General features: G+C 41.2%; 2 protein-coding genes across 5 annotated transcripts; both read left to right on the top strand.

The window, feature by feature from the left end:
• Window positions 1-60,808: 60,808 nt before the first annotated feature.
• b3gnt2b (UDP-GlcNAc:betaGal beta-1,3-N-acetylglucosaminyltransferase 2b) lies at window positions 60,809-85,755 on the top strand. 2 transcript variants are annotated; one of them, XM_070841359.1, is made up of 3 exons: window positions 60,809-60,933; window positions 73,618-73,782; window positions 81,136-85,755. In XM_070841359.1, the coding sequence occupies exon 3, from the start codon at window positions 81,161-81,163 to the stop codon at window positions 82,352-82,354; it is 1,194 nt and encodes a 397-aa protein (XP_070697460.1). In that variant the 5' UTR covers window positions 60,809-60,933; window positions 73,618-73,782; window positions 81,136-81,160; the 3' UTR covers window positions 82,355-85,755. The 2 variants fall into 2 exon arrangements, with proteins under 2 accessions (XP_070697460.1, XP_070697461.1); XM_070841360.1 differs by lacking the exon at window positions 60,809-60,933 and adding an exon at window positions 63,724-63,788.
• A 19,954-nt stretch (window positions 85,756-105,709) lies between these two features.
• ehbp1 (EH domain binding protein 1) lies at window positions 105,710-247,794 on the top strand. 3 transcript variants are annotated; one of them, XM_070841364.1, is made up of 25 exons: window positions 105,710-106,064; window positions 106,693-107,176; window positions 126,171-126,228; window positions 126,337-126,432; window positions 131,034-131,087; window positions 152,022-152,203; window positions 154,323-154,462; window positions 157,611-157,748; window positions 158,825-159,101; window positions 161,473-161,713; window positions 177,086-177,264; window positions 178,008-178,056; window positions 184,598-185,401; window positions 186,866-186,907; window positions 187,092-187,238; window positions 200,169-200,319; window positions 203,134-203,388; window positions 206,088-206,242; window positions 210,752-210,890; window positions 211,248-211,348; window positions 214,159-214,279; window positions 236,866-236,965; window positions 238,060-238,133; window positions 245,956-246,070; window positions 246,638-247,794. In XM_070841364.1, the coding sequence occupies exons 2-25, from the start codon at window positions 107,073-107,075 to the stop codon at window positions 246,726-246,728; spliced, it is 3,813 nt and encodes a 1,270-aa protein (XP_070697465.1). In that variant the 5' UTR covers window positions 105,710-106,064; window positions 106,693-107,072; the 3' UTR covers window positions 246,729-247,794. The 3 variants fall into 3 exon arrangements, with proteins under 3 accessions (XP_070697465.1, XP_070697464.1, XP_070697466.1); XM_070841363.1 differs by having other exon boundaries at window positions 214,156-214,279; XM_070841365.1 differs by lacking the exon at window positions 203,134-203,388 and having other exon boundaries at window positions 214,156-214,279.
• Window positions 247,795-251,420: the final 3,626 nt, after the last annotated feature.

Genomic DNA, 251,420 nt, shown 5'->3' with positions numbered 1-251,420 from the left:
GTCATAAGCTTCAGCCTGGTGATACAGTATGTTACAATAAAGCCCCGTCATCTGTAAAACTAATAAATACACAGACTGAGCAGCTTTATACAGTGTGAACTGTTTACTGAATGTCACTTTAAATTGTTTTGTGGAATTGAGTGTCAGAGGTCTGGTTTCTCTCCTGGCAGTACATCACTTTTGAACAACACAATGATCTTGACAATATGGAGCGTAATCGTAATTGAGTGACTTGCTGTGAGATTTTAATTTTTGTACAGATATTTTAGTAAGAAACACGGTTCTGTTCAGTGAAAATAAAACTTTAATTAATCTTTTTCTGAGGCGGGCTTGTCTTTCCTTTCAGCTGAATTTCAATCCTGCACTGTGATTGCTCTATCAACCTTTTGATTTTTTCCAATAGCACTATCGCAAAAGCAGAGTCTTTGTGCAATGATACAAAGTAGAGCTGAATCAATGAACACAGGATTTTGAGGCAGATCAATGACCATGTTTTAAAAACCTTCAAAAAGCAACATCATTTGAGGTTTAGAAACCTGATGTCTGAATCAATTATTTCTCTGTTAAATGAAGCTGAAACACAGCAAATTAGATTAGCATAAATTTACATCTGTGCTTGTTTGGCCCTTTAAAAGTTGCTATTGGATGGGACTTTTCTTCACCATGTGACATTTCTGATGGACATTAATATGCATCTGTCTGCAGAGAGGAGATAACTTCTATCTGCCGCTTTGTGAAGCATTCAGGTGCTGGAGATGTCAGGCTAATTCTCGTCAGAATTAGCCTCTCCCTGAGCTGAAATGATAATACACAGACACAGAGCTTTGATATGTGATGGGGCCTACCACCGCCTGCTGTCCAACCCTCTGACACACAGGCACACAAACACACACACATGGAGAGGACCATCCAGATGATTGGGTGGTTGTCAGCAGGTATTATTTACAAAGAGGGATGCATCCATTCCGCCAACAACACCTCATTAGGGAGAACAACAAGAGAACGGGTTGTAATGACACATGCTGCGGCACCAAAAGGAGAAAACTCAGATCATAACATCATCTCAGCTATCTAAAGTAAAGACAATTACCAATATTATGTTCTTCCAACAAACCCTTCATTATGTGCTATGCACTGCCATAAATTTTGTCTAGTTTTGACTATATAGATTTAGATCACAATCGGACACCAAAAATGTGAGCTTCATTTATCAACATGCACCACTACTACATTTTAGTTCTGCAACAAATTCAAGCTGGGTTGCTGCCCATTTTTTTAAACATGAAATGTTACGATACCATTAAAATTACAATCGTACATTGATTACAATCCATTTTGTGATCAACAGGTCCTCATGTTTCATTCCAAGTGTACCATTCTGTACCCCTGTCCAACCCAGTGTTGGTGCATTGTTGCATTGTTATAATTTTTTAAAGGTTGTGCTTTTGTGTGTGATTGTTAGTTAACTAATGCGTGATGATAAATGTTGAAGCAGCAAAAATTAACTGAATGGATCAGGCTGCATGTGGCTGTGGTGGAAATTTCTGAACTGTGCAGTACTTAGGTTCAGGGGTCATTTTATCGTAAAGTCACAGCAGCGAGGCACTTGAGCTGACCACAGGAGCACTTGGACTGTGACGTTAGTGCAAAAAAAAAAAGTATTGGAATTGTTTCATCGGGGCATAGATATAACCTAGTTAAATATAGATTTAAAGGTGGAGCCTTAAGAAACTAAAAGCTCACACTTAAAAGACATATGGACATATGCATTATACAGCCACAGCTAGCTGTCAATTTAATAAAGAAGTGATAAACAGAGAAGAAGAGATGAGCTTTTGTGATGCTGTGTCCTCCCATAAACAGAATGCAGTCTGGATAATTAACAACCACCTGCGATCTGATCAGAGATCCCACAGGATGGCAGCACCGCAAACAGAAACAACTCCAAAAACCACACGATTATCAACGACAGCACAGACCTCTGGCTCTGTATCGCCTGTGCATCCATCATAATCACACAAGGAAATGCTTCCAGAATGTGAATGTGATGTTTATTGATGTTAAAAGACTTCTCAGCTGTGCGCTGCTGCTGGCTGTGTCACAGTCAAGATCCTGCTGTCCCTCATGTCAGCCGGCCAGCGCTGTTAAAAAGCCCAGCTGACAGCATGTGGACCGCCTCTGTGTGCACACTGACAGTGCAGTCGTCAGGGGTCAGCAGCATGCAGGCCACAGGTTGGACTGCTCATGCGAGACTCCCACTGAGTCAAATTTGGCTCATGACAACATTTTTTTTTTTTTTATGCCAGCAGATGTCAGTTGGGAGGGACACAGTGGCATTGAGAGTCGTCACATGACACAGGAATCACAGGAGCTGTTGCTCTTTTTCACACTTTTAGCTGTCATCACTGGAGGCTTTGTTTTTCTTGTAACTTTATTCGATAGAGTGACACTGTGATAGTTACCCACCCACACCACACCAGAGAGCACAGCATGGCTGTCAGCCCTCTCTTCTCCCTCCTCCTCCTCACTAACACCTCGCTTTTGGCATGGTGTGATCGCAGCAGCGCAGCAGTTGGGGAATATTTGGGGCTGCACATTAACCTGATATCAACTTCATAGTAAATAATAAACACCACCATGTGCCAGTTAAAACGTGTTTTTCATCTGCATGTGACACATAACCAGTATTCAGCAGATAATATTGTTACATTAACAAAAGTCTGATCAGTTTGTTTTTACAAGTTTAACGTGTAAATTAGCAACTAACAAGCAACTGTGAAAAAGAGGAAAGTGCAGCATCACAAGTTTATAACATAGTCTGTTTCTTTTCTCACCTCAACACTGAGGCAGATTGCATCCTATATGTTATGTCTAATGTGGCCTCCTCACAATATTTTTGCACTCAATGATGATTTTGAAACGAGAGCTCATATCATTATTCAGGGTTAGTTTAACTGGACCCTCTGACAGAGCACCTATTTACTATAGATTAAATGGTCCCAATCCACCGCTGCTCTGTGGGGAATATTTATGAGATGAGTGCAGTTTCCCTCACAACACTGAGTGCTTGGTTTCCCAAAAAGCCTGAACTGAGATAATACTGAGAATGATGATAAAGGGTGAACACACCCAGAGGATGTTGGGCTAATCTGCGATGCCATAATAACAATTCCAGAGGACAACTTTTAATCACAGACACTCTGAAGATGAGATGGAATTCATCTCTTTATGTTTAAAACCCTCTTTTCTGTTTTCAACCAAAAATTGGATTTGAAATTATCTGTGGCTGCATAAAATATTAGTTTCATACACTCAGTTTCACACTATTTCTCTATTCTCTGTAGCTGTATTTTGCTAAATTACTAAATTTGCAACATTAGCTTTGGGTCAAAGATATACTTGAAGTAACATATCTACCATAGGACTCATTACTGTTTATCCATTGTTCATTATAGATAAGTTTAAGACAGGGTGCAGGACACAAGACAGGAGATTTGAGTTTTATTCAAATATTACACTCAAATATAGAGCTGTTCTGGAAACACAAATACACTTGATGTTTAAGGTGAAACATCAAGTGTAAAAACTCAACAGGTTTTATCATGACATCTAATCCTAACACCAGTTGCCTGAGGTAATCTTACAAACTAGCAGTAATTAAGTTCAGGACATCAGGGAAGCACTCACTTCACCTGTGTCAGTTGACACACTTGGCTTCTATCCCCTAATTATCTGAATCCTATAAATACACCTCTTTTTCAGCATTAGCCTTGTTTCACAGCACTTTGCTGCATTTCACACCTTACCTGACACTTTGAGAAGCAATAGAGAAAGAACTATTTTGCTCTAGCTATATGACTGCATAAAGCAGGTGCTCCTGATGCCATGTTAACGAAGGCTTTTTTCATTTTGAGCCAACTGAGAGCCAGTTGATTAAAGCAGTGGTTAACCATTGTCTTTGCATCTGTATTTTGACAAAAACAATAAAACAATGCCAGTGATCTGATTTTAACCATCACATGAATCTTTGCTCACACATTTTGATGCTCTCCTGCTTCATTTGATTGGCTATATATCACATATATTGTTAATTCACCATAATCTGGTCAAGCTATCACCAAAGGGAAAGAGAATGATAATATTTTATTGTGCTGCTTTTTTCAAAAGCAACACTGACAATCTGACAAACACTGACAAACACTACAATCAGTAGTGGATAGCAACGTGTGCTCCCCTTCAATTTAGACTTCTTTATATGATTTAATCTATATACCAAAGCACAAAATGACCATCACAACTGATGGTGTTGATAGGGTCAGGACAAACATATTGATTATAGATCTTTGCCAGGTTTCTCAGTGTCCAAGGCCAATACCGGTTGCGGCGTGGGAGGAGATCAGTTCACACAATGCTGCTGTTAAGACACTTGCAGAAGTCAGAGTTTACTTTGATTTAATTGTGTTCAACTTCAACCTATGGTAAAATATGACAAAAATAATCAGGGCGAAATAACAGAAAATGATCTGTTGACTCTGCTTATCTGATATTTGTCTAAGCTTGGAAGTTCAAGAATCTAAAGCTAGAAAGATGTGTTATAATGTGTTGTATAATGTGACTATTTTTGTTGGATAATTTACACAACAGTGTTAGACTGACATTTAAAAAATCTAATTTCCTGTATTGTCTAAACCCTGAATTTATTTAAAGATGCAAACTCACTCTGCAAAAGGACAATGTATGCACCCAGCAAGAGAGCTATTTACAAAAATGTTTGTTGTTACCTTGAAGACCTGAGGGATGAATAATGTATTTGCAAATTGATTTATTTGAACCCAGATGAGTTTCCTTCTTTTTTTTTCAGTGCACCCCAACAAAATATTTTGATAGCTGCAGTTTATTTCCTAACCAGGCAGATTCAGTCCATTTGGACATGTTGTAGTAATTATTACTAACCCTGCAGGATATATACTGTATGTACATGTATGTATTTTTTGCATTGCACACCACCACAATTATAATTCCTGTAACTTTAATTAAACTTCATGCACATTTCTGAGTTATGACTGACCTTCTGTGGGCATTAAAAGTGGCTCCTATAAGTATTCCGTGTTCTGTGTGAACGGCAGCTGTAGTCAGCTTGACTTAACAGCAGTTACAGTAAACTTCAATGTCAACCAAGGGTCGTAACGGAAAACAAATCAAAATGTATAAATGTAAGAAACTTCTCAAACTGGTCCTGTAGCAGAATTCAGTTTTTCAGCATTAGTCCGAATGCTTCACTCAGTTATGTTTCACACTGTCCAACTTTACATAAAGCTGTCCCAGAAGAACTGTATTCCTTTTTAAGGTACTCCTGAGTGATGGCGTGTTTTTCCCCCAAACCTGCTTGCTTGATGACATGATTTTCTGACCTTGCACCATAGTAATCACTCCTATTGTGTTCAACGTATCACATTTACTATGTGCATATTCATTAAGCACAGATAGGGGGTTCAGAGTGGTGTTTTTCACTCTGCATGTTTCGCAGTGAACAAATCATACCTCCATATTTGTATTTATAGCCATCCATGAGCGAGCCAGGCCATGTTCTAAAGGTCCTCTCCTACTGTGTAATTATTCAGTCTCAGTTGCTGTAATACATCAGTAATGCTGTTTATGGCTCAAGGTCAGAGCCAAGAGTCCAGAGAGCCGAGGCGGTGATGGATTACTGTTTTCCAGATCATTGAACTCTGCAGGACAGTGACAGATTTCTGCAAATCAAGAAAAAGACCTTTTCTCTGAGTCTTTATTGACACCTCAGAGTGCCCATAGGATAAACAGCCTCAGCGTTTTCCTGCATGTGATTCTCTGATGTGGACCCAAATCATCTTGTAGGATGAATGTGTCTCCCTCTGAGGAAACTGTTATGTCCTTGTTATTAAAAGGAAAAATTGCCAAACTTGCCAAAATCATCTCCTTTATCATCGTCCTGTGCTTCATCTAATGGGTAACCATGTCTGTCCGTACTCAGCACTAATGTCTTTACCTTGAGCTTCTCTAACATAAATGATACCTAAACTTCTTTTACAGTCAGGTATTTAAGTTCATGTGCGTATATACTGTACATAGATAAGCCAATGTAAACTATACAGAGCGTTACACATAATCACATGAAATACTGTGAGTTGCATGTGTATTTGCGAAATACATGAAGACGTCGACCCACACACCATTACCTTCGCTTGTGAAAAACAAGAGAAAAGGCAGCCAATGGAAAGCCCAACAATGGCCTCTTTAGCCTCTTTTGATTTAGCAGGCATGTGGCTCTCATCAACCCAACAGCAGGCAGCTGTTCTTGGAAAACAAGCTTCAATAAAGCTATTGTAGCCACTCATGAGCAACAAACAACAGGCAGACAAAGTTAGAGACTAGTTTGTGAAGAAAGTTGAACGTGTAGTAGCTAAAGTAGCTTATCAGAAGTTGGTGGAGAGGAAACCAGAGCACAAGAGTGCTTGTTAGAATGTGAAAAACATATACAAGCTACAAATGAATGATTATGTTAGTATGTGTGTCAATAACATGTTAATCTTTGTGTTTATGGTTGTTCTGGTGCCCTCAAGTGGCCAATAAAACTAAGAATACAGCTTTAAAACAAGGTTAGTCCGTCATAACAATATGCTAAACATCCTATCTTAGCTGGGAATGCAAAAATCCTTGTGGCTTGATTTTCTTTTCTTTTTTTACATCAGTCTCCAGGGTTTTCATCAAGCACAACTAAGAACTCTGCAGGACTTCCATCACATCAAGATAGCTTGATATGAACATAAAAGTGCTGCAGATCAGAGGCTAAGGGCTGGTAGGCCTCCACAGAGGCTGCTTTTTTGTTTGGTTTTTGTTTTTGATCAGTGAACAGGTTTGTTTTAAAACGAGACTCAAAGATGTGATGCGGAAAAGTTGCACTCAGCAAAGATTTCAGTACATCTGCTGCATCTGAAGAATTGTTCGGTTTTATTGGCTTCTTCGTAAAGGAAAGCAACTGTTTAAGCATAGTGACAAAGACAAATATTGTGCAACCAGGCAGCGCATATATGCATAAAATCTAGCATGTAAATTAGCCTCACTATGGACAAATGTTGTATTCAGCAGTACGACCAATTTTCACCAATCAAGTGTGAATAAATGAACGCTCGGCTGAAAGATGGCACCTGCAGCTGCAATGAGATCTGACTCAATTCATGTGAGTATCATTTGGTTGTTTACTTTCATCCTTCTCAGCCAGAGACTAGCGGGACTGCTTGTTCTTTTCCTTGATTGGAAAGAAAAAGCACCTGTTTCATTTTTAGTCAGACGTGAGTTTTGCCATGTTTGTTAGAGTGTGTTAGGATACAGGAGGATAAACAATAACCTCTGTTGGCTCGGTCAGCAAATCCACACATTTTCAGATATCCTCTGGTTTTGTCAGTTTCACACTGGACAGTTATTACTTCTGCCACTGGAGGTTATGTCTTCGGTCCCAAGCTCAGTCCCCATTGTTTCTGTTTGTCTGTTTGTTGGCTGGCAGGATATCTCAGAAGTGTGAACAGATTTTAATTAAATTTGTTTGAAAGTTCTGCTCTGTCAAGAAAAAGTGATTTTGTTTTTGGTGCAGAACTGGTGCAGATTTAGGAATGTTTTCAAGGACTGCATTTATTTAGATGAAAAAAACACCAGGTGCATGTACTTACCATCCTCACTATCATTGTTGTGTATTTGCAGATCCCAGAAATTCAGGTGGTTGTGCATCCCTGCCAGATGTGGCAGTGAGTGCTTTCTAGCTTCTTAATTATGACCCTCACTGCATTATTCCCAAAAATTCAGAATGTACATGCTTAACCACTACACAGTATGTGATTTTATACCTGTTTGTGTACAGATTGAAGAGGATATAGCATGTTAACTAGTGAGCTTTAGTATTAATGTTAAGCTAATTACTTCCTCATTCCATACATGAGAGTGATCTTCTCATTAAAGCAAAGAAATGTTGAATTATTCCTGTATATCAGTTTCTTATAAGGCATTAGATAGCCTTAGAGTAGTTTCCTCCACCCTATCATACAGTAGTTGTATCATTTTATGACTCCAAGACAAGCCAGACAAAAAGTTATGAGTTTTGAGTGAAATATTCCTTCAAATGCCGGCGCATTTACATGTTTACAGTCCTGCTATTATTTATATTTACTCCTTTTTACTGGTGTTTTTTAAAACTGTTTCACAAACTGCTGCCATTAACAAAGCTACAAAGTACAAAAAAGAAAACATGAATATGACAAAGTCTCCAAGGTGATATGAGATTAATTTCCTGGCAGGGACTCCTGTTAGTGTCAGGTGGCTGACAGTAAGCAGAGTGTAACATATCGCACATACTGATTTGAAAACAACGAAATGGAAAAAAAACTAATTATGACTTTATGTTAGCTGTGATGGATCGTCTTGCTCAGTGCATGGTGTTGTTCACACTAAATAAAATGAATGGCATGAAGCAAATAGCCTCTTCCGAAGGGAGAAAACAAGCCACAATACCTCTTATACATGCTAAATGTGCACAGACACCAGCTGGTGGAATAAAAGGTAGGCAGGCATATCAGATGATTAGGACAAACGTAAAGAAGAAAAGAACAAACCTTAAATACATATATTAAGTTTAAAAGGCTTTAGTTGATATTCTACAGCACAAAATAAAGTACAGATAAACGATCAGTTCTGAGATGTTGTTTTCCTCAGTGTGTGGGTGGAGTAATGTACTCAATCACTACACTACATGCAGTCATCAGTGTGATGTGACACTAACACACAAGCAGCAGTGGTTGATGTGTTGGGGTGTGTCTGAGTCTCTGAAACCCACTCAACATTCAGTCCGTCGCAGCATCCTGCTCAAATCCTCAGACACTGTCTGCATGCCATGTCCCAGTCCCAAAGTCTGATGGGTAATCTTCCATCCACTGACTCCATACAAATAGAAGTGTCTTACTTTTGATTTGTCAGTCTCAGCAGCCAGTGTCCTGAACTCCATCCCCTTTTGTCTCTGTGTTTTACACACCACCATCACTATGGCCAACAGGAATGAAATTTCCTCCACTCAAAGTATATAATACTATATAATACTTGTATTGTAACTAGATCAAGAACTACATGCCAGGCCTGAAACACTCTAGAGATGTTGTGGGAGGAACACGCAATCAATCCATTTAAATTACATTTTTAAGTACGGCTCGGTCTATTTCTTAAAACTGGCCACTTAAGCTACTGAGTCCTAGCATGTTGGTGTTACACACTTCAATTACACTCTGTTGTCATGTTTTTCTTCTTTACTGAGAACTGGTAAGAAAATACATATTAAACAAGAAGAGCTTCAACTAAAAAATCTAACAAGCACATCATGCAGCATGTTTTGACTGATCAGCAGCCCGGGCATGAACATTATGAGTCTTAATGAAGTACACTACAATTAAACTATGGAACCACTTATCCTCAGCAAATCTAATGCAGCAAAATCTAAACAATTTATGATTATGTTTCTATTGTCTAAATGAAATAACAGAATTGCTGTTGCCAGTGGATTTATTCATGTGCTGCTTTCACATAGATTTCAACTTTGGTGAACTAAATTATAATCCAGTGATGACAATGGATCCAGTGTGGTTACTGGTGGAAACAGAAAGTACAACAGCAGGGACTTCTTAAGCAGATACTTTGTCAGGACCTTTGACCCTAACCTTAACCATCAACGAACAAATATTTTCACACCTTTAATTTTGTGAATAACACACAAAACACTGTGGGCCCCATATTGTGGGTGTTCTCCCAGTTCTCTGGGCCCATTAAGTGTGTAATACAAGAGCACGCAAGCACACACATGCACACACACATACATTGTTTTAGTACAGAAGTTAATCAAAAATCACAAACAATGACCTGAATTTCATGCAAGTTTTCCACACAACAGCAGAACTTGCTACAATACTGGTCCAACAATTGATAAAATCCTTTCTAGTGTAGTCTATTACATTTGATCACTGATCATATGTGAGGCACATAAAGGTTTAATATCAAGATATTATGAAAAACTTGATTCAGCTTCATATGTGTGACTATTTGCATATTCAAATGATAACAAGTTGTTTTTTTTTTAATTCTCTCCCCTCCCAGAAAGAAATAGCTCATGTCTTTGCCAATCAAACAAACCCTCTGATTGTCCAAGAGAAAGTACTTGTGCACCACTTTTCTGGTCTTTTCAACTGCTCAAAGCACTTAACACTAAATCCTCAATCAACCATTCACACACTATTCATAAACCGATGGGAGGCTGCCAGTCGTGCCATCAGAAGGGAACTAATCACTTCAACATCAGAATCAGAATCAGAATCAGAATGACTTTAATAATCCCCAGGGAGAAATTGCTTTTTGTTACAAACAGCTCCAAAAGAATAAGAATAAACTTCAAACACAAAAGTAATAATAATGATAATAATAATAATAATGATACAAATAATACCACTACTAATAATAATAACATATAACAACATGTACATTCAGAGTGAGATGTATTTGTCAGGACCACTGCTCCTGCTCCTGCCTATGGCCAGAGGTAGCACTGTCTGTCTGTCTCTGTGTCTCTCTCTCTCTCTCTATGTGTGATTGCAGGAGCGGAGGCAGCTGTGTGATCACCTGCAAGTAATCAGTCTGTCTGCTACTTAAGTCTGGTTCTGGCATTCACCCCCTGTCAGTTTGTCAACTCTGTTGTTCGTCTCAGACCTGTTCCTTCCCTTATCGCGACTCCTGCCCTGCCTTACCAGTCCTGGATCCCAGCTCCCGCCTCCAGCATTGGAATCCTTTGTTGAACTCTGATTGCCCAGATCAGCCCTTGTATCCAGCAGCTACCATTGGTTTATTTAGTTAGCTGTTCGCTTTTTGTTTGTGGACTTCAGCCCCTGAGCTCGGCAGTTAAGTTTTTGTATTGCTTTGTTAACTGTCCGCCTTTTGTTGGTTTGTTACTTTTGTGTTTTCTTAGCTCTGCCATTTTCCTTAGTTTATTCCCCTTTGTTCTTGAGGAGTGGCAGCCTCGTTGATTTGTATTTTTCCTATTCGGTGGTAATTAAACCTGTGTGTAACCGGAGTGTGTTTTGGTCTTGTGTCCACATTTTTTGGGTTCCCGGTCCGGCCTTGACAGTATTATATAATACTAATAATACTACTACCACTACTACCACCACCAGCAATAACATATAACAACATGTACACTCAGAGTGAGGAGCTGTATTATATAATAATAACAATAATAATAATCAGGTGAGTCCAGGGTCCTCTCCTCTCTGGTGAAACAGTTCATGTACTGGGTGAAGTTGGGCAGTGCCTTTGCCATGGTGACATGGTTGAAGACAGAGATAGCAGTGAGTGCACTCAGGTGTAGAGTCTGTACCCGGGCTATGGCGGAGTGGATGACGTCACACGCCAAAGTTGGGTTGGCAGAGGGAGGAATGTAAACAGTCACCATGACAACATGTGAAAACTCCCGTGGCAGGCAACGAGGACGAAGACCAACAGCAAACAGTTCAATGTCCGGGCTGCAGATGTGCTCCTTGATAGTAATATGAGCAGGATTGCACCCCTCCTTACCGCTCCTGGTGCAGTCCCTGTTGGCCTGAAAAGTTTGGAAGCCTCCAATGGAAACATTGCTGTGATGCAGCCATGTCTCCAAAAAGCACACCAAACTACACTCCCGGTGCTCCATCTGACTCCTGGCTAACGCTGTTAGCTCCTCCATCTTGTTTACCAGCGATCTCACGTTGCCCATAGTAACGATGGGGAGACAGGGTTTATATTTCTTTTCCTCCATACACCTACGTCGTCTCCCTCCGGTCCCTCCCTCCACTGGCTCCCCTCTCCTCTGCAATCTCAGTGTGTTCTCCTCCACAACTCCCCCGGAACCTGCGAAGACCTCGCAGTCAAGACGGCAGCAGGTCTCAGAGCGACCAGCCGATCACTCGTGGAGCCAAAACAGCCACCAACGGCCACCAACGGCCACCAATGGCCACATGTCCACTGCACCCGGCAGAGTCAAAGTAGTACCCTCACAGCAAAAAGATGACAAGAGCTCTCTCCACCAGCATGTACCGGAGAGGGACCGTCTTAAAAACATATTACCAGCAAAAAAGTAAAACAAATAATTAAAAAGATAAAAGTAAGAAAACGAGCAGGAGCAATCGTAACAGGCTGCATATACTTCCGCACATGCGCACTAGCAAAAAACATGCAGGGAAGCTGGGGATCAAACCATCGAGCTTCCAATTGGCAGACAACCCACTCTACCTCTGAGCCACAGCCACCCCAGACTTTATACTTAACAGGAGTTGTTTACCTTGCTGTCTATATCAGTAGAGTGTATAGCCATACTTTTAAAAGTTTTGGTGGTGTCTCAGCACACTGACCTGCCAGTTCTATCACATACACCGATCTCAACTTCACCGCAAGCTGTGTTTGTGGGACAGTTACACATTGTATTGAATCGAAGAATGCTTGTGGTGACCGGCTGCAAACAAAACCATTGAAATAGTATTTTTTTCCAAATCTTTTTCCAAATAAGATTGAATGCAGGTATCATTTAACTGAAAAGTTTCGATGCTACTTGGTAATGGGTTATTTCCATTTCAAAGGTAAGAGGTGTACAGCCTCTGACACTGAGCTCTTCATCTCACAGGTTGAATTACTCCCTGCAATATTTAAAACTGTGCCACTGTCAAAAAATGCTACTTTTTTTTGGTGACTCACCTGATGTAGCATTAGGAAATTGAAGAATTAATGGTTTTTAACGGGTATTGCTAAAAAGATGCAGATCATTTATAGTATCAAACTAGGTTTCATTTTCATGAAACTCTTGCAGGATATAACTTTTACTAGAAAAAACTTAGGAAGTTTTCATATTTGCTGTGTTGATCCCAATTCAATTTTGTATAACACTGCTCTGCCAAATGAGAGAGAAACACTAACTTTTCCTCTTTGTCCCCAAATTTCCTGCACCACCTATTTTGCAAGGACACATGACTGAATATTGCAGTGCAATATTGCTTCTCCTGAGCATCGATGTGTGAAGTGAAGAAGTAATGCCTTGAAGAAGCAGCACATGGCCCCAATTAGACGACCTCAGAGGCTGGGACAGGACAACCACATAGCATATGGTGCTATAAGGGATGTGTTTTTGTCTTGGCAAGCCTTGTCAGCATCTCTAAAATATTGAAACCCGCATTCACAATTAGTGGGAGGATCAAATCGGTACTTTCCATTTACCTGAGCTAAGTCTACGCCAATTGCATGAGCAGGAACTGGGACACTTTGCTGCTCTGAATGTAAATTCGTAAATGAATCAGAGCAGATTGACACAAAGTAACCAAGTACTTTTGAGCTGAGCGCTGTTCATACAGACTATAATCATTTCTGCTCATACCTGCTTTAAACTGTAGCTAATTGCTGCAGTTATCTGGGTCAATGGCAATTGACTGTAAACTGTAGTTTTAGAAACCCAGACGAAATATGGCTGAAGAGTCACGTTTGCTAGTTTGTCCAAAAGTTCCAGTGAGAGCCGATGAGTGGTTTCAACTGGCAGGAAGTCAAGTTTCACAACAAGATGTACTAAGGGCTGCTGTAGGGAGAAGGTGTGAAGCCTGCGTGTGTGGCTCAGATCCAGCTGTCAGAACTGATACATCAATTTGATCAATAGATTTATCCGCTGAGGCCATCCGTCAAAGGCAGCGTTTGAGCTGGTTGCGGTGCTTTTGCGGTGCAAAAACATTGTGAATCCCTAAGATTCACAGAGATGCACACCTTTACTGTATTCAGAATATAAAATCTAAAGACTCGTATGTGAGTACATGTTCACACACAGACACTGGACAAGCTCCTAATTCGCCGGAGTCGATGTCACTTTGCTTTGGTTTTTTTAGAGTTGTGTGCTGGTGTGAATTGATGGGGTGGAGTGGGGGGACGGTCTTTCTTTTCCCCTGGGGTAAAATAATTTTTCCTCAAATATTACAGAAGGATATCTTGTTTCATTCCACCTGAAACAACAGCTAAACACGTTGCTCCTTTAGTATCCTCGTCTCTCCTCTCTCACGCTTAGCTCTTAACATTAGTACAGGCGGGTATGTTAATTTACATTCATGGTTGGCAATGAAGACAAAACTAATATGAGTTGGATTCCCCATAGGTGTGTTACATGGCTGATTGCTCTGATCCCCCTTTTCAATTACGTGTGTGCGTGTGTGTGAGCCTGTGCTTTAAATACAGCTGGTGATTTTAACAAGAAGGAGACTGATTTGCACTGAAAGCCTGGGACCATACTGTAAATCCTCAATACATAGTTTATAGCAACGTAGGCTAATTTCCAACTAGTGTCCCTGATTTGAATACTTGGGATCACAGAGTATACTTCACAGAAAACTTGAAAACAAGCCACTGTGATTTTTAGGCATGATAGCAGCGTGGTTGGTCAGTTCACTACTGTATGTCTATGTCTATGTCTGTGTCTATGTTGGATGTCCTGCTGCTGGGGATGAAACTCCTTGATGTGTGTAAGAATATACATTTATACATACAAAAAGCTTCTCAAACTAAGAATATTACAAAGATCTGGTGTTATCAGTGCATAGTTCCTGTCCTCCTCAGATCCTGTCAGTATGATATCGTGTTGATGCAATGCTTCTTCTTTGCAAGGAGCAGGGTGATTTCAATTCCAAAAGAGGAAGAAAGAAAGCTGGTTGTGCCACAGGTTCATATATAAACCCACTCCTTCTTCCCCCCAATTTGTTCACCAAGAGACCCCTGACATTGTGTCTTGTTTGATGCCTGATTTCATTTCTCCATCTCAGCGTGAAACCTCCTTCCCCTGACCTTTTTATTCTCTGCTACCATTTAGATTATAGTTATCACTCAGCTCTCATTCTAATTTTCATCAGTGGTCACACGGTTGTTCACTTTAAAAGTATTTAAACCCCCTCTGCGTGCACTGTAAAGAGTCATAGGATGTGGAGAAACAGAGCCTGTCCTGCACATTTTAGAGCCAGACAGCTACTGCACCTGTTGAGGCTGAAAATGATGTGCTTGTTTTTGACTTTTTTTGCTTAATTGCATTATCTTTTGTATGTTAATGCCCTTCAATGTATCCGCATTTTGCTCCAATTGTTTATAGCAGTGGTAATGAACTGAACACAGACAGGTTTGAGAGGCTAATTGAAACTAAATCAGTGTAATTGATGGCGATGGAACGATTGCTGCTCCTCTTTCTCTTTGACTGATTTCCATCTGGTTTGTTGTAAAGAAATCACCAAGTTAAAACAGCAGCGTTCCATTAATCCTCCTAATCAGCTGAGAGCTGCTGGATATTAGTAAGTGAGCAGCTGATTAGTTTGAAGTGATGTGGTTTTAGGGAGGCAGATAGTTTCCTCCCTTTTTGAAGCTTTTCTAGTAGAGTCAGTGTTGAGCCAAACCCTGAGCTGTTTATAGTCTCTTCAAGTTATAGTGAGGCTTATATCAGCTTGTACTGCACAGGCAGGTGTGCACACAAACAAAATTCATATGAAGCACATACGGATAACATGTTCAATTTCTCTCTAATCCCATTTGAATATTTTGACATGGACAATGGATGAAGTTAGCCTTTTAACACATTTCCTGTTATTTTATGTACGAACAGTTACACAAACAAATAGTAATGGATAAGTACATTCAACTAATCCTACAAAACACATTTATAATTATATAGTTCACATGTGTCTATTGACTGGAGGCAACACATAGCAGAGTAGACCTGGCACAACACAAAATACTATCAAGTGTAGGGGAACAACACAACTTTAAATGCACTCAAACTAAAGGGAAATAGTATTAACTGTTACCTTTTTTCTATCATACATATATAAGTAGAGACTTTGGCACCTGTTTATTTGTTCATATTGTAAGAATAAAGTTAAATTCACACACGATTAAAGTCACAGGTGATCAGTATTATACAATATATCCGGCATGCGATATATTTCCTTTTTGCAGAATCAAGGCCGCAGCTGATGCTGAAGGAGTGATGGAGTTACTTTCCAATCTGATTTGGGATTAAAGCTGGTGCTGTTTTTAATTATAAACTTGATGCTCAAGGGCCAAGATCGCTATCCTCCTGCAGGAAAGTGTGAAGACACACAGAGCAGCTAGAGGGGAGGGGAGTCAGTGAAAAAGACAAACAAAAGAGGAGACATGTTCTCATGTCAGATACCTGATAAAGAGGTCTGGTTGACTAATGTAGACTGGCTGAATATATTTCTAGTACCTATTTAAAAGCAGCGTTGGCGTTTCATGACTTCAGAAGAAAGGGAGCTGTGATGAGAAGGAAAGAGACAGACAGTAAAGGTGAAAGAAGAAAAGTTTGTTTGTTCTTCCTTCCCTTTGTCTAGCTTGACAATTCTGATCTCCTTCTCTCTCCGGCACAGTCTGTCTGCCGCTCTCTCTCTCTCTCTTTCGCTACTTTCTCTTTGTTTTCATTTTAACCACAGAGAGATTCCCTGATGGTGGTTCAGCCTCCTCCTCTTTAAATTACCTGCCTTCTGTTTCACAGCTGAGGACATGCTGCAAATTCTCGATCACTTTGTCTTGTCCATTTATGTGTGAGTGCATGTGCATGTGTGTATGTGTGTGTATGTGTGTCTGTGTGCCATCATGCCGCTTCCTTTTCATCATCTCCATCTCGTCATTACTCTCATATAGCATGAAGCCCATTTCCTTCTGTCTCTCTCGGTTTCTTGGCTACTTTATTTTTACATGAAATAATTTGGACACAAAACAACACTTTTTTTGTTTTTGTTTACTCCAGAGCGTTTCATGACTTCATGAAACACAGACTTGGAACATTAAACGCAAATCACGTAACTGATTGAGACAAAATTGCACTTAAAGTTCTTTACCTGTCCTGGGTCCTATTCTATACTTACATAGTAGTAATTTTTAGAAAGTAAAGTTCTCTCTCTAAAGTTCTTGGATTGAAGTTGGATTGTGTTTCTTGGGTTGTAAAACCATATGGTGAAAATACTGTTTAAACACTATCGGACAGGCTGATTGGTCCTTTTTTAACACATTGTTTCTGGATGTCTGTTTTTGTAATAAGCGGTGGCATTGAAGGCAGCATGTAGAGTACAAGCTGCTTATTAGCTTCATTTCAACTGCAGTGTATTCAAAAGCACATAGAGTGTGTTGACTAAAATACTGTGCTTGCACTTCTTGTGCTAATTCAAAAGGGTGTGGGTGGCCCAAAGGTGCTGCAAGGCTGCACCACATACTGGAGTTCAGTTCACTTGACAAGAATGCATGAAAAATGATAAATCTAGTCAATTGAAAGTTTTGTGCTCAAAATCAACTCATTTCAGACACTGGGTGGCACTGTTTGATCATGATTATATGTAAATTGGTCCTGTCACTGAGTACTTAACATCAGAATTAATGATGAAATGATTCTGTGTGATGATGGCTAAAAACCAAACTTGTTCAGGTGCAGAACGCTTCTTGAACTGTGCGTTTAAGGCGGCATGGAAAGGTTCAACCGCCGATAGAAAAGGCAGGCAGCAGCTAGCAGTGATCCTCAGCCTCCCATTGAAATGTACTGAGATAACATCTACATAGAGCCATAACAGCATTGTGCTGAGACCACTGGCAAGAGTAGAACAAACACGTTTTTCAACAACAGTCTTACTGAGGGAAGCTTAGTATTGAAAACTATCTGATAACTGTGTAGCACCACCGCTACCTACACTGTGCAGAGGGCCAGAGGGGCACCAAAACAGCCTAATGATCATCATCAATCAGAATCATAATGATGAATTATTTACATTTAGGACGAAGCACAGCAGAATTATGATGAGCAGCTCTGTAACTGTAGAGCGACAGCAGCAACCATGTGGCAAGCAAGTGAACTAAACTTTTTTTAATCAAATATCAATTTTAAAAGATTACATGATGTACACAGTAATAACATTTTAAAAAAGTACAATAGGAACCAAGTCATAAAATAACATTAGCTAGTTGCAGTCTAAACAGAGATAATAAACCAGCAACAAATACTGAACAAACAATCATAAATTAAAGTAACCAAAACCAAAAACTAATCATCAAACTCAAAAACAAACTAAAACAGTAGCTGTAGCAGGTTGTAAAGATTGTATTTTCTTTGGCAGTGACACAAACATGTCAATCAGTCTGATTAACAGAGGCATAAGTTGAAATTGCTTTTTCTAAAAATATTGTCTGCACAATCTTACTCCATTGGCTGCCAGTCATTTCCTATTTAGAGATAACCTATAGACTGTGACAGGGCTTCCCTCATCCTTCAATTATTCAAATCACAAAACATTTTTAGGTCATTGTACTCTTATCTGAAGGGAAACAAAAAGAATCCGTCATATTTTCAGACACATAATGAAGTTCTATTTGTGCAGTTGTCACAGCTTGAAAGGGTAATATCTTTTGTTAATCTTTCCACTACACGCACAACTTCCTCTGCTATTTATTCAGGTCCTAGTCCATGCTACGTTCAAGTATCCCTGCCTTTATGACGCAACATCAGACACTTAATGATGATGATGATTAGCAGTGAGTCCTACTATGCTGTAGAAATACTCTGTTATAGGCCAAAGTCCACATTGAACATGTGGGTGTTTGCTTCATGCTGGGAAACTGTAGCTCAAATTTTGGCTGTACTTTCTCTGCTGCTCTTGTCTGACCAGCTTGCTAGCGTAAGCAATAAGTCTGCCAAGCTGTGGAAAACCCTTCTGTATGCGCAGTGAGTTCACAGGCACACAGTTAGGCATGTATGTAGGTAGACAGGCAGATCAGCCATCCAATCAATTCATTCAGACCAAATAAAATGACTGCAACTTATTTAAACTGTTTCTTAAACAGGTTGCATACCCTGCCTTTAAGTCAAGGTATGTAAGGTAAGGTATAATCGGGAAAATGCACTTAATACTCAGTGAAACCAATTAATCCAACAGCTGCTGGGGGGCATTAGTTTGTTACTGTTCCCCCTCCATAGGAATGAATGACCTCCAGTATGAATAACGGGAGTGTTTTGGCTTCCTTCAGTTTTTTAGTTTGACTTTTGGGGCTCAGTTATTGACATGAGTGGTTAACGCCTTTGACTATAGGACAAAAAATACAAAGTTAATGACACTGTCTTAGAGCCCCCCTGAGCCCTAGGGCCCCTGGTCCCAGTAGGCTGGTTCGGTAATCCACCAATGCCTTCAATCTGGTATTGGTAGCAGGGTGTGAGTGAGCGTCTGACCCAGGTTACAGTCTCACCTTCCTCACTAAATGTTGCTATCATTGTCACAAACTATTTCCATACTATAACTTTTCCTAACCACTCATAGCCATGGATTTGGCTGACCTCCTGGCCTCCTTATCTCAGGGCAGTGACCATCTATCTCCTGAAGCTGCTCAGCCGTGCCGTCTGCCACAACAGAAAGTGGCGCAGCGAGAGAAAAAACAGTTATTGATGCAGGTGAACAAAACTCCCACTCAACTGAAATTAAAATGTTCACGCAAGGCAAAAGAAATAGATTGGACTTCATTGCTGGCTTCTCTAACTTGGAGAAGAGCGGGAACTTTTGATGAGATGACTCAGACATTAGAGACATCATCGTTTATTTCTAACTGTGTTGGGTTTAGTCCAATAAAAAGAGTTGTGGCAACTAATCATGTCCTGTCAGCCAAATGCAAAAACACACAGTAACTCATTGGGAAACAATGAAGCACATTTTGGATTCAAATAGATATCGAAAAGAGCAAACAAACAGATTAACAGAGGCGGTTATTATTTGGTTTCATCTCTATTTAGAGAGCAAGCAGAAAGTATTTGTTATGTTAATAAGTCTAGACCCTGAAAATGTGGTCAGTAAACATCAATATACCTCAATGTTTATTGCACAGAGAAATACGAACAGAAACCTAACATGGCCAAGCCATTTATTTTTTTCTTTCCATGAGCAGTAAAGCACAAAAATATTATTGTATCTCCAGAAAATCTCTGCACTTGACCTGAGATGCCGGGGGTCAATGGGGGAGATTGTTTTGTGGTCACAGAGAAAAGGAAATAAAAACAGAGCTCAAAAGTTTAGGGAGCAGGTCTCTGCTTCACCATCAGACACTAATTGGTTTTGCTGCCTGAGGCGAAGTGGTGGGTAAGCTGAGGCAGCAGAAGGCCAGACAGCTGGAGCTGCGACCGGAGCTGGAGGTGATTGACAGGTAGCAGGGAGGAGATGGTGCACTGGGTGAGAGGTCTGCGGCTGGGAGAGATAGGTCTGTGTCCAGCTGAGAATATGACTGCCGATCAGCAGACATTTAATCAGTTAAATTTCACTAATCTTCTCACGTGCTGCTCTTGGGAAACTCCAATGCCAAACGCTGGATGTGTGTTTACAGGTTGTGTGTGTGTGCTTTTGTACATCTCTCTTTGTGAGGATCACTTATAGTACCATTTATATAATATACCATTTACTGACATTTTCGGAAAGTGAGGTTAATGTGTGTGAGGAGGAGGGGGTGGATGTTGTGTTGTTATGTATTCTCTGAAAGCATTAACTGGTCTGTGGTGAGAGTGAGTCGCAACTTCCTGTGAGGTTGCATCCACTGCCCTTTTTAAGCTCAATTTAACTCGAGAACGAGTTAAGAACAAGACAGTGCTATAACATGCAAACAAAGCATACCTGCTGAGGAAATCACAATAATTAAGGACAGGTTACAATGGGCTTATTCACACACAAAGAAAAATAAAAAGGAGGACAATCACACTGGCATGCTTTCTCACAATAATAATAATTAAATACCAACTGAAGAAGAAGATGTGATGTGAGCCACTGTAATCTACTACAGGGCTGTTTTAAATGCATGTAAAATATGCTCAAACATGTGTCTCTTTGCGTGGTAGAACACATTAATATGACACTTTGAAACACAAAGGAGCAGCAGGCTTTATCTCGTGTAACGTCGGTGTGAAAAACCATGAAGCTTTGCTGACATCTTGTGGCAGCTAAAATTTATGTTTGTCAAATCATCAGATGGACAGCATGTTTCCCCTGTTTTTCAGTTCAGTTTTTCTCTGATTAGCCTCCACAAACAGTCCTTAAAGATTCAGAGAACAGGAACTGCTGATAGTATTAAACAAGGGAAGCAAATTATTTTGTTCCTTTGTGCTTGAAAATGAGAAACCTACTTGCAAACAGAATAACAGCTACTTCACTGCTTTGTTTGACCCTCTCCTTTACTGCACAGGATAGTTTTAGAAATCCAGAGCAACTTTTTCAAACCTTCACTGCGTGGAACTGGTTTGAAGCTACCTTAACAGGTCTGAGTTCCTTCCTTGAACTGAGACTTCTCCTCTGTAGTGGCTTCATCATATTTTCCAGACAGTCCTTTACTGTCCACACAATTGAAAGTCCAAACGACAAAAACACTGTGCCTTTATCACACAAACACACACATGCATGACCTCCACGAGGTCACATTTGTGGGGTTTTTTCTTCGGTTTGTGACCCCCTTGAGCTGCCACCTTACCGTGGTGGGGGAGTTTGAGCGCTCGAATGATCCTTAGGAGCTATGCTGCCTGGGGCTTTATGCCCCTGGTAGGGTCTCCCAAGGCAAACAGGTCCTAGCTGACGGGCCAGCGGTGTGCGGCAGCGGGCTGGTGTGGGCTTGCTTATAGCCCCACAGCTCAGCCGCCATGTGTTGGAGTTCACCCCAGTGAACGAGAGGGTCCCGTCCCTGCGCCTTCGGGTCGGGGACAGGTCTCTTACTGTGGTTTCGGCCTATGGGCCGAACAGCAGTACCATCAGTATCGGTCCGTCGTGGTGAAGAGGGAGCTGAGCCAAAAGGTAAAGCTCTCGATTTACCGGTCGATCTACGTTCCTACCCTTACCTATGGTCATGAGCTTTGGGTCATGACCAAAAGAACGAGATCACGGATACAAGCGGCTGAAATGAGTTTCCTCCGCAGGGTGGCTGGACTCACCCTTAGAGATAGGTTCTGGGTCTTCCCAGCGCCCCCCAAGGGGTGCTGGCCATCCGGGAGGGGCTCGGAGTAGAGCCGCTGCTCCTCCACATCGAGAGGAGCCAGCTGAGGTGGCTTGGGCATCTGTTTCGGATGCCTCCTGGACGCCTCCCTGGGGAGGTTTTCTAGGCATGTCAAACCGGAAGGAGGCCCCGGGGAAGACCCCGGACACGCTGGAGGGACTACGTCTCTCGGCTGGCCTGGGAACGCCTCGGGGTCCCGCCGGACGAGCTGGAGGAGGTGTCTGGGGCCAGGGAAGTCTGGGCATCTCTGCTAAAACTGCTGCCCCCGTGACCCGACCCCGGATAAGCGGTTGAAAATGGACGGATGGATGGATGGTTTGTGACTAAACACCAGCAAAACTAATAACTAATAAAGTCCCTACTTTCTGTTTTGTGCAGCATTTAGCTGCTAAACATTAGCACTAAACATTCTGTCTCATTGACTGAACCAGCTTACACAACGTGTTGAAGCTGATATGTCCTGTTTTTCAGTCTGTTGGTTTTGACTTTTATTGTCCTGTACTGTCTCCCTGAAGGTAACAGTTGGAACAGGTGATGTGCTGGGTGGGATGAGTCTTTCAGGATGCTGACGGCCTTCTGTGGCAGCAGGATCTGTACATGTGGGTGGAAGTCTTTGGGTGATGTGTCTTCTGACCAGTTTCTCAAAGCACTTCCTAATAATTGGAGTGAGAGCCACTGGCCGGAAGTCATTCAGGCTGCTAGTGGTGGTCTTTTACTTTTACACCTAGTGAAGTTGAAGAAGTGGAGTATTGTGTTTATAGTAAAGTAAACACATGGATGGCTATTCATTGTATTCAACTTAATTTACTTTTTTTTTTCCAGTCAGCAAGAAGAAAACTCAAGACAAATTTAAGCTATTGTGTATACTTACCAATACTTACCTCTCTCAGTAAAATGTTAAACTGCTTTTACAGTTATCTTGGCTTACTAAGATGCATCTTTTTACAAATGAGAAGTTTCCGCTGTTACTTTAATCTTGAGTGGAGAGAGAGAAGATATGGGACACTGGTGTCAGGTCAGAGTACAGTTATGGAGGAGCTGTAATGGGGCAAGCAGTGAGACTTCACTTTCGGAAAAACATTTTTGTTCTTTATTATTTTTTTATTATTATTTATTTTTCAACACTTTCTATGCTGACTTGTGCGTCTTGCGTATGTCTAACATACACAGCAGCTTCATTTCCTCATTTCATAGATCGTTGCCTATGACTCACTGTCAAAAAAGTCCCCATGCTACGTTGACCTTTCATTGGAGGAGAGAAATCACTTCATAATAGAATACCTCCGTTGTTGTAAAGCAATAAAAATATAAACAACGCTCATTTTCAAAGAGTTTAATCTTTGCAAATCACCAAAGACCAAAGAAAAAACCTGAATACAAGGAGTTCTAATACAGTACATGCTCCATGATTTGGCGAAGTGTTACAAAATACAAATTTTATAAGGAAGACAGAGTAAAGACATGGACTTATGACTTAAGATATTAAATTAGCCGACACAAGCCCCTTACAATGCAATGCAATCCACAAACATTATATCACTCTTTCATACAAGGCAGTTTTAGTGAATGGCATTACACTGTACACATTATTGTATATATGTGGTGTGTGTGTGTGTATATATATATATATATATATATATAGTATAAGTAACATAAGTATCATGAACATATTTAATAATGAATATAAATGTCTAATACATTATCATGAATATACAATCATATAGAAAATAAAAAACTTACATTAACATTATCCTATATATTATCTGCACTTGGCAGAGAAATTATTGACTCAGGTGTATTAAAACGTTGGTTGCAGTACTGCTACGGGACACTGAAAGCATACTCTCCATCATGAGTGAAAAAGCTTCCACAGCTTTGGTTTAAGTTAGCAACAATATGGGGGGTCAGGTGTGGTCATGGAACCTGTATCACTAAGTGAAATTAGTGGGTTATCTTTAGGCTTTAGCTTGACAACTTTTCTAGAGCAGGTTTTCTCCAGACATTAACTAACTTCCTTTTCCTTTCTGCTTTGTCTGCACAAACACTTGCTCACACACTGTAACTAAAATCCCAGTTTCATCATCTTAACCATGCCATGATTCTGATTATTTCTCTTGAAGAGCTGAAGAGCTCTGCCTCTTTAACTAGAATATGCTCACAGCTGGACTGATAAACGTCAAGGCTCGGTGAAGCCAAATCACCCTGTTGCCATGTTGTTATTGTCATGTGATGTGCAAAAATATGTGCTGAGGTTTTTTTACCGGTCCCACACTGCACTCCACATGAGTACAGTCTGGTGTCGCATGTTTTTTTCTCCTCCCCTCTCTCTCTCCTCTTGTTTTCTCCCCCCACTTTCCCCACCACTGTAAAAATGGAATTTCCCCCCTTGGGGGATCAATAAAGGTGAATTGATTGATTGATTGATTGATTGATTGATTGATTGATTGATTGATTGAGCATACACTGAGCATGTTCCATGATAAATTTCCTTGGTTAAGTTAATTCACTCCTACTGGACCTGTGTCCTCAAAGTGCACTCACTGGTGCCGCAGAGAGTCTGTCAACTTCCACAGTCTCAAGAACTATACATCTGTGCACCTGACTCGTGACTATTGGCTGTGCAATTATAATAATGGCTGAGAATGTGGAAATCCTGTTTGTGATTTGTTTGTAAGACAAACCAAGAGCTGCTCCATGGTCAAATATAACACATCGTTGTAAATATGAGAGATATGTGACAATCTCACCTCTTGATCCCATAATTCATGGAAAAGATGGGAAACCCCAGCAGCAAAATGCTTAATCCTTTATAACTAAACATAATCAAATATTTATATATCTATTATATTTTATGTAACTGTTATATATAATATAACCGTTTATAAGTAAGGCAGAGTTAGTCTCCCATGCCCAGCCAAGTTACTTGGCACACTGTATATCAAAACTGTCTCGTCAGTGTTTCCTTATCCAAACTGATGAGACCATGCAGAACATTGAATTGGATAAACTCGTGGATAGTTTGTCCTAACAAGTACCACATCACTGGATGATACTGGTTAGAAAATCCCAGTATCATAATGTCAACTGTAACATGCATAAGACAAATTGGATAGATATTTTGTAATAACAAAAGTACACTGCTACTAAGAAATGAAGGAAGCTAATAATTCTCTGCATGAATATACAATAACAGAGAAAGGAGCTGCTGTTTATTTGCTAAGAAACTTCTCTAAATCATGAAATGACATCCAGTGACCTAAGGCTGTGTGATATGACCAACTCTCATACATAGGTAATTTCAACACAAAACATATAAGAAACATAACACAATATGGTACATTTTCTGTAAATTCAATTAATTCTACACTGGTACGTGTCAGACTTTAAACCAAAACAATTACCATTCAAAGTGGTCCCTCTTCTAAATACAAAATCTTTACACCCCCTATTGAAAAGAAAAGAAAAGAAGAAAAGAAATACCGCCCTGCACAAGCTGCGCCTCCACATCAATGTTCTGCATCCTCAGCATTGTTAAGTTGTTTTGGTTTTCTATAGATGAGCCTTGGGAAAAGCACCTAACCCTAACCCAGCAACAGTGTAAAAGCAGCAATGGCAGCAACAGCAAACCAGTGGCTGCGGCGAACCCCTGTTAAGACAACAGATTTTTCAAACATTAATCCCTCAGCAAGCAAACATTTTATTTTACCTCAAAAGTCCAATTAGTCCAGACTAAAAATAGGCCTTTTGAGCATGCAAGTCTTGCACAATTTAAATGGAAATCTATACAACAGAAAACCAATTAGATTAAAATAAATGTGTTTGTTCGCTGTCTTGCAGAGAGTTAGAGGAAAGGACCCCACTCTCATGTTACTGAATGTTTTATTCTAGCTGTTTCACAAAAAGTTGAACTTTTCCTTTAAGATGTGTACAGACAGAAAGCAAAGCAAATTTTCACCTAGATAGTTAATTTATGCAGTCCATCTCGAATCACCCAAACAACAGCCATACTGAGTGTACAGATGTGTGTTGGCTGTGTTTAGCTCAGTCTTGGAGTGAGTCTTTTCCCTCCAGACATTCAGGAATAATTCAGGAATTACTTATCAGGCTTAATAAATTAAGGTAGTCTAATAAAAATGCATGTAAATTCCCAGAACTTTTCTTAACCTGATATTTTATGATTACTAAATATTGTATTTGCTTTTGCTCTTTAATGCCTTATATTTGACTGATGTTCATGTGGTGTCTTTTTTAGGAGAATAACATAACATGTGTTTATATTTGCAGAGGAGTCAACTGTGTTTACAGTCCTGAGTAGTGTCTGGTCATCCTCTCAGGCTGCAGATGTAACGTCCACCAATAACACCTCTGTTACTGCGCATCTATGTAGCCTGTAGCCGTGACTTTACATTTGTGAATGGAAATTATTACTGTGTAGTATTTATGAATAGAAGGTGATTTGAGAAAAACACCTGCTGCAATTTAACTTTCACCACTGCAAGTTCTCAGTTACACTGAGTCAACAGGAAATGTTCTGTATTTGTGTGGCTTTCTTTCAAATACTGTTTCACGCACATTCACACACTGAAGCCATGCTTCAGGAGAAACTTAATTTACACTTCCTGCTCAAACCATTTTTTATGCATAAATCTTATCTCTTTTTTAAGCCAAGTTTTCATATTGCATTGCTCTTCCCTACCTTCCCCACTCCGAGGCCCAGCATTTCCACGACAGTTGACTGTAAAAGGAAAATATTAATACATCAGAACATTGACACAATTAAGATTTCACTTCAAATTAATTCTAAGGGAAAATAACATTTTTAAGGTAATGATACTCACTGGTACAGTTTGCCTCATGTGGCATCCCCTGAGCAGAAAGAAAAGAGAAGCAAAGTGGTACGATTATTATTGTCTGGAGCTGAAGGGGAAATTATCCTTAAATCACCTCATCACACATAACACATATTTTTAGGGAGTGGAACAGTTTATCTGACTTAACTTAGAGCATCTACCTGTACTTTGTATCTCTGCCTAAAACTTTCTACTCTAATACCTCAGAGATGCAGTCCCGCATGTAGTGGATGTGCTCTAAGCACACACTGGTACGAAGACTCCTGTTGTTCTTCATCAGCACCAACTCATCGTCCTTCCCCTCATGATTAGCCAGCACGTAATTCTAAGTCAACACAGGACAGAAATTAAATCATACCAGCTTCATAAGTTGATGGTTCATACAAACAGCGGCCTTCTCGCACACATCTCTACCAACGTCTTCATCAAAAGAAGCTCACAAATAAACGAGTCAGTGAAATGGCACCGCTGAAGATGTGTGTACCATCTTGTAATGCTTTAACAGTCTCCCTCCCTCCAAACATTTTTTACATGTCATAAACAACAGTATTTACACTCGTGAATTTCCTCCTATGACAAGTGAAACAGTCTGTCATAGGAAAGGTCTTTATAGGATAGCGTTGGGATTCTTTAATCTACGTAATGTGTGTTATAGCAGAACAAAACACTGAACCAAGCTACTCCGGCTTGTCTAACTTACAGTGATGTTGGTCCAACGGTAATGGCAGTTGGTTGCTGTGAACTCTGGGACATTGTAAAGTGTCAGTCCAGCTTCCTGAGTGGCAGTGCACGTAATGCCATGCACAATGGAAAGATGTACACAGCAAACTGGAGAAAAAAGGCAAATACATTACCAGAGGAATGACTTGACATTAGCCTTTATTCTAGATATAATATTACGTAATACACATATTGTAGTGTGTTGAGGAATGAGTGGGCAAGACTTATCAGCATGCCCTTGTGATATCGTGTTTCCTGTTTTGTGGAAGAGGTTAGGGTTAGCCCTAACCCTAACCATTTTATAGACGTGTTACATGCATTGCCAATTGTAACTGCTATTGTTTGCTGTTCATGTTTATAGTGTCAGAATGGTTATGGTTATTTATAGAGGTGGTATTGTTTGCACCATGGTTGAGGCGTTTCATCACGTCCACCTGAGCGCTTTACCAAAAATGTAGCAAAACGATTTCCTTCCTATGTAGTTTCAATGAATTTCCATATTAGTTGTCGTGCATGTCAAGCAATATTCTGTCAACTCTAACATGCTGCATACATCACTTTGAAAGTCCCCTGCAGACACGTTCAGTCTATTTGCACCTGGTTGTGTTTTCTTACTTGACAGCATTCTTTCTCAATGTTGGGCGTGTGCTGTTAAATTGGTGATTCTTTTTCTCAAACACACACACACACACACACACACACACACACAAGCACGTGCTCTGTACCCTCACTAACCTGCCTACATTTTTAGAGAATGTGTTGTCCACCTATCATCCCACACTGGCACTGACAAAATGTTTCACTTATTGCAACGCAGACTGCGGGTTGCATGGTTTTAGTTTACAATAAATGTTAATCACTTACAGTAAATAAGCTCGTAAACCCCGAGATACATCCTCCCCGAGTGTGCGCAGGACGTTAAGAGTAGAGCTGGTCGGTCGAATCTTCGTAATGAATCAGAAATCATGAGTCCGAAGTCTCCATTAATCCGGATCCTATGAGTCCTCTGGCTGGCTGCTGCTAAGTACACAAGGCGAGTTAGCGGACTCAGGAGTGAACTCGGGCTGCGGTCCCCAGCTGATCCTGCTCTGCCTGTAAGTGAGGAGAGTTTCCCGTGAATCAGCCGGTGTCCTCACCTCATCAAGGGGGAGTGTCCAGAGGACACTGTGGGTGTGTGTTTGTGTTTGCTGAACAAAAGTAGAGAACATGACTCTGAAAGCTCTGAAAGTGTGTGTGTGTGTGTGTGTGTGTGTGTGTGTGTGTGTGTGTGTGTAACAATGACATGAGTTGCCTTGAAGGAAATGAAATTTTAAGAGGAAGAAAAACTGCTTACGCTTGTGTGGCAAACAGAGAAAACATAACGCAGTAATGTGAATCAGTTGTAGATGCTCCATCATACTTTTTGTTGATTCTCACTGGACAGAAATGTGTGTTTGTGTGTGTGTGTGTGTGTGTGTGTGTGTGTGTGTGTGTGTGAGTTTGTTGTAATTGTGCAATCAGTGTTTTCAGATATTAACAGTGTCAGTTTATTATATGCATGCAGGGCTGGGTTAGATTACTTTGAAGTGCAGCCTAGTGAACTGAACACAAATCAGCCTTTTTTCAAAATAAAAAATGTAATATAATCTGAATACTTTCGGATTACCTTAAAATCTGATATTGCAAATATCGCACTTTAAAAGTTAAAGTGGATGCAGTCAAAAAAAAAACAGTTCCACAAATGTTTTGTTTTTTTTTTTCTCTTTGGACATGTCATAACATTTTCCATGCAAATGAATGTCATCATTTTTTTGTAGGTTGATTTGGGGAAGTTGCTTATTGCATTTGATTGATATGGAGTCATGTTTCAGACCTGTTCTGACCTGACCTAGCTGGACTCCACCAACTTCTTAAGGAAATGTCTGGCTCTTTAGCTCCTAAATGTTCCACTTCTAACTGTGTCTGTCTGCTGTTTGGTGCTGAGCAGGTAATATTCAATATGTTTGTTTGTTTTTCAGCTGCCTGCTGTGTCTAAAACACTATGAGAGTGAGGAGAGTGAATCAGTACAGTCAAGCTGCAGCCAAACAACTTAATGATAAAACTGAGAGGAGCTGCAGATTCAGGTGATTATTCTCTTTAGGGTCATCACTCTGACCACCGCCTTCACATACGTCATTTCATACATTTTAGATTAAATATTGATTGTAATTCCTCCCGACTAATGTACAGCTGGTATTAGTAAAGCGTCAAGAACTGTCACAGTGCACCAACAAAGGCAAAGCACAAAAAGACTGCTGTCAAACAAATAAGAAATTAAACAATGTAAGTCTTCCAAAAAATGTCTTCGCAGATGTTTTATGCTAACAGAAATGCATTGAACACTTTTATTCAATACACACAGTATGTTTTGGGAAGACAAACAGTGAAAGTAATTTTTTTTACAAAAGAATCCTCACTGTGTATGTACACAGTTGATAGAGCGGGTCATCTAATAATCGTAGGGTTGGAGATTCAGTCCCCACCTCTTCTTGTCCGCATATTAGTCTTTGACAAGACACTGAACTTTGTTCCAGATAACTCAACAAATGTATTATGCAAACCACACAGACCTTTCTACGGGACATACTATACCTACACCATCTGTGTTAAACCATGTACTGCTGTTTGATAAAGAATTACTCTACAAAGCACCCCAAGCCTTGATAATTCAGGTGTAGAATTAAACTAAACTACAACAAATGGGGTTTGGATGTAGCTGAAGTTTTCCCTCCCTTTTCCTGTCTGTCATTGATTTCTGCACACTGTCTCTCACACGCTGATGAAGTCACTCTTGTTACGGAGCAGAGGCGCCGGGCCACCTGGCTGCAGCGGGGAGTAGATGTTGCAGGCGGTGGCTTTGAGTGGGTCTTTGTAGGACCACTCCCTCTCCTTCACCATCTCAATGGACAACTCTATGTGCTTCTTCACTGGCTTGGAAGACGGACGTCTTTGAGGCCTACAGGAGGCAGTAGAGGTGTCTGACTTGGAGTGGAGTACGTCAGACTCCAGGTCGGAGTTTGGATCACTTTGGCCCTCCGTGGCTTCTCTCTCCAGACTCCAGGTTTGAAACCAGGGCCGGCAGCTTGAGGTCATGGTGTCTGATCTGTGCTTGGCGCCGTACACCGAGCTGGGCATGGGCCTGGCCTTGAAGACCTTTCTGTCTTGTTTGGGTCCCAGCTTTCCCAGCTCAGCCAGAATCTTCGCCTCCCTCTTCCTCCTTTCTCTCTCCAGGAAATGGAAAGGCTGTGGTGAAGGAGCTTTAGAGGCCTGGTTACCTTTGATGTCCTGGCTAACTTTATTTCTACTACTTCTTCTTGGGTTTGATTGCTGGCGACGGCTGATAATTTCGTAGAGAGGCAGATGTATGTGCGCCGGTGCAGGTGATGCCCGGAACTTTTTCTGGCATTCTTGGAGCTCCTCCAGCTCCCGTCTCAGCAAAGTGTTCTCCAGCTCGATCTCAGACCGCGTCCGCACTTTGTGCCTCTTCCTCTCCTCCTCTCTCAGCATCATCTGAAAGGGTTTGGGCACGGTGACCTTGGAGTTTGAACTGACTCTGACCCCAGTTTGACAGGACAGCCTTCCCTGTGGTTTCTGACAGGAGTCCCTGGGCTGGAATAGAAACTGCTTCTGGGTTGTCATTTCATCAGGGCTTAGCAGGATGACTCTTGGAGAAAACAGAGAAGAAGGGAATTGTTATAAGAATTCCCATCTGAGGACATGCTCGTGAATTGTCAGACAGTATGGCAATTGAGGGTCTGCTCTGCAACGGTGTGTAGCCTCATATCTACAAGGACAAGAAGACCTGAATAGCCCAAATGTCTTTCGCCTCACGTCAGTAGATGATCACACGATGTGTGAGAGCTACACCCACAACTCCCATTATAAAAACCAACTGTATACGCTCACTGGTTGAGCCGTTTACTCTGTAACCTCAATGATGTTGTTGCACTGTTAAACGCTCCTCTTACATGTAAGATTAAATTTTGTTATAACTTGCAAGCTGGCTCCAATCTCCTCAATCTAAAGAAAAAGTCTTTTGACAGAAATGTGACAGTGCAGTGCAATTAATCTTTCTTACAACAAAGGATCAACTAGAAAGCTCCAAGACAACTTCATCTCAGCCTCCACCAGGGAAGCTCAGTCCCTTCCTCTACTCCCTCTTATAAATTGCCAGATTTAAGGCCTTGTGTCTTACTACTTCACCAACCTCCCAAAGTTTCGGCCCTGGGTGGTCCTTCTTAGATCATCCATGTCACCCATGCTGTCCACTCCACAGAGCTCTGACTGGTCAGAACTGCTTGATGTCTCATGGAAGTCCAGCTCCTCCTGGGAATTGATCCTCTGGAGTCTCCTTGCAGGGCCACTTCTGCAGGATGTAGAGATTAGACATCGAGGAGAGGGAAAGATTAGCTTTCCTTGCAAAGCAACCACTAAATTAAAACGGATTATACATCTGTGGAGTAGCTGTACTCATAAATGAATAATATATTAAACTTGGTCGCATGCATCTGACCTCCATTTGTACAACAGCTGCATGAAGTACTACTATTACTATATTATATATTATATCATTACATCATTATTATATCTGATCTGGACTAAAGCATCTGTGCACAAGTCAACAACATCATTAAATATGGTTTATAAGTGTAATGTTTGCTACTGCTGATAGCAAATGTGTGCCATAGTTTCAAAGGTCGACGGTCAAGACTGGCTAGTAGAAAGTACCATGAAAATGAGAACTAGCCCTCAAAACTAACAATCTGCTAGGATGGATAAATGGGTCTTAATACCCTAAGGATGTTTTTTTTTATGATGAAGCATTTGGTTTATATGAATGTTTTCTCTGTGCTGTATGTTTGTTTGTGTACCTAAAAGGCACATGTGTGTGTCTGTGTACCTGCTCCTCTTGTATAAAGCAGTTGTGCAACGTGCACATACTTGCTTTGTGCTATGTTAGTGAGCTTACAACTACAATGTGCTACACATTGAAATGTACATGAAATCCTGTTAAAACAGTAGTTATATGTTACCAAGCTAGACACATATTCATTTATCTGTTATCAAATCTAGAGTAGTTTTCAAATCACCAAAACATGGGGTGGGTCTCGGAGGCTGGTTAAGGAACAATTTTTAGACCTTAAAACAACACAGATATGGCAAAGCAGCTTGATGTCAAAGTCTAAACATCTTGCATTTGGAGCACATATGCCCCTTTCCCTATTTAGTAATGGCTCATAGGTCATATCTAACCTGACTGACAGTGCGGCCTCTCTGTTCCCCAGACCGCCGTCATCGTCCTCTCCATGCCCCTCTTTGCGCTGGCTGATGTACATCCTCTCCAGCTCGGCCATGTTCCTCAGGTGAGCGCTCTTCAGCTCCTCTAGCCTCCTGTAGTATTCCTGGTTGGAGAAGTAAACATGCGGCTCTCTCTGCAGGCCGTAGATTTCCAGGGACAGAGACCTGCGAACTTTCCTGTTAACTTTCCCTTCCTCGCTGCACTCTGAATCCAAATCATACTCCTGAAAAGTGGGAATTTGTAAACATTATGCTGGTTTGGTGCATGCATCAACATAACAAAAAATAATGTAATAACACTTTGCTGTTGGATTATTAAATTATTACCATTCTCTGAGGGTAAAAAGGCCTGAAAATGTTTCTTTGGTAATATGTGGTAAACATGTTATAGTGACTGACAAGTAACAGTCTTACTGTACTTTAACATTTCTCAAGAATGGGAAAGGTGTTCAATCATTGTAGAAATGTCTTCCTTTTAAAATAACAACATTTAATTAAACCACATTATGTTATTATCAAGGAAATAGGAAACAATGCATCAATACAATTAGGCAACCTTTTCTATTTTGGTCTTCCTCAACAGAATTATCAACTACTGAAATATGTCAATACCTTAATATGTTCTTGCGTTTATTTGACGTCATTGTGTGTTTTTTGCAACACCTACACTATGCTCAGGATGCATTGCATGCACTGCACTCATTTCATGGTTGCATTGCCCGGCTTAAGATCTCAATTTAAGACCTCGGGTGAGGATGTGGGTAACTGAGTCAAAACGAGAGGATTTCCATTGTCATTTCAATACATATGTGCATATATAAAACTTTGATCTGTGTTTCAATAACTATCTATGACACATCTAGATAATACATGTATTATATCTCTCTCAAGCATTTACCATGTTAAGAAAAATATACAACAACTCATGTAAATGTACTTTAAACTATAAAACTGTTGGGATTAATTTAAATATATTTTAGCTTACTTGTGTATTTAATTCTCCTACTTTGCACGAAACTAATAAGCCCTAAATAAGGCTCATTAAAGAATCATGAATCTTGCATCTTTAAAGCCTCACCTCACTGGTACAGTCCTCATCTCTGACAAAGTAATGCTCTCTTTCCCCTCCATACAGAGCGATTAATTCCCCATTTTCCAGAGATGGTGATTGGTATAACGCTGCCATCTTCCTCCTTCTTCTCCAAAAAATAGACACTTCACAAGCAGCCTGAAGAAGAGTGTGTCCTCTGTCACCTCAGTCTGTACACTGGCCTGCCAGGCAAATAGCATGTAAGTTAGAGCGAGACACCAGCAAAGATTAGCACACACCCACTGACCTTATACATGCACACACACACACACACCAGAAGCTTTATCCTCTTATCATCAGGAGGAGTTTGTGATTTTACTGTCGTCAGGAGGTGCCATTGGCCAGATGGTCCATATGGCATAGTGGCTTTTCACCTGAAGACATGATTGAAAGTCAGATAGATGTCTGTGTGGATGCTGCCAATCTGATTTACAGATTAACTTTCTTAAACACAAGTGCTGATATACAGCATCCTGCACCAGTTGCAGTTTGTAAAACATGTGCAGAAGCGAAGGCGGAGGAAGTAAAAGACACCAATAAGGGTGACTTACGGTACATGTGACAAAAAATAGCCCACATACTGAGCTTTACTGCTAATTGGAACGGTAATTAACTATTGCATTTTATAAAATACCTAGCAAAAGTAAACTCAGAGGTATCAGCATTTCTAAGAGGAAAATTAGGTATTTTTAAAGTTGCCGTTAGAGGAGGAACAAACATAACTGCATCGATCTATGCCATTTAAAACAATATGTTTATTTATGTTTTATTTTATCTGTCATAGATTATGTAGAAAACACTAATTTCGGGCAAAGGGAATATGGACAGGTAGACACAAATGCTACAAAATTCAACAAATTTAATACACAGTGACTCACATATATACAAGTAGCCCCCTTCCCACTCTACCTCAAACCCCAACTCCATCTATTACCTGTGTGAAACACACCCACACACAATATTACTGCCATAGTAGTGGAACAAAAATACAGTAGATGTCAGATTATTTTATTATCAATAACTCCCACTACTATACATGGGTGTAAACGATAAAATGCTTTTATATTCTGTGGCAGAATGTTTGGAAGGGTCAAACCTAAAAAAACAAAATAACTATCCCAAAAGTTTGTTTATTCTCTGTGAATACTGATGCATACATTTAGCACTGTAGACATCATAGTGGAGGGTATGATGTTTTCCAGAAAGTAGATTGGGCTCAAAACTAAAGTAAACATTTCATTATGGGATCTTTTGTAGTAATATGTTGTGTGCTGGTTGGAGGGTGGATAAAAGGGCCCGCAGCAATATTTTCTATCTATCAACACAGTGTCCACTTGCACTGCTGCCCTCTCTCTGTATGCATGGCATATGGAAAAAGCTCCCAACCCTTTGCTTCCAAATGCTTTGGCCGATATCAAGTGAAGTGAAGCCTGGCCTCAGCTGTGAGATTTTTGAGATTTGGCAGTTTAAGTGGAAGAGAGAGGACACATACCAGAGCCAACTGTGTTAATCTGTTTACTTAAGTTTCTCGTCACTGTCGCTACAAGTCTTCAGATCCTCACCTCGTGCCACAACACCTCTCCCCATCTGTCTCCTGTCCACCTCTATTTCATCTCCCGTCCATCTACTTAAGAGCTCTGGAGACGAAGAAGGAGATGTAGAAGAATAAGAAGAGACGGGATGATATTTCAGTGTCTTTAAAGGAAATCTCATAACATACTGAATGGTTTAAGGCAGTGGCTCCGAACCTTTTTTACTCATGACCCCTTAAAATCAAGAATTATCTGCCTGTGACCCCTCATCACAGCTTATGACCATCGTGTCAACATGAGCAATGAGCAATTCAACCACAAAGTTATCTTTCCTTGTCAGATTGTTTGATTTGGAGGATTTTTAGTGACCCTAAAGGGTGAAAGTATCCAGTAATTGAAAAGACAAAAAGCAAGATTTTAAAAAAACAACATACATTTTTCTCTGTTTCTTATCCTAGAAGTCTTTTGTTGTTTGGGCCTGACCCCCAAGTCGCTGCTTTAAGGGACAAATAGTACTGTAATCTGTAATTTGAAGCCACAATAAAGTCACTATATAGTTATGTAGGAATGTTATAAGCTTAAAGATACCACAGTAGGAGGAGGTGGGAACTGCACACTCATAAATGACTAGTAATCTCATTATTTATAATCCTGTACATCCATATTTAGGTGGATCTTGTAAACATCCTAATGTTTCTTTACCTGATTTTTACTCCAGGTTTTCCAGGTTTTATTTGCTGATTCCTGTAATGTAGATATGTTAAAGTAGGGGGCCTTTCTTTTCTCTGTCCATCTCTACGGATACATTATGAGCTTTTATCCTGAGGGTGACCGTATGTGTCAAAACTTAAAGAGTAATGGATCAGAGTTGTGAGTGTGCATCCCTTCCTTTGACTTCTCACTGTGGGCCACCACCTCATTTCCTTCACTTATTCTTTAAGGATGTCAAATTCAAATTTCTTTACCTAATATTTTTGGATTCTTAGGCTACGTTGTTCTAGAAGGACCACCCTGCAGGAAGACATAGATCTGATTTGGCCACTGATCAGTTCTTCCAGCAGCAGAAGAGGATTCTCGTTCTTCACCAGCATTAAGGCCATGAGCTCAAAAAGAAAACCCAATATTGTACTTCATGCAAGACATCATTTGTCCACAAGGTGGGGCTGTGTCCTTCTTATTCTTTCACTGTTTGTGCAATAAGAAGAAGCTTTCAGTTTTTACTCCTCATGCAGCTCTCAGAACACCTTGATTACATAGTTCACTGAACTTTTCCTCCACATCCTCCCAGGTACAGACTGTCCTTTGTGTTTGTGTGTGTGTGTAAGAGAGAGAGAGAAAGAAAGAAAGTGAGAGAGACTAAAAAGTCAAAGTTAAAATATCCATCCATTGATTCCCTACAAAACAAATTACACCTGTTGAAGGTCACTGGTAGGATAGAGCATATCCCAGAATGCACTGGGCAAAGAATAGAAAAACAAGGTAAGAATATATGCTTTCTACACACAATTCAGCGACTCAAATCATATCGTACACAATGGTTACGTGCATTTCTGAAAAAAAAAAAACATTTAATTTATGTAAATATTGATAGATAAATATTGATGTTTTCTTCCATTTTCCACAGACAGACCATATGCACTACTATATTGTGGGACATTTAGTATTTCTGTATGTCTGCTGTATGTGAAAATCCAGTTTTCCACTGTGCTGCGTGTGTTGGCGTAGGATGAATAGTGGCACTGTTCAGTCAGAGTGGGGCTGAGTAAACAGTCATCACAAGCTTGGCCCTCCTCCGCCACACAGAGCAGTGCGACTGCACAAAGCCACAGTTTGTGGGACAAATGGTAGTTTACCAAACCACCAAACATCTGAAGGGGTTTTTGATTTTTATTCTGAAACTCTTGATAGAACATTTGGTTTTTAGTCAAGGTTGGAGTTAGTTACCGTCAAAGCTCTGCCTGTATGAGGTCAAGTGTTTCTCCACAACTTTAGAAAATCCTCCCAGAGGCCGAAAGAGAGCATAATTTCAAAAACTTAGTAATATTTACTTATTTTCTTTGGCTTTTTCTATATCTTATAGTTTTGCATTTTTTACATTTAGTTGCCATGTTTTGATATGCATGTCTTTCTTTTGTTTTCTACTTTCTGTAATTTCTGTTTTGAAAGTTCTGAATAAAGTTTACTCATTTATTATTTACTCACTTAAATATGGTACATATCTGATTTGAGCAATATAAAACACACAAGCTGGTGACTCCTACTCAATTACTGAGATATGTAATGAGTCGACTTTTAACTTGACTGGTAACTTTTCTGGATTCAGACTTGACTCTAACTCATTAATAATATTTATTTGATTAATCAGATTCAACCCGTACATTATATTCTTTAAAATTTAGATAATTTATTACATCCCCTACATTATCTCTTTTGTTTTTATAATACCAGTATGAAAACTGAAACTGGACAGCTTTTTAAAACTTTGGTGTGATGCATGAGACACAATAGCAGCATCAGAAGTGTTGTCAAGGGTGTTGCAACTTTAAAGAAGGGTATGACCACAAAAAGGTTTACTCTTAACTTTTAAGCATGCAGCAGAATGAGTTCATAAACAAAGAAATGGATAAGCTACAGACAGCAAAGGTGTCATAAGCTACAGGCACTGCAGATATCCCATTTATGAAGGAATCAGAGATAGAGAGAGACATAGATGGACTTTATTGATCCCCCATCGGGAGAAATTCACATGTTACAGCAGCAAATAGAAAAAGTAAGCAATAGTAGAAAAATAAGCAATAGTAGATAAATATATATTGTAATAATATTTACACTATGTACACTATGTGAACACACACACGTGTGCAGCATATTGGTATGGTTGTTGAGCAAGGTGAAATAAAAAATAAATAAATAATTATTGCACATGAAAAACAAACATCAGGAAAAGGTTGGCTGCCGTTGTTATCATGCACCAGAAATGGCTGAGAAGGGAATGAACTTGGCCATCATACATGCAAAACTGTCATCATTCAGTCTTCATCTGATACCGGAGGTCCTTTATTTTCATGTGCAAACTGAAGGGACCTTTTTGTAGTCAGGACCCTCACAGCCAAATTGACAGAGAAGCAGCACGACCATAACTTTTCCGGAAGAGGCCTGTATGTAGGAGGAAATCCCCCTCAGCTCACCTCACATCGCCTCACCTCATGTCACATACACACACACACACAGTATGATTAGATGTACATGCTAATGCAGAGGCAGGCCAACACTCATTCATAAAGTACCTGCACTAAAAAAAAGAAACGTGGGCGCAGACACATTTAGCCCTCCACAGGAACAAATACTGACGTGGCTGTGGAGACATTCATGAGTGCAGTGGCTCTCTTGTCTGGTAACCCCCCCACTTCACTGCAGTACTTCACAACCTGTTTGTTTTTGAAAGGGACACTCCACCCTCCCGTCAACAGGCCCCACTCATTAAGTTCCTCAAGCCACTTCTGTTACGCAGTCTGGGCTTTGAATGAGAGGCTGATTGCAGGCTAGATATGAAGTACAGACACAAATTGCTGCCATCCAAAAGAAAGACGTATGCAATGATAGATAATTCCAACTACCTAAAACATCTCCAAATGACTAAAATGTGCTTCTCAGGGGTTCAAGTTTTTAACTGATAGTTCTCTTGGAGCTGGTGACCAACATGAACTAATAACTTCAGAATTCCACTTTGTTTTAGAAAATGGAGAGGTGTATATGAATGTGCCTGAAAACCTATAATTCTTGTGGTTGTCTGGGTATTTTAAAACAGGAAACAAATCTGATTCTAGCGTACACCTATTCTCTGGTATTCTTATCTGTGATGGTAAACGCATTCCAGGAATTCTTTTGGGACTTTTTGTTTACAATTTCCAGTTTATCTGCTTTGTCTCTGCTTGCGATGGCTATTTCCCACATTTCCCAGAATGCCTTTTGACAGCCATCAGACAGCAAGTGTAACCCAGTTTTGGTTGGTGGTTACAAATGACTGAGTGATAATGATTTACAGCACTGGCAATGCAGCATGTCTTGTAGCTGCAGTGCATTCTGGTCTATTGAGGTTACCCCTCCTCTTGTCCATGGGTAGGTTCTTTCACACATACTGTCCATTTCATAACTACAATTGGACAGAACTGTGGTCTTATGGTCTTCTTTATCCCCATTTTACTCTTAATTTTCTATTTCTTTATGTCTTTTGGGAGGCTGTGGCTCAGGAGGTAAAGTACAGGTCGTCCACTCAGGTGTGTGAGTGTGCATGAGTGATTAGACCCCTCGTGAAGAGCAGGTTGGCAATTTGCTTGGTGTCAGTGTAAGAATGTGTGCGTGTGTGAATGGGTGACTGTGCATGGCGTGTGATGCTACACAAGTGCAGTCCGTTTACCATTTCCTCTTTTATTCTGACTCACTAATGCTCATCAACTCCCCCCGTCACACATCACCCCTGTCTGTTAACGGATATACAGTATATTCACCTACAGAAGGTTGACAGACAGATGTGCTCATGTACAAACAAATCTTTAACTCCAAATATTCAAACTGAACTGACTGTACTGAATCACCAGTGTCACTGACTGAATCAGTAGCTTTTAGCAGTGGAGCTCCTCACCAGAGACTGGAGTCACAGCTGAACGTTGCAGCATTGTGAACTATTTCTGAACTCTATTTGTACAGAAAGTTGTAACTTAGATAGATATGAGATAAAAAGTGAAGAGGTTACAGAGTCTGTTTGGAAATGTTAGGAATGCACTGTAGCTGCACAGTGCAAACATTTTTCTCTCCTGTTTGTGGGTTAGAGGTTTCTTGAACTTACTTCTATACATCCAACAAAACATGCAGTTTGTCATTGTGTGAAAGTCAGCATGAAGCAGCTTCTTCTGATGACTTAAATATAGCACGTACGTCATGTAGGTTTATTTTCATCTTTAAGCATGTGTGCTTGTGCTACTGCTTATTTTTATAGCTTGCTCTTATACTTCTCTCGCAGGTCATGTAAGGAAAAACCATCTGATTATTTTTGAAAGTCAGACTGCAGAGCTCCATCCAGCTGTCTGACCAATGTTTACCCCTGGCGTGAGGGGACAGATGTGGCTTTTTAACGCATTCGCGGACTGTTGGAGGGAAAAGGTGATAAGGTACAAATGGAAGAAGAATCTGAGTTATCATAAGAGCAGGTGTAAAGCAGGTGTAAAGTGAGCACTCAAAGGAACAAGCACACCCTAACACATCTGTGTGGTCTGTGGTACAAGCCACATTTATGTTGCTTTTTTCTTTTTTCAATCATAATACACATAATTTATTAGCACGTGTTCAATTGAAAGGTAACACAGAGGTTACATTGTCCAAAAAATAATTCATTGAACTGCCCTCTTAAAAACCTCAGGCTAATGAGGTCCATTTAGATCATTTCAAACCTGAGGTCATAGCTTTCATTAGCGCATATGAATAGCATACTGCACCACACCTACACTGAATCCTTAAACTGTTGCTGCAAAATTGTAATAAACGACACACTCACAGTGTTTTTCACATGCAGCAGGTCTGCCTATAAATGTGTTCATGCATATATTTAGAGTTGTGTGTCATGAGATGTGCTTAGTGGGCAGCGGTTTTTGATGATGTTCCCAGAAGCACACAGAAAGGTTGACTTAATCAAAAACTGATCGCTAGTTTATGGTTTCAAAGGCAACAATGTTTGTACCTTTTTGTTTGTATCTTATTATCTTGTGATAATAAAACTTCTATAAACTAAAATAAGACAGGCACAAGATTAGATTATAATAGAAAGATTTAGGATGATAATATTAAAGTATGAAAGATATGACCATCAGAGAGTTAGTTGTGTGGCCAGCAAATATTATTGTTGAAAGAGGCAGATCAGATTGAGCTGACTTTGTGCCTCCATACATCCTAAAACTGCAAGAACACATTTGTCGCTGACATTAACAATTCATCCAGGTCCAGTTATAGCAAATATTTCAAAATAAGAGACTTATTATATGCTCAGAATAATGAAAAAACAGTTAATGGTTAACGAGTTTTCGTGGCATATATGGTATTTTTCAAAATCTCTCTCACTTAAACTCTTTAAAACCAAATCAAAAAGACAGACAGCCACAGTGGTGGGAATTGAGCTGGTGGGCCATTGTGATGTTGGTGAAGCGGTTTTGGGTCAGACAAATTCATCAGTCAGAGTTCAGCAGACCTGAACTCTAATGTGGAGCAGAGAGATGAAGGTAGATGCTTTCTGCTGTTGTCCACATATGTTTGAGTTCACACAAATGCAGCATAATACATGTAATGTGAACACGCCTTTAAGTTTTGTTCAATTAGAACTGTGAAAGTATGCAAGTGTTTACTTACACCAGTTTCAGAACTCTGTTTAGCAGCCATCTCAAACAAATGGAAGAGAAGAGACAAAGGCTTCTCTGTGACTGTGGTTGGTCTGTGGAGAAAGAGGGAGAGAGAGGCTCTTCTATCACTGTGGTTGGCCTTTACAGAGCAGAAAGAAAGTGATTCCTTTTCCCTTTTATAGGCATCGCAGTGGCTCGTTTAAACAAGTGGGGGTCAGATCCAAACGTATCAGGCAGCAGTACGGTCTATCCTCTAAGTTTGTGCTCATACTTTCTCCTCTCCATATTTCATAAGAATGTTTGCTCCGCACAGCTTTGTTTATATATCTTGAAGTGGCCTCCATCCCTGATTGGCCCTCTCAATACAACGACAGAGAGCAACAAAAGTTCAAAAGTACACAGTATTATGGCGATAAGGCACAAAATGAAGAGTTTTGGTCCCATGGCAACAAAACATGTGTGTTATCAAATTAAGGAAAGGAAGCTGTGTTAAATTCATCGTCCAGTTTTTACATTGTGTTTGAAGTCGGTTTAACCCTTAGGTTAGGCTAAGCAGTGAGAGCCAACTGGTAACAAAATTGTGAAGCAGAACTGTTACTCAATTACCCAAAGTTTAGTGTACCTTAATCTGTGATCACGAGGTCCATGTGTAAAGGATTATTTTTGGAAACAAGCGTATTCTCTTTCTTACTGAGCATTAACTGAGAAAATGGATTCCACTCTCAAATCTATCTGACAAATGTAAAGCTAGAGCCAGCAGACGGTTATTGCATAAAGACTGAAAGGAGGAGGAAACAGCTAATCTGGCTCACTGCAAAGGAAACAAAATCCTCCAACCAGCACTTCTAATATGTTATGTCCCAATGTGTGCAAAAATGTGTAAAATGTACTGTATTCGAACTGAAACTGAACTGAAAATTTGAATGTTGAAAGGGGGCTAAAGAAAATAGATATGACAGAAAAAAAACTCAAAGTACTTGTGTTTGCTTCTAGTAAAATGTACTGTATGTTTCCATCCATGAGTCTGAAAACTCTAGAGGCAGGACATTATTTGACAACGCGTGGAATCAACAGTGTTAATCGTTTATCATCTGCAATGACAGAAACATCACGTTCTCTTGATAATTGATGCTGTGAACTTGAACGTATCCACTGTATCACCTCCTGTGATGTCCCTTCATAGATACACACTGTTCAAACACACCCACAAAAATGTTGATAACAGCCTGAGAGAGAGAGAGAGAGAGAGAGAGAGAGAGAGAGAGAGAGAGAGAGACTTTGGTTTACAGAGGAAGTTACCCATTACAGGCAGTGGTTTGATTTGAAAATGTTACTGCCTAAATGTTTGTGAATGTGCGTTTGTGTGCCCCAGCAAAGTTTTGTGTATCTGTGCTGAGAATGCTAATGCTTTCCTGTGTGTGTGTATGTGTGTGTGTGTGTGTACAGTATTTGCCTGCAGCTCTGTTGTGATTGTAGTTCTTGACAAAAGGACCTTGATGCTGTTCCAGCAGTGTTTCACGCTGTGGTCCAGTCGTGCTGCTCCTCTCATCTCTTCCCCTAATCTCTAAAACACAATCTGACTTTCTCTGTTCCTGCTCTGATTAGACTGCCTGGCTCCTTACTCTGTGTCGCTGGCAGAGCCACAAAGTCTGGGTTGACGAACGACCAAACTGGACACTGATTTATCTGTTATGTACAGTACATCTATGATGCCTGGATTATGTCATCTTGCATTAGATGTATTAGGTAAGATTAGCTGTTGTTGCTCCAGAGTTTTCCTGTCTGTTTTAAAATGTGTTTTTAAATTAATTTATTCATAATAATATGAATGATCAAAGGGCCAGATCACCCAAATCACTGAAAACTATATTTTCTCGCTCACAGCTAGTGGTATTTACCATAAAGACAGTTTTGGTTCAACGAAATATGTCGCCCATATTGGCAAGACACCAAAATTTCTCACAGCAGATTTAGGGAAAAGTTTGTGTTTTGGGTTAAAATAAGTACTTCATTGTGGTTATAGGACCTTCATTGTCATAGTTACAATAATATAAACGTGGTGAAGGTTCAGGGGTGAGTTGTTAAAAAAAAACCAATGTCAATTCACAGCGTGATACAGGATACGGTGTCCCGTGTTAAAGTGTGATGTTTTTTTGATCCCATCTATCCACCGTGACCTCCTCCCTGTGTGGACTTCACTCACAATTACCACAGCCGCCAGAGATCTTTGTCACTTCAAGTTAAATGTAACCGTGTTCGTCTGTCCAACCCCTGTTAAATAAACAAATAAATAAAACAAATGTGTCCAGGTCACTCTGCATAAACTCTGATTTGACTGTGCACAGTTTTCAGTGGGACTATTTCCTCGGCACAAAGCAGAAAAACAAGGTCTGTGTATTAAGGCCTATTTTATATGGAAAGACACGTTGCTGTTGATTTTTGAAAAAGTTTTTTCTGGTTTTTTAGGACCACAAAAGAAATTCCACTTATCTTTGGTGACAAAAACGAAACCATCCACAAAGCTAGATATAGTTTTTTGTGAGTCTAACGTCAAAATCTGGCATATATATCAAAGTGGAGTGGAGAAAGGAAGGACGGAATGACATGAGAGGGAGAAAGAAAGAGAAATGGAGGTTTGATTCACATCATAGTGAAAGCATTTATTAGTTATTAACATTAACATATTACTTATAAACAAAATATTTTATTCAAATAAAATCAGTCAGTAATACCATTCATGAAAACCACACCACAGAAAAAGGAAGTGAGCAAACAAGATGACGAAGACAAATGTGCTGTAACGTTAATTTCGTTTCTCCTTGAAAACTAGATTGACTGAAAACACAACTTTAAAGGGGTTTTACTACCATGTGGATCCTTCGAAGCTGCTAGCAGTTACTCAACTTCTGTCGTGCTTTTTTCCACAGAGAAACAGAGCCAGAAAGATTTCAGGTCATTGCCCTCTAAGTGAACACAGAGCGTAAGGGGGAAGTTCACAGGAAGTCCTTTTTTAACACAGAGCCTCATTTACTGGCTATTTGTCAGTGTCAGTATCCTACCACATATGTTATGACACCTGGGCATAATAAGTTAGGTGGTTCCAACATTTGTACCCAGACAGTTGGATGAAAATTAAAAAATTTAAAAAAGCAAAAAACTTTCTTTCACTCAGGCAATTTATCAACAAAATTTCAGGTCTCTTCCTTGATAATGGACTGAAATAAATATGAACTAGTGTAATGCTGAGACAGATTCTAAGCAGGTATACGTCAGTCATTGGTTTGTGGACTACTATTTTGACAGTGTTAACTTCAGCATCCACCATCTTGGTTTTTTTTTGGAGCCAGAGGTGATGTTTGAAGTCGGAAAATCACTTTTAATGGCAATCCATCCACTGGAGCAGCAGAACTGTTTTGAAATCTAATTTACCCACATCACACTGAGCCAGTTTACCATAATCCAGGAAGCGTGCACTACTGTTCATCGCCTTGGGAACATCATCTTAAGAGAGTCTGTTAAATCCCATGATTTCTTGAACTTTTTGGAAGACAACTTCATGGTAAACAATCCTTCAGTGCTGACTTCATGCAGCTCTAGTGGGTGTAACTACAGAGACCAACCAATTCAGCCACCACAGTTTTTATCAATACCACCTTTCTCTCTGTCCTACTGCATTAGACTGCCTTTCTGTCTAGAACTATTACTTACATTAATATGCTTTTTTATGGGATCCTTAGAACATGCTCACATTTTGTATGCATTCCATAAATAGAGTTAACAGAGTTTAAAAAATACAGAAAAATCAAGACCGTTTATGATAACTGTATTAATTTTCGATTGAAATATTGAATTTCTTACGCAAAGGCCTTCAATGAAAGGCATCACACTATTGGAACCAAGGGCTGGAGAGGAGGAAAAAAAACAAACTCATAATCGCTTTAAAAACCTCACAGACTAAAATCTGCAACATCACTGCAATTGTGACCTTTCTCATTTTGGTAACTACTGCTGGTACCCAATCACTCTCCTCCAGCCTTTCTTGAGGTTCAACCCATCAACTTTCCAGGTACCTGTCCACCCGTCTGCCCTGCAGGCTACAGCCACCTCAGCCGCAGCGACCTCCATGTCAGCATACCCAAGTGGATTACAGTCAAGGACAGGCAGAACCTCACCAGCAGGATACTTTAGCAAGCGAGCGTTTTACTACACAGCATTATGGCAGGTGATAAAGAAGCAGAGCAGCTCTCTAGCATTACCCATGTTCCCCAGAGTCAGCACCATTGTGCTCTGTTTCACATTTCTGATTTGATGTCGGGCAGATAGTTGCAAAAGGTCGCCAAGAGGGCATGTGAACCAGGTGAAAACTATCTGCTTTCCTTGCTTTTTAGAATAAAATTTGATTTGTCTTCTTTTTGAACAATGCTTTCCTGTCTGGTAGCCATATATTCCTCTCCCTCATGTCTTTCCTTTCCATAAGTGCCTCATCATCTCTCCCGTGTTCTGTATTTCAGGAGCAGTATATTTCTTTCGTGATTTCTATTTGTCACTGATGCAAATGCATCATGGCATTGACACTAATTAGCAGCATTAATCACATGACAGGAATACGCTGTTAGGGAATATATCCTTAAGAAACATTGAAAAATCTTTTGATCATGTTCCCTTTGCCGACAAGGTTGATTCCAAATCCAGGGTTCCCAAAAGGTGGCGGAAGACATTTTCCTGAGTTCAACGGCAGTTTGTGAGTCTTCTGCAGGAACAGAGTAACATTTGAAAACAAGCTACACTCTCTCTGTGATCTGGTGAGCAGCCAGGGATGCCAAAGAGGAGAAGCACAAGTTCGGGTGACCTTCAGCATGAAGTTTTTTGGATTCTTTTACATGGCACCATGACTACAGACTTTTATTTCCCGTCACCAACTGACAGCCTTATACAAGGGCGTCTACATAACCACTAGCTGGTACATACTATTTACTGGATTACTTCCTACCATTAATACATACAATACATCAACATTTTTCTATCTTTGCAAAATATGCTAATTAACAATATTCCCTCATTATGTTAATGTAATTTTGCTGAGAACTTATTTGCAAATTTCTGTAAAAAACTGCCTGTCTGTTAGACACAAAGGAAACAAAGGTGGAAGTAGTGAGATGTTTTTAGAACCACTGTCCAGACATTTTTGTGCCTAAACCTAATTAAACTGTGACTACAGGGGTGTTGGACCAGAAAAAGGTTTTATTTTTGTAACAGTTAGGGAAGGCACTGGCGAATGATGCCCTCCTGTCGATAGTGGCATCAGATCAGAGAGCATTCATTTTGCCTGCCCCTCCACTCATTCTGGGGAAAAGTGTTAGCTGGTTCTCTGTTTACACCCATGTACAATACACTTGAGAGTGAATGGAAGGAGCTGAATTGCTTCACGCTTAAAGGCAAACAGAAGGCAAACTGAAGTCTATTTGATAGTATTTGGATATGAATAGCCATCAGGGCTGTAAAGATAAAACATAAATGGCAGGTGCACCACAGACCAGCTGGACTGGTCCTCTCATTCAAACCTCTTCTCAATGTGTATTCAAATGTGATTTAGTGACAGAGCTACTGTGCATGTTTCTCTGACGGCTCAGAGTACACAGAGGATACAGTTTGATGTGATGTGACAATGGCGCTGCACATGACCTGTGTTGCGTCACATTAACTCCACTGTGTGCTCTGAGCTGTCAGGCAAACATACAGTCAGACACACATCAGTTGAAATGTTAAATCAACCCACTCTGTGTACTTTGAGTTTGAGTTCTTTATGGGATTATTTTCAAGGTAACATTGCAGTTTAAAGTTGACTTTAGTTTGTAGGATTAGGCTTAAAGTCGTGGTTAAAAGTGGAGGAAGATGAAAACTTGTATTTTATAAGTTGATGTCAGATGTAGGTAAGTTATAATTAGTTTAAGTGTGTGTGCATTTAGACGAGCGTAGAACCCGAAGTTTAGGAATACATTTATTACAATTAAAATTCATCCTTACTGTTCAAACTGAATCCCAATAACTAATACAAGTGACGGCCAGAACTACAAAAATAAATAAAATAACCGAAGTGTGCTGGGTGATGAAAGGTAAATATGGACTCAAGGTCCAGTCTAATTCAGCCACCCACGCATTCCCGTATACTGATTTTATGATAAGTGAAAATCTCCCACTAAGCCTTTCACGCACACACACACACGAGCACACACACACACACACACACACACACACACACAAAGTGCTTCTTGCATTCCTTATCTGCTTACCCAAACCCTAACATAATACTAATCTGAACCTTAATCTTAAAACAGTCCTTTTAAAATGGCCAAAATGTCTTCACTTCTCAAACATGTCCTCACTCTGTTGATTAAAACCTGCTCTGGTCCTTACTAGCAGCAAATACAAGAACACACAAACAGACACACACACAGGGGATACATAGCAGCCGTTGGGACGGCAGGATCTCAGGTAGTTGCATCTGAGCTCAGGTGTCTCAGGAGCAGAGACAAAGCTGATTTGCTTTGTTATTCCCGTGTGAGTTTCTGTCACAGACAACAACAAGAACAAAGACACACATGAATACACTTGGCACAATGCACCGGCATTATATTCCACTCAAACTGCCTCTGTTTCTTAAATCACAAATTAAATGTCATGTTTCTGTCCATTTGTATTATATTCAGTTTTGACTGTTAAGGTGTGCTTGACATTTTCTATCAAATTAATTCAACCTTCCTGGAGTATTTTTTTAACAAAATACACAGAGTACACCCAAGTAGCATGAATAGGCTGTTTTACACACATTATTATTGGATTTATTTGTATTATAAGTATCAGTCTTGCCATATGGAGCCCCAAAGTGTTCAATGTTAAAAAAGAATACTGAAAACAATATGAAATAATCATATGAGGGCTGAATTGTTGAGCTTGTTTAAAGGCCCTATACACTACATTCAGAAAATGAATATAGCAGTAAACAACTATTGTCTATGGAGGTACAGAGGATTAATGGCATCCCTCTGTGCTGCTGTTATCTGAACGTCTACGTTCTTTGTTGTGGTGGCAGGGAGATTGTCGCTGGACTCAGCAGTGGGATGAAAATAGTAGCAAAGCAAAAATAGTAGCAAAGATGTACATCCTCTTGCTTGCCAAGAGCTTCATCACTTGACATTGTTCTCAAAAGGGTAACTTTATTCCATTGTTTATCTCGCTTATAGTTGTTTGTCTAGAATATTAACATTATTTGATTTTCATACTTCAAAATGACTTGAAGACATTAAGAGTTAAAACACACACACACACACATACAACATACAGTATGATTAGTGGAAGTGTCAGTCTTGGTGGCACTAACACACTTGCTTACTTCCCACTCTTTCACTAGGCTGGAAATTTAGATAAAACAAGTCAAGTTGAATGGTTGTTGAATGTCAGACCCTTAATAATAGTGTTCTGGTGCCTACATTGAATTTGAAAATCAGTCTCCATTTCCTTCCATCTCTGTCTCCAACTTACATTCCAAGAACATATGTGATGACCACGGTGGAAGACCCATCATGGATAATTGCACAGCTTTCAGGAGAGTGGGAAGACCACAGATGCAAACAGTGACGTTCAGCCTGGTGGTTACAGAAAGCGGTTTGGTAGGTGGTGTCTGAGGCATTTCCTCTGCCAGGAGGAATTTTAACGGCAGCAAATTTGCTGAAATTTACATGCTTGTTTACTTGTCAGTCCAGCAGTGCAACTCCAAACAAAGTATACACACTTAAGAAAAAACTAGTGGGGATATTAGTGGTGATACTTTGGTCTTTTAGATACTGTGTTTTAGTTAAATTACCACAAACCAACTGACATAGAGTGAACTTAGGGCATCTAGGGAATTTCTATAATTGTTTTCTGCTTTTGTGGACAGATATCCACTTTTTTCATGCTAATGAGCTGCTCTTCAATACACCTGAGATACACATCACAAGTCTTTTTTCCAGGCTACAGATACTCCATAGTTTCGTTTGGGCAAAATTGAAAGCATCTAAGCGGGGGTTTTAAGGTTTCTGATTCTGTGTTTCGTCTGCTTTACCATAAACTCTAAACTGTTACTGGACGACTAAGTAAACAAACTGAAACTAACATCTGTCTGCTAAGTAATATGACGACTATTAGTCACCTGACGCTGACACTCTAACCCTCCATTAACTCTCAAGGACGGACTTCATCTCTGTGGAAACGCTTCCTCTTCCCAACCAGTAGACAAAACAGAAAACTGGGCAAACATGTAAACACTTACTTTTTACCTGCCCAATGCTGAGACCTCATGAAAACACACACAGACACACACACACATATTTTCCTATCCAAATCAAGAACATTAGTAGACTCTAAATTAGCACACTTGACTGGTAGAAAAAGAAAAAGCTCAAGGTAGTTTGCATCTAATATGCGGCTTTTGCAAATAAGTTGTGCTGTTTATTTAACATCCTGGATGTGAGAGATGTGAAAGACATGTAATTTCTAGATAGTATCCGATAAGTTGCTGGCCACATAAAAGCATGTCAAACTAAATATTTGAGTTGCAAATATTTACCATGTTTTGGCTTTCTTTTGTTTTTCCTTTTCTTAAGGACTACTCCCTGTGTGTAATTTGTAACTTAATTAAACATAAGTAAGCCTGACATCTCAGCAGGCTAAAACAAACTATAAACGTATGAGTCACTGCCATTCAATGAGGCGCGTCAATGATTCACTGAGGGATCTCCTTTCAGTGCTTCTCCCATGTTAGTGGGGATTAAACAGGATGAGTCACTAATGACTGCAACTTAAATGAGGATTTTGTTTTGGTTTTCCTAGTTTGTTTGGGGGTTTGTGTCACATGTATAGAGTAAGCTTTATGGAAATTGGAGAGAGAAGCAGAAATACAATGAGACAGAGAGCATGTGTGCTGCATCAAGCAAAACAGTATTTTTACATTTTCAATCTCATAGTTTTTCTTTTTTTTACCCTTATCCCAAGTACCTGTCAGCACTCATCCTATGGGTTTTATAGTTTGAATTTTACATTTTTAGCTTTACATCCAATGCATTAATGTTACATGAATAAAATGTAATTATTGTAATCACTGCAGAACTGACATGATCGGCACGTTGCTCTTTCTTTTGGACAACACCAAAGTAATTTAAACTCTGTAAACTGTCACTGTGCAATGCATTCAAGCACATTTCTATTTCTTTTATGGAAAAGTAGCTCTTCAAACATCCCAAATCATAGAATTTGCCAACTTACAAAATGGACAAATTTGTAGAAACAAAGTTATGTTCTCTGATATCATGACCCGCTCCCTAACACTGTGTTCCCGAGGTCAACTAAATTACTTTGAGTTGTGCTGTTTGGCAAAGTCCATGTTACAGCAAAGTTAATAAAAGTCCCTATAATGGAACAAAATAGAGGATAGCTGATTGCCAAATTATTATTTTTCTTAAAATAGCACTCCACCAATTTAGCATTGTACCCCCATTACATGGCTGAACTCACAACAAGTATCAAATTGATGAAGAACCAGAGATATTGCGCTGTCAAAATACTCGCTAGTAGCAGCTAATGTTGCCTCGAACCTCAAGCAGAGATGAGGAGTCAGTGACAGAGGTCTAGAAACCTCACTTCTTTCTATTTTCACACCCCCTTTTTTATTTTCAAACTCGCAGTCTTCAGATCCAAACATTCACTCACGTTACCCTTTTCTTAAAACAAACAGGTCAGGAGGTGTTGGGACAGACGTTCTGTTCTGACTGAAAAGAAACTTCCCACTAGCTTGACTTTCGTTTCTGCCCTCTCCGTGCTGCGCACCATCTGATCAAGTTCTGTGGTTTCAGCAAAGAGACCGCACGCCAGAAGACACACACACACACACACACACACACACACAGTTACACATGCAACTCTTCAAAAGTCATGAGAAGTTCCACACGTCATGGCATCTGATCGTGTCTCATGACCTTGTGTGATAAGTGTTAAAGATAGAACCAGCCGAATTTTTCACTCCACGGTTTAAATTTACTTTCAGCCTCAAAGAGATCTCAAACTGACTTTGTTCTCTGTTGGTCTGCAGTGAAAGCACATGATGATAAAAAAACATTTTGAAAATAAGATGCCCATGTGCAGTCAACAAAGAGAGGAAGACAAATGTCAACATGAGAGTTCCTCTATCAGATATGATACTGCCATGATAGCTGCTACACTGCTGTAACTATCTACAGTAGCTGCTGTATTTAACCACCTCTGTACACCTCACAGTTCAGCTGGGCAACAATTTGATTTATACGATAGCACTGATAGATATTGACACCCAAAATTCAAATACTTAAATAACTGCATTATAATTACGATGCCTGTTGAACATTGTCCTGAAACAACCAGAAATGTTGATGCAAATAATTTTGTCACCATTGTTTAATTGAACAGTTTTAATGAAAATTTGCTCCTGATCTGCTTGTTCTTCTGTGAGTTAGTAAAACTGACGTTTGTGACGAAGTTCATGTCTCAGGCTTCATTTGAAACAACTTAGCATGTCTCTTTATAGCTATGAAAGCCAGAAGATGATGGTATTTCTCAGTTGTGTCACGGTTTTATAGCCACATACTTACACTTGTGTCCAATAATTATAGTATCAAGTTGTCTGCCTTGCTGACAAATGCACACATGAACATCTCTGCCAGTGCTTGCTCTGTCAAACTTTACTGAACTCCATGGTTAATTTGGTGTTTATTGCAGTTTTACACCAGACAATGTGAATGAAACATCTAACCAAATTTAATATGTGACGTGTTTGACATATGAAGCTAGTTCAAAGAGTTACTTTTTGAATTAGAAAGATGCTCTGTCTTGCATTTCTCCTTCCCTGAATTCTCCTCGCACCCTGATCCTCATTCACTAATTTACTGCCTTCCTTTCCATTCCCCAGGCTGACAAAAGTCCTCTCATTCACATTTTTTTGTACAATATCATAATTGAAAAATCAGCTTTCTTGCAGCATTTTATTAACCAATCAGTTGTTGACCTTGAAAGGCCTCTCTGCAACTGGCATTTTGGCTTGTCATGCTTGTCATCTTACTAATAGGATTCATTTATATAATTACACCTGTGCTTTTCCCACAGTTACATCAAAATGTCTTCAATGAATTAGTCCCATAGCTCCACCCGACATGCCGATAGATGCATTTACCTTTACTTCCTGGCTGAACGGTCTGATCGGTGATATGTTTTATCAGCCATCAATGCTCAGACAGCTTTCTGATGTGTCGAATCGGAGCAAGATAGGGCTTGAATTGTGTTAGAGGAATGAACAGACGGAACACCCGGGACCCAAAGTCACAGGACCCAAGGACATCGCTGCCAGGATCTGGCCAAAGAGCTACAAGGCTGCTATTGTTGGTCCAAGAGGAACCTCGAGCAGACAAATGACAAAGAATTTCAGCCAGCCCTCCCTTTATATTCAACTGGAGTCACTGTAGAAGGAAGAATGAACATGGATTATTCCATTAGACTCGAGCATGTTTATCATTTAAACCATAACTTTTCCTGGGTGGGTTTAATTAGTTTGCATGCGTTCTATCTTTTCAACAATACATTTCAAATGCCAACAATCCCAGAAACATGTCCTCCAGAGTGCCAAGCTCACTTGTCTCAGCTTAAAAAGCTATCACTAACTACTCTTCATTTATTTGTCTGCACTTTCTCATTGATAAATTAACAGGGCTACTGGTTTCTTTACTGGGCTGCAGAAGTGTTTCAGGCACTGATTGTTACAGCATCTGGGTAGTTCTGGGCACCGTCGACTTTAACAAATTTGTGCGATATAACTGATATCACCTTGCTGTAATCCAAATTTCCTCCTTTGCCACAATAAAGGAAGAAAGAACAAACAGTGTTTACTTGGATTCACGTCATCAGTTCAATAATCAGAGTATAACATCAGAATGAAAATAGCTGGTGGCCTTGATTGTCATCAAGGCTGTATATAGGCAGGATTTTAAAAATACTGAAGTTTCAAAAGCCTCACCCCAATTCACAGATGATTGTATGTAAGTGTTTGTAGGTATGTTTGTATTCTTCATATTATATTCATTGAGTTACGTGTTCATGCCTATCAATTGTATTTGCCACCATGAAAAGGTCAAAATCATTTAAATTAAAAATCCTGGTTGGTCTCAGAGTAGTCAAAACAAATACTGGAATCACACAATAAAATACTTTATGTAATACTTAATGTAATTGTTAATGTATGATTGAATGGGAACACCCCCAAGTTGCTTAACCCAATAATCACAGCAAAAAACTAAGAGGAGATGACCTCAGCATCCTCAATGGTAACCACAGGCCTGTATGATATTAGGCTGCTGCACATCTCCCTCTGTCAACACCCTCAGCCTTCTGCTTTAACCACAAAGTGATCTGGTTGATATCATGTGCTTGTGAATGATCATATAAAATGATCAGATCAAGTCAGAAACTTTATAATTCATGATGGGGAACTTAGACTTTGGCTTCACCACAATCAACATGGGTTACAAATACTACAATAATTAAAAACAGCAAGGAAAACATTACGAGAGCTTGAAGTTGAATCATAGGCACTCAAATACAGTTCAATATTACAGAAAGTAAAAGACTGGCCCTCTATGATTGTCTATGTTTAAACTGCACTTGGGACAAATGATCTCTTGTAGACATTTCTGGTGGCTGATGGCAATCAAAGAGCCTTCCTGAGGAAAGCAATTCATATTGTTGCTTGTAGCATTAGCACTAGAACAGCTAATATTGCACGGCTGCCAGCCTGATCAAATGAGTGTGAAGGTTTTTGATGCCATTGGTCGCGCTGCATTATCCAAAGTATTTCCCCATGACTGTGAACTTACCCATACAAGTGAGCTACTTTTCCCTTCAGAGATTCAGAGTTCTCCGTGGGTGTTTTAAGTGAAGTTTACAGGATGTATTTTGAATATCTGTCAGTGTGTGTGTGTGTGTGTGTGTGTGCGTGTTTGTGTCTGTGAGCCACAAGAACAATGTCTCTGCTGCTCAGAGACGTCTCGAGAATTTCCCTTCATGCACTTTGATGCCCCAAACTGCTGCTTTACAGCAGTTTGTTATGGTTTATATGAGCTCGCCCTGTGTGATGCATTGGCTTTTGTGTTTACAATTCATATTAAGGCTACCTTTAGAAAACCCATGAACGTGCCTATGGAGTCCAAGAGTGGCCCACAGCTTTACCTGTCTTTGGTCTCTACCAAAGAGGGGGAAAAATGTATTGGACTTGAGGTCAAATTTATTGGACTTTGATATGTTTGCTAGTTAACCACATAAACTTAAAAAGTGATTTTAATTAATGTATTTCTGTGTGATATCAGCCGCGTTTTATATCTGTCAGTGGTTCATGCCGTGCAGGGGCTTCTTGTCCCTTAAGAATGGTTCTGACACTCACTAGTCCTCGGCCTCCCCCGCTCCGCTCAGTGAGCAGTCTCAGAGTGCTGGACTTGGGATGAAACCCTTCATACATTGTGAGGAGGTTCGTTGTCTTGATATCAAAGATGGTTTTGAACTTGTTCTTCTCATTCAGATGACTTTTCAGGTCCTGCCTTACTCTGTGGAGGTATTTGGCTGTGGTTGACTTCCTTCCAGTCCCCTCATGGTTCCCTTTGGCCTGAGAGATCCCAAGGTATTTGTAGCTGTCCTGAACATCTGAAAAGCTGCCTTCTGGTTGTTCAACCCCCTCAGGTCTGATCATCTTCTCTCTCTTCGATATCATCCGACCACTCTTATGTAGTCCAAATGACATTTCGATGTCGTTGCTGCAGATCCTGGTGATCACTTTATATATATCTTCTAAAGATAAAAACCTATTTATTTATCTAATAACTATAGGGAATTTAATGTAATAGAACTTTAATGTGAGACGCGATATATTTGAAGGATCTTTGCTGTCTATACGTCAGGACACTGCTTACAAAGATTAGCACATGCTCAGCATACGTCTATGCAGCCCAAAATAGCTCACAGTTTTGTTTCTCAGCAAATGTAACTTGATTTCCTTCTTGGGGGGTGTGAACACCCCAGGAAATGACTCATATATCATTTGTACCTGAATGTTTGGTACCGGCACTGAAAAATAGAATTGCACTGAGGTTTAAGATTCTACATTGTTATTGTATATCATATTTTGGAAACAAAGGGTTTCTATAAAAAAAAATTTCATGAAATAAATGAATGAGTGTGGTCTTGATTGATTGATTGATTAACTTCTGCATCAGTAATTTATCAGTAATGGCCATTATTTCACATGACATAATTGTCATTGTTAGCCTGTCATACTTGTTTGATTATAGTATAGTAATTTTTATGATCTCACTATCTGATGAAAATAGTGTGCACGAGTTTTCTCTGTTGAATTATTACCCTTTTACAACACAGACAGAGCAGGTAGATGTACAATTCAACAGGGCCAGACTCACTGAACTTAACTGAACTCAACTTTGAAAATGTTTAGTTTATCCTTAGGATCATAAAGTCTGTTTGAGTGTGTGTGTGTGTGTGTGTGTGTGTGTGTGTGTGTGTGCGTGTGTGTGTGCGTGCGTGTGTGTGTGTGCGTGCGTGCGTGTGTGTGTGTTCCTAACAGTTTATACGATTAAAGCACAATTAAATCACACGCATAGTGGAGTTTTACTACAATTCATCTTTTATTGTCTCTTTATAGTTTCAGTCAACATTTTACTAGAAGCAATGTTTTGTGTGTGTGTGTGTGTGTGTCTGTGTGTGTCTGTGTGTGTGTGTGTGTGTGTGTGTGTGTGTCTGTGTGTGTGTGTGTGTGGGTGGATGTTGACTTGACTTGATCTTGACCGTCAGCTTGACTATGGAAACATACATTGTGTGCTGGGTCATGGCTCAGTTACCCTGGAGGCTGTAATCACCCACACCATCCAGGACCAAGCAGCATTTCGTTCATTATACATACAGACGAATGGCGCTGAAGTCCAAGAACCAAAGCAAAGAAGGCTGCGAAAGCAAAACCTGGAGAAAAAATGTTCATTCATTCTTTAGAATCAATAAAAGTCAATAATAAATAAATAATTATGTGTTCAAGGATTTGTGTTTCATGCATTTCATTGTGTTTCTAACATCATTTTTATTCTGCTTTGACACAAAATGATGTTTTATTTTGGGCGACACTGGTGCAGTCCATGTGGCTGAAACGTCCCCATTGTTGCAACTGAATAAAAGTGGATGGAAGAGACACCTGAGTCCTGGCTGTCTGTGTGCTCCTTTACACATGCTGCTCTGTGGTCATCCTATACTGTCTAGTTAACGTCGTTAGCCAGGATTAGCAGGCCACCCTCCGTTCTGATGTGACAGTGATTGGTGAGGGGCTTTAATGTATGAGAAGCAATTAACCCCAATCCACAGCTGGGTGCGGACCATATGCATGCATGTATTCACGGGTATGACAGTAATCTGAGAGAAAAATTAGGTGATTATCTCTTGGAGGTTACAATACATTGGCCTGCTCCAATATGCATTAAAGAATAAACCTTTTTTAATATTTTTATTATTGTTAAAATATTCCATGAAAATACAAGAACCAACAATGCTTTCTGACTTCTTGGGTTGCCCCTTGGACCGATCAGCATACCAGTTGTGTTGTTAAACTGTCCAGTCAAAGACACAAATATAAAAGACCAGACTCAACAATGCTTCCTGACCTCCCTATCCTGTGGCACAGAGCCCAAAGACAATTGGTTCCTCCCAATGACATAAATCTTTAAAATCAAATCACAATTTAAAAAAAAATTCAGAAAATTCATGAAAAAATTGGGGCTCTGTAGAGGTTGGAAAACAGGAGGAAAATACGCATTTGTTAGGGCCTATTTTGAGCCGTGGATTAACATGCATTTGGTGTGCTGGTGTGCAAATGCATCAGTAGGACAGTATATGTGGGACTGACTCCAAATAAATTGCAGTGTGTGTGTGTGTGTTCATGATAATGAAGGAAAACCTCACCCAGTTCAACGACATGACTCACTGATGTGTTTTTAATAGATTTTTGGACAACAAAGGAGCTCTGTGGCACAGAGGAATGAGCTACTGTATGCCAGACACGGGGACTTTGCATGGGATTTCTTGACAATAACCAAAACATAGGATATCACTGGACTTACGCTTTAAGCCCTGCAGTGAAGTGGCACATTCTTGTATTTGTACTTATAGCAGCTGGAGGATTAATTAGGAGGAGATGCCTGTGAAGCAAAATGGGAACAGACCGTAGTCTCCAGCTCATTTCAAGTATAAGACTCTAACCTGTTCATTAACACAATAACGTGTATAATAATAAAGTTAAAAGAAAAACACAATTACATTGAATGTATTACACAGTTTGGCAAGTAAAACTGTAAAAAAAAAAAAAAAACTGGCCCCACAGAGAGAAAAAATATCACCTCAAAATGAAACAACAGTGAAAACAAAACTTCCAGTCAGACTTCGGAGTGTGTGCATGCATGGTATAATCATACGTGAAGGTTATTATTTATGAGCATAGACTGGGTGTCCATTGTTTCTGTGGGGTCAGCAGCTGTGGGTCTGTTACACAGCCAGACACAGAGCATCCAATCCTCACACGGCAGACCTCCTTTGTCCTTCTTTGGCCTGGGTCATTAAGAGAGGACAGCCTGGGGACTAGCCCCTGCTGTGTGGAGACCCCACACCCATCACACACACACACACACACACACACTCACCAAACACCTACAACTTCCAACTACCATCTGGGTGCCACTGGTGCCACTGGGTTCCCTCAGTATACAAGTTCTGCTGTTAAAGTGTCCAGTCAAACACTCAAACATGAAACCAGAGAAAACAGTGACAATGAATTATATGCAACTATGGATGAAGCTCAAGTGTGAACGTGATGACAACATGTGAAGCAACTCTCAAGCAAAACTAAATTAAAACAAAACAAGCTAAATAAGAGCTCCTTGCCTGTCCAGGAAAGTAATATCACCATGACTACATTTTCTTTTCAGAAATAATAACAAAACAACTTAATATTAATAAATCAGCAGAGGGCTTCAAGCTTCTTTTTTTTTTTACACTAATGGGTCTTAATACAATAGTTGCTTTAAATGTTGAAGAGTGTCTCCCTCCTACTTACCTGTAACTGATATCTCCGTTTACAGGCTAGTGACAGCCACTGTGTTGAGTAACTTAGTAAACAAAGAGACAATGGACATGTCAGCCGATCACTGTTATGATGAATAATCTTAGATGACTGGAAGGATACTCTTCTCCAGCTGTAATGGCCTCCTGCCTATTAGCTCCATAGTTTATGCACTGACATGAGAGTGGTATTGATCTTCTCATCTACCTCTCAGCAAGAAAAGTGAATTAAGCACATCTCCCAAAACATCAAACTATTCCTTTAAGGGAAGACTATACCTGTCTGGATGTATCTCCGAATTTGGGATATTGAAAATTTTCTCTTGTTTCTAAATAAACCATTTTTCTTTACAAAGGCCACTAAACAGGAGGATTGGCTGTAATGATGTAATTTAACTGTAGAGTTTTACTTAAGTAAAGGACCTGAAAACCTCTGAATATCTCATTGGTTATTATAAATTAGATTATTTCACTCATCTGGTTATTTGTGATGGAAGAAGTATGTTACTCGGATCTTTTACTCAAGTAAAAACAGTGATACCACAGTGTAAAAACACTCAATGAATGTAAAATGTATGTAAATTATAAAAGTCCTGCATTCAAAATCTTATCTAAATTGACATACAAGTGTAGTAGATTCAAAATATACTTAAAGTACCATAAAGTACTCATTATGCAGAGAAGGCCATTTCAGATTAATGAATATTATATTATTGGTTTACAATACATTAATTTGTACATCACTTTACTGATGCAGCATGTTAAGATTTACATCTGTACAATGCTGCATTATAGTCTGCTGCACCAACCACCACCACCACCTGTGCACTTTACTATAACATAAACTGTACAATAATTCTCACCCCACTTCACCTCACCCTGTTGTTGTTGTCTCTGTAATTATATTTTTTTGTGTACATAGGTTTTTACCACTGTATATATTATATTATATTCTGCTATCTAATTTTTCTAATTCTTAACTGTGTGCTTTTATTTATTTATTTTTTGTCTGTCCCTTTGAGCTCCTGTAACAGCAAAGTTTCCCCACTGAGGGATCAATAAATAAATATCTTATCTTATCTTATCATTTAATCTACTTTCTATGCTGCTGGGCATCTTAATCCATTATAATTCATCATAATCTATTAGTTGGTTTATGTTTTGTATAATTTGCCAGAATCTGCAAAGTAACTAGTAACTAATGTTGTGAAATAAGTGCGGCCCTGTAGAGGCCAAGAGGTAAAATGGAAAATAAATGGAACGACTCAGTGACGTAAAAGCACCTGAAATGGTCGTTAAGTAAATGTGAGTAAATGGTCTCAGTGACAGCAGGTGAGGCTCCTCAACCGGTTTCCGCTCGACTGGTGACTGTAGGGGAGGGGAGGTAGCACATTTATACAGTAAGCGTGTGTGTGTGCGGATGTGGGTGTGAGTGAGTGTGTGTGTGTGTGTGTGTGTGTGTGTGTGTGTGTGTGTGTGTGTGTGTGTGTGAGCCTCGCTCCGCCCAAAAACAGCAGCGCAGCGTCATCGCAGTTGAAAGAAGAAGTCTGTCCTGTTAACGAGCACTGAGTGTCCAGCCGTCTGCGGGGAGGAAACACCGCCGAGTCCCGGTGGAAAGACGACGTCCGAAAGCCGCCGAAAAACACGCATGGATTTATTCTCTTCTCCGCGCTTCTCGGAGTGACTTTGGGCTGACGAGGACGGCTGAAAACAAGTGAGTTTCCCCTTCTCAGGAGGAGTTTTCTGTCAGGATTTAAACACCATCTAAGAGAAGTGAGCAAAGCAACGCAGAGAGAGAGAGAGAGAGAGAGGCTTCACGGGTAACATATGGGTTTAAGGAGCAGGGATCCGTCTCCTCTCTCGTTTTGGAAGAGTTTTTAAGTAACGAAACGGGAAAATAGACTAACTAAATCAAGAATAAGTACAACATAAAAGTTTGGGAAACACGGTACAGCAATATCAGAGCAGAAACACAGGCTTAAATCCTAACCTATGGCGATGTTGAAGGGCAAACTGATTAAGTAGATCGATACTAAGTTAATCAACCTTTCTGATGAAGGCAAATACACCAAACATCCACCGTTTACCGCTTCTCCAATGTGAAATTGCATCTCCTCTCGTGTTGTATCAAGCAATTCAGAGGTTAATTGAACATAGTGGGTTTTTTTTGGACAGAAAGGGAAGCTTGAAGTCTTGGAAGTAGAGGCAGGCATTTCCAACAATTAGCACATCGTTTTTTTAGACTAAACAATAAATCAATGTATGGTGAAAGAACCAGCAGATGGATCAGTAATGAAAAGAATGATTAGTTGCAGCCCTGGTCAGTAAAAACACCAAACAGCAGCCTGACACTCAAATTTCCAAGTGTCCCTGAAACCTTCGAGACATAAACAAACAAATAAAATGTCTGTGGCAGGAAAACAAGTTAATAGGTGAGTTAATCCCACATTTGAAAGAGATAATTTAGAGAATAATTCTGAATGATTCTGCCATTTATTTCTGCTAACCTGTATTTTTAAACCTGAAGAAGCCTGAAGAACTTACTAAGTAGCCTTCTCTTCTCCTCGTCTTCTATCTTGTCTCTTCTCTCTCGCTCTGTTCCCATGTGTGTTTTCCGAGATAAAAGTTCTTAATCGCGTGAGCACCATTTTCCAGAGTTGCTGCATAGATGTGTGTGGCAGCTCCGCAGCCTTGCTATGTTTAGACAGAAAAGTCCAAACCACAGATGAGTAGCCTTCATCCAGTCTGGAGAAAGATTCTGACTCGCTGGAAATAATAATGGCGCTAAATTATGACCAGAAAAAAACAAGTTAACAAATGAGTATGCTTTGAGAAAGCAGCCACATATAGAAACTCAATCAGAAACTCTAGGTTTACGTTATGATCAGACCGGATCTGACCCATGCTGTCTCAAACACAAATCTACGAGCAATCATTCTTTCAGTAATTTCCTACTGAGTCCCAATTTGGTCCCTCACCAAGGAAAACTAGAGCCCATAAGATCCATGACAACCTTGCTCCTTGGACTCCACAGCACCGCAGACTTTTCAGAACAGTCGTGAAACTTTGAGACCCAAAACAATGACTCCCCTACAGCACTTACTTCCCAGACACAATACAAGACAGGGACGGATCACTGAGTCAGTTTTTATATGCGCTTATTCCAGTAAGGGTTTACAAAAACAACCATGGTTAGAGATCATTATTTTTACACATACACCAAACTCCTGAACGAGATCCCATATTATGTTTGAGCAGTTACTTCTATTTCACATTTCAAACAGACATATGAACACTATCTGATGGAAGGACACACCCGAAACGAGTCACTCGACCTTGGGCCCCCTCTGTAGTGTCTTTAGAGCCGTTTGTGTTTAGTTGTCTTTTTTAATTGCTGTTGACTGTTTCTGTTTTTGACATAGCATTGTGATGTGGTTCTTGGGGCTTCCTGTTCTGCAGAAAAGGAACTTGATGTAAACCAGGTTAAATCTAACACATTTTCACATCTGTAATGTCACTTTTGATATTTGTCCTGCAGAATATTAATGATGGTCAAGAATAATGACTTATTCTTATTCTTATTATTCTTATTCTTATTATCACTATTATTATAAGAAAGAGAATCTATTTTTGCAAACCTCTTTTCAGATTAATAATGGTCTATATATTTTATATGGAAAATAATTTTGGAACACATAATTGGCTTGTTTGGTAGTTTTGCTGAAACCATCAATGTATTACCTTGATTCATATGTTGTTGCCTTTATAGCTTTCTGTTGTCCTCATCAGATTGTACTGTAGTCATGATAATGACTCTCGGATGCAGCTTGTCTGTTCACTCGTGCATTTACAAGCAGTCCACTGTATTTGAATGCAAGTTGCCCACTATAAAATGTACCTTTATATAAATGGATGGATGAGTTTGTGTCAAATAAAATAATTCTCATCTCAGAGCCATTCTTCCATTCAGGCACAGCCAGCACTCTGTTTAAATAGCCAGTAATTTCTCCACAGCGTGTGTAGAGCGCTTGCTTTTAGACATCTGCTGATGATCTCCCCCACCTCAGCAACGCGCAGTGAGCAGACACGAGCTCCAGTTTCCTGCTCAAGGACACTCTGACCATCACAGGATGTGCGTTCACCTGTTGATTAATTCTAACCTGTGACCCTTTTTACACACAGGACATGTTCTAGATCCACTCTAATGTATTCATCTCACATACTCCGTGCCATCTAATCAACCCCTCCTTGTTGCCATTCCTGATATTGTCTGACTAACAGTTTCTTGGGATGCGTAGAGGAAGATTGATGAGTAGTAATGGTCACCCACAGAGGGCACCACACTGCAGTGTGTCAGTACAGATTTAAAAAAATTCATAATGAGCATTCAAAGGTGTTTTGGCCATCTAAAATGTTGAACAAATTATTTCCGTTTGGCTGGAAGGGTGCAGCAATTTAAAGATCTGGCTCTTCATCTGTCTTCCTCTCATTTCAAGGTCAGTAGCACATCCCAAATGGGAGACCTGGAGATACCCACGGGTGCTGCTAAATATGGGGACATCCCATCAGGTCTGTACAATAACCACACTGTCGTCATTCACGTTGACACAGAAATCTGTACTGACCTGCTTAGAGAGACTGTAACACAGTACTATTGTGCAATATATCCAAAGTTTTCTCCAGTGACACCTCAGACCAGCCACATATCACCTAACAAATCTGCAGAGAAAACAGACTTTGTCTGTTCATTCTAAGTACAGAAAAACAGAAGAATATCTACAGTTGAGCAGGTGGGAAGACTACACTCACATAATGAGACCTTGTTAAGTAAATAGTTAACGTGTGCAGATATGTTGTCACATGTAGCATTCCTATGAGAAAATGAAAAATTGTTGTATAGCCAGACAGAGCACCAGTTTACAGAAACACTCCGTAGTCAACCAGTTCCTCTTGGTATTGGTTGTTTCCTTTGGTTAATCTTTGAAGGAATTTTCATGCCCCGTGTTGCCACCAACACTGTCACAACGTGACTCTGTTGATAAAACGATGACACAATAACTCTTTTTCTAACATTAGTGGACATCCAGAGTAGAAATACTCCCATGTGGCTCACTAGGTTTGCCCAGCTTGTGTAAATACTGCTATGACACCAGTTATCCAGGAGGTAACGCAACCAGCAGCATTATTATTGCAGCTTATTTGAGTACTGGTTTGCTTGTTGCATTTTTTTAACTGGTTCACCAAACAAACTTTGACTTATATTTGACATTGTGCTAAAATGAGAAGTAAAACATGTCAAAGTTTTGCTGTCACTGTAAACTAGATGATCACAAGTTGGTGGCTAGTACATCCAAGAGGCGCACTCACTTTTGTTGAAGTACATCAGTACAAATCAGCATCTTGATGATGAGGTACAGTACTACTGTCTACTCCATGCAGTCACTGAGTGCAGCCATCGCTAGTCTAGAAGTAGTTCTTCTGCTCAGTAAACCACCATAACCTATTTTCAGTTTCTACACGTGTTAAATACAATGTGATTAAGATCGCCTTGGATGTACATTTGATAGAGCAAAGGTTTCCTGTTCCCTAAAGTTTCTCTGCTGAGCCAAGCTAAACATGCACTGGACATATCTGCACTCAGGTCACACAAAGGTGGAACTGATAATGAGCTCCCCTTCTGAATACAACTAAGACAACATCAAGCATACTGTACTTGCAAAATGTCAGCGTTCTAAGCTTACATAGCATGCAGCTGTAGTTATCCTTGATGGTAATAACAAAAGTAAAGTCCTCGTTTGCAGAGAGCAAGAAGATGCACAGTATTTATTATCTGTTGCAATGCTACATGATGTACTATTTCCATGCTTCCTGTGTTGCGACCCATGATGTGAAATATGCTTATTCATAATTTTACCGGCACCCTCTCCTTCTTACTCCATCCATTGATACCTCTTCTGGTAAAAGGTTTTTAAACCCAAGAACGGTACAGATATCCGGAGTGATTTTGATAGATGTCACTTTGGCCACTGTGATCTCCAAACCCACTGCATCAGTTCTGTAATGAGACACTGGTTTAACTACAAAAGCAATGTGAAAATCAGACTACACAAAATAGAAGTTTTAGAGTGACTTTATTGTCCAAATGGCAGGTTTTGTTTCTTTTATTTTATTTTTTTCTTAATGATGCCCCATAAGGAGTCTAAACCTAAGAGTATGTGTGTGTGTCCCCCCCCCCCCCCCCCCCCCCCACAGTAAGAAGCAGCTGCTGCTATTAAAGTGTTTGGCTGCCTTTGTTTTCCATGATCCATTAAAAACAGCTTACAGGGAATTACTGCTGCATGGACACGGCTAGTCCATAATGTTACAGTCATTTATCCGACTCTAGTAGCTCCCGAGAATGGTAAATAAATCGGTGGGTTTTAGACATTAATGACGAGGGGAAAAAATAAACTTACACCAGTATTGCCTATGAAGGCCAGAGCACACAGAGAGCCTTTATGTAAGTGGTACCTTGCGTATATTCACAAAACTAAGCAAACTAAAGTCTCAAATATATCAAAGTGCATTCAGGCGTTTTTAGGACAGTGACGCATTTTGTGTGTCAGCTCTACATTTCAGCACGCTATGAGGTTAAAGTGGTGACTTCCTGCTTCAAATTTAAGGTGTAGCACTGTTTGAGGGTAGATATCTCCCCACAGAACTTGCCACCTCTGTCCTGCAGCCATCTTTGCTGCTTGCCGGTTTCAGGGTCTTTTTCTTCTCTGTCAGTCAAGAGCATTCAGCAATATGGCCATTAAAAAGAGGAACTGGTCACCGTGATTACATGTTTGAGATCATTGTCCTGCTATGGTCTCCTAGAATTTGAGCAATGTGTATGAAACTGGCTAAAGGTCCCACACTACTCACTTGTATTACTTATTCGGGTGTGAACACTGTTAAAGTTGAAGCAGCATTTTGCAGAACTGGTCACAGCTGGGCCTTCTCCACCGGGGGGGTGTAGCCATTGTTCCTTATTCCACCTTTGTTTCTACTTGGGGACATGTACCTAGAATTAGGTTTTATGACCACTTAAGAAGTGTTATTGTTCCCCTTTTTCCACCAAGAGCCCATTCAGAGTCTGTACCTAATCTCAAACCAGCTCATTATGTTTTTACAACAGAAGAACCAGCTCTCGTGAACCTGGTCTAGAACTAAGAACCGTTTACATCAGGGGCAGGGGTTAGTAAATCATGACGTTCAGTGATAATAAGAATTAAAGGATGTTACTTAACACAAATGCATTGGACCAGTCATATTTGGATGACAGTGTAGGCTTGCAAAGACTGGAGCAACTTTTGTAAGGAGGTGGCATAGTCCACCATTATTGTTTGAAGTTGGCGCGAGCATTTCCGGGAAAGCGCAGATGTACACAAGGATGTGATGATGCAGTAAAAACCTAAACCACTTATTAAAGGTTCAGAAGTTGAACTAACCGTTAACTGGCACTAGCATCATCACAGGGGTTGCAGCACAATACCTCAAATGCAAAAAACTCCATGATTTAAATAATACAGGATACTGTTTCAAGATACAGGCAATATTCTGATCTGACATTTGTGTTGTTGCCTTGTTATGGATTTGTCACTGTAAGCTGTAGGTTGCACAGTGTCGGAGTATCCTACTAGTAATGTTTGGAGTAATGTAACTTTTCCAGTAGTGAGCAATATTTTTTTCCACCAGGTAGCAGGTCAGCGAGACCAAAGATATATTGCTTTATTTTAGGATCTGCAGATTATTTTGGGTTTTTTTGTTTTGTTTTGTCAATGAAATGTCACAAAGTACATCTCAACTTGACATCTTCTTATACCCACAGTTTGGTCCCCAGCAGATTCTTTTTAAAGTTACAGTTACAAAGTTTACTCAACAATTTCACAAGCACAGTACCGCTCTCCCAATGAAATAATGGAACTAGGACACTTTCAAGGTTCAAATCAAGTTTAAACTGTTAAACGCTTCTTTTGCTGCAAGTTCTTGCTGCTTATGCCACAAAGTAGGGCACAACAGTTCTTTGTTAGTGGATTGAAGCCTTGTTTGCAACATTGTCTGCGCTCTTCCTCTCCCTCTGTCCCATACTCTCTTCCTGCCCTCAGTCCCTGAGGATGTGCTGCATACTTATCTGTTTATAGTTCATAATCCGGACGCAATGCCAGATATGCCAGTTCTCTGATGTTTGCACAGGAACTAATCAGCCCTCCTCAACTTGTTTCCAAATTTCTCTTCAGTCATCACAGTATTTGCAGGCTGTCTGAGGTCATTGTCTTTTATTTCTGATCTGAGCGCAGTACAGAAGAGCCTTGAATATCATATGGTTACCCAAAGATCAGTCGATCGATCTATTATGTGAGTGATGTTTACTCATTGTGCACGCTCACACACACTAAATGCACATGAAATATTTGATTATTTTAATATGATTTTGATCTGGTGCTGAATGTTGTGTACTGCAAATCGTAAAAACAAAAAAGCATTTCCACCTGTAAAATTAAGCAATTTTAATTAGCAATTAAAATTAAGTAGAAATGACGTGTTTTTGTTTGTCTTTCTGCTCGCTTGGGAAAAGGACTTCGTTTAAGTAAATGTGATTTATCTAGGGAGTTGTCAAAATACTTCATGATATAAACAACTTATTGAGGCTGTTGCCATCCTCGCTGCATTAGTGTTAGTTGCATTATTACAATACACGAAGCCACTGTGTCTGTCTGTTCTTTTCCTTTCTGACTTCCGAGACAGCCTTGCCTTATTTTACGAGCCATCTCTTTAATGTTTCCTTTTATAATATGATATATACTTGGTAATACTCTGAGACTGTTTCTCTGTGGTAGTCTCTTTGACTTTCTCTGATGATTGCTGTCATTTCTGATGATTGCTGTCATTAGTTGAAATTCAGTGGAAATTTCTCCATTGACTCTGAACAACTACATCCACCACAGCTGCAGTGAGGCTTTCTGTCACTTTAATGCATAAAGATTAATGAGTGCAAAGCAACAGTTAAGACAGAAATCTTTCTTTTTTATTTCTCTTAGTAGTTGCTTCATCATCCCCAGAAGCACACAGCAAAGCTGCTTATACACTATGTATTACGTTACATTTTGGACATTTGGATATAAGTTTGCATTGTTGCCACAAATGCCATTTATTGAATTATTGTCTTTTCAATATTTTAGAAAAAAAGCACTAAGCAATATTTTTGTCATATCAGTATGTTAAGTAAGAATGTGTAATATGAAATGGGTCACAGTTCTACATACCTTTTTATTGTGTCTTTCTCTCTTTTGTTTCTGTCTACAACTTTATTGTTTTGGTCAATTTTCAGTGTTCTTTGCCTCCAGATACATCAAGCTTTTGTTTTCAGCAAATAAGCTCTGCAGTGCACTAAAAGGTAGACATAGTTTGTGAATATCAGGTGAATGTAATGGAGCATTTAGCAGCTAAACCCAAAATTTAAAACAAATTGTTATACTGTCAGAATGTGGATATTACATTTCTGAAGAAAAAAAGATTTAAAGGAAGGTTTTCACTTCTCTACAGTCATTAACCTTGGAAACTATAATCATGGCAGTATACAGTACATACTTCATTTTACAGCCTGTGATATGTACATGAAGCAATTGCTCGTCATCTCCCTGTGAGTCACGCCTCGGGATTAAATTTAGCATGTTTGTGCAATGCATTAACTGGCTCCAGTCGCACACGCACATCTTTAAGTTTAGATTGTGTTGAGTGTGAGTGAATGAGTCACGCCATAGAGAGAGGTGACCTTTAGCATGCGAAGTTGGAGTGACAAGTATTTGTTGATAATTAGAAATTCCATTCTATTTAAAGTGAGTGTGTGTGTACGGCAGGATTATTGTGAGCTGATGCAAGTTTCTCTTTACTCCTTCATTTTATAAAACGCATTAAAGCATTTATTTTGAAGATTTACTTTAAGATATTGAAAGTGGGAAAGCCATCTTTTTGTAATATCTTTTAGGGCGAGTGTCACGGTGCAAGACACAGTCACAATCAGAATCAGCTTTATTGGTCAAGTGTTTGTACACATACAAGGGACTTGATTCTTTCTGTCCGTGCACTTGCACAGAGAATTTACAGGAACATGGATAGAAATAGGCATGCAGCTAAAAACGGGGACAACAAAGCTGGACAGAGATGGGTAAAAATAAACTGAACTATTAATCAGCTATGGGCACACTGAGTGATCGCTAACCTGACCTCCACAATCAATCAATATTCTGACAAAGCAACTTGACATTATTGTTTCAAAGAGACATATCTGTCATTCAGTAAAAGGGGCCACTATGCGTGCAGCATGGAAATTTAAGGTTATTTATCACAGTATGGCCTTGATATAAGATACTGTAGCTGTTTGGTAAACAGGCCGGATCCTGATGTGTGTGTTTCCTGACTAAAAGGTGTAAGAGAAACACCAGAACCACTGTTAAAGGCCATACTCTTTCATCACCAAGCCCACGTGTCTGTGACTAACTGTAATCGCGGTGGGACCTTTAGCCCTCTGTGAATACTTGTGTTGACTGTCGATATTTGGTGGGCAGACTCCAGCTCAGACAGCACCTCTCTCGGTTGCAGCCCTCGGGCTATTTATGGCACTCTCTCTTCGCACCATGTCGCTATTAGGCCCACATTCCCTCATGCCGTAACATCCTCGTATACTCTATTGACCTGGGTCAAGTAGTGCTCAAAATATCCCTTTGGTAGTTATAATCTACACAGGTGCAGGATGAAAGTTTATTTGTATAGCACGATTCATACACAGAGGCTATTCAGAAAAGACAAGAAGTAACATGTACAGTGAATAATAAGTTAAAACTGAGAAATGGAAAGGACTATAACATTGTTTGGCAACCAGAATAGTAAATTGTCTTGTGTATTCCTGATTGGGGTGACGGGCCGTAATGTTCTATGATATGAAAATTGATTCTGCCTTGTTTGTGTAAACAGTGATTCCTTTAGATATATTCATAGGCCAGTTGTAGGACTCTATGCTGATAATGTTTCAAGCAGATGCATTTTTAGCATGGCATGGGTCTTTAGAATTTAAGAAGTAGAACATGAAGATTTTTTTTGTTTGTTTTGGTGTTCAGTAGCTGGTAAGAAATTTCAGAGCCCAACCCTACGTAGGGCTTGTTGTCAGGTGGAGGCGCTCACAGGTAAAAGGCTAAACCAAACTACCACAAACATTTTGCCTGTACGTTCAGCATGACTGGCATATTTCATTTGAACCATGTACTCACCTTTATCGTCTGTTGCTTGCCTTTTTTTGGTGCTTCTCTGATTGGTGAGATATCCCTTTATTATCTTAATTCCAACACCAACTGTTGGAGCAGTTAAAAGTTAAGAGCAGGACTTTGCCCAGAGACCTCATATGGCCTCAGTGCTGGAAACTCGTCTGCTGTGCTGCCTCTTTATCTACTATCACACACGTACAGCACTCTGCACTATAAGCCTGCCTTGGCTTCACATGCTCTTTGCTAGGGGCCTCTTGCATATGAGTTATTTTGTGTGCCGTATGTGTGTGGGTGAGCTAACCGCAAACTAAGCTCTCACACATTAGTACCATATACTTTTTTTTAGCCTTGGTTTTTTGCATACAGTCATTTCAATTCTGCGTCCAGACATTAAAATTTGGCTAACAGTAAAACAGGCTAATCAGTGCAGCTTCTTTAATTCTGTTCTCAGCTGGGAGCAGAAAAGGCCGTTAACCTCAGTATTATTTCAGAATTAATGTGTTTACCTGATACTTAAATCCACAGCAGTTGTGAAAGCCCTGTAGCAATGACACAACCTAGTAGTCATTGCAGATGTCAGATGGGCACCTCACACTCTTTTCTGGTCCACACACTTTTAGATTTTTTTCTTAACTTAAACAATTTTGACATGGATCCATTTGATTTGTTTTCTGAAAGAACTGTGAGCTGTGATCTGCAAAAGGCTAATATCAGCTAATAAACAGGGCTGTCCAATTAATCAGTCTAGCTCTGAATAGGGAGTCTTTTGCTGGTGTGTGATGTGTCTCTTATTTAGCCTAGTAAATTCAAGTGATCGACAGCGTGCAGGATTATTTGATGTCTTCTAACAATAACAGTAAAATGTGTTAAAAGAAAGGATTAATGTGGCAGCAGCTATGTTAGAAATGGAAGCCAGGAATTAAAGGTGGAAAGTTTCTGAACAAGTCAAGCAGACGTGTTAAATCTGAGAAGTACTTTTCTTTTGTACAAGAAGAAGGACAAACAGAGCAAAATCTAGAGTACACAGATCGGACGAAGATTAGAGTCGCTGAATGCATTCAGACACTCAAGACACATTCCATCGTTGATTAACTCTTCTGCTCAACATTTTTGGGTGTTGGATAATCTTTAAGTGAATATTTCAAGCAGTTTATACATTTACACCAAACAGTGAAAGGTGATAAGTCCTTGTTACCCGCTGACCCTTCGTATCTAAACCAGCAGGACCAGTGCTTTAATGATTAACAAAACCCAGTCGTGTGGAGGAAGAGAGCTTTCCACATCACTCTTTGACAAAAGCTGAAGATCATAAATGTTATTTTTAATTGTGTTGTGATGATTTATCCACTAAAGGTAAACTACCATTATTTGGTGTTTGTCTATTTTCGCAAGCCCCCTGTTGGTGTTATTAATCAGTACTGTTTTACAGTCTGTTGGCAGCAATAACACAGCGAATATACAAAAGGGATATTTATACTTGGTTTGGAGTCAGGCTTAAAATACATGCTTTAGATGGGAGTTTGCCAGCATGGTGTGTACCCTGCTAATGTTTTTTCCATCTGTATTTGGCTTCAACCGTGTTGACATTCATTAAAATGCATCTTGTCTTTATTTGATCACATGTGAGCAGCTCAGAGGAGTAGTAGGCTTTCCAAACAACTTGAACAAGGTTTCCAAATCCAGTCCCCCTGTCCAGCAATGTGGCCAAGTGGAAATGTCTTAATTTGCTGTTGAACTAAATATGAGAAAAGTAGAAATGTAACCACAAATGGTCATTTGAATTTGAGACGGGCCCTTCATGACTTCAGCGCCACCTTATCAGCTATTCACACTCTTCCAAGTAATATGGGCAGTGTTCTGGACATGCTTCACAGAAAACAGCAGAGAACCATGGTGGTAGATCAAATGTTTAGTCCCATCAATTCCCTGATGAATGTGGAGCACAGCAGATGTGCATGTGGTAGCATGTCTACATGAGCTACATGAGTAAGAGAAGCTCAGACGTAAAAAAAAATCCTCTAAGCCTGAGGAGGGAAAATGACATGAGTACAAATATATGTAAACTAATGAAAATCCCTGAAAACAACTATTAGAGCAGCCTCTGGTATCAGTGGTGGGAAGGACACCTTCAGTCTGTGTGGGGCTTCTGGTAAATGCTGCAATTCCTTATGTTTTTCCATTGGGGAGGCAGTGGGAATGGTCTGAACTGTTTAGGCTCAGTGTCTGCTTCGTGTTGTGGATGTCACCCTTGTGTGACACATTAGGTCTTGTGGTCTTTATTCTACCTGTGCACGTATATGCTTTACTGTCAGTCGGGACATTTGCAGGCAATTAAGGCTCCTCCGATACATAATGAAAATTAGAGAGGGGATTAGAGAAACCTTTTCCCCAACTAGAATCTCCTGGAGAAATCTCCTGGCGATTTCTTGGATTTCTATTTATTAAAGTGTATAAAAATCCAAATCCCAATCCCAAATATATGTTTTACATTTAGAACTAAAATACAGAATGAAACCATCTCAGCTCTGCTTTCCTTCAAAGTATGAAAGTCTGTACTGTCTTTGGACATCTGACATCTGCCCGCTTCTCTACAGGCTGTTGTGAAGGCATTTTTTGGCAGGTGGGTGGCTAACGAAGCTGAAAAACTAATGAACATGATGCTAATCAGCAAGAGCTGCTCCGCTTGTTGGTTAGTTTAGTCTCAGTGGAGACACATGCTGTAAATGCGATCAGATGTAAACAGACAGCTTTTTTTTCTCCTGACAAAAGCCTTGCACTTGAAAATGTAAGTAAAACCAGATACACCATGCAAACTACTTTCACCCTTCTGTTCTCCCACAGACTAAGTTGATGTATTCAACTCTGATCTGGGAGACTAATAGTCCAAAACCCCGAAATATTCAGTTTGGTGTCATGTAACAACAAAAGAAAAGCATTAAATCCTCATATTTTAGTAGCCAAAGCCACTAATGGTTTGGCATTTTTCCGTTTAAAGAAAGGACCAAAACAACTGTTAAGCTTTAAGAAGAAAATTTAAAGGTAAATCTGGCCATTGATTTCCTTCAGGACAGGCTCCTCACCACTGTTAACACACTGACTGTTTGATATGTTTTCAGGTTCAACCCTCCTATACTCCTCTCACTTCCTCATCTCACCTTCCTCCTGATCCCTTTTTTCCCATTGGCTGCTGTTCCCCAGAGGGCAAAGCTAAGTATGGGGTAAGAGAGCTGAGCAGAGACGCCAAGACGACACAAGCTGAGGAGGCCTTCTAACCTGCACAGGTAAGACAGCACAATGTGCACTCATACCTTCAGACTTGTTGTTATGCATGCTGCACACGATTGGGTGACACATTCCTTTTTCAAAGAGTGAATTTAAGTGACACGCACATACCTCGGACATATTACATTTAGATATTGTTATTAGTATTTAAATTTGTTCAAACATTTAAACTACTTTGACACTGCTAAACACACAGAGACAACCAGCCATTTTAACCTGCTGCTGCCGTTGTTTTCTGTTGTCCCACACCTCTCCCCCACACAGGTGAGACGCCTCACCTCACTGAGCCTTTTATCAGGTGGAAACCACAATGGTCAAACACAGACTGGCATTGTCCAGTAGATTACTGCCAGATGTAATCTGTGTGCCACAGACCTGCTTTCTGTGCTGATCAATGAAACAGCATCAAAGTCCATCTGGCTTGCTGCTGTTACTTGGATCTAACCTGCACTGTGGATAAATTGTAAAAAAAATAGTTTGTGATTTAAGAGCCCCAACAGGGGCCTACAAACCCTGCAGGGTCAGAGGATTCACATTACAAACACACATTGTGCAAGCACTGGTTAAAAGGGAAAGTCTAGGTATCCCTTTAAAAAATGAATAGACCTTTTGTTGCATTTCATTAAGTAGTACACAAGGCCTGCATGAGGAAGCTGTTAAATGTATAATTGGATTAAGCTGAAATTAAACTAATCCACCTTGATGCTTGTTCCTCATTCAATTATGTACATCCTATTTGTTTAGCATTTGAATCCCACAGTTTATGATGCATTGTGTAGTTCAGTTCATTGTTACCAGGCTTGTTATTTCATCACTTAACTGTCCGTGAGATTTGAGGATTTGAAGTGAAAGACATTGGCTCTGTAAAGGAGACGTTGTGGATAAAGTTGGATGAAGTCTGGCTATAAAGACATTGTGTAACCTGAAGGTCACAACTTCGATCTCTGCTGAACCCCCTAAGAAAGTAACACACATAGCACTCCGTTAATACCATAACCGTAACGACATAATAGTCAGAGTAAGCACAGTCATATTAAGATGTGTGGAGGATTACATTTGCATTTAAAATTAGTAAAGGGCATTTCAAACATTTTATACCATAGCCACAGGAATTGCTTGTTTCTGAGTTTAAATTTGTTAAATAAAAAGGACACTAATAAAATTTGAATCACTGCTCTAAATGTGTGTTTATTGTTTTGTGGTCCATATTGGACTGCATATAACAATAGCAACACTGATGGCTCCACGCACTAACGCTAAACTCACTAACAATCAAATCGACTCATGGTTAAGCTCAGTGGAGGAGACGCCACTCAGGTTACATCCCTGCCTGGTGCTTTATTTCCCATACATTATCATTATCATGCATTACCGCGTAAAGCATGTATCAAACCATTAGAGTTTTCATGTAGTAAAAAGTCTGGTCAAAGATGTTACTCTGAGCAGATGCCGCACTCTCTCCCACTTCTGCTTTTATCATTCATATTAAGTGCTCTTTCATGCTGTGGTACAAACATGCTGTTCTTCCTGTGTGGCCACTTTTTGACTCGTATGTCCTTTATTGGGGAACCGTGTGTGTGCACTCTGCATCTTAATTTGTTGTTATGTATATTTGTATAAGAACATCGTGTGTCAACGTTTTGGTTTTTGCTAAAATTTGCACAAATACAACCACAACATTAATCTACAAAATTGAGACATGGAGTTTGCATTCGAATGTTAGAGGGAGAACATTACAGGTAGGTGTGTTTTTAGCCTCACCCTACTGATGGATAATTAGACGTCCGGAAGCTGTGGTCTTGTCAACATGCTGTTTAGCTTCCTTCTTTGGAATCCCCACCCCCTCATTTCCCAGAAGTCTCCATGTTTGTATGGAGATGCAGAGGACAGGAAAGCCTAATTATCCATGAGAAAAAGACAGCAAAAGGAGGGGATCTGAAGAGATGGATTTGTCTGTGCTTGTCCTTGTGTAGTCGGTAATATAACACTGATATACCGTCAGGATTATATGTCATCATCCTGTGTGGATGTGACTTCCCCTTCTTTCTTTTATCCACAAACATGAGCAAAATGCAAGAAAAAGAAGGAAAGAGAACAAGGTGGAGGACAGAAAAAGGCAGGCAGACGAGGTGAGGGGGAAAAAAAGGGGGTAAATGAGGGACGGGGAGTAGGAAAGAAAGCAAACGGGCACAGCAGTGCAGAGCTGTTGCTAGGAGGCAGAGCAAGCAACATGATACAGACAGGAAGGATACAGGCAGAGAAAGATAAATCCACTGAAGCACAAGTCAGTTTTCTCTTTTTTAACCTGTCAGGTAGATTTTTATCACCGTTTGGGTTGAATTAACTGTTTTATAACAAGGATCAGAGAGTAAAACTTGATGGAAACATTTCTTTGTGTGTATCCTCCACAGCATCTATAGCTCTGTCGTGCTACGTTGCCTTCCTCTTTCTTTATGCCTGTTCCACTTTCTGTCTCTCTCTCCTGTTTGCATTATTATATTAATCACAATCAGTTCTACCTCCACGATTTTGATAACGATGGTTGGTCATTTTTCAAGCAACAAAGCCAAATATTTGCTTGTAGCTCTCAAATAGGAGAGTCTTGAAACTCATTCATGCCCTCTTCAGGATGAATTGTGAGAACTTGTCATGCAGTAACATCATCACCTGCAAAACTAATGACAGCTACACTTGTCTTGAGCTAATGTGTAAATTTAGCATGCTAACATGCCAGTGTTAGCATTTATCACTCACACAGCCTCACAGGGCTACTAGCCTGGCAGGAGTCTTCTTTCTCTCTCTCTCTCTTTCTCTCTCTCTCTCTCTCTCTCTCTCTCTGACAAGGATTTGACCAAAAACGGTCAAGAAATAAAAACAATCTACTTCCTTCAAATGACCATAATATTTCCCAGATGCTGAGACTTTCAGCTTTCAGAGCTTAACCTCTGGCCCATTGCCTTGATTTCAGACCAAAAACTGCACGCTTACTGCCATTTATTTAATGTTTTTATCATCATCCATTCATCAGTTTGTTTGTCCGTCCTGGTAGCCGAGGGGTTGAAGACCTTGACCATGTAGTCATCAGTTTGGCTTGGGATCTTTGTTGCATGTCATCCCTCCTCTCTCCTCCTTTTCTCTTACATCATCTAAATAAAAGCAAAACAGCTAACAAAAATGTAATAATTGTTTAAAATTGTTTATAATTTTGGTCATGTTAATATTTTTGATCATCTGGCAAAGAACCATTAGCACCACAAGAATTTCAAATATGTAGCTCATGTATTAATCAAAAACCCTACACTGGAGTGGCTGCCTCACTGGCAAGCACAAAAAAAAACATTTTAAGTAAGAGGAGAAAAGAAAGTGAGACGTGGCATAAAGAAATATCAGTGTGAGCCTGCCAAGGCAGAAACCTGAGGCAGACTCGAACCTCCCACCACACCCGTGTTCACCTCATTTCTTTCCTTCTTCTTTTTTTGGTTTAATTGATGCTGGCCAACTGCGGCCAAATCCCAGGTGACAACACAGACTCAAATATTGATTAAATTGTCCTGTGCCATCATATTGCTTCAATTAAGTAAACATCAGCAGCGAACAAAAGGCCCAGAGCAGTATGTGACAGTTGTAGTGCCAACAACAACTTGATGGAGGTGATTCCAGGCTATCTTACAGAATAAACTCATAATATGACCTCAGGTGGAAAATTGTTTTATTGTATTTAGTTTGGACAGCAGCCAGATCTCCCCGTTACTGTGTGTATGCTAGTGATTATGATGACTGTCACTGGACACACACTTATGCATGAACACACACACACACACACACCGTGCTGGGTAACCTAACCTGAATGACTTCTCTAGATTGCTGATTTGCAGAGTTTGCAGAATGATTTTCTGTTTTAATGTCACACAGTGAGTGAAAATGATCACAGAGCCAAAAGATTTAGTGGGATAGCAGGGCAGCAACAAACTATAGAAAAGAATTAATGAGTTTGACATGTGGTTACCAGCTTCAGGCCCCGTTGGCAACCGCTACTCTTCTCACATGCATTCTAGGAGACACTAACTCTTGTTTATATGATATTTGAGTGCTAACCACTGATATGATTGCGGAACAAAGAACATGCGGATGGAGGACGGATACATAGAAAGCACTAAGATTTATTGCAGGGTGATTCATTACGTCCATGCTCACTCATAACAGGTGAATCTGTTACATGTGGGGAGGTGTTTGAGGCAGAACTATCACTATAGTTGTAAAATTAGTGTGTGATTTGGATTTTCAGATATTTTATCTCCTCTGTAGTAGCCTTGTGCCGATTGGTGATTGGATCATATGTCAACGATTGAAGGGACGATCAATGATTGTTTTTTTCCTACACTGACATTAAGGAGATTTTAACTAACTTACTTTTAGAACTAAGATGTTAGAAAACCCTCTTAAATATGCCCCATGCTGTGCATTTAGAGATGTTTCTGGTGGAGCAGCATGTCTGCCCATTGGGCCCTGTTAACCAGTAAAAGTGATGAGTGAATTTTAAATCCTTAATTACAAACTAGTTTGCGGCCTCTGTTGTCCATATGCCTGCTCACCAAAACTTTGCTCACTTTTGCTTTTCATTAGAGTAGTTAATGTTATGGATATGTTTCGGATTGTGATATAAAAGATATTACTGTTAAATTGAACATCATGCAATGATACTGTCACACCAAGCACCTGGTGAGAGAAGCCATTGCTATTAAATAGATGTTTTTATGTTCATGCATAAAATGCTCACTCTTACATGTTTATTAATGCAACTAATGCTGAGCCAAGCTCAAGATAAATATTCATTACCTTAAATCCAAATTAAACTCACATCCGTAATTTTTAAAAATAGGGAATGAATTGTTAAATGAAAACAAAAAATCTATTCTAATACTGCTCACCTTTTGGAGTAAAACCTGTAATATCCCCAAAAGAAGATGTTGCATTTTCCTTTTGACACTGAGACTAAGTCGTCCATCGTGGTATTTCATTAGCATGTTGTGACGTTTCTGCCCCACCACCCACTCACGCCACCACCTGGTAATTGGATCTCCTATCAGTGATCCCATTGGATGATATGAAAATAGAAACGATCACTGAGCCTTATTCTGAAGGTTCCTGCAGCAGCATTAAATAAAATGCTGAAATGAGCATCTCCATGTGACTCACAGTGGTTTTTGTTTGACATTACATCTCTACCTTTTCAACCGGTTCCTTCTTAACAAGTAGAGAGGTTGTAAAACTACACATTTCGTCAGTGTGCTACCCATAACGGGCCCTAAAAATAGCAGTCATTATCTTGTTTTCCATTAAATGGAAAGCACATAATCATTACCCCAAAAATGTTGCTTTTTTTCCATCAGTACTTGTCAAGACTGACTGTGCTCTTAAAGGAGACATATTCTGCTCATTTTTGGCTCCTGCTAGAATCTGTTTGCTGCTGTGTTCATCCATCCATTGTCTGTACCGCTTATCCTTAAGGGTTGCTGGAGCCAATCCCAGCTGACACTCACACCTACAGGCAATTTATAGTCACCAATTAACCTAACCTACATGTCTTTGGACTGTGGGAGGAAGCCAGAGTAACTGGAGAAAACCCACGCAAGCACCTGGGGAATATGCAGACTCCACACAGGCTCAAACTACAAACCTGTCGGCCAGTCTGTAATGTTCAGAAACACAATATTGTATTTCTCATAGTGAGCCTACTACACATTGCCCTTTTTGCCCTCTTTCTGAAAGCTCCGTTTTAGCTCTAGTCTCTTTTAAGCCCCCCCTCGCTCCCGAAAAGCACACTTTTTTGCACTCTGTCTAATAGCTGAACACTGTAGTTATACATTTACGGAAAAATATATTTGACTCAAAGATTAAAAGTCAACCATGGCTTCTTGTATAAGATTAATTCTGTCTTCTTCCAACCATAAAACTATTGTATCACCCTTAATGTCTGTTCTGGACTATGGAGGTACACTGTATTGTCATGGTACCCCATCAACTCCTCAGCAGTTAAACCTATGAATCACGGTCCATTACACTTTCTCACAAATGACAAATTCTATACTCATCATTGCCCTCTGTACCAGAAGGTTGGATGGACTTCCTTACAGGCAAGAACAGACATGCTGTGTTTTCATTCATTCATGAAGCTCTACTGCGAAGCCTGCACGTACACACTAATGTTGGCAGAAGTAGATTCAAGCAGCATGCACCTTTTTTAAATAGAATGAACTGCAACGGGAGTTTTATGTTCCCTTTGGAGATTTTAAAGCCTTTTACCTGATGTCATCAATGGTTCTTGTAACTGTTTATTTGCGTTCTGTTTTGTGTTTTTGTGAATGTTGGTCGTTCTCAGGTCCGATCTTAATCTCAATGAGTCTGCCTGACTAAAGATAAAATACATTTAAAAATACATTTCTGCACCACGTAATCATGATGCGTATTACTCGTTGTACTTTCTTTTTTTTTCTTTAACATGCAAAACACAACAAGAAAATGGGAGACATAACAGACAGACAACAGGTTCCACTGCAGGATGGAGAAAGGAAATCATTCAGTGAAAAGAAATCTGTTCAGATGGAGACCATTTTACTAGAAAGTACATCTTTTTACATCCTCATAGACAGGACAGCAAAACAAGAAGTGAACCTCATTGTTGGTTTCACACAACAACATGTCTGTCCTCCGGAAAGGCATTAAACCTGCTGATATCGAGGGCTAATGGTCGTATTCCTGAGCATAACTGTGCGCATAGGGATTTTTATGAGAAAATAGGTTAGTAATTTTTGTTACCCTAACCCATATATCAATGGATAATTTTTCTCCATACAAAAGGAACATTTTGTCTTAATCTGTTGAATATCGCATGGTAACCTGTTCTGGAAAATGAAAGACAAATTGTTAAAATAAATGAGGATTTCAGTTCACAAGCCCAGGGATGGCCATGAGAAATGTTCCAAAAAATATCTTTTTAGTGAGTCGCACAGCTTCACAAACCTGTTCCAAAGCTGAAGCATTTGATGTTTCTGTCCGTTTCGGAGGTTCTCGTTCCATGTCTCCAGCCAGAGCTGAAGCAAATTTATATACTCCCTAAAAATGATCAAACAGCTCTATGGTGCACAGTGTTACAACTTGTATGTTCATGAAAACCCCAAACACCAGAGGCGTAGTCGGACACCGTTCATACACATGAATGACAACTGTTGAGTTGTTATAAAGTTCCCTCCAGGTTATCAGTCCACTCTGATATGGTATTCAAATGCAGCCAGTGACCAAAAGTGTTTCCTATTCCTGACCTCTTTATTTCTTGTTCACTGTGTGTGCTTTAGGTGGTGACAGGTGCAGGACACCGTCATGGCGTTACTGCGGAGGAGGCTGAAGCTTGTGGTGACAGTGATGATGGTCAACCTCTTCATCTTCATCCTCATCTCTCGACACAGCAACCAAGAAAAAAACGGGCGTCACAAGGTCCACATTCCCTCCAAACCCTTCTGGACTAAACTGGTTCCAAGCTTGGCTTACTGGAACCGCCAGCAGCAGATTTTGGACGTTCAGAACAATCCCGTCTTGGCCGCCAACTACAGCACCGCAGACCTCCCTGATTGGCTCAATGACACCAGTTTATCCTCTGACCCTTGCCAACCTAACTTCAGGGTTACCACTCAGGTGAAAGACTACAATTCCCTACCACACCGCTTCAAGGACTTCCTGCTTTACATGCAATGCCGCTCCTACCCGACAATGGTGGACCAGCCTGATATCTGTAAGGAGCCGCCATTCCTGCTCCTGGCTGTCAAATCCTTGGCACCACACTTCGACCGCCGCCAGGCTATTCGTCAGTCCTGGGGTCGGGCAGGAGTTATAGCCAATCAGACGGTGGTCACTATCTTCCTTCTTGGCAACGCCACAGCTGGGGACCACCACCCTGATCTGTCCGAGATGCTGCACTATGAGAGCGCCCGCCATAGAGACATCATCCAGTGGGATTACCGGGATTCATTCTTCAACTTGACTGTCAAAGAAGTTCTCTTCCTAGAATGGATCCAGACCCGTTGCCCTGATGCTCGTTTCATCTTCAAAGGCGACGACGACGTCTTCGTCAACACCTACCGCATTCTGGACTTCCTTAAGCGTCTCTCAGAGCCCAAAGCCAGGGATCTGTTTGTGGGCGATGTGATCACCAATGCAGGGCCACACCGAGACAAGAAGGTCAAGTACTTCATCCCAGAGAGCATGTACATCGGGACGTACCCTCCATACGCAGGAGGAGGTGGGTACCTTTACTCTGGTGACATCGCGGCTCGTCTGTACAATGCGTCACAGCGTGTGGCACTGTACCCCATTGACGACGTCTACACAGGTATGTGTCTGCGGAAGCTAGGGCTGGCCCCTGAGAAGCACAAAGGCTTCAGGACCTTTAACATAGAGGAAAAGTACAGGTCAAACCCCTGCGCCTACAAGAGTTTAATGCTCGTTCACCCAAGGACCCCGCAGGAGATGATCCAGATCTGGGCCTGGCTCAGCAATCCAGACCTGACCTGCCAATGACGCAGCAGGCGGTTTGAAACCACCCAAGAGATGAAGACTTTTTGAGGTTGTTCCCAAAAGGTCAAACAGACAAATGTTTTATTTTGAACAGGGTCATGATGTTAAAGTTGGCAGCTTTAAGTTAAGATATTATTATAATGGTCACTTGGAGCCTCAGCTTGGAGCAATTGATGCATTGTACCTCTAGCCATCATAGTATTTTGACTTGATATCAGACTTCCGTAGACAAGCTAACCCTGCTTTGCCGTTGAACGTGCTACACTTAAAGTGACCGCGTCTTTTTTTGAGTGCACATATTTATATCACAACTATTTATATGGCCTTTATAATGCTTTAACACTGTGTGTCAGCTCTGTGATGGAGTGTCTCAATGCTGTATTATGTAAATAAGGAGACTAAGAACAGGGATGTGTCTACCTGGGACTCTTTGTTGTTTAGTCAAGGGAAAAGACACAGTGTCACATTATTGACACTGATGGAAAAAAAGATTATGTTTTCAGCACTCTTGAGTGTCTAAATATTTCAAATGTAAATAAGAGTGAAGCTCTTAAACTTCACTTCTTGGTAAACAACCAGTGGTTCCCACAGGCAGCAGTTTACTGCTGCTAGCTTTAAAAGAGCTTCCTGGTGAACGCTTTCTGCTAATTGTCGCTGGAGGCGTAGTTTGTGCTGCTATTTCCATCCACACTCCCTAAAGTATTTACTTGTGATTCGCTCCAACTCAGAATGCCGTTTCTCCTCAAAGACTTGTGGAAACTTATGTTTTCTTCACCATTTGTGTTCATTAATTTACAAACTATTAAGTCATTCCTGAAAAGAAGTTTCTTTTACTTTAACGTCCTCATTTAGCCTCTCTAGAATCCAATTAATGCTGGTTTTCTCCTTCCCATAGTTCACTTTGTGTGCCTTTTTTTTTTTTTTTTTAACTGGTCGATATATCATGTTGCTTCAAATTATTACAGTTTGACACAGGGTGTTTGGTGGAGTGAATACACACTTTACTTTCAGGAAACAGGAGGAATGAGAGTCTAGCTCTGTACAGCTCAGCAGGTCAGGGCTTGATTTTGATATGGATGGAGAAATCCAAATGCTGTCTAATTTTGCATCAGGATCTCACTTAACAAAAACAAAACAAACAAAAAAACAGGAAAATAGGAAAAACTGCTCATATAAACCCAAGTGCATTATCCGAAATATGTTATTTCAAGTTGCCGGAGTAGAGCCTCTGTCTGAAGTACTCCCTTTAACTTGCCTCATGAGTGTTTGCAGCTGTTGCGTGGAAGTGTTGAATGCTGTTAAAAGTTTCTTTACTTTGATGTCAGTGGATCAGAGTCAAAAATGCTTTAAAACGCAGGTGCAACCTGAGCTACCTAAGCTTTCATTACTTGACAGAATGGCTCTGTAATGTTCAGTGGTCATTTATCTTTGGACGAAATGATTTCTTATGGACTAAACTCCGTGTTTTAGAATGCAGCTGCTCATATCCTTTAAAAAGCTGTATTTTATTTGTGAAAACGTTGTGATAATTCATAGCTCCACAGTCATTTGTTTTACCTTCCCTCCACGACTTGTTTTCTGGTGTGAACGTTTAAATTCACTTTTGAATGAAAGTCTCCTTATCATCTGAAAGTCGCCTCCCAGCTCACTACTGTATCGCTTTAGCACAAATGCTGTGTCTTTTATTTGCTTTATGAGAGAAGTGCTGCACATATTTACTTTGCATGTATGTCACATAATGTTCCTTTTCAGCTGGATGTGAGACACAGTCAAACACTTGAAACATTTCGAGAGTTTTCAGATGCGCCTATGCGATCTTGAGATGGAGATGCTCCGTAGAAAAGGTCAGAAAAGCCTGGTAGAAAAGGTCAGAGAAGTGTGTTACGTGGATGTCTTTAGCCAGGTTCAGGTCCACTTTGATCCATTTCATTGATTTCAGTTTTTCAGTATCCATATGCAGAATATAACTGGACCCTGTCCATGAATGTCAGTTTCAGTCAGTTTAGCTCGACCCTGAACCTGGTTGTAACACTTTTGATTTGAGAGATGAGCGATGATCTTTTTTCTCTGTTAGAGCTCCCCCTGCTGGTCAGGATGTTGATCTCTAGCTTGTAAGAGTGACCTGTATACAGACACTGGCAACTCCACAACCCAAAACATGTTTTTTCATGTTTTAACTATCCGTTCATTATCTCAGTCTTTCAGCTCTAAATCATCTCTCCATTTTGTTTGTACTGTAATGATACTTTCAGTCGACATTGGTGACATAGTTGGGGTTTGCCACACAGAACAGTTTAGACAATCACAGTGAGATTCTTTAATGTTAGTTTTGTAAATGTCTTCTGGGATTGCAGACTTACTAGACACCACTTAAATTGCCCTCATGTGGTGGAATCTGTTTATCTCCACGTAAGATGATAAAACAAACACTAAAAAAGAGACAATAGGAGCTAAGGACCGAGTTGAAATCATCTCATCCGTCTGAAATATTGAAGTCAAAGCATTACCTGTTCTTTTGTTCTTTGGGTCACAAATCATCAACATCTTCACTGCGGTCTCCCACCGCTCACATACAAATAAAATGTTACATTCTGTCTCGCTGCACAGTGTGTGTGGCTACTTGAAATGTTTACATGCTTTAAAAAGTCATCATCACTTATTTTTATACTTGTCACTTCTGCCTGATGCTTTTATGTTTTACTGTCTGACCTTTCTGTCCCTGTAAGTTGAAATGTAATCTTTTATCTGTCACTGCGCTTTGTTTTGTAATTGTGCTTCACACTTTTCTTTTAAGGGATCCCTTCCTGTGTCTTTATAGATGCACACCTTAGCAGTGCGTTTGGACGGTCAGTGTTTCTCTGGTTGCAGCATATCAGAGAAGTTGATCAACATGATTGCCACGCAGGTGGAAATATCCAAAAATTCTAAGAAGTAGTAACTAGTAACTATGTAATATATGCGTCTGGGACAAATTCTTGCTCAAATTGTCCAGCAAACACGTGGTGTTTCAAAATTATTGTGTCTTGCATTTATTGAATCAGGATTTTTTTTTATCAAATATCTGTTTTGTCACCCAGAGAGAAAAAAATCATACAAATTGTCATTCACTTTCGGATTAATCCTTGCTTCCACCCGCCATTAACTCACATTTATTTGATTGTACATTGCTGCAATAACCCTGTTAACATATTTCCGAAACCTTTCATTACTGTGTTCTACGACACCTGCACTAGTCAGATGATTACCAAATCTGTGCCTGATGTTTGTATGTACTGTACGTATAAGATTATTGTTCAACCACGTGATCGCTTTTTTTTTAATACTTGAGAATGACTTGATTATTTCAATAAAGTTTTTGTATATCTGTTCTATGCATTTTTATTGTAATACAAATAAATAAGTTATGTGAGGTACCTTTTTGAAGTCAGTTTGTTCATCTATTTGTCTCGAGTGGTTGATCAAAAAACTACTTCAAATATGGATGGTGTTGCTTTTATAAATACATAATTTCATTTTAAAAAAAAATTTCATACATTCCCCATACCTTTTTGATAATGGACATCTAACAAGTTCCAACCAACCACTAACTGCTGTCCCATGCTGTTTACAGGTGAGAAAGCTGTTATTTCTTGTTTCTTTTCTTTTCTTTAAGGTGAACTTTATTTTGAAAACCACAAATTGTAATTGAAACGTTTACATTGTTTTGGACAAAAAGTATTTTCTAACTGAACAAAAGTAAAATCAGAAAAATAATTCATTTGGTGTATATTTTGTGTATTTGGTGAGTCAAGTTTTTCATTATTGCACGTTGTACTAAACCTAAAATTAGAGATTAATTGCTGTGGTTGAATTTAATAGTTATTGCCGCACACAGAATGGGATAGGTTAAAGATGTAATTGAAAAGCTTTATTTGCTTTCAAAACAACGAATTGGACCTAAAATCACAGCTAAAGTGAGCTTTCTAAAATCTTTGCAAATCCTGCAGTGAAAGCACCTGAACAGCAGAGGGCAGCGGTGTAAAAACTTCCTGTAGACTGACACACTCACTGTGTTCCAACTCTGATTCTCATCAGGCTGTTCGTCTGCACTGAAAAACAGTAAAAAGGTGAGCAAATCTACTAGGCAATATACAAAGTATACTAAAAGCAGACAGCATGCATACTTCATACAACAGATTTTTGTGTGTGCTGCTGATGCTCTATTCTCCCACAATGCAATGCAAGTAAGAAACGTAGGAACAGCTTATGGCTGAAAAGACTTAAAAATAACAACAAATGCATATTAAATCGTTGGGAAAACATTTTTATGCCCCTGTGTGGAGTTTAACTGGCAGCAGCCTTAAAATGGCAGCATAGATGGATGTTTGCTAAAACCACTGCGACACTGCTAAAACTGTATATTATGAGTAGTATGTAGTTCATATACAGTTCATATACATACTGTACAGATTAATTTTAGAAATAGTGATACTGTACAAGGATAAAATGTCATTCACATTGAACCACACAAACTATAACGTCTATAATGTTTGTACCCAGAACCAATTGTTGTAATTTGTTATTTGATCTCCATGTGTAATTTTGTTTTCACAGGGAGGTTGGAGTTACAGAGCATCTTCACTGGCCGACTACTCTGCGTCACTTCAGCACATCAGATACTGGAGTTTGAACCAGACTGCTGGATTAATTGCAGGCAAGGCAACCCACACATTAGCCGTTGAGACAATTCACTTAGAAATACAAAAGTCATCCTGCTGGTGGTGCCAGAGCAAAGGTGAGGAGATCACCAAAGTTGTCTGGGTCGGAAGGTCTATGCAGAATTTCATGGCGATCATCCATTAGTTGTAGAGATATTGCACAGAGCTGTAGCTGTGTTGTAGCATATTTATGTGTGTAAATAAGGAGAGGCCGAGCCAAGAAACACTCGATCAGACTCAAACAAGATGTCAGCAGTCAAGCAGCTTTTTTTTCAAGAGACTAACTCATTGCCCTTTCCTCTCAGGGGTGTTTACCCTCCACCTCTTCACACAGGGAGAAGGGAAAGATGGGACATGGTTGTCATGACGACCGTATTCCTAAGGCGGTAGTAGTCATCATCTGGTGCAGATGTGGGAGAGCAAAGGGGTATATGGAGTGTGTGTGCGCGTGTGTGTGTTTTCATTTGCGTGCCATTATCTTACTGATAATGATCCAATGACCTTTTAAGGAGAAGACAATTTGAAAAGACAAATGCTTTTTGGGCTACAGTTCTGTTTTAACCGGTCTTGTTCTTTGTCGGGAGAGATACTGAATCCACTTGGTGAAACTGCTTCAGCCAAAATAAATGTTGCCTCTGCACCTTCTGAGACTCTGCATCTCACAGAGGTAATAAAACATTAAGCCAGTGTTTTTTTTAAGGTAACTTATTGCATAACAGTGTACAACAGTTCAATAGTAAATAAATACCTGTTACACCAGAGCAGAAAAGCCAAGTGAAACATCTGAGCTTGTTGGCTTCTGTGTATTAAAACTTGATGAGCTGCCTGCATGTTAGTCACCTCTGGGTGCTCGTGATCTCTTGAGGCTCACAGTGAAGCGTGCACAATGAAGCGTCCATGTCCTAGATAAAAGCTACGACCAATAACACCACCACAGATTATTCACATTCTGAATCCTCCCAGCTATCACAGTGCCTCGCGTGGCATCGTGGTATTTTTGAAAACTGCTTCCTTTTCCTTTTAGAGCCCACTGTTGGCATCCTGTTGGCAGGGATTTATTCTTAGGAAGACTGCAACACATGCAGCTCCTCAGAATTAAGTATCTCTCTGAACTTCTGACATTTGTCAGAAACATGACGTCCTGGTTCAACTCAGAAATATGTTCAGTTATATCACAGCAGAAACTGTCAACAGGGCCATCAGCTTGTTGGCGGCAGCTGACAAAAATAATGTAATTAATAATATTTAATCATCAACGAAAAGTGATGCAAAAAAACAGATAATTTCCAGAACATTTCCAAAACTTTACTCTTGTTTTAGTAACATTTGGGTTTCTTTACAGCAACAATCAAAAGCACGAAATGACAGAAAAGAACAAACTTGGTGATTGTTAATTATAAGTTACGGTTAGAATGTAGACAAGTTGTCTGTGAGTCTTCTGGAGCAACCAAAGTCAAGTCACATGTCTTCAGGTCTCTGAGTGCTGATCATTAAAATGACACGACGTTGGAGCTTTTTCTTCTAAAGCTACTGTCATTTTTTTAATGCTTCAGCCTAATGATTATATTTAGAAGTTGTATAGCTAAGCAGTGTCACTGTGTTAAACATTTCTATGCGAAAACAGGAGGTTTTAATACTTTTGCTTTCAAGTCTCAAGTGAGTCTGAAGTTTTGTGACTTATGTCTGACTTGAGTCAAAATCTCAATTCGTATGTTTTAAGACTCATCATCATAGTTCAAATGCCTCTTTAAGACACCCATGAAGCCTCAGTTTATATATTTCAAATGTATGAAAACAGAGAGACAAAGATTTACCCAGCTGGCATGATGAAGATTAGGACATCTCATACTGTGGTGAATGCTGCAGCAAAACGTAGTCTACAGTAATGGTCTTAATGTGTGCAAATGGTCTTAATGTGCTTAAACCTGCCTTTTTTTTTCCAGTAAAGAACAAAATGGTCCATTCTTGTTCTTCATACCCTTTTTGGAAACAGCAAGAGCATAGGATGTTCCACATGAGACCAGAGCTGGAAAAAAAGACTACATGGGACGTTTATACGACGCACGGCCTTGTCCAAAAAAGCTCTGACTGACACAAGAAAGCAAAGGGAGTTGAGTTGTTCCCACCTGGGTCTCCCTGCAGGATTAAACAAACATGGGAATCAATTGTAAGTGTTTTCTGATCCAGGTCTGGATGAGACTGAATCAGACAGCGACAGCTGAGTCATTCCGACCACTGGGCTCCTTTTCCGCTTTCTTTTCCAGCAGAATGATTTAGAGCACACTCAAATTTGGCTCTTTTTACTAAAAGCTTGGAATTTAACGTTGAGCTCAATCCAGTTACACTTAATCGAGGATTAATAGACCCTCTCTCTCTTCTTGTTTAGTTTTCTCTCCAACTCGATCCTATTTTATTTCAATTTGATTTGGTAATCTCTTGTAACTTCAGTTTATGTTGTTCACTCTGTTTAACATTTGAGAAAAATGTCTTGATATTCCCATATTTTAGGATGGTTGTTGCTGGTTATTTAATGCAGACAACTATAAACTTCACAATCTGCGAGGTTCAGCTGCAATGTTGAATGCAGTCTTTTCACTTAAATTAGTGCACTTTACTCTAAAGGTGTGTGTATGTGTTGCGGGACAGATTTGGGACATTTTGGACTTAACATACCTGTAGGCTTTATCAGGTATCATGAGGTAAAGAAAAGACCATTACAATATGTAAATATAAAATTCTTCAACCTTAAAACTGGATCCAGTTCAATGACAATCTAAAAATCTGACTGTCAAAGGTGATGATAAGTTTAAATGCAGGAAAGCTGACCACATCCTGACTCACGGATGACATCATCAGCACGCTGCCAGGAAGCCAGGATGATAAACTGGTGCTTGAGTTCTCAGAAATTGATGGGAGCAGCTATTCTCTCACACACACACGCATACTGATGAGCTGATCTGTACTTCAGGGTCCCAGGAGGCTTACCTTCCTCTTCTCTCTTCCAAATGAATGCAATTTCTCCAAGGCTAAAGAACCTGCACTTATCATTTACCGTTCACCACACGTGTGTGCACCTTTTTCGCACCTGCTGTCTGACACATTCACGTAAACACTGCATATATATATACATACATATATATATATATTACATATATATTACTGCTTTTAAAGCTTTTACAGTCCATAGAAAGCCTCCGGCAACCACTGGTGCCTACAGATGAAAAGAAAGATGGAAAGACAACTCACTGAATCTTTCAGGCTGAATAGGTCTGTATCCTGCTGCACGGAAGGAAGTGGAGGCAACGTAATCACACTTCACACTCCTGGATCAGTCCAGCAGCACATAAGGGGAAAAGAGAAGCATAGGAAAGGATACATTCATGTCTGATTTTACAAAGTTCGTATGTGAAATTATATTACCAGGACACACAATGATGCTTGCATTTTTATATGCTTGCATATGTTATGCCCTTATTTGGTTTTATTTATGAAACTTCCTCTAATAGACAAACTGAGTCTCATTACTGGATTCCTGCAACGAAAAATTGCTTTTTCCAAACTGGAACAAGGGAAGTGGAGGAAACAGTCAGTCACAATGACCGTGAGGGTTTGCTTGGAGACGGATATGGTATGGAGGGAGTGAGTCACTACTCTGATCCAAGTCTCCACTTTCTAGCTAACTCACCAAAATGAATAGGAATGCATAAAGTGTGTTATTGTCAGTTTTGATGCTTCAATTCTGCTGTTGGGAAAGGTGACTTCAAATGCTGTTAGACCACATGACAAGTACTTAAAGGATACTTCCTGTATTTTTAAATTTGGGCCCTATTTTTACCTATTTTGAGTAGGAATTGACTAGTTGGTACAAAAACCTTTTGTAAATCACCCCAGCCAGGAGCTGAGAATGGGCTGGGAACGAGCTGCAAAGGCAGTAATGTAATACTTCAGGGCAATTGCATCAGATCAAAGCATGTCTACTAAAAGTGTTAAAAGTGAAGTGTCTCTCAACATTACAGAAAGGATCCCTACAAAGAATGACCTGTAAGATCTTTTTTGTTTAACCAGAAACAGCCGTTATATCGCTAGCTAGCTGACACCAAACTCCATTGACAAAAATTTTAATTTTACATTTGCGTTCGTTTGTGTTATTGTGTGACTTTGGTGTTTTAAAGAATTAGCTTTGATGCAACACAATATTTATGTAACACACAATAACCTGAAGAAACCAACTAATCGAGGCAGAACTCTGCAATGTAAAATTTCTGCTTTTGTCAATGGAGTCTGGTGGGTTGGAATAGCATGACACAACAGCTGGTTCTCACAAAACAAAAAGGATCTTACAGGTCTATCTCTCTAGAGACCTTTCCATTTCAAGACAGTTTGAATAACAAAGTGAACCTGCCAGTGGCAAAAAACATCACTTTTAGAGGACGTACTGTGATCTGGCACAATTGCCGCAAAGGATTACATTACAGCTATTGTAGCTCAGCCGCTGCCTGTTTTCGGCTGCCAGCTGAGACCAGCTACTGGACCAATTTCAAAAGTTTTTGGACCAAATAGTCATTGCAATAAACAATTACCCCCGCAATTCTTCTCTTGCATCTCCTACAGAGTGGCTGCTTAAGGCATGTTTATAAAGTCATATTTACATAGAGAGCAAAGATACAGACAATGGTGCCAAATAAGTCCAATGCAATTAGCAATTTAAATCAATACACTGTGGAAATATTCATAGTGTGCAGCAAACATATGCAGTATAGATATGCAACAAACACATGATAAACAAATGAATAAATGTCTTATTTTATAAAACCAGTTTTGGTGCCTTGCTCTACCCAGTGACCTACCAAAGGGAATCAAACACTCAGCTTTGGCTGAGTACTGATGTTCTCTACTATCTGACGACCACAGTCAGTTAGAAACACTTTAGAAGAAAAGTAGGGGAGAGTGGATGTAAGTCTGAGATTCAAGCTGTTTAATTTAGTTCTATTCTCTCTGTAAAGGAACTGACCAAAAGAAACAAACACTAAATTAACTAAAGAACCACTCATTGCAATGATAAGAATGACGATCCTGCTTGAACACAAACCCCTGAGATGCAGTGTTTACCCAACACTGTCGGCCAAACAGTGCCTTGCTCTTAACATCAGTGAGGCGCTTTCTGCTCACAGGAGGGCACAGAGGGAAAGAAGGGCAATTTACTGCATCACAGTGTAGCAACAGTGTCCTGAAGGTGGAGGGAGTTATGATGGATGATCCATCTCCTGGTTTTAATGATCATATAGCTTATAGCTCTTCCAGTCATTGCTTCTGAAGGAGGAAGTTGTGCTCTAATTCGCTGCATCCTTTGGGGAGAAGAGAAATGAAGAGGGAGGGGAGTAAACAGGGAGGTAATACCGAAGAAACAGAAAAAGCAGTGGCGAGGAAGAAATGATTGAGACTTAAAAATGTGGGATGAGAAAGATGGAGAAAGAAAGGCAGGGGAGGGAAAAGAGTAAATGACGAAAAAAGGACGTGGAGAAAAGAAAGGAAAGGAAAAGAGGTAACAATCAGCAATACCCGCTACAAGTGGAGGAAAAGTAAGAGAAGGTGAGAGGAGGGAAGTGAGGGTACGAGCAGGGTGCCCCCAGAGAGTTGTTGCTGAGGATATCATCACCCTGATATATGGAAGAAAAGAATATTGAAATGCAAAGATTGCCTTTCGTTACACTGCAGCACAGAGTGCAGACTAACGATGTGCTTTTGATACGACTCCATCCTGCTGCTACACACAGGAGAGGAAAATCGCTAACTAGATTTTAACGCTGCGTAACATTGGCGCTATACTGCATGTCAGACACCGAAATAAATACCACAAGTGCTCTCGTGTACTGATCAACATCTAATTTTCATATATGATATACAGGTCTATTTTGGTCACTTTGTTGTGAAGATATAAAAAATCACTTATTTTAATGGTTTAGTGTGACATTGAGAAAACCTTTAATGAACTCTTGTTATCTTAAATCTATGATAATTATTGATTAGATTGATTAGATACACCTCAGTGAGAAAAATACCCTAAATCACAGCTCATTTCTCTGTCAGTACATTCCCTTGGTCTGCCTGTCTTGTTTTCTGCTAACGTGTCGCCCCTCCTCTTCTTCCTTTTTACCTCTTATCTTGTACTCTCCTCTTCTTTGAAATCTAGTGAACCTCTTTAAACAACTTGAACCACTCTGTGTTTATTTTCACCCTGCGCTTCTCCCTTCTTCCCTTTCCCCTCTTTCCATCAGATGATCTGACCTGCAGGGTGTGAGGACTGTTTGTCATACCATTGCTCTCTCATCGCACAGCTCCACCTGCATCAAACAGCCTTCTCACCGTATCCAACCAAACAAACACAGTAAAACAGACTGTATCTCCCCCAGTAAAATCAGATGTGATTTCACATGTAGGAACTTAATGGCACATAATCCCAAATGGAAAAACTGATTTCTACCCAAACTTTCAATGCCGTCTGTCCTCCTCCCTCTCCCTTCTTCTGCATCCTTACTCCTGGATCTCCTTCCTGTGGTGTTTCGTTTCAGTGTTACACACTCCAGACTGGTCCTCTGAGTGCCACTAAATCCTCCTCTAACAGGAGAAATGTTTGTCAAATCTCACCGTGAGAAGAGTTTGGCCTGTATAATTCTGGCTGGTGCTGTGGGCTGCAGCTGCTCTCATTTAAATGAGTAGTGACAGGCCCAGAGACGATGCTGTGCTTAAATGATACCACTGTCTCTCCTGAGCTCTGACTCCCTCTCTGTAAAACTGGTCTCCCCAGTGGATAAATCTAAAAATGGTTGCTGTGCAGTTTTGGAAAACAATGTAAGAAGCCAACTTTTTGTAACCTATAGCCGAATACACAGAGCCAACATTGTCACTAAGCAGTATTTGTGTATATATTAAGAATTAGCATTTACAAGCTGCAGTCAAATCACTGTTTTATGCTTGTTTGGTTCTCTGTCAGCAGAAACATATGTCAATGAGAACAAATAAATTATTAGTTTGGCTGGATGGAAACACCAACTATCCTGTAGAGGGTGGAGAAAGTGATTTTCTGTGATTTTCCAGTTGTTTCAATGCAAGAGATTTTCTCTAAAATGACTTGACAATGGAAATGTGCACATTATCTTTTTGACTGGTTCAGCTTTGTGTGTATGTAACATTTTCACATGCATAAACACATATGTCTTTCAGGTAATGCATTTAACATTTTTACCAGACACTTAAGTGGGTAAATAAATAGGTACATGAATAGAAAATTGGATACAAAAGCGTACAAGAAAGACATTAAGTGTCTGGTTTGTAGATGATGTCTGAGAAATGCAGTGCAGAAACACAAGGGCTTTATTTCACAACAAAATCAAAAAGAGCTCACAACCTATCTTTAGATTTGATATTCAGTGTTATCTTTTCCCATGTATTTTGTGTATTATTACATTTTACGTGGTGTAAACTCTTTTAGATTCACTTACAGCAGTGCTGTCTGCTTGGAGAAGTAATGAATTGAATTATTCTGATTGAGTTACCCAGGAGGCCTCTGTTTGCTTGTGTTGGTATGTTGTCTGTAGCAATCGAAATTGAAATGCTGATTTGCTGGATTTATGTCGTATGTCTCAATAAAATAACAACGTTCATAATACTACATACAAACATAATATAGTAGAACTACACATACAAACATGTAGAAGAAGCCGAGCACTGTGTCATCACTCTTTAGCCCCACTTTGGATCTCAGAGTCTCTCTGTTGAAGCAGATAGAGGTCTGGGGTGATTCAGCCACACTGATCTTATGATGCATGTTCATAACAGAGGGATCTTTCCAAAATAGAAAGTTTTATCATTTTTGTGTCCGTTTTGGCTCAAAATCTGTGGTAAGCCTGTTAAACTCTGGGGAACTTGTTTTTAGCTTCTGTCATCTTGAAGCAATATTATAAGAGTGTGAATTATACTGTGATTATGGATCTACAGGAACACACAGTCTCTGCAGTCGGGCTGCACAGCGTGCTGCATGACCCTGTGTGTGTGTGTGTGTGTGTGTGTGTGTGTGTGTGTGTGTGTGTGTGTGTGTGTGTGTGCACATTATGTGAAATAATGAGTCATGAGGTCAAGTAGAATAACAATATAACGTGCCTTATAATATAGAAGTAGGTTGATCATCTGCCAGAAACATCACTGTAGTGGCGCTATATTAACACAGAACATCTGTCCTGTGAAGTGACTGCCAGAGGCCCAGAATCAATCATCATCTGGTTCAAATGTCTTCAGTTCACAGCAGTTATCTGCAATTCTGATCTGAGTCACTCTTTAATTCCTCCTGCAGCAGTAACTTTGACAACACAGTAATTAAATTTGAGATTTGCAGAAATAATGCTGCTCTTTTTCCTCTGCTTTTCCTAACTGTTGACTTTGTCTTGTTAACGCAGAGACATATCGTCACCTTAAGGGTTACTGCGGATAATAATTGACAGGGGATCGGTACACAGAGTACAGAACCTCACATGCAGTATAAGTGAAGAGGGCTGTAGCTGCAGTTCATTATGGGACATATTATTCTGCAATCTGTGATCCATTGGAAAAGCATTTATGCAGCTGAAACCTTTCTAGACACCGAAGCTCTAAATCTGACCTTTGACCTCTAACCTGATGTCATCCTGACATGTCAAAACATTATCAATAGTCACGTCATATCTGCGGCTTGAACCGCAGTAGCTGTGGATTTTAAACCACCACTCCACTGATATTAGATTCTAAAATGTTTTTTTAAAAGATCGCCCATCAAAAGCCTCAAAGAGCATGTACTTACAATTTAGTGGCTTCAAGTCCAATTCAGGACACTAAACATGATTTAATACAGCAGGAAGGCCATAAAAGTAACAATGAACTGGGACTGGAATGGAGGCTGTATCTCAGCCTATCTCCTAATGGCTGATGTCTGTGTCTTTATAGTGGCAGAGAGAGAAAGAGATAAGAGGCATTTTACTGGCTGAGCTGCCTGGGATGACTTGCATGTACTGCAGACCACAGATGAGCTGCTGTTTTGCAGAGGAGAGGGAGGAGAGGGGTGGAGAAATATCTTCTCTGCGAGCCGCTGAACCCCCAACCCCAGCGCTGGATCAGTCACTGTTATTACACCTGCAAGCAATGAGTGGGCCAGCAAGCTCTGCTGCTCACTGGAGATCAACAAAGGAGAATATTAGGCTCCTCACTGCAGCACCCTCTCTCTTTATCCGCCTCCTTTTTCTTTCTCATGCAGCTACTTTTCCTCGTGCTTGTTTTTATTCTCCTGCTTTTTATTTTAAACCTCATCAAAGGAAGTTTGATGAGCGTGGATACCCTTGTTTCCCGGTTGAGGGCAGTTTGACAGTAAAAGGGACACATTTTTTTTCTGCTTTTATTTTGTTCTTCATTTCTTAACTAGAAGCAAAAGCAGTTGCATCCACCTTCTTCCCCTTTTCCCTTTCAATCTCTATTTTTCTTCCTCATCTTTGAATTCTTTGCCTTTAGTCTGAGAGTAGAAACACTGCCAAGACTATTAAGTCTTCCACCCCTTGCTCCTGCCTTGAATATGTTTGGACAGCCAAGGAGAAAAACTCCTGATAATAAACTCCAGAACAAATCAATTATCTCTGTGCCAATCTCAGTGTGTGAGAGGGGACTGAGCGAGCTTTTCACAGCCACTTTTCACATTTTGCAGACTGCGCACAACAGGAGCTGTCTTTCATGAGCTGCATTAGCGAGTCATCCAGGTGTTATGAAATAACTTCTGAAAGCTTTTTTTTAATATTGGCAATCATCAGCATGACTGCTGGGTCACTGTATTTTTAAACCTGGTATTCATGCTTTGTTTTACAGGTTGGAATCTGTATCGGTTGTTATGCCTTTTATAGAATAACAACCAGTTCAAATGCACTGACTAAAATATACCTGATTTCAACACTAATCGACACTTTTTTTAAGCAAAATACAACACATTCTCAATGTCAAGCTTCACCTTTGAGGATTTTCTGCTTTCCTTTGTCTCTCAAGATACTTAACTGCTTTTTGGTTTGGACTGTTGGTTGGACAAAATAGGACATTTAGAGATCTAAGACACTTTACCTTGAGCTTTAGGGATTCAACATTCATGCCAACATTCTGACATTTTCTAAATGAAATGGTTAATTGATTAAAGCCATGGTTTGCAACTTATTTTAGGTGCTTGTTTAATGGGATAACCAGACCTCCATGGAGCAAACCCGCTAGCACAAAGCACAGCCTCGGTGAGCAGGAACTCTGAGCTAACAGTAACGTTACATTTGTGACAGCTGTCTTGCTTGTGTTTATATGATTGTGTCATTCCACAGTTGTTCATTTATTAGTCTGAAAACTGAGAGAGGTTGTCAGACAGCGTTTATGTGGGAGAGGGTGAGATATTATCAGTTGGATACTTTCAAATTCTAGCCACTCGTGCTAGTTTCTCCAACATTTCAGATTCTGCCTTTAATCAAGAAAATAATTGGCAAGTTGTTCAATGATTAAAGTAAACCTAAATTGCAACCCTAAATCAAAAATAACATTAAGAAATGAGAAAAAAAGAAAAACAAAGACAAAAAACCTCCTGATTAACATTAATGTTGCCATAGCAATCAAAATGGGAGTAATCAGCAGTTTCATTACAGCTTGTCAGTGAACTTTCAGTGATTCAGTCATTGTTCCCACATATTCTTTTAAAACAATAATAAATCAAGGCATACTCTACCTGCTAAAAGCACCACTACTCATCTACATGTCGTACATTGTTACTTAGAAATCATCGTGTTTAGATGGAAAGTTTCAGTGGTGTCATGAGGAAAAATGTGAAATCAATGGTTAATATCCATACCAAAGTGTCTGATGACGTGAAACAGTCACACATTTGTCATCGTGAACTTATGACCTTCCAAAGACGCTGCTGCAACTGCTCCCCTAAACGCGAGCTGACATATCAGGCAGCTGTTGAAATGAGGGAACAGGGGATTTGCTGATCTGTTGGTTCATATCTTTTTTGCTGTGATTTGATTTGTATTTGCAGCTCAAACACAATTTGTTTTCCTGCTCCCTCTGCAGAACATTATAAATAACTTGTCTGCTTTCTGTCTCCTGGAATAATGCTTTACAGCTAATACTGTACAGACAGGAACTGCTGTTATCTCCTGGTTGACGATGGGGAGAGAATTCAAGTTCTCTTCTGTGCAGTTTTCTATCACAAACCAGCCAGGTGGAGAAGAAACATTAGACACAAATCTAATATTCAGCTGTATTCAACAAAGCGAAAAGGGAATTCACAGCCACTTGCTCCGAGCAATACATCAACACAAGCGACATCTGATTCTTGTGTTTCTCACTTCTGTTGCTCTGTGCTGACTCTCGCGGGGGGCTTTAACAAAAACTCTGTTTCACCTCTGGCAGCACTTGACATCTGAGTCGCCAAGCTGCTGCAAACTCTCACTCCACAGTGCCAAATGATAAATGGCCAAAAAAGAATAATTACGTGAATACTGCTGACTAGAAGTATTGATACTTTAATGGTTTGTGCACTGTTAACAAGCGACACACAAGAGAAGTGACTGGAAACAGGTCAGTTGAAATCATCAGAGTATCTGCAGAAATCTGGGTGGTGATCTGTAGGTAACCCCTCCTCCTCCTGCAGAAACTAATATGATTAACACACTCTCCCGCCCCAAAACAGTAACTACAGAAGCACCCCAGGTGCTGGTGTATAAATATAGACGACCCTCCATCCTCCCCCAAGAGAAGATTGTCTTCTAAGTCGGTAATTTAAGACAAAAAGCCATTAATAAGCACCAAAAGCCTTGTAGTGTCAACCAAAGTCTTCACATCTGGATGCATTTTCAGATTAGCTCCTAATAGCTGACGGTAATGTAGCGTATTTGTCAAAATGTCAAGTGTTTCCGCCCTGAAATGTTTTATTAATTGTTAAACTTGAATTTTTGCTTTAAAAAGTCAACCTACCACACAGGAAACAGGCTCATTTAAGTGGAAGAGATAAACAAACTGACTTTCTTTAATAAGGAAGAATAATGAGGAGTGAAGAGCTACAAAGAAACAGATGCTCACATGACCACACACATGGGCAGGTCCTCCATTCAAAGGCAATATGTTGCCTTGTATTTGTAGCCACTAGCAACAGCATGAAGATCAGTGATTTGTATAACCAACTTTTGACACATGTTCTGTAAATAGGTTAACATTTGCTTTTTAATCAGGACTTTGGTGGCATGTTAAACACTACAAACGTATTGCTATTCTTGAAGTGTATTTTCCAGATATTGCTTGTTAGTCATTGCTATGATGCCTCTAAGTTTCTGTATTTGGTGCTCTTTTTATGTTCTGTATATATTAAGGATTCTCAGGATTTTCCCTATATTAGCACCAGCTCTGTCAGCCGTTACAGCCATGCCAGATGTTGACTTACTTTACTGGATAGCTGAAAATTTCAACCTGCTGATTGTTTTAGATGTTAGTAGGATTTGTCCTCTGGGGACCATGCATGTCTGGACAGCATTTCCTGACAAACCATCCAATGGCTGTTGGATATATCAGTCTGGATCAAAGTGGTGAGATTGCCGTCCCTAAACCCACACACCCTGGCTTTAAAAAACCATTAACATCCTGAAAGTGTGCCTCAAATTACTGCAGCAGATCAGCTCCTGTTCCACTAGAAGCAAAACCAATAAGGAACACCAAAGAGAAGCAAAGGCTATATTGATTTCAGCATATTAAGCAGTCCCTGTGGTGTTGATGAATTAGTTCCTGCTGTGAACCTCTTAATGACTTTGTCCAGCCACCCTGCTGTTAATTAACAGGCTATTTAAAAAGGCAGGCGGAAGCGTCTCATCTAGGCTGGTGGTGGTAGAGCTCACAAGGAAGTCATTCTGCACTCAGCCCGTCTGATTGGATTCCAAAAAGCCCCAAGACAGCCATCCAGGGACTAATTTAGCCTTTGTTCAGGCTGTGTGAATGGAAGTGCAGAGCTCTCTCTCGGGGAGAGTAACTGGAGATTGACTTGTCTGCTGAACTGTCGCTGTTCATTCAGTGAGCTGATACTGGCTGACGCTTGTTCGCTAATGATCTCGCAGTAGTGTGCTGATCTAGTGACATCTCTCTGGGTTGTTCCCTTTCTGTCTCTTTCTCTCTTTTTGAACCAGGGGAAGGTTAACAGCATATGTGTGCATTTATCATATTGCTTTGAATCCACACATTTGCATCTATATCATAGGCATTTCTCTGACCCTTCTTCTTCACTTCCGTGATTCCCAGAGGAAAGTGTGGATGGCTTCCAACTTGTTTAATGCCAGAAACGTCACTGGTTGGTTTGTAATTTTTCAGTATGAAAATTTACAAATCAGGTTTATCCTATCGTATTTTGCTTTGTGCCTCTATATTAAACATCCAGATTAATTTTTTAATGAAAACAAATGCATGAATGTCGTGTGCTGTAAACTTTTTTTTGAAGGCCCATTGTACAAAATGTGTTGACCCTTAATGGATTTCACCAGTTCTGGTTGTGAAGAAAAATAAGCACCTTGAACTCCTCACTGCAGGTCATTCAAATAATTCAGATCCACTGCACTCAGCAGATGATGGGATTTCAAACCATGACAGCTTGAGTAAACATTTATTTTGAAATCATTGTGAAGCAATACTGGCCACAGCATATCTGTACCGCTCACACAGTCAGCATTAAATGGGTATGTGATGTATTGGCTTTCGCTATCAGCAGCTAGCAGACCATATGTAATCAGTGCCATGTTTCTCCAGAGCAAAAGTGATTCTTCAAACTTGGGATCATTGAGCAGTTTGTGCACAGCCCAGGCTCTCTCTGGTTGAGTGTGGCTTTAATTTCACACAGACATGGATCTGATAACCACCCAGATGAGTGTAAATGGGTAATTTGCTTTCCCTGAAAAGCCATTCCTCAGCAGAGGCAAAACAGATTACTTTAATTCTAATTTCAGAGCAGATATAGCAGATTGAGGCACTTTGACCGCAGTGGTGTGACGGTGCCACAAACACTTTTTGCGACCGAGTCTAATGTGTCCATAAACTGTAGTAGAAGCATTATCTAAACATCGTAATAGACATAATAGATGATAATGTTACAACTTTAATGGAGGAATCCACACACTGAAATCCATTTGAGAGGTTCTATTGATCGCAGTACTTACTTAATTATGAGATGGTTTCTAATAATTCACATTTTATTTTACTCTTTTTTCCTTTCACCTGACTTGTGTAACTCTACTTCAGTTGAGAAATCAGCTTTATCTCCCAGAACGCATTTTGGCAGGCCCCGGAGAGCAGGTGTGAGCTTGTAACTGTCAGTAAACAGTGGGCGTATTGCCATATTTTTATGAATGCACCTGAGTCCCTTCGTCAAATGTAACTTGTCCCGTGACTGCATTGCATCCTGGTCTGTTGTTGTTGGAGAAACTGATCCCTCTGCCTCATCTGCGGTGGATTTCTGTATTTATGAGCTCTGTCTGCCAATGTGAAATGGCTTCTCTAGTTCTTACAATTGAGAACCTGGAACCATCAAATATGTGTCATTTTTGCTTGAAAGATCGCTTAAACAATTAATTTATTATCCAAATAGTTGCAGTTTATTTTCTGTCGATTGCCTAAATGATTAATTGATTAAACGTTGCAGCTTTAATTGTTATAAAGTCTGTTGTGATACTGTTGTGACCAAATTTGCATAGCGACATGTGGAACCAAATCACATATAAATCAAATCCACATTTAACCCAGGTGTGGCTTTAATGGCAGCGCTCCAAGAGGAAATTACCACGCCCTTCATCCATCTGTAAATCCACTCATCCATCCGGAAACACTGAGGCTTCCTGTAACTGAGCAGCGAGCAACAGATACCACCAGCCACTTTGCCATGAGTCAGGGTGGAACAGTTCAAAGCAGAAGATGCTTATCTGGCGCTGCAAGCATGGCACTCAGATTTCCACAGGGACACAAGCACAAATAGAAATCTGTGGAAGGGGGAAAACGTGATATGATGACTCAAGCCGCCTTAGTGAAGATACAATCAGTTATATGCATATTTGTTTTTTGGTTTCGCCTTGTTTGATATAGCTTTCTGGAGTATTCCCTACCGATCATAATTCCAAATACCATGACATCTTCTGTTTCACAATACATCGAGGCATCATGTTCAGCTATCAGGGATATTTTCAGGTGTGGGTGGACACACACATTTGATGTGCAAGTAAACTTTAGTGTCCATGTTCAGCCTAAAGAAGGAGCACGTCACCCAGCGCAGCAGTGAGGCTCACTGATGTGACTCACTGACAATCTTTGATCATGCAGCTTTTTCACTTCAATGGAATTTTTTATTTGATTTTAGGGTTTTGGGGTTTAATCAGGTTTATTGCCAAGTGAGTTTTCACATTGCAAGGTAATGGTGCATTTGTGCATAATTTAGAAACAGAAATGGAATACAGATATTTACAATACAGAATATGAGAAAAATCTACTTAAAAAGTACACTATATCTGTTTTTAAATGGAGGAGCTAGATAAGTAATCAGTGTAGATCAAACCCAGCTGCATAACTGTTAAGCTCTTGAGAACAACACCTGTGCAAACAACACATTACAAGATAACTGAAAGTGGAAAAGTCAAAAAGGCCTCAGCTCTTGTTTTTCTGTTCATCCCACAGTGCTGTCAGCAGTTACACTCTTGGTTATCTGTGCTCCACTGGAGTGGTTCAGACTCACTTGGCTTATGTCTAAAGGACTCTGCTTTGTTAACAGGTCTTTTCAAGTGGTCTAACACCAAACGCCAGAGTCTCTGTGCTTGAAGGGCTGGCTTAGATCCTGGAGGACGTGTTTTTGTTGGCTCTCCACAGAGGGAAACAGAGAGAGAAGGTGTGAAACTTCCACTCTCCCTGCTCAGTCAAATGGAGACAATACCTCAGTCGGTATAAATCCCACAATAAGAACTTCTGTGCTGATACTGATGAATTCCATATGTGCAATAGGCCTACACAGGCGAAGCTGCAATTTTCCTCATTGCATTTGAGATATCAAAAGTATTTTGTGTTGAGAAATTAAGTAGCAGGGGCAGTGGCTGTGGTCAGGTGGGAGTGGGACCTTTGGGGAGAAATGAAATCTTTTGTGTAACCAGACAAAACATGCATAACAAACACACAAATCAAGACTCTGATTTTTAACAGATGAGTGCATGAGAAGCAGAGATGACCTGTTTTTTATGCCAATAAATCAGGTAATCATTAATCGTGTTAGCGATCCTAGTGTTCTCTGGACAAAGTGTTCACAGTCTGTATGTCTTGCTTGAGTTTGGAGTCCACATTTCCCCTGGCTGGAGTAGTGACAGTATCTAGAAACAGAATACATTTTTGCCAAATAGGGCAAATCTCAGTTGGGGGGGTGGCGCTTTTCTCTATTGCAGTGTTTTAGGCTGAGAAGAATGTATTTGCACATGAAACACCATGATCCCCTGGTGTAGCTTTAAAGTTGTTATAGTGATTAGGGGATGAAATGGCTTTTGCTGTGAGATAATGAGTATCTGCATGTTTTTTTTTTCAATAATTAATCCATTAAAGCAGCATAAAAATGGAAAATAAAAATTATCATTTGGATGCAAATGATCATTTCTTATTTTTCAGGAATCAGGCACAAAGGAGGGAAGGAGGTGTGTGCAGTTGAGAGGGAGACGCATGCAGGACTCCACTTGACCTTTGCCTCTCTCTCTCTCTCTCTCACTGTCCTTCTATAATACACTCTTTCTTTCACACGGACACACATCAGCAGGCCCGTCCTCCCCCTGTGTTATGTATGAAACGAGGCCTTTGCTGACATGTGGGCAGACACACAAAGCGTCATTTAGCACCGGTCATTTGTCACATCAAAGCATTCCTTGACGCATGGAGGGAGGCTCCCTGTAATCTGTCAGAGTAAAATGTAAACAGGTGACACAGAGCAGCAGGATCAGCAGGCCCCCTGCTGTCAAATCGGCTCTGACCCTAAACCCCTCAGTTAACAAGTACATATCCGAATGAAAGCTGATCTGAAATACTGCTTTGTGTTGTGTCAGTGAGATGGATGTGAGGAGTTTGATCTAAAACACCCGATCTATAATTTATCTGTGATACGCTTTAGCGAAACATTACAGTAGATGTTATTTGATATCAACTCTACTAAAATTCAATACCTATCCTGTGACTTTTTGGCTGAGCAACAATCAGAACAAATCCAAACCACAAAGCTGATTTTCAGGGGTTTTTTTACAGATCAAAAATGCTCAATTGAACACTGTGTTATTTAGTATTCTGCTGGATCTTTCTGATGATTTGAATATGACTACGGTTTACAGCATGTATTGTGTCTGCAGTCAGGCCAGACCTCTACCAAACAGCCCCTTCCAAAAAATAAAGAGAGAAATAAATCCACCATCTCTCTTGCACCATATAAAAGGATAAGATATCAATTTCCTGTTATTACGTCCATATCTTCTTTGAGATTAAATTAATCTGCCTGATATTGTCTTTCCCTCTGCAGAGCTGACCTCCTTCCTCCCGTTTCCTCTGCTATGCATTTAAAAGCCTGTGGTTAAAACCAAGGAGTGTGAAGGATGTGTGACGCCCCTGTGTGTGTGTGTGTGTGTGTGTGTGTGTGTGTGTGAGGGCATTGATTTCTGATGGATGCTAGGTGTTTTATTTCCTCTCAACATGTGAAAAAGACCCCCCTGGCATGCAGGACCAGAAGGTTAACACTCACATATTAATGTGACAGGACCAGGAAATGGAAGTTTCATCCTCATTAGCACTAACCTGAGGGGATGAGCTTTGATACAATAGTATCCTGGGAGGACTAATTGTTTTGCTTTCATCCCAAATCTTTGCAATGATTTTTCCATTTAGGTTGCAGTTTGATTGGAGTAAGTCCTCCCTTATACCCAGGCACTTTCACACACTTTATACTTTATAATAATGTTTAATGATAAATGATACACAACCCATAGATACTTAAAGTCCTGCTCAGTCGGGTGGTGAATGTGGAGTCTTTATGACAGCAGATAATCAAAGGAAAAGCCAGAAAGCATTTTATATACACTCCCAGTCAAGGATTAAATGGCTTTGGAGGATGTTGGATGTGTGATGACAACAACCCAGAAATGCCTCATGAATCTGTAAACAATCCATAAGTGGCACAAGAATCCCACCAATGGCTGATGCCCGGGGGCGTTTCTCCAGTCTTCAGTCATGCAGGCGGCAGGCGAAATGATGGAGAGGCGAAACTACGTCAAGGTGCACGGATTAACATACAATAAAACCGGAAGTGAAAGGATTAGCGTTCAAAATAAAAGCAGTTATAAATACAGTTGTGAGTTAACGGTGGCACACACGTTTTGAATCAGTCGTTTTAGAAGAGAAAATAAAGAAGCTGAATTAAATCTAATATAGACCCATTATAGAATTGCATACACATGCCCACATTTCTATTACTTATTTTAGTAATTATTTTATTTTGACATTCCAAACGGAAATCTTCTTACACGTTACTAAACTTGACGCACTCCAGAGAAACAGCGTCAAACTATCAGTAACAATTGGTCCACTTTGCTGTGGGAATTCCTCCCTGGGGCTGGAATAGTTTTGCTGAACTTACTTCCAGGGCAAGCTCAAATAAATGTCCTTTCTGGCTCAGTCCTGAGTCCCGGGGCTCGAGCTTTACCTGTGGAGCAAATGCGTATAGCGGCAAGCAACGGTTTCCGCTCGTGCCGTGTTGTGATGGCTAGCCGTCGTCGCTAGCAGGCTAGCTAGCTGTATGGCTGGTGTTGGTGCTGCTGCTGCTGCAAAGAAGGCGATAATTAGCTACGCCCGCTCGGTTGCTACTTTGTTATAGGCAGTTCGCCATCCCTTTACCACTGCTGACAAGGTCACTGAACAGATAATGCGTTGGATGTGACATTAAGGTGAGTGTCATAGAGGCACAGTTAACCCAGTTTCACATGTTAAGTCGTTAGCTTAGCAGCTGAATCATTCCGGTTAGCGGAGCGCAGCGGCTCCGACTATTCCCTGGATTCAGAGACATTCCACCAAATATTCCATGTTTACAAATTGTTTATTTGACTGTCAGCTTCGGTGGGTGTCTCTGGATGCAGTTTTTAAAGTCTGGAGAGTTAATGCGACTTGTTTTAATACAGTGTCGTGGTTTCTCTGTCACTACTTCAATGTATAACGTTAAATTCATATTTTATTACCAAACATCCCAAGTTAGCTCGCCACGCCAGTAAATAGTCCCCCGGCTCGCCCTGCTGGCAGCAGAAGTGCTGGTGCTGGAGACCTCAACACGTTCTTTTATATTAAAAAAGTGTTGGAAATGTAGTTAAACCGGGTTGCGTTGACATGTACCGGTGCTCCAGCCGACGGTAACGGAGAGGCTGTTAGACAGACAAAGCATTTCTGTATTGAGGGGCTTTAATGGAGTAACTTAGCGTTTAACATTAGACATCAGCGGGGCTACTCGGGAATGCCGGGGCTCTACAGCCTGGCTGTGGCTCCAGCCTTACTGACTGTGCTTTTTTCTTCTTTCTTTTGCAGCAAGATCACCAGATGGAAATATGATGTTTAAGCCCAGAGGTGGACTCATCATGCCTTTCGGAATTATGGAATAATTATGGAATAATTTTCCTCATAACATCATGCGCGCCGTCAAATCAGACCTCGACCACTGCTGCAGAGATTCCGTGTCCTTACGTTTGGATTTATCAGGCAGTTTTTAAAGACCAGCAGCCACGTCTGGGTGTGCAGCCTTTATCTTTTTATTCAATGTGCTTCCGGTAAAACATAAACTATGCACCTACGCGGGTTGGGTAAGCTCAGATACCTATAAACATTAGCGTGAATTTGTGCGAAGGAAGCCCAAAGAAGGAAGTCCAGGGCGGGATAGGTACTCAGAAACTACCCGTTCCCAAAGAAACATGGCTTCGGTCTGGAAGAGACTGCAACGTGTGGGGAAGCATGCATCCAAATTCCAGTTCGTGGCTTCCTATCAGGAACTGATGGTGGAATGCACTAAGAAATGGTGAGTTTTTTGGGAATAACAGTCGACCACAGTGTTGTCATTCAAGCCCCATGAAAACTGTGCGTCTCTGTCTGTGCTGGAATGCTGAGCTCGTTCCTGGTGGCCATAATTTACAGACACACACACACACACTTGCACACTCAGTCTCCTTGGTGTGTAGGCATGTCTGCATGCTGGGAGGGGCCGGCTGCCTTGTGAAATTGCTATGTGTTTTTTTTCCTTGTGCACCAATGTTGAATTTGTTTGGTTTGAGGGTGGCAGGCGGAAAGATTTGCCTTCAACTTGAAGGACTTGGTTTTCAGCTGCCCTTGCTCTCCTGAAATGTCCTTGAAGAAACCACTAAACACCCACCAGCTATAGGGATGCTGTTGAGATCTGACCTCTGACCTCAGTTGAAGAAGGGAAAGTGTGAGAATTTTGGAACTATTATTCTTTTAAACTTTCCCCACTATATCAGCAGATGGATATTATCTGTAAAGTCAAAACACTACAGGAGTTTAGTTACATAGCCATTCACAGTATATCGACTGAAAATATGAGCCATTCAGTGTTAACAAGGGAAAGTCACTTTTGTCAGCTTTGTTGTAGCACAATTTTCTCTGCATGTGCAAAATATTTGAAAGCAATGACAATTGAAGGGATTTGTTATATTTACACAAAGCCAATGGCCCACATTTATAAAGTTATAAACAGCAGTAAAGTTGTTAACAGCCATTATTGTCCCATTTCTTCCGCTTCTAATAAGATGTGAGCACTGTATTGAAATAATGACATCCAGTACCTGCACACTGACATATCCATTATGTTTTAAATGGTTAATTTTCCTTTAATGTGACAGATTTTGACATGGCTTCAAACTCAAAGAACAACTCAAAGATATTTCCGCAGTAAAGAATGAATGATGAAATGATGATACACACCGAAAGGAGGCAGAGGAGCAATCGGGTGTTTTTTTCAAGTGTTAAGATGAAGTGGAGAGATAGGTGGATATATGCTGCACTTGTGCCTGCAGGTATGTGTCCTACAATGAGTGAAAAGCGGGGACTTGTAAAGAAAAGATGTAGCCTGCAGACATGGATTCTCTAGCGGCTTGCCGTAGGCGTGACTAACACGGCCCCACAGGGCTTAGACCTGGGACAGATGTTAACGTGTTGGAGAATGGAATGAGAAAAATGTACATCTCTTCCCAGAGCAAAGGGTGGGTGGGCTCAGCACCCAGTCAGTAGTATGCTTTGTTTTGCAATCTGAGCAGGGCTTTTTTTGTGTTAATCTATGGAAGAAATGTGTAGACATAGCCATTTGCTATTGCATAATTTAGTTTTTATCTATAGTAGTTTGGGATAATAGTCATTAAGACATCAAATCAAAGTTTAGCAACCCTTGTAGACTGAATACAAATGTTGTACAAACAGTACCTCCTGTACAGAGTTTATTATCATATCAGTGTTTGATCATGCACATTTCTTGTTGCCATTTGTGAGTTACTTGCCAATGTGTGATACTACAACTTATTGTAGTGTCAGATTTACCGCATAGAATATTATTTAGCTGTCACCTGATGCAAGAACTACCTGCCCTAACACTCAATGTGTGGCTGAGAGTGTTGCCTCAGGGTCTTTGCTTGCATTCGAGTAGGTGGTTGTGTGTATGTGTGCACGCCTGGCTCAAAGTACGTCAGAAAGCGTTGGCGCACGGTTTCTGCCTTCCTTGGACTCAGTTATTGTTGCAGTGGAAACTTTCCATCTACGCAGACTGGAAACAGTCCCCAGAGCGCAAATGGATCTCAAGTCCTGAAGCCATCAGAAGTGATTTTTGAAAACCTACAGCCCTTTCATTTCTGGGCTCCGAAACAGGAGGAAAGGATGAACACTTGTTTAGTTTCTGTGTTTTAATGCATGTGTTCCCATACATAAAGACGTGGGCGTTTGAATTTGCCTTGTGTGAAATGTAAAAGCATTTTGCACACTTGGCTGACACCTAAAGGCCCCTGTGTTTGGTTCTTAATGCTCCCATGCCTTAGAGCCGGGCTATAGTCAATCAGGACGAGTTCATACAACTTTCTGTCCGACAAGTCATGCTTTTTCAGACAGCCTCTCCTGAGAGCCACAGATGAATTAATTACAAGTAATGCCTAGCAGTGGAAGATTATTGAAGTGTAAGGGCCATCATCGTCCTGTTGCTGACTGTTACCCAGAGTTTTTGTGATGCTTCCTGGTAGCCATAGTCGGCCTTCATTGGTGGCTGTTCAGTCAAATGAGCTCATTGCACTCTGTGTGAGAGTTTTCTGTCTAACAAATCAATAATTTCACCACTCTAGAGAGGTTTTGACATTTTTGTGATCTACTCTCTTAAGATATTTTCTTCTTGGGAAGGAAATGAAGGAAAAAGGGGATAGATGAGGTCCAAGAAGTCGGGGAGCTTCATTTCATATTTTATGTTTGTAAAGTAATTGTTGGCCTTTATGTGTTGCCCTAGTTGCTGTATTTGAGCAGAGGGAGTTAGTGTTCCCCTCACACACCCATTTCAGACTCCAGAATCAATTCAGACTAACCATTAAAACATTAATGAGTTCAGTGTTTGTGTTTGCCCGTGAAATGAAGCACCATTCAGAGTGTTACAGCACTGCCCCTTTGAAACTTATTATCTAACATCTTTGACAAAAAATGAACAGTGCTTTCTCTTGCCTTTCATCTGTAGCAGGTAATTGTGATACTCACAATTAGGGCTGGAAGTCAAACCTCTGGTACATGAGAAGTAGCAATCTTTAAACTTATAGGTTGACCCATATAGAAATGGATAAACGGACCTCTCTTTCTATGTAAACCTCTCTGTGTATGTAAAATTAACCACATGTGTAATCTGGTGACTTTCTGGTTGTTTAATGTTTAAAGGGACAAGTTATAACAGTGTAAAGTCATACAATGGATGGAAACAGTCACATACAGGCTACAAATGGTAAAATAGAGTGAACCAGCCTCAAAAAAAAAATCAAATATCCGGTAAGCAGATTGCAACTGCCGTCCAGGCTCAGAGAGACACACATAATTTTTCATGAAGGCTAAAGCAAATATTATACATAAATACTGGTGTGATGGAGCAGTGCAAGGTCCGTCTGCTTTAATTGTTTAATATCTAACTCATGCTGCTTAGCACTTGGTTACAGAGTAGACAAGTAGACAAGCCCTTACTCTCTCTTGTGTATTTTATAATTGTGTCCAAGTGCCATATCTGTTTTAGCATGTGTAATCCATTTGTTACTTGATGTGAAAAGTCTTCCTTTTAATTGGTTTGTTGGATTAATCAGTGCCGATGGGATGTTGTTCATACTACAGTTATTGGAGGAACATGGCTTTGACTGTGGCAAAGGTTGTGCAGAAATGTGCTAAATTCTCAATTTTCTGAGGTTTCCACTAGTTCGTGAATGCACCACACACAGCAGCTTGCAATAAGTGAGGCACATTTTTCTGTCCCTCAGCTCCTACCAAGAGGTTGTGACCCCAGCAGCGAAAGGCAAGTCAATGTGAACCTAAATATGAATGTAACCCTCACTTACTCTGGTATTATTCCCCTGAGGCTGGTGCTTTTGATTAAGAATGTTATCTTAGTCAACCTGTCTGGTAAAATATAGTTTGAAAACATCGTCAAAAGCCACGAGTGTCATTGCCCCTGACAGACGTGTTGACACGCGTGGCGAGGATATGAGAGTTATACACTGGAAGCAACACAGAGACGCTATTGATTACATGGTAATTCGATCTGGCTACATGCAAGCGTGGCTAATCAAGACTGCCTCCCCCACTGCCACATGACAAGACATGGACGGTTCAAGAGTTCTGAGGACGAAGTCTTTATATCAATCAAGGAGTGTGCAGAAACCCTGGAGGCGCACACACACACACACACACACACACACACACACACACACACACACACACACACACACACACACACACACACACACACACACAGAGCAGTCATTTCATTGGGATTTAGAAACTCTGAACACACACTCGCTCTCACCAGACAAACATAATACAGACTCAATCGGATTTGCACTTCTCCTATGAGGTGTTCAGTGGTCCCTCTATGGATGCCTGTGGGGTAGGATTTATTTTTCAGCTTTTAACCTGTGGATCGTCACAGCACAGATTTGTCATACAGTATCAGCCCAAATTGCTTTATTCATGATGATAGAATTTCAGTGTGAACTTTCCACTGGAAATAGCTTTGTTAGCTGGAACTCCAAATACAAATGTTTAGCTTCCTGAAAAGGAGATGATTTCTGAGCTGTGCAGTTATTGAGTATTTAAAGTTTTTATTTTTATATTCTTTGTTCATTCAGTGATAAGGAGTGACTGTCATAAATAAAGATGGCACTTAGAACAAATCAGCAAACTGCATTATCTTGAAGGCTAAAACCTCGAAAGGTTTGATTTCCACAACTGCCAGAAGTTGTGCATTAACCAGCATTATCCCATCAGTGTGTACTTGAGCAAAACAGAGTCTCTACTTGTGTTTTCACTGAATGAAGGCGTTACTAAATGCCAAAAGTGTGTAAATTAATGTGAATCGAGAAAACCACACGGCAAGCATCAGGCTGTCAGTTGAGCAATGGCTCACTATTTCAGTGGCGTGACCCGCGCGCGTCAGGCTGTGACATGTAGTCCTCTGTTGAACATGTGTGGATTATGGCAAGTGTTCATTATGTCTCTGCCAGAGAAAAAATCTTCCTGCCAACTTGTCTGACGTGGCTCTCCATCTATTCAAAGTCGAAGGCCTTGACACATTCCTGAGTCTAAGTTTGGCACCAGGAGATGGTCTCACTGCCAGGTTATAGTACGGTGCACTCGTTTCTGGTCTAGATGAAACCACACAATTTGAGTTATCATTGGCCATGTGATTTTGGAGAAAACTGGTTTAAAAATGTTAATTGCTTGCATCTTCTTTGGTTTCTCAAAGTATTTCAGTGTAGTCTGACATCAAGGTTTCAGTCACTGATTTTCCTTGAACTTCTTGCTTGTTTCTGTTTGTTTGTTTCTGGGAATTTGAACTGAACTGATGCCAGTAAAATACAAAAACTGGGGCAAACACAAACAAGTGTTTTCATAGTTGGTACTTGAGTTGTTCTAATTGGTGTGCTGGCTTATCGCTTCCTTAATTATAGCATTTGCTGTCGATTTAACTCTGCAGCTTGTTTTGTCCTCTCAGTACAGATTGCAGCTTTTCATCTCCTCCTCTCATGATTGTAATTGTTTCCTCGCATCAAACCCACTGCTGTCATCTGGGGCAGTTTTAACACTACCATTAATAGTCCTCTTTCCATTTTTGTCTATGTCTTTCTCTCTGTCCCTGTTATTTCCTCTCCTTCTCCCTGCCTGTCTTTGTTACTCTCGTCTTTCTGCCTCCCCTCAGTTATTTCTGTGTTTTCTCTTTCTGATAATGTCACTTTAACTGCTTAGCAGAGGAATCTGCCCAAGTGTAGCTCCTCTGTGCTGCAATTATCGACACAAACACACCTCCCACACACCAAGAGACTTGAAACATTGTAGGGTTGTGAAGCAGTCAATGAGGTGTTAAATGTGATAAACTCTTCTGGTGTGTCTGTCTCTGCTGCTGTCAGGCAGAGAAACACATGGCCCTGGAGACTGCTCATCATTTATCAGCCTGCAGAGCGCTGCAGCAGCATCTGCAGGCTGATAAATGCATACTGTATGTATGTCAAAATGAGAAACACCACAAGCCACAAGGGTACCAGTGTTAAATTTTGGAAACCCTGTTCTGAAAAATATAGTTGTTGCAGATTTATGTACAGAATGCACAATCTGCTGCAGCTGCTGGCCAAACATTTTGTTTTCTTCTCTGGTAGTTAAACAAGTCCCCCCCCCTTCTATGAGACAAGGAATGGGCTTTTGGAAAAGTTAGGAGCTCTTGGTTGATCACTCTGTGGCAGTGGTAATGTATAACAGTAGTAGTTTAAGACAGTGATATGATCCCACTGCAGACCAACCACATTCTTTATCCCAATTACTGTCATTTCTGTGGGCTAATGGTCAACATCACACGTCCTTCTGTGGAAGCTCCCGGCCACAAGCAGCAAACATCAGGTCAGATGATGCTTCTGGCTCAGTGGTTAAGTGTAGAAAACAGAAACAGAGAAAGAAATGTAAGCATAATGAAGAAAGCCCTTTCATTTGCCAGCTTTCAAAACTGAAGAGCTCCTCTTCTGTAAAAAATATTTTGTTACTGTCAGCCAAAATAACTTCAATAAGTAATGAAATGCTGCTAGTATGGTCACATGACTGCTCATGTACCATTGCCTTAAGAAATGGAGGATGCTGTCCTCACCAGGGCTTCTTGTTTCTCTGCTGTTTGTGCTCTTCAGCACATGATAGTTGTGATTCCTACTGTGTCAGTCCCTCTCTGGAGCTATTAGCAAGCTGGCATAGGGAAAGTAGTTGTTAAGGGCGAGGAGATCTGTATTATCTCATTTTACCCCACTGAAGGACAGCATCCTGTCATTCCCTTCTTTATTTTGGAGATGCTCCCAAACACATTATCAAGTGATTCCTACTGTGCCTGATCTCTCCCTGAGGCTTTCATTGTGCTATCTTGTTGTTTGGAAGTGAGGCTTATGTTGACTACTGTTTGTACTCATTTCGATGCCTTGTATCAAATTGCTTTCTGAATCCCTTTTTTCCGCTGTTCCTTCTGATTTTTATTACATTTACATTTCTCATGAGAGTCAAACAGTGGAAAGATTCAATTAGTTTGCATAGAAAATGCATTGCTTTGAGTTTGCTCTCTCTGAGCCTCAGAGGCTTTTTCAGACATACAGTTAATGAGTCCCCCGCCACTGCAGAAATCTAGTGATAAGGGAAGAATGAAAGCGCATTGGAGATGAGCCAGTAGACTAAAGCACCAAGACGAAAAGATGCATACCGTTCCCGTTGTGTACACTACTCTTGTAGCCTCTAACCCATATATTTATCAGCTATTTTTGTCACAAACTGTAGACACTACGCATTCTTTTTTTTTTTTGGATATCGTTCCAGAATTTGGTCAGCTTCCTAATCTCAGCACAAGCTTTTTTTCATAAATAAATTTTCCAGCGGCTCCAAAAATCTGTCTGTGTAGAGTTTTACCCTTCTCCCATAGACCAGCCATGTCAGCAAAGAAGCATTTCATTTTCTTCTCCTGACTGTCAGTCATCACCACTCCAGAGGTCTCTTTTTTGACAGTTTCCTCCTCTCCTCTTACTATATGCTGCCTCAGGGCTACAATTTAGATAACTCTTACCTGACCTACCTTCCTCTGAGCATGTGCAGCTTCCAGTCTTCACTTTCATCTGTTCAAGCTAACTGCATCATTGTTTGTAGCTTGCTCTAACCAAGTGTCTCTCCTCAGCCATGGTAGATCTATAATTGGCCACATTTGACCCCCAGTTGGTTTACCCCTGCAGTTGAAATCTCAGCTATCCTTTTGAGCAAACTTGTTAAATTTCTCAAAAATAACATGTAGCTGACTTGAAACAAGCCAGGCTGCTTACTGAATGTAAAATGCAGCTGCTTCAAAAAGAGTCTTCACGCTTGATGTCCTCAGGCCCTCACTGGGAATAGTGAAGTCTGCAAATGTCTGTGAAAATATTGTGCAGTCCCAGTTCACACCCACTATGTAGCTTTTGTAGTTGTAGATCATTTGCCACATCAAATACTATACTGATGTTGACAATAGTCTTTATCAAAAGAGTGATATGACACAGCTGAATCCAGCTGGGCAATGGGGTTGGTGTAAAATATTAGTCAGCAGTAAAAATATGTCCTTAAAGCATATAGAAGAAATATAAAGGTCAAATTTTGGAAAATAATAATTGACACAAGTTCGTTCAGAAGTGGGAAGAAACTTATCAATAAAGGTCATGCTCGGTGCCAGTCTTGCTCACCCCAAATGTTTGGATCCAGGAAAATGTAGTAAAGTGTAGAAAATTCAAATATTTATATAGCTTTATAAAGGGATGTCAGAGTGTCAGTGTAATGTAATGTAAACAGAATAATGTCGTATACACACCCGTGGCCACACACTTCATGCACAGTCAGAATATTTTTTGTTTAATCCTGGAAATCGAATCTCATTTGACAATATTTTACTGTTACATAAAGGAGCCCTGCTACACTTTTTGCTGGAGTTACGACAGTTACAAAAATACAGTACAATCAAACAAGCTGATTAATGAGCTGCTTTAGTTTTCACTGGAGGCACTTGAGCTTGACTTCAGTGTTAACTCTGTCAGTGACCCCCTCCTGGCTGCCTCATACACACTTGACTAACTGACTGACTGACTGCTCTATAACTGAATGGCAAGGGACTGTCAGTGCAGACAAGAAGAACTCAGTGACACACACACACACACACACCACACACGCACACATCTAAAATTATCTGCATTTTTTTAAAATATTGCAAATACACGCAGACCCTAGTGTCTCAAAGGTCATATTGACAGTGTTTTTTGGTTTTCGATGACCAGCTTAAATTATGTTTTCATGGCAGACAAAAAGATTAAAAATGCCTACAGAAGCTGCTCAAACCATTTCCACAGCATAATTAATCCCTCTCTGCGCAGTATACAGTCTACAGTATACAGCTTTACTAAATAAAACGTTAAATGAGATGTTTGCCGGTGTGATGCATATGAACTACCGTCAGAATCTGACAAAAAATAAGACAGATGCAAACTCACTGAACAATGAAACTGAAACAAAGTCAGAGTTTTGCTTGGTGGAAAATGTATAAAATTAGATGCTTCTTACGTTACTTGTTACACCCTGTGAGCACTGTGTTATCAGAGTTAATACTTTGCCTTTTCACATCATGCCCAGTATGTGTTGGCTTATGCATACGTGGTGTGTGTTCAGTTTATCAGCCAGTCAGGGTTGTGACAGTCGCACAGATTGTTTGCACTGCTACATCTGTCTTGATGGCAATGGCCACAGTCTGACTGATAGCGTACCAAAGTGAGAGCAGTCCTCCCTTTCAGTTTCTTTCTTCCTCTTTTCCCTTTCTGTAATTTTTCTCTTCCCACTCTCAGCCAACCTCTTGATGCTGTCTGTGCTGAATCAGAAATTGCCAAGTAGGTCAGGTAGAAAAAAAAAAAATCACTTTTAGCAAAGCTTTTCATGACAGTGCTGTTACATTTCTGAGTAAACAGTATTTTGAAAGCTTTGTAGCTTTCAGTGTCATTTCTTTTATTGTGACTTTTTTCTGGTGAAGTTTAAATTTTTGTAGCTGACACTCTTTTTCTTCTATTCAGTTTGCATTAACATTACTACATGTGGAGATATTTTTAAGTGTATTTTACTGTATATTTACCCCTATATCACAAGCAAGTCTAGAAAAGATTTTTAACAAAGTGAAGTTTACCTGACAGCAATCCTAGACCCTCTGTCCATACAAGAAAAATCTCTACCAAAGAGAGATTCCCCAACAGGACACCTGAGTTTACAGTCTGTGCAGGGGTTATGTCCTGCTGTTTAATCCAAGATTTTGCCAGTGCTTTTGATGGAAACATAAAACTCACTATTTTCTGTATGCGAGATAGAATACATGTGCTGTTTAGAACAGCACATTTGAAAGGTTTTGTATGTTGGATATATGTTTAGTCACAATTTTCTTATTTCAGTGAAGTGAGAGAGAAAGAGAACCAAAACAGTTTTTTTTCTACACAAATATGTCTGGATTGTTACGTCCTCATGGCATAAGGACAATATCAAGATAAATATTTGTGGGATAGAATGAGATAAGATAAAAGATAAGATAAAACTTTTTATTGATCCCTCAGTCGGGAAAGTTTTCTGTTACTGCAGCTCAAGGGACAGACAAAGCACACAGTTAAAGAAATAGAAAATTAAATAAACATAATATATACAGAAAAACCTTATATACACAAAAGAAACATTATATACACAGTAATACAATAATTATAAAGAAACAACAACAGGGTGGGATGGGATGGAAACATTATATGGATTATTGCACAGTTGTCCATGATTAGGTAATAATAAAGTGCATTTGGTAGTGGTTGTGATTGTGATTGGTGCAGCAGGCTATAATGCAGCATTATACAGAACTATGTACTGAGGAAGCAGTATTGGAGTTTATGGACAATGTATTGAAAAATCACAAAACAGTGTATTGATTGTCTATTTATATAACCTCTGATAAACCAGCAGTGTACATTTTGACAGCCGTGTGTCACACTGCAGTCTTCAGTCCCGTTATATACTGCAAGATAATAGCCTTTCATGTATTGCAGTCTGTGGTACTAGCCTGAGAGATTACATATCCGTGTGCCTGTGTGTACTGCAGCAGAGTGGTCTGTTTTAGTATGCGTCGCAGCACTGTGGTCTGTGATCTTTTATCTTTAATACTGCTGTATTACAGCACAAACAAATCTACATTTTCCTCTTCTGTAGTGTCTGATAGGAAGGCTGTCGACAGATGTCAAAGCTCTTCCTCCCAAGTAATATAAGCATGTAGTTGGGATGATATGGTATCTGCTTTTACTCTTTTACGCACGCACACACACACACACACACACACACACACACACACCATTACCTCTTTCCTCTCACCCTGACTGTCCTACTTCTGATCAACCTTTACAGCTCATATATCTCTCTCTCAGACATACACAAAGACCTCTTAAGCTTAGAAAGTTGAATGGTGAGATGGAGAATAAATTCTTACAATAGTGAGTTCATAAAGAGTGTTGTGAAGACTTTGATTAGCATTTAAATACAAAGTTAAACAGCATATTTTAATAATATTAATTCTGCTGTTTTCTCTGGATTTTTCGGAGACAATAATGGCAAAGGATTGAGAACAAGAGTCACAAGGGCTGTTTTCACACATAGTAAGTTGGTGGTCCTTCCCCAGGAAATTTTGAGCGTCAAACACCGTTTCCTGCATTCTTGTGAAAATGTATGCACTAATTTGTGCCTTTTGGCTTTAATTTATGGTGGAAGTTTCTTTATTCATGTAAACAAGTTCAGGCACCAGTTGACAGTTAAAAATTTCTTCGCATATAATGCAGTAAGGCTCTCTGCGTTTTGTATTGCTTTCAAATATTTATTCTCCTGTAGCTCAACTTTTCTCATTTAATGTTCTCCCAGCTAAATCAGCACATGTAGTCATGAGTTATTCTCCTGTGTCTTGTTTGGGGAAGTATTTCCTTTATAAATGAGTTGAAATGAATGAACTTGTCGTGAATTTGTGCTATATGCACTTGTAAAGTCCTGAACTATAGTAGCTCATTTGTTTCAGAAAGTAAGTACTTACTGCTGATCGTCGATTACCAATTATCACTGACCACTGAGTGTCTACCATCATAACATCATGATTTGAAAGCTGCTGCCACAGCACTGGGCTGAACGCTGTCTCAGTCTCCAATAACCCACTACAGAGGAAGCCACTTAAGGATGAGTCTCTGTTCCTACCTTTTCCCACAGTTAGGCACTGCTACACTCTTTCTGGGCATACACTTTACTGGTGAGGTCAGTGGTGGCGTTTACCAATTTTGGACTTTAAAATGCTGGTCAAGAATGAAAAAAAAACCTGACTTTAAGTTAAATAGGCAGGGAAAACCCTCCACAGCCTACTTTTTAATACACCTATGGCAGTCTTTTTCCTATCTGTTGCAGAAATACTGCTTTAATACTTTGTGTTACCACCCACAGGCATTGTAATAATTTTAATTTCTTAATGTGTCACAAGCCCATTTTGTGCTCAGGAGTTCTGCACACTACGAACACAGATCTGAGTTTGTGTATGTGTGTGTAGGGCAGCTGTTAGAAGAAATATTACTATAAGTATTGCAGCCATGTAGGCATTTCCCTTCAGCTGATTCAGGGATAAAAATTAAAATCAATATGAAGTGTGCAGCTTTCCCTTACTGGATTTCTGGAGGTTTGGAATTGTTGTGCTTTAAAAATACATGATACTTTATCACTGTACATCACTCAGCTGTTTTTTATCGCTGTGCTACCGAACTAAAAACTGAGGTGTGTGTGTGTGTGTGTGTGTGTACACTGCTGGTCTGGTGGCTGTCATATCAAATGTGAAGTGGTTCCTTCCTCCTGCCTACAGGAAAGATAGGGCAGCCGCAACAACCTGACACACCCTTTACTTCCAGCCATGCAGGCAGATAGGCATGTGGACAGAGCCTTGAGTGTCTTACCGAAAACACATTTAGGCTGCCACACAATTTTTTTGATGAGCAAACATTATTTTTATGTTCATGTTTAAAGTGCGCATATATAGTCCTAAGATTTATAGATCTCAGGATGATTTCCCTTTCGTGAAACCATCCATCTCTTCCCCTGAGCTCACTGAATAGTTAACTGTATAGACCCATTGCAGCCAGTGTTTGCTCCGACATCCATCTGATCTCTCAGATCACATTTGCATGTACACATCTGCAGTCTACACATGCACAGCTACGTTTGACCTTTGTGTGTAACTGCAGCCTAAAGCACTGTCATTAGGACTTCACTCTGTGAGTGCTGTCCTAATGCTTCCAAGTGTGTCAACGTGTGCTCACATACTGCCCTTTTCAACAAAGGAACAATGCTACTTTTTTTACAGAGGATATCGAAGGGATGTTCTTGATACGTCACCACTTCATCAGTTGACTACAGCATGGTTTTGCAGCTGACCATTTTTTAACAATGTGAGTCCAGTAAATAAATACAGTGGGGCAAAAAAGTATTTAGTCAGCCACCAATTGTGCAAGTTCTCCCACTTAAAAAGATGAGAGAGGCCTGTAATTTTCATCATAGGTATACCTCAACTATGAGAGACAAAATGAGAAACAAAAATCCAGAAAATCACATTGTCTGATTTTTAAAGAATTTATTTGCAAATTATGGTGGAAAATAAGTGTTTGGTCAATAACAAAAGTTCAATACTTTGTTATACACCCTTTGTTGGCAATAACAGAGGTCAAACGTTTTCTGTAAGTCTTCACAAGGTTTTCACACACTGTTGCTGGTATTTTGGCCCATTCCTCCATGCAGATCTCCTCTAGAGCAGTGATGTTTTGGGGCTGTCGCTGGGCAACACGGACTTTCAACTCCCTCCAAAGATTTTCTATGGGGTTGAGATCTGGAGACTGGCTAGGCCACTCCAGGACCTTGAAATGCTTCTTACGAAGCCACTCCTTCGTTGCCCGGGCGGTGTGTTTGGGATCATTGTCATGCTGAAAGACCCAGCCACGTTTCATCTTCAATGCCCTTGCTGATGGAAGGAGGTTTTCACTCAAAATCTCACGATACATGGCCCCATTTATTCTTTCCTTTACACAGATCAGTCATCCTGGTCCCTTTGCAGAAAAACAGCCCCAAAGCATGATGTTTCCACCCCCATGCTTCACAGTAGGTATGGTGTTCTTTGGATGCAACTCAGCATTCTTTCTCCTCCAAACACGACAAGTTGAGTTTTTACCAAAAAGTTCTATTTTGGTTTCATCTGACCATATGACATTCTCCCAATCCTCTTCTGGATCACCCAAATGCTCTCTAGCAAACTTCAGACGGGCCTGGACATGTACTGGCTTAAGCAGGGGGACACGTCTGACACTGCAGGATTTGAGTCCCTGGCGGCGTAGTGTGTTACTGATGGTAGCCTTTGTTACTTTTGTCCCAGCTCTCTGCAGGTCATTCACTATTCAATTCAATTCAATTCAATTTATTTGTATAGCCCAATATCACAACAGAGTGTCTCATAGTGCTTTACAAAGTTCACTGAAATAAACAAGTGTAAGCGAACAAACAATCTTATAAAGAGTCCAGCAGTTGATGAGGCCAATGGATCAGTCCGGTGGACCTGTCCGAGGCATCACCTGCCCTTTATGACCCTCCTTCTTCGGGAAGGAAAAACTCAAAAAACCCAGTGGGAAAAGAGAAACCTCCGGGAGCACCACAGTGAAGGAGAGATCCAGCTCCCAAGGACGGACAGGCTGTAGCCTTGGACAGACGCACATCCATTGGCTGATGGAGAACCACATCAGCGGGACCAGGACCAGGATCCATAGGAACCAGGGAACCACATCAGCGGGACCAGGACCAGGATCCATAGGAACCAGGGAACCACATCAGCGGGACCAGGACCAGGATCCATAGGAACCAGGGAACCACATCAGCAGAACCAGGACCAGGATCCACAGGAACCAGAGAACCACATCAGCGGGACCAGGACCAGGACCCACAGGAACCAGAGAACCACATCAGCAGGGCCAGGACCAGGATCCACAGGATCAACAGGAACCTGAGAGATGAGAAAGCACAGAAACGTTCTGGGGAAGATAGCAAGTTAGAGGCAGACATTTGACTGACATGAGACATAACGATGGAGAGGAAGAGGAGGATAGAGAATAGAGGAGCCCAGTGCACCATAGGAGTCCCCCGGCAGTCTAAGCCTATAGCAGCATAACTAGGGTCTGGTCTAAGGCCTGAGCCAGCCCTTAAATATAGGTCCCCCCATGTGGTTCTGGGATTTTTGCTCACCGTTCTTGTGATCATTTTGACCCCACAGGGGGAGATCTTGCGTGGAGCCCCAGATCGAGGGAGATTATCAGTGGTCTTGTATGTCTTCCATTTTCTAATAATTGCTCCCACAGTTGATTTCTTCATACCAAGCTGCTTACCTATTGCAGATTCAGTCTTCCCAGCCTGGTGCAGGTCTACAATTTTGTTTCTGGTGTCCTTTGACAGCTCTTTGGTCTTGGCCATAGTGGAGTGTGACTGTTCGAGGTTGTGGACAGGTGTTTTTTATACTGATAACAAGTTCAAACAAGTGCCATTAATACAGGTAACGAGTGGAGGACAGAGGAGCCTCTTAAAGAAGAAGTTACAGGTCTGTGAGAGCCAGAAATCTTGCTTGTTTGTAGGTGACCTAATACTTATTTTACCTAGGAATTTACCAATTAATTCATTAAAAATCCTACAATGTGATTTCCTGGATTCTTTCCCCCCATTCTGTCTCTCATAGTTGAAGTGTACCTATGATGAAAATTACAGGCCTCTCATCTTTCATATTAAGTGGGAGAACTTGCACAATTGGTGGCTGACTAAATACTTTTTTGCCCCACTGTACATTGCGGTAGCTAGTGACAGGAGCTTTGGCTATTTGGGTGTGCAGGTCATCCTTTGTCGCACTCGTGACCATTCTCTCCGACCAATTTTTTACACGGTACCTTTCAGTATCAACTCAGCTCAGATGGAACCTCCAAGGTGATACCAAAAAAGTACTTAAAAAAGTAATAACAATAAAAGTGACAAGTGAGTAGAGTCAAGTCGAGCCGGTACCGAATGGTGGAAAATGGCTTTCACAGTTTCTTACTTGCTGTGATGCAGCAGTGTCTTTGAGGGAAACATTGAGTACCAACATGCTCACTAATTGCAGGTTTCTCTGGAGAAGTGCTGCAGCTAAATGTCTAAAATGTAAATGTAGGATGGTTTACTTGTCATTTGTGTCAATCTCAGCAGGCTCATCTCAGCTCCTGCTGAGCTTGCTGACCCACTTCAGTTCTTATGGGCCCTGTCTCTCCAGCCCACACACATTCGCACTGTTACAGATTCTTTGTTCATCTCCATCTGTCTTTCTCCTTCCAAAAAAAGTGTTGATCATTTTTATATTTTTATCTTTAGACTGTTTTTGGGTCAGTTGTATTACCTTTGTATTACCTCTTTTCAAACACATCCACACTTATGCAGGCTTGTTATGTCATTCTTTTTTTTCCCATTGTTTTCGCTCACCCAGCTGCTGAGTATTGCATACGTTTTTTTGTACAGACAGTATCATACATACTAATTGGGGTATTTATTAGATGCGATAGTGGAAGTAAATACTGAAATACAAAAAGACTTTTGTTTGTTTTACATCTGGTAAAATCTGTCCAATAAAATGATGGGAAACAGTTAAAGCCTTTTCATCAACAGTGCAAAAAAAGGTACTACCAGATTATTACAAAGAAACATGTGCATTGCCACATGTTTAATAAACCTCCATTACCTCTGTTCCTCACATCCTAATAGCCAACCCTCACCTAAACTAAACCTCAAATTCAGTGTAAACATCATGTTTACATAGCTTTTTGTATGAGAGAGTGCTGCTGACGCACATGCCCTGAGCGGACATTTAAAATGTCTTTCATCAGTGCTGTCTGTGGCCATCTTTATCACATTATTTTCTTGCATTTCTCTGCGGTGGCTCATTGAGTGCTGCTAAACACAGGAGCATGCAACCCTGAATTTTAAGCTGAACATGAAAGAGAACAACACCAGAAAGTGCGAAGAAGTCAGTTAGCCTGCAGGCGAATGGTTTAAATTTTTCTCATAGCACTGTCAATACTGACTGTATGTTGTGTGTGTCTGCATGCTCTCTGATATGGCCTGTTTTGTTGGACAATAGCTTCTCTATGTGAGGCCTCTCCTCAAGGCTGAATTTGTGGCTTGTCATTCTGTCTCTCCTCTCCTCTCTTTTCTCTCTCACTGCCCCTCTTTCCTTCCCTCCCTGTCCCTCTGATTTTTTTTTTCTTTCTTCCCTCTTTTGTGTCTTCTCCCCCCTGCTGCCATACAGTCAGTCATTCTTTTCCTAGAATGGCTGCTTTGCTGCTGTTCTTCTGGAGTCTTTGACATAAGGGCCCATGCACACACAAACCCAGTGTAATGCTTGCCATGCTTGACACTGGACTATGTGCACACAAACCACAGACAGCTATATCACAAACCCACTGATACAGAAATATTGCCCCACACATGTTGACTTCCATCTAATCAGGTTTTCTTTATATTTTGGTGAGTTGTCGTGATGCCTTGCCATCTGCAATTTGTTGTTGCGTAAAGTCCAATGTGGATACCGATATATATCTGATAAGCTAACATAATTCTGGCCGGTATATTGATCAGGTTTTAACAGAACCTGACAGAACAGAAGAAAGTGATTTTATTGATTTCTGTAGAGAAGTTTGCTCCCTTTCTTTTTACCATTGTGAGGTCAGAAGTTAGGCTCAGTTCCAGAGCATTAGTTTAGTAGCTGGGGCTGGAGAGCTTCAGAGCATGGGATGGATAGTTGCCAATACAGGGATTTAAACCTGGACTCTACTATTGACAGACAGTCATGTTGATTGGCATCTGCTAACTGCACCACTCTGTTATCTTTGACCAGAAGCCAAAGCATGGCTTGACCTATATCCCAGGATTTGGCATGTATATGTATTTTTATGAAGACACTTTATCAAGATAAGACAGGGTTGGGTTGGGTTCTGACAATTTTTGATTCAGGTTTGGTCTAAAATATTGGGATGTACTAATCCAACTTTTCTTTCCAGACACTTATTTTAATATCTCATCTTGGGGTATTGATTTGGTACTGATCCAATACAGGCGCTCTCTTTCAGATAAATTTTATGTATGGTGACTTAAGTCCAGGCGTTGCAGTTGCACTAAAACTGTGATGGTGGTCCAAACTGAATGAATGAAACAAAAGTGGAAACAGAATTTTTCTGACAACACTGACAAAGAAAACTATTTAATGTGGATTGGTCATTTCATGTCTGATTACTGATCCAGTTAATAAGGTCAGTATCAGGAAGATACTAATCCAGGGCATCTCTACTAAAATCTAAATATTACTGTTAGACATGAACACAATTAAGCAGTACTTTTGATATAAAACTAAACATTTTAGCTGCAGAACTACTGTATCCATCCCACCACACCCACTTTTATGATTTACGCATGCATCAGGAATCACAGGCAACACATCCAGACCTGCCAACTTGCAAGAAAGCTAACTGCTTTGGTTTTATGTTCGTTCATTTCTCACACTCGGCATGTGTGTGTAATGGAGAACTTTTGACTGTCCCTAATTTATCATGGTGTTCTTTTCACATCAAGGCAAAGTAGCAAGTCAGTTGTAATTTATTTAGCTGCTCCAATCAGGTTTCTATTTATAATATAAAAATAATTTATTGAGTTTTAAAGTGTGTGCGTGACAGTCGGCTCATGCTCTGTAAGAACATTGGCCCTCTGTGCATCTCAATATTCACTCAAGAGTTACTTGTTTCATCATCATGATGTATTGCATTGTTGCACTGAATGCACTTTGAGGCAATACACTGGGAAAAACAGTGCCCTGTGTTTTAAAAAATTTAAGGAGCCTATGTCATTTTTTTCACTGTATTTCACTAATGAGAAGCAGAGTCAGGCTTATTGCAAAGTAACTTTCACAATATGAGGAATTTGCCCTAATATATTGGTGTATACAACAAAACAGAGATAAATAAGAATGGAGAAGTAAAAAAATAGGTATTGACAGTCAAGAAAGTACAAAATAGAAAAACATTTTGAAAAAACATTTATACATATACTGTATGTATCTACACAGGATATATATCTAACTCATTTTCTGTAACATGGAGTATTTCACTTGTATTTTGGACTTGAGGGTTTTACCTGTCCACTTTTCTCACCTTTTACTGCTGTTCATTTAATTCATTTTTGACTGTGGGGTTACACTGTATCTCCTGGCAGTTGTTTAGCGCAGTGTGACTCTGACCTGGATTGGGTTCGGCTGTCGTAACTCTCAGCCTCCTTCAGTTTTTCCTGTCACACTAACTCCAGTGTTTGTATGTGTATTTGTGTGTATGTTTCTGCATGTGTGTGTCCTGTTGCGTGTGCTGCAGTCCACTGAGACAAAGCCAGGGTTTAGCTGAGTCTCATTATTTATTCATATCATGAGTGACTGCAGGTGTGTGTATATGTTGTGTGGCTTATCAGTGTTCACGCATTAAGATACAAGCTCTGATGAGTCAGACTGATGGTCTTAAGATGTTGATGTGTAGGTTAATGGTTAATGGAGACACAGAGATAGATGAATTGATAAATAGTTACCCTTTAGCTCATCTTAACTCATCTGTCTTTTCTCTCCTTCCTCGCAGGCAACCAGACAAACTGGTAGTGGTTTGGACACGCAGGAGTCGGCGGAAATCCTCCAAGGTTTGTGTTTGATAAGTGGCATTCTGAAGAAAATAATGAAATAATAAAACAAAAAAGTTTCTTGCTTGCAAGTATATATCTTTGTTATCTTTTCTTTCTCTCCTGCAGTCCCACAGCTGGCAGCCTGGCATCAAAAATCCATACAGAGGGGTGGTGGTGTGGCCTGTACCAGAGAACATTGAGATCACTGTCACTCTGTTTAAGGTAAGCTCCTGCTGGTTAACCAACACCAAGACAAGCATTTCTTTCAAGTTTTCATTCTTTCAAGTTTAAGGTGGACTAGGGTAGGTTATGGAACATGAGGGTGTTCATGCCAGTGAACAGCAGTAACTCTAACTTACAGAAATAATACAAGTGATGCACACATTCACCTTACCTCAGAGTTGGGGTATTTAAACCAAATGTTTAAATCTCTAAATTTGCCTTCTTTCAATCACATATAATAATATAGTTGTGTCTGTAAATGGCACACATGTACAGACAGTATCTGTCACCGTACCTGGCTTACTTAAACATGCTGGGCCTCTGTGCTGACAGGCCAGCTCAGAGCTCAGTGTCTGGTTACCTTTCTCAATGTCTTAACTAGACCTCTTGCCATAAATACCTCTGTACCATCCTCTGCTTCGTCTAGGCGGTAGTAGCTTTTTAGTTTTCAGTCATGGGTGTGTACATCGCTGCAACTATATGTCAATAACTTAGTGAATCCCAATCAGGCACTTGGTACATAATGTCCATATAATTCTTCATGTGGACTCGCAAACAATGAAAGACAGCAGTCACAGTCATATTCATCTACAGACCTTTGGGCACAATGTGATGCCTCCTAGTTAAAAGTACATGTGGAAAAGTCCAACTTTCATGAGTGCTGGCTCAGTTTTCCAGGTCTCTGCTTGTTAAGCACTGCTGTTCATGTCAGTGTCTCTCTATTTTGGGCCCACTTCCACTTCCTGTCCCAGAGGAAGTAATAAAGTTTTTTGTAATGAGACACAAAGCAAAGCCACAGATGGCACAGTTCACCCACTTATGTTGGCTAAAGCCACAAAACACATAACATCGACTCTGCAATCTAAAAGCTTGTTGTCTGAGCAGGTTTCTTCTACTATAGGCGCAGACACAACCTTGACAAAGAATTATCAAGTTTTTACTGATCAAGTTGTTATAGCCAAGATACTAAGAGGGAAGTGCTAATGTAGGAGCGTGCCGTAGTAGTTGTATATCTGGCCACCTATTAATAGAAGTCTAATATTCACTGCTTTTCTGCTCTGGTTTGGGCTGCACAAGCGTTTGACAGAGATTTGTGGTTGCTTAGCTTGCAAGGACTTTCCTCACCAATCACAGTTTAATTTTTTTTCTCTTTGCTGTTTTGTGCTTGGCAGGTAGAATACAGTCAAGCTGCCTGAGGTAGTGAGCTTGTTTCCTAGAAAGGGCTGTCCACAGTTTTATAGAGGGGTTGAGAGCGGTGAGACTCGACCATACAATCTTTTGGGGTGAGGGGGGTACACAGTGAGTTTTAAGATGCCATAGAATTGCAAACTTGTGTGTCATTTCTCAGTGGGTTTGTTACTAAAGAGACACCTGGACATTACCTGTAGTCATATGATTCATTGTCAAAGGGAGGCCTACTTAGCATGTTGTGCCTGAAAGCCTGCACAACAAAATGAAGGCATGGGAAGGCATTTACCAACCATTATTGAAAATGTAGGATGTATGTGAATGTAGGGTTTTTTGTAGGGTTTTTTGAAGCATACTAGAGACTAAAAGGAAGAATAATGCAACCTCTGCTACAACAATTTTGGCAATCTGTCTCTCAAGTCCCCCAAATAAATGGGCTTGCAGTATTAAATTACTGGAGTACCTCCTTAATAACAAAAATAGTGCTTGATGCCAGTCAAAATCTGTAAAAGTCTAATACCTAATAAATTACAATTCAGATATTTGAAGGTTAAAGCAAACGCTAACGGTGGTTTGGAGAAGCTCTCATACCTTTGTTTGGCCTGAAGCTCTGCAGTGAAAACAGCTGAGCTAAGCAGTATTGCAGTCTGTACCTCAGGGAGATACAGCCTTAGCTGAACTTTAGAGACAATGAGAAAATACTGAAATTAATAAGTGACTTCACTCAGCAGCCTTCTGGCTGCTCACTCTGTAAACACAATCAATCCTCACAGAGACAATGGGCCTTATTTCCTAGCATCCTCCTGTGTTTGTTCTGAAACCACCTAACAGCTTGTACCAGTGTTCTTATAATGATGAACCCCATTGTCCTTGTAAGTTGAAAATTAATAATTGTACAATAATCAACAATTATTGATAATGGATGAAGTCACTGCTGCTGTTCTACCATGCTTAAAAGTGCCCATTTTGATTTTGGAGATGAACATATTTGTCCTGCTGATGTGTGATGACCATAGGTCTTTAATGAATAATATAAGTAAGAGGATCTAGTTAAATTGTTCCTGGGCAGTCTGCAGCTCAGCCCAGTTTCCAAAAAAGTCATGTTACCCGTTCAGTGATTGCTGTATCCAGAGAAGAGCCCACAATTGATGAAGTTAAAAAAATGGCTTGATCTCGATACACAGAAGAGAGAATCTGACCACTGGTGGGGAACAGGCTCACCCTGAGATGGACCAGCACATCTGGGCCGTTATTGGAAAGAGTGTGCTGAAATAATTGATGTGAATGAATGTGGTAGTATAGTGTTTATTTATTTTAATAGACCATAATGATTAGTAAAATATTGAAAATATTACTGAAAAATATTACAAGTGATAAAAATATTATTATTTTGCATGAACTTGTCAGCACTCAAATGTGTGAAAGTGTCCCCTTATATTGCTTAAGTACAGTTCTTAGCGAAGAACAAACCCCAAATAAGAAAACAATGAAGTGGTCCATTGTACAGAAAGTAGAGTAGGAACTTAGTACCAATCTACCATTAATGAATCAGAGCTAAATGTTTGCTTGCGCCAGGACAGAGGTTTTAAGTATTCTATCCATGAAGATCCTTGTTAATGTCAAAACATGTTTACCAGCACCAGTAAAACACTGCCAACAACATCATAAAAAGAGAATAGACTGAGACGGCTGAAATGAATGTAGGATTTAAAACTTAGGGATAAGGCAGCTGTATGACTCGCTGTGTGCGTTTGTGCCCATGTGGGTGTTGTGTTTCAGCGATGTGCCAGACTGCAGGAATATTGATTTCTTGGGGTGTGTCACAGGCGCAGTCAGACAGAAAGGCCATCAGTGCATGTCTTTGCTCGTGTGTATATGCACACGTAGTACTGGGGCAGCAGCAAACGTTCAGACTCAGCACTGATTTTATTGATTTAATCATTTTGTCTGTGAAAGGTAAAAGGTAATAGTGTAGTAATAGTATGAACACTATTACACAAAAGCCTTTTTCATAGTATCAGAGCCGTAAGTGATGTGTTAGAATAGCTGATTTTGATAGTTGACTCCAAATTATGAGTTGGAGAAATGCAGCAAAATTAAGAAGCAAAGCCACATTTAGCAAATGTCTTGTATATTACCTGGTAAATTACAAATGATGAAATTGTCATTTCAGCTTTGCACTGACATGTCAATCATTTGACGTTGCATTGGTTGATTAGTTAATTAGGTTAGACTTGCATGGGTGCATATGTCCAGCAGTGATTTGTAGTTGTGTGTATGTGCTCCTGGAAGGCAATGAAGATTGTTTATGCCAGCACAGTAAGACGGGGCTGCCTGGTGTCCTGCTGCCTCCGTTACTGTCTCCTCTCATCACAGCTCACAACTAGACATGCAAGAAGTTAGAGACACAAGTACAGTATATCAACAGAGATACAAACTGGATCGGACTGACACAAAGACAAGACGGAAAGCTCTATAGTTTTGTATTTTTTGTGTTCTCATGTAATGATTTGTGGATGTTTGGTGTTTTAGTGTGGTGATCCCTTTCTGTTGAGTGTTAAGTTTGATTGCCCATCAAGAGAAGTCTTAATTAAATGATAAAATCACATGGTTAAACCACAGACACACACACACGCCATGCATATTAAAATAATTTACAGCAATGTTCAGGTTTAGTTGAAGCTGTTTTAAAGAGCTTTTGATTCAACCGTTTGCCCGATTTAGTCTTTCTGATATAAATGGGATGGACAAAATAATAGAAATACCTGTCAGACAGTGCCAGAAACTACATCCTCCAAAATGACCACACAGTAGAATCAACACCTCACTAAAACAGTTTAAAGATGAACTGTACATAGTAACATTTGTGAAGGTATGATTCATGCCAGGACTGTTAAATTAGACTGTATTAGTGTTAGCTAGGTGTACCGAATAAACTGGCAACTGAGTGTACATACACAGTCAGCGGTTATTACGACCAGGCAAAGAGTCAGCAGCTCATTATCATGTGATTAAACATTACCTCGTTAATTAATAAATCCACACATGTATGAGAAGGGAATGAGGACAGACAAAGGAGGTTAGTGGGTGGATAGAGACAGTGTTGGCAGAGCAGATGAGCTGTCACTCATAAACTATGAATTTTCTGCGGTCCGCGAGTTTTGTGTTTTAAGTGTACTGACATAGCATTAACTAGTATGAAAATCTTCAGTTAATCAAATCAGTTGCTTCAAGATTGGTATCAAAATTGTTGCATGTTGCATAAGATGGGATGCACTGTAATATTTCTTGAATAAATGAAATAATTACATCTAAAGTGTAGTGTTGATGCTGTATATTATTGCTATATTGTGAGCGCTCTTATAGCTTGGATATTATGTACATGACAATTTCTTTTTACATTGCCCTCACAGGACCCCCATGCAGAGGAGTTTGAAGACAAAGAGTGGACGTTTGTCATTGAAAATGTAAGTACAAAATTATGCTAATATCCTTTTGTCCCCTCGTTATCTTTGTTATTGCATTGACACCATCTCTTTCTTATTGTCTGTATTAGTGCACTTCATTTAAGTTTTGCATTTTCATTTAAGTTGTTGTATTTTTTAACCTTATGAGTGGAATAAGGGTAATGTATAACTGGACTCACTCAAAGGCACCAGGACTGTCATTTACAATGACTGGTGATGAGAACAAGACAAATAAATCAATTTCTTATTCTCAGCTATTTTCTAGGTAAATCATATTTACATTATAACTGTGCAGGTGCTGCCACCATCTGGCCAGACTGTGCTATTACAGGCTTCTTTCAGTGTTTTTATCCCTCAGATTAAATTACAAGTGCCGACTCGCATCATGTTGGCATACATGCATGACCACATTGACTCTTTAGCACAGGTGTATGTGTGTTTGTGGTGGTAACAGCCTGCATTGCCACAAGCTATCATAGAGTGATATTTGCAGGTCTCAGCCCAAGGTCATGAACCTGAAGCGTGCTTGTGAAACATCAAGTTGCAACTTAACTACGTATCCATTTTTTAAAATAAATATGTTAATTTGTCATTACCACGTATTTATAAAAACTGCATTTTCATAATGTCTTTTTTAACCTTTGTCTTGGTTTTTGTCACATTGGTCACATGACTGTTCAAGGCAACAAATGCAGAGGGAAGAATGATTGTTTGTTTGGAAGGCATGCCATGCAATTTTAGGTAAAAACAATGAATAACCAAGCTAAGGGAAGGCGGAGAAGGGAGAGGAATCGATTGAGCAATTTAGGAAAGAGGGAGGGATTGATGAAGAGACTATTTCGACATGTGCCGGTGGCATACTAGGAAACTGGAAGCTTGCTGTTCAAAAGTGATTTGCTGTGTTCCATATATCTGCTAGAGCCAGTTCTGCCAGACAAGTGAGGCCTTTGTACTTACACATTTGGCCTTTCTGTTTTTTTAGCCCTCAGTAGAAATGTGTAGTTATTCAAAAAAGGTCTGACTAATGCTTTCTGTGGCAGTGCTGTGGTGTAGCGCCTCCCAAACTCTTAATGAAACATTTTCTCTGTTAGAGTCAGTTTGTACACTTTTACATTGAAGAAAGCATGACAGCACATCTCAGTGTCATTCTGCTAATGAGTTGCTGCGAGATCAGAGGTCACTGTGGCCACAGAGTAGTGTCTTTTATCTGGTAGGGATTTGCCTCAAAAGAGTGGAGCACATGTTGTCACAGGTGCTCGTCCTGGTCCTGTGACACACATCACAGGGACTGCCTGACCCCCCTTTTTAGTAAGCTCTTCAGGTCTTCAAATATCCCCGTCTGGTGCTCACATTTGTTTGTGCTGGTCAAGGTTTGATGAAGCCCAGTTTTAAAGATCACTAATGAAGTCTCCAGGTGTTTTATTCATTCAAAGTAATTGTCACACGTTGTGCCAGTTTCTTGTTTCTTGAGAAATTCAAGCTTTGACATGTTTTGCCACAGCTGCTGTAATAGTAAGAAGTAAAGAATGTCATTCACCATGGGAAAAAATGTTGATACTTGTTCTGAGTTTGTTTTTGCTGACATAGAAGAGTTTTACAGAGTGTATATAATATAAAGTTATAACTGTTTTACATGATTTAGTAACCGATTTAGTGCATTTTAAAGAAACATCAACTGTTATGTCAAAGAAGTGGCATTTTGGCAGGAATAAATCTTTTCACTTTAGCAATGTTCACGGGGTTGTGGCATTAGTGAGAGTGACTTAGTTGAGCAAATAAATCTTTCATGAATACTCGAAGGTGATGCCAAATTTAAAATGCTCTGATGTGTAAACCTTTTGACTGTCAAGACAAGTGGGCATCACTCATGATCAACAAGGAAAGACTGCAGAGACTCTTCAACCCTCTTTTTTTTTTTTTTTTTTTTTTATACGGGAGCTGGCTGAGTGCTTTGCCACTGTCACTTTCTGTACACGTCAAGCTCAAAGAAACGATAGCGGAAACTGCTCTACCTTTCTCTTTTTGATAGAAAGCGGAGAAGACAAGCAGGTCAGCCGGTGTTCTCTGGCCAGAGCGTGGGAGAGAGCATAAAGAGAGCAAGAAAGGGAGAGAAAAAGACAAGTTTGTGGGTTTGCCTGTGTCTCTGCATACCTGACTAATGACAGAAAGATCAAAGCCACACCAGTCCCCAGACAGCAGGAATGGAGAGCAAAGAGGAGGGAAGAATAAAGGGAGGCAGGGAGGAGAGGGAGAAGGCAACCTTATACCCTCGCACACTCAGATGTGGAGGGAGAGCAATGCTGAAATGATGGCAAAAGCAAAATGAGAGAGAGCCTAATGGTGTGATTTTTATGGTTGTTTTGCATTTGTTTATTTAGAAAGTACACTTTGGGGTTTATAATGTTACATTGTGCTTGTGTGCCCTACATATAGACAGTATAGATATATAGCTTTAAGGAGATCTTCACAGAACGTACACATGCACTGGCACATTTTATAGAAAAGCCAAGAAACCCTTGAGAAATGTGTTTCCTTGTTTGTTTGGTATTGACGTGCTGTGACTTACACCTGCTGAATCACTCAATACCATCAGCATTTCTTTTAACATGAAACCAACTGTGATGTAATGCATAACAGTAAAGCTACTACTGATATTATTTACAACTCTTTATTTGTAAAACAGTGGCTGTTAGTGTGGCTCTGTCTAGTTTTTGCAAATGCCCAATTAAGCTATAGAGTATAATAGCTTCAATTAATGATTCAACAAGAACATGCAGCATATATTTACTTATATTTAACCAATCAGAAGCCACGGCTGACTGCAATCATTATTAAGCATACTGAAATGAAACTAGAAAGTGCAATTCCTGGAGAAATTGCGGTGTGAATGCTGCCTGCTGCTGTTGCCATGCCGCTCCGCCACTGTCACGCTGAGATGCTGCTCTAATGTTGCGCTGCTCCTTTCACGCAGCTCTGCTGCCACCTGGTGGCTCAAACGTCAGTAATATGCTGCTGCTCCTCTCGTGCTCCCTTACTGATGGTACTGTTTTCATTGAGATGACACATCTCTGAAAATGTAGGTCTTACTTTTATCAGAGTGATAAAGTATCTACACAGCTCTATGTTCTGAATGTGTGATCTCCATATCAGTTATCACATCAGTAATTACTTAATTAACAGTCTAAAACACACACAGTTTGTGTTTATCTGTTCAAAAAATAGTGAGGAGACAGTTTTACCGTGAGAACGCTGGACTGTCCGACTGTCCCTGAACACCCCTCATCGTTCCTTTGAGCTCCGTCAGTCAGCTGAGTTCTGTCTTACAGAGATTCATGCACCTCTGAAAATGCAGGTTTTATTCAAACCAGTCCATGTCACAGCCATAAAGTGCAGACCAGTGGACATAAGAGAGTCTCCTGAACACGTAGATGTAAGCTAAGGTTTCTATCTTGTGAAATGAGCGTTTGCTAGCAGGTAAGAGAAGTTTTTCTCTCTCCCTCCCTCCTCTGTCATTTTAACATGGCAGTCAATAAGCCGTTCGGTCGGTGCACCCGTCGCTCCGAGGCTCGTGGAATGCGCTGCGTGCGTTTCTGTGTGTTGTGAGCCACATGACTGCGTGTCCAAAGACTTAAGATACATTTTGAGTCATAAACTGTGACTGTGGGTGAAATGGTTCGGACAAAGCAGCGAGTTAAAGACAAAAGCTTCATGTGATTTTTCCACTCCTCCACGCTCTAGCGATGACGTCACCACTCTAGCGAGGCCACATACACACTCATGTAAAATGAGAAAAAGGAGGGAGAAACTTCATTTTTTTAAAAGACGACTGTGATGAAATGGTACAAAGGGAGGTAGAGGTATGTGCTGAAAGAGGGAGAGATGATGAACGTTTGAAAGCTTCAATGGAGTTTCTAGCTAAAAGCATGAAGGAGCTGTGAGGGCTAGAAGTCGGGTGAAGAAATTTCACCTTGTGAAACTCTTCTCCATTCATTCCTATGGGGGAATTTTGACAGTTAATATTGAATATTATGGAAACTGTACATGTCAGAGATGTGAAAAGTCTTTGCCCTCGATTCCCGATTGAGCTGCACGTCCTCCATTGGAATGAAGTTTCTACCTTGAGCGGTTTGGGGGCTGAATCGCGGCAAAAAATGCGGCGGAAGAATAAGAATAATATATAAACTTTTTGGAACAGAAGAACATATGCTTTCAGCATTCACACCAACTATGGACCTACCTATCCTTAGCTGGTCAAATACAGCAAAATCTAAATTTCAACTATTTTCAACTGTGTTTTTATCATACAAATGGCTCTCACACAGTCACAGTTGTAAGTGTAAGTAATGTGTCAGGCCCAACTAATTTCATTACTGAAACCTACAGAAATCCAATCCAAGTCCAGTGTTTAAAAGACTTGTATTTATATTTTAATTGTGCTCCTGGCCCCTGGTTACACTAGATGAGGAAAAAATAAAGGAGTTAAATAAACTGACCACAAGAGGGCAGTCTACCCTAAGACCTGCGAAAACCCTTTGAAACCCCTTTCAAACATTCACTGTTAAATCTCTTGGATCACCCCCTTATGTCATCTTTGTGTTTGTCTGTGTCTCAATAGTAAAGACAGACATCTTGCTTGTATGTGCGTTGATGTAAACGTGACTAAAGTTATCCAGTTATTAAGTGTTTGTATATGTATGATCACATTTTCTCCTGACTTTGCATGTGTGTGTGTGTGCGTGCGCGTGAGGGTATGGACAGCTCAGATGCCCCTGCTCACACACCACCCCCACATTTTAGGTATCTAACCTAATATAAAGTCAGGAGTGATGAATGAATGCGGAAGTGAGGGTTTCTCTGAGAGGGAGGAACAGAGGAAGAGGAGAGGTGAGGTCTCCTGACCCCTCATCAGACGGTGGAGGAGAAAGGGAAAGAATATGCCATTGTGCCCGAGCAGTGGAGATGATGAAATTCAAGATCCCGGCGCTGTGGCTTCGTCTTAATCTGGGGGCCCAACCTCGCGCTGGGCTAATCCCTCGCCGTCGAATTACTGGCCCTGGTTAGATTGTATTTTGTCATTGAAAATGGCAGTGTCAAACACTACCTTTTTCTCTCCTCTATTTGTTCGCCTGCCAAGGCGAATCGCATAATCAAAAGATGGAGAGAGAGAGAGGGTGAAGAAAAGAAAGAAGATGGAGGGAGAGAGAGGGAGAGGTGGCAGGCTGAAAATGGCTACACAGTAGTATCTCTAAATTGCATGCTACCCTTGCCTTTCACCCTTTTTCAAATAGGCGCATATTATCAAAAAGGTAGGTAAATTGAGAGCCAAAAGATTGGACGGCTATATTTGAAGGCATTGTGCTGACAGGCTCTTTTGTGTGTGTGTGTGTGTGTGTGTGCGCATGCTTTGGGGGGGTGGCAGTCGTTAATGTGTGTATGCATGTCTGTGTGTATTCTTTCTGCGTTTGCATATCAACTAAAGCTGGAGATGACCAACTTCCCTCATCTTCAAAGCTTTGTGGGAGGATTTGAATAACACACACACACACACACACACACACAGGAGAAGCTATCATGTTTGAATACATTGAATATACAGTGATACACACTCCAAGGCCCACTCTCCCTGCTCCTCCCCCATCCGTCTCCCTCCTAGTCATACTTCACCGTTTTCACTCACATTACATCAATGTCACTCAGTTTCCAAAATCTATAGCTGCTGTTTGACAGCCTGTCTGCTGCAAGTTTCCACATTTTAAAAATTGCCGCTTGAAGAACACACTGCTTTTAACCGGCTCTTTTAATACTGAAATCTAAACCTACACAGTCATTGCATAGAGGGAGATGACCAAAAGAACTGGTGAATTCTGATCTTTTTCAACATGTTAGGTTTAGCTGAATGTTTTGACTGGCAGAGGAAAGGTGTGTGAACATTTTTGAACTCATGACACCTGGAAAAGCAACCGTCAGCTTCAGTGCAGCATGTTTAGACCAATGTTTGACTTATTTGACTATGTACTGTTTACTGAGGGATTTTATTTATCATGGCTTATGATAATGTTTCTGTTACCCCGTCGGCCATGTTGCTATCTCTTCCTTTTCCCTTCTCTCTTTCTTTTCCTCTCCGTCTCTTTCACTCGTCTCTGAGGTGATGTCCCGTCCATTGTGGACCAAATCCAACTCCATTAAGGCCATTTCCACACCACATACCTCCCACTTACACACACTCATACAGTCACACACCATCACGTATTGACACACACACACACACACACACACACACACTTATTTCACTGTGCACACAGTGAAAAATGCTTAACCACTCATAGACACACAGGCCAACCTACCTCCATCACCTTTATACACACACACACACACACACACACACACACACACACACACACACACACACCCACACACTCTTGCTCTCTATTGTACCCATAGCTATGGTGTGTATACTGCCCCCCATCCCCCTCCCCTCTCTCTGTCTGGAACACATTACGTAGGCCAGTGGCTTGTGAGCGCTGACTGGGCCTGGGGGAAGAAAAACACAATTATTTCAGCCCTCGGCTATTCACGCAAAGGTGACAAAAGCTGGTATGAAGTATGAAATCCCAAAAGTTTCTCCCGTGCCGAGGCCGACAAATTGGGATTAATTTGCGCTCGTGTGCACGCGTGTGTCTCCAAAGTTTCCACCTTTGCTCGTTTCCCATTTCTTAAATAGTTTTGGAACTCAAAAGGCCTAATTTATTTTGTCAGAAAGAAGAGTGTGTGTTCACTCGTGTTTTCCATGTGTGCTCACACTGCTAATTTTAAATAATATATACTTTATAGCTAAAAGCTCTGTGTGTGTGTGTGTGTGTGTGTGTGTGTGTGTGTGTGTGTGTGTGTGTGTGTGTGTGTGTGTGTGTGTGTGTGTGTGTGTGTGTGTGTCACTGTAGGAAGTATGGGATCACACATTCACACACGCTTTCCAAATTAATTTAATCTAATTAATCGCCCTGAGGAGAGGTAACAGATGCTGGCGATTACCCCCCATGCCTGGACCCCTTCCTGTGCAGGCACATACACACGACCACAAACACACACTAAGCGTGTGCTAGAGGTGCACACACATAACTATCACAGTCCTAAATTGTGACATTTTCAGCCACTATGCATCTAAAATGTGTTATTCTCGTTCATTGTACAAAGACAGTATCGTAGACTGAATAGGAGAATGAAGACAAGCATGCGCACAAACACACACACACTGTGCAACTATATAGAGCAGATTACTCCACAATTAAGCTGACAACAGAAACATGAGCACTATTAAAGGTGTGTGTCTGTATCTTGCTGTATGTCTGTGTGTGTGTTGGTGTCTTTTGTGTCCTTGGTGAGAAACTGCCCCTGTGTCTGGTGAATTGTACATTTGGGTGTGTGTCCAGTCAGTTATGTGTTACTGTGCTCTGTGTGTGTCAGTGGCTTGTAGGTGGCTGTGGAGGCCGGGTGGTCCCTCCTGTCGCCCTAATAGGCTTACTGGCCCCTAATCCACACCACACCACCCCATCACATGGCTGGTCTGCTGACTAACTGCTCCCTCCGCCATGAGGTGTGTGTGTGTGTGTGTGTCTGTAACTACGTCTCCCTGCAGGTGTTGTATTTATGTGTGACCGTATCTGTGTCTGAATGTGTGGGGGGAGGATGGGGGTGTCCATTTGGGAGACTGTATTTGTTTTCTTTTTTCGGTGTGTGTATGTGTGTCAGAATGAAAATCTTCTGCTTCTTTCCATTCTTTGGGATCTGGACTATTAGCCAGACAAAACAAAAAAACTTTAGACTCTACGTGAGCTTGGGGAACTTGTGTTGGGGCATTTAGATTATTTATTGATATTCTATAGATTGACAGATTAATGCTATTAATCGTCTTTTTTTTGCACACACACATGCACTCATACACACACAAGCACACTCTGCTCTGTACAGCTTTTGGCACACTATCGCTTGGCACAAACCATATCTTCTGTGTGTGTGTGTGTGTGTGTTTTTTTGCTTACATGCATACATGCATGTGTTTGTTAATTAAACTGATTAAACTGTTGCCCCTGATGATGTGGGGCTTTGCTTCTGTGCTTGCGTCATCTTTTTCATACTGTTTTTTCCCCCTCTTTCTTTGTGTGTGAGTGTGTGTGTGTGTCTTTGTATTCAGTCTCTCTTTACATTGTTTTGTCTGGTTAACTGTTTTATCTTTGCTCTGTTTATTTTTTAGTCTCTCGTCCTTGTGTTCTTGTATCCCCCTTGCTGCATGCTGTGTGTGTGAGAGACATACGTTTGCTGCGTGTGTGTGTGCGTATATGTGCCATGTGGTTACAGTCTGTGTGTATGTCTTCACGTTTGCATGTGTGACTTTGTATTTGTGTGTTGTGTGAGCGAGCGTGTCTCATCCCACTGGTCCAGGTTGTGACCTCGGCTTTCATCTCCTTAGTTTGAGGCTCCTGCGGCCCACTGTGCTCCGCTCCCAGCCAACAACGCAGCAGATGTCACCAGACACTGCAACACACACACAGACACACACAAAGATTCATGCACACATGTACTCTATCTCTTACATACACTGTCTCAATTTCATATATACACATACAGATACCTACGCACACACTCGCATCCTGTCTCTCGCGCACACACAAACACATAGATACATTTCTAGTCCATACACACACATGCAGAGTCTAAACCAACCCAAACAGGTTTTTGTTTTGCCTCATACAGTGTGACGTTTGACCCCAAAATAAACATCAAAACACAAGTGTCACCTGGGAAACATCCGTATTCCCACCTCTGTGGCCTTCACGTGACAGATGCATCAGCCTAGGTTAGTGTGTGTGTGTGTGTGTGTGTGTGTGTTTTGACTGGAGCTGTTGATGTTACAAACTGTGGATCATACCGTGCGTCCAATATTTTGGCAAAACCTTAATGGATGATGATGCATCTCACCACTCTGAAATATACACTTAACATATAAAATGGGATTGGTACTGTATGAGGCCTAAATTGAGATGAGATATTGTGATTGGCTGGTTAAAGAGGGGACCTTTAGGCTCAAAGTGGATTGCCCACTCTGCAACCTAACGCCAATATACTCACTGTGCATCCAGATCTGTTTGTGTAATGGCCTCCCTACTCCTCCTGGTATCCTAGAAATTTATGACAAATACCGCATATCTCCATGGCTGTGGTTAAATTCCAGCTGTCTTTGTTACATGCAAACCCCCTCTCTTCTACAGTCAACTATCAGAAGTTTGAAACGACAAAAGATATTTATTTCAATGACTATAATATTAGCTCAAAGGAAGCTAATTTCTTCTACAATATGATGATGGCCAAGCCAGCCTGGGCCCTGCAGGGGCTGCCAGCTCACTGTGTACACGCTTGTGCCAGTCTAAGAAACAGGCTGTACCTCCTCCTCCTGTTACTACCTCCTGTCCCCAAGCTGACCCAGAAGACACACACTGACTCACACACACCTAGCACTCACGAACACACACACACACACACACACACACACATGCATTCACCTACAAACTCCCATGCTGGCAAGGTTCAGCAGAGGTGTCTACTGTATCAAGTTTTTTGGGGGGATGGTGTAAAATGAGCCCTGAACCAGCAACAGTGAAGTGAACAGGGGAGGAAAGGCTAGGGAGGCGAAAGGAGGAGGTGAGGGAGACAAAGTAATGAGGAAGGAGACAGACTGAGATGCTATTTGTTCAAGGTGTGTTATTTGTTGTCTTGTATTTGTAAACGCCATGCGTCATTGACTCTCTTGTTTTTTTTTTTTTTAAATGTTCTATGTATGGAAAACCTGATATGCAACTGCACATCGAGTGTTCACCCGCTGCCCTTCAAGTCACTGAACATGTATTAAAATGAGGTTTTGAGCTCAGATTATTCGTAAAATTTGTTTAAACATTGACAAATGTTGACCCACAAGTTCCAGTTCCGAATCGTTTATTGAATCATTATTTCCTCTCATGGTGCCATTTTTGCTTTTCAGATAATTTCTGAGAGCTACAGTTCTGATATCTCCTTGGAGGCTCTAACTTGTGTGCTATTGGCTGCCACACCCTCCGTTATCAGTTATCTCTGCGGTCGACCTCTATCACTTCATGGCTTCACATCCTGTCACCCGCCCTCCTCCTTGGTCGGCTTTAATCAGACTCTTCCTCCCCATCTTCATCCTCTTCTCGTCTTGTTTTTGGTGTCATGTCTTACATGGCGGTGATGGGTGGTCAGACAGTTCTGGTGCGACTTGGCACGCAATCGGACAACGACAGCGGAACAGTTATTATCTCAATCTCAGTTATTTATTTTTCCTCTGTGCGACTTAAGATGGCTGCTCGCGATGGAGACAAGCCTGTGTGGCCCGCAAAACACTGCCCGTGGCAAATCCCCCTGTTTATCCACAAGCTTGACCCGCTGGGCCTGCGTGGGCGGGTCGTTCGCTCAGTAGATACGCGCAGTGTATGTGTTGGTGATGGTGGCGAAAGAATATGTGTGTGTGTGCACATACAGAGAGGTTTGTGATGAACTTAGGTTAAACTTGTGTAGGGTGACTCATTTGACATTATCTCCTCAAGATCCGCTCGCAGCGACTACGTGTATGTTTGTATGTGAGCTTTTTAGGGAGTGAACACACGCGCACACACACACACACACACACACACACTCTACTGGCAAACTGCGGTGACTGTTCTGCTAAGTGGCAATGAATAGGGTCTTGTGATGTGCTCTGATGCCACTGCTAAGCCAGCCACTGACAGTTAGACTGATCCCCAAACACGTCTCAGTCTCTGTTTGGGATATAAATCTGTACTTGGAGCACCGCACCCAGAGAAGACAGGGTCAGGAATTCGAAGGCGATTTGAAGTAAAGGCATATACCCACGGGTGTTTAGGAGATGTGGCGAAGGACACATTCCCACCGTGAGAGAGGTGCTCATATCGGGTGTGTCAGATGTCAAAACTGACTTTAATTCTCTTCAAGTAAAGGTGAAACAGGACAGAACATTATTACAGATAATCAAAAAATCCACAACATTTTTATTTCACTCCTTTTTTCATATGTCATAAACAACTCTTGTGTTGTTGGTTGGCAGAAGAAGAGTGCCTGTGGATGCAGTGAGGTGACTCGTACCCCCCTTAATGCTTATTGGTTAGGAGTCCTCTATGAATCTGAAAACTGAAGGTTACTCTCCTGAAGGTTCTGAGTTACTCTGAAAAAGATCATAGACCAAAAGCTCATCCTCAGTCTATACATTTTGATGTTTTTGTGAGTGCGTCTCACATGTAGATGCACACAAACAGAATTGGGGAACCCTATTGTTGTTGTTTCGTGGAAAAGGAATTTCAAAGAACAAGCGCTCACCCATGCACACACACATGCACACACACTAAGGCACACAGGCTCCTTATCCAATCCCTCCACTAATTCCCCCTTGGTAGAAGGTGTTCATTGTTTCTCTTTCATTCTAATCTCTCCCTCTCCTCTTTTTAAAATCCATATTAGATTCTCTTTGAGTTGGCCACAATCAGAGGCACTGAAGCAGAGCATCACCCTGCTAATGCTCTTTGTCTCCCCAGATTTGTCACTTAGCATGGAGAGTACACCTTTGTCATGGAGCAGGGTGGGAGAGAGGCAAGACTCTCACTTGGGGCAATTGTTTCTTGTCACAGGCCATCTTAACCCCCCCTCCTCCACACGCAAATCAGCTTTGCTCTGGATTAGGGCCCTATCATAGCTCTGTCAGATCACAGCAGCCTGCCTAAAACAGCTAAAACAAACAGATCTTTCAAGTGAGAATTGAGTGGATGTGGAGATTCTGGTTCCAAAAATCCATGTGTTGTCTTTACCTGGGAATAATCAGCTGATATCTCCCGAAATATAGAAGTCCCAGTCTGAGTTTTATCAACCAAACCCTCCAGTTTCTGAGCATCATCTTCTCTGGTATCTGGCAGTGTTACTAAAACAAGATGAGAGGAGTATCGTCACACAACCGTCATAGTACTTCAATAGGAATGTGATTATATTTCACCTCCATGTTGTGGTCTGTAGGTGTTATCAAACCTTGAAATGCAAACAAATGCTTTAATGAGAATGTAATGGGAAAAAATGGTGTAAAAGGTCAGAAGAAAGGACTCCTGTGGAGGTGTAGCTAATGGTTTCCACCTATGTTTAGCATTTAGCACCAGTGATATGTGGTGTATGGGCACACACTTTTTAAAAATTGAAATAAAACCCATTTAGGTAATTTTCACGAATCAGCATCCACATTCAACAAATTAAATATGTAAAATGCTAAGTGTGTTATCCAGATGCTGTGCTTGTTAAAACTTCGAAGCTAGCCCAGCTTGTACGTAAGGCTGATGCCCAGTCGCAATCAGACTGATTGTGCCCACATCTGTACAGTGACCTGGTTTCATCTCAATGCCCCAGATCAAGCTACTGCTCCTGAAGAGGATACTACCAGCCATCAGTAAAAACAAGACAAATATATATCTTTAATACAAGACGATAGTTGCATAAACTATTAAAAAATTTTTTAACTTTAATGACAATTCAAATAAGTAAGCTTTTACAGATATTGAGCGTCACCAACATGTATCTTTTCTTCATGTATACATAACAGGTGGGAAAATGTACCAGTTACATCCCTAATGTGCGCGATAAAATTAGAGAAAAGCTCCAAAAACATCAGTGGTCAACCATTATCATCATGGATTCTGTTACAGATCAATACAAACACACAACTGCTTCAAATCTGTCCAACTTAATACAGCTACACCCATGGAAACAGATTTCTCTGGACTCACATCTCCACTAAAATCCGCCACTGTGGTGAATCTCCTGACTTGATATCTGAACTGCTGCTTCGTGCAGGGGAGTAATCAATCCCAGATACAGAAGCTGGGACTATTGCCTCAGTGTGTGTGTGTGACGATGTTATTGGCCATTTTAGGCCTCTACGATGGCCAGTGATGGTGAAATGGTGGGAAAAGTGATGAGCAGGCACTTCATAGACCAGGGATGAACTCCTGCTATAATCCTGTCGACCTATCTCTCTCTCTCTCTCTCTCTCTCTCTCTCTCTCTCTCTCTCCCTCTCCCTCCCTCCACCTCTTGGCTCTGTCTTTCTTTCTCCATCACTCCTTCTCCCCTGTTTTCTCCATCTTTTTCCCCTTCTCCTTACTTTTCTCTCTGTCAATCTCCTTGCTAGCCACCTCTCTGTCTTTCATTTTCTCCTTCTCTACCCTTCTCTCTTTCCATTTCTTGACCACCCCCCCTTCTTTTTTTCAAACCCTCCGTGTCCCTTTCTCTCTCTCTCCAGCAGAAGTGCAGAGCCAGGGCTTTTGCCTGCTGGTAATTTATTTTCCCATTAGCCCCCTGTCTGAAGTGCATGCTCTGGGTCTGAGTGTGTGTGTGGGGGGGGCACTGAGGGCCACCCAAAAGAAAGACCCGGAGAGTCGAAGAGAGGAGGGCACCCTGGACACACTGATAAGACGAGAGGGAGAGGGAGGCAGGGTGGGAGGGACAGAAATGAAGGGAGAAAGAGAGGATATGAGATACTGGCTTGGTGTCCATCTAAGCATTTTTGCTGGTTATGAATTATGGTGCAAACTAATTAGAAAAGCTAAATGAAAACAGCAGACTTCAGCAGAACGGTTACTGTTGTCGAAACGATCACCCGATTAGTCGATCCACAAGAAATTAATTGACTGTCAATGAACACACTGTATGGTCACTTGCAGGTTCTCGCTGCTCAACACTGAAGATTTTCTTGTTTTATGTAACTGTAAAATCTGCAAAATATTTTGGGTTTTGGGCTATTTGTTGAACAAAAAAGACATCACTTGGGGCTTTTGAAAATTGTGATGGGAGTCTTTGTACAATTTTCTCACCAAACAATTAATAAGAACAAATGAATCAATGATAAAGTCCCATTGTTTACACAGGTTACTGTTTTCACCGTAGTTTAGGTCTCATCCCAAAGAGGTTTCATAATGTCATAATGTGTTGCTTTTCCCGTGCTCCCTGTCCCAGACTTGACTGGAATTCAATGGGGAATCTCCAGTGTGGCTGCAGCAATGCAGTGTCAAGTGTGAGGTCAGAAATATGGGATCAAACAAAGCACATAGTAATGACATAAACATACACTTCAGGGAGTAGAAGCCAGATTTTTGTGGTTAGAAGACTATCCTTCAGCGTGTTCAGGCTGTTGTAGTGTAGCAATGATAGCTTTTATATCTGGAGATTTCATTAATGTTGTTGAACCTTTGGAATATTGCTTTTCTGTAGTGTATGTCTGTGTGCGCTTGGCTTGATGTTACAAGCCAGCAAGAGATTAGTCCCCAATAAAACAGTCTCCTCTCCCAGTTAGGATTAGACCTTTTTAAGGGCTGGTTGGTTTGTGACTCCTCCTTTCATCTGCTGCCATCAGAGGAAACCCTGCATTAAAGGCATTCCTCTCTCTCTCTATCTTCCCTTGCTCCCTCTCTCTCTCTCTCTCTCTCTCTCTCTCTCTAACCCCCTCCCTCTCTTGTCTTTTTCACTTTTATACACAAACACTGACTTGGTTATTTTTTCTCTGTTAACTATTTGCCAATAGTGTGTGTTAACTGGAGTATCCGGCCTGACCAATACAAAATATTGGCTTCAGAAGCAAGAGGTATCCTTGCTTGATATCCTGAAATGAATTACATTTGTCAATGTGGTGTCATTATGCATAATAGCAGGACTGCCGTTGTCTACTTGATAGCATTTATGATTGCATTTCAGCAAAGGACTGTTGCGAGGTGGCAAAGTTGCAGTTTTGTTCATGTTATACAAAAATATATCACATCTAGAAAAAAAATATACTGCGTTCATAGTGATAACTTTTAAATCTACCTTTTGATGAAAGTATACACCCACTTTTAACCTGAGAAAAACGTGCCCAAATTCTCTTATGTAGCCCTCGCCACAGTTAGGCCAGAGATGAGGCTCAGCTACAAAATGGCTACTCGTGAGCCAATTTACTGGTAGTTGGTATTATTCATTTTTCTTAAGGAATCCTGTCTTTACATGCTCTTCATCAAGCCTTTGTGAGTTTTGGAGTCTTCAGTTGTGAATTTTTGTTTCCAAATGTTTGTGGCTATGTATGTTTACTCCACCACCACCACTCCTCTTGTCTCATGAGTTTAGTTTTCCACTGTACCTGGCAGCAGCCACACACCAGTCTGTCCCATATCCAGTGTTGTACAGTGTCATTCTAAACCATATTGAGCCACAAGTATGGCACACACTGTACTGTAATCTGCCGTCCTTTCCTTTAAAACAAGCCTAATCCTGCTCTTGTTGTGACTAATCGCTCTTCTCTCGCGCTCTTGACTCACTTCCCACTCTCACTTTCTCTCAACTCTGTGTCATCCTGAATGTTTGTTTTTGTTGTTGTTTACGTGTCCGGGGACGAGGTGGTGTTCAGCAAAAGATGTTTCCATTTTGGGTTTTAGTTAAATCTGACCCACAGTGTGGTGCTAATGAAGACAAATCCTGTGGTCTATTTTTCTTCTCGTGTTAGTGTGTGAGAGTGAGTGTGTGTGTGTGTGTGTGTGTGTGTGTGTGTGTGTGTGTGTCCACGTGACAATACACACGAAAGCCATTTCCACAGTTCATTCCATTATTAAGACCATTGTTATTGTAATTCACATAACCACGGTGATAGTATTGCATGCCTTTTATGTCCATTGTTGCCTTTTAAAAATACACACATACACTGCTTGGGAAGAAAAATAAATCCTCACATATAATAGTAGCAGATGAATAAATTGGTCTTAATCTGAGTGTGTGCGTGTGTGTGTCTATAACGCCTATAGTGCGGTATTCATAGGTGGTATGTAAAAAGGCCTGCCTTATCAGTTATCAGGGGAGGCCAAATTGACACAGAGGAATCACTCCATTGTGTGCGGATTCAAAGAGAGATGTGAGCACATTGGATGTCTCCATTTCCTATAACTGTGACCTTGAGGCGAGAGGAATAGCACCGTGCCCCCCCCAACCCCCTCCCCACCTCCAATCTGCTGACTGCTGAATTCAACTAGAGCCAGCTGATTTGGGGTGTATGGGCGGAGGGCTAATCGGTGCTACCTCAGGGTTACTCCATAGGGTAAATTGAGTTTGGCTTTTTTTTTTTTCTGAAATGTGTGAATACATAGTATTATGTGGAGTGGAATATTTGGAATATTTGTAGCCTCTACGTCCATGTCATCCATTTTGCGGTTGAGGTTTTGTGTCACATAGCTTTACAATTTCATAACGAGTAAGAAGAGATAGAGGTACATAAAAATGATCAAGAAACTGTCAAGAATAACGACTGTTTCTGGTCCATTTCCGATAGTTGTGCTGATTATTATCAGCACATCAGTGTATCAGTGTACAAATACTTTGCAAAATACTTCACGTACGTGACTTTTCAGATGTGCAATTTTGATGTAGTGTGAGTGTAACTGACCTCGGCATGTCCCTTTCTTACAGTTTAGGATTGTTTTGTTTTGTGGCAGCAGGCTTAAGGTAGATAATCATCTGCTTGATGTGGAACCAGATTCATCATCATCATCGCTGTGATACCAGAGCCATGTTTTTATCTTCTGTCTCCCTCAACAACATACTAAACACCACCACACTCGCTTCTCTTATTGACAAATCGGTTGTATCCTACATATTGCCAGTCATGGTAGTGCGTGCAACAGAACAACGTGGTCGTAATTATAATTGATATATCAATATTTGTACCAACTCAGATCTCTGCATTTACTCCAGAAATTTGGGAACACAGTCAGTCTTAGAATAGATAATGTTGATGTGCGAACTGTTAAAGGTGATTGTAAATGGATCAATATGGAACATCGACCAACATCATTTGTTAAAATTAGAAACAAATTGACCAGTGACTTGTATTAAAAAGCCATTAACTGATTTGTGTGTGTGTGAGTGTGTGTGTGTGTGTGTGTGTGTGTGTGTTTCGTCATGTGCTAACTGTCGGTGTGTTCACGTCAGACCAGCTCTACACAAAGAAACCAGGTTTTTTCTTTTAGCACTCAGCTTAATTAATCCATCTCTTGGTGACAAAAGGATCCCCACCCCTCCTTCCTCCGGCCCGTCCCATTGGCATTTTGGGGCAGAGGGTTTCAGCAGGACCCCCGGGCACCCCTCCTGCCCTGACCCCTGCCCCCCCACCAGGGGAGCATCTGTGGATCGATCCAGGGCCAGCTGGCACCAGGGGAGAGGGGCAGGACTGGTACTCTAACACAAACACACCCTTCTTGAATTGAGCACATTCATCGTCATCTATGAAGGGAATTAGGCAGTGCAGAGTAACTGTAGGCTGTTTCAAAGTTTGATTGCTCTTATTTTTTTAGTCCTTGTCACGTGTGGCCTGGTTTGTGTGATTCTACTACAAAGCTGTCTGACTAATGGTCTGAAGTGATTCTCTGCAGTCGTGCTGCAATGCAGCTAGGGGGCAGCATACAGCCATGACCCCTCCCTCCTTCTTTCTATCCCATCTCTCTCCCCATCCTTCTTTTTCTCTCTCGCTCTCTCTCTCCCCTGCACTCCCTCTACACACACACACACACACACACACACACTCTCAGGTATGTAGTCGTTCTCTGGGCTCAGAAAGAGAGCATATTGATAGTCGTATCCTCCCTGTAATAAATTAAACTTCTGCATTGTCCTTCCCTTTCATTTTGCACATTGTCACAACCTCCCAGTCTCTCTAATCCCAGCTACACCCCCACTCCCCCACCCCCCGAACTTCTCTGAAATGCACACTCACATGCACACACACATTGATTGACAAGCAGCGTCCGGGGAAATGGAGCAGATTTCCATTGTTTGCTGTCCCTACTCAAATCTGTTGAAACCGTTATTCCATTCTTGTGCCGGGGTATTTGCATATCCTTAAGTATTTTCTATTTTTTCACGACCCCTCTCCCCCTTTTCCTCCCCATCCTCCTTTTTACTAAATCCCCTCTTCTTAAGTGTTTGGTGCATTTGGAAAATTCATTCATAATGCATCTACATGCGCTATTAGCTTAGTATAATAGCCAGGGTGTAATCTGCAGAGAGATAATGGGTAGAAAGGGAGACTTCTTTTCCCCATCTTCCTCTTCTCCTGATGGGCTGTTCTTTGGACAAGCTGGGGTTGCCGGTGGGGTGATGATATGTCATTATGTTCTCCAGCCTAAGCGACATGGCTCAAATGTCAGCACAAAATGTCAAGTAGCCTCGCTAGGCAGTCAGTCGGTTTCTTGTGTAGTGTTTTCTTATTAAATCATTGGTCTGGGCGAGGAGCGGGGTGGGAGAGATGGGGAGAGATGGAAGGATAGGAGGGTTAGATGAGCTGTTCGATGGTAGGAGATGGAAGGATGGAAATGCAGAATCAAAACAGAGGGATAGAGGTTAGAGAAACAGATTCTGTTTGCCAGAGTGATTTTAGGTTTTATGCCTTGTTCAAATGTACTGGGAAAGTAGCTTTTGAGTAAGGAAAGGCAGAAATTTTCAGTGAGTGTCACATTATGAACCTTATATTGACCCTATTGCTCCTACATGTGAGCTGCTTGAGCTGTTCAGCCTGTAGCACTCACTAAAAAGAGCACTACAGGCTGAATAGTTAGTTTGAATTAATAGTTGGAACAAATAGTTTGAATGATTTATAAATTAGTTTTTCAGTTAGCTAATTTACTGGTTGTTTTTAAGGCCTCATATTTATATAGAATCTATTTGATGCTGACATCATTTTCTGCACTTGTACGTGTTTGATGTGATTATTATGGCAGAGAAAACAGCCCAACTTGGAGGTTAAGAAAAAAATGTTCCAATACATATGCAGTATTTAGAAAAGCACGCTAGCAAATATAGACACGCTGCTATGTGTGTGTGCAGCACAATGAAACGCAGTTATGAGAGGAAACCTTTTGATAAAATAAGAAAGACTAAACAAAACTGAGCACATTTTCCTCCTGGTTTGGTGGAAGAACCCAACCATGAACGTTTTGGGTTGTGTCCAGTTCTGCCTTTTTTCTCAATGAACACACATCAACTGGCAATCACTAATCCAGGTTTGTTTATGTTGTGTTTGCAATATTAATCATGATATTGATTAATAATTGAGTTCTCCTGATTCAAGGAACAGAACTGGTGACTCCTGTTTGTTTTGTCCACTTCTTGACTGTGAAGAATCACTGTAAGTTAAATATATTCATATTTTGAATGTAGAACACATGCCAGTAATGTTTAATGATAATGAACAGTCAGAACTGAAGTCACCATACACATTTACATGCTTTGTGGTTACGTGTTGGCTGGCCCACAGATTTCTGGTCCCTATTTGGAGCTTACATAGTTTCTCACTATATTACCAATGGCTTTACCACTTTGTGCTGATACCAACTCTGTGTGGGTATGTCTATATATGTGTGTGTATGTGTGTATGAATGAATACCCTGCGGACCTCAGTGATAAGGCTGAGATTGAGTTTTCCCCACAGAGCCAAAGCCTCTGAGATATATGTGTGTGTGTTTTTCTTTGTGTGTGTGTGTGTGTGAAGACATCAGGAAACGGGCAATGTAAAGAGCTTGTATCGCTTTATCTACCGTACACACCAGAGTGTATGTGTATATGTATATGTGCTCTCAAACTGGTGTTGTGTGAAAGAGAGCTAGCTGCTCTGCTTTGTTCGGCATTGTGCGCATGAGGGGATGAATCCTTGGGGCTCGATTCACAGCTGAGACAAGAAGGTATTTTTCTGTGGTATAATAACACAAGTGTATGTGTGTAAGTGTGTGTAGGTGCAGTTGTATATGCTGTTTTTAGACGTCCATGCAGTGAAATATAGACAAAAAAGGAACAGCAAAGTAAATCGGACAGATTTAAAGAGAGAGTATGTGTGTTACCACTGCCTGCTGCTTCAACATGGCCTGTGAAGGGACACGTGTGCACCGATGTCTGATCCTTGTGTTGGATTGGGTTCTAACATCCGTCTCTCATCATGCAAATGAACACGTATCAGTTATCCAGGAAAATGTGGCCTCCCATCACAAGAAAAGGAAGAATCTGTAAAAGCAGAAAAGAGGGACATGGTACATCAGTGGTATCAACACAGCAACCAGTCTGCTGTTCACTGACAGCGTGGTGCTTCCATAGCCAGAGTTGCAGCAGACAAGCAACATCAGTTTTTGTTGGAAGGAGGGAGGGCAGGGGAGGCAGACAAAAGGCTGGAACGTCCCCAACTGTTTAGTTTCCATATCTAGCAGTCAGTGACAAGGCTTTCCGGCAGTTCTTATTTTAACACACTGTCCTCTGGTGAGCGTTGTCTTTCGTGCGCGCACACACACACACACACACACACACACACACACACACACACACACACACACACACACACACACACACACACACACACACAGGCCCCTGTCACTGATTCTATAACTCTTATCACCTGGTCTGTGGCATATTCCCAAATTCCAATTTGACTGCAAACCCCTGGCCCAGAGCACATCTCTGAAAAGAAGTATGGCAAAAAATGGCTTCAGCATGGACCTTTGATAGGAAATACCAGGAAGGATTTCACAACTGAATTCACAATGAGGAACGCAGGAAGGCACAGATTTTAGCTCGTTCTAAATTTACCAACCAACAGTGACCAAATACACCCTTATTTCTCTTTTCATAACAATCATCTGTCAATAGAGATGATGGAAAGTTTTGCAGAATATCTTCACATTAAATTAGAAGTGCTTCTTTCCTGCCTTTTTTTTCCCTCTGTTTACATTTGACCTCTGCAGTCTTAATGCTGTGCGCTGTCAACTGATTACAATGGACCTGTACTCACCTAAATGTGCTTTCTTTTTCTGTCCTTCTCCAGGAGTCTCCATCAGGGCGGAGGAAGGCCTTGGCCACTAGCAGTATAAACATGAAACAGTACGCCAGCCCCATGCCCACACAGACCGATGTCAAACTCAAGTTTAAGCCCCTGTCGAAGAAAGTAGTGTCGGCCACGCTGCAGTTCTCCCTCTCCTGCATCTTCCTCCGTGAGGGAAAGGCCACGTAAGTCTTGGTCTTCCCATGCAACATCTTCGTTACGGTTCAGGGTATTGTTTAGATTTTAACAAGTTGAATTCTCATTCCCTACTTATTGATTACAGCTCTAAACAGATTCTTTATCAGACTTGATTAGAATAACAAACAAAATGTGTTTGGCTTTTGGCTTTTCTGAGGTGTATCCTCTTCTGGATGGCCTTATTTGATCACCACTTGGTTATGCCATGTAGCATCCTTTACTCAGTACAGAAAGGATACAAAGAGACCTCAAAGAAGACCCTCACCAACACTATTTTGATACTGTTGTCATTTGCATTAACCAGCACAGATAACAGTGATTGATGGAACAAGTATAGCAGAATGCTGTCTAATCGTTGCCCCAGTTTGTGCCTTTGTGCCTATAGCTGATGGTAGCATGCGCCAAAAAACGATATTTATTCCTCAGAATAAATACAGAACAAGACCCACTGATAGCAGTGCCATAGCCTCATATTTTCACCATACAGTATATATATTGTGAACAAGATATTTAAGACTGACATAACCATAATGTAATATTCTTAACATCATGTTCTTACACTTCCTCACAGACACACAGACACACACACCGAAGAGCCTCTTATAGTAAGCTACTAGCACAGCCACAACACACATACCTGCACAGTGAGTCTCTCAAAGGGTCATAAATGTGCTCCTACTAACTGTCGAAGCTCTGCTGGACCTCTGTCTCCAACAGACAAACAGAGAGTGGCTCAGAATGGTTGTGTCACTGTTAATGCTACACTGCCAGTCAGTCAGTCTTCCACGTGTCCCTGACCCTGTGCATCAGAGGGCTACAGTCATTTTCTCCTCACTTCTCTGTTGTGTTTTTTTAAACATGCTGAGAGGGAAAGTTCTAGCAGAATTTGGGGGTGTTGTTACCCTTTAAAGTTGTAGCTCTTTTTCATGTCAGTTCAAACCAGTGACATTTTAAAAATGCTGGTATTTAAATTTTGATTGCAAGTCTTATAGAATTATACCAGACAGGGTTTAATCCCTAAAAGGAAGGAAGAAAGTAGGGAATCACATCAAGCTAATATGTCAGGGTATTTGTATTGTTCTACTGAACCTTTAAACCTTAATATTAAAGATGTATAGGAATATACACAGACATATAATATATGTACATATAAATGTACATCCATTTGTTATTCAGTTTTACAGTCTTTGATTACACAAAGTTTAATTTACAGACAGACACAAAGTGTAGCTTCTCGTTCATTCTCACATATTCCTCTTTGATATGAACAACTTTCATTTGAGGACACACACACACTCAGCCATGGTGTTTTTTGTTATTCATTCTAATTTGATAGCAGCAACTTTAATTTAAAGACAGGCACAGACACATACTGAGCGAGAGCAGAGCAACAAGGCCTTTGTTGTGGCGCGGACGGCGGGTCGATGGCGCGTAACCCTTGTTAACCCTTCGGGGAATGATGTCAACCACACAAACAAACTCAATCACACCAGTTCAAATGAGCCTCTGGGCCAGGGAAACACCAAACACAAAGAACAGAGAGGAGAATGCATTGATTATGATGGAGCGGTGGTATCGGGGGTCTGGGGGTGGGGGCGTACACAAGGCATAAAATACAAGGAATACTGTAGAAGTTGATGCATCCGTGAATAAAGTGATGGTGAGGGTGGCTGAGTAGGAATGAGAGGCAAAAGCTTGAGATTTGAGGAGTGACGTTTAAGTCTCGAGGTGAAGATGATAGCAAGGCGTAAAGATGGAGGTCTGAAGTGAAGAAATGAATGACTGGTGAAAGACGTAGAGACGAAAGAAGGATGGAGAGCTATGATGATCCTTAAATGTGATCTAACGTGTTAATGAGAGCTGTGGCCTGAATTATGTGTGTTCCTCTATCTTGTAGTGGGCACATTGAATAAATGAAAATGAATTAGTGTCGTGCTTTCATTTATTCATTCATATATTATTTCCTCTCTCTTTTTTTCCTTTTATTTTTTAAACCATAATATTCGAATTATATGAATGGTCCTATCTGTTTTGCATGCTTTTCCTTCCTACTTATAAACATGTCAAATGTTGTGTTGGAATTGTGTGTGTGTTTTTATGGTTCAGTGATGAAGACATGCAAAGCCTGGCCAGCCTGATGAGCATGAAGCAGGCTGACATCGGCAACCTGGATGACTTTGAGGAGGAGAATGAGGAGGACGAGGAGAACAGAGTCAACCAGGAGGAGAAGGCGGCCAAGATCACAGGTAAAACCTGGCAAAAAGTTCTCTTTATTTCTTGGTCAGGTAACAGATGTTTGTTTTTTTGTAAGATCAGAGATACATTCGCTGAAGCTGATCAAAGTCACCCAGATTGCTGCTTTGCTGGAATCTGCCATAAGACATTAGCACAGTAAACTGCTTCCTACTGGTCAGAAACTAAGCTTTTCAGTGATCCACTTTCATTCCTGTGCCTGTGCCTGTCAGTCAAAGCTTCATTAATAGTAAGCCAGTCTGTTCTACCAGCTGTTTTGGCAGTTTGCAAATCAACTTTACAGGTAAAATGCGCAAAATGTCCTGGTAGATTTTGGCATCTTCCAAAACTGGCTATTTGACAGACAAAATATCTCCTGAATAAATCACCCAGACAAGGATAACCAGGACCAAGTTTTCAGTGGGGCATCAACTTCGTTTCTTTCTCAGTTTCTTTTGTTTTTCCTTCTCTAACTGCGTGTGTGTGTGTGTGTGTGTGTGTGCGCACGTGCATGCTTGCATACAGAAGAAAAAGTAACACAATGTTTTTTAGCATCAGGTATCCTCTATTACCAGGCTTTACCCGTTGCTGTCTTCCTGTGTTGGAGGACCAGTCGACTGACGGTGGCTTACCTCCTTCCATACATACATGTTGAGGATTCATTCTATGGTCTAATGTATGGGCCCTGCTGCTTCCTGCTTTGCTTAATCCAACTTTTCAAAGCAGCATCTTTTCATGTTAAGCTTCATGCTTTCTTTCCTTTCTTTTCCCTTCCCTGCTCTTTGCCACATTTATATGTATATGCATTGAGCGCCTACAGCAATGCTTCACTAGTGAATCAAACGTCTGGCCAAGCTGCCAAAAACTCCCCATTGTCATATTCCTCCCCTGGATGCTACCTACCCAACAAGCCAGCAAGCTACACTAGCAGCACTAACACTATGCAGTCCAATGCATACCCTGCAAAACATATGTTCTCTTTTTACCTTTTACACACGGTATGAAAAGAGAATATATTACACTTAGAAAGATGTATTGTACATCTTCATGAATATATATTTTGTGGGTGTTTTGTTTGTGTGTTTGAATATATATGTGATTGTCTGTCTTGTGTGAATGTCAGATTTTTTACCCATTAAGGTAACCAGCCAGAATCCTCAGCTATTAAAGCTTATTGAAAAAAAATTTAATGTTAAAGTAAAGATTTACTTTTTTCTACTTTTACCTGTTGTAGTGTGTACACACTATCAAGTCAGTTCAGCATCTCAAGACTGCAGCAATTCTCGCCATGCTATTACTCAATTAACAAAAGCATGCAGTTTAAAATGCAGTGAGCTACTTTGACAAAAGTAAAAAAAAAAAAAAAAAAGTTTAATGAAATATATATACACTGTTTTCAAATCTATATACTGATATCTATGTGTTATTAAATGGAGATTGTATGTGTAAGTGTGTGTGGACATTCACGACTGGTTGTCTTATTTTGCCTTGTTCACTGCTATTCTTCCTTCCTCCCTTCCTGTATGGCCCTGTCGTTTACAGAGATAGTAAACCAGTTGAATGCCCTCAGCTGCTTACATGGGGATGATGATGATGATGATGGTGGTGTCCTTAAGCGAGCACGCAAAGCAACCGCTAAGCCTGCCGCTTCCTCCCAAGGTCTCTTTTCACCTTTCTTTCACCCCTCTTATCCTGTGTTCCTGACTCTCCTTCCATTGTCTTGTGAACATTATGTCACCTCTTCACTACACTTCATTACTGCAGTTCCCATATATTCATTTTTCTTAATCTCTCCTTTTCTAGCTTTCCTCTCTCTTTGCCCCCCCCATTCTCCTGATCCACCTTGACATTGGTATTGTGATCGTGTTGTGGTCATGTGGTCTTATAATTTACCTTGGTCCATGTGGTGATGTGCTGTACTAAGTGTTGTGAACACATCAGTTGGTGGTCACCCTTTTGGTTCCTATTCTTTGTTTTTTGACCGTGTGGTCCGCCCCATTCTTTTACTGCAATTGGTAGTGAACCAAATCAGGTAAATGGTATCCAAATGAATTGTTCTTACACACGAAAAAAAATTCTTTTCAGGAAGACGAGTTATGTGAATTTCTGTGTATTGGATCTGTGGTGTTTTAATAGGGCCTCAAGCTGGTGAGACGCTTCAGAGCGACAGTGTAATCTGTTGCTAAGTTAGATGTAGTCCCGTTGGGGTAGTCAGTATAAGTTTTCATTCTTGCCACAAAGACTAAAGTATATGATTAAATTCTACTCGCTTATCAGTATTTAATTGTTAAGTATTCACTGAAATAACTAATCCTTGCTTATTATTATGAAATCTACACACTGTTGGATTTCTGTAGTGCATGACAAAGCCAAAGCTTTATTCAGGACCCTCACATTTTACACAAAGGTTATACACTCTACTTGCGCCCTCCAGTTCTTCTGCTTGGATGGTGAACATTGACAAACTTTGCTACACAGTGGCACCCACACAGACGTAAATATACACACATACACTTGCCATGGCCTAAAATGGGTCATGAATGTCATCAGTAAGAGGCAAGGAAAAGTGCCGTACCTCTTATCAGCAGCCACCACTTAACGTAGCCAGCCTACATATAGACCAAGAGATTCACGCTCGCATACACACAGCGCCTTTTCTCTTCACTCAGATTGTTAGTGCTCAGCAGCGTTTCTTGGCATCTGCCTCACACACATTTACACTCTTTTCAAGCTGACCCACACCCTGGCAGCATGCGATTGAGCTACGGTGAGGATGATGAAGATAAATTGGACAATTCTCAGCCTATACAACTTGGATCTCCATAGCAACTCCACACTGCCTTCACTGTCTCACACAGTAACCCTCCATACCACATGAATTTTCCCAGTATGCCACTGCTGTCCATGCGGTGAAGTGGGCTGAAGAGTAGCACAGAAGTTTAGGCAGCGCTCCCCAGTAAGAGGGATTACTAATACAAGACTGAATGGTCTTTATGCTCATGGTTCACTCCAAAGTGCAGATATTGGTGTATCTGGGTTTGTGAATGTGCTCATATCATTTTGGGACATGTGTTGTTCTGTAGCTGTAATTTTTGTTGGTGTAACTGTTCTTCGTCATTGTGGTTCCTTTGTATGACTTTGTGTTGGACTATGTGGCAACAGAGCTGATCAACAAGTTGAACTTCCTGGAAGACGAGGATCAGGACGTGCCTCCTGCCATGAGCACCAATCCCTTCGATGAGCCTGAGGACGACCTTCATCCTAACCACCTCAACCCATTTGGTGATCCTGATGAAGAAGGTACGTGACAAAAACATATTCAGTCTCTTCGTTTTATTGTGGTGGAGGGTATTGTCAAGAGTTTTTAGTTTTTAATTTTTTTATCAAGAAATCAAGGTGAAGTTGTTAATTTTGGGGAGAGTCGGTAGAGTGACAGGTGATGCAAGTTTAAGGTTTGGAAGTTCACATACCTTGAATATGTGTGGTCAGGTGTAACTATAGCAGGTAGGCTTCAGTGCTCTCAGTCAGACAGCTAAACCAATATTTTTGTCTGGCCACCCGAGTGGACAGGTGTATTAGTGTGGATTGTTTGTTTTTGAATGGCATGCTCCCACACACACAAAGCCCCCAGAATGATTTGCTTGCTTGTTTGCTCGTCTAAGTTGTCTTTAATCTGAACCTTATCGTCCGTGAGTGTAAGATTTTGCTTTCTTCTGCACGTTTTTTTTTTATATATTCATACACATTTCTTGTATGACATCCTAATTGTATTACACCACAATTGAAACTTAACACAGGTATACTAGTTTGATTTGTTTGTGCACTTTCACTATGTTTTAGCACAGTTAGTAGGAATGTAGGTTTGTCTGATATTGTCAGTTCTTGTGGATCTTATCGCACAAAAAGGATGTTTGGATATTTTGTTTGCAAAATTTCCCTCTTGTCTTTGTTTGCTAATGTGATCGCTGGATATAGTGGAACTTTCATAAAACTCAGGCTGTAGAAAACAATCACATTACGAGTGCCTGAAAATGCAAGTCTTGTCAAAGTATATGAAATATGACTGAATGAATTGCTAATTGCAAACATTTATGGTAATAAAATGATGAATGATCGACGTCTGACCTGAGGTAAATACTCATGACATAATAGCATAATAAAACAATCCTGGACGACAATATGAGAGGAAAATAGGCCAAAATGGTCCAAAATGCTTTGCTAGTTATCAGGGCTACAGTTACAATTATTTTGACTCCCCTGTGCTGCCCAGCTCTACCAAAGGGCTTGTCAAATGAAGAGGATACTAGCCAGTTACCGTGATTATGTATAGTATGTGTTGTATATGCAGTCAGTGCTCTCTCTCCTCTGTTTAACAGAGCCCCCTGCCCAGCCGGTCTTGAGGCAGCGGGTTGATGATGACTCTTTCTATGACCACGACTCCACAAATCCGTTCAATGAGTCGGATGACCCCGAGTTGCAAACAACCCCAGGAAACCCCTTCGATGACCCCAACCAAGACATGGACATGGATCTGGATCTGGAGCCAGAGCCAGAGCCCCCCAAGCCCAGGCAGAGAAAAGGTGTACGGCCCGTTGACATGAGCAAGTACTTGTACGCCGACACTGCTCACAACGAGGATGAGGAGCTTGATGAGTAAGACTTTATTTCTTCATTATGTTGTTTCTTCATCTTCTGATGTTTTCAATCAGCTGAATGGGAAATGGTGAAATATTGGCAAATATCATGACTGTTTGGTCCTTAGTTACTGATACACTGACATTTTGGAGGTGCATTATTTTCAACTGACAGTGAGTGTCCACCTTGCATGTTTTTTCATGTTATATTTGTTCACTTAAATTTGCATTAGTTACACTTGCACTGGACCTGAAACCCCTTTCATTATGTTTACAGTGCACTGAACCCTCCTTTTACACAGAGTAGAGCAGTCTGTTTTATACAGTTTGCTACACACTTTCCTAAACTGTTGAGCACAGTAGCCTGCTGACATGGTTTACATGAGAAGCCCATACTAGTGGCAGTCTGGGAGGATCCAGGCTTCCCAACTTGGTAACTGTTGGCAGGCCAAGTCGTGTAAGACCCCTCCTTATAGAGGGGCACTTGTGGAGCCCCCCCCCATCAGGGCTGAGTAACGAGGCAGCTCTTTCAAGGGGAACAAGGGCCCTGTTGTTTCACTGCATTCTTTAACCTTGTCCCCCCCCTTTCTTTCCTTCCCTCCCTCCTTACACCTCCTCCCTCCTTCTCTCCTCCCTATCAACTTGTTGCTCCATACTTTCCCTTCTTGCCATCCTCACCCCCCCCCCCCCCCCCCCAGACTCTGCTAATTTTTATTTCACCTCTTTCATCCTACCGTGCTTCATTCTATTCTTTCCTTTTGTTGCACATTCAGTTCAGTTCAGTTCAGTTCAGTTACTCATAAGCAAGATCATGTTTAGTCAGTATTAGCACTTGAGATACCACATGTTCTCCTGCCCAAAAAACGGATCATGTGTGTACATTTATCTTCAACTATATTATATTTCAACTGGTAGTGACACTGAGAAATAAAGAACTGATTTTTGGTACTCACTGCGCACACGTGTGGGTTTATAGTAAGAAACCATGCAGTCAAAGAGAGGACATCTAATACCACCCTAGAAAGTTTTCATGATAATATTTAATCAATGACTAAGAGCTGGAATGAAATTTCAGTCTGTGGGGATCCTTCTGTAGTACTCTGCACAGTCAAATGTTTCATTGATTGTGTGTGACCTCTGCAGACGAGTGGCCGTGCCAAAATTGTAAATGCAAACTTGTGGGTTTTGGCTGTTGAGCGAAGCTGTCACACAGATAGCTGCGTGTTTTAGTCCTCTTGGCTGTCTAAAGGCAGACAGGTTATTGACTGGCATGTTTCTTTTGCTCTGTCTCTTACACCAGGAGCAGCTCCCTGCAGAATAGAAGGTTCAAGAGGGCAGCGCAGTGTTTTGACTGGAGCCCTTTCACATGTCTTTTAGCCAGTGCTGGTCTGTTAAAGCTGCTCTATGGGCCTGCCTGCTTTTCTTTTCTTCTCTTTCCTTCCTTTTTCCCCTCACTGTATCGCTCTGCGGTTAGATAGACACAGAGTAGCTCTAACCTTCTCTTTCAGACAGATACCTCATCATTCAGCTTTTTTCTTTCTCATTCTCACTCCCGCTCTCACCCCCACCTTCTCCATCCAGTTCTCTTGTTTGTTTAGGATTGCTTGTTGCATGTTGAGTGAATGTCTCAAGACTGTGCCCTTGCTTTCAGTGCCACAAGCATGCCTGTATATTGATAACACTCTGGTATGTGTGTAAGAGCGCCTCTATGTGTGTGTGTTTTAGTGCTTGCTTGCGTGTGTGTGTGCGCCTTCATGCTCCTGCCTGCCTGTCTGTCTGTCAGTGGTCCACCTTGGGCAGCAAGGATATGAGGTCACGCAGACCTGACCTCAGTGCACCTGCATCTTCTATTACTTGTGTGTGTTGTCCATTGTTTTGGACCAATCTCTCATTTTCATGCAGCAATTTCCTTATGTTTAACCAAGCAAGTGGCAGTTTGAGCTGCCGATGGCTTCAAATAGTGCTGATAATTGTAATAATTCATTGGAGTTCGATAAGGAGACATTTTGCCAAATAGGGATCTACAGTTTCTTGTGCTCTTCTGTCTCCCGTGTGCCTTTGCCTCTGATTCACATTCCTGTAATAACCATAGCCACATGAAAGGAATACCTAATTGTTGTTGTATTTATGTATTTTGTTTTGTATGAATCGCCACGGCGGTTTGTTATTTCTTGCAGTGTTGATGGTTTTGTTTTAGTGTTTTGTTTACATGGCTGGTGTTTGATGCAAAAGGTCATATGAATTGTAATAATTCACACTCTTCCACCTGTGCATCTTCCGAGACCTTCAGTTTAAAAGAAAATCTGCTGTCTGTGCAAGATCCGTGCACCGTCTAACACGAAAACTCTTTGTCTCGTCTCTCGCATCTGTCACTTTCCCTCCATTCTCAGATCAAACCCATTCTACGAACCAAGGACATCGAGCCCCGTGCGGCCCCCTGCTGGCGGCCCCTCCCTCGATGTGGGCCAGAAGAGGAGGGCTCCCCCGCCCCCAAGTGCCAGCGCTGGCCTCGGTCCCAGTCCACCAGCTCCCAAACCCAACTCTGGCCCAGACAGGGAGCGGGTCCAGCCAGTCGGGCCCAGCCCAGTCGCAGCAGTTATGGGGAGAGAGCTGGCCTCCTCTTCCCCCAAGGTAACCGGACTTCACTTGAATGTTAGAAACTTGATCCCCTTGACAGATACAAAGACGTTTGTGGCAACAAAAAAATTTATGTGATAAATGCTTAAAAGAAATACAGTTGAGCAGTGTTGCAGTCTGTTATGTAATGTCAGTGGGTTAACTTGGCTTTCTTATGCAAGTATTCACAACGACCTGCCACTGGCAAAATTATGATTTATATCAGTCCATTTATAACAGTCAGATCAAAAAATAACTGCAAAGAGATGCTAGTTTCTACAGTTGACCGTATATCTACACTCATTGCTAAATTATTCAGTACCAGCCCTAAATGAACTCACTATCACATAGATGTACAATGATTTATTTTATTTATATTATTTATTTCATTTATTTATTTATTCATTTTTTTTTTTATTAGCTAGAATGTTTGTATGATGACCAAATCTAATAAAAGTGATGTAATTTTATTCAGATAGTAACACGCAGAGTACATCTTTTCCACAACTGTAGGCAAAAGTCTTCATTCTAATTCATTCTTTGTAGCATGTGTTATTATAAGTGAGTGACTTGAAGCAGTTTGTATATATATGTGTGTGTGTGTGTGTGTGTGTGTGTTTGCACTTGTGTGTCCACATCCAGTGGTCCTTACATTAGCTTTTTTTTCCGCCTGCACAATCCCATCTTCTGCCCCATTCTTTATGCTCATGAAACTCACTAGCTGCTCATTTGAATATAGGTATTTGTTTATTGGGGTGTTTTCGTATGTTTATTTATTTATTTAAATTAGGTAAATCATGGTTGGGTCTAATTAAATGGCTGATGGTCACACACACTCACGGCAGGAGTCAGACCAGTGGTGGGGAATGATTGGCTGAGGGTGTGTGTGTGTGTGTGTGTGTGTGTGTGTGTGTCTGTCTGCGTGCGTGCATGTGCGTGCATGGGTGGCTCAATGAGCCTATGTGGGGCTTAAACACAGGGGGCTTAACTACAGCAGAGCGATCACAAGGGGGTGTTGACCCCCTGTGCGCACGCACACACACACACACACACACACACACACACACACACACACACACACAAACACACAAACACACTCTATACAGTTACTTCTACACACAGAGACACACAAGGGTCCCTCCTCCCCATGCAGCTGGCTAGCTAACTGTTTTAGTGTAGCTGGGCGGTGATGCTGGCCGTCCATGTAATTATGGCACAGTGCCTTTATCACCCAGCTGCAGTTGCCTGTGACTGTGGGTGAGGGGGCCTAAACCACTTTAATTACCCAAAGCCAGTGGCCTGTGGTGGGCCACACTTCGCCAAGAGATGCCCCTGCCTCTGGAGCTTGGGACAGAGGGAGGGAGGGATGCAAAGAATGAATTGTGGGTGAGGACTGAAGAGGGGGGTGGTGCAGTGAAGGAGAAGAGGTGGGAGATAGTGAAGGGTAGAGGAAAGGAGAACAGTGGGGGGAAGAGAGGGAAGATGGCCAGGGAATAGTAGAAAGAGAGATAGGATGTTCACAGTAAACAGGGATAGGCCTACAGGGTTTGTTGACATATACAGCTAGTGTGAATAGGTTTCTCTTTCTTATTCACACCAAGCACTATGACACACACGCACGCCTCAGCCATGTGTAGGCTGCGAGATGACCTTTGAATGTATGAAGTCAGAGAGGATTAAGAGGAGACATTCCCTCTATGAGAGGCCAAGAAGAAACCAACACATCATCACACTATGAACGTGTACAGAGTATAGATGTGTGCTTGTGCTGGCATGCATGTATGTATCTGTTCTTATAGTTTCCATTTTCCCTCAGGCTCAGTTCAGTGAGTAGGTTCTCAGGCAGTTATAACCTTCCCCCAAAACACAGCTAACCTCTACCTCTCATATAAGACGTTTCAAGGTGTGTATTCTCCATTTATATTTATTTCTACCAACTATTCATGTGGGCAATTGGTGTGTCTGACCAAGATAAACACACACACACACACACATAGACAACTAGGTCTAATCTCACAATGTGAATAGAAATTGATTTGTTGAAAGCTGTTATTCATTTACAACATACCCCGAAGGGTATGAAATGTGTCGTATGCGTTTTTATTAAATGAAATCTTGTCTTCGCGAGCGAGATTAGCATGTCTTGTATCTCATTTACATTTTACAACTTTACTCAGAACAAAGGTAACATAAGTGCAGCAGCTGAACAAGTTTTTCACTGTCTGATCACCATAGTCACACCCAAAAAATATTTAAGAGGCTAAGGGCCAGAGCCTCCCTGCTCAAATATTTCTCTGTGTGTGTGTATATATGCATTATTTTAAAGATAAGGGGAAAATATTCCTAAAAAAATAAAGATGCCAAGAGTTTTCTCCCAAGATGAGAGCAAGGACAGCAGTTGAGAAGACGTCCTTGTCATGCATTATTTCATTTGGGGAGATTTAGATAAAACTTTGTCTTGGATGTGATTTTATCCTCCTTGTCATTGCATTTAAACCACCCACTTCACTGCCAGCCTGTGAAAAATCAGGACATCTCCGGGACATATGGTGTGCACCCACTTGCTCTATACACAGGTATTACACATATGGATTGGATTCATATTAAGCTCTAACAAGAGCTCAGAGCCCTGGGAACACATGTTCAACAACAGTTGTTGAGGTTTTTCCATCTTTAGACCATCCATGGGGACCTGCGAGACCAATGCTGAGCAAATTTACATTAGGTATGCAAGGGTGAGTTGATGGAGATGTAAATGTAGATGTAAAGCCCGCAACATTCATGGATGCTTAAAAAGCATTTTGTTTTCATTTCCTTGATGCCTAGTAGACTGCAGGCCCATGCAAAACCAAGCAGTTATTGTTGAGAGCATACAAATAATGCAGTGTTTGCATGAAAACAAGCACTTTGATTCCCTCTTTGGGTCACTCTCTGGTGGGGGTTGTAAAGAAAAGGTCAAGTATGTCTTTACCTTGACTCACAGCCATGTTGGCTACCTTTAGTTATTTTTGTTAGTATCTGAAGCTTGTCTTCACCTCAGTCTCTCATCAGACACTTCATGTCTCTCATGCCATTGTATCTGTCCATTGTCCTGTGTGGGAGATATAGATCCTCAAAGGCGTCAAGTTTAAGTTTAGCATCTGTGAAGGAGCTGGAAGGATGGAAACGTCTGTGGGATTAATGTAAATGAACAGAGGGAGTTCCTGTTGGGCGGGTTGTGAGCTTCGTCTGGTCTGATTCAGTCCATCTCTTTTCCCTGGGGCTGATTTCAACCCTCCCAGTAATTCAGTGATCCCCTGCTCCTCCTTTTGTTTCATCTCCATCTCTATTCCATAGTCAGGCCGCTCTACACTTAGATGCTCTGATCTTTGGATTTTCATCAAGTTTCCGCTTCATGAATTATTTGCCTTATTTTCATATAAAGAAAAGTTGTAAGCCGGCATTTGTCTGGGGGCAAAACTTTGAACAAAGAAGTTCTATATTATCTTAATATTTACTCCAAGAATCTTAGAAAAAGTAATGCATCCTCAACTTAAAGTTTTTAACAATTATTGGATCTGACAATTCATGTATATGCTTGGCTATTACTTTAATGAGCCCTTTGTTAATATCACCTAATTTCATGTGTGTCATAGGACAAAATGTGTGTGTCATAGTAAAAAATGAGTTTTAGCCATAATCAACATGGTGTGTTTACCACTTTTCCCCATTCATTTTTACATTTATTCTGTCTGATGGTGAGACAGTGAACGAACACTGGAGGTATGTTTTCTTTCTCCCCTTCAGGTGAAGGGCTTGTGTGATTACTTATGTTAATCAAAGGGTTCAAATTAAATGGAGTTTTGCAGGTTGTGAGAGCTCCTGTGCCGGGGGGAGGCAGAGGCCAGAGCTCTCCTTCCTTTCCCAGACTTTGTTTTCACAGCCCCTCCTTCAGTTCAGACTACCTCCAAATTGAAATTAGAATAAATTAACATTATTTAATTGAGTTCGCAGAAGGCTGCGATATTTCTTAATTAGCTTTCACCGGGGTTCGCGGCAGGAGAGGGGCACATCCACACAGTGAAGTCTTACTGAGGTTGACGTGACGACTGAGGGAAGGTTTTGGAGGACAGAGGGGAGCCCAAGAGACAAGGACAGTCTTCTCTGGTCTTCTGATCTTTGCCCGTTCCAAGGTCTCTCGTCTCGTTATCATTATATCCGGTCCAAAGTTATTCTATCTTCTCTGATAACTTTGACATACCTTAAACAAAGAGTCTCAGACATAAGGGGTGCATAAAGAAAGTAAGACTTAAGGCCTAATGTTTTGAAAATGGTGTGTGCAGGATTTCTCAGTTCTCACCAGCACTATGTGTGTCATTCGCTTGCATTAAAAGAAAGAATGCAGAATGAATGAATCCTACACTCCCGTGTTTAAAGGCACTTCTACCAATGTGAGTGTATAGTATTTCTTGCCTGTGATGATGTTTTGTATAGGAATGAGTGAATTTATAAATTTTTTTAAAATACATAATACACATCTTTCGACAAGCGTTTCAAATTCCTAGTATGTGAATAATAAGTAAAGCCAAATTTAAAATGGGGCCAATATTAAGAGTGTAATTGCCAAAAATCAAATACAAGTTACTAAATTTATGTCAGTGTTGTCCTTTTTTGCTTGATAAAGGTTAATTGTTATAGGTAAAAAGATTAAGTTAGAAGTAAATATCAAATTTTGACATCTTCACCACAGACGTTTAAATAGTCGCCACCCCACATTAATTCTAGTGTGAGTGTGATTTGTATAGCTACTGTATATTGTTGGGTTAAAGTAAAGGATCAGAAGAGAGCCGTGTCTCTTAAATTTCAGAACCTGGATTCAATATTAGCAGGGAAGCGGTCATAGCGGTCCATTTCTGAGGCCAAGGCATTGAAGACTCAGTTGCTCCCCTTGGCCACATTGGCCTTTCCATAAGCTGTGTAATATTAGGAGAATAATCCTCGAGAGCAGTAAGGCTAAGTCAGTACCTCTCAATGTCTGCCTTTTCCCAGTGTAGACCCCTCCCCAACTCTTATTTGCAGTCTCTGAGTGGTCTGTCATTGGATCTTGTGGGAGAGAGGAGACCCAGTTTCTTCTGTCATGCAGTTTAGGTCCGATCATTGGGCTTCCTGTTGTCGTTTCATGCTGCAGGGCATCGCTGTCATCAAGTTAGCTAGAAAGGTATAAGACATTACTGACTACTGAACAACTCAACTGTTTGTATCCCTTCTCAAAAGTTGAGAAATGTTAAGGGAATGTTTAGATAAATGTTCTGGGTTACGTTGTTTGAGGGTCAGTTTTAGGTTTGCGATATGAACTGGACATGGTTGAACGATACCTAAATCTTTGAATCAACTAACTTTGTGTTTAAAAAGTTAGAGCGTGTTTCAAAGACTTTTGAATAGGTTGTGCCTGCTCATCGGGGTGCTGATCTCCTGACAAGACAAAGTCTCACAGGGCAGACGTTGATGTGTTTAATCATATTAAGTGAATAGATAAAAAGTGAATGATAATATGTATTCAGGCAGCGACTATGCTAAATTCTGTTTCATATACTGTTGCTATGAAAGAACAAGCTTGTGCGTTGTGTGTACTAATATGCAATCTTGTGTGTGTTGCGTGGGATATATTTTGATCCAGTTACTGTAATGCGGCTATCATTTTTCCACCTCTTCCTCTGTTGGGTGCATGTCGAGTTCACAAGTTAAGCACTGCGAAGAGCTCACTCTCCTCAATACCCGCGCCGACTGGTGTAAAAGGGCCTTCCGCAAAGCGCCGCTTGTAATCTGCCTTTGGTAAGTCCTCCTTAGTTTTATCTGCCAAGGATTACCTCACAAGCTGCAAGCAGGAGAGAACGAGGGAGACGCAGAGCAAGAGAGAGAGAAATGAAAAGCAAGTCAAACAGAAAACGATGAAGATGGAACAAAATGAAAACAAATCGCTGTGTAATCTCTGAAAGAGAGAGACCTGCTTTAGAGTTGAAGGGAAGTTTCCCTCGCCACTCATTTAGAGAGGGAATTGACTAATCCCTCCATGATTGATGTCTGCTATGAGAGGCTCTATAGCAGACTAATAGGGCTTATGAGGATGACCAGAAAGTCCTTTGTGTGTGCGTGCCTGTGTGTGTATATATCTGAATGAACCAAACCTTTTTGTCTTGTGTGTCCTTGTATCCAGTGGTCATAGAGGCCAAGGGTTTGAATGACATAGCGGCCGAAGAAGGGGTAACTTTATCTTAATCTGGTCTTAATCTGCCCCAGTCCTCCAGGTGTGTGTGGGCTTAAACCCAGACGGATCCAAGGTTTTGGGGTGAGGTTTAAGGGGGCTTCGGGTGAGGAGATAGAAGTCCAATGCACTTGAAAACTACTTCAACCCCCAAAAGGCCTAAGACCCCCCGCACACTCTTGAAAACTGCGCTCACTTAGTCATGCCATACCTTACTCCTGTCATCCTTAAGTGGCCCCTGCTACATTTTAATTGAATTAAACCAACCGTTCTCCATAATTTAAAAAGGACCTTAGAAGTACCTTATGAATTAGTTTGAGTGATTTGTCTTTCAAATTGTGTGTGTGTGTGTGTGTGCACACATGTGCACTCGTGTGTCGGTGTTTGAGGAAAGAAGAGCGAGTGTGGAAATGATAAGGCTTTAATTGCCTCTGTATAAAGCCCTCCAGCACCCCCTCTTTTTTGACTGTTATGGTATGCAGGTGTGTGCTCTTACGTGCTATAGGAAATACTAAGTGGCATTCTCAGTGCTTAACTTGTAGATCACTGTGTGGGATCATTCCCTTAGCTTTTAATTGAGCACTCTCGTCAAAGCTTAGTTGACCTCGACAAGATTTGATCATGCAGTCCTGTCTTGTCTGCAGTCAGAACATACATACAGCACACTCAGAAATGTCCTCATATTGGTTGGATCTTTTTCAGCAATGGTGAACTCAGCTAGGAGCTAGTGTTGGGAAGCTGCTACTTAAAATTGAGGAATATTCTGCTGTAACACCCAATTTTTATTCACCATAAAAGGGAAAAGAGCCTAATAAAACACAAACCTCAATATCTTTTTATGTTAAAATTAAATGTTTAAATTTTATCTAAATTGGCAAAATGGTTGTAAGAGCTGTGATGTCTGTAAATTTCTTTCTTTTTCTTTTGTGATCCTGTAACTTTTAGACAAATGGAACTTTTGACCTACTTAGCTATCAATTTAGTGCATGACAAAATACTTCTAAATCAGATGCCTGATTGCCTGTCAGCCTTAGGCAACCACGAGCTAACGTTGGCTTGTTAACATACTAAACAACACAAGAGAAATTGCTTGAGGCAAATGGTAGAATGTAGCTGACTAATGTTACTCACATTAGTGGTAACATTAGGGTGGCCTTTTCTGCTAAAGATAGGACCCACTATTAAGTACCAGCGTTACACCATAAACCTCACAGTTGCCTCACAGTTATTCACATATTCTTTTCTTTCTTTTTGTCTCTTTAGTTTTGTCACATCATTCTTGTCACTCTTCATGGATGTCGCTTGTGTAGCATTTCCCCCACCACACTCTTGCTACTTCAGTATGTGTGTGTTGATGCATGTGTATTCTGATCAGGAGTCAAAGGGGTGACTTTGTAATTATGTTCATTTTAATTGGCTGTGCTATCACCCCTCTCATCACTTAGGAGCCCACTCGGCGCTGGACAATGGCAGTCTGTTGTAGAGGGGTGGGGGGGGTGCACAACTGCTGTGTCAAGATCTCCCCCTGCGCGTACTCACACACGCTCACACGCAGTCAGCCTCTTTACCTGCACAACATAATTCCTAAAGTGGCCTCCTTAATGAGTTTTCCCTGCCCAGGCTTAGATTAATTGATAAATGGTGGCGTTATCAGCAAGGCTGATCTCTGAATCCATTGCACCAGTAATTTGTTTGTTGAACATGGCAGTTAAAGGAGATTAATACGTTATAGATTTATAAGAGCCCCCCCCTCCTTTTCTTCCACCTTCTCTTCCTTCTCCCAAAGCTTATTTATTTATCTGGAGAAGATGGAGGAAGAGCGAAGAGATGGGTTGACTTTGGATTCTTTTCCTGGATACTTTAATGTGTATATTCTAAAACCTAGATTTTAAAAATGCATAGTCATGATTTTAAGAAGAGTTCATTTGCTAGTCTAGCAGTATGTAACATCGCAACATGCAAAATGTTCATTAGTTGACAACCTTGGTAAATGGTGTTCGAAGACATCATGCTTTTTTTTCACATAATTTGGCTGCTCCTTGAAACATGAGATAATCATATATCGTCAGATTAGTATGTACATACTCAGAGTCTGACATTTTGCAGTTGAAACATAAACTTGCCAGTGTTCTCCGTCAGTGCTCTCTGTTGTGGTTGTAGTGACAGTGTTTCTAAATAACCTCAAACAAATCTTTGGCATTTCTGTACTGCAATCTCTTGTTATTCATATGTTATTGACCCATGCACAGAAAGCCGGTTTTGGCTGATTTATTGGTCTCGCTCTAAGCACAATCATTGAGCGCCACAATAGTTTACTTGACAGTTATTGTTTTTATTCGTGTAACCAACCAAGTAAACTCAAACAAACTTTGTTATTTCTGCATATTATAAATGCAAGTTACAGAGTGACACCATAAAAAAGGATACAGGAAGAGAAGAAGAACAAGGCAGGCTTTGAGCTCTCACTCTGTTGACAATATAGTTTTTTAAAAAGGTGGTTGAGACCTCCTGCTGTGAGTTGTGGATGACGAGTTTGTAGTATCCTCTGCTGGATATGTGTAGTCCATAGAAGGGAAATGATGGAGACGGACCCACGATCGGTACCATCAGTGATGTTGTTTTGTTTTTTTAACTGGTTCCGGCTTCCGTACAGTCGACCCCCACCACCCCACCCCCTTACCGCACACACAGATACACACACATTCAATCCCAAACCTACCCACCCTGCGTGCCTTTTTTTCCCCCAGCCAAAGCTAATTTGCAGAGGCGTGAGTGTGGGTAATGCTACTGCCGTTTCCATGACAAGCTAAAGCCAGCGCTTACACCACATTATGCCCCTGTGTTACACGTTAGGCGAGTAAGCGGGCGGGTGGGCACACTGCAAGCTGGCACAGTCACTTGCTGTCTGCTGCCTCCGCCAAACTGTGTTATTTCATGATGTTTTTTTTTTTCAGTGAATGGGTTTTATTTCAATTTCAAAGCCTTGTCTGTCCTCTCCTGTTCTGTTTTTTTTGCTGCTTTGCATGGTTATGCCTTTGGAGCAGAATAGGCCTTGGAAGCAAAATGGTCCTGGAAAAGGAAACCGCTTTTCCTGATTTTTGCATTTTACATCTCAGTAGCCAACTGCTGCAAGGCCCTCTGTCTTGGCCTGCAGGTTCTCTGCGAGATGGGAAGCATATCTGCTTCTGAGCAAATCACCAGCAAACCCCCATCATCATCATGATAGACGTATTTACATATTTTCCTGCTTTGTGATATTACACAAAATTTGTGCAAACATTGTGGAACAAATGGTAGCTCAAAAGTAGCAGGTTCAGTCTGTCATATATTCAATCTCCCTGCGAGCTCTCAGGTGTAAAGGGTTATCATTCTCTCTCCACCTGTTCACACACATAAGATGAAGCCTGACTGAACAGTGTCTACATATACAGTCACACACGTGCGCAGACTTTCTCACACGGCTCTCTTTGGAAGGAGCCCCCTCCTCGGTGTGATTACAACAGTAATGCGATATTTCCTTTGTATGTTAATGTGTATTATTTTTCACGCTACATTCGCTCTCCTCGCCTGTTCCAGCCTTTTGTCCTCCCCCTCCTTTCCCTATTGTTCCATCCACTCCACATCTCCATTTACATAATTGAACTTTTGATTGGACTTTGCTCCCTCCCTTCTGCTCTCATGCAGGCTACGTTTGAAATCCAAAGCATAATTTCATGGGTAAGATGATGCGAGGTGATCATTCTCTTTTTCACTCTCTCCCTTTTTCTAATGTGATGACGTCGGACGTAGAAAGCCCAGATTAAACAAATTGCTTGTTTAGATTGAAGGTGCAATTAAATAATTGAGCATGTTGGTAGCTGGAGCTCAGCCAACAGATGAGGGCTTGCAGTAGCAGGATGGACAGGCCACTTAAGTGTACTAACCTTGATCCTCTTAAATGTGAGCAGGTATTAATGTCTTTCAAGTGTGTGTACATCTTGGATAAGAAAGAGCTGAGTGTTGCTGTGTGTTTGCCTTTTATAAACTGTCTATTTATACTGTGTGTCTGCAAGTTTTTGCCTGTGCTATATGGTTTGTCTATCTGTGTGTATGAGCCCACTGTTCAGTATCAGTATAGTAAAATCTGAGTGTGTATCCATATACTGTACGTGTGCATTTACAGTAGAGGCCCTGTTGTCATTGGAACTGAGTCTGTGTGTTTATGTGTGCTTTGCAATGTGTCTGTGTGCATGGACTTTTTTTTTTTTTGCCGTAGGCTCCTTGAGCGGATTACAAGTTTTAAAGAGTATGAGATTCAACACCTCCTCAAATCTGACACTCTCTGACACTGCTTTGAAGCCATGAAAGTGAGATTGGAAAGACATGGAAGCTCTTTTCTTTCCACAGAGTCGTGGGTTTATGTCATTGGGTTGAGGCCAGTTAAGTTTCCATTGAAGCGTTATGCCCCAGCGGGAGAGACAAAGCTGCCACTTAAAGCGTTTCACTTGTATCTTTTTTATGACCCTGAAAGGCCAGTTTTAATGGCCTCTATACTCTTAAATGCTGTCTGACTTTGTTTACATTTGTCCATCTTCATTCAGGTCAACTAGGTGACCCACTAGTAGACCATTTTTTGTATTTTTACCCCAAAGTTTGCAATCATCCACATTGTTAAACCATCTGTCTTACACCTAAAAGAGTATTAGTAGTTTTGATATGAGATACGAAAAAGCAGCAAGGCCCTGTCTAAAATGTTTGTCCAAGAAATCATTAAGATAATGGTTGTTAGTATTGTGATCCACATATGCAGAGGGTGAAACCATCTCAGAATATTTTAAACTTAGTAAAGTTATGTTCCCTAACCCATCCTCAGCACATATTTAGTGTAGAACTGTTCAACTCGCAGTGAGCCAGCAAATGTTTGCTAAGTTGCTCTAAAAGGTATTTTAAATTACTTCTACCCAGATGCCATACAGTAGATATTGGCATATTGCCCACATCTAAAAGATACAATTTCTAACCTCACTACAGAATTGTTCTTATGCTTAAGACTTAAGATCGACCTGTGACAATTTTCTAATTTTCCATATCATGGTTCATCCACTTTACCATTCATTCCAGATCTCGAATCACATCCTGCCCTCCCAAAATCACATTGCTGACACCAAAAATCCTCCTCCTGACACCAACACCAACAGGAATCTGGATGCTTCCATTCCCAGGTTTCCTCCTATCTTGTCATTCAGGCATTGTAGTGAGCTTAACCCCCCTTCTTTCTCTCTCACATCCTTTTCCCTTATTCCATTTTTTTTCTTTCTTTGCCCTGTCGGATGTATGTTGTTGACACTGAGGCATCAGGAATAATGGAATCTCTTGTCAGTGGCTTGTATTTTTCACCCAGGCTGTTAGGGCTGTGTATAATAGTAGCAGAGGAGGAGGAAGAGGGGAGGTTATGTGCCACTGATAGTAATGAAGGTTGCCTTTTCATTTTTTAATATGGAATGTTTGTGGGCCGAGGCAATGCTCTCCGCTAATCCTACCCTCAAGCCGAGCTAGCTACATGGCTGTGTCAGTGTTGCACACACACATCCAGTGACATTCACACAGACAGATAAAAGACAAACACACACACAAACACACACAATACATATATGTGCACACCTTCCTTTAGGCAAGACGGCAAACTGTTTGATAAGTCAGGGTGCATTTCTGCTCCTCATGAAAATTTCACTCCTCCCGTGTTTGTGTCTTAAGGAAATGAAGCCAGTTCCTGTAAGAGAAGATATGGTATTTGTTCAAAATGTGATGGATATGAAAGCTTGAGTGCGTAGATGCATTGGCAAACCTTTATCTGGAAAGGGCGTAATGGAACAGTGTGGGCTGCAGATTGAGAAAATTACATCAGTTTGGGTTGTGATGAACGTCTGGTCAGCTCTGCTTGTCGCCCGCTCAGATGAACTCCATGTCGCTGTTACAAAAGCTGGAATGAAGAAACGAATCACTCTCATTGATGCACATTCATTTTTGAAATAAGACATTCGCTTGGTTCAACAGAGGTATTAAAGGCACCTAAAGTTGACTCTTAACCATTCAGTTTTCAATAACACACTATCCCCAACCTCTCTTCCATATGTAATTGAATTGAATAATATATGTTTTTATTTTTTCTTTCTTTTATTTTTAAGTGCAAATCATGTTGCATGCTTGTGTTTGTGTTTGCTTTCTGTTGGCTCAGACACGTGTATGTCGATAGGTGGGGGGGTGCCTATGAGAGAGTCTCTTTGTGTCCCACTGGCTAATGTATGTTTTTTACCGGTGGCTGTATTACACAGGTATGTTTTTATGTGTGTGTTTTCTGCCGGCAAGGGTGCAGGGTCTGCGGCACTGGAGTGTGCTGTGTGTCTAATTGCTTTAATAGCACCTGGTCTCTAATCCAAGGTAATTAGGGCGTTCAAATTAGACAGCTACTTTCAACCGTCACTTGAAAAAGCAGAACAGGAAGGCCTGGAGGAAGACCACTCCACACACTCACACACACACACACACACACATACACTTACTGACACGCACAAAAACGATGACAAAGGCGGAGGACAACTAGAGAAACAAGTTTAGCTCAATCAGCCAAGAGGAGTATGTGCTTGTGTATGTTAAATGTAATTTATTTTAAGGTCTTTTAATCTTACATTATGTTGGATTAGTTACTGACGTATTTGTGTTGAGCGACAAAATTATTTGATGGGGTCAAAAAACACTTCCTTGTTTATATTGACCTCGCTCCTTATCCACACACAGTAATTGCGACCCTCTTATAATCGGTATTGACTTTCTGACTTTTTATCTGTTCCTTACTCGTCCTCTTATTTTTTCCTCTTCCATTTGTTTGAGTGGCACGAAGGCATTGTCGTGGCTGCCTAAAACGTGTCTGGAGAAGCTGTGGAGAAAGGTTAAGGCCCTCTTTTAAAGCCGGAAATGTCAAGTGTCCGCCCCTTAGGCTCCCGCTACCGTCTCCCTGTACTGAGACTGCCATAGGGGCCTGTATGACTCACATACACACACACACACAGACACACTCACACACAAGTACAAAGGTTAGGAGTTGCTATTAGAGATGGCCTCCAGTCTCTTTCATCTGATTTGGCCCTTGTGGCATCTCAGCAGGCTCCAGGCTCGTGGTCACAGGTTAAACTACAACCTGACAATAGAAGAGTAAGAGGCATCCAGATGCTTTTAGACTACTGCTAACAGACACGTATTGATTTAGCACTACTCTTTTGTTTATTCCCATTGACATTACAAATCAGTTATTTTTTTAGTGTCTTAAAATCTGTCAACAGCAAAGACGACAGAATAGTGAAATGGTGACAGGCTCTCGTCACAGATTCACAAGCATACAAAGTTGATGTTAAGTTTTGGGTCAGACAATCCTAAAATAGCATTAGGATGGGAATTCAGAGGGTTGGTACACTTCTAGCTTGCACACATCTCTCTTTGAAACATCTCTTTGTCATCAAGCCAGTCTTTTCCATAACCTTCCATAAGTCTCTTTCTTTTCTTCTCTACGCCCCTGAGTAACCTTATGCACGTTGTCATGGGTTCTTTAAGAGGCTTAAACATGTTTTAGTCAGCACAGCATTACCTAATAACACTGCTTCCCCCAATTTGTAATGACAAATTTGTCAGGGCTCCCATCAGGTCTGTCGCTCTCCTGTTCTTGCAGCAGCAGAAAGCCACCAACAGAGGGGGCTGGTCGGCCACCACAAGCCTCGTTAGTGGGCTGAGACTCAGGTCGTCTCATTGTAGTGAGCTGTGTTTTCTCCAGGCCTTCACTGTTTGTCTTCAAAACTGGGTTAACTTGTTGTGGTGGTCGATATCAGGTTGTGTTAAACAACACGTCTTCATTCACTTTTCACTGCTAAAGGTTAAGTAAAGGTTTTGACAACCATCTTGTGCATCTAGATTAAACATCACCTGGCGATGAGATCAGCATCATGACAAAATTTGCATGTTGCTGTTGAACAAGGAGGTACACAATCAAAACAGAATAGACATGGAGCTTTGTTTGCAGGGTCTGAAGTCTGCAGCCTGGATGTGTGTTCAGTCGTGTTATCCCTAAAAAGTTCTTAGTATGGTTCAGTAAAGCAAATTGTCTCCTAAATGACATTTAACAAAGTTACAATGTATATTTTCCTAAATTTTCACATTTACTACTTTTGAAAATGTTCTCATATTTTGTGTATCGATAATAAAGCCTTTAAAACTCAAATTATGCTTGATGAAACTGTACCCTGCTTTAATGCATCATCTCATGTAATTAAGGAAATTTGTCTGTGACTAATAGATCACGTTAATGTCATTGTCTTGCATACGCTAGTAATATGCACTTGGATTTTGAACAAATTTCATAGTCTTTTTGATCACTGGCCTCTAATGAATTTAATCAAATCTTGGTGACATTTTTGCCATTTCTCTCCAAAATGATCTGAGAGAGAATTAGCCATATCTGTAGCTCCATAACCAGATTAGTGAATAGCCAGATGAATAATGAGAATAGCATTGGTTCTGCTGGCCGTCAGAGGAAGACCAGTGTCTCCACGCCACCAAGGATTTGTGGGATTTGGAGTCTGGAAGTGGAGAGGCTCCTAATGGTTAAAGCTTTCAACCCAGATAAGACTTCAAAGGCGGAGCTAATTAATAAGATGTTTACATTATCCACGGTCGTACACTGCTTTGTGCGTGACCCTTTATTATGGTGTGTGAGTGTGTGTGTGAGTGTATACGTGGGCTCATTGTACGCTAGTAGAACAAACTAATTGATTGGGTGGAGGCTGCTAAGTAAAACATTTTATTTAGAAATAAATAATGAAAGGAGTGCAGATGTGAAGGAAGGGATTTCGGTAATGTGAATGATCGTAGAAATATAACCATGTAAAAGCTTTACTACAACCTCTAATATTTTATGCTAAGGTTTGGAGAACAGGTGTATTATCCTCTGATACCAGTTGAAAAACTCATTAAAGTAATTATGTTGTTTAGTTTTTATAAGGAAATGAATCGCCCAAATTGGTAAATAATTCAAGTGATTGAATTCAAAACCCTTTTTCTTTTTCTCTCTTCTTGAAACTTTAACCCACCCCCACCCCCCTCCTCCTCCTCTCTGCCTGCAGCCCAGCCCCGTCCCGAGCCCGGTTCTGGGAGGGAAGCCCAACGCAAGCCAGTCTCTGCTGGTCTGGTGCCGCGAGGTCACCAAGAACTACCGCGGGGTGAAGATAACGAACTTCACCACCTCCTGGAGGAATGGGCTGGCCTTTTGCGCCCTGCTGCACCACTTCAGACCTGACATAATGTATGAAACACAACAACACACACACTAAGAAACTGTTTCTCTCCCAATATTAGGGTATGAATTAAGACCAGCAAGTCAAATATGGGTGGAAACCAGACTGTTGAGAAAAAAACAAGACTGGATAAGAATAATGAAGAAGTTCAAGTTTAAATCAAGGAAGGTCAGGTCAAAGGTCAGATGAAGACTTTGCTCAGTCGTCCCTTTTGGTAATTTGGTATCATCATCATCATCGTAGTTAAGCTGTCATCAGGCCGTATTCTTGTATCCATCATTCCTGTCGGTGTGTTTGATGGAGATTACAGACTGTTGTTGTGTGTGTGATCCAAATTTTTTGTGAACACTTAAGTATTCATACTGTGTTTGTGAGAGACTTTTTAAATATGAAATGTGTGGTTAACACTCAAGAATATACCATATAGGAGACCTGCAGGCCCATCAAGAGAGCAGACGTGAAGATAATTTATCAAAACCTTGCTCTGTAGACACATGTGTCTTTACGTGTGTGTGTTTATGCTTGTGTGCTTTTGCACTCCGGTGTGTTATTTTTACATATTTTCCACTCTATTAGTTCTCTTGATTGCACTGCTATGAAATTGCATGTTACAGTTCTAATGCCATTACATGTGATGCATATTTAAACACAACTCTTTCTCCGCTATCTCTCTCTGTGTGCTCTTCTGTCTCTCTCTCTTTTTTTTTTTCTCTTCTTGCCTCCTCTGCGACCCTCCCCACTGTTCTTCCAGAGACTACAAGTCGCTCAATCCTCAGGATATTAAAGAAAACAACAAAAAGGTAAGAGGCAGCCACCGCTGGGCCCTTCACACCACTTAGCTCCCTCCCATCCACATCTCCATTTGGCCTTATTTAGAGATCTGCCATTAATCCTCGGATGCAGTGTGTATGCGTGTTTCATGGTTTGAAGGGGGAGGGTGGAAACACCTATGAAGGCAGGGAAGTGTGTGTACTCACAATCGCACGTAAGCACATCAGCCACAATGTTATAATGACAGTCTTTCTGAGATGTTCCCCCTGCTGTGATGTGTGTACGTGGCTATGTGTGCCCAAAGCAAAACTTAGTCAACCTGACCGAGGTGAGATGGTATCTTAACTCGGCTGCCTGCTGGGAGCTTACTATACTGCCTCTGCTTATGTGTGCGTTGATGTCATTGCGTATATAATAAGAGCATATTTGTGTTGATTAGACTGTTTGCACATGTAAAGTATGCATGTGTCTATGTATGCGTACTAACTGTGATCCTTGGTTTCTTTCCTCTCCTAACAAATTACAACCCACACATATACACTCACTCCTAAAGCTAAACTGAATAACCCATTCACACCTATTTTTCTCCTTGCCCTATGTCATCATATCTGCACATTCACAGCTGGAGGTACACACTCGCACACATCACCATTTCCCCTCCGGCTCTTCACGTGCACTTTTACTTTTTTTCGTACACACTTGCAAAACACACAGATGCACACTGCTGTTTTTCCTTTTTGCTGTGTTACTACACACTCACACACATATATACACACAGACGCCCTGTCCCTTTTTTGGCCCCGAGGGCTACACAGAACGATATGCGTCAGGCTCCTGCAGCTTGATTTCCTCTTCTCATACACACTCTGGCTCAGCGATAACCTCTGGTGGCCCTGTTAGGCATGAATGCTACCCTGTTGACAATAACCACAGTGGAGGGAGAGGGAGAGACCCAATCCCATATCTGCTAACTGCCCCTCACCCCCCTCCAGGTGCTCAAGTAGCCCTGAAGAAATTGGTTAGATATAAGTAATATGGGAATATGCCGTAGAAGGTGATACCTGGTGAATAGCTGCAGCACTGTACCCAGCGCCCTGCGACCAGCTTCTCTGTGAATATCTACAACAGCTGCTGATGTACATTTGGCCAAGCGAGCTGTTCCTTCGCAGTGCACAGAGGAGCGACAGATAGATATCAGCTAACTGCCAGAATCTGGGTACATACGTATACAAGCAACATTGGGGATACAGTAAGGTAATAATATAGCGATATAAGGCATCAGCCAGTAAATGTACGTCTACTTATTGTCCAGCCATCCCTAAAGTCTTAAAATATCCTTAAAAGTTTGTCAGAAATTTGTCAGAATGTGAAATGTGTCTTTGTGCTGCATTTCCACATTTTAAAATGGGTTTAATGTATGTACAGAAAGTATGAAATATGTCTTTGTTTATCTTGTTGGCTTTACCAAGCACAAGTGGTAAGCAAACCAAAAACGTACCCCCCAGAGAAGTTGGCCAGGGAACACATTTACACATTTCATAGAAGCACTTGACTCTACCACTTGGTGTTTCATATGTAGAACATATTTTGTGAAATGTTGACTAAGGAAATCCAAAAGAAAAAGCTGCTCACGTCATTTGTCCTGTTCATTGGTCTCACACATGAAATGAATGTGTGGTGTACTGGCCGAATGTGGCATTGACAGTCAAGTGTGTCCTTCAACACGGACGATGTTTGAGAGGAGGTGAAGGATCTGAGATAAGCAATGAATTATAATATTATCAGTCCGGACTGTTAACAGTCATTGAAGTGGCTGGTTCATTGATTGTTCAACCAAAAACAAATATCATTCGCACTTTGTGTTTGACAAGTGTCACCTGCATGTAAACTAATTTGTGCTGTATGTGAAATGCGATCTCTTTAGGCTTCTGTATCGTGGAAGCTGCTGGTTTGTTTCTAGCAGCGCCGCATCCAGAAATTGTACATGAATCACACTTGGTGTTGTAGGTGACTGGGATTGTGAAAGCCAGTGGGTTCAGGCGAAAGGAAAGAGGAGTAATGCATCATGTGGCTTCATGTAGCACCCCGAAGGTGTTGAACAAGTGAAGGGGTCATGATATGGCCTGTGAGAAAAGATGAGGCACAGGCAAGGACAGAATGGTGTGCCAGGTTAAGGACCCCAAAGAGCAAGCGAAGAAAAAAGGACTGAGAGAAAGAGGAGGCACGAAAGAAATGAAATGTTTTAAGAGGAAATCAAAATGTGTGAAGAACAGAATAAAAGAGGGCAATGAAAAGAGACTTCTTTCTCATCCACATGTTGAATAGATTTGCTTCATGTGGCGTTATTAGAATGTATAGAATTTATTGAATGGACAACAGAAATGGAAATGTGTAAAAACGACAACTATCTCTAATTTTCATGACCAGTTGATAGACGTGCCCCCTCCTCCTTTCACAGTCTATCTGTGAAGAGTGATTGCAATGAGCTCAGACTGTGCTGAATTATGACAGATAAGGACAATCAATATTGGGGGTGGGTAGAAAAAAAAGAGTGAAATGAATATTTAGAACACTTACGGCCTTTGAAATAATCCATTATCAAAGGACATGTGTACGTATGATGGTCTGTGGATGATCGTGCACATGTCTACGTGCTCATTGGTTTGTTAGAGGAACTCGCATGTCGAGGTCGCCTGTGCGTTTGGACCGCTTGCTCCATCGTCTTGTCTGTTTAGTCTGTGTGTCTGTGTGTGTGTGTGTGTGTGTGTGTGTGTGTGTGTGTGTGTGTGTGTGTGTCTGTGTGTCTGTGTGTCTGTGTGTGTGTGTGTGTGTGTGTGTGTGTGTGTGTGTGTGTGTGTGTGTGTGTGTGTGTGTGTGTGTGTGTGTGTGTGTGTGTAAGTGTAATGAGGCCAAGGAGAAGTCATTTGTCATGCCATCTGATAGTGTAGCACCAAGCACCAGGCTAAAGCTCCCTGAGCACAACCGTGAGGGGTTGGGCTGAAGGGAGGGGGTGTCGATGATTGACAACGATAGATAGCTGTCAGTCACTGAGAGGGAGTGGAGGGGGAGCAGGGAGCAGCGGCCTGGGGCAGGCGACGGTGACATTTAGTCCAGACCAAAAGCTTTGTCAGATGGATGATGGAAAGTGAGAAAACCAGCTGTTTTCTAAAATACATGATATTCACATGGGGACACGGTAGTACTGAGGAATACAGAAGTGTATTAAAAGGCTTGTTTCAAACATAATTAACAACCATAAGGGCTTGAAATTATTATTATTATTTTTTAAGGTCAGACATCACGATATGGGGAATATTTTGGGGGAAATCACAGATATAATAACAAATTCATTGCAATAAGTTGTGTTTCACTCTGACATATTACAGCAGATAAAACTTCTCATACATACATACATCCACAACCCATATAATAGTGTTATAATGGTGCTAAATAGAACATTTAGAAGCGAAAAATCATGATATGGCTCCATTAGAACACCGTAAACAACAATATTGAGTTATTGCCCAGCCGTACAATATATGCTCTCCTCTTTACAGATTTCGGAGATCATCTTCAGACAGAACGTGGTTTTAAATGGCATAAAATGTCAAGTTTAATTTTCTTTTTATAAGGAGAAAAAGCCTGACCTGTTTGACATGATGAAAACAGATATAAGATTTTCAATATCTGGAGCTTATAGGCGTACATCTGGTTGATATACTATATTTTTCTTATTGTCAACAAATCCCACAAAAAGGCCAAAACCAACAATGAAATGGTCCCACTAACAAGCACAGTCTGTATAGCCTGATAAATCTTAATGTCTGTATGCCATAGTGCTCCATTGTTGTTCTTTTGAAGAATTTGTGTTTTTCTGGATAGGGAAATGAAAAAGTTTGGAGACCAGCCCATTGTTGACTTTGCTGTTTTCTTGAGATTTGTTGACAATGACAAAGATAAAGAATATCACCAGCCTTATCCTTTAGCTGCAGTGGGCTCATACTGCAGGCTATCACCACAAAAAAAAAAACAATTCACCTAAAAACAACAGGTCCTCCCACAGTAGTCATCAGTGTCTCAGTACGACATGACCAGCGCTCGTCAAGCTATGAGAGAAGACGCAGAGAGAATAAATCATGACACTGGGGTCAAAAAGACTGTAGCGCATGTCAAGACTAACATCGACCCTGAAACAAAACCCAGCTCGAGAGCCTCCCTCCCCTCTTCCTCCTCATACAGCTCTCACGTTCAGCCTCTCTCACTCTCCTCTCTTTCATTCTTTCATTCTGTCCCTATTGAGCAGCAAAGTTGTCGCTCTCTTTCACAGCCTACCCTGGGCGAGAGGGGAACAATGTAAGCACACTTTGCTCCCCTGAATACTTGTTAGAAACCCAATCAGGCCCTCTTATTCCCCATATTCTTTTTCTTTCTTTTCTCTCTTTCTTTTTTCTTTCACACTCCCTTTCTGCCAGTGGAAGGAGGGGGGAACTTAAACAGGCTCGCTGTAAAGGCAAACTCCTCTCTGTTCTCCCTTTTCTTTTTTCCCGCCGCCAGTTCTTTCTTCCTGCCTTGTCTTTGCAAGCACAAACACATACTTTCCGTCAATGGAAAGGGACAAAAGAGGTGAGAGTGAAAGAGACTCCCCCTAACAAAAGGCATCATAATTGATTGTAAATTGAGAAACATCTCTCAGTTAAACCACCTTCTTAATCTCACTTTCCACATAGTAAACACTCACCAGAAAACTCTGTAAGGAGTGGTAAATTAGGATTTCTAACACTTAAAAAGTATTGATTTTGTGTCATCACTGGCCGCTGTAGTGTTGCATAAAGCTCGATTATACTTGACACAAGGGGTTTATATCCGTCCTGCTGTACATGCCTGTAAAGTAGGTTCTGCTGAATAGTTCAATGTGGGATCTCCTGTTGATAGCACCACCACAAAATTAGATCAATGTATCATACTTGATCTGATTGTATTAAGCCTCAGGCTTAGTCTACGTTCTTTTAGTCACTTTTGAATTTAGAGCAACGGAGGCTTTCATATGTGCTTAAATAACTGGAATTTCATCTCAGTAACTTTAATTCCATCTAGTCTTACCACTGAATAAGACACTGTGTAAATGTGTGTTACTGAAAAGCACAAGACCGCTGACTTTTTATCCAACTAATGTTGCCTTCACTCTCTGAAATCTACATTTGTATCAGAAACTTGTAGAGGCAAGCCAAAGCAACCTGTGCTGACTGTTCTTGAGGTCAATTTTTATGAAAATATTTGTCTACATGCTGTGGACACAACTGTTTTTTGTTTTTTTTTCCAATGGGGGGAATATTAAAGTCATTCATTTTGCACTTAGATTTCAGACATTCAAATAAAATGATAAACAATAACAGCTCACACAGGAAATAATGTCTGTATAAGCTACAGTTACCCAAGATACCCTTGAGCAAATCACTAAACCCATCCTTAATGTTAAAACTGCTCTGGGGCCATTAGTTTGACAACAAAGCTCCCGGATGTAATTGATGAATGCAAAGCAGGCAAAATCATACGTGCTCAGTAGTCCCTCTTTTCTGGATAAATAACGATAAGAAAATGTGGTGGGGAAGAAGAAGGGGACTTACATTGAAGCAGGACAGGGCTGAAAAAGAGTAAGCAGGCTCTTCAAAACAATCTCTGGGGTAAATAAAGGTTAAAAAAAACACGGAGAAGGGTTTGGAAGTCAGAGAGGGAGACGGAGAGAAAGAGGGAGAGATTGATAGACTGGGGAGATCTACGGAGGCAGTGAAACAAACGGGCGCTGCAACAGGTTGGAATTAGATCAACACTATCAAGCAGGCCAGATACAAGCTGTGATACCTGGGAGAGATGGATGGGGAGGTTGTGTGTGTGTGAGTGTGTGCGGAGGAATGGAGGCAGTGTCTGTGTGTGTGCCGTTAATCTATTTATTTACCTGTCATTGGCTGCGATAATGGTTTTCATCCCTTCTCCCTCTCTCTGTCTCTCTGTCTCAGTCTATCTGGTGATGGGGGATTGGGTTTCGTGTGTCGCTTGATAATCAAACCTGTATTTTCTCATCAGACTCTAATCAGACCAATTACACGCGTGACGGAGAGCATGGGCAGGTTGATGTAGGGGAGCGATAACGACACACACACACACTCGCACACACACTTTGGGATTACGCGGCCCGTCTTGGGGTATCTGCGTCTGTTATCGGGGACAACCATCCCTGACATGACCTGTCAGCAGTCATGCCAAAGGTGTCTCTCATGCACAAACACACATGCGCACATACACACACGTGGGTCATGCATGCAATGCACAAAATGGCCTCTGTCTGAAAAAGAAACCAGACTTCCCCTATCTCATCAACCATTGTCACCCTTCCATCCCTCTCAATCCTTGTTGTACTTGGCATGTTCTTTCCTTTATTCAACATTTACACAGTTTATTCTGTTTTTTTCCATATATTCACAGTATAAATGACTCGTAACATGACAGTGGCTCTGTGGTGTTGTATAGATCAGTAATTGAAAGTGTGTTTACTTATGTATCCTTTCTTGGCAGGCATATGATGGCTTTGCAAGCCTAGGCATCTCCCGTCTCCTGGAACCATCAGACATGGTGCTGCTGGCCATTCCTGACAAGCTAACAGTAATGACCTACCTGTACCAGATCAGGGCCCACTTCTCTGGAGAAGAGCTCAACGTGGTGCAGATAGAGGCCAACAGCAGTCGCAGCACCTATAAGGTGGGTGACTTTGAAACCGATACAAATGCCTCCATAGGCCAGGACAAGTTCTATGCTGAACTCAACGACGTGCAGCACCGCCAGGCTGACTCCAAGCCTGTTGAATCAGCTGGTGGAGACTCTAATGGCACTAAGGCCGCTGAGGAAGAGGTGTTTGAGTCGAGTTGGAAGTCAGAATTAGGAGCTGTCGGCCTGCCAGCAGCTGGACCTTTGCAGTCCTCCCCCCCTGTCCCATCACCACGCACAGCATTAGCACCCTCAACAACAGACTCGACCCACGTGGCACCATCAAGCTCTGAGGACAGGGGGAATCTGCTCAAAGCCAACACTTTAGACCTTAGCGAGTTACCACAGAGAGTGGACAGAGAGATGGAGAAGGAAAGACAGCAGAAGGATGAAGTGGGAGATGACAGCAGGGATGGAAGTACAGAACCAGGGTCCCCCACCAGGAGAGGGGCCTCTTCTTCTTCGTCCCCATCCCACCAGAAACTGGGCTTCTCCTATAACAGGGACGCTGACCTCATCAAGAAGAAGAGGGCCAGCCTGCGTCACTCGGAGTCTGAGCCTGCCTCGGACACCAGCTCCCCTCCAGTCAACCACACAGACACGCTTCCCAAACAGGTACACACCCAGACAAACAACAGCATTACGGTAAACACACACTGAATGTGTAAATAAACATGAGAAGAATCCAGAGTGGATATTTCTAAAATTTAGAAGGTCCTCTCTGGAAAAATGTTGCAAATTTGTCAAAGAGGAACTTTTTCTTATGTTTGTTTAATCCCCTGGTTTTAACTAATTGCTGGGATGTAGAAACAGGAATATTTTCTGTTTTCAACAAGTGTTTTGAATATAACATTCTTCACAGGTTAGTAAGGGTTACATTAAAATATGTCATAGCTAGTTATTAATCCTGTACCTTAAACAACCTCTAGATCTGTCCGTATGATGCAGACTAATTCACATCTTGCGTCTTAAGTCAAGTATTAAGATTCTGACAGCATTTACCTGCAGCTACCTGCCCGGCCCCTAAATGGATTGTTCAGGTTTTTATCCTTGCACCCTGGCTTTGATTGAAACTTTCACAGCTACATCAGTCATAAGACAGAGGATGCGGTGAACATTCATTCCCTCCTGGCTCACTAAGCTTCAAATCCCGACCTCATTGATGCCATTTCAGAGATGACCGTACTGAAACGCTCCCGTTCTGCATTAGATGTTGTCGTCGCCTGTCTCTTTGCAGAGACCCAGACGCATCGAGGCCGGGCCCTTAACATGTGGCGACTATAGAAGGCACCCAGGAGAACCCCCTGCTTTGACATTTCATTATATTTTTCATTATATTTCTCATCCCTTCGGTTGATGGCAGTTGGCGCTGTGACTACTCAGGCGTGGCGACGCTTTGCGCAGAGCACAACTCATCTCGTCTCACACACGCACTGGCACGCACCTGTACGCGTGTGCGCACACAGTCACACACACAAACGCACTCTGAATACATTGCTGCCTGCGTTTGTTAACCCCAGATTACCGCTTCCTGTTTACAAGTCGAAAGGTCACGGGGCAGGTGGGGGCAGCAGGGGGGTTATGACAGCTATGACACCCCATTTTGATCTACTGTTATCTAGTTAGCGGGATGCATCCTCGCCTCCATCCACACCAGATTTGACTTGTTGAAAGGATAAACATGTTTCAGTGTTATAAACAGCTTGGTTGTAATGTTCCTCTGTCTAAGCCAAATGTAAAAGCTCTGTTTGCCATGTTTGCATCACCTTATAATACAGCCAGGATTACCTTGTAGATAAAATTCTAAGCTAGGTGTGTGTTTTGCTCTCTTGTCGAAGCCGTCATGCTCTCCACACCGCTGGACCCAGACAGGGCTGTGAGCCCCGCTGTAGGCTGGCCCTCTACTGCCAAAGTGCAGGCCTTGCATAACGTGGGGGAGATACCCTGCGCGTACCTTCGAGTCCACTGATCTTAATTCTTTTCTGCCAGCCACCTGCTTACTGTACAAGGAAGAAATGTGAAAGCTGTTTGCTAATTGACTTTGCACTTGGAGTTAATGTTGTATTTTCTCTTTCAAAGGAGCCTACGCCTGCCCCTGTGTCAAGTCCCCTTGCTGAGAAGGTGAGTAAAATTTTTGATGAGAGTAAGAGCCTACATATGTTGAAAAAGCATACTTATATTCTTAGATTTTATCTTATATTTTCACTTATACAGGGAAAAATATGATAATATACACTTGCAAAGAAGAATGTGTGAGAGTCTATAAGCGCTTATTTTCTACATCAATGTGATGTGCTGCACACAGAGGGTGCTGTCCCGTCAGGAGGAGCTGAAAGAGAGAGCCAGGCTGCTCCTGGAGCAGGCCCGCAGAGATGCTGCAATGAAGGCCGGCAACAAGAGTGTCCCCAACTCAGCCGTCGCTGCACCAAACAGGGCCACAAATGTCTGCGATGTAAGTCAAAGTGGAGTGTGTGTGTGTGTGTGTGTGTGTGTGTGTGTGTGTGTGTGTGTGTGTGTGTGTGTGTGTACACGTGTACGCGCTGACACTGCTCACTCTGATGCCATCAGGGAGGTCATTTTATGATGCGACATATTGAAACAGAATCAGGCCAGAATAACAACTGAGGAAGACTTAAGTCTCTACCTCAGGCTCAGTTTGGGTCAGCCTGGGTCTTCAGGTTTCTGAGGAGGAGTTTTCTAGTTTGTCTGACCTCTTCTGTGTGTGATGAGTTAAGGCTGTCCTGAGTGTGAATCGTCCGTCCCTGCCTCTTTCCACCATGCACTAGAGAGTTTTACAGCATCACCTCAGTGTGCTGGAACAGCTAATAGAGTGACCACCAGCCTCTTCAACTTCCTCGTGTCTCTTCCACAGCTCTATTCGCTGCTCAGTACACTTCCAACATGCTGGAACAGCCTGTCCAGACTGTCTCATCCTCTGGCAGTCCACTTTGTTGAACACTTTATGAAAAGGCTTTGAGAAGGAGAGAAGACTTTTCCTTATTAACTTCTGCTCTTATGGACTGCTGAACGTCACAACCTGAACATGTCAGTAAGAATAAACCGAAATGTGGATGGACTCCCTCACTCCCTCTTTTCTCTCTCACTCTTTCAGACTCTCTCTCCTTGGTCATCTAGACTCTGCACAATTTTTATGACATCCCGACCAAATTTGCTGCCCCCTCAATTTCCCCTGAACACTGAGTAAATGTTGTACACAAACACCTGTCAGCAAAAGTACATTCATGGTAAAAGGGGGTGAGAATCGGTGTACCGAAGCAAACTAGACTAGAGAAGACGTGAGTGAAATTGCCAACTCTGAACTGAGCACGCTCCACTGAACATAATATACTGGATGAGGGGGGGGGGCAGACTGATGGACCAGGAGTTACCCCGGGAAAGCACTGTGGTCAGAGCCTCAGTGACGTTTCCAAATGTTTCAGAGAAACGAAAGCGAGGGAAGGGAAAAAAAAAAGGTCTTGTGAGAATTTTGACGACAACGGATTTGAGGGTAAAATGAAATAAATACCCTTTGGTAATGAAATATCTAAAAGGCAGCAGCCACATGCCCCTGCATTTGCTGCCTGAATCCTTAAAGAGATATATGCCCTTGAATTAGATGGTTTTTAAAGTGTGTGTTTGTGTGTGTGTGCCTGCTCATGTACACAAGTGTGTTGCCAGTGTTTGTCTGTGTGCAGGCCACAGGAATAACTATTTCAGCATACTCTGAGAAAATAAATGAGGAACTTCCAAGGACTGGTGGCGTTAAAAGTCTTCAGAGGAAGAAAGCAAATTAAAAGAGTTTTTCAAAGCAGTTGCAGTGCCGATATATTTCCTTAGCGACAAAAAAAAGGTCCTCTTCTGTCCCTTGTTGTGCGGCAAGATGGCTGACTTCACTTAGATTAGCTCCTTAAAGTAGCCAGACCCAACCCTCCGCTCTTTCTCTCTCCCTCTCCTCCTGATTTCCTTACTCATTTCCAAGGACAATTGGTTAATAACCGTCTCTGACACACACGCTCATACAAGCGCACACACTGCTCCCATGCGAAAGGGAAGTGGGGAAAGGAGGTGGGGCGAGAGGGAGATATTGAATTGTTTACACTTTTTTTAATAGAAAACATTGATCAAAGGAATACGACTGGCCTCGAGGTCAATGTGCTGATAATTGTTAGTGATTCAGATTAGATTACTTGATGTCTTGTTTTGATTAGTGTGTGTGTGTGTGTATGTGTCCGTCCATGTTATCAGCTGGAGAGGCCCAAGCCTTTCCCATTTAACTCTCCATCTGTCTAAGTAGGTGCTTTGCGGTTTAGCATGCATAAGGTATAATTTAATTCAATTAAAGCAGGCTTCATTCTTCCAGGGAAGTGGCTAATGTGGGGGCAGCAGAATGATTTGGGCTGAAGGAGAGGAGGGGGCTGCATTAGCTGTTTTTGGGACGTAGAATTCAAAGCACAAAAGACGAACCAGATAAGTTTAGATACTTATGTCTGTTAACAAAAATCATCTCCTACTGAAAGCTGCAGAAAACATCTATCTGCACTGCTGAAATAATAGATCAGTCAAAAAGATATTGAAAGATTATTTGATATTCAAAATAATCGTTACTTGCAGTTAAAGATGCAGCAATTGATCAATTAATTGATTAGTTATTAATATTGCATTAATTGACATGTGATTTGTTAATCGATTTAGTTTCTTAAAGACACTAATAAAAAAAAGTCTGGTTTCTTGACTATGACTATGACTGAAAGTCTTTTGAGGAAAAAACACGGATGTCATCTTGGGCTTTGGGAAATAATGGTCGACCTTTTTCACAATTTTCTGACATTTTATAGAGCAAACAACTAATCAATAATTGAGAAAATAATCAGCAGATTAATTGTCAGTGAAAATAATAGTCAGTTGCAGCCTTACTTGCAGCACTGATTGTTCAAACAGAATAATAGAATATTTTCTAACTGAGATTAATTAGGTTTGGACTCTTTTACCGAAGTCATTTCGGTCAGGCATTATCACTGGGGGGAACCGGGAACTTTTCATTAAATACAAAACTTTTCCAAAAGTCTCGTGAACAGCAGTTAGTGCACAATCTGTGTCCTTCTGCAAAAGATTATTTTAGATGACTTTAGACTTTAGATGAGATGCTTCATATAACTGTCACCAGTCTAAACATAGACCCTCTCTCCCATCATACACCTGTGCTGGTTCTCATTAAAAACGGCTCCCACCTCGCTCTGTTTTCCAATTTAATTTCTCAGTTTATTTATCCGTGGTATGCCGTACAACTGAGGTAATAATGCACACTGTTATTTCAACTTTTTAAAAACCTTTTTAAAAATGTGTTGCAAGGAAGTTGCAACAATACAGATTACAGAGGAGAGGTGTTAGGATAATAACTTTACTCTGCTTATTTCTTACACCGTCTTTCTGTTATTATTACAGTAAGAACACCAGGTCTTTGTTGCTTCAGTCTTTGCTTTTTTATAATATTTATTAAGAACCGAAGCTTTTACTATTGTTTAAGACATTGCAGCTCACCACAGTAAATGCTCACGTTAACTGTGATAAATCAAAAACATTTATAAAGTTTGACTACGTTAGTTGTTCCACACTAATATCAACATCTCTTATATGTCTGTACAAGGTGAGTGAAAATGGAGTTAAATGTGTGGATGAGTACATTTGTTATGTATAATTCCTACTAGTCCACAGCTACAGTGACTGCCAGCAACGTGAGAGTCAGTGCAGAATTGTGTGTGTGTGTGTGTGTGTGTGTGTGTGTGTGTGTGTGTGTGTGTAGCCCTGTTCTCTTGACCTATGCTCTCCCTCCTGCCATCCTTAATTGTAGCCCACAGTGACTGGTTCTTTGATCTAAGGTCACAGGTTCAGTTTTGTCTGTTTCTCTCCCTCTCTGTCTTCTCAGTCACTTTCTCTCTCTCTCTCACTCTGTCCCTCTTTTTGTGTCCATCTAATTTCAGCCCCATTTTCTTTCTGTTTTCACTCACTCTTTTCCTCTGTGTCTGTCTTTCTTTGTACTTTTGTACTTTTCTCTGCCACATCTCTTAGCCTCTCCATCTTGTCTTGTTGTCTGTGCTACTCTGTGGTCTTTGATGGACGAGCAGTACCACTAATAGTTTTTAGCCCACTACCACCGCCTCCTCCTCCTCACAGGTGGCCTTCACAACATATCAGTAGTCACTGTGGAGATGTCTTGTAATGTTGTAATGTCACCGCCCCCTGCCCACACAGTGGCCAGATGGGTAATTAATGAGCTTTCCTAAAAATGTCGAGGCCAAGGACTTGATTCTCTCATTTTATCCTTGTTGCAGACGTCCCAATTTTTGTTTGTCTTTCTTTTGCTCTCTTAGTCTTTCCCTCTGTTATTATTTTAATGGAGAAGAGTGCATGTGTGTCTGTGTGTGTCTATTCGCTTCAGGTCTTCTCATCCATTAGCAGATGAGAACAGTAATTTCACACCGGCCTGGCCAGGCTAATTATCAGGATCCACACTAGGTTTGGGAGAAGTGTGTGTGTGTGTGTGTTTGTGTGCATATGTTCCCACAAGCATATGCTCCTGTGTGTGTTTTCTTTGTAAACTGTAAAGCAAAAATATGTGTGTGCAAGTATATAGCACCTGTGCACTTTTGCACTCTTTTTTTGTGCATGAGTGTGTGTGTGTGTGCTTGTGGTATGCGTCTGAGAGTGCGCGCAAATGCCTTGGTGTTTTCCAGGTAAGAGACTTCCCCTGCTCACTGACTCGTTGTGATTCCTATAATTGGGTCCCGTTTGATTTTTGCCGACCAGCACCCCAAGCCTCCCCCTCCTCCCCCTTCTCCTCTGCTGCTCCCACCCCTCCTCTCAGGAGCAGAGGGGACTCCTGGGTCTCTGCTGTTGTGACCTGTGGGTGTTGTCATCTGCTGTCTGCCCTCTGATCTTGATTTGACTGCATTCATGTCCTTATTTTCTCCTTTATGCTCCCTCTTTCTTTCATTTCTGTCACTGGTGGCCAAAAAAAGTATTTCTATTCATTCAATTAAAATTCATTTCCTTTAGGCATTCCTAAAAGTTCCAAAAAGTGGGTAACACATTGTGTCTAAGTTATTCTGGTTGTACCGTATTTGATCCCAGTGATTATAAAACATATGTTTGTTTTCCAAAGGTTCATTATAACAGGCTACTTGGTACCTGTCTGTTGGCCCTGATTGTGGAAATGTGAACTTTGTGAACTTTTGAAAGATCCTATGCATGGCACATTTAGACAGCCTAGGACAAAGGCACAGGAGTTAATGTGTTGAGAGTTGGGCATATTTGCTAATAGTGGAATGTCCTCATATTATAGCCAACTGAGGAGGCATTTTGTCCACAACAAATATCAGAACACTGAGAGCATACTTACTTCCTTATCCTTAGACTTACAATAAATGCATCTAATCTAACTTAATCCTGTAATCATATGATTACAACTCCCGAATACAAATACTGTAATTGCAGAATATTTGTGTTAAAAGCTTTAAGCCACAATTTTCCTCTCTTGGGTTCAACTTTTAAACAGCCCACTAGTGAAGGGCTGTCTTTACAGCAAATGTAGAAAAAAGATGTCTATTTGGAAAATGCAAATATGGCCTTGTGCACTCTCCATTTTTGTCCAGACTTTGTCCTTTACTCCCCTCCTCCTCCTGTCCTCTCTCCTTTTCAACTTTCTTCCAGCAGTAATAGTTTTTCTCCAGGTCTCATTTTAATGTGGCTGCCGTCCCTTTCTTCTCCCGGCTCTCCCTTTTTTTCCTCTCCTCTTTTCTCTCTTCCTTCAACCCCCTCCCTCCTTTTCTCTCTCTCTCTCTTCTGTTTGAAGAATATGCCCCTAATGAAACTAAATAGTTTGGTGGGCACTTTCTTTGGACTGTGTGTGCGTGCTTGTGTTGGTGTGTGAGGGTATGTGTCGTGGCTGAATTGGCTGGAGTGGAGATCAAAGGCAGTCTCTAAATTGAGTGTGTGTGTCCGTGTGTGTGTGTGTGTGTGTGTGTGTGTGTGCGCGAGTGTGTTAACGAGCAGGAGAAAGACAGCTCTCTCAATTGCATCACAAGAGCTGATCAAGCCATCAGAGAGGAAAGCTATAATACACACACACACACTTACATACCTCTTTTGAACACATGCACCTCTCTTTCTCTCTCTCTCCTCTCTCTCTTTGTCAAGTTATCACATGCCTCATGTTCACGTTTGACCAACTGGAAGTCCCAAATGTTTTTCACATCCACCCTGCAGCCTCAATTTCTCTCTCTTTTTATAAAACCTGCTTTGTATGCGTAAAATATGAAGGATGAAGTCCTCAGATGAGAATATTAAATGTTCATTGCATATGAAATTACAGTAATCCTACCACTTTACTAAGTGCCTTAAGAATTTATTTTAGCTTGAATGGAAAGTTTAAATTACTCTATCCATGCGTGTTCCTTTGTGAGAAAGAGTTTAGCCTTGATTTTATTTTCAAATGTGTTCACAAGTGTGTGTGTGTGTGCGTGTGTGTGCGTGTGTGTGCGCGGATATGTGTCCATAATACTCTGCCTTCCTTAATGTGGTATTGTGAATGTGCAACTTTCCACATCTCTGAATTAACTGGTGGGCTTCGTCGACTGAAAAGTCCTGAAAACTTCACTTTGGAAGTCTTAGAAACTTAATCACCCCCATTGTACATTTATATTTGAGTTTCATCGCATCGCATTGCACTTGAAGAACTGAACATTAGGGAAAACAATAGGAGAAAATTAGAAAAGATAAATAACGGATAAATGTGACACCATTTTTGTGCTTTAATAAAAGCAAGCTGATTTAAGTTGAACTTGCTACAAAATGGATTCTGTTTGCATTTGTTACATCTGGAAGTGTTATGGTATGCAGTTTATTAAAAAAATTACTATAAAGTTATTGGTCTCACACACTCAGTCATGCTTTCTAAACAGACAAAACTATCTTTAAAAGTAGTAACTCTTGGTTGAGAAAAGTCCTGTGGATGATTCTGATCTTGACATTCATCCATATAGCACCTAAATATCAACGTCAGCGCCTGCTTTTTCAAAATGGAGCAAACTTATTTCGGAGTGCAGCCTTTCAAACACGCTGACGGCCCCTTTTTGCTTGTAAAGGATCTTGTGCAGTTACAGGTTACCTGAGTTTTTCTTTCACCCACCATCACAGGGTTCAGCTCATGTTCTCCTTCTCTTTCTGTCTACCTTTTCTCTGGCCCCCTCTCCCTCACAGTAATTATCCTGTCTGTTTAAAGGGCAAAACCTTCCCATCTTACTCTCCTGTCACAGTTGACGAGCTTCTCTGACTTGTGTGTGTGTGCATGTTGAGTAGTCACCCTGCTCCCACTCTACCTGTTCTACCTGTCCTACTGTACAAGTGCCCTTGTTAAGCGCGCACACACACAAACACAGTACTGAATACAAACAGACAATTCAAATGTGAAACCAACCTAAACACAACCTCAGATATCAAGCACATGCAAATGTATTTGCTCAAAAAAACTCAGTTTCATATTGCGCACACATACACACCTTTGTTCTGTGCATTTGTAACACACTATCAGCACACCAATATTTGTTTTATTCCCACAAATACAAATGATATTCACTGTAAAATATGCACTATTTGAAGTGTTTTGCACTGTTCCTTTTACATGTGCACCCATGTGCTGTAGCAGCTGTGTCAAAATATTATTTCTTCATATTTGTTTTTACAGGGACAAGTACACAGTGTGGACTAATGCCATGGCTAATACATACAGGACAATAAACAGTTAAACACATACACACCATTACAAAACAAACAACTATACAATAAAAATACAATAGAACAACAATAGAACACAGCACATAATCATTTATGACCATATGACTGACCCCCTTTTTAAAAACTGTTCAAACTTGAACTTAGAATAATCCCAGTCATTTAACACATCACACACACAAACAAACACAGTCATAAAGATTCACACATATTGTTTAGAAACTACAGTTTGGTTTTACAGTCACAGACCACAGCAACATGACACTTCTGCCTGAAAGACACGCGCACATCCACACACACTAATGTTTAAACCATCACTCATACAGACATACATGTATACACTGACACACAGTCTGCACCTCCACACCACTTCCACGCTGACATCTCAGAGATTTATATTTATGTACATATAACACACACACACACACAGACCCCTATCATGGGCACGCACCCGTCGAATCATAATTAGGCCGTGTCCTGGTTCTTTGATAGCCATGTACAGTGGCTCTTCTTTAATTCTTTATCAAATGCATTGATCGCTGTGGGCCTTGCATGCCCATTGATCCGCGCACTCCGTCTGGAGCGTGCCGATAAGCTCTCTCTCTCTCTCTCTCTCACTCTCTCTCCCTCGCTCTCTCTCTCTCTCCCTTTCCCCCCAAATTTCAACAATAAGGGGTTTTGAAAGTAAAACAAAAAAAAATTTGGTACACGTGAAGTTTTTAAATATGTTTATATTGTTGTTGAATTAATTTCAATACCTTGTGGTATAATTATAGTACACAAATAATTGAGCCTATTGGAAACCTCTGTATTGGTTTTCATAATGAAGACCACATTTCCCATAAATCACGTTGCTTGCTGCCACAAAGAACAAGTGGCTGTTTGTTCCTCTACCCCAAATTACCAATCCTCTTTCTTTTTAATGATAATGATAATCAGATAATCAATACAGTACAGTGATAATCAGTACAGTGCAGTGTAATAGAAATGCGGTCAGTCTCAAATCAGCTATATGAAGCCCTCTAGTGATACTGTTAGCACTTAATTTTCTGATCAGATATTTTAGAATATTAACCCTGTAATAGGTCAAGTCAATCTTTTTATAGAGCACAATTAAACAACGAATAAAGCAATATACTATATATCTATATCAAGGTAGTGTATTTGTGTCTACTGTGTATTTGTTGTTGTGGTAAATGACTTTGAATAAGTGACAGAGTTCTACCTGCGCCTGCATCATGTCTGGATCATCTTTCTGTCACTGGAAACAATGTTTTCAAGTGTGTGGTTACATTACTATGTGATTGTTTTTGTGTGTGTGTGTCTACGTGTTTGTGTTCTGTAGCTCTTTAGCGTGTGTGTGTGTGTGTGTGCCTGGACAAGATAGAGACCTAAAGCACCTCTTGACTGTGAATTAGCCTGTCATGACAAATGTCTGGAACTGCATGACTGGCTGCCAGACTGGCTGGCTATCTGGGAGGTTGGCAAACCTTTTTAGATAGTGATTGTGTGCGCATCCCTGTGTGTGTGTGTGTGTGTGTGTTTGTGTGGCATCACTCTGTGCCCACGCCAGGTCTCTGTACATGACCAGTGGTGCGTGTCCTCCCTCCCTCTTTCTCCTTGCCCAGAAAAGAGCAACCAAGGCGACAACCTGCTCCCCCTACTCAAAAAGAGCTTCCAGAGCGGAGAGGGGTCCTCACCCCGACGCCAAGCCCACAGAGAAGCCCTCTGTCTCAGCCTCGCACTCAACCGTTTAGCCTCTCTTCCCCTGGAGGTTCCCACCAGTCAATGGAAGACACAGTACACAATTGTTCTTGCTGTCGCCATTTAAAGAAGAAAAGTCTCTTCTCCTCCAGAGTCTCCATTCTTGAAGTTGTGCTACCCACTGACCAGCGGCTGACACGCTTTCTCTCCTCTTTTCTACTTCTTTTTTTTCATCCTGGCTTTGATCATGCAACGATGCGGCTGGTTGGGTTTGTGCGTTCTGCTTTTTTTCAGAGTTGCGTCCCCATGGCTATGTAATAGCCATGGGTTGTTAGTGTCCTGTGTTGCCAAATAAAATGGCTGTATGTGTTTATTTTCCCTGTCTCCCCTATAAATGAAAAAAAAACACTCTGGCATATCGCGTCCCTACAGAACACAGAATTGTAACTTAGATGTCAGCGTTGGTAACAAATGGTTTACGGAAATCAAAGCTCAATAGGTCCAACAAAGAGCTGGGATTTTAGAGTGCCCTAAATAATGTATGGGAGGTATCCTTCTCTGCTTTATGTCCAACTGCTTCCATGGGTGACCCTCTTGTAAACTTGTAAAATGTGTAATGATGTGGTTTTTGTTTGGTAATGAAGTCCAAAACATTTTATCTACCTTAAGTCCTCTCAGTTCCTAAAGCTGAGTCTGTGAACACAGATCAATCCTCAAACACAGACACAAGTATACTCGGCCACATGAAAATTTGACCCTAGATCATGTCATGCACTGTCCTTTTCACAATAAAAAGCATCTCCTCTCCTCTCCTCTCCTCTCCTCTCCTCTCCTCTCCTCTCCTCTCCTCTCCTCTCCTCTGTTTGCAAACACAGTCTCATATTTTCTAATCAGCGACTGTAGCTGACCAAGCTAGGCGCTAGTCAGATGCATTTTTCTATAGCGTTAATCCTAGCCTCTGGATAGGCAAAGTCAATTTCCCATTTCCTGTCCCCAAAATGGCCGACAACAATAATGCAGTTGGATGTTTTGGAGTGAGTTGGGGCCCAAGCTGTATGTATATATACACATACACATACACATACACACACACACACACACACACACACACACACACACACACACAGGCACACTTAAATTGGTAGTTGTATCCATATCTGTAAAGGCCAGATTGGATATCAGAACTAGTACATAGCCGCAAGGCCAACAGTGACTTTACTGGTTATCATATTACATTTATCAAAGCAGGGAGTCGCCTGCATAGAAAACACAGTAAGAAAGAAGCAAGTGAGGATGGAAAGAAAGAAATGTTGGAAGAAAACAACCCAGCAAGTGTAAAGAAGGAAAGAAATAATTCATTTTAATGTCATGACAAAGTGCCGCAATCCAGCAATACCATTGCAGGCATTTGACTTGGTGATTGGTGCTTTACCCCCAGAAAATACTAAATGAGTTCTGCCGACTAATATTAGTTTAATATGAGATAAATCCAGAGAACTGGCACCTATCTTCGTTTAACATCCTAACCAATTTTGTTGAGCTGCGGACTTTGGTTTTGTATAAAAACTATGATGTAAAGGAACAGAGCTATTCAAACTACTGGCATAGCTTAAACGCCCTACAGAAGTACCCAAAAGAAGCACAAAAGTACCTTAAAAATTTCAGGAGATTTTCTTGTGTCTTGTAAGTACTAAACAAAAATAGTTTCCAGGTATGGGGATGCAAACTCCCATTTTCTTTTTTTTCTTTTTTTTGATTAGAAATCATAACTCGTTGCTTTGTTGACAGAAACTGTGCTGAAGGACAGCTGGGATAGAAGTGCTGTTAACTATTTTAATACAAATTTACAGTATAACACCCATTTTTCCTCTCTCTCTCTCTTTTATCAGTCTCTCTAAGGTGTGTTCCCTTCTCCCTGTGGGCATTCCCTTGGGCTCTCTCTCTCTCACACACACATACACAGAGTGCATTAGGGTTGCTGTCTTTGACAATACAGCCCCATTGTCCCGGCCTAACAATGGCTACAAACAAACAATTGACATGGAAATGGAGAGATGTAGCTCATTAGCGGGCGCTGCTTGTTTTGTTAATGGATAAATGGGCGGCTTCAATAGGCCAGCCCTAAAACCCCTGACTCAATATGGAGAAGCCTGATTAACAGGAAACCACAGGGAGGGAGAACAGTGACAGAGAAATGCAGCTTCACTCTCCCTTGGGTCATATGTGGTTGTGTATGTTTGGGAGAGGGGGGTTCAAGGTGGAGTTTTAGACTGTAGGTGTTTTGTGTGTTTGTGCTTGGGTTGAGTTGTGTTAGTAGACAAGTTAATGCATGTGAGCGCAAGGTGGAGTTTTATGTTTGTTAGCGTGCCTCTTGACTTCTGTTGTTTTTGTCATCATGGGGGCAGGATTCTAAACAGCACTTTTTCACCGTAGTCTCACCCAGAATTGACTTCTGCAGTGACTGGCTGCCGCAATTGCAGTCTTAAAAATGTCACAACTCAGCAGCCTCAATACTTTTGAATCAGTGTGCTCTCTAATAACTTTGCCCCATCTGCATTTCAGAGCAGCTTTGAATCACTCACAAGTCTGTACCGAAAATCCTTTTTTATTTTTTTACATTTTAAACTTCTATAGAGACTTAAATGTTGTCTGATGATGTCTTGAGTTAATCTTTTTTTTTTTATTAAATCAACTTTGTTTAATGAATATAAAATAGCTTCCTTCTTTCTACATTCATTGGTATGAAAGTGATGACAAGCAAATGAAGGTACACCATCTTTTACAGAAAGCACTAATGGCCTGTGCATTAAGTGTGTGTTTGTGCTTGGATGGGGCGTCATCGGTTAAGTGTTAGTCAGTTGACATCTCCAACGTTTTGCTGTTTGTGCTGTAAGTGTGTGTGTGTGTGTGTGGTGGCCTGTGTTATCAGAAGGATCAGATTGGATCAGCCTGAAAATGGCATTTCTGCCATTACTCTGATGGTGACTGCTCAATACTGGACGTCTAGTGCCAAGATGATGTGAGTGTGTGTATGTGTCTCTACACACTCCCAGCTTTATAATGCACCAGGAGATGTGTACATCCATTTTGATAACAAAACTTCTAACCATGTATTTTGTTGTAGTTGGTGTGTGTGTGGAGGTTTTATTGTATTGGGTGTGTGTGTGCATTTAGGAGTATAGTGTGAATTCTTTTAAGTAGTCATGAAATCATGATATGAAATCATTAAAAATGTCGTGAGCCGATCCAAATGATCAGTTTCAGGGCCGATTTGGGCAAATTTTCATTGATCAGAAACGGCTAAAATAAAGCAGATCAAAATCCGAACCTTTCTTTGTGTTTCGCCCACCTCAGCTCTACGCTGAAAATGAGTGTGTCTGTGGTCACAGCATCTCTTCTCTCTGTGGGATTGTGTCACGTCAGTTTTAGGAATCACATTCTCCCAGTTTAACTTTTATTCATATCATGTCAATAATCTTTTCTCATCACTTTAATAGTTTTTAATCAGGTCCTTCAGTATTTGGATCAAGTAGCTTGTGAGGATTAAGGTGGGTGGAATTTAGAAGGATACCGCTGTTATTTCAATGTGTCAACTTTTTAATCACCATTTAGGTAAATATGATTATCGGATTAGATTTAATAACAACATTAAAAGACTCTGATCAGGACCAGATCCAAAAAAATGGGACGTCACTGATAATCATTGAATGCTATGTAAGACAATCTGCGTGTGACTGCTGCAAACAAGCATTTCTTATTATGTTGTTGTTCATCAAGATTGGGCATTTCATTCTTAATGATTTTTCTCTGGATCTTGTAACATTTACCTGTACGTCTACAGGAGTCACTGAAATTCTTTTGTTCATGTTTTTCTGCATATTTGTGTGTGCAGGAGCGGGACGCAGAGCGGAGAAGACAGCTGAGAGAGCGAGCCAGGCAGCTGATAGCCGAGGCTCGATCTGGAGTCAAGATGTCTGACATGAGCCTGCTGGACGCATCCAGCACTGACAGAGGCAAGGGCAGCAAGGCTAGCCCTGCTGGAGGTCAGCACATACAGAAACACACACACACACACACACACACACACACACACACCTCAGCAGAACCAAACATAAAGACTTTTAAACACATAACCTTTATGGTCACACAGTGTTTTTATGAGCATCCTTTCAGAGTGTGATTAAAAGGTCTTTATATTAAGACACATACTTGCTTACACTGATAGATCTCACTAATACTCATTAACTATAATACAAAAGAAAAGTCACACAAGCATGCTTTTGACATACACTCACTTTCTTCATCCACACATGCCATGACTCACACATTTCCATTATGCTCTCTAAAGGGGTTCTGCCTAATCCTCAGAGAAAAACAAAATGTCATTTGACAAAGGCTGCAGGTCTAAAATGCTTCACCCTCATATCCAGAACAGCAATTTACCCAGCGACTCCTCCCTCGTCTCGTACGCCCAGTAATTGTTAATCAACACAACACATTGTGCGGGCAAATTATGCTCAAAATACCAAACACTTCTAATAATGGCTTGCAGGGGTAGCAAATGCTGCCATGCACATTTCCCACTGCTTTCCATTTCCTTGAAATTGGGGTTATTATGATAATGACCATTATTAGGACTCTGTAGTCATTTGTTTCAGATTCCTCTACATTACACCCTTCGTTTGGTTGTATTGCTCAGGTGGATCAGGTGCACTGCATGCAAATGAAAGGTGAGAGTGTAGACAGGTGAGGACGAAGAGTGTGAGAAGTTGATAAAGCAATATGAGAAGTGTAATTGCTATCAAGGAGAAGGAGAAAAGAAGCCCGCTGATAATTTAAAAGTAGGGATGAAGGAAAGCAGAATGTGGGTTCAGCTGATGAATAAGAAGAAATGGAGAGTTGGCTGAACATTGAGACGCGGCCTGTGGTTGGTTTGGAGTGGAGAGATTGGAGGGGATGAAAGAGTGAGGTTTAAATGACAAGTAGGGCTGCTACCAACGATTGTTTTTATCATCAGTTAATTTTCTAATTATTTTCTCGATCAGTTGTTTCCTTAATAAAGAGTCAGAAAGAGGTTAAAAGTATCAAAAAACTCATTTCAGTATCCTAATGTCGACGGTGATGTCTTACTCAGAAACTCAAAAATAATCAGTTCATGACATACTATGGGATAAGACAGAGAAAAGCAGAAAATCTTCATAATTCAGAAGTCAGAGTAAGGGAACATTTGCCATTTTTACTTGAAAAATGGCTTAAAGGATTAATCGATGATCAAACTAGTTGCCAATTATTCTTCTGGCAATCAAGTAATTGGTTAATCAACTAATCGTTGCCGCTCTACTGACAAGATAACGTACAGAAAGACAGTAAGAAGGATTAGTGGGTAGGTCAGAAGAAACAGTAGCCTGAGTGGGGCGCTGGGTTCCTTTTTTAAGTTGAGAAAAAAGGGATGAGCAAACAAAACGAAAACTATTAAATCCGAAACAACAAGAAGTGAGATCAGTGACTTGTTAGGTAAAGCGACAGGAGAAAGACAGCGAGGCAGAGGGAGGGTAGCACTTGATTTATTTGCTCTTTCAGCTTTTCTGAATTGTACTAATTGTTGATCTCATTAAAAATGGAGTTGGAGGAAAGAACGGAACAAGAGAGGAGGAGGAGGAGGAGGAGGAGGAGGTGAGGAGAAGAGAGAAATGCTGTTGGCTGTGATACACAAGGCCTGCCGAGCAGAACGGCTAATCCTAGCCCCCACACTCTCTTTCTCTCCCCCTCTCTCCCCTCAACACCATTCACGGTCCTTTAATGCAGCTTGGGCTGCCCCCTCCAAGTGTCTGTGCGCAAAGAAACTTTCCAAACTCCATCACCATGGCCTCCCATTAATTAGGCCACAGCCAGCCACGCAGGAACAACGCTTGCGAGCACGCTCCGCATCGTAGCTAGCAAATTAGAAATAAAAGGGAAAAAAAACAGGAAATGGTGTTATTTTGATTCTCTCTCCCTCTCTTTGTTCTCGGGCTTTCTACCCACGAAGTAGTAAATAGCAGAGGAGGGAGCTTGAATTGTCAGACGCTGTTTACTGATTGTTTTGTTTTAATCCATAGTGGGTTATCCATGCAGCTAGAGCTGCTCAGGTCTCCATTTGAGTTTCTTCTAACATGGAGTATGTGGAGACACTGTTGTTTCTATTGAGCCCCTCAGGAGACTTAATGGAATATGTGCTTTCATGTTTTTGTGGTTTTTGTTTGCCCTACCTCTTTTATCTGGAACAAGAAAGGCAGGCAACAGATCTTTGAATGAGGGGAATTAAACAGAGGTCTCAGTTTCGCTTTGTGTGTCAGAGATTTGTGTGGAAAAAAAACCTAAACAGACAGACACGAATCAATCAAAGTCCCTTTTTGTCACTCAGATGGAGTCTGGTGCCCTGACATACCATGAATTTGGTCAGATGTTTAATGATTTATTCATTAGTTGCACAAACTTAAAGGCAATAATTCTGCACAAGTCCCCTAGTTCTAAAGAGTGCACTAAATAATATGAATCTAGTTGACGATCACCATCCCATCAAGTGTACTGTTGTCTTTAAGAGGACAGAGGGGAGACATGTTATGACATATTATGGTGGATTATACGTTTTGACGGGTTTAAGTCGCGGACAATTGAATCAGGTCACTCTTAACTACAGATTACTGTTAACATAAACTAACCAAGATTTTTTTTTCTCTGTACTCCTCCACGTGTCTTCGTTTTGGCCTTTTATTCCTTTCCTCCCCTTTCTCCCTTTCCTTCCTTGCCTCCCTGACTCACCCCCTTTCATATTTCCTTCCCTTTGTCTTTCCTTCCGTACTACTCCGTACCCGCAGATGTTTTCGATGGAGTGAGAGGTCATCATGAGGATGATGGTGGAAGGGGTGAGGATGAGGAGGAAGAGGGGGCTGTGGAGGAGCAGCTCCATTTTGGTGGTGGTGGTGGTGATGATGATGATACTGTTGCTGCTGCCTCATCTGCGTCTGCGCTGGTTACTAACCCACTGCCGCTGGAGGTCCCTCTTCCAGCCACCTCCAGCACCCAGGGGCCCCTGGAGCTTACTAACCCCAGCTCTGAGCTAACTTCTCTGGGTAAACTCACTGGCTGAAGCTGTGTGGTGCTGCATGGTTGCATGTTTTGTTTGCCTTTTTTCTAACTAACTCATTCACCTGCCTGTGCCGTCTTCAATGCTTTTGCTACTTATATTCAGGGGTCACTTTCTCATCTTTTTCTCATACATCATATTCTCTAATCCTCTGTCTCACTCACTCTTTCATTTACTCACATGTGAATAATCTAAAACACTTTCACACATGACGCATATGAAAAAAGGTATTTGACTCTGATGAAGATCCTGCAAAGTTTACTTCCCAAAGACAAAAAAGCAACAATACAGTGATACAGTAAACCTAAAAGGACCTAAAAGCAATCCTGACAAGTTGTTGTGTTATGGTTTTTCACATCCACACAGCACTTAAGTGGCAATGTTTTGGGGTCCCCCCCCCCATTCAGACACTCTGCCTTGTTTTCTCATTCAGTCACTCATTTAAGTGCATGCTGTCTATCTTTCAATGCATCATCATGAATTATCCTCTATTTATTTGCCCCTCTGACCCCTGCATCCTGCAGGCTCCACGCTCATTGGTGTTTTTACATAGAAGGAGCTAACTTGGAGTATACATTTGTTCTGACATGTTGTTGTTGGTGCTGTTTTTTTCCCCCATTTTTCTTTCATTAGAAACTTTGTTAAGTAGTAATTAATAAACTCAGAAAAGTGCTCCCCAGACAAAAAAATAAAATCATATCTTCAGGAAAGCATTTGCTTAAATCTTCAGAGGTAAACTAATTACTTTGTTTTGCATTTAATTTGTTTTATTTGCTTCCTCAATTTCCTGCCGATGTGAGATAGGTGAGAGTACAGTGAGGTACCAGAAGAAACAAACATGAAAATGGACAAATGCTTCCTCCAGCTTTGAAGTGCAGTATCTCTGCACTATTTGGTTTCAGCTTGTTTCTCTTTTTTGTTTTTTGTTGGTGGTTATTTTTATTTAGTCTTGAAAGAAACGGATAGTGGCAGTTGTAACACTGAAGTAGCTGATGCCACACTTCTTCCTGTAAATGTTTTCCCCCTAAATGTTCAGTTTTTGTCATCGCTTTCTTGCAGCCCAGATCCTCATCCTCTTTATATATGGGGCATTTGTAATTTGGCGTATACCGTAACTGTATACGACCCTGTTTCTCTGCATGTCTTTGTGTGTGTGTTTGTGACAAAGTTCAAGAGAGTGTGTCTATGTTTGGCATCTGTATGCATGCATCATGGGATGTGTGTGTGTGTCACAGAGGGAGGTGACACATGAAACGGTTGCCCTCCTGTTCTTTCATCTTCTTCAGTGCAGTGGTCTGTCCTGGCAGGGGAGCTGTGGTTACCAGTCCCTGGAAAATAAAGCTGTACGCAGCTACTGGAAGGCAGGGAGAGGGAGAGGGAGAGAGACTGAGGGAGCAGGCATGAAGGAGAAAGGAGGAAGAAAGAATAAAACAAACAAATTAGGGATGGATGAGGTAAAGGAAGGGAGGTTAGGTTTGATAGATGAGATGAGAGGAGGGAGGTAGTTGAGGAAGCTGTTGAAACCTTTTTAGAGAGGTTTTTTATTTAACTTTCTGGTCATAATGGTAAATGAACTGTACTTCTATAGCGCCTTTCTAATCATTATGACCACTCAAAGCACTATAACACTACATTCACACTATTTATACACCGATGGGCTAAAAATCAGTCAGACGGCGAGGCACACCTTCAACATTTGGCCTGGAGGAGTCGGTAATCGAACTGCTGATTCTTCCAATTAGTGAACGTGATGCACTACCCCACAGCCTCCCTAGCAAAGGTTTTTGATAAGGGGAAGAAGAAAATTGTCAGAAGGGACCTTTATTTCAGCATGTATGTAAAAATAAAACTCCGTCATCAGCTGTTATTTTGAGGTATGTGTTTAACCTCAAATCAACAACAAAATTCAATTTTGTGCAATGCTGCTCATGGTTTTAACAAAACACACACAGTTTCCTGTTTATCACATACACCTAACTGAACCTAATGTAGTCAGATATAACAGTCCTGCTTCATGAAGGTTATAATGTTCATTATTTTGTTGAAACTGTTTTGGATAGGTGTTCATTAAGGTTTACGGTCATTTTGTAGATTGTTGCATTATACTGCTGTATTTCAAACAATTGGTTTCACTCAATTTTTCCCAATGAAGACTAAGACTAAATATTATGAAATCTTGAGGAAGTGAGTGTGAGAGAACAAACACACAAAAGTGAAACATGGTCCCTTCGCCTGCCTTTCTCTGGTTTTCTCATTCCCTCCATCATGCCCTGTGGTTACCATGGTGATAGTCCCAGTAATATCCACCCAGTACCTCAACAGCTCTCTGCAGTACAAACAGGACTTAAGGCTGCCGAGTCTGTCCAGATCTCTATCGTTCTCACACATCATATATATACGGTGTACCGTATATCTCTTCCCACTCATGTGTTTGTGTGTGTATGTTCCTTATCAATCGCTTTGCCCAAGTGTGTGTGTGTACAAGAATGCAAAGTTGTCTCGCCTCTCGTCTTTTTAACTTTGGATGAGTGCTGGTCTGTGTGTGTGTGACATTTGGTGCTTTTGTTCAGTTCAAATGTCTTTAATTTAAAGTGTTTTGTTTTACACTTTTATGTTTTGCTGTATTTTTGACGCATAGTTACCCTGTTTGTTCTCATGGTCCTCTTGGTCTCCGTCTCTCTCCAGGTACAAACAGTAAGCATGTGGACCTGAAGCTGAAGAAGCTGGTGGAGGTCAACCCAAGAAGAGTCACCTCCCCTTCATCCCCGTCCTCCACCTCCTCCTCATCCTCACCCACTGCCTCCACCACCTCCCCACTCAGTCCTGCAGAAGGACTGGAGGTACGCACACATTCACCTCAAAACACACCCCGGGTATATATATTTTTCTTCTTTTCTATCCTTTTCCTTTTATCTCTCTCTGTCTCTCTCTCTCTGTGTTTCTCTCTCTCTCTCTCTCTTTCTGTCTGTTACTGCCCCCGCTCACCAACACCATCAAAGGGTCAGTCCAATCAATCAGGTCCGATTGACCCTGGGTGTCAACTAGCTGACCCTGTGTGCACATCAGTCAGTTGGACCACTTCATGTAAGACCATTGTTTATCCCTCTTGTGTCCATATAAGTCTGTCTGAAGCCATGAGACACGCACACACTGACATCATAATGCTCTACATAACATGTAGCAGTCCCCCTCTATTGACTATGACCTTTTCAGACAGTTGTTTTGTGTGTGTGTGTGTGTGTGTGTGTGTGTGTGTGGATTGGGGGGTTGTCGTTGTTGCTGCTGCTGCTGCATGTGTCTGTATATTCTGATGTGAATATTGAGTGAAGTAGTCGTCAGCTGGTCTTAACATCTGTTTAATTGACTTTGAATGTCAAGTGGAATAAGGTGAGAGTGTGTGTGTGTATATGTGTGGCTGTCAGTACAAGTGAATCCCTGCGTGTTTATGGCAGTACGGGATGTCTTTGATCATCGATTCACATAAACACCCTCTTGTGTTCAAAGCCTAAAAGGCTTAGTCCTTTATGGCCAAAGGAGTGTGTATGTGTGCCTATTACCATGTGACCCTCACAGAAGCAGAGTCATCATTTGGTTGACTTAACTCTATCCAAACCCCCTTTCCCAAAAGTCTGTGTATTCAGCACTGTATTCTACCTGATATTTGACTTTTGATTCCAATGAAATACAAACCTCTACTGAGTCAACAGTCAGCAGCTTCACCGCAATCTCAACACACAACTGGCCATTTCAACAGAATTCAGTAGAATTTCTAAACATTTTTAAGGTAGAATTAGAGATTTTGTTAGTGGTGCATTTGTTTGGGTTTCTATTTAGAATAGTATCAAAATATTAGCTAGTTGATGACATCTAATAAACCAGTTATTACTACTATGTTATTAATATGTATGGTCTGCACAGGAGCTGACTAGCTGTTGCATTTTAGGACTGAAGGTGCAACAGGTAAGATTTTTATGTCTGAGACAGCTCTATTTCATGTACTATTCAAACAGTAATTTGCTTTGAAATTGAAGATAACAGCTAGAGGTACAATAACTACTGTATACATTTTCTTTTGTCACAGTAGCTCAAACTACCACTACGTTTTCCATATTAGACCATTTTATTTTAGGTTTAACTCTATTGCTGTGAGTATTGCTTCCACACAAGGACTCATTTTTCTTGGAAGTCAATTTAAGTTTGAAACCCTATTGGTATATTTGGCCATTATTTGATCTCAAGTGCTTCTCTAATGTAACTCTATGTTGTAGCTATTTATTGTCACCAATAAATGTGAAATAGCACAAACCTCATATACTAAAGTAAAGTTATGTCTTGTGTGTGTACGTGCAGCTGTATGAGTTTGTTTCCTCTGTCCTTTAAAAAAAGGATCAACCATCTTGTCCCAAGAGGATTGGGCGTCCCAAAAGTCCTTCAGGCGGGTGGAACGACCTGCAGAAACATCACTCACACACACACACTTTCTCCCTCTCATTAATGATTGTGTATATGCGCAGCCTTGGTAGCTCACGATAAGGGCATGCGACGCTCAGCAGACTGCAACGTTAGTCACGCAGCCCCCTGCATGCACATTCACAGACTCGCACACTGAAAGCACTGAGTCACCACTGCCACGGCGATGATAGCAGCGATAAGAGATAAAGAGGCAGGGTGAAAGAAAGGGAGTAAGGAGGGAGGGGGCACCCCAATATCAGCTTGTCCCAGAGTTTTAACGGGGGTAGCCAAGTGGGCAGGTGTTCTCTGTGTGAGTGTGTGTGTGTGTATGTGTGTGTGTGAGAGAGAGAGAGAGAGACCCTATATAGTTAGTTTTTAAGAGGGTGTTGAAGGACAGTAGAGTTGTTCTCTTCATCATCATTATCATGTTGGTTTGTCCATGTGAGGAGTCTTGTCTATTTGTAATGTTGCAGCAGTTTATATTTCAAGTAGTGCTGCTTAACCTCTGGCTGTATTCCAGTGAACATGTCATATTCACAACAGTTAAACAATAAGTAATAATTGGGTAGACAGCAGCCTCAGTGTCCTAATCAGTCTCCCCAGGGATTTACTCTTTTGCTAAATCAACAGTTCCCTGTAGATATTGCAGGGGCTTGCAGTTTTTACAATTCAACACACAAAAATGTAAAAAAAAAAAAAAAAATCCTTCTCCTGAAAATATGACAAGGACAGCAACATTAATCCAATAAATCCTTTGACATCCAATTATCAGTAGTTGCTGCACTTTTCCTGCAAACAAACATGAAATATTCACAAAAGCAGCCACTTGATGGACTCCTGTCCATAGTAATTTATGGCATCATGAGTACTTTGTACTTTAAACCAATTTTGGTTGGTCTACGTATGTGACCGACAATACACACTCCAGATGGTACTTTTCTATTCTTTTGATGAAAGGTGTCTAATAATCATTTTGAATGAATGCATTGCCACGTACCTAGGAATGATTGTGTAATCACTGTAAAAAGAGAATGATGATGACGAAGATAACTTAAACACATCAGCCTTAGAAATAAAATGGCCAGAGACCATTAAATTATGTAACAAGTTAAGTAGTTTATCATGCACTGGCATTGCACATAACATGAGACATTCATATAAAGATACTTGTTTTGCCCCACCAATCTCTGGAAGACCAAAACTTTGGCCTGTACTTCTGTACTTTACACTTGGGACTGCTAAAATTTGAAGATGCAGTCTTAATGTTAGTGGAAACAAAACATTAATTTGACACAGAACAATATATAATTAAGTTTTATTTTGGAGTAACGGTGGACTGAGTCTCAATTTTTCTGTTTTCTCCGGCTCACATTTCTTATAGTCATTCATTTAAATTTACACTCTTCTCTACTAGATTGCTGCTCTTCAGGTTTACATGCACACGCACAAACAGTAGGGCCCTCACACATGCAAGCCCTGGCCTTATGTTTTAAAATGTTTAATTGGGCATTTTGTATGTAGCGCTTCATAAATATAGTTGCCTCAATTTAACATTTGCATACAGTCTGAAGAGGCTGGTAGAAGCCGACAGACTAATAGACAAAACGAAGGAGCACAGACTAATTGCTGACATTGTTTTTGAAAGTCAATAATCTGAAGCTAAACTAACAACTTCCCATCTACAGCTTGTTCCCCGCCTACACAGACTCTATTAGCTCTCCTCGCTCTGCACACCCTGCTTGACTATCTCCCGCCGTCTCAAGCAGTGGAACATGTTTGCCCTAATTGTCGACTTTATTACACGTTTCGCCATCTTATTAACGTTGCCACAACGTCAATCTTAGCCCGAGTCGGTTTCTTTTCCACTCGGCTTGGCATATTTGGAGGCCTGGTAATAAAGCATTTCTGCATGCCGTTTTTGATAGTGGGAGAAGTGAGCGTGTAGCTTTTTAACACATGTTCACTTTGAAAACAATAGCATTTTTTTGCATTTTGCATAATCTGAATATATTTTCTGGCTCGGGGTTTTGTTGAAAGTCAAGTTAATTGCCTCCTTTTTGTCTCTCTCATGAGTGAGGGGAGTGTGTGTGTGTGTATCTGTGTGTATATGCGGGGGGGTGTGTGTGTTCACGCAAACAAGCAAACTACAATGTAGCTAATATTCCTTTACTTTCCTTTCTCATTGCCTGTCAGTAGGTGAGTTTGCATGCACATGTGTACATGGCTGTTGTGGGGAAGTCTACTGTGTTAGTGTGTGTGTGTGTTTGATCACAATAATCACAGAGCAGCTGTGAAATGCTGAAATGCAGCTGCCTAATAAAAGCCAGAGAGCCGATCTAAGTAGCTGGTAAAGGCTGACAGAATAATAGACAAGACGTGGAGAGGCAGCAGACTTATCACAGATATTGTTTGTTTTTTAAAGTAAATAATTTGATCTTAAATCAACTACTCAATTTGTGTGTGAGGGTCTACTTTAGTATTCTTTTAGCTTTTTAAGAACAGCCATTGTTTGGAGTTGAACTCTCTCTGTGCACTTCTTCAAGGTGCATGTGTTCATCAGTTGCTGTCTCCCATCTCGTCACATCTGGGCTTTACATGTTGAGAAAAAACTGAACTGAACTGTCTGTTTATTCAGTTTGTGACTTGATGTCATGATTTGATGGTGTGTTAAAGTTGGTTAAGGCTCAGAATATTTACCTTAATGCATATTTACCTAACCGTCTCATGTGTTCCAAACTATTAGAGCAACACAAGAAATATTGCAGCCTCAACTTCTTGGTCAATATAATTACAAATAACCACTGTTGAATGAACTCCATTGTACTCCTGTGACATATAGCATCAGCAGTAAGAGGTACTCGTCCAAGCTGAATTTGCATGCTCTCTGTGCTTGACAGAATAACGCTGAGGAGTTGCGTGCAGAGCGGCTGCGCAGAGCGACAGAAAGGTTGCGTAGCCCAGTAGTCTTCAACAAGGATTCTGCAGTCCGGAAAACACAACTGAAGTCCTTCAGCCAGTATGTGGAGAGCAGACCAGGTGGGTGACAAGGGCAACACACACACACACAATGCAAACGGTGTGTACCCAGGGAGGTATGTTTGCACACAGCAACATTTCCATACATTCAGTTATCACCTGAGAGCAGGTAACTGATGGGATATGCACAGACATTTTGAAATCATATTGGTACACCTATTCAAGCCAGAGCATGCAAACTAATAATAATAATAGTAATAATAATGAATGATGTCATGGGATAACAGTTCATTTATTGATGGTCTAGAGGGGCACTTCGACCTCACCCCGTTATCCATCTCTAAACAACATTTATATGCTTTGCCAGATCAATTGCACATCTAAAATAAAACTCTTTCCCGCCCTTCCTCCCACCAGAGGTGAAGAGACAGAAGTCTGTTCCTGAGGATCTGAGGAAGGCTGAGGAGGATAGAGGTTCGCCGACAGAGCTCGATATTCGCAGACCATTTGAAGAAGAGGTTTGTCATTTTCTGTCGACTGAATCTCTCTTCTCTTTGCAGAGGTCTATAGTCTATATCAGGAAAATACAAATGACCTAGCAGGATATACGTTAGTGCTGTGATAGGCCCAACTCTTGATTCTTGTTTCTGCTCAGCTGTGGTCATCACTGTCCTTTTGGTCTGCTTTGCCTGCAGCTTCAGCTTTATGAAGCCTTTATGGTGAGCTTGACAAGGTGAAATAGGGGTGTCAGGGATTGTCAGCGAGGTGGGATGTTGTATCCTTAATTGTTCCTCCTTGGCCTTTTTGTATTTCCTGTTAGTCAGCTTTCTTTCTGTCTCTCCTGTCTTGTCTTAGATAAATCTATCACTGAGCTCTTCTCTCTGCTCCCTCATTGCTCAAGTTTCCCTCCTCCTCTTCACCTTGTCCACCCCTCATCCTCTCATACACGCACTCCCCCCCCCCCCCCCCCTCTCTCTCTGCTGTCCTCTCTTCTCCACACAGACATCCAAGTATTGATCTAACAGACTGCCATTTTAATTATAACAATGGTAGATATCAGCTGCTCTGCCATTTAGAGGTGTGTGTGTGCAAAGAAGTTGTGTGCCTACGTGTCCTTCAAGTGTATATACACACACACACGCACACACTCACCGTCTCTCTTCTCAGGCCTGTGTTTGAACTTGTGTGTACAAAGAGTGTGTCTATAAGAAAGCTATTATTTCAGTAAGTGTGTATGAGAGTGTGTGTGCCACTGGAGACCATGGGGTGAATCTCTCTTCCCAACTACCTCGACCCTGCACCCACCACCCCAGTTCCATGCACACAGACACACACACACACACACACACACCCTCCTCCTCCCAGCGCCTGGGCCCCAGGGTTAATGGGTGTTCAACCTTTCCATTATCCCGATCAGCCAAGAATTACCTGCTGAATGATGTTTGCATTAATATAATATATATGGTAATTTCCCTCCTCTTAATTACGGCTGGGCCGAGCGCGGCAAGGGGAGTGGGCTGATCATGTGTAAAATTGATTTGCCAAGGAAAAATATGGTGATAGAGTGAGAGCGCACAAGGGGGAGGAGGGACGGGGGGGGGGCTGCTGGGAATCAACACGCACGCACACACACACATGCAAAAATCACACGTGCACAGAGCCAGACAGAGGCACACACTCATATGCTGGAAAGAGTACAGGAAAAAGTGCTGGCTTGGGTGGAATGAAAAAAAAACTTTCTCTCTCTCTCTCTCCTGCTCACTAGTTCTCCTTCCCATTAAGAAAAATGAAGTGCATCAGCAATAAAATGGAGATATTTTTTCGGATGCATCCTCAGTAGTGAATTTGAATAAACATTTTCCTCACTCAGAGGAGTTTCTCTGGAGAATAGCAAGCAGTCAGGAGACAGAGGTGAAGAGGGGTCAGAAATGGAGTGTGTGTATAAGTCCACATGGTTATGGAGTGTTGGTTGTGTGTTTGTATGTATAGTCATGGAGTGGCTTGTGTGTTTGAGAAATTGAAAGAAAGACTGAAATGTCAGTGTGTTTGTGGATAAGAAGCTGAATGTAAGTTTTAGTTTTAGGTTAAGATCAAACACTCCAAAAATAAGTACTGAAGACTGAACACAAGTTTAAACTACTTGTTACACGATTAACGTGACATTTCCCCAGTATAGTAAAGCCTCTCCAGCTGATGCTAATGTCTCTCTAAATCTCTGTTTCCTCAATCTCTTTACATTTAAATATTCAGAACAGGAAACCTGCCAGAACGTCAAACATAGGGATTGTAAATATTTGATTTGAATTTATTTCAGGGATGTCCACTATTGAAAAGTTGACAGTCAAAGATAAAAGTCCAAATCCCAGTGAGTGATGGCTATTGGACGGAGTCTCCCTGGATATTAGTATTGATTGTGTATCGAGCCTTGGATGTGACCAGTATGAGATATAACTGGACAATAATCTGAAGTTCAAAGTGCTATTGGGGATTTGAATGATTAATCAATCAGTAAACACAGTTGGGATTAACTGCATCAGTGTAGTGTGATCGATCGTGATCAAAGCCTTTGATGCAGGGCTGGCAGGGCTGGTTTTCTGTACAGTAATAACCTGTAACATTAAACTTCTTGCTTACCTTGATGACGTGTTTCATGTGGCTGCTGCTTATTTTACCGAACCTGCATTTGATTATTATATCACATTTTTATCAACAAGACAGACAACACATACAACTAATGCCTAAACCAATACACGTACATATCAGTGAATAGAGACCTGTACGATTTAAGGAGATTTATTCATGTGTTCACGTGTGTGTTGGTGTGATTTAAGATTTACTTCAATATGTCTTCATTCATACTATTCTGATTAAGTATTTAAAGCTTTGCTGCTCTTTTTGCTATGAAGTGGACAGTGTAATGGAGGAATTCAGAAATGCCAAACAATGCAGCAACAGTTAGTCATTAGCTCCATGTAGCATCATTTATTGTGAAAGTAAACTCTTTTCTGTTTATATTCTCTAAGATTTGTAGAGGCGCCGCACATCTGTTCACACATTTCCACTCTCCTCCTCCCTCTGCTTTACATCCTCCCTTTTCATTTCTTTTTCTTTCTCTTTTCTCTTTTTCTTCTTTCCCTATTACCCTTTTGCTTCATTCCATCTCTGTATTTCTCTATTCTTCCTATCCTTTTTTCTGTCTCTGTTTAATGCTATATCGCACTACTCTTCCCTTTCTCTCATAACATTCTCTCACTCTCTTTCTCTCCCCCTTTCTCTCTCTCTCTCTCTCTCTCTCTCTCTCTCTCTCTCTCTCTCTGGTTGACAGAAGGCGTTCAAAGACACCAGTCAGTATGTGGTTGGGGAGCTGTCTGCACTGGAGAGCGAGCAGAGGCACATAGACGCCCGAGCAGCTCGCGTGGAGAAGAGGCTGCGCTATCTCATGGACACAGGTACCCCAAGCCCAATTACACTGGAAAAACTGTTTTGGCAAATTGAGCGTTCGCACGCACATACACACGCATGTACACTCAGGGAGTTTGTGTGTGTGTGTTTATGTGTGCGTTTGTGTGAGAGAGAATCTTTGAAGCCCCCCCCCTCTCTCTCCTCCCTCTCGGTTGAATGTTGCACGACGGAGCGCTGGGTGGATATGAAAGGGAGGGGATGGCGGGGGTAAGGGAAGAGGAGGAGGTGGAGAAGGGAGGGGAAGGGTGGTTTGGGAGGGAGAGAGGGGGAGTGTGTCTCGGGGATGGGAGAAGAAGGGAGACCTCTCTGGGCTGGGGTGATAAGGGAGCCCTTCATGGGGGAAACGATAACTGGGTGCGATAGCGGAGCCCCAGCCGAAGTCTCCGCTGCAACCGTTTGCCAGCCGCAGTCCCAGCCAGCCTGCCTCCACACTATTGAACAGTGCGCTCAGCCATGCACGGCTACACACATACACCCTCCTTCCCCTAGTACATATCTGGCCTTCATTGATATGCTGTATAAGGAAAGACGGGGGTGAGTTAAAGGGAGGAGAGAGGGAGAGGCAAAGAAATGTAAAAAAATAAAATAAAATAAATAAATATAAAAACACGAGGCAACACAACATGAGCACTGACACAGTTCACAAATCCACAACAGACACACACAAATGCTTACACACCCGCGCATACAAAGTGCAATCTGGTTTGGCGCATGGAGCCAGATTCGGAAGGTTTTTATTTAAGATTTGGCCGAGGGTAAAGCCTTGTTAAGACATGAGACAGTGTGCCGAGCCAAAAGAGGGGCCTTGGCTCCGTTAAGTCCCTAACTGAAATTGGAGAATAGCATCCCATTTGTGACACTAAACCATCCCATTCCTCACCCAAGAATGCTGTTGGAAGAAAAAAAAAAAAAAAAACATGCTTCCAGGAAGTGTAAAATTTTTGTGTTTGTAAATGTTCTGAAAGTGTAGCTACAGTATTTGCCTTGTAATTTAGTAGCAGCTCTCATGCTTTTTCTGATATATCAGTGCCCACCTTGGTGGATTTATCCCCCAAAACCCTAAAAAAGCAACACAAGGAAGGATAGAAGAGGAGGTTTTTAGAAAAGCTAACTGGGGCGGTGGGATTTGCGCTCACCTTCCTCATCCCATTTGGGTCCTGATATCGAAACTATCTCTCCTCCGTTTGTTGTGTTCGCCTTCCTCCTTTTCGCCTCCCTCCCTGCCTCTGTGCCCTCTTCCCCTGTCGGAGCGCATGCCATTGTGTCAATCTGAAGGGCTGTATTTCTTCCTTCTTCTTCACCCACTGATAAACCAGCCACTAGCCAGCAAGACGCCAGGTTATTTACTTCCAAACACCTTCAGCCATAAAGATTTCTCTTTATATGCAGTCCCCCTCCTGAAAAATATGATTCACTAGAAAAGGAAGAAGGTGACACGAGAGCGAGGACAAAATAATAAAAGGATATCACAAAGAAAAATTCACTTTGGTTGCTTTTCACCCCCTTATAACATCAGTAGGGAATGAAATGGAGAAAATGTGTTTTTTTTTTTCCACAAGTCAGCACACTAACCACTGGTCCATAGTGCAAAATATATGGGTGATATGATGTGTATTATATAATATAAAACTCCTTAATTTCGCCTCATTTGGTCAGTGGTTCGTCCAGTTACACTGGCATTGCATTGAAGTAACAGGAAAAAAAAGTTGCCACCTTCCTCACTTCCCCAAAGTGCATTTCTGTTTCCATATCTCATTTTGCAGCACTTATCCCAGAGACTCATCCAATAGGTTATGGATTGTGCCTTTAGGCCAAAGTCTGGAGGCATCAGAGCGAGATGTGCCAGTGACAGGTGGTAACCAAAGTAACCTTTATCACCTCAGCAACTGAGGTCACCTTTCTATAGGCTGTCATAGATGATAGATATTTTTCTCTGGACCCAGAATGTCTGATTGAAGTTGTGGCTGATTGGCTGTAAGCAAAACATCCGGTATTGATCCATCACATCTGAGTGGTGCCTTACCACCAGCTGCCAGCAAATGTTGATATTTTTTACTTTGCCAGCCACATTTTTTAATGTCAAGCAGTCCTTTTTGTGAGCCTCTCTATCATAATGAACTCGCTATAAACCAGCCTGATTAAAGTGCAACAAAGCCAATAAACAGTCACCAATTAGCCATAAAAACTGATGGGTCTTTTTGGCACAGTTCACAGGCTTATTTACAGCAAGCTGTTGGCATGCAAGTATGTTTGTGGTATTTATGTTTGCTTGTACGCAAAGTGAAGTGAAGTGTCTCATACCACTCCCCTGTTACTCACCTCTGTGATCTGATACCTGATTGTGAAATCCACCGTCAACCTTTATCGAATGCCCGCACTACTCTTGTGCCTCTGCCCAAAGTAAGCCATGACTAAAACACCATTATTTTCTCCTGTGCTCTCAACAATGAAATCTTCAAGTGCTTAACCATTGGCACAGCACAAACTTATTTACTTCTTTACCTGCTTGTCAATACTGGCGCTACTTGTGCATTGAAACGACATCAAACAACTCGGTAGAAACAGAATCGTGTGTCTCAACTCAACTTCAATGTTTTGACATCCTCATTGTCTTCGTTTCTGTCTGCTTGAAGCTGACTGAGCATGCAGACTTCTTTTCAATGACAACCTGCTTCAAACATAAGCACACACTTCTTCATTTATTAACATAGGAGAAGCCGGACTGCATCCTCTTAGCAGCATAAAAAACAACCTCTCACTAACTCTGCTGTTAACTTCAATTTCAGTTTCTCCTTAAGCAATTCAAAGGATGTGTTTATGTAAAACCAACTTGAGACAGCAGCTGACCTTTTAAGAACCTGACAAATCTTGGACAGAAATAAAATTTGACACCACTTTCCACTTCTAATTGAGCTGGAGTTCAGATGTGATGTCAACAAAAGAGAAGATAATGAGGACCGCAGCTGAAAATGTGGGACTTGAGAGGAACCTGGGCTTGCACTAAGAAGCAGAGGAGCAGGGAAGGCTGGATAACACAAAGTTTCTTCTAAGAGTTCTGCAGTGCTTTTAGATTTTGGTGTATTCAGAAGTATCGTATAAACGTGCTTCATTGCCTCTTCCCTTATTAACAGTTGTACATCTAGCCATCTGTTTAACAATGTGTATGCGTGTAAATTATACCCAGAACTGTGTGCCGTTCTTTCGTAGACTCAGAGCAGACTTTCCAAGCAGGCTAGATGTCATAGCAGTGAACATCATCATATGATTCAGACCTCTTGAGGTAAGTTTGGGTGAGCTCAGTGTGCAGTGGTGCTGTGGTAGCGCACAGCGCTGCAGGACTGATGGGCAGATGTGAACAGACAGACCGACTGACCCATGACTGATTGTTCATCTCTCTGCTCCAGCAGCAGAAAGCCTGGGAAGATCCACTGTGCTCTGCTGGTCCTCCATATTCCCTTCTTTGATATCACATGCTTTTTGCTTTGTCATTCCCTCGTCCTTTTTTCCTTCTCTTCTCGAAGTTAAAAGTCTCTCGTTCTGCTTATGCATGAATGTATAATGTTTGACACGAGGCACGAACTCTTTAATTTTAAAATTCTTCCTGTTTTAAATAACTTATTCTGTTATTTTATGTCACCGTTATTTGTCCTTTTATCTCACACACATTCTTTCTCAACCCTCTCTGCGTCACTTTTTATTTGCCCTGTTCCTTTTTATCCCCGCCAATCTATTTTATTTCTCCTTTCTCTCACCCCTGCTCTCCCTCCGTTTCCACTCATCTCTCCACCTCCCCCTCTCTCCCCTGGTTTGGGCACAATGCAGCTTTCTGCGGCATTTTCTATTACGCCGCGGCCCTCCCCAGATGAATCCCAAGTAATTGGGGTGGTTAATTTATTTACTCAGAGGCAGTTCACAGCACATTAAATAATAGAGATAATTGAACAAGAATTGTCAAGTGTCTTCTGATATCAGACACATTACAGGAGGGAGTGTGCATAAAACTCCATTTCTATGCCCCCATTGTTTATGGTAATTAAGTACACAGATTTATTCCTTGGTTGCCTTCCAAGCTTATGGCAAGCGCCATTGTTGTCTTCTATTAATATGTAATCAGTAAATAGTTTAATTTTCTAATCTGCGGTTGGAGAATTCACTTTCTAACAACTCTTAATTACTGCTGGGCTCTAATGAGTCTCGCCATGCCGACACAGCCAGCCAATCAGAGGCCAGGCCTGGGCCGGGGGGGAATTTGAATTCCTGCGGCACCCCCCCTCGACTAATGAACTTGTTATTCTTGCACCACTGGGAGCACTGTCCTTCACACATGCAACATGAGGAGAATGTTCACCTCCTGCAACAGACCAAATATTATTGGAGTTTATTGATTATATTAGAAGAATATTAGTGCATTTCAACAGAAGCTGTGTATTCATTACAGACATTATTCATTTTGACTGAATATTATTACATGGCTGTCTTAAAGGTATAGTATAAATGTTTTGTTCACATACCATATAACCTTTATACACAGTGCGCTCTGCTCAGATTGAATTTCTTGAACTTTTGATGGTGTCATTAATGTGTGTTTTATTACCGTGCTAAAAATTGGAATACTTTGGCGTGTTTCTACTGATTTATGTAATGCTTCTGACCTTGGCATTGTTAGTTTTCTAAAGGTGTTGTTACACAAAAAAATATATCAAACCCTCCTTATTGAAAATTCAGCTTGGGGTATGAAGAAGCATTCAAATGCGTCATGTAGCCTTTGCAGAAAATCCCCTGGCCCCTGTTTGAATACATCTCAACCACCCCCTACCTGGCCCCTGCACCTATTTACACACACCTCCCATTTCAAATAGCTATATAACCTGCAACAATGGACGCAATTATCCAAATAATGGCACTTAGCTGCACCGCAAAGCTGCCTCTCACCTACTGCGCATTTGATAAGAGATAAACAAGCAGAGAGAGGAGAGAATGAGTTTTAGCTCTCCCAGATTAACATATGTTTAAAAATTGCACTCGAAGCCGATAAGATTGACACAGGGTTTTTATGGCGCGCTCTCCTTTAATCTGCCTTTGTGTCTGCAAGTAGACGAGAGGAGAATGGCACAAGGAGGGATCCAGCAAGAGCTTAATGTACTTTACACATGCAGCCTATCCCCCTCAGTATCTGAGAAAGGGACAGACCGGACTGTCAATGCCTTCACATTGGAAGGGGCTGCTGGCCTTGACTTGGTGTATGATTGTGTGGAGGACTGCAGAAGGCAAAAGGCTTAAACATCAACCTGTGGCTCTACATCATCCAAACTAAGGCCTGCAGGAAAATTTTGATTCATCAAATTGTTTGTTTGTGTTTTGCCATTATTAGGGATTACAGAGAAGAAGAAATATTACACTCATATTGTGAATTTGGAATCTGGAATCATGATTGCTTTTGAATTTCTTTTCCTTGTTTTGAAGCTGTGTTCCAGGCTGGTAATGCGTTCACATCTCGCCTAGAGCCTCTACTTGTAGTCATAACACCAATGGTGATGGGGTGCAGGCATCATGTGTTATGTTTAAATTTCCTCAGCATCAACTGAGCCGACCTCTCACTCTTTTTTCCCATGCCCATCGTCCTAATCCAGCATTGTGGCAGCATCAGTTTATAGTTTGACTAAAAGATTTAAGCTGGGCTGCGTGAGTGACATCGGGACTCTCGCACTCGCATATACACGCGTGCACATGAATCCCTGCCTTGTCTTGCTGCAGTCACACAAACAGCATGTGGAGCTTTAAGTATATTATCAGGGCCAGTTCTTTCACAAACGTATTGCTGAAGAAGCTTAACATTAATTATTGTAACTTTGGGCAGATTACATCCCTGCCTGCCTTGTAAGCGCAGGCAGACTCATCTTGACCTCCTTTACGACAGCTTAAAGACACAAGAATGGCATTTTACCAACTTTAATGGGATAACTAGTCTAATCTTTCTGCACCGAAAGAAGAAAAGGTGTTTAGACTATAATACCCTCCCCAGTTCACAGACTGAAAGATGGAGGGAGAGAGGTTTTGGTGTTGGCTTTAATCAATGTACGCTTTGTTTTTCAGGTGCTACGCTGTACAACTCCTTTTCCTCTGTTGTGTTTTGCTGGTATAAAAAATGTTCTCCTCCTCCTGAATCTTTTCAAAAAAGTAGACTTGAAAGTACAGACCAGCTATGCTGAAGGCTTGTCCGCCATTTGAATTGTGATTGAAATTTTAGAGCAGAGAGATTGCGACTATTGTTTATCCATAATCACAGACCCAATTCGTAAGCTAAGCTCATGGCAACAGAGATAGACACAGCCAAGAGAAGATGCGTTCCTTTTTGAAGCCTTTGGTCATTTTCTCGTCGTTGTTGTCAGGGTTACGAAAAGAGCACTCACTTTCAATCGAATGGTTTTGTATCAGACCACAGTGGAATGTGTTTGTGGTCATCTTGGATTCACTTCAGGAGCAAATGCCCGTTCTTCCCTATGGGGAAGAAAAGAAATCTAGGGATCACTCCTTTAAAACCCATTGCCTTTTTTTGCCTTTGAGGGAACAAAACAAAGGATTTGAGTTTTTTTGTTTTGTGTGTATGTGCGTGTGTGTGTGTGTGCGCGTGTGTGTGTGTGCGTGTGTGTGTGTGTGTGCGTGTGTGTGTGTGACTCCAAGGTTCAACTGGGTCAGAGTACAGATTAACACCCCCACCACACACACACACATATACACTCCCATTCCCGCTCATGCCCTTAATCTCCTTGGCCATTTGAATGTTTGAGCAGCAAAACAATTTAATTAGTCAACTTGCAAGGACTCTGCACAAGCGACCAATGCTGAGCTCCTGCCTCCGCTGCGCTTTCTGTCTTCCTCCCACCCCTCTCAGTCCAGCACAGTGACACCACCCTCACTCCCAGATGTGCACAACCACCACCACCACCCCCCTTTCTTTTCTCCAGCTCGGTGTCAGGCTTTCATACATTCTTTAACAGTGGGGATGAAAGGGGGATTTTTAGGAAGATTAGGGAACGGGATCCTCTAGGCATTGTCTGAGAATCTTCAGATAAAACGAGCTCGGTGGATGGAGTCAACGGGAGGCAGGGAGGGAGTTTGTTGGGATGAAGGGGAAGGGGGTGTAGCTCCTCGCCACGTCCCCGAGACGCACAAGTTAAATTTGTTTGTAAACTAGAGCAGAAATTATTGTGGGCTACTGGTCATTTCCCTTTATTTTTGTCCTATGTCTTCCTTTCTCCCTGATGATTTTGTCACTGCTTTTACTTTTTGTTACTCTCAAAATTTTTCCACGCTTCCTTTAAATCAGTTAAAGTTGTACAGACTGGGCCAGGCACTCCTCCTTTCCTCAGCCTGCCAGCGATAGGACCGATTAACATTTTCAGCAGAGGAGTGAGTAAGTGGGGATGAGGGGGGGTTGTTGGAGAGAATTGGGAGGTGGACAATGGCCGCTTATGATAATCTGCTCTTTATTGGAGCCATCCCGCCAATGCTTTCATCAGCCGCCTGTCTGACTAAGACCCCATGCAGCAGCCGGTCCAACAAACCATGCTACAAGCTGCCAAGCACATCGTCACAGACACACACATGCAAACACAGAATACACACACACACACAAAACCACACACAAGCTTCACATCAACACACACGGAGGGCATGTACTGCACACTCAGCTATAGACGCTCTTAAGCAGCACACGGATGCACACAGTCCAATAAACAAGAGGCACAGTGATATGCTGTAGCTGAAAATCGTCTTTCATACAAATTTATCTTGAGGTTTAATAATTTGGTTTGAAGTGAAGCTGTCACATGTTAATCCACCTGTATTGCTCCACCTCCACTTACATTTTTGTGTTTGTTTGTTAATGTAAACTTTATCTGGCTTCCGTTTTTAAGGAAATGGACAGAGTTAAAATTAAAAGGAAAATATTTTAATGTAACTCAGATTCACTAGGAATGTTTTTTTTGTTTGCAAGTTGATCATTATTTAGTTAAACTGTGGCCAAACGGCATAATTGAATTTAAAACTTGCAGTCAATTAATCAAGGCTTTCTTATGGTAACGGGTGTGGTGGCACTCGACAATGCAGGTTAATGACAGAGGTTCGGCCAGTAATTACACCATTCACTTGCTAACACAGCTGCTCGCCATGCTACCGTTGTCATCACTCCCCCATACACACTCCTCCCCATTTCCCATTGTAATGAGCACTCCAGGCAACAAATACCAACAGCTGTCTTTCCCATACATTTCCATTTAAATATCTATTTAAACACGGCAATTTTACATTTGTGTATTGAATCAAAGCTTGAGCCAGGGCCGGTGGCAGTAACAGCCTGGTGTTGGTTGTAATGTAACGCTATTCCTGATTGAAAGGTGTGTGTGCGTGTGTTTGGAGGGGGGGTTATATGACACATTTACAAACAAATTAGTGCGTTTACTAAACTAGCCAAAATCTTCTGTATTCTTAACTAAATTAACAGTGCAGAATGTTTTTTTTAACCAAAATAATGTACTTATTGATATATTAAAGGAAAAGCACTGAGCTCTGTTGCCCTTAAGCAAACCTCTGAGAAGAAGGAGAGACAGACGGGGAGTAAGGATGAGAAAGAAAAGGATGCAACGATTGCATAACAAGACGAGGGGAAAAACTAGTGAATTGCAGCACAGAGATGTAAGGAGGATGACTAATGTTGTTAGCAGAGCCATTACCGGTCCACAGATTAATTCATCAAGCAAATTCATCATTCACCTCCCCTCTGCCTCTTGTCACAAGGCGTGTAATATGACACCCCTCAAATTTGTTCTAACATCTACACCAGGGGGGTCGAGCTCTCCCCTCCACACCACACACACACACACACACACACACATACACACACACACACACACACACACACGTGCACTCACACACACCCTCCTCCTTCTCTTTGCTAATGGAGCAGGCGGAGCCACTTATGCTAAACAGATTGCAGCTGTCTGTCAGCAGACCGAGGGGGGGTCCTCCATTGGGGGTTATCACTGCTCTCTCTCACACACACTCACATTTTTTCATTCAGAAATTTCTCTACTTCCTTCTCTGGGAGTCCTTTGCAAATATATATAACTGCCCTATAAATGGCTTTACCTGTGTGTGGACACGTGTTTAAAGCTAAATGGGAATGAACCCAAGGTTTAGTATTGATTGAGATTTTCTCAATACTACTGCTGACACATTACTTGAGAAATATTAACATGTTTTTCTACTAAACCTTTTTCTTCATTCAACAAAATGAAATACAATTAGCGAATGTTAAATGTTGTCTAAACACAAGACGCTCTACAAGAATTCCTACTATCCCCACGTAAGTTAATTTATAATTGGAAACATCTTGATTTATTAAATAATAAGCTAACAGGACTACGAATCTGGCTAGACATTCGATGCGTACTCTCTGTACTTGACAGTTTTCTTTAAATCTTTTTAAGTGTTATGATTTATAGCTAGCCCTACCATGCCAGTGTTTATTCCCCTAAAGGATGTTAAATCTGATTCCTGGCCTGCATTAGAAACCCAACAGATGTATGCTGATGTTTTTGTTAAGCTGTCCCAATTAACGCCATCGACAGGTACAAAGGTTTACACTAGCACTAAATCAACTCATGTTTCTCCGCCCCCTCTAAGCTCCCCAAATGGTTCACACCTCAGTGTGTGTGTAAACATATACTCAGGGGGCTAAACCACCTGGCTTAACCTTAGTTTAGCCCCTCCGAGCTCCAGCTTATCTGCACATTTCAACAGTGATTCCATAACACTGCTTTCAGCTCTGTAGCCGCATGTGGCAGAGAGGAAGGCCTCAGTGTTCAGCATGATTTTATAGATCTGAGATGATAGTAGAAACAAGCCCCATTCTGAACATAAAGACAGACTTAACATTTTCTTCTTAAAACTTTTCCCTCTTAGCTTTCAGGATAGAACACAGACTATATAATATATTATGATAATAATGATGCCACATTTATCTCTAACTACGAAGTCAGTATGTGACATTCTCTTGAATGTGCTGACTTTTTTCATGTTTTTCTTGATTAATTACAGTATGACTAGGGCTGTTTTTTGGTTGAATCTTTTCACTGATAACCGTGAAGAAATTAAATTTAGGTCAATACCTTGGTAAATTCAGTTTATCGTCCAGCCTGGTTTCAGTTTGAGTTGATTTCAAGTAGTTTTGTACATCTCATGTGACACAGGCTTTAAGATATTTAATGTTCTGAGCAGAATCCAGCTAGATGGCATTGTAGACCCCCTCTTCATGTGTCCCCTTCTAGCAGCACTGATTATGTAAAAAAAGAAAAAAAAGAAGCAAAACTCCCCCCATCGTGGCCACACTCAAGCAGAGCAGTCAGAGGAGAAAACGAACCCAGGGCCTAACAAATACATGAAGGTTTGGTTTAACTAAATCCCACAGATAATGGCTACTGTGTCAAAGACTAAAGATAGCGGGAGGGGTGGTGGTGGTGGCGGTGGTGGATGGAGGGGGGGATTACTCCGGCGTTTTGCATCAGTTGCTTTCTGCTGGGTGGCCCTGCTTGTCAAAAAAAGAAGGGAGAGATGGAGGGAAAGAGAGAAGGAGAGAAACGCATTTAACGCGGCACATTGAGAAGAAGAGGGCTCTTAATGCCATCAAAGCAAGGGGAGAAATCAGCCATTAATTTATTCTGGCCCTCACACACACACACACACACACACACACACACACACACACACACTCTCACTCTCACTCTCACTCTCTCTCTCTCTCTCTCTCTGGCCAGAACACAAGTACATGCATGTGAACACGCACATACAAACACCATGTACATCCTTTCTGTTGTTTCCACCAATTGTTGATAATTTCTGTAACATCTAGTCCACACCAATCTTGGAAGCCCATCAGGACCAAGGTTGACAAAATGTTACCACTGATCCCCTTCTGTCTGTGTGGGTGTGTGTGCGTTTGCGCCCTCACACCTTTAAATGATTTGTGTGTGGATTGAATTATAGCCCCGACTTGAGGAGAAAATTTTCACCCTTAGATTCAGGAGGAGGGGCAGATGAATGGGCTATTCATTGGCTGATAAGAACTGATGGGGAGGTTAATAAGCTACACACCCAGGTCATCACAGGCTTTTTACTGGGCTACAGAGGAGAATGGAGGACGATGATGGTGATGAGAGGAGGTGTGTGTGTGTGTAGCAGGATGTAAGCCGGTGAAGTTTGAAGGAGTGCATCTCCTCAGTATCTTTTCTGAAGGTCCCTCAAAGTTCCCTCTATCGCACTAAATTAGCTAAATTCTGACTTTTAGCTAAAGTGTGTGTGTGTGAGCGCAGTGTTGTGATCTTGAATCTCTGAAGCATGCAACATTGTATATGTAAATTAAATTGTGCCCCTGTAGGAGGAGGTTATGTTTTGTGTGCTTTATAATGCTAATAATATAATCACAGTAATGAACACTGTCTTCGATTTGTTTGTGTAGTAAAGATGGTACAGTATTTTAATTTTCAATGTTTTTATTGTGGTATTTAAATTATTGAAATGACGGTTTGATAGTTGGGAAACGCAAAGCAACGCCTTGGGGCTTCATATATTATAAATATAATCTAAATCTAATATCTAATATATCTAAATTATATCAATGTCTATATATACACATGTGTGTGTTTACTTGCAGTAAGTGCAACTGTAGCATAAGCTTCAATCTATACATTGCCAACATCCTGAAAGCTACAGGCAACCAATCGCAAGGTTAAAGGTCAAAGTGGTCGAACTATTTACCAGTTAAGTTATCATGTAAGATGTTGCACACTCACAGCAGAAGAAAACGTGCATGGTTTTCTGTTCTTTCAAGTGGAATTCAGTGGGAGGAGGAAGTGCTGGTACCTTCAAATGGGGTTGTATTTACCGTGTTGACGATAAGAGGTCTCCTGTGGTATTCAGGACTTTGGAGCTGGAAATTTTCTGAAAGCTCAGAGGTCCTGAGTTGTGCCATGTTATTGATATTTTCAGAAATTGTAGAAGTTAATTATTCAGTGGATGATGAGTTCATATTTTGTAATTTCTGTTGTATAGAGTTTTTCTTTGTAATTTAATGTCCTCAGATATCCTGGTTTAGCGTTACATTACCTGCTAGCTAGCTAAATTGTTAGCCTCTGTGACTTCTAGATGCCGACAGCAAGGAGTTTTTTTGGCCGTCATGTTGCCTAGCAGTGTTGTCAAGGAAAAGTATTCTTACAATGTAACCGCTTGAACACCAACGATATCGTGTACGCCACTTGTCATGTCGTAACCACAAACTCTCGTTCCGTTTGAAGGCAGCATATTTAGTACCCTCACCTCTTCAGCATGCTTTAACACCAAGCCTGGCATGGCTGTCATTCACATACTGAGGCTACTTTTTTCCCACAATTCCCCTGTGTAACCTGAGGCTAGAGGCAAACTCTCCCACTGAGCAGAAGACAAAACACTCAAATAGAAAAACAGACTAATCTCTCTTCCTCTCATTAGTTTCTCTCTCTCTCGCTCTGACATACACACACTGACTATTTTAGCAGTCCTGCTGTTGGATACCCAGCTTTAATACAAAAATTTTCCTTCAACCCACCCTTTTAAATACTTCAGGTTTCTTTACTCAACTCAAACGGCCGTTGAAATGAAGAGATGTAATGACACATGTAATAGCTTTTGTCAGATTTAATTGAATGTCTTGATAGCACAGATTCCTCAGTTATAAACAAGCATAAAAAAAACAGAATACAAACACAATATGAGTGTAGAGCAGGTCATACCACAGCTTTCACATGTTTGTTCATGGCTGTAGTGGTGCTGAGGAGCAATGTGAATCACCTTCAAATGAGTTCTAACAGACGCAGCTGAAGATGTTTTTCGCAGTGAGCATCACCACTGCTGTTAAGGTGGTTGATGAAAAAATCTATCTCACTTTGTGTTGTATCACTGAAGCCTAATAGAAGTCAACCCCCAAAGGTCCAAGCAAAGGCTCTCATTCTGAAGAGTAGAAAAAGGCACCAAGCAAGACCCAAGCATGGGGTCTCTCCTCTCCCGCTGCATGCCTTCTCTTGTCCCAGGGCTATAGGGAGGTGCCGGGCGCCTTTCCTGCTCCCTATCACCCTCTCACCTTAATAATAAAAGAGAGCCCCCCGTGGAAAGGAGCTAGCATGAGCTGGTGAAGATCACGCTGTTAATAGGATGATGCCTTTTTGCCTTTTGTCATGAGATTATGAACAGGGATGGCCTCTCCTCGCCTCTCCTCTCTGCTCCTCCACTGTTCTTTACTCTTCCCACACACAGCTACAGGCGTCCTGGAGGGCCCCGTTGAGTTGGAGTGGAGACAGGCGTAACCGAGGCTTTGTTCCTCTGCTTGTATGGTAAAAGACTCACTAATGAAATACCTTTTAGGGGGTATCGGCAGGTGAGCTCCCCAATCAGGCATTTCAGCAAAAACACACACAGGCGTACATACACTCATATATTCTCCGTCTCCTCTCATCTGCCCCCTCTTGCTATATTAATTACCTGAAGTGCTCTGGCCTTGCAAAAAGCCCTCGATTCTGCTGCTCTCCTCCTTCTTTTCATCCAACACGACAGCCACAACGGCCTAAGCTAGCCTAAAGTGGGGGGTGCAACAGAAAGGGGAGGATGATAATAGTAGTAATGAACACGGGTGACAATAATGAGAAAGGTAATTGAGAAATGGTGTATGGCAGGCCCCCTGATTTTCCTTTTCCAGCCCCAAGCTAAGTGGGGACAGGTTGAAAATCATGCTATTTAGAGCTCAGTTAAATGGTTCTGGGAAAGGTGGGATTTGTGATGTTAAAGAGAGCTGACAAGCATAGAGTGGGGATACAGATGCCTAATGGGTTAGGGAATGTTTAAAGTCGCTGTGTCATAGCCTGTGATTCCTTCTTTTAATTTCTTATTGACTTTGAGTGGCAGGGTCAAAACAGCCCGTGCTGCACTGTAAGGATTATTGTTAAACACCTTAATGCTTCACTGCTGTTCTTTTCTCTTCCACTCTGCTCACTTTGTTTTCAACTGTCTGTGTGTCTATACGTACGAGAAATCGCTCCCTGAAAGCCTGCACATGCATCAAAGACTTGCTGTTTGGTCTTTGAGCATGTCTGTGTATTTGTGGCTCTGTCTGTATTCTGCTTCCATATTATGTTCACTATAAGTCTCTGTTACATGTATTTGCGTGTGCATTTGTGGACTCATGTTGTCAACGTTTCTTGTCCGTGTGTGTGTGTGTGTGTGTGTGTGTGTGTACGTGTGTTTCTGTTTCCTCCTGGCCTTCTCTTCCAAGCTGTGATAGAGACGGGGATGGGCTTTAACAGACAGAGGCTGCCTCCATCAGCCCATAGTCTGCCACTCTCTGATAATGTTTATTGATTTGTGGCAAAAACACAATTTGATGGAGTGGGGCGAGGGAGGAAGGGTGGGGAGGAGATGTGGGGGTTGAGTTTAGGATGGAGAGGATTGTATTTGTGTGATTGTCACAGCTTGGCTGGTTCTGCTAGACAAATAGAAAAATATGTCAGAAATGGCATTTGTTTTGTTCAAATCTGACCCTGTTTAAACCATTTTGTGTAATAGTCAATTGAATCGAACGCTTAACTTTAACTCATAATCACTAATTTAATTTGAATAATTAAAATAAGAGGGTAGAAAGAGGAGAAGAGCTAAATTAGGGAAAACGCTGCATAAATGACTTCTTTGCAAATACACTCTTCACCCTTCTGCACAAGCAAGAGTGTGTCTGTCTGTCTGTCTGTGTGCAGAGAGAGGAGTCCTAATATGAACATTTCATCTCTAGAGTGAGTCTATTATGTGAACTCTGTTTGCCAGAGCTCCCACCTCTTCTTAACCTCTAAGGTGGAGGAATGAGAGGTGTCTGGAGGTTGGTCTACTGTTAGCTCTGAGGTCACATGTGTTTGCCCAAGGATGTGTGTGTGTGTGTGTTTCTGTGTACAGAGGAGAGCAAGGAGGCGTGTGTGTTTAAGGGAGAGGAGTATTAGAGGAGGAAACATATTAGCTGGACAAACCTATCGTCTGTGTTTAACATGGTCTCTGAACACAAATGTTCAAACAGTGACATGATAGGAGCTGCGTATGTACACTCTCTTGCTCATTAAAAAAGGCTTTGGCAGTGCTGCTTAATGCCGTCCATAGTTCATCTCCCTTTGAAATGGTACTCTTGATCAGGGCTGTATATCAGTTAAAATTGTAATTGCACTTAACTTTGTAAGATATTACAAATGAAGATCCTAATTATTGGTCTCAGCCTGAAATTAAGTCTTAACCCTTAACTAAGAAAATACAGACAAAAATACAGGTGTTTTGTCCAACTCTTTGAAATTAAGCTTCTATGCTACTTATGCACAACAGGAAATACATTTAGAGAGAAACACAGTGCCAATACAGTTGGCAATGATGAAGCATTTTTAATGAATGTGTCTGCAAAATGTTCATGAAATTTCATTTCATTATTGTTTGTATTTTTACTGAAGTCCCAATCTTTCCCTAACCTTTACCTGAGTGCATTTGATGCCAAATTTGTAAGTCCACCATCCACATTGACCTTCCCTACGACATCCATGCAGCTCAAGAACGTTTGAAAGAAATTTGTTACCAAACCCTCAACCCTGCATTAAATGTTACTTCTAGAAGCAGTGTGAAACAATTACCAATAGTCATTCTGTATCTACCAGCCATGGTAATTGTTAAAGTTGTTTCTTAGACATGTGTTATCTATATCTGTTTTTTTCATGTTTTAGATTATATGTAGTAGATGCAGCATCATAAATTAGTAAATTTTATGATGTATAATCTGTACCACCATCAGACTAACCATCAAAGTTAGTGGAGAAACACAAGCACAGTTTTGCAGATATTTAGACTCAGCTGTGCTTTGATTTGACTGACTCACAATCAGTTTATAGTTTACAACTCAACAGGTGCCAATTTCAAAATCTTAGTAGTGGCAGGGATTTTTTTTTTTGTATTGAACTTGCATTTTACATCATTATTCCACTTCAATATTTCAACATTTGACTCATGCAGATTTCCTGCAATTATTGATTGTGGAAACCAAAATCATTACACAAGATCATACATAATTAATCCAGCAGCTCTGCATGTTGGGCAGCTTCTTTCCCAACATCTCCATACGGACTGAAAGATGAACCTCCACCGTTAATACAGTTTAACACTTTAACATTGGACCTCAATAAAAAATTATGGAGGTCCACTTATGATTATGGAAAAGACCCAATTCATCTGTCACACCCCACTCCTCCTTCTCTTGCTCTCTCCCCTACCTCCGCCTCTTTTGTAAGTTGGAAAGCAAGCAGTGGTTGACAAATGACACTGGTGGAAAAGGCAGTCATTGTGCCTCAGTGTGAGAGGAGGGTTTTTTTTTTTCTTTTCTTTTTTTTTTTCTTATTTTACTTTTCTCCTTTTTCTATCCGGAGGGAGGGAAGGAAAGAGGTGAGTGTGAATCGGTTAATGTGTTCCATTCACCAGACATTATACACAGGTTCAATAAAGCAGGAATCTGCTCTATACGCTGGCACCATTGTACCATTGAGGGCGGCTAAAAAGGCCTCGTACAAGCCTCCCTGGAAAAAATAGCCCTCAGCACCACTCCAGTAGAGAGCAGAATAGAATAGGAGAAAGCACGAGAAATCACATGTGCAATGTAGAGAAGATTGGTGGGCTTGAGGTGGTGAGGGGGTTGATTCTTACACATATCACTAGTGTTGTAATGTTGTTTAGTTAGAAATTGCAGCAACTGTTGCACTCAGTGTACATTGCTCTGAATAAAAGCCTCAACCGAACCATAAAACGTGTGATTCTGCTTCCTATAGTATAACAGTGGAAGAAAGGTGAAGAAGACAGAAAAGGAAGCAGCTGTCAAACCTACTGATTAGATTTAAACTTACAGTTTAGTTCGACTCATTTTGCCATAATACACCATGAAAGAAACAAAACTAGTGCAGGCTTTAGATTCTTTATTATTACGAGCACCCTAACCTGTCTTGCCTAAAAGATACACTCTCAGGCTGTCTGCGTCTCCTTCCTAACAAGACACTCCTCTACTCACATTAATTAAATCAAGTCTTCAGTAGGCTACTTAGGCACAATCCCCCCTCCGGTCTTCGCCACAGACCTCTCTGATTAGGCCGGCCCCTGTCATGCATATTCACATCGCTGCAGTGACAGCCTTTTAACGAGCTCTTACCTAATCACAGGAAACAATGTTCATCCTGTTCTTTTTATTCCTTCTTTCCTCATTTCCTTTCATGCGTCTTTGGCTTTCATCTTCCTTGATCCCCGCTGATATTAGGCGGGCTTGACGGTCGGATGGAGAGAACGATGCGAGAGGCTCGTCCCTAAATAAACCGCAATTCAGAAAGTGACTTGGACACAGAAGAGAAGTTCGGCTCTATCTCCTCCCTTTCCCTCCTCCTCCTCTCCTTCTTTTTCCTCCTCCTCCCTGTCTTTTTACATGTCCGATAGACAAATTGGATTAGCAGCTATTGGATTAAATGGCAAAATGGTGGGATAAGAAATGAGATGAACGTGCTGTGATCACAGCTTTTAATGTTTTTCTCTTTCTTTCTCATTCATTTCCCCTGTTATCCAAGCTCCCTCCTTCAAGGCACCGAGAGAAGTTTTTCTATCAAAGACAAATGTAGGATTTCCTGCATATCCAGTGACTGTATTTCATAATGTTTAAACAAATCTATGTAGTTCGTAAGTGGCCTGATCAAATGGTCAAAGGGCTGTCCTGTAACTGGAAGGTCAAATTACTGACCCCTGTGAAAGAGCTTAGTTAGGCAATTTATCGATTAGGTGAACAGAAAACCTTTTTGACAACAAAAACAACAATTTTTATAATCAGTTTATCGTTTAAATAATTTATTAAGCAAAAATTTTGAATATGATTATTTTCTCTGTTTGATATAATTGTAAATTGAATATCTTTGGGTCGTTTGAACTGTTGCCCCAAGAGACAATCAAACCCTTCATACATGTAGTCAAGCTCCTGTGTGAAAAAAGACAAATGAAATGTGCCAAATTATATGAATAAAATTGCTGGTTGTATTCCAGGGAGCTTGAAGCATTGAAGGATCAGAACAGTTCACTGAAAATAAAGTCGAATCAATCAGTATTTACTCACCAAAACTACTCCTTGCATGCATTTAGACCTAGCATAGCAGCATTAGGCGCTTAATTAAAAACCAGCACAGGCCACCAGCTGCAGCAGCAGTTTGACCACCTCAGGGTGGGTTTCATTATTCCTATCTACACTGAATGGAACAGTGGCCAAGATAGCTATCTTAATCTTATTTGGCTATAGAGGCTCACTCTGTTTTTTCACCCAATCTTTCCTTCCTTCTTGCTTTATTTCTCTCTCTCTCTCTCTCTCTCTCTCTCTCTCTTATGGATGCATCCAAACGCACATTGACCCTTAATAACCAGCCTTTCGTCATACCTGAAGGATAGTACTCTCCCTCCACACACAGCAGTTCACGTCATTGTACCCTGGTGGTGTTTGTGTGAGTGAGACAGAGAAAGTGAAACAAGAGAAGAGGGAGACAGGCAATCAGATAGAGGGGTTGTCGGGATGTGTGTATCAGTTGTATCTTGGCTGTATGTGTGTATATGTGTGTCTGAGTTGATTGTATCTTGTGTGTTTCTCACCATCGCAGCCACATTGATAGCCGAGGTAACACCAAACGTGATATTAATGACAATAAAGTTTCCTGTAGGTGGGGAAGCCCCGTGTATCTGCATCAGACATATTTCACTAATCCTTTGATGTCCTGATCAAACATTGTACCGATGCCAAACTTACTGCTCCGGTCTCAGTAGATTTTGGCCTGTTTTTGCTCTGCCCTGCTCTGTGTTGAGCACTGAGAAATGGCGTGTAAGGCAAGCAGCAAGACCCAGAATGCAACCTGCCAAACCGCCAGATGCTTTGATCCAAGATGGCCCCCTGAGAGCCAGCAAGGATCCACAGCTTCACAGAGCCAAGACTGGATTCACAGACACAGTGTCAGTGGTGCTTGCCAGGGATATTTACACCATTTGTCTTCATACAACACATCATTCACCAGTTTTTTTTCTCTGTTGTTGTCACTCTTAACATATGCCATTTGATAGCAACACTCATTCCATTATGGCGAGATTTTAGAAAAGTGGTTGTCTCAGAAACCAAACCCTCAACCCTGCGTTAAAGCCTTAATTTATGCATTGAGCATCTCCTCAGTAATCTTCTACATATATAAAACTGTGGGGAAACTGAGATTGCCATTTCTTACTGTGTACTGCAATTTCTCAGACTTAATAAGAGACAAATTAGTCAAAGAAAAGATAGAATAATCGATTATGAATGTAATGGTTTGTTGCAGTCTGCGTAAACGTAGCAAATGGCCTCATTATTAAATACAGCGGGGACTATCTTTAATAGTAAGTACCCAGTAAATGAGAAACCTGCAGACACCCCTCCGTCTCTTTAAGAGTCAGGTAGTATCTGGCGGTCAGAGTTCAACTCTGGAGAGATTTAGTGAAGGGAGGAGGATGCTGAGCAGCTGTCGAGTGTCCTGCCTATATCCCTCCATCCCCTCCTTTCTTTCTCTGCTTTGAAATGGCTCACCTGCTTGCCCTTATTTCCTCCTTCGCTCCCTCCCTCCTCCAGTCATCCCATTTCCCTTCCACATTCACCATTTTCTCCTCTGACCACCCCTGCCTCATCTCTCCCCTTCTCCTTCCTTCTACCCTTTCTTCCCTCCTTTTCTCCTCCCTCCTGTCCTTTATCCTACCCCCCTACCTTTTCTCTGACCTCCCTGCCTTTCTATCTTTCCTCTCCTCCTTTCCTTTCTCTCCCTCCCTTCCCCTCCCCTCCCTCCTTTCATAAAATGCGGCTGGTGGTTGGCTGGTAGCTGCTGGCTGGGTAGCGGTGGGGGATATAGCTTTATAATCCCTCCTCGTCTTCCAGCCCGCCTCGCCACAATGTCACAGGAGCTTAATATTTGCCATTATTATTTGCTTGTTTTATTTGACTTCGAGGCAGCACAATGACCTGTCAGCGCCGGCTTTATCCCCCCTCCGAGTGTCGTCCGTTTCAAAGTTGACTACAGTAATCCACGAGCCCCCGATTCCGCTAAATCCTGGAGCTTTCTTTCATTCGCTCGTTCTTTTTTTCCCCCTTTCTCTCTCTCCCTCTCTAGCTCCCCCCCCCTCCCCGCTCCATCCCTCCTAAATGAAATTACATACATCTGCTGGCTCAGAGTATCACAAATGTCCACACACTCACCGGTGTCCGCGCACACACCCACGTGCCTGCCTTTTGTCGTCAATGACGCAGTGCTGTGTGTGTGTGTTTGACTGAAGACGACACATTTCTCTCAGTTTTCTGCCATCCTGAGCACCAGAATCAGTCATTTATGACTGTTATGATACAGATTGTCATCATATTGAAGTACCAATAAACCACCAAACTCCTTGTTTTTAAGTTTATACTGTATTGAAGGTTTCTGGCTGACACTTGTAGAAAGTCTTGCAATAAAAGCACGGATATAATGAGCTTCAAACAGTACATCACTGATGTCTGAATGCATCCAGAAGGAGTGGAAAAAGCAACATTTTCCAGCCAATAAATGAAAGAAATGTTCAGATCTCTCCATGTTGAAAAGAATGAAAGAATTTAAAACATCAAAACTACGCATGCACGTTTTTCTTCCACTGCACAGCACACCAGTACCTCTCATATATTCAGAGGGCCCCCAATTAATAAATAAGTGGTATGAAATATCTTCTTAGTGTTAATTCTGTTATGATGCCTGTCGTAGCTTCCCAGCTATTAAACCTCCCTCTTGAGAAAGGGAGAAAAAAAACAGAGAGAGATAATAACATAAGCCCTAAGACGATCTTTCATCTTGTGTCCCCTGTTTTCATCCGTTTCTTCTCTTCACAGACGTACTAAGTGTCAGATTAACGCTGCTGTCACTGTTTAAATGGCCTCCAGTGCCACAAAGCTTATATCCCAATTCTAGACATAAACGGTGCTAAATGAACTGACCACAGCAGTTTATTTACGCAATGACAGAAAAAAAGAAAAACACCAAAAACAAAAACTGAATTTGATCATGTTTTCGAACAGTCTACAAGCTTTAATGCACAATCACACTGAACTCTAAACACTTACATCTCCTACCAGGTATTTGCTCTACTAATTATGGCCGCTGTTCATTCTGTAATTTACTGTAATTTTATACTAATCTGGTAAATTCCCATATACCAGTATCACTTACTATAATTAGCTGTAGGAGTATATTAAAGGCACAATCCAGTTACTCTAACTATATAAATTTAATGTAAATTCATGTATGTAATTGAAGATTTTGTCTTAATGATAACAAACCGACACTTTTGTCTTTGTCAACAGATCATAATTGGAAAAAAAAGCATTTGACATCAACGGAAAACCAACTTAGTTAATTGACGTCTTGTGCAAGTCTCCGCAGTGAGAGACCTGTAAATTTGTTTTGGAATGATAACAGGCCCTTTACAATGTATTTTGGTGGTGGACCATTGTGATTGCATTTAGATCACATTAAGATGCAAAACCACTGCAGAATAACTCCTTAATAATTGAAATTCAAATCACTGAAACTACAATCTAAATTATTATTTTGAAATCATTAAGATTGTCTGATTACAGTACACTCGGACAGGCAACAGATGCCCAGTTAATGTCAAACAGACATGTCCACTTCTTGTCTTTAGTCCAGGTCAAACACGGCCGTTGGAAACTGACCTTGTTGCCGTTATGTGGCTAACATTTGGAAGTTTCCATTCAATGTGCTTTGTCAGTATCAGCTGTGCACATCCCATTGTACCCTGTAAGTAAGTTACAGCACAGAGCTTTAGCTCCAGGTGTGGGTGAAGCTTACATTAGCCATGCATCTGAGACTCGCTAGCTCTCTGTGTGTTGAGCAGGTATTACACTAAGCGTCGCAGAGTACCAGAGACGTGTTTTTTCTTTTTGAAGGCCCGCTGAGTGATTGGTGGGATATGTATTGCCCTACAGTGAGAGGCTCCACTCTGTAAAGGCGACGGTAATCGCTGAGTTAATCCCGCCCCAGTTGAAGCTGTATTGACGTTGTGAAGACATGGTGTGAAGTATGTGAATGTTTACACAAGGAACATAAACGAGCAGTGTACTCACACACGCACACACACATTAATATCTGGTGGACATACTGACTCTGCAGTTGCAAAAAGACTTAACTTATCTACATCATCTCTGTCATGTGTGTATACCTGTGCTCAGACACAGAAGATCTATATATCAGGCTCACTGTATATTTAACAGTCAGCATAACACTCATCTTTATGTCTTTTAAAGGGTGCGAGGAAAGATCTGAGGAATGAACAGTAACGGCTTGTGGTGTATTAAAATGGTACACTATCATGTGTGTAACACTTTTTCCTGTGTGTCTGTATTTTCCAGGCAACAACAAGGAGGAGGAGGAGGCCATGATGCAGGAATGGTTCATGTTGGTCAACAAGAAGAACGCACTCATCAGAAGACAGAACCAGCTCTCTCTGCTGTACGTATCCGAAAACTAACTTGGTGTCTGTTGACGTGTTTAACCCGTGGCCTCCCCATGCAGGTCATGCAGTCTGCAGTTTTATTTTATCAACTATAAACTACTGGTGAGCCCAGTAGACACCTTTTACACCCGTTTGTTTTTCTTTAGTTTTACATGCACAGATAATCATTAAAAACCTGGAAACATCAGGTTTTTACTCAAGCCTTAGATCAAACGCTACACGGGATGTGAGTGTACTCTCCAGTCCATTCACCCCCCCGTCTGCCCGCTCATTGATTTACATGTGGACGGGATATGAAATCAATAGAAATGTGGCGATCATCACTCTATCTCTAGTCTGCTTGTATGTGGTCAACTGCGACAGGTGGAGATGTGCACACATACCCGCTGCCTTTTTTCTTCATTTGCGGTTTTTGGGATTTCAGAGTGTGCAAGTGGAGGAGAGATTGAAGTATTCATAATCACATTATGTCGTGGGAAAGGGGAGGCTTTTAAAGTGGCCAATTGACAGAAGGGCTGATTATTAGCCCTTTCTGTTCTCTCTTTGTGGAGGCGAAGAGAAAAGACGCCTGTGAAGGACAAATTCTATTAGGGACCGAATAAGCTCATTTTTTAATATGGCTGAAAGAGGAAAGAATTCAATTTGTGCTGCATACACACACACACACACACACACACACACACACACACCACATATACCCATATATACGCACATGCAGACCGCACACACTCATATCCATAGATACACGTTTATTTCTTTGTTTTTCATCTTCCTTTATCCTTCATGTCATTCAGTTGTTTTATACATTTTAACCACCTCTCCTCTGCCTTTATATGGCCTGTTCTTTCCTGACACACACACACACACACACACACACACACACACAGTCAGCTAGGGCTGTGGTAGCGCAGTATGTGTATCAGTTATGTGCAGTAGATTAATGCGAAGCCAGAGAGGGTTCAGGCGAGTGGCTGAATCGATGTTTATTGCAGGTTTCTTTAAGTGCTTAATGATTTAGTCATTAACATATTGATGAACTTTGTTGGGTGTGTGTGTTTTTTCCTCACTGTCTCTTTCTAACTTGCCACAGGGAGAAAGAGCACGATCTGGAGAGACGCTTCGAACTGCTGAACAGAGAGCTGAGAGCCATGCTGGCCATCGAGGGTAAGACACACACAGAAACACACACATATACACATTCGAAAGGTCTCAGGATTTAATATGACGTCTGCTGAAGAGATGTGTCATTACTCCTCTCTCTGCTTTACTTTGCAACATTATTCTTGCAGAATGTAAATTGTGTTAAAATTTCAAACTTATAGTTTTTTCAACTCTGTATCACTAGATACCGTTCAACAACCAATACTTCCACTTAAATTAATCAAGAACCGCCACCGACTTAGATAACGTACTCGATTATGCTACTGATTGCACATGGGAAGCTACATCAAGGACTCCATTTTCATGAAGTAGTTGGAGTTGGGTTTTGACACTCATTTTCTCAGTTTTTTAGCAGCCAAAATGGCTGCTCGAGAAGACAAACGGCAACAGTTGAAGTTTATATTTCATTTCCTGCTGCAAAAGAGAACATGAAGCTACTGGCAGGGGTGCAAAAGTTCAAGTAAAGTGATCCATCGCCCTCCACCTGATTGGCTTTTGAGTCTTTCTTGTGTTTGGTCCAGCTGTTGACCAGTTTTCATCAAGAGCCCAAAGCAGGACGATTTGAATTCAGCGTCAGCTTCTTGATGAGGATTAAGATGCGAGCTTGCAAGGGATTTCACTCCCTGATACTTGATCAATGCTATCTGTTTCCTAGCTAGACCCCGACTAGCCGATGCCTGATTTGAAATCTAGCCACAGCCACATTGAGGGACGCTTTGCGAGGTTAAAAAAAAGATGCAGTTATATTATTGAAAGCTTGTTAACTATACCGCAGCCAGAAAAGCAGCCATTGTGTCGTATCAAAGTTGTCAGGGGGCCAGGGAAGTTTAATCCCCTTCGACTGTGTCCTCTTTGGCAAAATGAACCTTTTGCCAATCAATGCTAATTGATTTTGTCATTCGACATTGACCAGCACCACCCTCTTCCCCAGCCCCCCCATTCCTCACAGCCTTCGGACACCCATTGTAATTTCACCGGGCACCTGATAAGCTACCTGGTCCATAATAAATCAATTGTAATTAGCAAGAAAGGAGGTGGGCCAGGCGGGGGGGGGGGGAGACATGCGTAGTCAAGCAGGAGCAGCAGAGAGTGCCATTCCGCCTGCGTCCAGGTTGATTTCCTCTGTCTTCTACCAGCCATTTTATTTATTTCTATTTATCGAGCTGCAGATGCACTGTTGCTCGAGTCAAATGGGAGGATTTCAGGTTTCCAGGTTGCTGCAGAGTGTGATTGTATTAGAGAGTTTGCTTCCGCTTAGTGCATCTGTTTTAGGTATTTTTTTGTCTGTTCATTGTGCTGAGCTGAAGTGTGTGCGCAGGCCTCGTCTTTTTCTCATGGGGCTCCTATGAGGGCATATTTCTTCATACATCGGATGTGTGCGTATGCTTGTGGAGGTGAGAGAGCAGAGATAGTGTGTGAGGTGAGGTGGAGAGGTGGTGTGTGTCGTGTCACCGCGCTCCTCTCTGCCTTCATGTGGACTTGTTGGATTTGCAGCTGACTAACTTATCAGCCGGCCTTATTTTCCTCCCTAAGGGAGGCACTTAACATTCACAGGCTCTACCTTTCTGTAGCAGCCACAGATAGTTCTGAGCTGCTGGGGAGAGCGCAGCACATGTGTGAGTGTGTAAGAGAGAGCGGATCTGTTGGTCCCTGTTTGTCCACATCTCACAGGTGTGTTTGTGTGTGTCTTTTTCTGTGTGAGGATATTTGTGTGTGTGTGTGTGTGTGTGTGTTGGGCGCCCATCTCCCCAGCTCTTATTTGGTGCTTGGGCAGGTCCATTGAGCGATGGTCGGGCGTGCGAGTAATTGCTGATTTGGTTGGCCAGTCGATGACAGAGAGAGAGAGATGCATCGTGAGTCCAAGCAGAAAGGGAAAAAAACACACATCACTAAGATACACCTGTCCTGACACACACACACACACACACACACACACACACACACACACACACACACACCCTGCTGAGAAAAATATATACCTGCAATGAACACCACTCTTCCCTCTATCTCTTCCTCTCAGTCAACCCACATAGTTGCATGTCAGACCTCAGTCTTCATCTTGTACACACACACACACACACACACACACACACACACACACACACACTGTTCAAATCAATATGTGCTACAGCTAACTGGCCATCAACGTTTACAGCTCGTGTCTATGCCTATTAGCATGAACATTATTAGCATAAAATATTTTCTGTCCAGCTGCAACAGATTTGGATGACTTTGTAAACACCAATAAAGAAATAAACAGTCCGTATAAAAATGTAAACATGATAGATTTTGTCAAGATTCGGGTTTAGCTGCGTGGCCCAGTCTCTGTTGATGCTTGACTCATGATGCTTTTTTTTTTCTATGTTTGTGTCACTGACTTGAGCTGCATGACACATGAGAGGGAGGATGAGACGAAAGACAGGGATTCCCCTGAAATCCACTCTGACGCTGTTATTCTGCTAAAGGACAAATTCTTTAAAGCTTTTCTTAGAGCTAATAGATCTTAAGTCATTTTGGTGCAGTGATAAAACTCATATTTCAAACATACTGAAGTCAGAGAAGGAAAGCAAATTTAGAGAATACTTCAGAGGTGGAGGTGCAGGAGCAGACAGGAAGCCTGCGTGAACACAGCTGCAGTTACAATCTCAATTTTATTGCTGCATAACTTTATCATGATTACTAAATGGCAGTATAATTCGGGTTATTTTCTTGTAGTTTTGATCTCAACAATCAAAATCAACTACAGTGGAAATATTAACTGAAATAGCGGTTTAGCGTTGCATGTAATGATACACAGAGAGGCACTGACTAGAGGCCTGTGTAGAAAATGAACAAATCAGCAAGATGGAGGTTCAGTCCCACTAATAGAGAGCAAATGATAATAGAAATATAGTAATGGGCAACATATTACATTAAACCAGAGAGATCACGACTCCATTTTCTGGCCCACTTCATTAAAGGTTCTGAGCATCACACTACGGATAAAAACAGATAGAAAGATAAAAGAAGTATTCGCAACACACAGTGGCGTGTTTTTAGCTGGTCACATCATGATGCTTAAAGCAGAACAATGTTACAAAGACTTTTCAGAGTTTGATTAAGTGTGCAGCTGTTGCAGAACAGTTGGGGCACCGGCGGAGGCTCTCAGGCCGGCATTGATGTTGTTTTTGAGCATGCTCAGTGATAACCACCTCCTTGTACCTTCTTGGTGTGATGCCAGGCGGGAAAATGCCATCTGTATGCCATACTCTCATCTCCCTGCCACAAAATTGATCCACTATGCCCTCTTTATCTGCTTACCAATTCGCACCTATGTATGCGCACACACAGACACACACACACACACACACACACAACTGTGTCTTGGCTCCCTTCGAGGGCCTGTTTGTGTGTGTGTGTGTGCATGTTTTAAAGTGGACGCCCTCTCGCCATCTAAAAGGGATTTATGCATAGCCGGGTCCCAGAGTTTTTCCTGTTACGGTTTGATATGATAAGCTTTTTTATATGTTTAAAATCAATATGTAATCCTATGCAGGAGCTTATCCCTCTCCACACCCCCGACACACACATACACACACACACACACACACACACACTTCCCATTTGTAAATCTATTTGGGCTTTGTAACACATCGGGGCGGCACGCCACAGACCCTGATTGATTAGGTGCACTGTGGAATCCTATCACATGGGCGACTTTTGATGATGTCGCCAACTCTTTCAGGGTTGCTAGTTGACTGGAACGGCCGATAACAAGTAGCTTCGTTCCACGAGACGTCGGATTTGAGTTTTGGAGAATTTAGGAAAACAATTTGTAATTTATTTTATTGAAATGTACAAATGTTCATCATGTGACAAGATGTGACTTTAGGTATTTTCCACGATGTTGGAAGACGTGCGTCCTGTGGTGTAGCTAACATGATATGATATGCTGGTTGTTGTAACATATGGTGGAACAGATTCTGTTCAGATTCATGCTTCAGTTTCTGGATCGTTGTCTGATCTGCCTGTGATTCAAAGAGCTAGAAATATGTTTCGTGCTCTCTTAATGTCCCATACTCTAACTTGTGTCAGTTTTTAGGAGCTGCACTGTCTCACATGTTTGTGAGTCAGAAGTGATCAACAGTAATTTTTCCAAATTGTTCCTGAACATTGAAGATTTCAAGCTGTTGTCTGTAAACTTCAGTGTCCTGAAATGAAACAGTTTGTTGATAGTCTATGTTTTTCTTATAAAAATGTTCCTATTTACAAAAAATCCCGTCAAATTTCCAAGTGGAACAAAGCCTCAGTGCATCTCAGTGTTTTCTAAGTCTGTCCGCTGCTCATCGGCTCTTACTGATGTTATAAATCTTCATGTGTTTATCAGGTCACAGATAGTTTCATTCATAAAAATGGTCAGTAACTTCTTTAACTAGCTTAGCTTTAGTACGCTGGGTGCTGTAGCTTGTAGCAAATGTTACTCAAACAGGACTAAGTTGTGCATTTTAGGGACTATTTTCAGCTGCAGATTTACACACATTTTGTGCTCCGGTGAGTTTTTCCAGGAAAACGTTTGTAGGATTGACTGAAAAGTGCTCACTTTCATCCAACAGAAGCAACATGTCTCCCAGTGCACCGGTGTGGCTCACTGTTGTGTTTTCAGTTGTTTGTTAAGATGGAGCTGAGCTAAGCTAATCAAGAATTAAATCACCAAACTTTTCTATTTCAGTTCTCTGCGTTTGCATGTGACGTGACAGAGGATCAATCTCCTGGTTCCTGATGAGATAGTTTGTATTTATCAGCCCCAGCCTGTCGACTTCCTTCTACTCTGGTGACACTTTTTGTCTCTTGACTCCACTTGGACTTTGGCCAAAGCTAGCTTTTGGAGGCCTTTTAGACAAGAAAAGGAGGCAGAGAGAGCAGAGCCGAGAGGACGAGGAGAGAAAAAACAAAAGAAAGGAAGGGGAATAAGTTTGTAGATGGCATTTGTAGTCCTAAAAGATTCGGAGAACGTTGGGTCTCAACATCTAAGGATCAAATCTTCTGATGACATGTCGTACTGTGTATGAGACAGAAAATGAGGCAGGCAGACAGACAGATGCATGTAGGACGGTCTCTCCTCACTGTGAGAGAACAGGGCTTTGGACCAGTTTGCTCTCTTGAATAAATTTAGCGTCAGAGAGACTGGGCAGGGAGGGGTTCATGGGGATTTGAACTAGCGCATTCTTGTGTGCCTTGTGCAGACTCACATGGTTACCGTTGGCGTGCACACCGAGGGTTATCTGAATACGCACCCACCATGTTAGTTGTACACACTCCTCTAAGTCTTTAACCTCTCTCTCTCTCTCTCTCTCTCTCTCATATATGGGGGAGGCGGGATTTACGTGGAGGAGGGGGGGGTTGCTGAGTGGCTGCAGGGTGTTTTGTTTGTTCCTGGGTGTCTGGTTACCCAGCCTGCCCTGCTCTGGTGTTGCCTGGTCACGTCTCTCATCGGCTCTCTTTATTGTTTACCTTCCTAATGAGGGGGGCGGGACTCTGAGACATGTGATTGACAGCAGTGTGCTCGCCCCTCAGTAGCCCCCACACTCCTCCCCGGGTCGACCAGGACTTTGGCTTTTTGGCGTAGATGTGCTGTGAAGGAGGAGGAAGGATTTTTTTTTTTTTCTCTGTGTTTTTGTGTGGATGGTTTTTCCCCCTTCTTCCTGAATCCCTCCTCTTGTGGGCCGGACTTGTCGAGAGAGGATCGTGGGAGTTATGGCAGATATGGAAACACACATTCCTGTCTCATAATTATCTAAGGTTGATGACTCACACGATGACTCATCTGCTTTTATGTATCTACACTTGACACAATTTGTCTCGGTTCCTCGGTGTCCCAAACCGCCTCAAAAACGCTCTTCAGATTCAGGTCTGCAGGACGTTTTTGACAGTTATGAAGTGTTTGTCGACTCCCCCACAAAACCCGGAGGAGAGCAAATTTGCTCCCCTGAGAAAGAAAGAACAAGGAAGGGAGAGAGAGAGAGGAAGAAGAGAAGGTAGAGAGCCAAATATTGGGACTGTGTTCATTTCGCTCTGTGGTCGACTTCAAAGGGACGAGCGAGGCCAATGAAGAGAGCACAGACCTTTCAGGACAAACACACTGGGCCCAGCGTGACACACACACTCACTCACACACACACACACTCACACACACACACACACACACACACACTCACACTCACACACAGTCCGACTGCTGCAATTTGACTCAATGAGGGGGGAATATTTATTTTTAATAAAGCCACACTTATTTTGGGACTGACATTTTACAACATTCCTTTTATTCTCCAATCAATAGGCGGTTAAATATTGATAGAGGGCTGAAGTTGCACGCTACAGAAGTTGCACACGTCTCCGCTGTGTTTGAATCCTCTCTGAGATGGAGCGGATTTTTTTTTTTTTTTTTTTTAATATGAAAGGATGGAGGGTTTTTGAGGGGGACGCGTTCTCACACTGAGCTGAGGAGTAGCTGGAGATTTCCTGCCTTCCTTTAGCTGTTGGACAGTGCAGAAAATCCTCAGAGGGACTGTTTGTTTGTCAGCCTGAGATATTTCTGTGTCTGAGCGTGTTTCAATGCAGAGATCAGTTGGATTTAACGTGATGCTAAAGTTCATTTACGGCACAAGTTGTCCTGTTTTTACATAACAAGTAGACGCTGGATTGATGTTTTAATTGTACAAAAAGGAGGTTAAAGATTGTTGCACTGCTCAGTGTTTAGGGGTGAGTTTTTTTTAGGGGTGAGGGAGGGAGGAGTGCTGCCCTGGTGTTGGCTGAATGTGGAGCCAAGGGCGCCAGGCGGATATTTGAGCCCCAGGGGGAGTGAGTGCTCTCCTGTGAGCATCCCCCCTGAGGCTGAGGGGATTTGGATCGGAGTCCCACCTGGGCCCTGTGGGGCCCCTTCCTGCAAAGACCCCGGAGAACTGAGGGGCTCACCTGTTTGTTTGTTTATTGGTTGTTTGTTTAGCTGAGGAACAAACTGAGTGTTTGGTTCTGAGATGACTTCTACATAATGTGAAGACTCAACCAGGTCTTTTTTAAATTTTCATTACTTAATTAAACGTAATTTCAATATCAGGATAATTATACTAAACTTCAACCCCCAAAATAGACTCAAGACTTTAAGCTTCCATTCTTTTAATTGGGCATCATGAAATTTAGTGTTTTTCTAGAAAGTCATTAAGATGAAGCTTTGAATACAAACAGGTGAGACACCACATGAAGTTCCTTTATGAGTCCTTTGCTCCCAGAAATCCTTTTTTAAACATACAAAACAATCCTATGTGTTTTTGAACATATCACATGTGTGCATCATAAGGCCGTAGATTAACATGACAATGTCCCTCAAGTGTATTTGCTCTGGTGGACACACAGTCACTGTGCACACACACACACAACCTGACAGAGTGTGTTTACACATCATATCTACATGCTTGTCCATAAGTGGAGCTGGTCCACCTCGACACAGACCAGCAGGTAAATAAGAAGATGAACTTTGGCCAAACTGAGAGAACATGTCTGTCATGTTTGAAGCTCTGTAGTCCTCAGGAGGATCTGATCGTCCTGTTATGTGACTCCACATCCACAGAGTCTGAAAAGCAGTTTTTAAAAACAGTTTCATTAGAAGTGCCCAGGAGGAACGTTTCTATTCCAGGAGGACACTTATCCTGAAGTGCGCTGTGAGGTAGCAGGACAGAGAATGAAAACGTTTCATCCATATTGGAAAGTGTCCTGAGGTTTTTAGGATGAATTAAGACAGTTGTCAGTGTCTCCTGGACTGAGGGGGTTTGTTCCTCTGGTGTCGTTTCAGACTGGCAGAAGACGGAGGCCCAGAAGAGACGAGAGCAGCTGCTGCTGGATGAGCTGGTCATACTGGTCAACAAACGGGACGCGCTGGTCAGGGACCTGGACGCCCAGGAGAAACAGTAAGTTACCCACAATCCTCCAACACCAGACACGGAACAAGTCACAGTCTGAAAACGTGAAAGGCAGAAATACGCTGCAGCCCCACAGAGCTAGTCTCTCCTCTCAGTCTGGGAACATCCAACCGCCCTTGGTGAGTCTGTGCGAGAGCGTCTGCTGCCTATCTTTGCGTTTCCAGAGGTCCCCCAGAAACGGTGGACACAGTGAGAGCGCAGTGCCGGGCGCCCTGCGCTCCGGCCAGCCTGCAGTCAGCCTGCAGTCAGCCTGCAGTCAGCCTGCAGTCAGCCTGCAGTCAGCCTGCATGCTCAGCAAAAGCAGCAGCAGCAGCACACCTGCATGGGCAGGATCCCATCCAGATTGGCGACGCCGTCCACCAACAGGGTGCCAGGCGGGTGAAAGGTCGGAGCTCTGTCCCTGGCGCAAGGCCACTCCACAGGCGGCCCGGCGACGGTTGCCGTGGCACCAACTATGTTACCTGTGTGCGTGTGTGTGTGTGCATGTATCCCCACCTCCACCTCCTCCCCGCTTCCCTGAGACACATCTGACCTTTTGACCTTTGCCCTCCACAGGGCCGAGGAGGAGGACGAGCACCTGGAGAGGACGCTGGAGCAGAACAAAGGAAAGATGGCCAAGAAAGAGGAGAAGTGTGTGCTTCAATGATTGTCAGTTCAGAAAAACACAACCAACAAATGTAGCCGATAAAAGAAATGTATCATCATCGTCATTATTATTATTATTATAATTATTATTATTATTTGATAGTGACTTTCCTAGACATTTCTATCAGTTACCAGAATCCTGACGTGGTTGTTGTTTTGGTCAAATTAACCGCAGAGACTCAGCTGGATTAAGAGGCCCTGCGATGCCTTTGCACCAACTTTATACGGACTCAAACTGTCCCACTTCTATACAATATTTTTTATTTTAACTCTCCTTTGCTTTACCAAGAACGGTACTTGTATGTAATATAAATATGTGACGAGAGCAGTGCAACCCCTGTCAGACGTTGTGATATTTGCATGTAATGATGCAGCAGCACAGCCTCCTCAGTCTGAATGTGGAGACCAGTAGGTTTGAGGTACAACTGGGTTTAATGGGGGGATTGTATTTTTTTTTTTTTGTGGTGTTGAAGAGATGATGAGGGGGTTGAAGCTTCAGTTGGACTTTTAAAAGGAAAAAAAAGTCGCTATAATATCAGTCTTTTCAAGCTACTTCATTACTTGACTTGTACGTTTTAATTATTTCACTTCAAAGTTTTTACCTGTAAAATATCTTAAAGGGTTAAGACGCATTACACTTCATAAATCTTGCATAAATCTTAACTTTCCTATTGCTTTTTTTTAATTGTCTTGGCTTGAAAGCAGTTTACCAAAAGAAAGATGTTTAAGAAAAATAAATCTCTTGTTGTATATTTTCATCACTGCTCTGACCAATAGCTTCCAAAATCCTGTCAGGATTCATGCAGTCAAAAACAAAAAGTATATATATTATTTATTGCCGTTTGTCCTTTAAGCTGCTTGTAAGTGAGTCTACCATCACATTTCATGTGCGTTTTGCTCAATAACTTTTGGTTTCTATTTATTGTATTCTGAAGAAGAGAAATATGCTTCCACATGCATCACTTAGAGCTCCACATCTGGTGCAGTTTGTCCTTTACATGTTGAACATTTATCTGTTTATTTATTCCAGTGTCATAACCCGAGTCTTCAATAATAAAGTCCTTATGATTTCATATTCCACAGAGGCAGTGTGGCCTGTTTTTACCCCTCTGGAAAACAACTCAGATATTTAAAACCTGTGTTCATTTAATCTACAAGCATTTAAACACACTTTTATAATTGTTTTCATATTCTGATGGTACATCTTAATAGAATCTGTGTCTTTAAAGTTGTTTTTTTAATATTACTTATTTTTCATAATTGCACACACACTCTAAAACTTGAAACTAGCTCTTTCTTCATTTCTCTATCAGTTTGTCCATTTTACCACATGATCCACAACATATTCCTGCTTTTTTCTCTCTCTCCTTTCTTTCCTTCCATATCACAAAAAGTTATTGAAATGCATTCACGCCTTTGGCTGCAGCGCTGCTCATAAGTGGCCCCTATCACTGCATTCACCAGCGAGCGTCGCGTTTAGCAATGCTTATTATTCGGCGCTCTGTTCAATTCCCCTGCGACTTGCGCGTGTTTATAAATTAAAATTGGCGTTGGGATTTTTTTTTGTTTGAGGTCGGAGCTGAGCAGGTTCCTCCGTGGAAGATTAGAGAAATCACTTTGTACCGAGCAGATGTTTGGGGTTTTTTTTCCCCTCTCTCCCTCTCTTTCTGTCTCTGGGCCGCTTGTGTGCGCGCTGGAGACGGGAGCAGAGCTGGAGAGGCTCGGTGAGCCGCAGCCAGGGATGGAGAGGGGAATAAACACTGGAAGGCTGCAGAAACTATCAATATACATTTTTAAATGTAGAAAAAATGTCGCTTTAAATCTCTGTTTGTAAAAACTTTTCTGAATGCAGTCTTGGGTCAAACTAAAATAAATCGTAAAAAATGTCCCTGCGGTTAAAAAAAAAAAAAAAAAAAACATCAGGATGATGAAGAGTGTGTGGCTGAACCCTCCTCACCATCCCTGCAGGCAGCCTCCCATCCCCGATTAAAGCAGCAAAATAGGTTGTGACAGCAGACGTCCTCCCCGGCCTTTCTGCTACTTTCAAATTAATTTGCTGATTCGTTTCTTCTCTGCTTGGGACCGACTCTACGTGCACATTACGCACTTTACGTCCCCGGAGGCGCTTTGTTTTAGTTTGTATTACGCCGCGTTTATCGCCAGCGTCTGAAATGTGGTGAATAAAGCAAAGAGCCAAAGCGGTGAAGGACGTTTTACTGCATGTGGCTGTGAGTGTGTGTGTGTGTGTGTGTGTGTGTGTAGACAACCTGAAAAAAGTATTCACAATAACTGCCTCTACGTGATTTAACCCTATTATATAAACTGTTAACAGATTTTCTGGGTTTTTTTTGTTTTTTTTAAAAAAGCTGTTTGATTTTATCCGGACAGAAATATTGATGCGTAAAACTTAACTTTTACCCCCGAATTTGACTTAAAGTTTTGCTGTTTCTTCCTTTTAATGTCAGATTTAAATTCATTAAAATCACACCCCCCCCTCCTCATCTAAAACCAGTCCAGCTTTAGTGGAAATTACTTCAAGGCCCAATGGAAGAGATCACTTCATGTGATAAATCTAATATTTCACTGTTTTATCTGCATGGTTTTGTTTTTTTTTTCGAATTAAGAGAGAATAAAATGGCAGAAACAGTCGTGTCTTACCTCTGCAGCGGGGCTCTGGTTTCTTTAAGTTTCCTGTTGGAGCAGTGAAAAACATTTGGAGTCAGTTTCCTATTTTTCTGTGAATGAGGGCGACGCGCTGCGTAAAACTCGGCGGTGGCTCTGCGCTGCTGTGCAGCTGAGGATCCTTCCGCTGAATGGATTATCTCCTGAGCTTTGATGTCTCCTGGCCTCACCTCACAGGTGCTGAGCGCCGCTCGGCCCTCTGCATTACTTCCTTTCCCCGCCGCCGTCCAAAAACCTGCACCTGAGGGAGCCCAGGTCTCTGCGTGCAGCGCCGGGGCTCCTACAGCACTGTGTTTTATGCATCATCGTTTTAATAAGCACCGACAACATCCCCGCAGATCCCCGCTTCCAATCCTGCCGGCTGAAGGGAGAAAACTTTTCCCCCTCCTCTCCTCGCCGCCTAATCCCAGGCTTTACCAGCTCAGCATTAAGAAAATTCAACCGCAATTTGGGATTAGACAAAATACTCTTATTACAAAAGGTTGGTGCAACTTGATAACTTGATACTTGTTCAGGGGTTTATCTCGGGGTCTTACTCACATCGAGAGAGGAGAAAAAAACAAGAAATGTCGGGGAAATGTCAGAATAACCCGTCTCTTTTGTGTTGTGAGGGCCATATTTGTTGAATGGCCTTTTTGCATAATTTAACGGGGCCTGTGTGTGTGTGTGTGTGTGTGTGTGTGTGTGTGGAGAGGAGAGGAGAGGAGAGGAGAGGAGGGGTGATGGTATTTCAGTCGGACCCTCCACGGGCCCTCTGACTGCTCGGACTTCAGATGGAAATAAAAAAAAAGGTGCGTAAAAGTGTTTGACCTCAGCCAGGCAGCAGGAGCCCAAATCAGTTCACCCCCCCCCCCCAAAAAAAATAAATAAATAAATATGTGAGAAAAATGTCACTTTACGTCTCTCCGCTCCGCACCTCATTCATACATGTGACCACACTCACCATCTCAGCCTGTCTGGGTTTTAGAATGTTTCACTTTGGCCTTTTGTGCGTAAAAACATGAACAGGCTTCATTCCCGTGCGTTAAGGTGCGTTCAGGTGCCCTTATCCTGCGCTGTAACAAGCAGCATCACTGCAGGCCTCCAACATTGTTCTGTTCCCTTTTTTGGTCGACCATTGATGTCTAAGTTTCTCTGTCAAAGTGCTCTCGTGGATGACTTTTAAGCCTCCACTTTGATACTCCCCCTCCTCACACACACACACACACACATAAAAATGTAATTTCCATCCCTGCAGCCTCTCTCTCTCTCTCTCCCTCTCTCTCTCCCTCTCTCTCACTCACTCTCTCTCTCTGTGAACATTAGCTCGCTTTCAGCTCAGGCCTCATTTACAGAAGTTGATGTTTTTTTGTAGAGATCCACAAAGGAGAGCCGAGCCGAGCCGAGCCGAGCCGTGCTGAGCTGAGCTGCATCCTCACTAACCCCCTCACAGGCCAGAAAAAAATGAATGAAAATATAGTTTGTTTGTGTGTGTGTGTGTGTGTGTGTGTGTGTGTGATGGGTTAAAGGCGCATTAAAAACATGGACATATTTAGCGCAGGGTTTGATTCAGTGACCGCAGCTTCTGCTGCTGATTTTTCTTCTTCTGCGGATTCTTCTTCTTTTCTTTCCCTCCGCAGTGAGTTTGAGGTCTATCCCTATTAAACTTTACGTCAACCATCCTCAAATGTAATTCTAAATGGGGATTAGACCTCATTAATATTCATGAGACTGGTGTGTGTGTGTGTGTGTGTGTGTGTGTGTGGAGGGGGGGGGGGGGGGGGGGGTGTGTATCACAATAAAATCAAAATGGATGAATTTAACTTGTTTGCTCCTTTTTTTTTTTTTTAATTCTCACGTTCACGTTTTGGGGCCACAGAGGGGACACGTATGGCCACAGAGGAATTAGCAGCGATAATAAAAGAATTAATAATAAGCTGGCGAGGTTTCCGGCCCTTTCAGGAAATGTGTTTTGTTGTGGTGACAAACAAAATGCAGCTTTCTGTCAAACTAAAACACTATTTGAAACATT

The sequence above is a fragment of the Pempheris klunzingeri genome, chromosome 12 (assembly GCF_042242105.1).
Source record: "Pempheris klunzingeri isolate RE-2024b chromosome 12, fPemKlu1.hap1, whole genome shotgun sequence".
NCBI lineage: Eukaryota > Metazoa > Chordata > Actinopteri > Acropomatiformes > Pempheridae > Pempheris > Pempheris klunzingeri.
This window is presented reverse-complemented; position numbering and strand designations above follow the sequence as displayed.

Excerpts from the sequence above, each read along its gene's own strand:
- ehbp1 (XM_070841363.1), top strand. The coding sequence starts at position 107,073 with ATGGCTTCGGTCTGGAAGAGACTGCAACGTGTGGGGAAGCATGCATCC. Across the intron at positions 159,102-161,472 it reads GAGGATGAGGAGCTTGATGA|ATCAAACCCATTCTACGAAC; the intron begins GTAAGACTTTAT and ends CTCCATTCTCAG. Across the intron at positions 161,714-177,085 it reads TGGCCTCCTCTTCCCCCAAG|CCCAGCCCCGTCCCGAGCCC; the intron begins GTAACCGGACTT and ends CTCTGCCTGCAG.
- b3gnt2b (XM_070841359.1), top strand. The coding sequence starts at position 81,161 with ATGGCGTTACTGCGGAGGAGGCTGAAGCTTGTGGTGACAGTGATGATG.